Consider the following 211,932-nt stretch of genomic DNA (forward strand, 5'->3'; position numbering starts at 1 on the left):
TCAGTCCCATACATGTATGGCAGTCTCTAATGTAAGTCCCATACACTTATGGCAGTCTCTAATGTCAGTCCCATACATGTATGGCAGTCTCTAATGTCAGTCCCATACATGTATGGCAGTCTCTAATGTCAGTTCCATATATGTATGGCAGTCTCTAATGTCAGTCCCATACATGTATGGCAATGTCTAATGTCAGTCCCATACATGTATGGCAGTGTCTAATGTCAGTCCCATACATGTATGGCAGTCTCTAATGTCAGTCCCATATATGTATATCAGTCTCTAATGTCAGTCCCATACATGTATGGCAGTCTCTAATGTCAGTCCCATACATGTATGGCAGTCTCTGTCAGTCCCATATATGTATATCAGTCTCTAATGTCAGTCCCATACATGTATGGCAGTCTCTAATGTCAGTCCCTTTTAAAGTAAGAAGTGGGTGCACGTGGCAGCATTGTGGATCCTACAGACTACCCTGTCTATAAAAAGCTCATTCGCGCACCACAATTTTTGGCCAGCAGTTGGCGCAGGGTTGCCGATATTCTGGATGCCTCTTCTGGGAGGGAGCAGCCTGATCGGCATTGCAGGGGGCGTGGCCGGAATAGGGGAAGCATGATCAGACAGGTTTACGGGCAGAGCGGGGGCGTGAAGCAGGAGGCGGGGCCAAAATTACGCGAGTCACCGTGAATCGTCTGCCTCCCCCACTGCGGGGGTTTTTCTTTCCAGGGGTTCCAGGAACGGCACGCGATTTTCGGGAGGCTCTCGGCCGAATCAGGAGGGTAGGCAAGTATGAGTTGGAGCTGTGCAGCATATGATTGTTTTCATTGGGGTCTTGCACTGCCGTGAGTCTTCCTAATGACATCTTTCCCGGGCAGGCACATCTCATCAAACTTTTTTAATTAGGACTTTAGGATCCTCATTTTCTTCCCCCTCTTTATAAGCAAAAGTGTCTGTCGTGTCCATAGTCTCAGCACCAGCCAGAGTCAGTAGTGTGTAACCACGTAACGTTTATAGACTTGTCTGCCAGTCCGGCCTAGCGATACATCATTCCCGCCTCCACCACCTACTCATCCCTTGTGCCTCCTCATCTTCTCTCCCTTCATATTCCACTTCTACTCTCTTCCCTTTCCATCCATCTACTGAATGTGATAGGTAGAAGCCATAATGGAACCTAAGCATGGCAGGTGAGAACAATATTCCTATAACACTGCTATTGCCAGCAGTAAGATGGCCTTTGTATGGGAAAGTCTATTTAACATGTTACAGGGCAGCACTTGAACCAACGCCAGACCTAAAAATTCTGTTGCTCATATATTTTTTTTACTTTATTTTTTATACATATTATATACACACACGCATGTAAAGGGCACGTGGGGGGAGTCAACATACAATGCACTTATTTCAGGTGCCAATACTCCATGTTACACTGCATCCACCAGACTGTTGAGGTAAGAGGGCCAAGGAGTAGGGGGCCAAGGAGTAAGGGGCCGTGCCTATTTCACTTGTACTGGGCCTCACAATTTCTTATTGTCAGCACTGTTGCACCAGTCTGTGCCCATCATCAGAGCACTGTAGAAGCGTGTGCCACTAATCCGGGTTCTGCCCCAGCCTGAGGTCCCATCAGTACACGGTACCAGTCTTTGCACCCTCCATTAGTGCAATGTACCTGCCTGTCCCTAAATCACTGAGTAAGCCACCAGCACCAGTCCACCGTAGCAAACTGTGCCCCCATTAGTACACTGCACAATCCTGTGCCCCCAAATCATTGCACTGCACCAGGCTGCCCCAAATCAGTGCATTGCACCAGTCTGCCCCCCACCCCCCTACTTCAGCAGTGATTCCGCCATAACTTGGACCAGTTCCTTAACCATTGAAGCCAATACAGCTGGTGGATCAGAGCTGCTCACAGTTCAACACAAACTTTTACCTGTCCAACATTCCTGCTCACCAGACCTAATTTTCACGGAGGGTCCAGAATGCAGACCATGGAGCCAATGGTCAGTGGTTTTGCCTGGCGGAGACCCCATGGATCTCCGCCATCGACGGAAGATATGTGTCAATGGTTTTTTTTTTTCAGCCTGAGGAAGCAGATGTAGGCTCTATGAAATGTGATGCTACAACCACTTACCTATACGATAGTTCCCTTTTTTTTTTTCCTTTGTTTTATTTATTTGTTTTCGCTATATTTAATTGTACTTTGGGCGGGATGCATCAATGCGGTTTTTGCGGGCAAACCTCCGAAAATTACGTTTTCTGAGGTGTGGCCGCTTATCGCATAGGCACCAGAATGCAATACAATCCAGAGCTTGACTGCAGGGGGCAAGCTTTAGATGGCATTGCCCTATAGAGGCCCATGGGCTTTTACTGGCAACCCCCCAAGAGGGATCCAACCAGATCCCTCCCAACAACCCCCACTGCACGTGCGTCACTCAACGCATGCGCAGAAGTTCTTCTGGGTCATTAGCCCGGCAGTTCTTCTATCGCAGAGGACAGCTCTTACTGGGAGAATATATATTTTTTTTTAAGCATACAGCTTTAATAAACGGCGTTACGCTTGCGAAGAGTGGCAGAAAGTACCACATTCATAATGCGATGCCTCATGCACCCCGCACTTTGCCATATACAGTATCATTAAATTAGTTGTATGCAATTTAACCCATTGGCATTGGATCTTTGGATCAAAAGGAGTGTGGTCTCGTGCCCGAAGGCCACGTGCTGTTTTGAGTGGTGACTACGTCATGCCCAAAACTGTCACACTGGGGGCTTGCCCACGCTCCGAGAGCTGCTAAGAAGCCCCCAGCCACTCCGGACACAGAGGAGGTGTGGAATGGATGTTGCCCGTGTCATCCATCACCGCTGCTCACTGCTCGGTGGCACCATCTGAGGGGATGACACCAAAATAGTAGAGCAGCTCTGATATTTTGGTGTCACCCCCTCAGGTGGTGTCAGCCGTGGGGCCCGCCCCCTACTAGTGACGCCACTAAACATGGTAGACCTTATCGATAGTAGGGGTGAGCGGGTTCGGATTTCTGAAATCCGAACCCCCCCGAGCCCCCCCGATCCGAGTCCGATCCGAGTCAGGCTCGACTTTTCCCGCCTGACTCGGATCTGACATCGAGGCAAAACGTCATCATCCCGCCTTCCGAGTCTCGCGGGTTTTGGATCCTATATAAGGTACCCGCGTCGGCGCCATTTTCTCACTCGGCTGTGGACAGTGAAGAGGGAGGGTGGGAGTTAGTGCTGTGTAGTGTAGTGTAGTGCTGCTGTTGTCCACTACTTCAAAGTCCATAGGGGCTGGCTGTGTTGTGCTGTGCTGCTGTTGTTAATAGGGGCTGTGTCCACTACTTCAAAGTCCATAGGGGCTGGCTGGACTGTGTTGTGCAGTCAGTTCTCCATAGGGGCTGTGTCCACTCCAAAGTCCTGTGCAGTGTCCCAGTCCTAAAGGGGTGCTGTAGTGTTGTCCAGGGGGTGCTCTGTCCATCAGGGGTGCTCCCCCCAAGTGCTAAAAAAATAATATATTTTCTGTGTTTGTGAATTGTGTGCGCAGTAGCCGCACGTGCATCAACAAAGTAGTGCCAAGCGTGCGCCTGTGTCATAAGTAAAGGGCCAGCTGGCTTGACCGTTAAAGGGTGCTGTAACCCCCAAAGTACACTCCAGTCCAAGCCAAAAAAAAATTTATTTTCTGTGTTTGTGAATTGTGTGCGCAGTAGCCGCACGTGCATCAACAAAGTAGTGCCAAGCGTGCGCCTGTGTCATAAGTAAAGGGCCGGCTGGCTTGACCGTTAAAGGGTGCTGTAACCCCCGAAAGTACACTCCAGTCCAAACCAAAAAAAAAATTATTTTCTGTGTTTGTGAATTGTGTGCGCAGTAGCCGCACGTGCATCAACAAAGTAGTGCCAAGCGTGCGCCTGTGTCATAAGTAAAGGGCCGGCTGGCTTGACCGTTAAGGGTGCTGTAACCCCCGAAAGTACACTCCAGTCCAAACCAAAAAAAAATTTATTTTCTGTGTTTGTGAATTGTGTGCGCAGTAGCCGCACGTGCATCAACAAAGTAGTGCCAAGCGTGCGCCTGTGTCATAAGTAAAGGGCCGGCTGGCTTGACCGTTAAGGGTGCTGTAACCCCCGAAAGTACACTCCAGTCCAAACCAAAAAAAAAATTATTTTCTGTGTTTGTGAATTGTGTGCGCAGTAGCCGCACGTGCATCAACAAAGTAGTGCCAAGCGTGCGCCTGTGTCATAAGTAAAGAGCCGGCTGGCTTGACCATTAAAGGGTGCTGTAACCCCCAAAGTACACTCCAGTCCAAACCAAAAAAAAATTTATTTTCTGTGTTTGTGAATTGTGTGCGCAGTAGCCGCACGTGCATCAACAAAGTAGTGCCAAGCGTGCGCCTGTGTCATAAGTAAAGGGCCGGCTGGCTTGACCGTTAAAGGGTGCTGTAACCCCCGAAAGTACACTCCAGTCCAAACCAAAAAAAAAATTATTTTCTGTGTTTGTGAATTGTGTGCGCAGTAGCCGCACGTGCATCAACAAAGTAGTGCCAAGCGTGCGCCTGTGTCATAAGTAAAGGGCTGGCTGGCTTGACCGTTAAGGGTGCTGTAACCCCCGAAAGTACACTCCAGTCCAAACCAAAAAAAAAATTATTTTCTGTGTTTGTGAATTGTGTGCGCAGTAGCCGCACGTGCATCAACAAAGTAGTGCCAAGCGTGCGCCTGTGTCATAAGTAAAGGGCCGGCTGGCTTGACCGTTAAAGGGTGCTGTAACCCCCAAAGTACACTCCAGTCCAAACCAAAAAAAAAATTATTTTCTGTGTTTGTGAATTGTGTGCGCAGTAGCCGCACGTGCATCAACAAAGTAGTGCCAAGTGTGCGCCTGTGTCATAAGTAAAGGGCCAGCTGGCTTGACCGTTAAAGGGTGCTGTAACCCCCAAAGTACACTCCAGTCCAAACCGAAAAAAAAATATTTTCTGTGTTTGTGAATTGTGTGCGCAGTAGCCGCACGTGCATCAACAAAGTAGTGCCAAGCGTGCGCCTGTGTCATAAGTAAAGGGCCGGCTGGCTTGACCGTTAAAGGGTGCTGTAACCCCCAAAGTACACTCCAGTCCAAACCAAAAAAAAATTATTTTCTGTGTTTGTGAATTGTGTGCGCAGTAGCCGCACGTGCATCAACAAAGTAGTGCCAAGCGTGCGCCTGTGTCATAAGTAAAGGGCCAGCTGGCTTGACCGTTAAAGGGTGCTGTAACCCCCAAAGTACACTCCAGTCCAAACCGAAAAAAAAATATTTTCTGTGTTTGTGAATTGTGTGCGCAGTAGCCGCACGTGCATCAACAAAGTAGTGCCAAGCGTGCGCCTGTGTCATAAGTAAAGGGCCGGCTGGCTTGACCGTTAAAGGGTTCTGTAACCCCCAAAGTACACTCCAAACCAAAAAAATATATATTTTCTGTGTTTGTGACTTGTGTGCACTGTGGCTGCACGTGCATCAACAAAGGAGCAGCGCCAAGCGTGCGCCTGTGTCCCATAAGTAAAGAGCCGGCTGGCTCATTTCTTAAAGGGTGGTGTAACCCACAAAGTGCACTACTCTCCAGCAAAAATAAAAAAATATTTTCTGTGTTTGTGTGCGCTTTAGCCGCACGTATATATATCAATATAACATAAATGGAGGACCAAACTTTCTCTGATAAAAATAAAATAGGGAAAGATCAAGAACCACTTCCTACTAGTGCTGTTGCTGCTGCTGGGAGTTGTTCATCATCCCAGAGAGGAAGTAGGAACATCACTACTTTTACTAAACAATTGACCCTCCAACAGTCCCTAGTGATGAGGATGAAGTACGACAGCAGTCATCCTGAAGCAAAACGTATAACTGAGGCCTTGACTGCTATGTTGGTGTTAGACGTGCGTCCGGTATCCGACATTAGTGCAGTGGGATTTAGACAATTGATGGAGGTAGTGTGTCCTCGGTTCCAAATCCCGTCTAGATTCCACCTGCATCCTCAAAGCAGCAGCGACAAGCGTGCGTCTGTCTGTTAAAGGGTGGTGACACCCTCAAAGTGTGCTACACAAACAATTAAAATATTGTTCTTTTTTTTTCTGTCTTTGTGAAATGTGTGGGCTGTAGCCGCACCTGCATCCTTAAAGCAGCAGCGACAAGCGTGCGTCTGTCTGTTAAAGGGTGGTGACACCCTCAAAGTGTGCTACACAAACAATAAAAATATTCTTCTTTTTTCTGTCTTTGTGAATTGTGTGGGCTGTAGCCGCACCTGCATCCTTAAAGCAGCAGCGACAAGCGTGCGTCTGTCTGTTAAAGGGTGGTGTAACTCACGAAGTGCTCCAAAAAATAAAAAACTATTTTTTTAATGTGTTTGTGACTTGTGTGCGATGTAGCCGCACTTGCATCCTCAAAGCAGCAGCGACAAGCGTGCGTCTGTCTGTTAAAGGGTGGTGACACCCTCAAAGTGTGCTACACAAACAATAAAAATATTCTTCTTTTTTCTGTCTTTGTGAATTGTGTGGGCTGTAGCCGCACCTGCATCCTTAAAGCAGCAGCGACAAGCGTGCGTCTGTCTGTTAAAGGGTGGTGACACCCTCAAAGTGTGCTACACAAACAATTAAAATATTGTTCTTTTTTCTGTCTTTGTGAATTGTGTGGGCTGTAGCCGCACCTGCATCCTTAAAGCAGCTGCGACAAGCGTGCGTCTGTCTGTTAAAGGGTGGTGACACCCTCAAAGTGTGCTACACAAACAATTAAAATATTGTTCTTTTTTTTTCGGTCTTTGTGAAATGTGTGGGCTGTAGCCGCACCTGCATCCTTAAAGCAGCAGCGACAAGCGTGCATCTGTCTGTTAAAGGGTGGTGACACCCTCAAAGTGTGCTACACAAACAATAAAAATATTCTTCTTCTTTTATCTGTCTATATGAATTGTGTGGGTTGTAGCCGCACCTGCATCCTTAAAGCAGCAGCGACAAGCATGCGTCTGTCTGTTAAAGGGTGGTGACACCCTCAAAGTGTTCTACACAAACAATTAAAATATTCTTCTTTTTTCGGTCTTTGTGAAATGTGTGGGCTGTAGCCGCACCTGCATCCTTAAAGCAGCAGCGACAAGCGTGCGTCTGTCTGTTAAAGGGTGGTGTAACTCTCAAAGTGCTCCAAAAAATAAAAAACTATTTTTTTTATGTGTTTGTGACTTGTGTGCGATGTAGCCGCACTTGCATCCTCAAAGCAGCAGCGACAAGCGTGCGTCTGTCTGTTAAAGGGTGGTGACACCCTCAAAGTGTGCTACACAAACAATAAAAATATTCTTCTTTTTTCTGTCTTTGTGAATTGTGTGGGCTGTAGCCGCACCTGCATCCTTAAAGCAGCAGCGACAAGCGTGCGTCTGTCTGTTAAAGGGTGGTGACACCCTCAAAGTGTGCTACACAAACAATTAAAATATTGTTCTTTTTTTTTCGGTCTTTGTGAAATGTGTGGGCTGTAGCCGCACCTGCATCCTTAAAGCAGCAGCGACAAGCGTGCGTCTGTCTGTTAAAGGGTGGTGACACCCTCAAAGTGTGCTACACAAAGAATAAAAATATTCTTCTTCTTTTTTCTGTCTTTGTGAATTGTGTGGGCTGTAGCCGCACTTGCATCCTCAAAGCAGCAGCGACAAGCGTGCGTCTGTCTGTTAGAGGGTGGTGTAACCCTCAAAGTGTGCTCCACAAACAATAAAAATATTCTTTTTTTTTTTCTTTCTTTGTGAATTGTGTGGGCTGTAGCCGCACTTGAATCCTCAAAGCAGCAGCGACAAGCGTGCGTCTGTCTGTTAAAGGATTACATCGGTGACAGCATCCAAGTAGGCATGTCAGACAGTCTGTACCTGTACTGGCAGGAAAAAGAAGCAATTTGGAGGTCCCTGTACAAACTGGCTCTATTTTACCTGAGTTGCCCCCCCTCCAGTGTGTACTCCGAAAGAGTGTTTAGTGCAGCCGGGAACCTTGTTAGCGAAAGGCGTAGGAGGTTGCTTCCACAAAATGTGGAGAAGATGATGTTCATAAAATGAATGATCAACTCTTCCAGGGAGACCAGCCTCCAGAACGTACAGAGGGACCTGTGGTTCCAGCAGGGACGAATTAATACTCTGTGAGGATGAGGATGTACATAACACTGAAGAGGGTGAGGAATCTGTGGATGAGGAGGATGAGGACGACTTCTTGCCTCCGTAGAGCCAGTTTGTGCAGGGACAGATTAATTGCCAGCTTGTTTTGTGGGGGCCCAAACGAACCAATCATTTCAGCCACAGTTGTGTGGCAGACCCTGGCGCTGAAATGATTGGTTTGTTAAAGTGTGCATGTCCTGTTTATACAACATAAGGGTGGGTGGGAGGGCCCAAGGACAATTCCATCTTGCACCTCTTTTTTTTCTTTGCATTATGTACAGTTTGGGGCCTAGTTTTTCAATGCCATCCTGTCTGCCACTGCAGTTTCACGCCTAGATGGGTCACGTGTTTGTGCCGCCCACTCGTGTCGCTTAGCATAGTCATCCAGCTACCTCGGTGCAACCTTTTGGACATAAAAACACTATTGTGAGGTGTGAGGTATTCAGAATAGACTGGAAATGAGTGGAAATTAAGGTTATTGAGGTTAATAATAGCATAGGAGCAGAAAAACCTACAAATTCTGTGATTTTAGCTGTTTTTATGCTTTTTTTCAAAAAAATACAGATCCAAAACACAAAACCCAGAACCCAAAACACGGAAGGGTGGTTTTGGCAAAACCAATCCAGATCCAAAACACGAAGAAAGATCCAGATCCAAAACCAAAACACGAAAAGTGGCCGGTGCACACCCCTAATCGATAGTCATCCCTACAGTACAGCCAGGAAAATGAACATTCCTTATCATAGCAATGAACGGACTCCTTCCGGGGTAGTGGCTCCAATAAGGGCCCGTGCAGTCGAAGAATCTGCATAATGTTTTCTGAAGGTCTGGCCCACCTCCCCAATGAGCGAGCAGTGGAAGCCTGAGTGTGCCCCCATCAGCTATCCCACTGCAAGAGAGAAGGGACATACCTTATATGCTATCATAGAGGGCAAAACATGCAATATTATAGCCCACAGGTTCTTAAACTCAGGGCCTGATTCAGACCCGGACGCTATTTGCGGACAGTCGTTCCAAAAAAGGGGCTGGCTATTTAAATTGAACGCTCGCTCTTGTAGAACGCCTCTATGTCTGAGTGAGCGAATGAAAAATGCGCTCGCTATTTTGTAAAGACGCCCCTTTGCCGTTCGCATCACACGTCATCTCCGGTATTTATTAGATTAATCGGGAACATCGAAAGACATCTGAACTGCTTGCGGTAGGTTTTTCTTACCGCTATCACTGCAAGCAGTTCAGGCTAAAAGACAACCCAAGTGACGTGGTCGATGACGCTCCTTTACTAATTATGCAATCCCATTAAACGCCCTTTTGACCGTTAGGCACGCCTGCGTTCGGAGCTCCACTCCCCCGTTTTCAAGCACCTTCCCCTGTTACCACCCACAAACGGTACATTCTGTCAATCAAATTAGCAGCCCCTCGTTGTTTTGCGAGCGCACGATTTCCGACCGCAATGACTGGTTTGCGCATGCACATTACAACCCATACGCATGCGCAGTTGTGCGAACATCGCTCAGAGCGAACGAGCGGCCGCTTACGAGCAGCTCTGAATCAGGCCCTCAGGACCACAAACAGAGCATGCTTTCCAGGTCTCCTCACAGAATCACAAGTGAAATAATTATCTCCACTTGTGGAGTGAGTAATGACTACACCTGTGCACCAACTAGGTGACCTGGAAAATGTGACCTATGTGGATTCCTGAGGATTGTGTTGGAGAACCACTGTTATAGCCTAGAGCAGTGGTAGCCAACCCTGGTCCTCAAGAGCTAGCAACGGTGCATGTTTTGCAGGTCTCCTCACAGAATCACAAGTGATTTAATTAGCTCCACCTGTGGATCTTTTCAAATGTGTTAAGGCCCCCATACATCAGCAATTGATTGCAGCAATCGTGCAAATTGCAATCGATTGAAAAAGGGAAAGATTTTTATACACAATCGATTGCTGATGTATGGGGGCCTTTAGTGATACCCCTTTTCCACCTAAATTCCGGGTCTGACCCGGAGTTGGTACAAAGTTCCTATCCGGATCAGACCCGGAATTTTGCCGACGCCGACTCGGGATATTCCCGAGTCAGCGCCGCTCACACCGCAGTCGGGTCTGCATAGCCACGGCTTTTGCGGAGTGAAAGTGGTCGCTTGGAGATGACGTCATCTCCAAGCGCCACTGAAGCCGGACCAATCGGCTGGCTAGCAGCGCACTCCAGGTCATCGTGACCCGGGGTGCGCTGTTCTCACAGCAGGGTTTCACGGGCTACGCCCGTGTTAAACCCTGCTAGTTGCCTGGGTTGGATTGCCGGGTCACTCGAACCGGCGATCCAACTCTCTTCCCTTTTACACCAGGGAGCTGCCCGGATTAACCCTTCAAAAACCCGGGTTTTAGCTCCGGTGTAAAAGGGGTATTAGTAATTAATACATCTGTGCACCTGCTAGGTGGTCTGGAAAACGTGAACTGTTGGTAGCTCACGAGGACCGAGGTTGGCTACCCCTGGCCTAGAGCACAGGTTCTAAAACTCGGCCCTCAGGACCCCAAACAGTGCATGTTTTCCAGGTCTCCTCACAGAATCACAGCTGAAATAATTAGCTCCATCTGTGGATCTTTTAAAATGTGTCAGTGAGTAATAAATACACTTATGCTCCTGCAGACCGAGTTTGAGAACCTCTGGCCTAGACCTAGTCAAGGCACCTTAACAGTCCAGGTTTTTAGGATAGCTATACTTAAGCACAGGTGACTTAATTAGCACATCAGTCAGTTTGATTATACCATCCATGCCCAAGCATGGATATCCTTAAAACCTGGACTGTATGGGGGCCTTGAGGGACGAATTTGGGAACCCCTGGCCTATTGATCACAAATGGCTAACACCATCTCCAGATGCTATTAGCTATTGGGGGAATCGAGCTCCACAAATCTCGCTTTCGGAGACCAATAAATTGTGATAGACTTCAATTCTATAGATTGTAAGCTTGCGAGCAGTGCCCTCCTACCTACCTATGTCTGTCTATTACCCTGTTTTGTTCTAGTAATGTTTCCAATTGTAAAGCGCAACAGAATATGTTGCGCTATATAAGAAACCGTTAATAAATTACCATTATTTAAAAAAAACATGGGAACCGCGATACTTAGCTATACGCTGTTTTCACTTAATTTTTTTTTTGGGTGGGATTTTTTTTTCTGGGGGGATTTTATGAAATAGGCCCCAAGCTGTGAGCAAAGTTAAGCGATGTTTTCTGAAGCGCAAAATCCACAAATGTGCGCAGAGGAACACAACGCAAAGCTGCGAAGGAACCTCAGGATTTTGGAAGTCGCCTCCTGTTTCGCTGAATTGGGCGAAACTTCAGCCATGCCGAGGGGAGCGCGGGCTGCGAAAAGCTGGAACGGTTTTCATGTGCAAAAAAAGTTCTGGATGGGTCTTAAAACAAATATCTGTTATTTATTTCATCCTTTGCTCCCCTGTAGTGACTGTGGCCATTGGCTGCACCCACATACAGCATAATAATAAGAGGCATAATAGCAGCAAAGGCTCCTACACATGTAACAAAGTGTCAGTGCCCGGGAAGTGACAGGAGACACAGGGGGCAGAGTGCTACGTGCAGCAGATCCACCCTGCACAGGGCCCGGGGCCGGATGGGTTAAGAGGGGAGGGGGCCTGGCTGCTCCTGCGCTGCCGAGGAGGGGGGAGGAAGAGGAGGAGAAGCCCCCGCTGGCTGGGGAAGGAGAAGTTTAGGGCAGCAGCAGCAGCAGCGGTGGAAGCAGGGAGGGGGGAGAGAGAGCCGGGACACCGCGGCGGAGATGGCCTTCAGGAGGAGGAAAAGTTATCCCATCTTCAGCCAGGAGTTTGTCATCCACAACCATGCAGACATCGGCTTCTTCTTCGTGCTCTGCATCCTCATCGGGCTCATGTTTGAGGTAGGAGGGTCTGTGCCCCCCACCCTGCTGCATTCCCAGGGGGTAGAGAGGGGCTGGCGGGGGGCGATCCTTGCAATATGCCTGTATTCTGCAGGGGTAGCCTGATCGCCCGTATGGGGAGAACAGGGGGGTTTAATATTCACAGGAGCAATGCTGATGTGTCCATCTCTCAGATGTTCCGCTTCCTGCCCTGACCCGAGTACTGACTGCCCTGTGATTAACCCCTTCTTTCTGCCCCCAGCACTGACTGCCCCATGATTAACCCCTTCTCTCTGCCCCCAGCACTGACTGCCCCATGATTAACCCCTTCTAGCTGCCCCCAGCACTGACTGCCCCATAATTAACCCTTTCTAACTGCCCCCAGCACTGACTGCCCCATGATTAACCCCTTCTCTCTGCCCCCAGCACTGACTGCCCCATGATTAACCCCTTCTCTCTGCCCCCAGCCCTGACTGCCCCATGATTAACCACTTCTCTCTGCCCCCAGCACTGACTGCCCCATGATTAACCCCTTCTAGCTGCCCCCAGCACTGACTGCCCCATAATTAACCCTTTCTAACTGCCCCCAGCACTGACTGCCCCATGATTAACCCCTTCTCTCTGCCCCAGCACTGACTGCCCCATGATTAACCCCTTCTCTCTGCCCCCAGCAGTGACTACCCCATGATTAACCCCTTCTCTCTGCCCCCAGCAGTGACTGCCCCATGATTAACCCCTTCTCTGCCCCCAGCACTGACTGCCCCATGATTAACCCCTTCTCTCTGCCCCATGATTAACCCCTTCTCTCTGCCCCAGCACTGACTGTCCCATGATTAACCCCTTCTCTCTGCCCCTAGCACTGACTGCCCCATGATTGCATTTACCCCTATGACTGACTGCCCCATGATTGCATTTATCCCTATGACTGACTGCCCCATGATTGCATTTACCCCTCCCACCTGATCCTAGGACTGACTGCCCCACGATCGCATTTACCTCCTCTCCTTTCTCCCCCTTTCTGTTTGGCTTACTATGGGTCATAGTATTGCTGAGATCCAAGAAAAAAAAATCTACTTATTTACTAAATTTCCTGACTATCCCTTAACTCGGCCAATAAAATACATTCAATTACTTTATGGTCTTCTAAAGCCTGTGCCAGTATGTGCTGTTACACTTTGTGCAGTCTGATGTCTGCTAGTGAGGGTCTGTGTGTCTTTTGCTGGCTGCAATGGTGTCCCTATGCAACCCCAGGCCAGACACTGGGGCTTATATGACAGGGCTATCTGAGAACATGGGGTGGAGATAGCCAACTGGAGTGTCTCTGTCTCATGTGAGACTACAATTCCCAGCATGGCCTGCTTGCAGGGACTTGTAGTTCCACACCAGCTGGGAAGAACTCTGAGATAGATGGTTTTTCCACAGATCTATTTTGTTGCGTGATGACTATAACCAATATTTAACAAACTAAAATAATATTAATGAATGGAGAGTGTGTTGCATACAGTTGGTCAATGGCAGGCTCCAGATTTAATGCAGGACAGTAATGGTCGGAACTGAATTGTCAGGTAATGGACACGAAAACATTTATGTAGGTTGGAGTTTCTTGATTTCTGCAGAACTTTATGAGTTGGCTTCGAAGGCTGTGACACTAGGCTCCCTTCAGTGACTATTAATTCACTTTGTGATGAAGATGGGAATATAAGAGACAGCCTTTAAAATCCAGAGCAACTAAAGGCCCCCACATACGGTGCTTTTTTTTTTTTTTTTTTTTTTTACACAATTCGTCCGTTTTCGATCTATTGGAACGACAAATCGTTTAAAAAGTGTAGTGTGTGGGGATAACTATACTGTTGCGCTGATCTCTTGAACCTCGATTTGGCACACATGGTTTCGATGGACGATATGTTGATGCGATGGACGATGAATGATATGTTGTCCCAATTCCTGGCCACTCCATTTTGTACCAGCCGACGGAGAGGCAGGAGATGCATCGTGCGGCTGTTTGCCGCCAAACGATCTATATTAACGATTTGCAGTCGTTAACGACCCATCTATATCGTTTGGTCCATGTGTAGGCACAGTATCATTTGTTCATGAGTTCAAGGGCAATCGCAAACGAGATTGGATCGTCTGCAAATCGTACCGTGTGTAGGTCCCTTAAGGAAATAATTCACTGTGTTGAACCTGCTGGTACATATGTTTTGGCAAGTCTGTGCATGTTATGTGATCTAGACAGTAGGGGTGCAGGAGCCGCCATACAGCGTAAGTCATTTGCAAAGGGATCCCTCAGTTTGTTGTGCCCACAAATGGTAATATGGCGTCATGAATTAACGTTTACTGTCCAGAGTCTAAAGACTGGAACATTGACTAAAAGTGGGTTCTCCACTTTATGGAAGACCATGTGGCCATTGTACGTTATTTGATGTGGTTATCATGATGGCTTCCTGCATTTTGTAGGCAATCCTCCATGGAGCTCAATCATGATTGACAAGGTCCTCGTTTTTGATTGGGGACTGTGCAGGTCCCATGCCCGGAGTGTTTGCCACGTGCACTGTATGCAGCTCTGGCTTTTTGGAAAATGGAGCAGTACCGTCCTAAGTACACATTATGCGTTCTATCCACTGACCAGCTGCAAGTGTGCTGTAGCCAGGGGCGTATCTATAATGGGTATGCGGTGCACGCGGGCCCCTGAGTCAAGAGGAGCCCACACCGCTCACTCTTGCACCCATTGACTTTCTACCGCTGCTGCAAAATCACCAGGTGCCGACGCCATTTTCCCCAAGATGTGTGCACGTGCAGTAGATCCTAGCAGACTGCAAGGGTCTTTCAAGCACAGAGCCTGGAGAGGGTGGGGGGCTGTATGGAGACCGTACACAAGCCCCCTCGATCTGAAGAACCACCTATGGCTGTAGCCCCCTTCTTTTTGGTCAATCTATTGCCAGTTAGGCAAAGTAAGTGTTTAATTAGGGGTAATGAGTGAGGGCGCATTTGCAGTTGGTACAGTATGTCTTTGTCTTCTACGAGTAGTTATCGGTAGGAATATCTAGGCGCCCCAAATGTCCGCTGACACTTTAGCGTCACATTTCCTAGGATAGGAATTTAAAATTCATGCTCCTCTTTGCATCCTAGACTACGTACTCTTAAGGTGCATACACACTAGGCAATATTTTACACGATCTGCCCAATTCTGACGCATCGGAAAGAGAGAGAGTGTAAAATATGTCCTAATCGTGAGTGGACACTCTCGATCACGCTGCCGATGCGCGTACCCGCTGGTCGTACATCGCATCCTCAAATCATGCCTGCTGCGGAGGAGCGGTAGGTGAGGTAGTTGTCTGTGTGTGTGTATATATAATATATATTCTCATCTCTCTCTCTCTCTCTCTCTCTCTCTCTCTCTCTCTCTCTCTCTCTCTCTCTCTTTCTCTCTCTCTTTCTCTCTCTCTTTCTCTCTCTCTCTCTCTCTCTCTCTTTCTCTCTCTCTTTCTCTCTCTCTTTCTCTCTCTTTCTCTCTCTTTCTCTCTCTTTCTCTCTCATTTGTATATAATTTTAAATTGAGAAGCATTTAGTTAGTAGTTGCCCCGTGCACAGTGACATATTTGCACAAAGCTCCGTTTGTGTTAATGTTTTGGGCTATGTCTGTGTATTTATCAGTCTATCTCTTTAGCTGCTTGTTATAGAGACACACCATAAGTGCTCCGGGGGGAGAGTCCACAAAGATCCCATCCCACATACTGCGGAGAGACCCTTTTAGATGCCACCATCGGTTGCGCCATTGATACTTGCGCCAGCCCTATGTCAGGTGCAGTTTCTCAGTCAGACTATGCCATCCAAAGTTAACGATTGATGTCTTGAGCGACGCTCCCGTATGTCTGATACCCTGCGCTACATACAACGCAGCGCCTTTATGCCTGTGCTCTTTGTGGCTTAGACACCGTAGGAGTTTTTAGGGATTTTCGCACACTAGCAAAATATTGTGCTGCCCGCGTCTCCATTGTGGTGGTCGCATGCGTTGTTATTACGGGTATAATGTATATTTTATTTTATAGCCAATTACCACCTTTCTGTAATGTATCAGACCCAAGTGTAATATTTTGCTCTGCTTATACATTTATTGGGTAAAGGATAAGACCAGCTGTGTGAATCCTGAATACAGTAATCCAGAGGTTTCCAAACTCCGCCATTACAGTACAGGTTTTAAGGATATCCATGCTTGAGCACAGGTGACTTAGTTAAATCAAATTGACTGAAGTTGGTAATTAAGTCACCTGTGCTCAAGCATGGATATCCTTAAAACCTGTACTGTAATGGCAGAGTTTTGGAACCTCTGCAGTAGGCCACAGGTTCTCAAACTCTGTCCTCAGGACCCCAAACAGTTCATGTTTTCCAGGTTTCCTCACAGAATCACAAAATTAACTGCACCTGTGGAACTTGAGTAATGACTACACCTGTGCCCCTGCTGGGTGATCTGTAAAACGTGACCTGTGTGAGGTACTGAGGACCGAGTTTGAGAACCTCTGCAGTAGGTGATAAATCTGGATGGAGACAGTGCAATTGCCTATATAAAAATGAGGCGGCCATCTCCTACACCGCGATCAAAGTAATATCGTGCCCTGTCTGCGACCCCCCCCCCCCTCCCCTACTCAAGAAAGCTTTAACCCTTCTCTCACCAGGCTAAGACCAGCTAATCCTTCACTGCTGTGATTACTATGCGCCACACAATAGCCTATTAGTGCGGATTAATTAGCAGACTGTGCTTTGTGTGAGGTTCCCTGAGCCGGCTGTTTGCAGACTGTGTTAAACATCAGGGTTGTTAGTGTCACCTAGACGCTGGGCAGACAGACATTCTTTCGGGGTTCATGCGATGAATTCCAGGAACCCATCGGTGCAAGCCATCCTACCTCTGCAGATCATGGCGCACTACAGCACCCATCATGTCGTGTTTTCAGTTGTTTCATTATGTACAGCCAACTTTATAAAGTACAATTAGTCTAAAGAAGAAGGCAATATTTCACTAACGGCTTTAGTTACCTAATAATGTAGTCTTTTTTTTTTCTTAATTTGCTTTTTAATTCTATTGACCTATCAAGCTTTGCTCTGATTATTATAGACCATGGCAGCGCTTGAAGTGAGCCGGTATGCAACGGTCTGGCATACCGGCACTTCGAGAATTTATTATTTTTTTTCGCAATTTTCATGTTCGGGTGCGGCGTACCATTAGGAATTTGGCCGCTAGTACGCCGCACCTCCACTCACTTTTTAGCTGCCAGACTGCGTCGCCGAGCAAGACGGTGGTGCTCGGCAGCATGACCGCATCTCTGGCTCCGCTGCCCCTGCAGTTCCAGCCAGGTGCCGTTCAGGGCTTCTAGGAGCGCCCCTAAGTGTGGGGACTGGGCGCATTTCTCCTGTCTGTTGCTCCTGGACCATGGTGTTTGTAGGTTTATTCTAGCCCAGGCCTGGCCAACCTGTGGCTCTCCAGATGTTGTAAAACTACAAGTCCCAGCATGCTCTGCTACAGTTTTGTTATTAGGGAATGGTAGAACAGTTGCTGGGCATGCTGGGACATGTAGTTTCACAACAGCTGGAGAGCCACAGGTAGGCCAGGCCTGTTCTAGCCTATCACGCCGTCTCATTTTTAAACCCAGCGCGAAGGATGTATTGAATTGGGACCCGTGTTTTGATAGCTACACGATTTGCGTTGCCTCAGTCATAAAATATTCACAGGGATGTGCAAAAAAATGAGGATAAAGTACCTTTTTCTGTGGTTTTAAATGGGCGGGAGGGAGAGGGGTCGATACAGTAAAAAGCGCTCTTCAACGACTCTTCCCATATTGGTGACTGTTGGAGTCAGCAAATCTAGTGTTTCAAAGCACAGTGAAATCTGTCTTGCTGAAACGGGAAATGCTGATAGTAATGTAGAACACTCCGAACTGGCAAACTGTTGATTAAAGCTGGGTAGACACCTATACAATCGTCAGGCCGACCACCTGATATCGGGTGATCGGCCCGACGGTTGTATAGGTGTTATAGGCTCCTGCAACTCTCTGAATCGGAAGGTTACATCTTATGTCCTGTTTAATATTCTACCTCCCGATCACTAAGAGCAGGGGTGGCCAAACCGGTCATCAAGGACCCCTGACAGCTCATGTTTTCCAGATCACCTGTGGATCTGTAGAATGTGTCGGTTAGAAATGAAGGCACCACATTTAAAATGTGACCGTTAATGACTACTTCTGTGCACCAGCTAGGTGGCTGGGTTTGCTACCCTTCACATAGAGGAACATACAGTGTGTTCAGGGTCACTGCATCAAGCTGGGTACACACTACTCTGCTGACTTGAGGGAGCAGTTAACCCGTTCAGCTGAGTGTACCCAGCTTTAGAAAGTTTTCAGATACAACAAGCTATTACTTACAGTGCGACGTAGACCTCTAACAGTAGGAAGCTGCGACAAGACTGTTTTTTGTTTTGTAATCAAATAAACAAAGTAAAAGCAACTCTTTGCACCTAAAATGAAGATTACTTGTGTAAAACATCTTAACATCCGCTAAGGGTGATGATATTAATATGATGTAACTATTTATATGTATTAAACAAAAACAAATGCAAAAAAGCAAACTTGTCCCAATTACACATTGCTGTGAGATTTCTGCAGCAGTAGGCGATTCTGTCATTATCTCCATTACCCTAGACCAGGGGTTCCCAACCACGGTCCTCAAGGCACACTAACAGTCCAGGTTTTAGGGATAGCCATACTTGAGCACAGGTGACTTAATTAGTGCCTCAGTTATTTTGATTAAACCATCTGTGCACAATCATGGATATCACTAAAACCAGGACTGTTAGTGTGCCTTGAGGTCCGAGGTTGGGAATCACTGCCCTAGGCACACGGCCAGCACAGAGTCCATCTGCTGGGAAATAAGTTTCACCAACGCAACACTGGGGCCTATAATGGGCCTGCTGCAATGAAGGATTCTGGGTAATGGCGTTGTACACCCCTCATTGGAGAATGCTTTTACACCGGCAGCACATAAGTAACTTAATTTTCTCCTGAAGCAGAGATTATCTGGAGGTCAGCACTGGTAAACAAACAGAGCTGCACTATGGTCCAGTGTATATGATGTAACTGTCGCACTAAAGTCTATTCAGTTGTAAAAAATGACCAACTACATATATACTGTACATTCCTAGGTGGTCCCTCCACTTAGCTTATATGCGACTAATTTAACTGTGGCTCCTCTGTTTCAGCTGAAAGTGAGGGGGAGGGATCGCAAAGCAGGGATTGTACCTTGTGATTGGTCCTCCTGCTTACATACGCCCTCTCCATCGCCATATTAAGAGGTCGTATATTTGCCGGTTCTGTATTGCTCTAGTGATGGCCAACGATGGCTCTACCTTTTGCTGGCTTTAGATCATTGATTGAAAACCATTGATGGTTAAGCCAACGATGGCTGGTTGCTGCACGTGCGCAGACCCACAACATTGGCCCCTGTGCCGACCTGGTACAGCATCGGTGGCCGGCCAGCGATGGCAGTGACAGTTTCCATCAGATATCGATGGTCTATGGCTGACTGCCATCCCTGTGTAATTCTGTCTGGGGGGGGAGGGGTTAGGTTAGAGCAGCTTTAAACATTAATGTTTATTAAATACATTTTTGGTAAAGGAGTTGGTAAACTGAAGTAACTTTCTGTAAGGCCACTGAGCTTCACATGATACTGTGGCTTCATTAAATAAATGTAAATTAATAAATCACCTATTTTTCACCAACAATCCCCTCGCAGTAGGTCGAGGTAACAAAATCGTCAGTTAAAATGGAGAGCACTGTACCCAAGTTATACTTGTCCGCTGTACTAGTTAATCTCGAGAGTTATATTCTTCCTCCGTATTTCCAATGTCCTCTACTTTGTGCACCCATTGCCTTATGGCCCCTAAATCAGAGCTTACCAGTGCCCCAATTCAGCCGCTGTTATTTGGAGACAGAACAAAGACTACACCCCCGTAAAGCATTAGGGGCTTAGGGGTCTATTTACTAAGCAGTGTTAGGAGGCAGAGTGAAAAGTGATAAGGTACCAGCCAATCAGCTCCCAACTGTCATTTTTCAAACACAGCCTGTGAGATGGCAGTTGGGAGCTGATTGGCTGGTACCGTATCACTTTCTTATCACTTTTCACTCTGTCTCCTAACACTGCTTAGTAAATAGACCCCTTAGTCTCATGAGCGAGCACTTGTGCACTCCAGGAGCCCAAAAGAAGCTGTTATTATCCCACTCCTGCCGCTGACCGTTTTTATATATCGGGATACAGCTTCTTTCATTGTCCAAAACATTTTTAACGCTCATTTGGTGATTCCCCCATCTAATATGGTTCCCGTTCTTCACAAGCCCATCGTACAATACATGAAGCCTTGTTTGTTTGTTCACCTTTTGCTGTGTTATCCCTTTATCCCCAGTTCCCGGATACTTTTTAGATTTTGCAATTCGCATATTGCAAAAGAATTCCTTGGCAGCGCGTCCAGCCTGTTGCCGCTGACTGACGTGACCTTGCCTCTGTAGGATGTTTGTGTGCTCTGTGTTCTGTGGAAACTATAAATTGGGAGAGTAGCCCGTGGTCTGATGTGAGGAGTTGTAGGATTCCAGAAATTACATATTTCATGTTTCTCTGTTTTATAACAGGAAAGCGCTCTGGAAATTTGGGCTGTAGAGTATGTAAGTTGTAATATGTGACATTTGCAAAGGCAAAAAGTTTGTTGTGTAAGGAAGTGATTTTGGTCAATGCATTGGCTTTGCTTCTTGTCTGTAGCACAACATTTGTGTGCTTTGGATGGGTTTTGAGATCAACGTTGAGGCTCCAAATATAGGGCGGCACGGACCCTGGCAGAATAAGCAGTATCATGCATTTTTTGTGATTTACTTCATGTCCAGATTTTATTCCAACTGCAAAGTCCTGCCTAGGCCCCTTCATGTATGGTGAACCCTGATCCATGCGTCACCCTCTGCATTTAGAGAATACAAGCAGAGCTTCTTTTGTAGATCAAAAACTTTTGACTTGCTGGGAGGACATAAAAAATTTCTTTGATCATTAGCAACTTTGGGGCCAAAAGAAGTGCCGAAACTGCGTTCTAACACTAAATAAGCTCTGACTGGGTACAAGGAGCGAAAGTTAATTGCCCGGTAAACAGTTCTTGCATTCAATTTTTGCCAAGTCTGTTACTAACTGTCGGTAAATTTAATAAGGTTCCCCTGACCCCAGGCAAATAAACAAGTCTTATACTAAAATTAACTTGACTTTTTTTTTTTAATTCAACGACCGTTTCACACTGTGATAGCGCACGTATCATTCACTTCAACAATGGCTTATGGTGGTACAGGTGGAGTCTTCCATATCCAAATATTCTGAAATACGGAATAATTTTGGCATGACTGAGATAATGAAACCTTCGATTTTTAATGGTTCAATGTACAAAAACTTTATCTAAGGCACAAATTATTAAAAACATTGTATACAATAACCTTCAGGCTGTGTGTATAAGGTGTTTATGAAACATAAATGAATTTCATGTATGTACACAAACTTTGTTTGAGCCACAAAATTATTGAAAATATTGTATAAAATGACCTGCAGGCTGTGTGTATAAGGTGTATATAACACACAAATGCATTCTGTGTGTATATTTGGGTCCCATTCCCAAGTTATTTCATTATGATATGTAATACGGAATATTCCGTTATCCAAAATACCCCTGGTCCCAAGCATTTTGGATATGGGAGACTCAACCTGTACACACCTAACTGCAGTTGGTCGTTGTTCATACACACTGAATAACCATCATCTGCCATCTGTCCGGGGGTCTCATCGGGGCCTCCCTCCCAGGTGCCTCTGCAGCAAGTGTATGGGCGGTCGGCTGACCACCCGAACACGTAGCACGATGTTCAGATATATCTGCCATCGGCCGCGCTGCACAGCCGACGCGATATGTCTGTGAATAACATCTGTACACTCTGGCTGACACACACACACACGATATATCAGCTGTTCGATTATATCGGCAGGTGTGTACCTACCACACATCGTTAATACTTTGTTCATTGTTTTTTCTACTGTTATCACTTTCTGATTGATTATAATTGGAGAAATGTATTAGTAAAATCCCGGCTCTCAGTTTTTTTTTTTTTTTTTAATTCTTCTCCACACGTCAGTAAATAACAGGCCTGCGCTTCTTATATCGGGCGTCTCTCCTCAGAGACTTCATTGTGACGGGTTTATTTCACAGACTTTAGCCTCCTGGCTTTCAAAGCTGGCTCTTCTATTCCATATGCATTTTATTTGTGTGTGTATATGGTGGGGGATGTGGCCTTGGAGCATCTTTAGACTGAAATAATTTGAGGCTAGAATGCCTTTGAGCGTGGTGCCAGTACACCTTATATTATTGGGGCCGTGGAGCTGATTGACGCCAGTGGCCCTTTCTCTGCGGCATTAATATGTACTCCACGTGCTTATGTGTACTTCCTTCCACCTTTCAAACGGGATGTAGTCAAAATGTCGACATAATCAGAATGACGGCCATGGCATTGGGCTGCAGGAGGTTTAGAGTTTGGGGGTAGGGGATTAATACTCCACAGAACGCTGTAGGATTGGATATGATCTATAAAGTTCTGTCTAATATTGAGGAGCTATATGTAGAAGAAAAATCAAATGTGTGTGGCTTCCAGTCCTATTTATTAAGGTGCATACACACATGATTTTTTGAACGATTATCGATAACGATATTGTTCAAACGTTGAAAAAAATCTTCACTTTCTGAGTTAAAACGAACGATTATCGTTCATGCGCATTCACGTCTTGTAGTTCAGTCAGACTGACCAACTGAACGATTTTCAGTAAGGGATTATGCAAAAATCGTTTGTAGTTCAAAAAAATCGTTCATTACAGTTAGCAAATGAACAATTTTAGTAAACGATTTTCGTTCATTTTTCCCTTGGTAAAACGAACGAAAATCCTTTACTAAATCTGTGTGTGTGTTTGCAGCTTTACTGATACAGAACATTTTGTGTATTATTTATTATTATTTGATTTTTGTCTCGCCAATAGCTTAAAACACCATCCAGTAAGTGGCACAGACGAAAGGGTTTCTCGCGTTCATTTCATTAAACGCGTACGCTGGGGGTGGGGGCTGTTCCTGGTTCCCGTCTCTCCCTGCAGGAAGTAGAAGGCAAATTTCTCTGCTGAGCCAAAATATGTCAGGAATGCGCCTTTCCTGAGAGGGGTTATTTATCCAGAGCTGGGTCCAGGGCCCCACTGCTCAGTGACTGCAGTGTTTAAGACAATCTCTCCCCTTGTACACCTGGCTCTGGGGAAAACCTGCATCACTATTGACCAACATTATCCCTAAATGGCGGGTTTCACTTTTTTTATATTTTATTTTTTATTCTCCCCCCTTCCCCTGCTGCAGAGTGCCACGTTTCCAAAGCTGAATGGAGAGAGGTGGAGGGGGGGGGAGGCTGTTACAGGAAAAAAAAACTTTATTAAATATCGCCCGGCCTCCGGCTTTCTATGAATGTAGAAGTGAAACCATTATTTCCTTCTTAGTAGCTGCTGGCTAAAGTAACAGATAAGGCATGAAACCCTGAACACGTGCTGGTTCCTTTTATCGTCACGCGTGTGAGAATTCCAGACGTTTGGGTGAACCTGTTTGTTCTCATAGAAAAAAAAAAAATAATAATCTAAATACCTTTTATGTATGTGTAACACGTATAAACATTTTTGAAACTTTTTTTTTTTTCTTTTGGATGTATAGATATTTTTTTATTTATTCTTTCTATTAATGTGGAAAAATGTTCCATACAATGGTTTTACCCCATGTTCTTTGTTACGCGGAAGGCAGAGCCCCAGCATTATATCACAAATATGACATTTAAATGTTTTTTGTTTTTTTTTCCAGTTAAATACTTCTATAGCATTTCGCCGCCTGGGTTTCACCACGGTGTAACCATACCGCCTGGCCGGCTTTGGGCACGACGACTGTACTATTTTTGCGAATCTTATTGTAACATAGCTTAAAATCTAAATTGCAGTCTGAACAAGGTAAGTTGTCATTTTATCATCCTTGGTTTCCGTAACCATATGTAGAGGCCTGAGCCCATATGGGGAATATCCTCTGTTTAATGGGCCACTGACAGATGGGAAAGGGTTGTAGCAGGAACAAGGGCTAGACGCACACAAGTGCTTGCCGTAGAATTTCTTGGGGGGGACTCAATTCAACGTGATGTTGAATACCCGCTGGAGGGAGCTCCCGCAGCTATTCAATACACAGCGCTGTTTGGGCACGCTAAGGATTTCTTCTCGCACCCCCCTGGGGATGCGAGGAGAAATCCGACCAAAGTGCCGGGCGCGCAGCAGTTTTTCTGCTTAGCGCGGCGCTAACAGCCGCGCCCCAGGAACTTTGGTCAGAGAATGCCGGTTAACGCGCCTTAACACCCTTGTTAAGGTGCTATAACCGGCAATTCTCCAACCACACAGTGCACTGAATTGAATAGCTCCAGGAGCTCGCTCCCAGCGCTATTCAGTTTGCGTTGAATTGAATCGCCCCCAATGTTGGTAGCAGCTTGCAGAAGGCGGTCCGATTATATAACATGTTGGAGAAAGCATGTTCACCCTTCTGTCCCGATTTTCTATGGAACCTTCCAATTGACCTGACTTTCAGGACTTTCCTCCCAACTCCAAAGACTATTGGGAGATGTGTCCGTGAATGCAGGTTTGGATTTTAGTGAAGTAGGTTAGGGGTGGATGAGAAGTGTTAATAGAGCCCCTGGGGAGCGTTTCATGCCCCAATATGGGATACGTTCAGTATCCCGACAAAAGGATGCCGTCGGTCAGAATGCCGACGCTGGAATCCCGAAGCCGGCATCCCGAGGGTAAGGGGTTAGGCACTAGGAGGAGGGTTAGGCACTAAGGGGGGAGGGTAAAGTTTGGAGTGCGGGGAGGGGGAGGTTACGTTTAGGCACTAGGGCAGTCTTCGGCAACCTTAATTGAGGTGTGAGCTATTTGAGAAAAACAAAACCTCCTGAAGAGCTACTAAAATTGTAGAAAAAAAACAAATCTGGCTAATAACCGCACAATGGAAGGTCATTTCATGAAAATGAAAAAACAAAAATGTTTCATAGAAAATAACAATGCATTTAATTATTACAGTGATATCGTTGGAATTTGTATATAAACTTTTTAAGAACAGATACATTTCACTGTTCATTACTGGATCCAAGCAGGTACGGGCAGCAGAGGAGCAAAAGACATAGGCAGGGCTGCTGCGCGATTTTCCGCCGTGGGTGGAACCACTGGGAAGCACAGGCTGCGGCAATCGCCTGAAATGCTTTACCTGTGGGTCCACCCATGGCATCGACGTCATGGGGGGAGCACACGTCAGAGGTCACTTCCTCCTAGTTGACTCTGCAGTACTGCAGCTGGGTGAGATACCGAAATTAAGAGTTACCGGTAGCTCGTGAGCTATGGGTTGGAGACCACTGCACTAGGGGGAGGGGTTAGGTTTAGGCATGAGGGAGGGAGGGGGAGGGTTAGGATACCGACAGACAGGTGTCTGTATCCTAACCCTGTCGGGATGCTGGCGTCTGGATTTTGACCGCCGGAATCCTGAGCGCCAGCATCCCGTACCCATCCCCCAAATATAACATCAACCCCTTTCCTCTTTTGGAACCACGCACTGTCTTGAAATGCAAGGATGAAATGTGGGATGTACCCATGTCTGTCCTGTGTCTAGAGAAGGGAAAAGGTGCTTGGCCTGCGAGTGCATTCGGGAACGTAAGGCATATGGGAGGGCACGGTCTGCTGATGCAGTCAGTTGGAAGGTAAACAGGGTACAGCTGTTGGGTGGAGTGAGAAGTCATTTGAGGCCAGCTCAGAGCATGCAATGGGGTTCATAACGTGAGGACGTGGAGCATAGCGGCAGAGGCCATAATACAGGTGCTCATTTATGCTGCAAGCAGAAGTACATCATGTATTGCATATAGAGCCCAGTTTAGTTACACCCATTTTTTTTTTTTTTTTGGAAGAATAAGATGGAGGTTCAAACCAGTATCTTGACTAGAGCCGCATGGGGTCTCCACTAGGCGTTGTCAGTAAGCATTTCCAGGCTGGTTGTAAACTCCACTATGTGTACGCTGTTTCCTCTACAGAGCAGTGCTCAGACAGTACTGGCCTCTCAACGATATGCATGTCACATACTTCCCCTATGGAGATAAAGTACCAACCAATCAGCTCCTAACTGTCATTTTTCAAACACCTTTTATCAACAAGTTTTATCATTCACGACTAGGGGTAAAACTAGTTGCGTATGATAACGGTGCTCCAGCCAATCAGCTCCCAACTGTCATCTGTGTGAAAAATGAAAGTTGGGAGCTGATTGGCTGGAGCACCATTTATCATATGCAATTAGATTTATCACTCGTTGTGAATGATAAAACTCGTTGATAAATGAGGCAGACTGTAACGTGACAGGAGCTGATTGGTTGGCTCTTTACCTTCATCCACTTTATCTCTCTCGAAGGCTTAGTACACAGAACCCGTAGTTGCTAACGGGAAGCAACCTTAGATCTACCATAGTAACCATTTCCTGTTCCTCAGTGAATTCAACCAATGAGAGGCAGCTATAGGCTATATTAAGAACCAATTGGCTGCCCAGCGCTAAGGTTGTGCCCAGTCTGTAACGCTGTGTGTTGCGCTCTTCTACTGGTTGACCATGGCCCCAAACTAGTATACATGTTAGTCCAGGAAAAGCTTCATGTAACGCTGTTATTCGTGTATTTCAGTAGGATTACTGACCGGAAGTCCGGTGAGCATAGCAAAAAAAAAAAACAGAAAATCGTCCCCCCTATTAACTTGCCTTTTGTGGCCAAATTCAAATATCTGTTACTTTGCCGCAATAAGCATACTGGTGTCAAAAACTTGTTTTCGCTACTCAAATAGAAATCCGCTGTAATTGATCAAAGCTATCAATGGGGGGTTTAGCGCAGTTTTTAGTTTGCTCTCCCTACCCTAAGTAGGTGAAAAGTTGGGGAAATTTTTATTTCAAGGTCGAAATGTTTGTACTTTTTCTTGCAGAATTTCTGGCACAGCACGTTACAGAAAACATAATTTAATATAACGACTTGATCTCTCTTATTATATCCTGTACCCAATATTCTTAACATTTTCCACCCATGTGTATTCACTTGTAGACCTTGAATCACCAGAGATTAGCAGTGCACGATGTGATTTGTAGTTCAACAATGGCTTGCAATCCTTAGGTCACCTATATCTGCCATAGAGAGTTGTGTTTATGATCGGTAACCATCTAAAGCCGGGTCTACACATTAGAACGATGTGTTGCCGGCCAGTCTAACTGGCGATGAGACGCTATAGTACATACACATTTGCACGTTGCAGGGGGCGATTGCACGACGTGGGATGCCATGCTACATTCGCCAGCATGGCATTGTATACGATATCTTCTGCTTGACCATGCAGCATGTGACCGCGGGAGCGCGCAAATTATGCATACACACTTAACGATATGACAGATTTGTCATTTCCATTTGGCCGGAAGCAACACATCAGGCCGATATTCTTTAGGTGTGTACCCAGCATAAAAGGTCTATAATGGACCACACTTTCCTAGGAAGCAGTGACATAACTGAGGCATGAGGCACTGATTCAGCCTACAAAAGGTGGATACGCTCAAGGGTCCAGGTTCCAGCCTAGTGGTAATAGATAAATAATAGTCTATTTTTATGTGTATTTTTGACAGACAGAGGGGTCAAGGGGACCAGACTAGTACCTCGTCCTAGGGTCCCATGGCCTTTTAGTCAGGTTCTGCTTTTAGCTTTCGCTGGCTGTGGAGGGGACCTATGAGAGTTGTAGTTCGAATGTTTAGACTCTAGCGGTAATTCATAGCAGTAGATGCGTCCGTTGCTTCGGTCTGTTCCCTTGGATAATGTCGCCAGTTTCTATCGTATTACAGTAGTTTTGGCTGCTCCGACCGATTATCTGCTTCCTGGATGGGGACGGGATCTTTGATATGTGATATTGTAACCAGGAGATAAGCTGATGTGCAGAGGAATTCCTCAGACACTGGCTGTTTCCACTGTCATTTTGTGCCTGAAATGTAAAACCAATAGCAAGGAACAATAGTGGGAAAGCGCCAAAGGGATAAGACCGTCCAGGTATGAGCTATGTGACGCAACAAGCCTGGGTTTTTGGAAACTTTTTGTAAGTGACTAAATCTCTCATACTGTATTCACCATTACTGCATGGCCGGGCGTCAACACTGGCAGGAACCTGGCACAGGGCCTGGGATTCCCCTCAGTCCTTCGTTGGTGGGAGCAGAGCTGTTATCCACACTAGATACTATAGGGGGGGAGGGGACCTGCTGAATTCCCAGGCCGGCTTGTTTAGTGGCCTTTTCCTGAATAAGCTGCAGTCACTGCATGAAGGTTTATAAAACATGAGGCCAGAGATTGCCCACCTGGGGCGCTGTGGGCCTTTAAGAATTTTTTTCTTGGGGGTATGGGGGGCTCCAGGGGCAGATTGGACGACCTATCAGGCACCTCGTTCACTGTGTACCTGCTATATTGCTCCATCCGGCAGATTGGACGACCTATCAGGCACCTCGTTCACTGTGTACCCGCTATATTGCTGACAATGCGCGCTCCCGCGTGTCGTCAGCGACATCGCCCGTCGGAACTGCATCCAGGTCCGATGGCCGATATAGTCAGCGGGGGCCATGCTGTCCAGGGCCGGTTCTATAATTACGCATGGTAGGCAGCCAAGTAGGGCGCCACATAATTAAGGAGGCCGCGACCATGCTGATATATTAAACAATACAGCCAGGAGCATTGGCAGACCGCGGGCAGACTGTCACTGTGACACAGCTGCACCGCCGTTGTAATGGGCGGCCGTCTGATTTGCTTGTATGGGGCGACGTCACAAGGTCGCAGGCACATCGCGCTAGCAGGGCTGGGGCGGGAGCACGGTGGTGGAGAGTGGGACGGGAGACGTGGCCCGCGTTTGCTAGAGTTATATTGGCGCCAGCGGCCATCTCTCTGCTGCCAGTACTGTCCTGTGGACTGGAGCGGCAGAACCACCCGCCTGGGCCTCCAGTTGCCGTCATCGGGATAAGGTATCCACATCCCTCCTGGCCCAGGGCTGCCTGGCTGGCCTTCTGGTAAGTTGGTATAACACTGTCAGTGTGTCGCAGGAATATACATACTCAAATCAAGTGATGAGGGCTTAAACATGCTAATGGTGTGGATTTATAGATATAGCTAAAAGATATATATCCTCACCAAAAAGAATTTGACCCTAGGCTATCATAGAGCTATATCTATAAATCCACACCATTAGCATGTTTAAGCTCTCATCACTGTATGCTGTAATATTTTTTTTTTATGGAATAAAGAAAACCTTTGAGAAGACTGGTGAGTGCACCCCTATTTGTTAATAAGGCCTTGATGGGTTTCTCATGGGTTGGTTTAATAGACGTGAGTGTGGACATCTCTAGCTACAGTATATCTGTAGATGGATATAGCTGTAGTGAGGCCATGCCCCACCTTTTAGGATTTAACAAACACAAATGTAGTGAGGTAAATAATAATATATCTATCTAATATATATACCTATCTCTCTGGGGGTGTGTGTATGTAATATATATATTTATATTGTACGAAAGAATAAGGCGCTCAGGTTTATATAAATTTTTAAAAATTCTTTTTACGGGATTCAGTGCAACGAACAAAATAAATATATACAAACACTTCCCAGTTTAATGGCTGGCTGCTCTTTGCAGTAAAATGTGAAACACAGTTAAGCAAAATTAAATAAATAAAGATAAAAGAGCGATTACTAGTGTAAAAATCGATTTAAAAAGTGCATAAAGAGACAAGAGGATCCAGAGACTTATCTTATCAGGGAATGATCTTCTGTCAACTGACCATCATTTGAATGTATATGAAAACGAAGAGCATAAAACCTCACTTAGTGTATACCGTATATAAAGAATGTCCAGTGGAGAGAATAATAAATAAATATATATATATATATATATATATATATATATATATTTATTGCAAATTTAGGAACACTTAGGTCTCAGACATATAAAACCTCCACAATAATTTTAAAATGATATATTTAATAAAAGAATTCAGACAACAGGCATATACGGTAAGTAGCACACGTACAGGAATGAAAATAAAAACAGGTTTATCTGTTCATATAGGTGGTCCCAACGCGTTTCATCTCATGACAGACTTCATCAGGGGGATCTTATTAATAATATTTTTTTTACACACATACTTGCATGCAAGTGTATATGTCTTCACACTGGTCTGGCAAAGTGGCTAGCCCAGACGCACTTACTGCACCTGCCAATCACTCGGCTGCCTTGGCAAGAGTCCTATTACCCTATTATAGTAAATTGTGGCCATATAAGAGTTTCTATCACTGCGATAAACATTGATAGAAGATCTTTACTACCTACATATATTTATGATTAACCCCATAATGCCTACATTAATGCCTGCCTGACTGTCCCTGTCGTGGCCTGCCTGACGGTCCCTGTCGCGGCCTGCCTGACGGTCCCTGTCGCAGCCACTGCGATTGCTTGCGCAATCCGCTGCTGAATCGGGTCCTGTGTTGTTAGGATACACCTCATAGTACGTTGTATGTGGGGTGGATTGTTTTTCTTTTGTTTTTTTTTCTTAGTCGTTGACTAAAGATCTTAATTGATTGTGGAACAGAAAACGCCTACGCTTAAGAATAAAGACTCGTCGTGTACTTCCTTCAGTGTTCTCGGCTGTCTTTGTGATCGATATTTAGGAGAAAGCAGCAAATTGACTATGGATGAAACCTTTCTGCCGCGGTGATGTCACTGGTCCTAGTGAAATGATTGTTCTTCGTGAAATTAATCTCACAGATGCTCCCTATAAATACCATCAAACTGCATTTTCTATTTTTAAGTAATTTACATTTCAGATTTATTTTTTTTTTTTCAGTTATACAAAAATGTCAGCGAGGCCGTAACTACCAGCGGGGGCTGTCTTACTGGTCAGTCCCATGTTTCTATGTGCGTTTTATTGGCATTGGGCGCTACAGGGGGGCCCTTACAAAAGTTGCTATGTTGCCCATAAATTGCTATTTGCACCCCTGAACAGTGGCTTACTTTTAGGAAACTTTGGCCCGTATTCAGTTTGAGGCGAAAAGTCAGGATCTGCGATACTTTTTCGCCGATGACGTCATTTTCACCTGTTTTGCTTTTACCCCGTATTCAATTTGAAAGACACTTCGCCTAGGCAGAAAGTCAATGCAATGTACTAGGCGAAAAAGTTTCGCCTATGAATAGCAGGCGGAAACTAGTGCAGAATTCATGTTATCGGATGCAACGTTGCGGGAACCGCCGTGCAGCCTTCAGACAGTCCCCCAAAGGTAAACTGTGTCCAAAAAAAAACAAAAAACACTTAGGGGCATCCCAAAAAATGACTTTGAAAAAGGGGGCGAAAAAAAAGTTGGGGTGCAAAGTTAAAAACTAGCGAACTTGACTCTGGGGGGGGGGGGGGGGGCCCAAGTATGCCCCAGGTGTTTTTTTGATTGCAGGTGTTTGTGGCAGGTGGATTTTTCTCTTTTTTTTTTTTTTTTTTCCCAACTTCACTTTAGCAACTTTTAAATATGCTGACCCCCATTTTCAAGGACCCTAAATTTGCTGGGATAAGTTATTTTCTGGAAAAAATACTCCTGAATACTATTCTGCACCACGTATAGAAAAACGCTATTTAGCAGCTATTGAGCCCGTTTAAAAACACCAAATACCTTCAGCAAGCCAAATCGGGGGGTACCATAGTGAACCCCCATGTCAAAGCATCTTTTGGGGGGGTGTCAGGCTGATTTCCCCATTTCTGACTACTTTTCGCCTGTTCAAGTTTCACCGGGTCCTGTTTTCACGTACTTTCAAATTGAATATGGAGATGCGCGCGTGTCCGCGTGATATTTTTCCGCCTGCAAAAAAGGCGAAAATTCCAGTCCGCGAAAAAGTATTGTGGCTCAGCTCAAATTGAATACGGGCCTTTGAGCGCTAAGTCTCAAGTGCAAAATCGGACTAAGCTGGCGACATTGTACCAAGGCACAAATAAGGTCAAAATTAAAAAATGAGGAAATATGAATTTATTATAGTGTTAGTTTTTTTTTTTTTTTTTAGTTGGGGGGTGGGAGGGAGTCATTACCCCTAGATAAGTGTACTTGCCACAAATAAACTCCTTTCCTCGAGTTCTGACAGTGACAGTCACAGCCTTGCTTACTGAATAGTCCTTTAGTGTAAAGATGGCGTGTGTCTAGCTACTGCATTTGGTGGCATATATGAACAGATCATCATGTTCAGGAATTGCGCCATTTAACTACAAGTCTATCCCCTGTGCCCTTCATGCCAGGTGTGCTAATGACCCCAGGCGAACTCCCATCTGACTATTTTGGATATTGATCTAGCAGAGGGTGGAGGGGGACAGTATGGCTGTGGACAATATACAAGTAACAGTAACGTCCCACATGGTGCGAAAATGGGGCGGATGTCTGGACAGAAATTAGCAGCGTTGCATAGTGATCAAAATCTCTATGTGTGTGTGTGTGTGTGTGTGTGTGTGTGTATGTATGTATGTCACATTATTATGACCACGTCCTACATTTGGCAGCGCATAGCCCATGAAGTACGTCACGTGCCGCGCGCTGGCTTGGTGGGTATGTAAGGTGTGCGATAGGACATCTGCACACATCACTTGTTGCTGTCATGGGTAAAAGGGGCGATTTTATCAGAGTTGCAAAAATGGATGATAATTGGCCTTCGGGCCGAGAGTGTCAGTATTTCTGAAACGGCGCAGTTTGTGAACTGTTGGCGTGCTGCTGTGGTGAAGGTGTATTGTGAATGGACAAATGGCACCTTTGCGAATAACCGACATGGAAGGCTTCAATTTTCACGCCGGTATCGGAATTGGACCTCCGCTGATTGGCGAAGTGTTGCCTTCTCCAAGTAGTCACGTCTTCTGCTTCATCGAACGGATGGACGTTGCCGTGTCAGGCGAGAAACATCGGAGAACAAACACCCTGGAACCATTGCTGGAAGAACACCAGCTTGGTGGTGGCAGCGTTATGGTCTGGGGAATGTTTTCATGGCCTTCTCTGGGCCCACTCATCCATGTGGAAGTGACCGCAACCGATTTGGTTATGAATCCACCCTTGCAGACCACGTACACCCATACATGCTGATTGTCTTCCTTGAGGCGGATGGGATCTTCCAGCAAGACAATGTGACATGTCACATGGCTAGAAATGTCAGACAGTGGTTGGACGAGCACAACCAAGACTTCAAAGTTCCTCCTTGGCCCCCTAATTCCCCGGACTTGAACCCAATTGAGCATCTGTGGGACCACCTTGATCGTTGTGTTCGCTCTGTGGATACTCAACACGCACCCTCCAGCAGCTGCACTGCAGTCAGCATGGCTCCAGATACCCGTGCCAACCTACCAGCACCTTATTGAGTCACCCCCAACCCGTCTAGCTGCTGTCCTGTGTCCCCGATTTTAATCGGTTGTCTCCCTGCAGTAAATCTCTAAGGACAAGCAGTCGCCTTGTATGCTTAGGCATTGGCTGGGAGGCAGGGCGCTGCATTGTGGGCACTTTATATTATCTGCGCACTCTCACACCCAGTGATCTTGGACTTGGTAAAATAAATAAATACATTATATTTATATATATATATAATATTTTCATACAAACTCAGCACTCTGTTGAACATAGGGATTGTTGGTTCCAAAATATTGCAATAATTTGTTAAGCTGACCACCGCTTCACGGTCATTCCCATCTGGCCAGTCCCTACACTGATTCTCAGATAACTGATCTTGGTCTGCCACCTTTGGCTCAAGCTTGCATACATTTTATACATGAAACTGGGTCCTGCCTTAAAGAGACAGGACCGCACCCAGGGATATCCGTTAATAAACACCTGGAAAATTAAAAAAAGTTTGTATTGCATTTGAAAATCACGGTGCCCACAAAATTTAAATAAACGACAGGCTTAATCCACGGCGGCACTGGCCAGATGGGAATGACCATGAAGTTGTGGTCAGTTTAACAAATTATTGCAATATTTTGGAACCAACATTCCCTATGTTCAACGGAGTTGCAGTTTGAAAAGCATGTGAGTGACGAGTTTGTATGATATTTTTTATGTAGGTGGTGTGGTCACATACCAAGGGCACCCCAGATGGTTGAGTGCCGTGGATTAAGCCTGTCGTGTGTGTGTATGTATGTATGTATGTATATGTGTGTGTATGTATATATATATATATATATATATATAATATTATACAGTGCTTATTGAGTCTGAGCACAATTAATTACTCTTAAGGCTCCAGCAGTGAACGTTGCATAATGAGCACATCTAACGCAAAGTTTTAATTACTTGTGTAAATATTGAATTACACGCCCTTGCTTTTGGCTGTTGTGGAAATTAATAAGTTGGATACGTTTCCCAAATTTTAATTTAAGTTGTATAAATAAAGATTAATTAACTGTTCACTCGCTTAATTGGACTACAAACACTCTTAGAGTACAATATGAAAAACAATATGGTTGTTTTGTGGGGGGGGGGGGGGGGGTTTGGATGTTTATTTCGGGATTGTGTTGTTTTTATGTTTTTAGCTTATTTTTTCATATCCAGTGCTTGCTTTGATGCAAATCTAGAAGTCTACTGTACAAGTGCAGACAATCTATACACCTTTTACTTTTCAGGTTAATTTAAACTTTGAATATTGCCCTTGGTCAGTTGCCCTTGGTCTTGGTCAGTTGCCCTTGGTCTTGGTCAGTTGCAGTGCTATGGCTGGAGTGAGCCCCTGTGTGTGTTGAATCCATTCTCGCAATGGGCTTCCTACATACACCAGGAGACTCAAGGATTCTGTACACAGGTCCAGACCTCTCCTATTCCACAGTAATGCAAGACAGACGCAGTGCATGAAACGCTTCTGTTTTCCTTATGGTGATAGGGGGGAAAAGTCTAGCGCAGTTCTTTATTGCTGGTATATTATTTAGCACAATAATATTATAACTGCCCAATGTGAGATGTTGGTGTTTGTTGCCCAAGACTATTTCATATGCGGCAGTAATCCGTACATCTCCATTGTCTTACCAACTGATCAGTTCACTTCCTATTTCTAGAGTCCAGTCTTCCTGGCCTGGGAAGACTAGACTCTGGATACTTGTACGTAATTATGATTATATGGGAAGTAGGGCATGTCTATAATGGCAATGTACTTAAAGTCTTAATTTGTGCACTTACAGATATGCACAGCTATATCATTGCCACGCAAAGCACGATAGGATACGCGCACTGCGTACTCGACTGCGCCTCCATAGGAATGCATGGCACGATCACAGTGCGCGCCGTAGCATATGCAGGCACGGGGAATCGCATTGTGCGATGCCTGTGCACGTTTTTGGCGTGATCAGCCTTAATGTAACTGGGCGCATCTGTAAGTAGTCACAATGGGGGGAGGGTCTGTCCTCTGTCTCCTTTTTATGAACCATGTTTTGTCATGTGAGCTTTTTTTTTTTTTTTGCATTTACTCTGTGGTAGTTTTTCTTGGAAGTGTTTGGTACGTTAAATTTTATACAGAACTCATTTTCCACTAACTGTATATCTGTTTTTTGTTTTTTTTACAGGTCACCGCTAAAACTGCCTTTATCTTCATCTTACCTCAGTACAACAGCAGTCTACAGTCACTCGGTAAGTGGAGCCTCCGTCTACAGTATGTTTTGCAGTAAGGTGGAAGCGGGGCAACCAATATGGGGGTGCCTAATTGTCCGTTCCTGGTATTCTAGTTTTTCAAGTAGGGAGGTGGAGGTGGACATTGGGTGCCCTCCCAGTGACTTTAAACCATGGTACTGGTATTCGCAGACGCAGGTTATTGGGGGAGGGGGGGATGAGTGCATGTGTTTATTGTTGACGCCAATTTTGTTTCTTTTGCCTGGTCTGGCAGTTTCGCAAGCGGCTAACTGTCGTCATAGGAACAGTGGTGGCGTCTAAACATCCATCTTCAAATCTTAATACATTAATATAGCTTTTTGTGCAGCAAGCGGCTACGTAAGACCCCCCCCCTAGACCCCTCCACTTCTTTGTTGTGGGACGAGACTTGCAGAATATTTATATCTATATATTATCAAGCTGCTGTCTTGCTCCTTTTGTTGTGATATCTAGTTGCAAACAGGGCAAGATTAACAGTGGTCCGGATGGAACTACAGCTCTAGGCCTCCACATAAAACCTAGTGCTAGAAATGTAAACTCTGTGCAGAAAGTCTCAGAGATCCATGAAAGTATCAGCCAGTGACTGTAGTGGGATATTACATACAGGGAGAAGCCTCACAATAGTTACTGTGGGAACCGGATTATGTGATTGCGTTCCCACGGTGACTATTGTGAGACTGATAACGGTATCTTATATCTTGCTATAGTCCTTTTGTAGCTTCAGTTTTAATTCAGAGATACTTTGTATACAGAGTTTAACTTTAAATCTCACCGACAGAGGTTTTAGAAATGTGAGTTTATCGATGAAGTGATATTTTGTGTGTTGGAATTCTCACTAATAAATTGATTTTATGTAGCCTGTAATGTAAACCACGTATGTAGTATATATTTTTTGTTTTAACATGAATTATTAATTTGAATCTTTTTATAATTGGTTTGGGATCTCTCTTAATTTATAGTCCTGTGGATTTTTATTTACATTCTTCAAATGTGCCAGTAGCCTTATACTATGTCCAGACCCGGCTTAATGTGTACACCCAGTTGGTGATGAAATATGCCCGATTTATTTACTAGGCTATAAATATATCCCTGAAATAACGGATCAGTAGCTCGCCTAGCTTAACTCGTCAGCTTGCGGCCTGTGTCATTACGAAAGTAAATATTTGAATATTCCTTAGAATAGAGAAAGGTGCTCAGACCTGAGTTAGTCTTCATCTCCTTTGTCTGGGATGTGCCCAGTTTAGAGGAGAGTGAAGATCAGATCACTGGATTTGTCACAGCAGCAGGAGAGACGTGTATGTGGGAGGCAGTGTCCTGTTAGGCTGTGTGATTGTCTCTTGTCATGTGCAGCCCTGTCCTCGCTAAGACAATGTCATTAAGAGAGGAGGGGAATGGAGACGGCAAGGAAACTTGGTTATACAGTGGAAGGAGCAAGGACCCCCAAGCAGCACAGAGTATATCAGGAGATGAGTGATGTGTTAAGCTGGGTACACACTGGAGCGATCTCTGGCTCTGGCCGATTTGCTGCTTCGTAACGACAAATCGCCTACATGGCTCAGTGTGTGCGCTCAATATGCGGGTGCCCGCTATCGCTAGCGACGTCGTCTTTTTTGACCTACTGCACATCAAACCTGCTGGATTCGCATGCGACCTAAGGAATGTTAATGAAGGGCAGAACGAGTGACCGCTCCAGCATTCACTATTCGCTGTAGCAATCATGCGATGTATAGGGTGTGTACTCCCTGTGAACGGCATTGTTCAGACCTATGACGTTCAGCTGTGCTGCACAGCCAATAGCCAATATAGCTGCAGATATATCGACCCATCTGGCTGCGTGTAAGGGTGGTCCGCCGCCCACCTGTACACCTGCTGCAGGGACTGACGTCACAGCTAGGTGGGCAAATTCAAATGCCCTCCCAACTGTGACGTCAGGACGACTTGCCAAGCGGCTGATCAGTAAGTGTGTATACTAGGTTAGGTACACATCAGGACGACGTACAAAAGACACAATGGACGTTCGGATTTCCTTTCATCTCAGAACACATGATATAGAGCGTACACACTATGCAATCTTCCCAATGATGGCACGATTTATCATGTCTGAGGATTCATCTTTTCTCCTGTACACATCCTGTAGATCACTGGCAGTACAGGTGATTTCTGCAGAGGAAACATTGGACCCATATATATCGTGGTCTTCAGGTTGGACGTACACACTGCACAATGTGCACCACCTCGTTAACCGCATCTCCCCATTGGACGTTCAGCACATCAGATGTGAAGATGCGATGATTGGCACTCGTGAATGCGCGATTGAGTGTTCACACTGTGATGTGAAAGATATGATATTCCAATTTGCCTCGAAACTGCATATATATATATATATATATATTTATATCTCCTATTGTGTACCCAGACTAAATCTAGCTACACACTTGTGCGACTGGAGTCGCACCGATGTTCAGGGCGATTTGCCTTCGCCCTGGACATCGCATGCTTGCCGATACACACAAGGAAGATTTTAAAGAACTGAAAGATCACTGTTCCATCCTTCATTAAAGTACACAGCCCCGCATGCAATATTTGTGTGATTGGCTGTGCTGCATGTATGGGCAATCGCACACTATCGCGTGTGACCGCGGGCATACACACTACACGATATGCCCGACTTGATGTTCCAATTTGGCCAATCGGGCTGACCTCGTGCAGATGTGTACCCAGCCTAAGGAGTGTGAGATGTGGCTATAACGGTCTCTGATTGTGGGGAAGGAGATTTTCTATCCCACTTCTCAGAGTAAGGTTGAACAGTGATTTAACTTAATATGTGAATATAGATGTTATTGATATTTTCTACTTTTTTTTTTTTTTTAACATTCATGCAGCTTTTTATATTGTATATGGTTGTTCTAGCCAAAAAGTAATCCAATCTATTATTACCTGTGCTCTATGTATTTTATTATGATAGAGCGGGCAAAATAATTGCACATAACTAAGATTGTTCCTAGCCGACACAGATGAATTAACCTAAAACTGATATGTCTGATATATATACACTGTCCTGTTGTAGTTCTAATTAATACATAAAAACTTGGAATCCCTTTTTAAACTTGACATAATCTATCTGAGCCATTTGAGTCATCTGTTTTCCTGATTTTTCTTGTACAATATGTTTTCCAAAATTATTATTTTTTAATTATTTTTATTCTTATTTGCAATTTTTGTTTTCTCTGCGTTTTTGATTGTTTAATGGGGAGGTCCCTCAAACCACCTAATGAGAGGACAGGTGGAGAAGGTGCCCATAGTCGGCTTCTACTTATCATATTATAGAATGTAATTGATAAATGATAGCTAGGAGTTGATTGGTTGCTATGGGAAACTTCTCCGCTCTTATGAAGGTTTGATGCATCTCCCCCCTTAGATGGATCAGAGAAAATCCATTCATTCTCTCGTGTTTCTCTCCTTCCCTTCCAGATGGTGAGATAGTCTATTATCACTATGGTGCAAAGGACTTGGTCACCATATTGTTCTACGTGATCATCGCAATCATCCTGCACGCCGTTGTACAGGAATACATCCTGGATGTAAGTTGGGAACTGCGCTCTACGAAATAATTTATTCATTTAAAATAGCACCTTCCTCATGCCGGCCGGGGCCGCCCATAGCAGACAACACTATTAGGGGTATTCAATATGAAAGGTTAACTTCCCTGGCGAAGTTAACGTTTCATATCGGAGTTTTTCTTCTGCGTAAAGGTATGGTGCGCGCTCCCCGTATTCAATATCAAATTAACGAAAACGGGAAACTCCGAAGTTGGATTTGCGTAAAGTTACGAATTTTTCTTTAAAATAATTGTAAGACCCCCCCCCCTAAAGTTGTAAAAACATGGGGGAACACTATGGGTACCCCCGTTTTAGCCTTTAATTGAAAGTCTGGGCTTTAAATAGCCGCAGCAGGTGTTTTTTTTCCCGACATTGAAGAAGTGATGCAGAAGAACACTTAGGTTATTTTTTTAGTTTTTTTTTAAGTGGTCCCATCAAATTTGGGGTACATGAAAATGGGTACTAGCATATTTTGATGTCCCTAAAGTAAGTTTTTTTAAAATTCTGCAACTGTGCACCTGCCGCTATAATTCTATTCTAGAATACACCTGCCGCATACTCGCAGAATAGCCCTGAACCTATTTCCCTATTGTTAAACAATTTTTTCCCATTTTTTTTTTTTTTTTTTGCACTCCAATTTTTAAATTAATATTTTGGGGTGTCCCTATTTTTTTTTTTTAAAACTTTTTTTGACACAGTTCTTTTTTAAATGTCAATCTCAGGGGTGCAGGCTATTTTTTTTAAGCCTGCACCCCCTAAACCCCAATTCTGCACTTTTTTTCGACACCTATTCAATGGTGAAAAGTTATCCCCGTTTTTTATCAAAGACTTTTCGAACCTGCGATAAGTCTTTGAAATTGAATACGGTGTAAAAGTAAAACCTGCGATATTAACGCAAAAACGTTACAAAGTGCGATATTAACGCAAAAAACTATGTTATCGCACCCATATTGAATACCCCTATATATCGGCTGTACACGGTGCGGGCGGATTAACGAGTAGTAAAATCTCTTTACGGGATATAACTTGCCTGCGAGTTACTTGAAGAATCGCTGTTGTGAGGTGTAACAATAAAGAGAATTATACAAATATCATTGTGCTCTTCTCGCTTCCACAGAAAATAAACAGACGGCTTCACCTGTCAAAAGTGAAGCAAAGCCGGTTTAATGAGTCCGGGCAGCTGGCTGCGTTTCACCTGGCCTCCATGTTTTGGTGCCTGTATGTAGCAGCCACGGTGAGTTCAACATTAAATTCCCTGTCTGTGTGTCTCTATCGCAAAGTAGAATGAACCTACAGTATCCTCCAGACATCCTGCCATACTGACTACATATCCTCCTTTCATGAGTATCCTCACAGCCTCGGTTATTGGCAGGGGGTGTCGGGGTCTTAAAGCTGCATTGCTGTCTGGCATCGGCACATTCTGGCCCCAATCTGCGGTGCTCTTGTTCCTGTGACATCGGAGGGGGAAGGCGTAATTTACCGTACAGTCAGGAAAACGTTATCATGCTGCAAATAGTGTTGACTTTAAAGCTTAGAACATAATCCTGTATTGTACTGTTGCTTGCAGTTTCATTTGCCGCAGAAAGACCGGTATGTTCTCATCTCTTTACAGGAAGGTTATTTATCCAATCCAAAGACCCTATGGGAAAGTTACCCTCATGTCTATTTACCGTAAGTAGTTTTCTAATACTTCAGAGGCCACAGTAATGCTGCAGGCGCAATCACTTCATACCGTGGTTATGGTTAGTGGCTATCGGAGGCATAGGCATTGTAGGTAAAGCCCAGGGCCAACGGCGGATTGGGGCGGCGGGCCGCTACCGTGATCGGAGCTCAGTTCCAATTGGACAGCGGTCAGAATGAGCTCCTGTGCGTGCGCAGAAGCTCATTCTGTTCTACAAGTAAAATGGCGACTGTGCTGTGAGGGGTGCTATGCTGGGTGAGTGATGATGGGTGCTGTGATGGGAGAGGGGTGCTGGGAACTGTGCTTAGCTGGTGGATGAGGTGTGATGTGCTGCTGGGAGAGAGGGTTTCTATGCTGCTGGGAGAGAGGGTTTCTATGCTGCTGGGTGAGGGGTTTCTATGCTGCTGGGTGAGGGTTTCTATGCTGGGTGAGGGGTGCTGTGCTGCTGGGTAAGGGTTTCTATGCTGCTGGGTGAGGGTCTCTATGCTGGGTGAGGGGTGCTGTGCTGCTGGGAGAGGGGGTAATGTGCTGCTGGGTGAGGGTTTCTATGCTGGGTGAGGGGTTGCTGTGCTGCTGGGGTGAGGGGTGCTGTGCTGCTGGGGTGAGGGGTTGCTGTGCTGCTGGGGTGAGGGGTTGCTGTGCTGCTGGGGTGAGGGGTGCTGTGCTGCTGGGGTGAGGGGTTGCTGTGCTGCTGGGGTGAGGGGTTGCTGTGCTGCTGGGGTGAGGGGTTGCTGTGCTGCTGGGGTGAGGGGTTGCTGTGCTGCTGGGGTGAGGGGTTGCTGTGCTGCTGGGGTGAGGGGTTGCTGTGCTGCTGGGGTGAGGGGTTGCTGTGCTGCTGGGGTGAGGGGTTGCTGTGCTGCTGGGGTGAGGGGTTGCTGTGCTGCTGGGGTGAGGGGTTGCTGGGGTGAGGGGTTGCTGTGCTGCTGGGTGAGGGGTTGCTGTGCTGTTGGGTGAGGGTTTCTATGCTGGGTGAGGGGTGCTGTGCTGCTGGGTGAGGGGTTGCTGTGCTGCTGGGAGAGGGTTTCTATGCTGGGTGAGGGGTTGCTGTGCTGCTGGGGTGAGGGGTTGCTGTGCTGCTGGGATGAGGGGTTGCTGTGCTGTTGGGTGAGGGGTTGCTGTGCTGTTGGGTGAGGGGTTGCTGTGCTGTTGGGTGAGGGTTTCTATGCTGGGTGAGGGGTTGCTGTGCTGCTGGGAGAGGGGGTAATGTGCTGCTGGGAGAGGGTTTCTATGCTGGGTGAGGGGTTGCTGTGCTGCTGGGGTGAGGGGTTGCTGTGCTGCTGGGATGAGGGGTGCTGTGCTGCTGGGTGAGGGGTTGCTGTGCTGCTGGGTGAGGGGTTGCTGTGCTGCTGGGTGAGGGGTTGCTGTGCTGTTGGGTGAGGGGTTGCTGTGCTGTTGGGTGAGGGGTTGCTGTGCTGTTGGGTGAGGGTTTCTATGCTGGGTGAGGGGTGCTGTGTTGCTGGGTGAGGGGTTGCTGTGCTGCTGGGAGAGGGTTTCTATGCTGGGTGAGGGGTGCTGTGCTGCTCGGATGAAGGGTTGCTGTGCTGCTGGGTGAGGGGTTGCTGTGCTGCTGGGTGAGGGGTTGCTGTTCTGCTGGGTGAGGGGTTGCTGTTCTGCTGGGTGAGGGGTTGCTGTGCTGCTGGGTGAGGGGTTGCTGTGCTGCTGGGTGAGGGGTTGCTGTGCTGCTGGGTGAGGGGTGCTGTGCTGCTGGGGTGAGGGGTGCTGTGCTGCTGGGGTGAGGGGTGCTGTGCTGCTGGGTGAGGGTTGCTGTGCTGCTGAGTGAGGGTTTCTATGCTGTGCTGCTGGGTGAGGGGTTGCTGTGCTGCTGGGTGAGGGTTTCTATGCTGGGGTGAGGGGTTGCTGTGCTGCTGGGTGAGGGTTTCTATGCTGGGGTGAGGGGGTGCTGGGGTGAGGGGTTGCTGTGCTGCTGGGTGAGGGGTGCTGTGCTGCTGAGTGAGGGTTTCTATGCTGTGCTGCTGGGTGAGGGGTTGCTGTGCTGCTGGGGTGAGGGTTTCTATGCTGGGGTGAGGGTTTCTATGCTGGGGTGAGGGGTTGCTGTGCTGCTGGGTGAGGGGTGCTGTGCTGCTGGGTGAGGGGTAATGTGCTGCTGGGAGAGGGGGTAATGTGCTGCTGGGAGAGGGTTTCTATGCTGGGTGAGGGGTGCTGTGCTGCTGGGGTGAGGGGTTGCTGTGCTGCTGGGATGAAGGGTTGCTGGGGTGAGGGGTTACTGTGCTGCTGGGTGAGGGGTGCTGTGCTGCTGGGTGAGGGGTGCTGTGCTGCTGGGTGAGGGGTTGCTGTGCTGCTGGGTGAGGGGTTGCTGTGCTGCTGGGTGAGGGGTTGCTGTGCTGCTGGGTGAGGGGTTGCTGTGCTGCTGGGTGAGGGGTTGCTGTGCTGCTGGGTGAGGGGTTGCTGTGCTGCTGGGTGAGGGGTTGCTGTGCTGCTGGGTGAGGGGTTGCTGTGCTGCTGGGTGAGGGGTGCTGTGCTGCTGGGTGAGGGGTGCTGGGTGAGGGGTGCTGTGCTGCTGGGTGAGGGGTGCTGTGCTGCTGGGTGAGGGGTGCTGTGCTGCTGGGTGAGGGGTGCTGTGCTGCTGGGGTGAGGGGTGCTGTGCTGCTGGGTGAGGGGTGCTGTGCTGCTGGGTGAGGGGTGCTGTGCTGCTGAGTGAGGGTTTCTATGCTGTGCTGCTGGGTGAGGGGTTGCTGTGCTGCTGGGTGAGGGTTTCTATGCTGGGGTGAGGGGGTGCTGGGGTGAGGGGTTGCTGTGCTGCTGGGTGAGGGGTGCTGTGCTGCTGAGTGAGGGTTTCTATGCTGTGCTGCTGGGTGAGGGGTTGCTGTGCTGCTGGGGTGAGGGTTTCTATGCTGGGGTGAGGGGTTGCTGTGCTGCTGGGTGAGGGGTGCTGTGCTGCTGGGTGAGGGGTAATGTGCTGCTGGGAGAGGGTTTCTATGCTGGGTGAGGGGTGCTGTGCTGCTGGGTGAGGGGTAATGTGCTGCTGGGAGAGGGGGTAATGTGCTGCTGGGAGAGGGTTTCTATGCTGGGTGAGGGGTGCTGTGCTGCTGGGTGAGGGGTAATGTGCTGCTGGGTGAGGGGTAATGTGCTGCTGGGAGAGGGGGTAATGTGCTGCTGGGAGAGGGTTTCTATGCTGGGTGAGGGGTGCTGTGCTGCTGGGGTGAGGGGTTGCTGTGCTGCTGGGATGAAGGGTTGCTGGGGTGAGGGGTTACTGTGCTGCTGGGTGAGGGGTGCTGTGCTGCTGGGTGAGGGGTGCTGTGCTGCTGGGTGAGGGGTGCTGCTGGGAGAGGGGGTAATGTGCTGCTGGGTGAGGGGTTGCTGTGCTGTTGGGTGAGGGGTTGCTGTGCTGTTGGGTGAGGGGTTGCTGTGCTGTTGGGTGAGGGTTGCTGTGCTGTTGGGTGAGGGTTTCTATGCTGGGTGAGGGGTGCTGTGTTGCTGGGTGAGGGGTTGCTGTGCTGCTGGGAGAGGGTTTCTATGCTGGGTGAGGGGTGCTGTGCTGCTGGGATGAAGGGTTGCTGTGCTGCTGGGTGAGGGGTTGCTGTGCTGCTGGGTGAGGGGTGCTGTGCTGCTGGGTGAGGGGTGCTGGGAGGGGAGAGCCTGTGGTGCTTTGCTGTGAGGGGAGAAGGTGCCCTATAGAATGCCTTCTGAGCTGGGGGTATAAGGGCCTTTCTCCTAAAAACCTGTCCCTTTTTGCTTTAGGTACAGCAGTATGCTGTACTGTGTTGGGTGAGGGGTGCTGTCCTGTGAGGCCGCTCGCAGAAGGGGGCAGTATGTGGTGCTGTGAAGGGGGCAGTATGTGGTGCTGTGAAGGGGGCAGTATGTGGTGCTGTGAGGGGTCAGTAAGTGCTGTGAGGTGGGAAATAACTGGGTCAGTGTGTGTGCTGTATATATGTATATATAATATATGTGCACATGGGTCCCACATGGTGGGGGGCACCAGCCAGAATTTTGCCTAGGGCATCAAATTGGTCAGGGCCAGCGCTGGTTGCTATAGTGTGTTTGTGCCCACCCAGAATGCAGATCAGTACTTTATTGGGACCAGTATTTATGTACAGTGCTGATATGTTAAATCCTGATTTCATTTCCTTTTTGCAGCTTCCAGGTGAAGTTCTTCTACCTGTGCCAGTTGGCGTATTGGCTGCACGCGCTGCCGGAATTATACTTCCAAAAAGTGAAGAAGGTAAATGCTATCCTGGTCCTACCCGAGCAGACGGTGGTCTGGAAACGTGCAGCAAGAAATAAGTCTGTGCCCTCTTTATGGGCACTTCCTGCAGCACCTGTGTTCCTGGCTATTTGTATTATATTCATCTCTACCGTGTATACTTTGCCTTTTGTCTATTGCAAATATTATTAGACAAATTGACATTATATTCGCGATACTTGGGAATTAGTATGGTTTTCTCACAGGCCTAGAATCCGGGCGACAAGAATAAATGACCAAGGAGGCCAAAGTGGGACTGTCACAACACCCTAAGTGTGTACCTAAAATAATATCATGTAGTATATGCACCTCAGTAGTTTCCTAGGCATGATATGCAACAAGTAAACCAGTTAAGTGTAGGGTGCTTCAAAGGGACCTTTTATGTTTAGAGAGCCCATTGCACCGTGCAGCCTTTGGGAGAGTGGTCTGCTGCCGTGTACTGAACCTGTTTAGCAGTTAGAGCTTATTGGATGGGGGTGTCCATGGGGTGTGTCAAAAGATACCTGGGTAACAGGTGGGAAACCAGCATGGATAGGGGGGCACTGTAGGATACCTGGAAAACAGGTGAGAAACCAGAGTTTAGAGGAGGAAATGTGGAAGGATACCCTGGGAACAGGTGAGAAATCTGTGTGGAGAGGGGGCACTGCAGAAGGATACCTGGGGAACAGGTGAGAAACCGGTGTGGATAGGGGGCACTGCAGAAGGATACCTGGGGAACAGGTGAGAAACCTGTGTGGAGAGGGGGCACTGCAGAAGGATACCTGGGGAACAGGTGAGAAACCTGTGTGGAGAGGGGGCACTGCAGAAGGATACCTGGGCAACAGGTGAGAAGCCTGTGTGGAGAGGGGGCACTGCAGAAGGATACCTGGGGAACAGGTGAGAAACCTGTGTGGAGAGGGGGCACTGCAGAAGGATACCTGGGGAACAGGTGAGAAACCTGTGTGGAGAGGGGGCACTGCAGAAGGATACCTGGGGAACAGGTGAGAAACCTGTGTGGAGAGGGGGCACTGCAGAAGGATACCTGGGGAACAGGTGAGAAACCTGTGTGGAGAGGGGGCACTGCAGAAGGATACCTGGGGAACAGGTGAGAAACCTGTGTGGAGAGGGGGCACTGCAGAAGGATACCTGGGGAACAGGTGAGAAACCTGTGTGGAGAGGGGGCACTGCAGAAGGATACCTGGGGAACAGGTGAGAAACCTGTGTGGAGAGGGGGCACTGCAGAAGGATACCTGGGGAACAGGTGAGAAACCTGTGTGGAGAGGGGGCACTGCAGAAGGATACCTGGGGAACAGGTGAGAAACCTGTGTGGATAGGGGGCACTGCAGAAGGATACCTGGGGAACAGGTGAGAAACCTGTGTGGATAGGGGGCACTCATACTAAAGTATAGTTCAGGCAGATAACCCCCTGTATAAAGCAGTCCAGTGCATTTGGAATCCCAGTGTATGAATGCCCTCAGTGATTCTTTGGTGCAGGATAGGAAGGGAGTCTTTCTGGGCTTGTAAGTCTCATGATCATGTCATCCAATCCCATGAAAGCATCTGTAATAACAAATTGTGCGCTGTTGGCTCTGCATATTAGTGTAAGGAGCACAGCCTGAGCCCAGTTAGACATACAGTGCGTAACGTACGTGTACTTAATACGAGGACAAATCTCTTCATATATACAATGTGTATGGAGGGTAAAGCCACACTGAGGCCTAATGACGGCCCTGTGCTTACTCGCTGCCACTTGTGGTGAGCGGAGTGGGTATAATTATGGTGTCTCTGGCTGGAAGCGGATGTGTACTTCTCTGTAGTGCTGGTTCTATGTTTTCCAAGTTTAAAACTTTATTTTTTATTTTTTCCTGTGATTACCGTACATGACACAACCGCATATAATACACGTCTGTCTGGCCTCGGAATCGTTCTCTCTGCCTGCTGTGGAGAGCCGTGTCCTACCGGCTCTGGTTGACTCATATTAACAAGTTGTGTTGGCTACTGCATAGCTCTGCTAGAGATGTATCTACCTGAAAGTTCAATATAACAAAACATTTGTTCCACTATTTTTTGGTTTGATGGATGCAATCTTCGGGGCATGTTCCCAAGCAGGCTTATGTTCCTTTTTTTTTTTTTTTTTTTTGTTTGTTTGCTTTTATCTACTCCCCAACTCACCCAGGGTAGTTATTGGTTGAAGTGTTGTGTTTTTTTTTTTTTTTTAGTATGTACAGTTTTTATTCAGCAAGTACTCCAGGCCTGATTTCAGAGATGTACGCAGCTGAGCAATTATCGGTAATCTGCTCGTGCGTGTAATTCACACTGCGCATGCGCAAAGGTACTTTGCCGTCATCGCCCGCAGAGTCATTGACAGTCAGGGAGTGCTTGGGGGAGGAAACTGTGTAGTGGCGGCAAAAATGTTGGCATGTCGAGACCATTTGCGGGGTGTTCGCAGCCTGCGTCTGCGGTCCCGTCAGCTTTAAAATAGCTATGGCGACTGTGCACGTGGCAATTTTGCGTGACCTTGGGGTTACTCAGAAGGCTGATTATCGAAGCATCTGAGGCCAGTGCTGCGTCTTTGCACGCCGACTCATACAATACACATCTAGCCACACCTGCTGCGTACAAATTCGCAGCTGAGACGTATTTCTGAGTCCGGCCCATGGTCATGTTTTTTGAGACTAAAACGATGTCCATTGAGACTGTTACAATACGCCCAGTTATCTTCCATGTCTGAGTAAATCAAAATAACATGCATGTGAGGAACAATGGCGTTTGCTATAGTGCTGGCGTATAGGCCAATGCGTATCTCTCCCAGAGAGACTCTATTCTGTTGCAGAGAAAGGCAATGTGCTGGGTTATAAGTATATAAGTAACGCCGATTTCATGCTGATTAGTTCCAGTTACAGCTAGACAAGGCCGTGTGTGAGGCAGACACTCTGTAGGCTGAACCAACCCCTATCCATGATCGAACGGGCGTCTCTAATGTGGGCAGAACCCTCTGGTGTGTGTTCTCCTTCTAGCTACCTACAGGACTATGGGGAGCCATTGAGAAGTGATAACAAGTAAACAGATTGATAGCTGCAACAAGCAGTTGGTTTATGTTATTTTCTAGTTCAGTATAGAAAATGAATTTGCTCTAGGGCCAGCACCAACTCTACCCTTGTGCCCGTTTCCATAAATGTCACCGGTTGTTGTTGTTGTCGCCGTCTACTAGCGAGACTTCCCCCTTTTATTGCTTTCCTTAATCCCCTATATCAGTGGTTCTCAATCATTCCACATGGGTACCCCCTGGCAGCCCAGTCATTACGTAGTCCCAACATTTGCAGATCAGTACATTTGGAAGGCATAAAATTGCTGTTTGATAAAATGTTTAGGCGTCGCTATATTTAAATGTTGTAGGCTAGGATCTGCGCCACTCGTCAGTATGAGGTGACCGGTTCTGGTTTGTGACCTCCAAGGGATAAGGGGAATCCAGTACTGCTTTAAAGGAAGATAGTGAAATAAATGTGCCCCGTGTATATATAAAAGCAATGAACAAGAAGTTTAAAAACTACACAAGGATAGAATGAATTGTAGATATACAGTATATTTCTCTCACATTACAATATAGGAACACTGTAACAGAGATGGTAACGCTGTAGTCCACACATCTGGTTTCCTGTACAGTGACTGGGTTAGGGTTTATCATTTTGTTATAGGGATCCCACTGTGATCCAGGGGGAAGAGATTCCTAGGACACAGTTTCGTTTGTGTGTGTGTTTAATAATATCTTTGTTTCCCTTTTCAGGAGGAGATCCCACGCCAGCTGCAGTATATTATTCTATATTTACTCCATATAGGAGGTGCTTATTTACTAAAGTAAGTTACAGAAATAGGACATAGAAGAAGTTCTCCACCCCTTCAGGTGGCTTTTGTTGCCTTGTATGCGTCCTCCTGTCACATTAACTTACCCCCAGTTCCCACCTGTGCTTTTCATCCTTACTTGTGTTCACTAAGGTGGCGTTGTATCCACTACTGTCTGGTTACAGCAGTGTCCAATGCATACAGCTCTGGTTACAAATTAATCTGATGATCTAGAGACATGGCTGAAAGGTATAAAAGTGTATTCAGTGCAGGTTACGTGAGGGCGGATTCCAGGCAGTCAAAGTTGTCTGAAGATAGAAATCCCCAATAACAGCAAAGCTGAAGTTTCGGAGAAATCTATATATCTGTTTTGTTTGTTATATCAATCTCTTCCTGTAATGAAGTTTGTTACTGTCCTCCACGGAAATCCACTGTCCTTCCGTGTGCCGTCTATCCCTTCTACACCCCTCTCCTGTCCGAAATGTAAAACATTTTTCCCCCTATTTATTCTAATGATTTTGACTTTTTTTTTTTTTTTTTTGCTTATACTTTTCTGTTTTGTTTTGTTACACAGTTTGACCCGTTTGGGGTTAATATTGCTGTTATTACAGTCGGTGGCGGAGCTCCTCTTCCATATTGCGCGGCTCTTTTACTTCACGGACGAGAACAATCAGAAACTGTAAGTGTTTGGGTGACTGGTGATCCCCTCCGGGGGACGCGTACATGCGACATTACTGTGGGGTGGAAGAATAAGCCATAGACCAGAGGTTCCCGACTCCGCCATTACAGTTCACGTTTTAAGGATATCCTTGCTTGAGCACAGGTGACTTAATTAGTACCTCAGTCAATTATTTTTACTTTCTTTATTCAAAGAAACAATAGAAATATACATAAAAAAAAAAAAATACAAAATATATATATATATATAGCAGAAATGTTTCCGCAGTTTTTCCAAAAGTTTGAAAAACAAGGTATGCAAACAAAAACTTAAGACATGGGGTGGTGGGAGGGGAGGAAAAGGGGGGAAAACAAACAAAAACCGGTACATATCAAACAACGCATCACCAAAATACACATAAGTGAAGGAGTAAAGGTGCCCATCCACTAGAAGACAGGCAAAAGACTGCACGATTACGACATTGTAATGGTGCAGTCGTTTGTCAGTCTGTGATGAGCCTGCACTGAGCGAGCAGTCGTTCAGTGCAGGCTCATCAATCATCTGCAAACATGCTTGCACGATGATAGATATCTAAAAGTGCATACACATGTAACGATTATGCAACCAACGATTTTGTCAGATATTCCCTTGAAAACAATTTTTTTGAACGAATAATGTTCCTTCCCTTAATGAAAATCGTCATGTTGGACAATCTGAAATGGACGATTAACTATAACTACATACGGGATTGCGCATTTGTGATTATCGTTCATCGTTATAACTCATAACTCATAAACCAAATGATTTTTTTTTTTTTAACAATTTAATGATAACGACATCGTTATCGACAAATCGTTCAAAAAATCGTTACGTGTGTATGCACCTTTAAAAGACCAATTTTTTAAAACAATTTTCAAACGATTTTCAAACAATGATCGAACTATATCAATATCGTTCAATGGCTCATTTTAATAGTTTAGTGGATAGGCACCTTAAGGCTTACCAGGTCACAAGGTAGGTAGACCGATGAGGAGGACACGAGGAAGGTAAGGCAGACAGTCTGATTAAGAACCATGGAAACACGACTGTAGCACCAAACCAGAGGAGGGAGATGAGACTACGGTAGGGTCAGGGTATGTCCGTCAATTTGATTTAGCCATCTGGACTCAGCATAGATATCCTTAAATCCTGGATTGTAATAGTGTAGTTTGGGAACATCTACCATAGATCATAGCAGCTCTCCTCTCCCACCCTTGTAAATTGTTTCCTGGTGTCTACCTGTGGTGGGGAAATTTAGAGTGTAAGCTTCACCGGTGCAGTTCTCTATAAAGTTCTGCGTGTGCTGTATACAGTACTAAACAGACTGAGTATTTAGGTGAATAGCCCATTGAGTTCTAGTCTTTCATTAAGACCCATGGGGCTCAGTGCTCAATGATGGGATATTCTCAGTACTCCAGGTCAATTGCACCTTTCAGGACACCATCATTACCAGTTCTCCTTCGCACCCCCGTAGAGGTGTACAGGAAAAGGCCCCATGTTGGGCTTCCTCAGTTTTCATGGATGTGCACCACTTGACATCGCGACCGCACATCCGCGAGAATGAAAATTTTTTTTTTTGTCCCGGATCCCAATGAGTCTATCCCTTATAAGTCCTACATTTATGTGAGTACCTGGGTCTCGGCAGTGAGCCAGACTTAAGGGGAATTCAATGAGACACGATAAGCCGCTGTTTCACAAAAAAATTCTTTTAGCCCCCGTTTTCGCGAGTGTGAATTTTGACTTGTCATTTTCGCAACAATGTTTTCACCACCTCCTGAGCATGTGACAAGCTGGGGGAAAATCCCTATTTCAAGGTAAAAATGTCAGGACACCCTCCTTAATGACTATTTTTAAGTTTTTGATTATCTTAATTTAGCCAATAATGGCATGTCATTCGTGGTGTGAAACAGTGCAGAAAACGTGGGTTAATTGATGTGGGATAGGTATATGGGGGGGCGCTGTATGAATGGGACCAGTATATGGGGGGTGCTGTATGAATGGGACCAGTGTATGGGGGGCGCTGTATGAATGGGACCAGTGTATGGGGGGCGCTGTATGAATGGGACCAGTGTATGGGGGGCGCTGTATGAATGGGACCAGTATATGGGGGGTGCTGTATGAATGGGACCAGTGTATGGGGGTCCTATGTGAATGGGACAGGTGTATGAGGGTGCTGTATGAATGGGACCAGTATATGGGAGTGCTATATGAATGGGACCAGTATATGGGGGGTTCTGTATGAATGGGACCAGTATATGGGGGGCGCTGTATGAATGGGACCAGTGTATGGGGGTCCTATGTGAATGGGACAGGTGTATGAGGGTGCTATATGAATGGGACCAGTATATGGGAGTGCTATATGAATGGGACCAGTATATGGGGGGTTCTGTATGAATGGGACCAGTATATGGGGGGCGCTGTATGAATGGGACCAGTGTATGGGGGTCCTATGTGAATGGGACAGGTGTATGAGGGTGCTATGTGAATGGGACCAGTATATGGGGGGTGCTATATGAATGGGACCAGTATATGGGGGGTGCTGTATGAATGGGACTGGTGTATGAGGGTGCTATATGAATGGGACCAGTATATGGGGGTGCTGTATGAATGGGACTGGTGTATGGGGGTGCTATATGAATGGGACCAGTATATGGGGGTGCTGTATGAATGGGACCAGTATATGGGGGTGCTGTATGAATGGGACCAGTATATGGGGGATGCTGTATGAATGGGACCAGTATATGGGGGGGTGCTGTATGAATGGGACCGGTGTATGAGGGTGCTATATGAATGGGACTAGTATATGGGGGTTCTATATGAATGACAGGTGTATGGGGGTGCTATATGAATGGGACCAGTATATGGGAGTTCTATATGAATGGGACTGGTGTATGAGGGTGCTGTATAAATGGGACCAGTATATGGGGGGCGCTGTATGAATGGGACCAGTATATGGGGGGTGCTGTATCAATGGGACAGGTGTATGGGGGCGCTGTATGAATGGGACAGGTGTATGGGGGTGCTGTATGAATGGGACAGGTGTATGGGGGCGCTGTATGAATGGGACCAGTATATGGGGGGCGCTGTATGAATGGGACCAGTATATGGGGGGCGCTGTATGAATGGGACCAGTATATGGGGGGCGCTGTATGAATGGGACCAGTATATGGGTGTGCTGTATGAATGGGACAGGTGTTTTTAAGATTGCAGGTACGTGTAAGAGGTGTATTTTGAAGGGTTTTTTTTTAAGTGTCTTTAAATGACAGAAATCTATACTAATAGGCATTTATATGCACCCCCAATTTCAGTAGAAAATGTATTTTGCAATAAAACGCTTTCTGTCATTATTTCACTGTTTTAGAACTATGCATATAATAGCCATATGACACCATTTAAGATCCCCAAATACTTTTATTATGGTCACTGATACACTTCTATATTATTATCCAGTATCACTTTGTCTTTTTTTGGGGTACAGCAGATTTCCCCATTTTCACCTATACTTATCATGGGTAAAACCAGGAAGAATTTTCACAACAATGGCGCATCTCGACTTTTTGAAATTGGATTGTGCGAAAAACTGGAACGCGCATAGACGCGATAAGCGAAATTCACACACGAATGGTGCGAAAACTTAGCACGCAACAAATGTTCGCAGCTAATGTTGATTTACAACGTTAGTTGAAACAGTGCTGCTACTCCTTCCACACCCAAAATATAGGTGTGACCCGGTGTTTCCATTTTCTCTTATTTTTTTTTAAAAATATTTTTGTAACCTTGTTTCCTTTTATTGTATGGGTTTGTTTGAGTCGTTGGGACTGTGTTGTGTTTTGCCACCAAACATGAAGCGCTGATTAGGAGCTTCTCTTTACATGTTGCAGATTTAACGCCTGGGCTGTGGTGTTTGTGGTCACGCGGCTTTTTACTCTCACCCTTTCTGTTCTAACGATTGGATTTGGCCTCGCCCGAGCGGAGATCCACACCTTCAACCCGGACAAAGGAAACTTCAATACTTTACTTTTCAGGTAGGTCATTTACTGTCCGATGGTTCATTATTAGGCTACCCAGCCTCTGTGGACACCCTACTTCTGGTAAAATATTCACCAATGATGTCATAGAAACTAAACTTACATACTGAACATAATTAACCTAATTAAAATCATTATGCTGGAATAATTGTATGTAATGAGAATAGGACTGCTGCCTGAAATCATCAGTTGAAGACTCAGGAATGTGTTTGCTGGACCTGTTGTGGACATCTGACACTTATTAACAACATCTGTAACAATGGAACTGTGGACTTCAATGACTGTTTCCATGGTTGCAGATGTTGCCTGAGTGCCTACTGTTCGAAACATCTGGCAGATCTACCTGAAACCACCAGTTTAAGAGTCTGATATATATCTCATTTCAAGTATTAGATTTTTTTATTTTTTTTTTACCTATGCAAAACAATATTTCACCATTTCTCAGAGGTGTTACTATATTAAAGGCTCATTAAATTATACTACATTCGGTACAATTAAAGATATCTGAGAAAAGGTATTTGTATGTGTTCTGGCCCCGCACCGCACACCCTGCATCCATATTATTTAAAACTCACCTAGCTGTGGCCCCGCGTCGGGTGTCAGCGCTGCACAGAACACCGGAAAATGGCCGCCGTGGCCATTTCTACATCAGGGTCCATAGGGCATCCACACGATACCTTGGGGTATAGGCGATGGCGGCAGACATCCAGGCACCACAGAGTTAAAAACTTCTCCATCCTCCCAGGATGCCCTGGGGTCCCTCTCCTATACCCCGCCCCCGAGCCTCAGGCACTCAGTTTTCGTCGGTGCCTGGCCGAAGTCGGATGCACCGTACAGAGTGGGGGTCTGTCTGCACTGCCCCTGAAGTTGTTCAGTGCAGCTGTGGCTGCACATCTAACGAGCAGACAACATGGACAGTCTGTACTGACGTCCATGTCGTCGCTCCTACACCCCGCTGGTACCAGAACGACGGTACTGATGCGGGGATGCTGGTGGGTGACTGGGGTCACAGCTAGCGCTGGCCCCAGTTGCCCGGACTGTGGCCGGATTTATGGGGGTTCAGGTAAGCGGCAAGGTCCCGCGGTGGGTCCCAGCTGAATAGCACAGTCCTTAGTCCCCAGGCAGGGGGCTCCCTGGGGACTGGCTGCAGTGTGGAACCAGGCTACTGATCCCCGCGCTTTCCACTACCCCCTGGGACTGAGGACTGGACAGAAACAGTAAATGTCCAGCGTCTCAGGGGTTAAATGCATGCCAGGGGAGCACGCTTTCCCTGCTAAGCAGCCTGCGCCTCCCCCGCTGCACACGGCCTCTCCACAAGGTGGTCAGGCATCCGCATGCGCTCCGCCCCCGGACCAGCCCTCCCTCTGCTCCTCGGTGGCCATTTTAATACATGTGGCAAACGCTGCTGGAAGCTGTTAACGCGGGCATCGTGGTCTGGGTCCCCCTGCATCGTGGTCTGGGTCCCCCTGCATACCTCTCCTCCGGTGCAAGGTCAGTGTATGCAGCGCTGTTTCCTACCAGGCTGAGGTCTGGTTAGTTGATGAAGGCAGATACTGCAGGGTTTTCAGTATTCTGCATTGTATGTGACTTTGTGCTAGCGCTGCTGTCTGTTACTTTCACTTTCACATACTGTCAGCTATTTTCCCTATCCCTGTTTTTCTTCTCTGCTAACAAGCCCTTGCGGTGCGGTGTTGCAAGTGGGATTTATACCTCACTATACAACTTGTTGTGAAGTGCGGTGGTCACATACAGCTCCGGGTCACACACTCAGTATGTCTGACAGTGAGCACAATTTCCCCATTCCGCCTTAGTGTACTGTATGCAAGGTACCATTGGCAGAGCGTGATGGTAACTCTGATGGATTATGTAAGGCGTGCCTGCGGTGGCACGGCCGACTTCTGTCACTACACCTGTGCAGGAGCTACCATGGGCTTGTTTTGCTGCGGCACTTACTATCCTGGTGGGCCAGTTAACGACAACCCCTGCGTGTCCCCAGATGGGGGTCTCACAGCAGTCTATGGTGTCGTCCCCTATGCAGGGGTTTCCTAAACAGTTAATCGTACCTCAGAGTTTCCCGTTGTCGCCCCCTCAGGTCATCCATGAACCTGCGTGGGCTAATTCACTGTCTACCTCAGTACAACAGCTGTCAGAGGTGTTACAGGGCGAGTCGTCTGTGCGGGCGCAGAAGCGTCAGCTGCAACCTCATCAAGTTCAGGATGCTGTGACCACAGATGATGGCTCATACGTGCCTTGGTTATTGAGGATGACGCTCCTCCTGTAGCTAAATCAAAATATGCCTTTTTCAAGGATATTAAAAGTGATACTACAGTGTTTTCCCTATCTGATCAGCTAGTGGATCATTTAGAGGAGGCGTGGAAAAGACCGGGTAAGCGTTACCAGCCCCCTAGACGGTTTGCGGTGGCATACCCTTTTGCAGATAATTATTTTGCAAAATGTAATAACCCGCCACAAGTGGATTTACACGTCTAGTAAAGAGTGCTACGTTGCCTATGCCCTCTATGTCCTCCTTAAAGGATCCAACGGATCGCAGGGTAGAAATTTTCCCTTGCAGGAGGCGTGTCCAGGCCGGCTTTGGCCGTGTGCTGGGTGGCAAGAGCTATGGAGCACTGGGCTGATACCTTGGAGGCATCCCTGGACCCAGACTCGTCACCTGAACAGGTGGAGTTGGTGGGTAATTTAAGGGACTCAGCTACCTACATTAATGAGGCAGCTTTAGATATGGGCCTCATGGCGTCCAAGATCTCATCGGCAGCAGTGGCGGCTCGTCGTATCCTGTGGCTGCGTTCTTGGAAGGCAGATGCTGATTCCAAAAAGGGCCTATAGAACGCAGAACAGACCCAGGGTACAGTCCTTTCCTAGGAGGACTGGCGCCAAGAAACCTGCAAAGCCCAGGACGCAGTCCTGGTGTACCAGACGTCCCACTCCCAAGTCCGATGACAAACCTTCGGCCTGACTGGACGGGCCTCTCTTTGGTGGACCTCAAAGTGGGAGGCAGACTTCTGAAATTCGCCCAAAAAGCTTGTGTCTGACCACGTCAGACACATGGGTCGGAGAAGTGGTCTCTCAGGGGTACGCCCTCTCCTTCCGCAGGAGGCCTCCCCGCCGGTTTTTCACCACAGGCCTTCCGTCCAATCAGGACAAGGTCCAGGAACTCAAGAAGGTAATGCACTCGATGGTCCAGAATGGAGTTATAATGCCAGTTCCTTTGTCAGAAGGGATTGGGGTATTACTCCAATCTTTTTCTGGTGCAGAAACCCAATGGGTCCTACCGGCCAATACTCAACCTCAAATCCCTCAACAAATTTCTGAGGGTTCCTCGGTTCAAGATGGAGACCCTGCGTTCCATTATTTTAGCAGTGGAACCTGGGGATTTCATGGTGTCGCTGGATATTCAGGATGCTTACCTGCATATCCCTATTATCCCAGCACACCAGTGCTTCCACAGATTTGCAGTGGTCAAGGACCACTTCCAGTTTCAGGCTCTGCCCTTCGGTTTGGCTACAGCACCTCCGGGTGTTCACCAAAGTTATGGCCGTTATGGCAGCTCACCTGCGGTTGCAGGGAGTCTGCCTGTTACCTTATCTGGACGATCTCCTGCTACTGGCGGAGTACTCAGAGAAACTTCAGTGCCATCTGCAACTAACAGTCTCTGGATTGCAGTCTCGCGGCTGGCTGATAAATTGGAAGAAGTCCTCCCTGGTACCATCTCAGAGGATGCTCCATCTAGGGGCTCTGTTGGATTCCCAACATCAGAGGATCTTGGTGACTGGAGAAAAGATCTCTGCGTTACAGGCAAAGGTCCGTCTTTGCCTGCAGAGTCGCCGGGTGTCTATTCACTCGGCAATGAGGTTACTGGGACCCATGGTATCCATGTTCGACATGGTGGAGGTTGCCCAGTTTTACTCAAGACCTCTGCAGAAGCTGGTCCTCTCCAGATGGAATGGGTCGCCCCAAAGGATAAAGACACAGACTATGGTGCTTTCCCCGGAGGTGCGATTATCTCTGGCCTGGTGGCTATAGACGGTTCACCTGAACAAGGGGCGCCCCTTTTGGATCACAGACTGGGCCCGTCTGACGACGAATGCCAGTCTCCAGGGCTGGGGAGTGATGATGGGTCCACACTTCTTTCAGGGAAGGTGGACATCGGTAGAAGCTGCTCTTCAATAAACATATTGGAACTGCGGGCAGTATTCAAGGCTCTCCAGCAAGCAAGACAGGTCTTGCAGGGAAAACCTTTGCAGGTACAGTCTGACAACGCCACCACGGTGGCATACATAAACCGCCAAGGAGGGACTCGCAGTCAGGCGGCTCTGACAGAGGTGTCCCGCATTCTAGTATGGGCGGAAAAGCATCTCACCGCAATATCAGCAGTGTTCATACCAGGAGTTCTCCACTGGGAAAGACTTTCTCAGCAGTCAAGATGTGCATCCAGGATCTCCATGGCCTCACGACACGACAACAAACTGCCGATGTTCGGGTCAAGAACAAGAGACGCAAAGGCTTGTCTAGTGGCTGCTCTGGCGGTCAAGTGGACCTTCCAGTATGTTTACCTCTTCTCTCTGCTCTCCCTTCTTCCTCTAGTGATACGCAAATTCATGCAAGAAGGCGGCATGCTACTGCTGATTGATCCAGCATAGCCCAGGCGGCACTGGTACACGGATCTTCAGGGTCTCTCGGTGGACACTCGGCTGTTGTTGCCTCAACGTCAGGACCTGCTGTCTCAGGGTCCTTTTCTTCATGACCTGAGTCGGCTGTCTTTGACGGCGGGGCTATTGAGACTGCCCTCTTGAGGTCCAGAAGTTTCTCCAGCTCTGTGGTCAACACCATGCTGAGAGCTTGGAAGCCTTCATCTGCCAACATCTACCATAGAGTGTGGCGGGCTTTCTTCCAGTGGTGTCGCACTTCCTACAGGCGGGTTTAGACCAGGGTCTTCGCCTAGCTTCCCTGAAGGTACAGGTGTCTGCACTTTCAGTGTGGTTTCATCGTAGGATTGTTATGCTTCCTGATGTCCGCACCTTTATGCAAGGGGTGCTTCTTATTCAGCCTCCCTTTGTTCCACCTGTGGCACCATGGGATCTGGCTGTGGTCTTGAAGACTCTTCAAGGACCGCCATTTGAACCACTGGGCTCAGTGGATTTGAAATGGCTACCCATTCAGGCTGTATTCCTTCTGCCTATTGCTACGGCCAGAAAGGTTTCAGAATTGGGAGCTCTCTCATGCAGACCTCCATTTTTAATTTTTCATAGATACAGGGCTGTGCTGCGCACTCTTCCTGGGTTTCTTCCAAAGGTGGTATCTAGTTTCCATATCAGCGAGGAAATTATTGTACCATAGTTTACTTCACTGGACCTTTCGGTTGGTGAGGCCACCTTGGCTGTGGTGCGGGCTTTGAAAATCTATTTGGACCGCACTCACTTCTGTCTATAGGAAGTCAGACTCTTTGTTTGTCCTTTATGGCTTTCATAAAAGAGGTTGGCCTGCCACAAACATTGGCAGGATGGATTCGACTGGCTATCTCTGAAGCTTTTTCTCACGAGGGCCTTCCTGTTCCATCTTCTTTTAAGGCTCAATACCACTAGGTCTGTGGGTCCTTCGTGGGCAGCTCGATGTGGCGCCTCAGCTGTTCAGCTTTGCAAGGCGGCCACGTGGTCATCTGTCCATACTTTCGTACGGTATTATGCTTTTGATACCTACGCCTCTCAGGATGCTTCCTTCGGGCGACAGATTCTCCTCTCAGCACAGGAGCGTCCCCACCCTTGAAGGATACTGCTTTGGGACATCCCTAAGGTATCCTGTGGATACCCTATGGACCCTGATGTAGAAAATATGAGATATGGTAAGAACTTACCTTTTGTTATCTCTATTTCTACGAAGTCCATAGGGTTCCACAGGACTCCCGCCCTGTCGCACCTGTACTGCAGATGGGCTGTGGTTCTGGTCACCGGTTTTTCAGTCGCCCTCTGGTGAGAATGTGATTCTTGTGTGTTCCAGACTTTCTTCTCTCTCTCTTTATCCTCCTCCGGCCTATGGCTTGTGACGAAACCGAGTGCCTGAGGCTCGGGGGCGGGGTGTAGGAGAGGGACCCCAGTGATTCCTGGGAGGATGGAGAAGTTTTTAACTCTGTGGTGCCTGGATGTCTGCCGCCATCGCCTATACCCCAAGGTATCCTGTGGAACCCTATGGACTTCGTAGAAATAGAGATAACAAAGGTAAGTTCTTACCATATCTCATTTTTTTCCGGCGTTCTGCGAATGCGCAATAGATTCTGGACACACTCTAGTGCCCAGAGTCTACTGCTCCTGCGGTGGCCAGCCAGCTGCGTCAGTCGCCGTTGGGGAGAGAGAGAGAGGAGGGGGCCCTGCACGGGGAATGCACACTGGCCCCCTCCTCTCAAGACGCTCCTGCATTGAACATTGGGTTTACATACAATGAAGTCAGATCCTAAGTCGTGAAATTGAGGCAAAAGTGCACAATCTCGGGTAAACCGCAAAAGACGGGCCCGATACCAGTGACCCACGCCAGGCATCGCTGTGCTTAATCTCTGACTTTATACCAAATCCTTTGCTACAAAAAAAAAGCTAATCCTAAGTGCCTGGTACACCAAATGCGAACTAATGGTGCATACACACGGTCAGATTTGTCAGAGTTGAACGCATTAAAATGAATGGAATCGTCCAAGTCTGACTGCAAACACATCAGATGTCAGATATCGTTATCTGACCATCGGGAACGCGCATCGTTCATCGTCCATCGTTCAGGCATGTCAGATATGTCAGACTTTCCTTCAGATATGAACAATTGAACCATTTTTTAAATCGTTATCGTTCATATGTGAAGAAAAATCTGACCGTGTGTATGCTCCATAAGACGCAAAATGAAGGAAAAAGTAGCAAAATGAAGGAAAAAGTGCGCAGCGCAGGAATCGCGCCAGATGTCTCCCACCATATGGAGCAAAAACCATAGGTGTATGAGGACACATGTATTCCCTGTTTAGTGGTCCTAATACTGTGAATCCTCTGGTTTCTGCAGGATGGTTGTGTTGCTGCTGATGTGCGTGTCCCAGACGTGGATGATGTGGCGGTTTATCCACTTCCAGCTGCGGCGTTGGCGAGAGTGCTGCAAGGAACAAGCAGCCAGGAAGAGGACGGCGGTAGCTGTATTGGCCAAACAGGTCAAGGTTCTAAAAAGGGAATCAGGTGAGCGCAGATGTTGGGAAAAGGTGCGTCTGTTTCTGCATGTGACTTACAGGGATCATGGCGGCCTTGGCAACCACAGAACGACATTTATTACATACCGTCTGTAGACCATGGGAGCTCGGTGGTGGTGGTGTAGCTTTTATAACATGCATGGACGCACCAGCTTCGGGATGAGCTAGGACGCATGCAGGTCCTCTTTAAAAAGATAGGATTTTAATAGAGAATATACCAATGGAGAGACTTGAAACTAAGGCCCTGATTCAGAGCCGGACGCTCTGAATCAGGGCCCACCTCCATAAATATGGAGCGTCCTCCTGGACGCTCGTATAGCTGTGGGTCACCACCCACAGCATATACGAGCATGCAGGATGATGGTCGCGATGGTCTTGACTGCGAGCCAAAGCCTGCGGTTGAGTTTCTCAACCGCAAGGCCCGGAGTGATTTTGGCTCTATCAGAGCCAAAATCACTCCCACTGACATCACTAGTGATGTCAGTGGGGCCGGCTTTTGACGGTAGGCGTTCCCTTGGGAATGCCTCCGTCTGGCAGGCACGCCCCCGGCATGCCCACCAAAGGGGGCGTGCTGTCAATCAACATCGACAGCACGCCCCCTTTGATCAGACACTACGAGCGAAGGAAAGTCCATTCGCTCGTCGCGTCTCGCGCATGCGCACGACGGAGCTCCCTCCGACTTGCGCATGCGCAGTGCAGACCATCGACCCACTTGCGAGCGGACAGCCGCTCGCGAGTGGGTCTGAATCAGGCCCAAATGTCATAGTAACCTATTACTATTACATGTAAAAAAAATAAACTACCTAGGTTACACCATCTTTCTCTTCCCCTGCCTCTATTAATGCCTTATTGCTTCCATTGACTTGATATCTATTTATCTGTTTCCATTTTGCCTCCTAGGTTATCATGAAAATGGTGTGATAAAGGCAGAGAACGGTTCCACGCCTCGACCAAAAAAAATCAAAGCTCCGTAAAAAGCCAAAAAAAACGCCTTATGGCAGAGAGCCGGGGAACGGGGACAGTGAGGACCGGGACTAACGCTGCGTCCCTGATCTCTGCCGTTACTGTGCCTTTTTTGGGGGCTAGAATAAAAAAAAAAAAAGTGCCTTCAAGAATCCTCATTAGAAACTTTTTGTTACATATTTAAAAAAAAAAAAAAAGAAAATGTTCTACAAAGTGCCGAACTTGCCTTCCACCCAATCCTGGTATCTTCCAGCCAAATAAACATTTTTTTTTTCCTTCTGCGCGAGACTCTGTACTACCGCGTTTCCCACCTGCTGCACAGTGGGCCCTTTCTAAAGCCAGCCGCGTCATCCAGCGTTTGATTTGGAGCGCCACCACCTCCGGGGCCATGCGAGCCCTTCGCTTGGATCTGCCACAACAGCCTGTCATGTGGGACTGCACAATACCACCTTCCGTATTTGCCCGTCTTCTTTTTCCAAAGGATTTGCGATCTGTGGGATGTTTATACTTTTTTATTTTTGTCCCCTCACATAACAGAAAATCGTTTTTAGAACCGGGTGTGAATTTCCTTCATATTGCACAGCTCTGTGGGCTGGACATACAATGCGATCACACAGGTTATTACCCGCCTCATGGAACCTTCTAGGTTTGCCCTGTTGTGGCCATCCTCGTCTATACTGTTGTGAGATAGCAGCTGACCTCAATGTAAGCACTTCCGGAGTCCTTTAGTCCCCAGAATACTGTAGAGGTTTCCCTCCCATCACAAAGGTTTCTTCTATGAACTGGTGGTTAAAAAAAAGACCTACTGCCCTAGCACCTTCACGGATGTACATCCTGCCATTGGCAAGTCTAACTTGTGAAAGGCCCTCTTTCCAAGTCTCACCTATAATGACGAAGACACCGGACATTTATCTGATATTTAGCTATTGCAAAATCATGTTGTCAAGCAACTCTGATTCAAACAAAAAGGGAAAAATGTATTATCCTATCAAGGTGCCTAAACGATACGTCTGATCTAATAAATATTGGATTTAAGACGAGATGTGCACTCTGCCAATTATAGTGCACGTTTTGATCCGCAGTGGTGAATGAGAGACACTGGCCTAAATTTGTATTGATCCGATATTTGTTTGTTTATTTGTATTTTTTCTTTTACTAGTTTTGGGTTATTTGAAGAAGATGCACACTGCCATTTTGTTCACTGGGTGTGCCTGAATAAAGTTTCTGTCTCTATAGATGAGCATTTTGTTCTGTAACCCATGGCGACCACAACATCAAGCCAGCTTTTATTGGTTTAATGCAAGCTAGTAGCGCATATTGGTTGCTATGGGATACAGGACAACATTTGCTCTTTGCACCAGGTTATTAAAGAAGTTTGTAAATCTGTTCCGTTATTGATTTATAGACTATATTGCTGATTCTATTCACTTATTCACAAGTTTCGATAAGCCAATAGTTGAACAGATTTATTGATAAATTGACCTCATCAGGGTATCTGTTTTCAGGAGACGTTTGAAGACGTCATTTGGTCTAACATGTCTGCGCAAAGCTCAGTGGTCTGCTATGGGGTTAGGTGTGATATGTTGACATTCATAATGTCGGCAGTGTAATGTCGACACTAGTAATGTTATGCTGGACCTTTTGCCGGTGTCGGCATTGTCACTTTACACATGATGGGCATCACATGTGTACAGTTATAATGCCGACACTGTTAAAAATGCTTTTTTAAAATCCCGTAAACACGGTCATGTTGTGAAATGAACCGATAATCCATGAGGCTGTAACCTGTAAAGTAACTGAGATCCATCTTCTCATGAATGTTTTAGTCCTCTCAGTGGTGTCACTGGAGGCTCCATCTTCCTGACCTGCTACCCACAATATGGCCACCACCGCTGTGTGGAGACAGCTAATGCTCCACAGACACTTCTACAATCCCCAGTGAAAACTTTTTTTTTTGGTCTTTTGATCACATGACTACAGTGCGCCATAAACTCTCCAATCTTACCTTGGGATACGTACATAGTTAGCCGTATCTAACCTTCCAGAACTTGGAGAGAGGACCTTTTTGACCTTTTGAGTTTGTAGAGTGTGCATGACCAGGTATGGATGTGAGGGAGGGGGGCTCCAGCTCGATAACTCATGTTCCAATGCTAGTTGTCCAATCATTTCTGGACTAGTGAAAAATTGGTAAATACTACCTCAGTTTGTAGGTTCTATGACTATCAACCGTGTCATGTACTGTGCAATTCTGTTCACTGTTTTGTTTTTTTCACTAGTGGTCATGGGAGGTCCTGTGTTTCATGCAGTTGAAACCTGGGATGCCAGCCGTCATTGATTCGGGCATGATGTCAAATTCCTGGTGGACCCGTCGCCTACGCCCAGAGGGAGGGGCTAGTATACAAGCTTAATAAATGCACACCAGAATTCGGCTGATCCATTCCCTTGCAGCTAGTTTAACTGATGTCGCTGACTGCCTGTAAAATGGCGGCTGTTGCGGCGCCTGGGTCCGCTTAATTCTTGGTGATTCTCTGTGAATAGCCCAGATCCCTGCCCAATTCACTGAAACATTAAATAAACTAGGATGGATCATGTACTGACACTGCTCCAAAATCTTGACCCCCAGATCTTTTAATTCTCCCACAAAGCACATTTTCCTTTCTGTTGGCTGTCCATTTAGGTGCTACCCTTTTTTCTAAGGGACCTCTAAGAGAAACTTTAGTTATGCTAGAACCTGTTCCCTCGCCTCTTGCTGGGGGAAAGGGAGCCACCCTGAGCCCTGGGACGGATAATAAGACTCTAGCTTGTAGTAGATACGTTTACATATTATAACAGGAGCTGTTTTACACTCCCCTGTAGTATATCAATGTTACAGAGGCTTTATGAGGTTACCAGGTGGGTCATTTGCCCTTTTAAAAGGGGGACTACACCCACAGATTAGGGTTTTATTTCTTCAGGGTATATACCCCACAAACTGAAAGTCCCACAGACTAATCTGCTGCTGAAGTCCTTGGTCTAGGCAAGTTCATTCTTCTCCATGCTCCTGAACGGACCACCGCCTGTCTGAACCAAACATGGGAGACCCCACGTGGGCTGCAAAGACCCCAATAGCATGCAGTAAGTGAGCCCAGAAATGCGCCCTTATTTTTATTCTTGCTTGGATTAAAGGACATGCTCCGATTATTACCGGGCATGGGGATGATGGGATTGATGAACTTGTAGACCGTAGCTTGCTAACAAAATGCCTTTTAACTTTTACTTGTGCTACTTGCAGAAGCTGCAGATTAGATGCGTCCTCTATGGACTAAAAGGGATGAGGTGAATCTTTTCCAGTGAGTGCCTCATGCCTCAGAGAGGTCACTAGTTCATTGATAGGCTGCGTCCTCATTCAGACATTGCTTAGATGCCTTTTTAAGAGTGAAATATTAAAGTTTTGAAAGTGTCCATCATTTTCTATGTACAATCAAACTGGGAGCATTCTAGATATACAGCCATTGTGCAATCTGTGCTGGAAGTTGTAGCCCGTGAGGTGATTTCCGTTTTGTCAGGCTGTCTGGATTTTTCATTTTGGTGGCCCTGCGGGGTGAGGGGGGGGGGGGCAGGTGGTTATTTTATTTTATTTTTTTCTCTGATTTGCATTATTTGGGGTGTTCTGTATGTCTCCTGTTGATCCTTTCTCCAAACCATGCACAAACAGACTGTTATCCTACAATCAATAGACCAAACAAAGGTTAGGGAATCGGTGTTATGTCATTGCTTCCGGCCTCACTCTCTTCTTGATCCTTCTTATAATGTTGTACAATATTGGGGTGGGAGGGAAAAACATTTTTATACAAGCGATTTTGTTAAATTCTGTTTTGTAAGCCAACCGATTATTTTCAAAAAATAAAAAGCTGTACAAGCATCACAATATGGTGTCACATTCATTTATTTTTTGGGAGGGGAGGGGTAGTAGGTTCATTAAAGGGCAACTACACCGTAAAAATAATTTTTTAGCAAATGAATAACAATCTGTTTTTGCAAAAAAAGTTACCATCCCAGGAATCCCGTCACCCCGCCTACACCGGCATTGTTGTCTTTTTAGGCACGAAATATAGATCAGTCCTGACCGGATGTAGGAGAGGCCTGTGACTCCCTAGCAGGGAGGTAACTACATGTCCCAGCGTACCATGGCAGTTTGTGTGGTCTAATACCTGTAAGAGATGGACAACTGCATAGTGGGATTTTATTGGTCTGTGTAGGTAACAGAATTTACTTTTATTGTGTATTGAATTTAGGGACTGCAATGATAAATTGAGAGAGACCTGTTTTTAATGTGACCCAATTTAATAAGCTCATAAAATAAATATCTATTGGCTTCCTCCTCTGAGTGTAGACAGGCCAAGGAATGATGGTGTTTGTGGTTCATCTCCTGTAATGACGTCACTAGTTAGATTCCTTCCGGTGGGTGAATCTGATGTCTCCTGGATGTCAGTCGTGCTGTGAACACAAGCAGATTAGAGAGTCAGGACATGGAGAGCTCATGACAAGATGGTGGAATGGCTGGTGCAGAGGATAAAGCAACCAATCAGACATAGTCTCTCTGCTATGTGCCCCGAGGTGTCAGCCACTTGGCATAGAATCAACCAATCTATAGACTTTTATTGCGCGCACACAGCTGGGTCAAGCAGCGCAGAAGCTATATATGTCCTGATGAGTATTCTATTCTGAAGCGACTTGAGGCGATTACCATGTCTAAGTGTTTTGTCTTTAATCACTAGATTCCATCACTGAAGACTTTACTGCAACCTAAATGCAGACGAACTGGATGTCTTATTTTTCTTAGCAAAACCCGCTGCGGTCTTCATTTACTATAGCTGTCAATTGCAACTAATTTTGCTCCACAGACGCAATAAACCTGTAAAGCTGGTCGTACACGCTACAATTATCGGGGTGTTCCGCCCGATATCCGCGGATCGCCCCGATTAATTGTGTGTGGGGGGCGACCAAGGGTTAAATATTGCTCGGTCTGGCATGCCGGATTGTCCAGCATGCCCGTCCGATGCGATATTTAAGGGTAAACTGTCGGCCGCATCAGGCTGCGTATGCCCAGCCTCGGCCAACAGACATTTCCTGTGTTCCCATAGAAGCGAGGAGCGCAGATGTCGGGCTGATACTGTGAGAAATCTCTGTGTATGCCGGGGACGTCTGCGGCTGGCAGGCTGCCAGATAAAATGTCTGTCGGTCTGACAGGCATTTTATCTGGCTGTGTATGCCCAGCTTTAGAGTGAAGATCTGCATTTTTTTTTTCCTGTACCAATTTACCTGGTAATGCAGCATATACATTGTCAAGGTACCATCCACATCAGGCAGCCATTTTGTGCTATGGACCAATACTTGTAAGAATGCGCCTTATTCCATCACTAGGAGCTCGTGACCTCGCTGTTAGTGAGGTACACATCATGGGATACCAGTGTGTACCATCGACACTTTTACCTTCATGAGTCAGTGATTCCCATTGACAGAACTGGGTAAGATGTGCCCCCTGAGCTTAGGCCGGACTTGGCAAAGGAAGGACATCCCTCTTAATAAGCCAAAGGAACAGCTGCAGAATCAATGGTTTCTCATTCTTCCATGCAGGCTGCCAGGTGCAATAACCTGCGGGTTGTGGAAAGTCCTGTTGATTTGGCAAATTAGTGGCTAAAAATCCTGCTGCTAAATCGCCAAAACACCGGCAATTTCTGCAACCCACATTTGTCCCAAAATCTGCCCCAGAAAGTGCTTCAGCGATCATACAGCAGGCACCCTGCACAACTATTCCTAGACATAGAGGAGCCTCAGGGTAGGGATCACTATAAATAAGGGTTATTTATGGAGAAAGTGTGGACGATACAACCGGCCACAGAGTGTCCACTCTATGCCTCGATGTAATATCCACACGGATTGTGAAGACCCCACTAATTATTTTCCTGCTGGGGCCATCGTGGGATATCTTGAGCAGGATTCCAAATGTAAAAGGTGTAGTACAGTTAGGGGGTCTATGTACTAAAACTTGTAGAGAGCTAAAGTACCGACCAATCCGTACCTAACTGTCACTGTACAGGGCTATGGGGTCTATGTGCTAAGACTTGGAGAGGAGATAAAGTACCAACCAATCGGCTCCTGTCACTTTACAGGCTGTGTTTGAAAAATGACAGTTAAGAGCTGATTGGTTGGTACTTTAACTCCATCCACCTTATCTCTCTCCAAGGATTAGGGGTCAATTTACTACACTTGGATGGAGATAAAGTGGGTGGAGAGAGTAAAAGTCAATCAGCTCCTGTCTTTTTTTTTTTTTTTTAAACACAGCCTGCGACATGGCAGTAAGGAGCTGATTGGCTGGTGCTTTATCTCTATCCAAGGCTTGGTAAATAGACCCCTTAGTGAAAGATTTACTGAACCTTCAAACGAGGAGAAGAGGAGGTGGTGCCCATAACTACCAATCAGATTGTAGCTATCATATATCTAGTACACTCTGTAATATAGCAAGCATCTGGTTGCTCTGATGACCTCTCTACTTGTTCTCTTGGGTGGTTTGATAAATCTTCCCATATCTATACGAGATTGGAAATACATGCCAAACGCAGGTTTTCGTGGGCCGATATCTACTCTGGAGTTTGGATACACAGACATAATAAAGTACACACAAGTATGTAAAATATAAATATCAATTGCACTGTATCTCCGAAACCAGCCCTAGTATGTCAGCAATGCCTAACAAGGCTTGAAGGGAGGTCATAATGGGTACACGTGGCGATGGAAGAATCCAGGTTCTGCATCTATATTAATAGGAACTGAGCATAATAATCTGCAGACCTCAGTAAGGCACTTGGCGACGTTTCATGGAAACCGCTGCACGGTTAGTTGTGCAAATGTTGTGCCGTAACGGGCAGCGTCCAACCATTTGTGCTCTATTTTATGAGCAGTACTAGAAAAATAACTGGAATGATTGCACTTATCCATGGCAGTTACCTGGGCACCAGCCGGCCAAACATGTTCCCCAATAAATTATTTTCCTACAGTGAATAGTGACAACCGGACGTCAAACTTGCAGAGAGAAAATGGGAACCGTAACTTTTCACTCGTTAAACCAAATGGACATAAATTTGCAATAAAACTACTTTGGGATACACAGGAATGGTTCCCGCTATTTGTCAGGGACGTGTTTTGTGTATTTTTAGTATGAAGCCAAATTTGTCTGAAAATCCTCTGTCCTCGGCCTCCCTCACCCAGCCCTGGTGATTCATCGCCTGGGAATGATATCCCAGCCACGTCTGCCGCCAGGATCCTCTCTGGTTGCTGCTGAGAACGTGGGGGAATCCCGGAGGGAGGAGGGTCTGTCCTGGGGCACAAAATGCACTAATATATATACACAGTCAGGTCCATAAATATTGGGACATTGACAGAATTTTCATATTTTGGCCTCTAGTCAATGCCTTTGAAATGAAACAAACAAGATGTGCTTTAACTGCATACTTTCAGATTTAATTTGAGGGTAATTACATCCAAATCAGGTGAACGGTGTAGGAATTACAACGGTTTCTATATGTGCCTCCCACTTTTTAAGGGGTCAAAAGTAATGGGACAAACTAAACAATCCTAAATCTAACTTTCTACTTCAGGGTCCATAGGGTATCCACAGGATACCTTGGGGTATAGGTGTGACGTCAGTCGCAGGGCACCAAAGAGTTAAGCTTTCAGCCTCCCAGGATGCACTAGGTCCCCCTCCTATACCCCGCCCCCGGGCCAAGGCACCTCAGTTTAGTTTGGTGCCCGGCCGGAGTCGGGTGCACCTGTTGGAGTGGGGGCTAGAAGAGCCCCTGAAGCTTATTCTTCATGCAGCTGTGGCTGCACATCTGGATGAACAGCATGGACAGTCAGTCCTGACGTCCATGCTGTCTTCCCTACACCCCGCCGGTACCAGAACGCCGGTACTGATCCGGGGATGCTGGTGGGCGTCTGGGGTCACAGCTAGCGGTGACCCCAGATGCTCCGGACCATGGCCGGATTCAAGGGGGACAGGTAAGCAGCGGGGTCCCGCGGTGGGTCCCCGCTGATCACATGGTCCTAAGTCCCCAGGCAGGGGGCTCCCTGGGGACTGGCTGCAGCGTGGAGCCAGGCGACCAACCTGCGCTTCCACTACCCCCTGGGACAGCGGACCGCAGCAGAGCGGTAGCGCTGCGGCATCCCAGGGGTTAAATGCATGCCAGGGGAGCGCGCCTTCCCTGTCTCACAGCCGGCGCCTCCCCCGCTGCACACAGCCCTCTCTGCATGCTGCCGACTGGTCCTGTGGCAGCGCTCCTCCCCCAGGCCAGCCTCCTCTCTGTTCCTCGGCGGCCATCTTCTCCAGAACGCATGGTGAACGCTGCTGGAAGCGCTGGACGGAAGCATCGTGGTCTGGGTCCCCCCGCATACCTCTCCTCCGCTGTGGTCAGGTCTGTGTATGCAGCGCTGTGTCCTACCAGGCCCTGTGTCTGTGTAGTTGAGTGATCAGCGCTGTTAGTGCAGGAATTGTTATTTTTCTGCATTGTATGTGACTGTGCTAGCGCTGCTGCCTGTAACTTTTCTTCTCTAAACTGTCAGCTTTATTACTGTCCCTGTTCTTCTGCTAAAGCCCTTGCGGTGCGGTGCTGCAGGGTGGTCTCTCGCCTATTTAATACTTAATTGGTGAGAGAGGTCACATACGTGGTGCCATCATGTCTGAAAGTGATTTTCCCCTCCGGCTACAGTGTACCACGTGCAAAGTACCGTTAGCGGAGGGGGAGGGTAGCGCGGAGGGCCTTTGCCGGCAGTGTTTGTCCATGGCGCGGCCTATTACGGTTACAGCACCGGTACAGGAGCCGCCCTGGGCTTGTTTCGCTCAGGCGTTAACAGCTTTAGTGGGCCAGTTAGCTCCGCAGCCCGCGTTTACTCCGATGGGTTTGTCCCAGCAGTCTGTGGTGTCGTCACCCATGCAGGGGTTCCCACGACAATTGGTGGTACCCCACAGTCTCCCTATTTCCCCGCTCCCGGGTTCTCAGGAGCCAGCGTGGGTTAACTCCCTGACGAGTTCTGTACAGCACTTGTCGGATGTGTTGCAAGGGGAGTCTGTGATGCGGCCTCATAAAAGGCCGGTGGCGTCTCTGTCCGCTCCTTATGAGGATGACGAAGGGACGTCTGATGATGGGGAGATTCTGGATCCTTACGATCAGGAACCTCTCCATACTAAGGACGCTGATGCTAAGTCCAAAGTATATATTCCTGGACTTATTCGGGCGGTCCGCACAGCCTTGGTGATTGAGGACGAAGTTCCCCCAGCGGCTAAATCTAAGTATGCCTTTTTCAAAGATGTGAAGGGCGATGCCACAGTCTTTCCTCTTTCGGGTCAGTTGGTGGACCATTTAGAGGAGGCGTGGAAACAACCTGGCAAAAGATACCAGCCGCAGAGACGCCTGGCGGTGGCTTATCCGTTCGCGGATAATTATTTTGCTAAGTGGGAATCCCCTCCACAGGTGGATTCTCACGTGACCCGTCTTGTCCGTAGTGCCACATTGCCGATGCCATCCATGTCCTCCCTTAAGGATGCTACGGACCGCAAGGTAGAAATCTGCCTGAAGTCCGCTTATTCCCTTGCAGGGGGGGCAGCACGGCCGGCTATGGCCATTTGCTGGGTTGCCAGAGCGATGGAGCGCTGGGCGGATTCATTAGAGGCTTCTTTTGAATCCGACTGTCCGGCCGATCAGGCGGAGTTGATTGGCAATCTCCGTGATTCGGCCACCTACATCAACGAGGCGGCTCTAGACATTAGTACTCTGGTGTCTAGAATTTCTTCAGCAGCGGTAGCTGCTCGTCGCACCTTGTGGCTGCGATCCTGGAAGGCGGACGCAGATTCCAAGAAAGGTCTGGAAGCGTTGCCGTTTACCGGAGAAGTTCTCTTCGGTCCGGATCTGGATAAGATTGTGGCCACGCTGGCGGCAGCCAAATCTGCCTGTCTCCCGTCGGCCGCTGCTCCTTCTGGTTCGGGACCATCGTCCTTTCGGTCATCTAGGGCCCAGGGCAGGCCCAAACCACAGTCGTTTCCTCGACAGGCTGGCCCTAAGAAATCGGTCAAGCCCCGGAAGCAGGCATGGAGTACCAGACGTCCGGCCCCCAAGCCAGATGACAAGCCTGCGGCCTGACGGTCCGGGCCTCCCTTTGGGGGATCCCAGGGTGGGAGGCCGCCTGCTACAGTTCGCCCAGTGTTGGTCGACCACTACGACAGACACTTGGGTTCTGGAGGTGGTTTCCCACGGATACGCCCTCTCCTTCCGGCACAGACCCCCGGCTCGCTTCTTCACCACGGGTCTCCCATCAGACCGGAACAAGGCTACGGAGCTGCGGAAGGTATTGCACACTATGCTCCAGGCTGGAGTTATAGTGGCGGTTCCATTCTCCCAGAGGGGCCAGGGTTTCTATTCAAATCTATTTTTGGTACAGAAACCCAATGGGTCATATCGTCCGATTCTCAACCTCAAAGCACTCAACAAGTCTTTGCGGGTCCCGAAGTTTCGGATGGAGACCCTACGGTCCATCATTCTGGCGCTGGAACCTGGGGACTACTTGGTGTCATTGGACATACAGGACGCTTACCTGCATGTCCCTATTCTTTGGTGCCATCAACAGTTCCTCAGGTTTGCAATCAGCAGCGACCACTTCCAGTTTCGGGCGTTACCTTTTGGCCTGGCAACAGCACCACGTGTTTTCACCAAGGTGATGGCGGTCATGGCGGCTTCTCTGCGGCTGCAGGGAGTCCGCATGTTGCCGTATTTGGACGACCTGTTATTGGTGGCAGGATCTCCAGAGCTCCTGTTACGCCACTTGGACCTGACCATTGCACTGCTGCAACGGCACGGCTGGCTAATCAACTGGCAGAAGTCCACTCTAATCCCGTCTCGGAGGATTCTGCATCTTGGAGCCTTATTGGACTCGGGACAGCAAAGGATCTTCGTGACGGAGGACAAGATCTCTGCTTTACAGTCAAGGGTGCGCAGTTGTCTGCACAGCCGCCGGGTGTCCTTACACTCGGCGATGAGGTTACTGGGCTCCATGGTGTCGGTGTTCGACATGGTGGAATACGCCCAGTTTCACTCCAGACCTCTGCAGCACCTGATCCTGTCCAAGTGGAACGGGCTGACTCAGTCTCTGAAGTCCCAGACGATTGTGCTCACCCAGGAGGTTCGCCTGTCCCTTACGTGGTGGTTACAGACGACCCACCTCAACAAGGGACGTCCGTTCTGGGTTCCAAATTGGGTCCTGTTGACAACGGACGCCAGTCTTCGGGGCTGGGGAGCAGTTTCGGGTCCACACTTGTTCCAGGGCAGGTGGACGCCGACAGAAGCGGAGCTTCCAATAAATATCTTGGAACTCCGTGCGGTCTTCAATGCTCTCCAGCAGGCACAGCGGTTTCTCCAGGGTCGCCCGGTGCAGGTCCAGTCGGACAACGCTACCACCGTGGCCTACATAAACAGGCAAGGAGGAACTCGCAGTCGGGCGGCTCTCGTAGAGGTCTCTCGGATCCTGGTTTGGGCGGAGCGCAATCTTCCGGCCATATCAGCGGTCTTCATCCCGGGAGTGCTCAATTGGGAGGCGGACTTTCTAAGTCGCCAGGACGTTCATCCGGGGGAATGGTCCCTGCACCCGGACGTTTTTCAACTACTGGTGGACAGGTGGGGTCTTCCAGAAATCGGCCTCATGGCGTCCCGGCACAACAACAAGTTGCCGGTGTACGGGTCTCGCACAAGAGACGAAGGGGCGTCTCTGGTGGATGCTCTGTCCGTCCGGTGGACGTTCCGGTTCGCATACCTGTTCCCTCCGGTCTCCCTTCTTCCACGGGTAATCCGGAAATTCAAACAGGAAGGAGGGACGCTCCTGTTGATAGCTCCCGCGTGGCCCAGACGGCACTGGTTCTCAGACCTTCAGGGTCTGTCCGTGGACATTCCTCTGCGGTTGCCGCTACGACCGGACCTTCTGTCTCAGGGTCCTTGCCTTCACCCGGACCTGACTCGGCTGTCTTTGACGGCGTGGCTGTTGAGACGGCCATGCTGAGGTCCCGGGGGTTTTCCAGCTCTGTGGTGCGTACCATGTTACGAGCTCGGAAACCGTCTTCCGCGAGGATATACCATCGCGTGTGGCATACGTTCTTCCAGTGGTGTCGACCGAGAGGTTATGCACCGCGGGAGTTTCGTCTGTCTCGGATTCTCGCCTTCCTGCAAGCGGGACTAGATCATGGGCTTCGCCTTGCTTCTTTGAAGGTACAGGTTTCGGCCCTATCTGTCTGGTTTCACCGTAGGATTGCTACAATCCCGGATGTGCGCACCTTTATGCAGGGTGTTCTCCGCATTCAGCCGCCCTTTGTTCCACCTGTGGCGCCTTGGGATTTGGCTGTGGTCCTGAGGGCTCTCCAAGGACCGCCGTTTGAACCACTGGGCTCAGTGGATCTTAAATGGCTAACAGCTAAGACTGTTTTCCTTCTGGCCATTGCTTCGGCCAGACGTGTTTCTGAGTTAGGGGCTCTTTCTTGTAGACCCCCTTTCTTGGTTTTTTATGGGAACAGGGCAGTGCTCCGCACTCGGCCCGAGTTTTTTCCTAAAGTTGTTTCCCAGTTTCATATTAACGAGGAAATAGTTGTTCCGGCCTTTAACTCACCGGGTCTTTCCGTGGGTGAGGCCTCTTTGGATGTTGTGCGGGCCTTAAGGACTTATGTTGACCGCACTTCTTCGTTTAGGAAGTCGGACGCTTTGTTTGTCCTCTTTGGCTTCCGTAAAAAGGGTTGGCCTGCTTCAAAGCAAACTTTGGCAGCCTGGATCCGTATGGCTATTTCTGAAGCTTATCTTCATGAAGGCCTACCGGTCCCTCCTTCTCTGAAGGCTCATTCCACTAGGTCTGTGGGTCCTTCGTGGGCAGCTCGACGTGGTGCCTCGGCAGTTCAGATCTGCAAGGCTGCTACGTGGTCTTCTGTCCATACCTTCGTGAGGTATTACAGGTTTGACACCTTCGCCTCTCAGGATGCTTCCTTCGGGCGGCGGATTCTCCTTTCTGCACAGGAGCGTCCCCACCCTTAAAGGATACTGCTTTGGGACATCCCCAAGGTATCCTGTGGATACCCTATGGACCCTGAAGTAGAAAATATGAGATATGGTAAGAACTTACCCTTGTTATCTCTATTTCTACGAAGTCCATAGGGTTCCACAGGACTCCCGCCCTGTCGCACCTGTGCTGCAGATGGGCTTTGCTCTGGTCACCGGTTTTCCGTCTCCCTCTGGTGAGAATGTGATTCTTGTATGTGTCCAGATCTTTGTTCTCTCTCTTCCTTCTCCTCCTCCGGCCTATGGCTTGGTAACTAACTGAGGTGCCTTGGCCCGGGGGCGGGGTATAGGAGGGGGACCTAGTGCATCCTGGGAGGCTGAAAGCTTAACTCTTTGGTGCCCTGCGACTGACGTCACACCTATACCCCAAGGTATCCTGTGGAACCCTATGGACTTCGTAGAAATAGAGATAACAAGGGTAAGTTCTTACCATATCTCATATTTTCACTTTTTAATACTTTGTTGCAAATCCTTTGCAGGCAATTACAGCCTGAAGTCTGGAACGCATAGACATCATCAGACGCTGGGTTTCATCCCTGGTGATGCTCTGCCAGGCCTCTACTGCAAATGTCTTCAGTTCCTGCTTGTTCTTGTGGCATTTTCCCTTCAGTTTTGTCTTCATCAAGTGAAATGCATGCTCGGATTCAGGTCAGGGGATTGACTTGGTAATTGCATAATATTCCACTTTTTAGCTTTAAAAAACTCTTTGGTTGCTTTTGCAGTATGCTTCGGGTCATTGTCCATCTGCACTGTGAAGCACCGTCCAATGAGTTCTAAAGCATTTGACTGAATATGAGCATATAATATTGCCCAAAACATTTCAGAATTCATTCTGCTGCTTTTGTCAGCAGTCACATCCTCAATAAATACAAGGGAACCAGTTCCATTGGCAGCCATACATGCCCACGCCATGACACTACCGCCACCATGCTTCACTGATGAGGTGGTATATTTTGGATCATGAGCAGTTCCTTTCCTTCTCCACACTCTTCTCTTCCCATCACTCCTGTACAAGTTGATCTTTGTCTCATCTGTCCATAGGATGTTGTTCCAGAACTGTAATGGCATTTTAGATGTTGTTTGGCAAACTCTAATCTGGTCTTCCTGTTTTTGAGGCTCACCAATGGTTTACATCTTGTGGTGAACTATATTCACCCTTGTGAAGTCTTCTCTTGATTGATGACTTTGACACATATACATCTACCTCCTGGAGAGTGTTCTTGATTTGGCCAACTGTTGCGAAGGGGTTTTTCTTCACCAGGGAAATAATTCTTCTGTCATCCACCACAGTTGTTTTCCGTGGTCTTTTGGTGTTGCTGAGCTCTCCGGTGCATTCTTTCTTTTTAAGAATGTTCCTAACAGTTGATTTGGCCACACCTAATGGTTTTGCTGTCTCTCTGATGGGTTTGTTTTGATTTTTCAGCCTAATGATGGCTTGCTTCACTGATAGTGACAGCTCTTTAGATCTCATATTGAGAGTCGACAGCAACTGATTACAAATGCAAATGTCACACCTAGAATCAACTCCAGACCTTTTACCTGCTTTATTGATAATGAAATAACGAGGGAATAGCCCACACCTGTCCATGAAATAGCTTTTGAGTTGATAGTCCCATTACTTTTGGCCCCTTGAAAAGTGGGAGGCACATATAGAAACCATTGTAATTCCTACACCGTTACCTGATTTGGATGTAATTACCCTCAAATTAAATCTGAAAGTCTGCAGTTAAAGCACATCTTGTCTGTTTCATTTCAAAGCCATTGTGGTGGTGAATAGAGGCCAAATTATGAAAATTCTGACAATGTCCCAATATTTATGCACGTGTGTGTGTGTGTGTGTGTGTGTGTGTGTGTGTGTGTGTGTATATATATATATATATATATATATGTGTGTGTGTGTGTGTGTGTGTGTGTGTGTGTGTGTGTGTGTGTGTGTGTGTGTGTGTGTGTGTGTGTGTGTGTGTGTGTGTGTATATATATATATATATATATATATATATATATATATATACACACACACACTGTATAACCTAACTCTTAAGATGCATACACACACGATTTTTTGAACGATTATCGTTAACTGTATTGTTTCTTTCAATTGTTGAAAAAATCGTTCTCTTTCTAAGTTAAAAGGATGAACGATTATCGTTCATGCGCGTTCACATTTGTAGCTTAGTCAGACTGCCCAACTCAACGATTTTCAGTAAGGTAATATGCAAATATCGTTTGTAGTTCAAAAAAATCATTCATTACATTTAGTAAATGAACGATTTTGGTAAACTATTTTCGTTCATTTTTCCCTTGAAAAAATCAACGAAAATCGTTTACTAAAATTGGTTCATTTACAAAATCGTGTGTGTATGCAGCTTTATTATATGGATAACGTCCATATTTTGTGTGTGGCGCAGATTGTGATGATGCTGATTAATTACATTTAATGAGTTTGGGTTAGGCTACGGGAGGGGAGGGGTAGGGTACTTACCTGCATGCGTCGGCATTCTGACCGTCAGGATGTCGCTGTCGGTATTCTGACCGCCGGGATCCCGTACCCAACCCGGTTAAAATTTAGAGCTAAATTTATTAAAGCTTCTAAAAATTAAGTGTTGGTGTTGCCCATAGCAACCAAGCTTTAGCTATAATTTCTCTATTGCATTCTAGAAAATGATAGATACAGTGGTTGCTATGGGCAACATCTCCACTTGTCTGTTGTAGAAGCTTTAATAAATCTACCCTATAGGCCCATAGCGCCCGATTTGCTGGTCCCAATGCGATGTCAGCGAGGTAGCCAGTGGATTTAAAACTGCAATTAGTGTTAAGGCAAAACTAGGTCGTTTGTGTTGTAAAACGATCTCGCACAGACCAGCAATTCGGACGCTATTCCATATGGGCTATAGGCTAATTGGTAATTGATATTGAAGATAATGAGTCTATTAGTTTGAATTACATTGTCAGGTAAGTTGCAGGATGCAGTGGAATAATAAACGATAGCTGTGTTTTGCGCGGGTTCATCTAACTCGGGTCAAGCAGACAGATTGCTCGGTGTGCCGTGTGGTCATTACTCGACTGAGTGCTGAGGACCTCGGATTCTGTACAACCCTTGTTACAAGATGAATCTGGATTGACAAAGGTCCTTGTCACTACATGGGCTCCGCTAGGTTGAGTAATATGATGTTGCAGAATTTGCTTCTCCATTCAAGTATCAAACAGAGAGGATTGTGGGACAAACTCTAGTGTGATCAGTACATAAATCAATAAAGATGGCGCTGTGGCAACCTAATATAAAGTAATTCAAATAAACTCAGGTGCCTCAAAAAAAGAAATATAATATTTATTAATATATACAGTTTATCCCAACACTCACATATTTAAACCATGAAATTATATTTACTGTATATGTAAAGCTGCATACACACACAACGATTTTATTACCAACGATTTTCTGTCATTAAAGGTGCGTACACACGTACAGATATATCGTTACAATATGAACGATATTGATCAACGATAGATCGTTCATATCTATTCAGTGAACGACCAACGATGCGCGTTCCCGCATGGACGATAACTCTATCTATGATCGTCCGTACATGCAGGCCAATCTGGACGATATCGTCAACTTTGCATGTTCAGAGATGTGGCAGGATGACTCACTGAAAGATATCTTTCATGTCGTTGGAGGTACAGATTGTCCTGTGTGTATGCACCTTATCTCTCAGATTACCTGTCAGATTTTTTAAAGTGTAATGAACGATTTTTTTGAACTACAAACGATTTTTACATATTCCCTCAAGGAAAATCATTCAGTTGGTCAGTCTGACTGAACTACAAACGTGAACGCGTATGAACGATAATCGTTTTGACTCAGAAAGTGAACGATTTTTTCAACAATTGAACGATAAACTATATCGTTAACAATAATCGTTCAAAAAATCCTGTGTGTATGCACCTTCAAAGTTACAATTTACAAGCCAATCGTGCTGCACCTTAGGGGGGGCACTGCGAGTGATCTTGCAGGACCCGAGCACATGAGGAGAAAGGGCCAGGCTCATACGCAGTCCTCCTGCCATCAGACTTAAATGAAAATCATCGGGTTTGCGTACAGGTCTGAATCGGGCCTAATGTCTCCATCGGGTGCTCAAAGCCAAACCGATAAAGGTCTGTACATAAAAATGACTTAAGACGAGCGCTAGTTGTTTAACCTGGAGGTACCAGGAGCTATTCCCCCTGTCCCCAGTACACTGCAACACACCACCCTGCCCTGTCCTCTGGCACTTTATAGTTATATTTGCCACAATCACTGGACTCCGTCCAGGCTGCTGAGCTCCTCGCTGTCCCCTCTCAGTGCTGGGGATACCAGTAACTGATTCTCCTGGTGCCCCAGTGCTAGGCCGCACACAGCCCTGCAGCTCAGGCAGTGCCGGGGCGCCAGGAGCCAGGCTCCCAATCCCCAGCATTCTGCACATAGACCCCATAGTCCCAGGTTGCAGGTCTATGTACTAAGCAGTGTTGGGAGACAGGGTAAAAAGTGATAAGAAAGTAATAAGGTGCCAGCCAATCAGCTCCCAACTCATCTCACAGGCTGTGTTTGAAAAATGACAGTTGGGAGCTGATTGGCTGGCACCTTATCACTTTCTTATCACTTTTCACTCTGTCTCCTAACACTGCTTAGTAAATGGAGCCCTATGTCCTGGCTGCAGCAGCTCTTCATTTACACTGAGGTGCACCGGGGGTCAACTAAAAATGACCTGGGGGTCTATGTACTAAGCCTTGGAGAGAGAGAAAGTGGACGGAGATAAAGAACTAAGTGATCAATTCCTAACTGTCATTTTTTCAAACACAGCCTATAAAGTGATAAGAGCCGATTGGTTGGTACTTTATATCTCCGTCGAGACCTTCTGGAAGAGTAGCCAAGTGTGACGTAACTCTTATACATTATACAGCATATATCTTCAACTGCTTATCTTTTTTTTTTTAGAAAAAAATCCCTTGACAGATGGTTAGCAACTTAAATCCTCCCCTATAGATAGGAAGGACTTGATTCAGATATCCTCAGCTTGAGAAAGCTCCACGCTGGGAGCGAAACGCGTCGATTGGGATATCCTAATTTGTCCCGGCTACTTTGTATGATTGATACATTCGTCCACCACTACCAGTGGCTTATGATATTTCCCAGCAGGAGTGTGTAACTGCAGGCTGCTTGTTCATGCGGCTTGAGGAGGAGGTGGAAATGGCAGCGAAATGCTAAGCAACCAGCCGAGTTCAATACAAGCCGGGAGACAGCAGCGAACCGCAGTCTCCTCACTACACAGTCAGCTGGGACTCAGCGCCGGGGCTCAACGCTGCTACATACACTAATAAGGTGAGCTGGCCGCAGACCTGTTCCAACTGACCACTGCAAGCCAGGCTTAGCATACGCTGCAAAAACAACAGCCGCTTATATTGCCTTATATTGTATTTACACAAAGGACATTTAGCCACTGACTCTTACTATACCATCGATACTATCCACAGATGTGATTACAATTAACAATATATAGTGATCGGAATGTGAGAGCGTCATCCAGCGCACTACAAATGCCATCGTGCTAAGAATAAAAGAATAACCAGCTAGCTTGATACACTGTGGGAAGTTACCCCCCGGACACAGCCGGAACACTACAGGTACCATCCTGCTACAAACACAATTAAGATCAAATAAACTGTTGGCTATATTACGATAAGCTTCCTTATAAAGGCAGATATATTTAGGTGGGATTACTTAAGCCTATACACTAAACAGTTAAGGGGTAAATTTACTAACGTGAAAGTTTTTAGAAGTGAGTTTTAGAAGAGATGTTGCCCATAGCAACCAATCAGATTCTACTGAACATTTAACTAGCACCTCCTAGACGATAATAGCTAGAATCTGATTGGTTGCTATAAGCAACATCTCTTCTAAAACTCACTTCTAAAAACTCTCACTTTAGTAAATTTACCCCTTAGAATTATGGTGGACATTAAGTATACTTCCTAATTGCATACTGAACAGAGACATCTACTATGCACTTTCTATTGGATGAATATCTATTGACTTTTTGATGCCTATTAAATACATTGTTTCATTTGAAAGATATTTTTATGTAGCAACTTGCAGGATATACTGTTATTAATTATATTTGATACATTTTATTTATGTTTATATACTACGAAGTGTCTATGTGGATAAACGTATTAAAAGATTCAGAGAAACTCACTTCTTACTGAGATCATTCAAGTATACCGTTTTATTGTTGGTCCAACGGAAAGTTTTTTCTTTCTATCTATGTGTCAGAATTACATCTGACAATTAGTCCAGCTGCATTGCTTTAATTAGATACATATTTATATACCTAACGTTTTTTTCATATATTTATTTTTTATTATTTGTAATTATATTTATTTTATTATATATATCTCCAAAGCGCCAGGTTCACTGGAGCTCTCAGGTAATACTGATTAGCTGCAGCACTCATTCATTTTAAAGGAAAACGTCACACGAAAAGACGCTCGGTGCTACCGAGTCGCACGTCGCTCACGTGCGACTCATGTGGACACATCTATATGCTTTGTGCTCTGGTGAAATAACTGATTACTAGTGATGTGACTGGTTGGCTGCCTTCACCATGTGTAGGGAATAGGGGAACTTTTATTTGCTTAGTAGCAATATAAAGTTCAAAGCTGTCAGTTATTTTAACTCTGTTTTGTATTTATATATATAACCACTAGAGGGAGCTTCAGGGCAACCATTGGTCAGATTCCCCTGTAACTTGTGCAGCTTCTAAGCAGAGAGAGATACTTTACCCCAGAGGTTCTCAAACTCTGTCCTCAGGACCCCACACAGTTCACGTTTCCTAGGTCCCCAGCAGGAGCACAGGTGTATTCATTACTCACTGACACATTTTAAAAGTTCCACAAGTGGAGCTAATTATATCACTTGTGAGTCTGCGAGGAGACCTGGAAAACATGCACTGTTTGGGGTCCTGAGGACCGAGTCTGAGAACCTGTGCTCTATGCCGATTCCAAAGTTTCTTGCACATATTATTGTCTGCGTGTGTCCGTAACAAGCCATGTTCCCTGCGTCTTTATGTATAACTTCATTTCTTCTTTGTCAGCGTTAAGTTCTATACAAAATGATGAACACATTTTTCTTATGAGCAAAGATCCAGAATCATTGACCCAGCGGCAGTGCCCCTTTTCTGCATGCGCAAACCTGTGTATAGTGATCAGAGTGAGTAACCTGTGTATAGTGATGATTAGTGTGTATCAGGTGTGTGATATAGGTGTGACCTGTGTATAGTGATGATTAGTGTGTATCAGGTGTGTGATATAGGTGTGACCTGTGTATAGTGATGATTAGTGTGTATCAGGTGTGTGATATAGGTGTGACCTGTGTATAGTGATGATTAGTGTGTATCAGGTGTGTGACATAGGTGTGACCTGTGTATAGTGATTAGTGTGTATCAGGTGATTAGTGTGTATCAGGTGTGTGATATAGGTGTGACCTGTGTATAGTGATTAGTGTGTATCAGGTGTGTGATATAGGTGTGAGCTGAGTATAGTGATTAGTGTGTATCAGGTGTGTGATATAGGTGTGATCTGTGATTAGTGTATATCAGGTGTGTGATATAGGTGTGACCTGTGTATAGTGATTAGTGTGTATCAGGTGTGTGATATAGGTGTGACCTGAGTACAGTGATTAGTGTGTATCAGGTGTGTGATATACAGTAGGTGTGACCTGTGTATAGTGATTAGTGTGTATCAGGTGTGTGATATACAGTAGGTGTGACCTGTGTATAGTGACTAGTGTGTATCAGGTGTGTGATATACAGTAGGTGTGACCTGTGTATAGTGACTAGTGTGTATCAGGTGTGTGATATACAGTAGGTGTGACCTGTGTATAGTGACTAGTGTGTATCAGATGTGTGATATACAGTAGGTGTGACCTGTGTATAGTGATTAGTGTGTATCAGGTGTGTGATATAGGTGTGACCTGTGTATAGTGATTAGTGTGTATCAGGTGTGTGATATAGGTGTGACCTGTGTATAGTGATTAGTGTGTATCAGGTGTGTGATATACAGTAGGTGTGACCTATGTATAGTGATTAGTGTGTATCAGGTGTGTGATATACAGTAGGTGTGACCTGTGTATAGTGACTAGTGTGTATCAGGTGTGTGATGTACAGTAGGTGTGACCTGTGTATAGTGATTAGTGTGTATCAGGTGTGTGATATAGGTGTGACCTGTGTATAGTGATTAGTGTGTATCAGGTGTGTGATATAGGTGTGACCTGTGTATAGTGATTAGTGTGTATCAGGTGTGTGATATACAGTAGGTGTGACCTGTGTATAGTGATTAGTGTGTATCAGATGTGTGATATACAGTAGGTGTGACCTGTGTATAGTGATTAGTGTGTATCAGGTGTGTGATATACAGTAGGTGTGACCTGTGTATAGTGATTAGTGTGTATCAGGTGTGTGATATACAGTAGGTGTGACCTGTGTATAGTGACTAGTGTGTATCAGGTGTGTGATATACAGTAGGTGTGACCTGTGTATAGTGATTAGTGTGTATCAGGTGTGTGATATACAGTAGGTGTGACCTGTGTATAGTGACTAGTGTGTATCAGGTGTGTGATATACAGTAGGTGTGACCTGTGTATAGTGATTAGTGTGTATCAGATGTGTGATATACAGTAGGTGTGACCTGTGTATAGTGATTAGTGTGTATCAGGTGTGTGAAATACAGTAGGTGTGACCTATGTATAGTGATTAGTGTGTATCAGGTGTGTGATATACAGTAGGTGTGACCTGTGTATAGTGATTAGTGTGTATCAGGTGTGTGATATACAGTAGGTGTGACCTGTGTATAGTGATTAGTGTGTATCAGGTGTGTGATATACAGTAGGTGTGACCTGTGTATAGTGACTAGTGTGTATCAGGTGTGTGATATACAGTAGGTGTGACCTGTGTATAGTGACTAGTGTGTATCAGGTGTGTGATATACAGTAGGTGTGACCTGTGTATAGTGACTAGTGTGTATCAGATGTGTGATATACAGTAGGTGTGACCTGTGTATAGTGATTAGTGTGTATCAGGTGTGTGATATAGGTGTGAGCTGAGTATAGTGATTAGTGTGTATCAGGTGTGTGATATACAGTAGGTGTGACCTGTGTATAGTCATTAGTGTGTATCAGGTGAGTGATATAGGTGTGAGCTGAGTATAGTGATTAGTGTGTATCAGGTGTGTGATATACAGTAGGTGTGACCTGTGTATAGTGATTAGTGTGTATCAGGTGTGTGATATAGGTGTGACCTGTGTATAGTGATTAGTGTGTATCAGGTGTGTGATATACAGTAGGTGTGACCTGTGTATAGTGATTAGTGTGTATCAGGTGTGTGATATACAGTAGGTGTGAGCTGAGTATAGTGATTAGTGTGTATCAGGTGTGTGATATACAGTAGGTGTGACCTGTGTATAGTGATTAGTGTGTATCAGGTGTGTGACATAGGTGTGACCTGTGTATAGTGATTAGTGTGTATCAGGTGATTAGTGTGTATCAGGTGTGTGATATAGGTGTGACCTGTGTATAGTGATTAGTGTGTATCAGGTGTGTGATATAGGTGTGAGCTGAGTATAGTGATTAGTGTGTATCAGGTGTGTGATATAGGTGTGATCTGTGATTAGTGTATATCAGGTGTGTGATATAGGTGTGACCTGTGTATAGTGATTAGTGTGTATCAGGTGTGTGATATAGGTGTGAGCTGAGTATAGTGATTAGTGTGTATCAGGTGTGTGATATACAGTAGGTGTGACCTGTGTATAGTGACTAGTGTGTATCAGATGTGTGATATACAGTAGGTGTGACCTGTGTATAGTGATTAGTGTGTATCAGGTGTGTGATATAGGTGTGACCTGAGTACAGTGATTAGTGTGTATCAGGTGTGTGATATACAGTAGGTGTGACCTGTGTATAGTGATTAGTGTGTATCAGGTGTGTGATATACAGTAGGTGTGACCTGTGTATAGTGACTAGTGTGTATCAGGTGTGTGATATACAGTAGGTGTGACCTGTGTATAGTGACTAGTGTGTATCAGGTGTGTGATATACAGTAGGTGTGACCTGTGTATAGTGACTAGTGTGTATCAGATGTGTGATATACAGTAGGTGTGACCTGTGTATAGTGATTAGTGTGTATCAGGTGTGTGATATAGGTGTGACCTGTGTATAGTGATTAGTGTGTATCAGGTGTGTGATATAGGTGTGACCTGTGTATAGTGATTAGTGTGTATCAGGTGTGTGATATACAGTAGGTGTGACCTATGTATAGTGATTAGTGTGTATCAGGTGTGTGATATACAGTAGGTGTGACCTGTGTATAGTGACTAGTGTGTATCAGGTGTGTGATGTACAGTAGGTGTGACCTGTGTATAGTGATTAGTGTGTATCAGGTGTGTGATATAGGTGTGACCTGTGTATAGTGATTAGTGTGTATCAGGTGTGTGATATAGGTGTGACCTGTGTATAGTGATTAGTGTGTATCAGGTGTGTGATATACAGTAGGTGTGACCTGTGTATAGTGATTAGTGTGTATCAGATGTGTGATATACAGTAGGTGTGACCTGTGTATAGTGATTAGTGTGTATCAGGTGTGTGATATACAGTAGGTGTGACCTGTGTATAGTGATTAGTGTGTATCAGGTGTGTGATATACAGTAGGTGTGACCTGTGTATAGTGACTAGTGTGTATCAGGTGTGTGATATACAGTAGGTGTGACCTGTGTATAGTGATTAGTGTGTATCAGGTGTGTGATATACAGTAGGTGTGACCTGTGTATAGTGACTAGTGTGTATCAGGTGTGTGATATACAGTAGGTGTGACCTGTGTATAGTGATTAGTGTGTATCAGATGTGTGATATACAGTAGGTGTGACCTGTGTATAGTGATTAGTGTGTATCAGGTGTGTGAAATACAGTAGGTGTGACCTATGTATAGTGATTAGTGTGTATCAGGTGTGTGATATACAGTAGGTGTGACCTGTGTATAGTGATTAGTGTGTATCAGGTGTGTGATATACAGTAGGTGTGACCTGTGTATAGTGATTAGTGTGTATCAGGTGTGTGATATACAGTAGGTGTGACCTGTGTATAGTGACTAGTGTGTATCAGGTGTGTGATATACAGTAGGTGTGACCTGTGTATAGTGACTAGTGTGTATCAGGTGTGTGATATACAGTAGGTGTGACCTGTGTATAGTGACTAGTGTGTATCAGATGTGTGATATACAGTAGGTGTGACCTGTGTATAGTGATTAGTGTGTATCAGGTGTGTGATATAGGTGTGAGCTGAGTATAGTGATTAGTGTGTATCAGGTGTGTGATATACAGTAGGTGTGACCTGTGTATAGTCATTAGTGTGTATCAGGTGAGTGATATAGGTGTGAGCTGAGTATAGTGATTAGTGTGTATCAGGTGTGTGATATACAGTAGGTGTGACCTGTGTATAGTGATTAGTGTGTATCAGGTGTGTGATATAGGTGTGACCTGTGTATAGTGATTAGTGTGTATCAGGTGTGTGATATACAGTAGGTGTGACCTGTGTATAGTGATTAGTGTGTATCAGGTGTGTGATATACAGTAGGTGTGAGCTGAGTATAGTGATTAGTGTGTATCAGGTGTGTGATATACAGTAGGTGTGACCTGTGTATAGTGATTAGTGTGTATCAGGTGTGTGATATACAGTAGGTGTGACCTGTGTATAGTGACTAGTGTGTATCAGGTGTGTGATATACAGTAGGTGTGACCTGTGTATAGTGACTAGTGTGTATCAGGTGTGTGATATACAGTAGGTGTGACCTGTGTATAGTGACTAGTGTGTATCAGATGTGTGATATACAGTAGGTGTGACCTGTGTATAGTGATTAGTGTGTATCAGGTGTGTGATATAGGTGTGACCTGTGTATAGTGATTAGTGTGTATCAGGTGTGTGATATACAGTAGGTGTGACCTGTGTATAGTGATTAGTTTGTATCAGGTGTGTGATATACAGAAGGTGTGACCTGTGTATAGTGACTAGTGTGTATCAGGTGTGTGATATACAGTAGGTGTGACCTGTGTATAGTGATTAGTGTGTATCAGATGTGTGATATACAGTAGGTGTGACCTGTGTATAGTGATTAGTGTGTATCAGGTGTGTGATATACAGTAGGTGTGAACTATATATAGTGATTAGTGTGTATCAGGTGTGTGATATACAGTAGGTGTGACCTGTGTATAGTGACTAGTGTGTATCAGGTGTGTGATATACAGTAGGTGTGACCTGTGTATAGTGATTAGTGTGTATCAGGTGTGTGATATAGGTGTGACCTGTGTATAGTGATTAGTGTGTATCAGGTGTGTGATATAGGTGTGACCTGTGTATAGTGATTAGTGTGTATCAGGTGTGTGATATAGGTGTGACCTGTGTATAGTGATTAGTGTGTAACAGGTGTGTGATATACGTGTGACCTGTGTATAGTGATTAGTGTGTATCAGGTGTGTGATATACAGTAGGTGTGACCTGTGTATAGTGATTAGTGTGTATCAGGTGTGTGATATACAGTAGGTGTGACCTGTGTATAGTGACTAGTGTGTATCAGGTGTGTGATATACAGTAGGTGTGACCTGTGTATAGTGATTAGTGTGAATCAGGTGTGTGTGATATACAGTAGGTGTGACCTGTGTATAGTGATTAGTGTGTATCAGGTGTGTGATATAGGTGTGACCTGTGTATAGTGATTAGTGTGTATCAGGTGTGTGATATAGGTGTGACCTGTGTATAGTGATTAGTGTGTATCAGGTGTGTGATATACAGTAGGTGTGACCAGTGTATAGTGATTAGTGTGTATCAGGTGTGTGATATAGGTGTGACCTGTGTATAGTGATTAGTGTGTATCAGGTGTGTGATATACAGTAGGTGTGACCTGTGTATAGTGATTAGAGTGTATCAGGTGTGTGATATACAGTAGGTGTGACCTGTGTATAGTGACTAGTGTGTATCAGGTGTGTGATATACAGTAGGTGTGACCTGTGTATAGTGATTAGTGTGTATCAGATGTGTGATATACAGTAGGTGTGACCTGTGTATAGTGATTAGTGTGTATCAGGTGTGTGATATACAGTAGGTGTGACCTATGTATAGTGATTAGTGTGTATCAGGTGTGTGATATACAGTAGGTGTGACCTGTGTATAGTAATTAGTGTGTATCAGGTGTGTGACATATGTGTGAGCTGAGTATAGTGATTAGTGTGTATCAGGTGTGTGATATACAGTAGGTGTGACCTGTGTATAGTGATTAGTGTGTATCAGGTGTGTGATATAGGTGTGACCTATGTATAGTGATTAGTGTGTATCAGGTGTGTGATATACAGTAGGTGTGACCTGTGTATAGTCATTAGTGTGTATCAGGTGTGTGATATAGGTGTGACCTGTCTATAGTGATTAGTGTGTATCAGGTGTGTGATATACAGTAGGTGTGACCTGTGTATAGTGATTAGTGTGTATCAGGTGTGTGATAAAGGTGTGACCTGTGTATAGTGATTAGTGTGTATCAGGTGTGTGATATAGGTGTGACCTGTGTATAGTGATTAGTGTGTATCAGGTGTGTGATATAGGTGTGACCTGTGTATAGTGATTAGTGTGTATCAGGTGTGTGATATACAGTAGGTGTGACCTGTGTATAGTGATTAGTGTGTATCAGGTGTGTGATATACAGTAGGTGTGACCTGTGTATAGTGATTAGTGTGTATCAGGTGTGTGATATACAGAAGGTGTGACCTGTGTATAGTGACTAGTGTGTATCAGGTGTGTGATATACAGTAGGTGTGACCTGTGTATAGTGATTAGTGTGTATCAGATGTGTGATATACAGTAGGTGTGACCTGTGTATAGTGATTAGTGTGTATCAGGTGTGTGATATACAGTAGGTGTGAACTATATATAGTGATTAGTGTGTATCAGGTGTGTGATATACAGTAGGTGTGACCTGTGTATAGTGACTAGTGTGTATCAGGTGTGTGATATACAGTAGGTGTGACCTGTGTATAGTGACTAGTGTGTATCAGAAGTGTGATATACAGTAGGTGTGACCTGTGTATAGTGATTAGTGTGTATCAGGTGTGTAATATAGGTGTGACCTGTGTATAGTGATTAGTGTGTATCAGGTGTGTGATATAGGTGTGACCTGTGTATAGTGATTAGTGTGTATCAGGTGTGTGATATAGGTGTGAGCTGTGTATAGTGATTAGTGTGTATCAGGTGTGTGATATAGGTGTGACCTGTGTATAGTGATTAGTGTGTATCAGGTGTGTGATATACGTGTGACCTGTGTATAGTGATTAGTGTGTATCAGGTGTGTGATATACAGTAGGTGTGACCTGTGTATAGTGATTAGTGTGTATCAGGTATGTGATATACAGTAGGTGTGACCTGTGTATAGTGACTAGTGTGTATCAGGTGTGTGATATACAGTAGGTGTGACCTGTGTATAGTGATTAGTGTGAATCAGGTGTGTGTGATATACAGTAGGTGTGACCTGTGTAAAGTGATTAGTGTGTATCAGGTGTGTGATATAGGTGTGACCTGTGTATATTGATTAGTGTGTATCAGGTGTGTGATATAGGTGTGACCTGTGTATAGTGATTAGTGTGTATCAGGTGTGTGATATACAGTAGGTGTGACCAGTTTATAGTGATTAGTGTGTATCAGGTGTGTGATATAGGTGTGACCTGTGTATAGTGATTACTGTGTATCAGGTGTTTGATATACAGTAGGTGTGACCTGTGTATAGTGATTAGAGTGTATCAGGTGTGTGATATACAGTAGGTGTGACCTGTGTATAGTGACTAGTGTGTATCAGGTGTGTGATATACAGTAGGTGTGACCTGTGTATAGTGATTAGTGTGTATCAGATGTGTGATATACAGTAGGTGTGACCTGTGTATAGTGATTAGTGTGTATCAGGTGTGTGATATACAGTAGGTGTGACCTATGTTTAGTGATTAGTGTGTATCAGGTGTGTGATATACAGTAGGTGTGACCTGTGTATAGTAATTAGTGTGTATCAGGTGTGTGACATAGGTGTGAGCTGAGTATAATGATTAGTGTGTATCAGGTGTGTGATATACAGTAGGTGTGACCTGTGTATAGTGATTAGTGTGTATCAGGTGTGTGATATAGGTGTGACCTATGTATAGTGATTAGTGTGTATCAGGTGTGTGATATATAGTAGGTGTGACCTGTGTATAGTGATTAGTGTGTATCAGGTGTGTGATATATAGTAGGTGTGACCTGTGTATAGTGATTAGTGTGTATCAGGTGTGTGATATACAGTAGGTGTGACCTGTGTATAGTGATTAGTGTGTATCAGGTGTGTGATATACAGTAGGTGTGACCTGTGTATAGTGATTAGTGTGTATCAGGTGTGTGATATACAGTAGGTGTGACCTGTGTATAGTGATTAGTGTGTATCAGGTGTGTGATATATAGTAGGTGTAACCTGTGTATAGTGATTAGTGTGTATCAGGTGTGTGATATACAGTAGGTGTGACCTGTGTATAGTGACTAGTGTGTATCAGGTGTGTGATATACAGTAGGTGTGACCTGTGTATAGTGATTAGTGTGTATCAGATGTGTGATATACAGTAGGTGTGACCTGTGTATAGTGATTAGTGTGTATCAGGTGTGTGATATACAGTAGGTGTGACCTATGTATAGTGATTAGTGTGTATCAGGTGTGTGATATACAGTATGTGTGACCTGTGTATAGTAATTAGTGTGTATCAGGTGTGTGACATAGGTGTGAGCTGAGTATAGTGATTAGTGTGTATCAGGTGTGTGATATACAGTAGGTGTGACCTGTGTATAGTGATTAGTGTGTATCAGGTGTGTGATATAGGTGTGACCTATGTATAGTGATTAGTGTGTATCAGGTGTGTGATATATAGTAGGTGTGACCTGTGTATAGTGATTAGTGTGTATCAGGTGTGTGATATATAGTAGGTGTGACCTGTGTATAGTGATTAGTGTGTATCAGGTGTGTGATATACAGTAGGTGTGACCTGTGTATAGTGATTAGTGTGTATCAGGTGTGTGATATACAGTAGGTGTGACCTGTGTATAGTGATTAGTGTGTATCAGGTGTGTGATATACAGTAGGTGTGACCTGTGTATAGTGACTAGTGTGTATCAGGTGTGTGATATACAGTAGGTGTGACCTGTGTATAGTGACTAGTGTGTATCAGGTGTGTGATATACAGTAGGTGTGACCTGTGTATAGTGACTAGTGTGTATCAGATGTGTGATATACAGTAGGTGTGACCTGTGTATAGTGATTAGTGTGTATCAGGTGTGTGATATAGGTGTGACCTGTGTATAGTGATTAGTGTGTATCAGGTGTGTGATATAGGTGTGACCTGTGTATAGTGATTAGTGTGTATCAGGTGTGTGATATACAGTAGGTGTGACCTGTGTATAGTGATTAGTGTGTATCAGGTGTGTGATATACAGTAGGTGTGACCTGTGTATAGTGATTAGTGTGTATCAGGTGAGTGATATAGGTGTGAGCTGAGTATAGTGATTAGTGTGTATCAGGTGTGTGATATACAGTAGGTGTGACCTGTGTATAGTGATTAGTGTGTATCAGGTGTGTGATATAGGTGTGACCTGTGTATAGTGATTAGTGTGTATCAGGTGTGTGATATACAGTAGGTGTGACCTGTGTATAGTGATTAGTGTGTATCAGGTGTGTGATATACAGTAGGTGTGAGCTTAGTATAGTGATTAGAGTGTATCAGGTGTGTGATATACAGTAGGTGTGACCTGTGTATAGTGATTAGTGTGTATCAGGTGTGTGATATACAGTAGGTGTGACCTGTGTATAGTGACTAGTGTGTATCAGGTGTGTGATATACAGTAGGTGTGACCTGTGTATAGTGACTAGTGTGTATCAGGTGTGTGATATACAGTAGGTGTGACCTGTGTATAGTGACTAGTGTGTATCAGATGTGTGATATACAGTAGGTGTGACCTGTGTATAGTGATTAGTGTGTATCAGGTGTGTGATATAGGTGAGACCTGTGTATAGTGATTAGTGTGTATCAGGTGTGTGATATAGGTGTGACCAGTGTATAGTGATTAGTGTGTATCAGGTGTGTGATATAGGTGTGACCTGTGTATAGTGATTAGTGTGTATCAGGTGTGTGATATACAGTAGGTGTGACCTGTGTATAGTGATTAGTGTGTATCAGGTGTGTGATATACAGAAGGTGTGACCTGTGTATAGTGACTAGTGTGTATCAGGTGTGTGATATACAGTAGGTGTGACCTGTGTATAGTGATTAGTGTGTATCAGATGTGTGATAAACAGTAGGTGTGACCTGTGTATAGTGACTAGTGTGTATCAGGTGTGTGATATACAGTAGGTGTGACCTGTGTATAGTGACTAGTGTGTATCAGATGTGTGATATACAGTAGGTGTGACCTGTGTATAGTGATTAGTGTGTATCAGGTGTGTGATATAGGTGTGACCTGTGTATAGTGATTAGTGTGTATCAGGTGTGTGATATAGGTGTGACCTGTGTATAGTGATTAGTGTGTATCAGGTGTGTGATATAGGTGTGAGCTGTGTATAGTGATTAGTGTGTATCAGGTGTGTGATATAGGTGTGACCTGTGTATAGTGATTAGTGTGTATCAGGTGTGTGATATACGTGTGACCTGTGTATAGTGATTAGTGTGTATCAGGTGTGTGATATACAGTAGGTGTGACCTGTGTATAGTGATTAGTGTGTATCAGGTGTGTGATATACAGTAGGTGTGACCTGTGTATAGTGACTAGTGTGTATCAGGTGTGTGATATACAGTAGGTGTGAGCTGTGTATAGTGATTAGTGTGAATCAGGTGTGTGTGATATACAGTAGGTGTGACCTGTGTATAGTGATTAGTGTGTATCAGGTGTGTGATATAGGTGTGACCTGTGTATAGTGATTAGTGTGTATCAGGTGTGTGATATAGGTGTGACCTGTGTATAGTGATTAGTGTGTATCAGGTGTGTGATATACAGTAGGTGTGACCTGTGTATAGTGATTAGAGTGTATCAGGTGTGTGATATACAGTAGGTGTGACCTGTGTATTGTGACTAGTGTGTATCAGGTGTGTGATATACAGTAGGTGTGACCTGTGTATAGTGATTAGTGTGTATCAGATGTGTGATATACAGTAGGTGTGACCTGTGTATAGTGATTAGTGTGTATCAGGTGTGTGATATACAGTAGGTGTGACCTATGTATAGTGATTAGTGTGTATCAGGTGTGTGATATACAGTAGGTGTGACCTGTGTATAGTGATTAGTGTGTATCAGGTGTGTGATATAGGTGTGACCTATGTATAGTGATTAGTGTGTATCAGGTGTGTGATATATAGTAGGTGTGACCTGTGTATAATGATTAGTGTGTATCAGGTGTGTGATATATAGTAGGTGTGACCTGTGTATAGTGATTAATGTGTATCAGGTGTGTGATATACAGTAGGTGTGACCTGTGTATAGTGATTAGTGTGTATCAGGTGTGTGATATACAGTAGGTGTGACCTGTGTATAGTGATTAGTGTGTATCAGGTGTGTGATATACAGTAGGTGTGACCTGTGTATAGTGATTAGTGTGAATCAGGTGTGTGATATATAGTAGGTGTGACCTGTGTATAGTGATTAGTGTGTATCAGGTGTGTGATATACAGTAGGTGTGACCTGTGTATAGTGATTAGTGTGTATCAGGTGAGTGATATAGGTGTGAGCTGAGTATAGTGATTAGTGTGTATCAGGTGTGTGATATACAGTAGGTGTGACCTGTGTATAGTGATTAGTGTGTATCAGGTGTGTGATATAGGTGTGACCTGTGTATAGTGATTAGTGTGTATCAGGTGTGTGATATACAGTAGGTGTGACCTGTGTATAGTGATTAGTGTGTATCAGGTGTGTGATATACAGTAGGTGTGAGCTTAGTATAGTGATTAGAGTGTATCAGGTGTGTGATATACAGTAGGTGTGACCTGTGTATAGTGATTAGTGTGTATCAGGTGTGTGATATACAGTAGGTGTGACCTGTGTATAGTGACTAGTGTGTATCAGGTGTGTGATATACAGTAGGTGTGACCTGTGTATAGTGACTAGTGTGTATCAGGTGTGTGATATATGTGTGACCTGTGTATAGTGATTAGTGTGTATCAGGTGTGTGATATACAGTAGGTGTGACCTGTGTATAGTGATTAGTGTGTATCAGGTGTGTGATATAGGTGTGACCTGTGTATAGTGATTAGTGTGTATCAGGTGTGTGATATACAGTAGGTGTGACCTGTGTATAGTGATTAGTGTGTATCAGGTGTGTGATATACAGAAGGTGTGACCTGTGTATAGTGACTAGTGTGTATCAGGTGTGTGATATACAGTAGGTGTGACCTGTGTATAGTGATTAGTGTGTATCAGATGTGTGATATACAGTAGGTGTGACCTGTGTATAGTGATTAGTGTGTATCAGGTGTGTGATATACAGTAGGTGTGAACTATATATAGTGATTAGTGTGTTTCAGGTGTGTGATAAACAGTAGGTGTGACCTGTGTATAGTGACTAGTGTGTATCAGGTGTGTGATATACAGTAGGTGTGACCTGTGTATAGTGACTAGTGTGTATCAGATGTGTGATATACAGTAGGTGTGACCTGTGTATAGTGATTAGTGTGTATCAGGTGTGTGATATAGGTGTGACCTGTGTATAGTGATTAGTGTGTATCAGGTGTGTGATATAGGTGTGACCTGTGTATAGTGATTAGTGTGTATCAGGTGTGTGATATAGGTGTGAGCTGTGTATAGTGATTAGTGTGTATCAGGTGTGTGATATAGGTGTGACCTGTGTATAGTGATTAGTGTGTATCAGGTGTGTGATATACGTGTGACCTGTGTATAGTGATTAGTGTGTATCAGGTGTGTGATATACAGTAGGTGTGACCTGTGTATAGTGATTAGTGTGTATCAGGTGTGTGATATACAGTAGGTGTGACCTGTGTATAGTGACTAGTGTGTATCAGGTGTGTGATATACAGTAGGTGTGACCTGTGTATAGTGATTAGTGTGAATCAGGTGTGTGTGATATACAGTAGGTGTGACCTGTGTATAGTGATTAGTGTGTATCAGGTGTGTGATATAGGTGTGACCTGTGTATAGTGATTAGTGTGTATCAGGTGTGTGATATAGGTGTGACCTGTGTATAGTGATTAGTGTGTATCAGGTGTGTGATATACAGTAGGTGTGACCTGTGTATAGTGATTAGAGTGTATCAGGTGTGTGATATACAGTAGGTGTGACCTGTGTATAGTGACTAGTGTGTATCAGGTGTGTGATATACAGTAGGTGTGACCTGTGTATAGTGATTAGTGTGTATCAGATGTGTGATATACAGTAGGTGTGACCTGTGTATAGTGATTAGTGTGTATCAGGTGTGTGATATACAGTAGGTGTGACCTATGTATAGTGATTAGTGTGTATCAGGTGTGTGATATACAGTAGGTGTGACCTGTGTATAGTAATTAGTGTGTATCAGGTGTGTGACATAGGTGTGAGCTGAGTATAGTGATTAGTGTGTATCAGGTGTGTGATATACAGTAGGTGTGACCTGTGTATAGTGATTAGTGTGTATCAGGTGTGTGATATAGGTGTGACCTATGTATAGTGATTAGTGTGTATCAGGTGTGTGATATATAGTAGGTGTGACCTGTGTATAATGATTAGTGTGTATCAGGTGTGTGATATATAGTAGGTGTGACCTGTGTATAGTGATTAGTGTGTATCAGGTGTGTGATATACAGTAGGTGTGACCTGTGTATAGTGATTAGTGTGTATCAGGTGTGTGATATACAGTAGGTGTGACCTGTGTATAGTGATTAGTGTGTATCAGGTGTGTGATATACAGTAGGTGTGACCTGTGTATAGTGATTAGTGTGAATCAGGTGTGTGATATATAGTAGGTGTGACCTGTGTATAGTGATTAGTGTGTATCAGGTGTGTGATATACAGTAGGTGTGACCTGTGTATAGTGATTAGTGTGTATCAGGTGAGTGATATAGGTGTGAGCTGAGTATAGTGATTAGTGTGTATCAGGTGTGTGATATACAGTAGGTGTGACCTGTGTATAGTGATTAGTGTGTATCAGGTGTGTGATATAGGTGTGACCTGTGTATAGTGATTAGTGTGTATCAGGTGTGTGATATACAGTAGGTGTGACCTGTGTATAGTGATTAGTGTGTATCAGGTGTGTGATATACAGTAGGTGTGAGCTTAGTATAGTGATTAGTGTGTATCAGGTGTGTGATATACAGTAGGTGTGACCTGTGTATAGTGACTAGTGTGTATCAGGTGTGTGATATACAGTAGGTGTGACCTGTGTATAGTGACTAGTGTGTATCAGGTGTGTGATATACAGTAGGTGTGACCTGTGTATAGTGACTAGTGTGTATCAGATGTGTGATATACAGTAGGTGTGACCTGTGTATAGTGATTAGTGTGTATCAGGTGTGTGATATAGGTGAGACCTGTGTATAGTGATTAGTGTGTATCAGGTGTGTGATATAGGTGTGACCTGTGTATAGTGATTAGTGTGTATCAGGTGTGTGATATAGGTGTGACCTGTGTATAGTGATTAGTGTGTATCAGGTGTGTGATATACAGTAGGTGTTACCAGTGTATAGTGATTAGTGTGTATCAGGTGTGTGATATAGGTGTGACCTGTGTATAGTGATTAGTGTGTATCAGGTGTGTGATATACAGTAGGTGTGACCTGTGTATAGTGATTAGTGTGTATCAGGTGTGTGATATACAGAAGGTGTGACCTGTGTATAGTGACTAGTGTGTATCAGGTGTGTGATATACAGTAGGTGTGACCTGTGTATAGTGATTAGTGTGTATCAGATGTGTGATATACAGTAGGTGTGACCTGTGTATAGTGATTAGTGTGTATCAGGTGTGTGATATACAGTAGGTGTGAACTATATATAGTGATTAGTGTGTATCAGGTGTGTGATAAACAGTAGGTGTGACCTGTGTATAGTGACTAGTGTGTATCAGGTGTGTGATATACAGTAGGTGTGACCTGTGTATAGTGACTAGTGTGTATCAGATGTGTGATATACAGTAGGTGTGACCTGTGTATAGTGATTAGTGTGTATCAGGTGTGTGATATAGGTGTGACCTGTGTATAGTGATTAGTGTGTTTCAGGTGTGTGATATAGGTGTGAGCTGTGTATAGTGATTAGTGTGTATCAGGTGTGTGATATAGGTGTGACCTGTGTATAGTGATTAGTGTGTATCAGGTGTGTGATATACGTGTGACCTGTGTATAGTGATTAGTGTGTATCAGGTGTGTGATATACAGTAGGTGTGACCTGTGTATAGTGATTAGTGTGTATCAGGTGTGTGATATACAGTAGGTGTGACCTGTGTATAGTGACTAGTGTGTATCAGGTGTGTGATATACAGCAGGTGTGACTTGTGTATAGTGATTAGTGTGAATCAGGTGTGTGTGATATACAGTAGGTGTGACCTGTGTATAGTGATTAGTGTGTATCAGGTGTGTGATATAGGTGTGACCTGTGTATAGTGATTAGTGTGTATCAGGTGTGTGATATAGGTGTGACCTGTGTATAGTGATTAGTGTGTATCAGGTGTGTGATATACAGTAGGTGTGACCTGTGTATAGTGATTAGAGTGTATCAGGTGTGTGATATACAGTAGGTGTGACCTGTGTATAGTGACTAGTGTGTATCAGGTGTGTGATATACAGTAGGTGTGACCTGTGTATAGTGATTAGTGTGTATCAGATGTGTGATATACAGTAGGTGTGACCTGTGTATAGTGATTAGTGTGTATCAGGTGTGTGATATACAGTAGGTGTGACCTATGTATAGTGATTAGTGTGTATCAGGTGTGTGATATACAGTAGGTGTGACCTGTGTATAGTAATTAGTGTGTATCAGGTGTGTGACATAGGTGTGAGCTGAGTATAGTGATTAGTGTGTATCAGGTGTGTGATATACAGTAGGTGTGACCTGTGTATAGTGATTAGTGTGTATCAGGTGTGTGATATAGGTGTGACCTATGTATAGTGATTAGTGTGTATCAGGTGTGTGATATATAGTAGGTGTGACCTGTGTATAATGATTAGTGTGTATCAGGTGTGTGATATATAGTAGGTGTGACCTGTGTATAGTGATTAGTGTGTATCAGGTGTGTGATATACAGTAGGTGTGACCTGTGTATAGTGATTAGTGTGTATCAGGTGTGTGATATACAGTAGGTATGACCTGTGTATAGTGATTAGTGTGTATCAGGTGTGTGATATACAGTAGGTGTGACCTGTGTATAGTGATTAGTGTGAATCAGGTGTGTGATATATAGTAGGTGTGACCTGTGTATAGTGATTAGTGTGTATCAGGTGTGTGATATACAGTAGGTGTGACCTGTGTATAGTGATTAGTGTGTATCAGGTGTGTGATATACAGTAGATGTGACCTGTGTATAGTGACTAGTGTGTATCAGGTGTGTGATATACAGTAGGTGTGACCTGTGTATAGTGACTAGTGTGTATCAGGTGTGTGATATACAGTAGGTGTGACCTGTGTATAGTGACTATTGTGTATCAAGTGTGTGATATACAGTAGGTGTGACCTGTGTATAGTGATTAGTGTGTATCAGGTGTGTGATATAGGTGTGACCTGTGTATAGTGATTAGTGTGTATCAGGTGTGTGATATAGGTGTGACCTGTGTATAGTGATTAGTGTGTATCAGGTGTGTGATATAGGTGTGAGCTGTGTATAGTGATTAGTGTGTATCAGGTGTGTGATATAGGTGTGACCTGTGTATAGTGATTAGTGTGTATCAGGTGTGTGATATACGTGTGACCTGTGTATAGTGATTAGTGTGTATCAGGTGTGTGATATACAGTAGGTGTGACCTGTGTATAGTGATTAGTGTGTATCAGGTGTGTGATATACAGTAGGTGTGACCTGTGTATAGTGATTAGTGTGTATCAGATGTGTGATATACAGTAGGTGTGACCTGTGTATAGTGATTAGTGTGTATCAGGTGTGTGATATACAGTAGGTGTGACCTATGTATAGTGATTAGTGTGTATCAGGTGTGTGATATACAGTAGGTGTGACCTGTGTATAGTAATTAGTGTGTATCAGGTGTGTGACATAGGTGTGAGCTGAGTATAGTGATTAGTGTGTATCAGGTGTGTGATATACAGTAGGTGTGACCTGTGTATAGTGATTAGTGTGTATCAGGTGTGTGATATAGGTGTGACCTATGTATAGTGATTAGTGTGTATCAGGTGTGTGATATATAGTAGGTGTGACCTGTGTATAATGATTAGTGTGTATCAGGTGTGTGATATATAGTAGGTGTGACCTGTGTATAGTGATTAGTGTGTATCAGGTGTGTGATATACAGTAGGTGTGACCTGTGTATAGTGATTAGTGTGTATCAGGTGTGTGATATACAGTAGGTGTGACCTGTGTATACTGATTAGTGTGTATCAGGTGTGTGATATACAGTAGGTGTGACCTGTGTATAGTGATTAGTGTGAATCAGGTGTGTGATATACAGTAGGTGTGACCTGTGTATAGTGATTAGTGTGTATCAGGTGTGTGATATACAGTAGGTGTGACCTGTGTATAGTGATTAGTGTGTATCAGGTGAGTGATATAGGTGTGAGCTGAGTATAGTGATTAGTGTGTATCAGGTGTGTGATATACAGTAGGTGTGACCTGTGTATAGTGATTAGTGTGTATCAGGTGTGTGATATAGGTGTGACCTGTGTATAGTGATTAGTGTGTATCAGGTGTGTGATATACAGTAGGTGTGACCTGTGTATAGTGATTAGTGTGTATCAGGTGTGTGATATACAGTAGGTGTGAGCTTAGTATAGTGATTAGAGTGTATCAGGTGTGTGATATACAGTAGGTGTGACCTGTGTATAGTGATTAGTGTGTATCAGGTGTGTGATATACAGTAGGTGTGACCTGTGTATAGTGACTAGTGTGTATCAGGTGTGTGATATACAGTAGGTGTGACCTGTGTATAGTGACTAGTGTGTATCAGGTGTGTGATATATGTGTGACCTGTGTATAGTGATTAGTGTGTATCAGGTGTGTGATATACAGTAGGTGTGACCTGTGTATAGTGATTAGTGTGTATCAGATGTGTGATATACAGTAGGTGTGACCAGTGTATAGTGATTAGTGTGTATCAGGTGTGTGATATAGGTGTGACCTGTGTATAGTGATTAGTGTGTATCAGGTGTGTGATATACAGTAGGTGTGACCTGTGTATAGTGATTAGTGTGTATCAGGTGTGTGATATACAGAAGGTGTGACCTGTGTATAGTGACTAGTGTGTATCAGGTGTGTGATATACAGTAGGTGTGACCTGTGTATAGTGATTAGTGTGTATCAGATGTGTGATATACAGTAGGTGTGACCTGTGTATAGTGATTAGTGTGTATCAGGTGTGTAATATACAGTAGGTGTGAACTATATATAGTGATTAGTGTGTATCAGGTGTGTGATAAACAGTAGGTGTGACCTGTGTATAGTGACTAGTGTGTATCAGGTGTGTGATATACAGTAGGTGTGACCTGTGTATAGTGACTAGTGTGTATCAGATGTGTGATATACAGTAGGTGTGACCTGTGTATAGTGATTAGTGTGTATCAGGTGTGTGATATAGGTGTGACCTGTGTATAGTGATTAGTGTGTATCAGGTGTGTGATATAGGTGTGACCTGTGTATAGTGATTAGTGTGTATCAGGTGTGTGATATAGGTGTGAGCTGTGTATAGTGATTAGTGTGTATCAGGTGTGTGATATAGGTGTGACCTGTGTATAGTGATTAGTGTGTATCAGGTGTGTGATATACGTGTGACCTGTGTATAGTGATTAGTGTGTATCAGGTGTGTGATATACAGTAGGTGTGACCTGTGTATAGTGATTAGTGTGTATCAGGTGTGTGATATACAGTAGGTGTGACCTGTGTATAGTGACTAGTGTGTATCAGGTGTGTGATATACAGTAGGTGTGACCTGTGTATAGTGATTAGTGTGAATCAGGTGTGTGTGATATACAGTAGGTGTGACCTGTGTATAGTGATTAGTGTGTATCAGGTGTGTGATATAGGTGTGACCTGTGTATAGTGATTAGTGTGTATCAGGTGTGTGATATAGGTGTGACCTGTGTATAGTGATTAGTGTGTATCAGGTGTGTGATATACAGTAGGTGTGACCTGTGTATAGTGATTAGAGTGTATCAGGTGTGTGATATACAGTAGGTGTGACCTGTGTATAGTGACTAGTGTGTATCAGGTGTGTGATATACAGTAGGTGTGACCTGTGTATAGTGATTAGTGTGTATCAGATGTGTGATATACAGTAGGTGTGACCTGTGTATAGTGATTAGTGTGTATCAGGTGTGTGATATACAGTAGGTGTGACCTATGTATAGTGATTAGTGTGTATCAGGTGTGTGATATACAGTAGGTGTGACCTGTGTATAGTAATTAGTGTGTATCAGGTGTGTGACATAGGTGTGAGCTGAGTATAGTGATTAGTGTGTATCAGGTGTGTGATATACAGTAGGTGTGACCTGTGTATAGTGATTAGTGTGTATCAGGTGTGTGATATAGGTGTGACCTATGTATAGTGATTAGTGTGTATCAGGTGTGTGATATATAGTAGGTGTGACCTGTGTATAATGATTAGTGTGTATCAGGTGTGTGATATATAGTAGGTGTGACCTGTGTATAGTGATTAGTGTGTATCAGGTGTGTGATATACAGTAGGTGTGACCTGTGTATAGTGATTAGTGTGTATCAGGTGTGTGATATAGGTGTGACCTATGTATAGTGATTAGTGTGTATCAGGTGTGTGATATATAGTAGGTGTGACCTGTGTATAGTGATTAGTGTGTATCAGGTGTGTGATATATAGTAGGTGTGACCTGTGTATAGTGATTAGTGTGTATCAGGTGTGTGATATACAGTAGGTGTGACCTGTGTATAGTGATTAGTGTGTATCAGGTGTGTGATATACAGTAGGTGTGACCTGTGTATAGTGATTAGTGTGTATCAGGTGTGTGATATACAGTAGGTGTGACCTGTGTATAGTGACTAGTGTGTATCAGGTGTGTGATATACAGTAGGTGTGACCTGTGTATAGTGACTAGTGTGTATCAGGTGTGTGATATACAGTAGGTGTGACCTGTGTATAGTGACTAGTGTGTATCAGATGTGTGATATACAGTAGGTGTGACCTGTGTATAGTGATTAGTGTGTATCAGGTGTGTGATATAGGTGTGACCTGTGTATAGTGATTAGTGTGTATCAGGTGTGTGATATAGGTGTGACCTGTGTATAGTGATTAGTGTGTATCAGGTGTGTGATATACAGTAGGTGTGACCTGTGTATAGTGATTAGTGTGTATCAGGTGTGTGATATACAGTAGGTGTGACCTGTGTATAGTGATTAGTGTGTATCAGGTGAGTGATATAGGTGTGAGCTGAGTATAGTGATTAGTGTGTATCAGGTGTGTGATATACAGTAGGTGTGACCTGTGTATAGTGATTAGTGTGTATCAGGTGTGTGATATAGGTGTGACCTGTGTATAGTGATTAGTGTGTATCAGGTGTGTGATATACAGTAGGTGTGACCTGTGTATAGTGATTAGTGTGTATCAGGTGTGTGATATACAGTAGGTGTGAGCTTAGTATAGTGATTAGAGTGTATCAGGTGTGTGATATACAGTAGGTGTGACCTGTGTATAGTGATTAGTGTGTATCAGGTGTGTGATATACAGTAGGTGTGACCTGTGTATAGTGACTAGTGTGTATCAGGTGTGTGATATACAGTAGGTGTGACCTGTGTATAGTGACTAGTGTGTATCAGGTGTGTGATATACAGTAGGTGTGACCTGTGTATAGTGACTAGTGTGTATCAGATGTGTGATATACAGTAGGTGTGACCTGTGTATAGTGATTAGTGTGTATCAGGTGTGTGATATAGGTGAGACCTGTGTATAGTGATTAGTGTGTATCAGGTGTGTGATATAGGTGTGACCAGTGTATAGTGATTAGTGTGTATCAGGTGTGTGATATAGGTGTGACCTGTGTATAGTGATTAGTGTGTATCAGGTGTGTGATATACAGTAGGTGTGACCTGTGTATAGTGATTAGTGTGTATCAGGTGTGTGATATACAGAAGGTGTGACCTGTGTATAGTGACTAGTGTGTATCAGGTGTGTGATATACAGTAGGTGTGACCTGTGTATAGTGATTAGTGTGTATCAGATGTGTGATAAACAGTAGGTGTGACCTGTGTATAGTGACTAGTGTGTATCAGGTGTGTGATATACAGTAGGTGTGACCTGTGTATAGTGACTAGTGTGTATCAGATGTGTGATATACAGTAGGTGTGACCTGTGTATAGTGATTAGTGTGTATCAGGTGTGTGATATAGGTGTGACCTGTGTATAGTGATTAGTGTGTATCAGGTGTGTGATATAGGTGTGACCTGTGTATAGTGATTAGTGTGTATCAGGTGTGTGATATAGGTGTGAGCTGTGTATAGTGATTAGTGTGTATCAGGTGTGTGATATAGGTGTGACCTGTGTATAGTGATTAGTGTGTATCAGGTGTGTGATATACGTGTGACCTGTGTATAGTGATTAGTGTGTATCAGGTGTGTGATATACAGTAGGTGTGACCTGTGTATAGTGATTAGTGTGTATCAGGTGTGTGATATACAGTAGGTGTGACCTGTGTATAGTGACTAGTGTGTATCAGGTGTGTGATATACAGTAGGTGTGACCTGTGTATAGTGATTAGTGTGAATCAGGTGTGTGTGATATACAGTAGGTGTGACCTGTGTATAGTGATTAGTGTGTATCAGGTGTGTGATATAGGTGTGACCTGTGTATAGTGATTAGTGTGTATCAGGTGTGTGATATAGGTGTGACCTGTGTATAGTGATTAGTGTGTATCAGGTGTGTGATATACAGTAGGTGTGACCTGTGTATAGTGATTAGAGTGTATCAGGTGTGTGATATACAGTAGGTGTGACCTGTGTATTGTGACTAGTGTGTATCAGGTGTGTGATATACAGTAGGTGTGACCTGTGTATAGTGATTAGTGTGTATCAGATGTGTGATATACAGTAGGTGTGACCTGTGTATAGTGATTAGTGTGTATCAGGTGTGTGATATACAGTAGGTGTGACCTATGTATAGTGATTAGTGTGTATCAGGTGTGTGATATACAGTAGGTGTGACCTGTGTATAGTAATTAGTGTGTATCAGGTGTGTGACATAGGTGTGAGCTGAGTATAGTGATTAGTGTGTATCAGGTGTGTGATATACAGTAGGTGTGACCTGTGTATAGTGATTAGTGTGTATCAGGTGTGTGATATAGGTGTGACCTATGTATAGTGATTAGTGTGTATCAGGTGTGTGATATATAGTAGGTGTGACCTGTGTATAATGATTAGTGTGTATCAGGTGTGTGATATATAGTAGGTGTGACCTGTGTATAGTGATTAATGTGTATCAGGTGTGTGATATACAGTAGGTGTGACCTGTGTATAGTGATTAGTGTGTATCAGGTGTGTGATATACAGTAGGTGTGACCTGTGTATAGTGATTAGTGTGTATCAGGTGTGTGATATACAGTAGGTGTGACCTGTGTATAGTGATTAGTGTGAATCAGGTGTGTGATATATAGTAGGTGTGACCTGTGTATAGTGATTAGTGTGTATCAGGTGAGTGATATAGGTGTGAGCTGAGTATAGTGATTAGTGTGTATCAGGTGTGTGATATACAGTAGGTGTGACCTGTGTATAGTGATTAGTGTGTATCAGGTGTGTGATATAGGTGTGACCTGTGTATAGTGATTAGTGTGTATCAGGTGTGTGATATACAGTAGGTGTGACCTGTGTATAGTGATTAGTGTGTATCAGGTGTGTGATATACAGTAGGTGTGAGCTTAGTATAGTGATTAGAGTGTATCAGGTGTGTGATATACAGTAGGTGTGACCTGTGTATAGTGATTAGTGTGTATCAGGTGTGTGATATACAGTAGGTGTGACCTGTGTATAGTGACTAGTGTGTATCAGGTGTGTGATATACAGTAGGTGTGACCTGTGTATAGTGACTAGTGTGTATCAGGTGTGTGATATATGTGTGACCTGTGTATAGTGATTAGTGTGTATCAGGTGTGTGATATACAGTAGGTGTGACCTGTGTATAGTGATTAGTGTGTATCAGGTGTGTGATATAGGTGTGACCTGTGTATAGTGATTAGTGTGTATCAGGTGTGTGATATACAGTAGGTGTGACCTGTGTATAGTGATTAGTGTGTATCAGGTGTGTGATATACAGAAGGTGTGACCTGTGTATAGTGACTAGTGTGTATCAGGTGTGTGATATACAGTAGGTGTGACCTGTGTATAGTGATTAGTGTGTATCAGATGTGTGATATACAGTAGGTGTGACCTGTGTATAGTGATTAGTGTGTATCAGGTGTGTGATATACAGTAGGTGTGAACTATATATAGTGATTAGTGTGTATCAGGTGTGTGATAAACAGTAGGTGTGACCTGTGTATAGTGACTAGTGTGTATCAGGTGTGTGATATACAGTAGGTGTGACCTGTGTATAGTGACTAGTGTGTATCAGATGTGTGATATACAGTAGGTGTGACCTGTGTATAGTGATTAGTGTGTATCAGGTGTGTGATATAGGTGTGACCTGTGTATAGTGATTAGTGTGTATCAGGTGTGTGATATAGGTGTGACCTGTGTATAGTGATTAGTGTGTATCAGGTGTGTGATATAGGTGTGAGCTGTGTATAGTGATTAGTGTGTATCAGGTGTGTGATATAGGTGTGACCTGTGTATAGTGATTAGTGTGTATCAGGTGTGTGATATACGTGTGACCTGTGTATAGTGATTAGTGTGTATCAGGTGTGTGATATACAGTAGGTGTGACCTGTGTATAGTGATTAGTGTGTATCAGGTGTGTGATATACAGTAGGTGTGACCTGTGTATAGAGACTAGTGTGTATCAGGTGTGTGATATACAGTAGGTGTGACCTGTGTATAGTGATTAGTGTGAATCAGGTGTGTGTGATATACAGTAGGTGTGACCTGTGTATAGTAATTAGTGTGTATCAGGTGTGTGATATAGGTGTGACCTGTGTATAGTGATTAGTGTGTATCAGGTGTGTGATATAGGTGTGACCTGTGTATAGTGATTAGTGTGTATCAGGTGTGTGATATACAGTAGGTGTGACCTGTGTATAGTGATTAGAGTGTATCAGGTGTGTGATATACAGTAGGTGTGACCTGTGTATAGTGACTAGTGTGTATCAGGTGTGTGATATACAGTAGGTGTGACCTGTGTATAGTGATTAGTGTGTATCAGATGTGTGATATACAGTAGGTGTGACCTGTGTATAGTGATTAGTGTGTATCAGGTGTGTGATATACAGTAGGTGTGACCTATGTATAGTGATTAGTGTGTATCAGGTGTGTGATATACAGTAGGTGTGACCTGTGTATAGTAATTAGTGTGTATCAGGTGTGTGACATAGGTGTGAGCTGAGTATAGTGATTAGTGTGTATCAGGTGTGTGATATACAGTAGGTGTGACCTGTGTATAGTGATTAGTGTGTATCAGGTGTGTGATATAGGTGTGACCTATGTATAGTGATTAGTGTGTATCAGGTGTGTGATATATAGTAGGTGTGACCTGTGTATAATGATTAGTGTGTATCAGGTGTGTGATATATAGTAGGTGTGACCTGTGTATAGTGATTAGTGTGTATCAGGTGTGTGATATACAGTAGGTGTGACCTGTGTATAGTGATTAGTGTGTATCAGGTGTGTGATATACAGTAGGTGTGACCTGTGTATAGTGATTAGTGTGTATCAGGTGTGTGATATACAGTAGGTGTGACCTGTGTATAGTGATTAGTGTGAATCAGGTGTGTGATATATAGTAGGTGTGACCTGTGTATAGTGATTAGTGTGTATCAGGTGTGTGATATACAGTAGGTGTGACCTGTGTATAGTGATTAGTGTGTATCAGGTGAGTGATATAGGTGTGAGCTGAGTATAGTGATTAGTGTGTATCAGGTGTGTGATATACAGTAGGTGTGACCTGTGTATAGTGATTAGTGTGTATCAGGTGTGTGATATAGGTGTGACCTGTGTATAGTGATTAGTGTGTATCAGGTGTGTGATATACAGTAGGTGTGACCTGTGTATAGTGATTAGTGTGTATCAGGTGTGTGATATACAGTAGGTGTGAGCTTAGTATAGTGATTAGAGTGTATCAGGTGTGTGATATACAGTAGGTGTGACCTGTGTATAGTGATTAGTGTGTATCAGGTGTGTGATATACAGTAGGTGTGACCTGTGTATAGTGACTAGTGTGTATCAGGTGTGTGATATACAGTAGGTGTGACCTGTGTATAGTGACTAGTGTGTATCAGGTGTGTGATATACAGTAGGTGTGACCTGTGTATAGTGACTAGTGTGTATCAGATGTGTGATATACAGTAGGTGTGACCTGTGTATAGTGATTAGTGTGTATCAGGTGTGTGATATAGGTGAGACCTGTGTATAGTGATTAGTGTGTATCAGGTGTGTGATATAGGTGTGACCTGTGTATAGTGATTAGTGTGTATCAGGTGTGTGATATAGGTGTGACCTGTGTATAGTGATTAGTGTGTATCAGGTGTGTGATATACAGTAGGTGTTACCAGTGTATAGTGATTAGTGTGTATCAGGTGTGTGATATAGGTGTGACCTGTGTATAGTGATTAGTGTGTATCAGGTGTGTGATATACAGTAGGTGTGACCTGTGTATAGTGATTAGTGTGTATCAGGTGTGTGATATACAGAAGGTGTGACCTGTGTATAGTGACTAGTGTGTATCAGGTGTGTGATATACAGTAGGTGTGACCTGTGTATAGTGATTAGTGTGTATCAGATGTGTGATATACAGTAGGTGTGACCTGTGTATAGTGATTAGTGTGTATCAGGTGTGTGATATACAGTAGGTGTGAACTATATATAGTGATTAGTGTGTATCAGGTGTGTGATAAACAGTAGGTGTGACCTGTGTATAGTGACTAGTGTGTATCAGGTGTGTGATATACAGTAGGTGTGACCTGTGTATAGTGACTAGTGTGTATCAGATGTGTGATATACAGTAGGTGTGACCTGTGTATAGTGATTAGTGTGTATCAGGTGTGTGATATAGGTGTGACCTGTGTATAGTGATTAGTGTGTTTCAGGTGTGTGATATAGGTGTGAGCTGTGTATAGTGATTAGTGTGTATCAGGTGTGTGATATAGGTGTGACCTGTGTATAGTGATTAGTGTGTATCAGGTGTGTGATATACGTGTGACCTGTGTATAGTGATTAGTGTGTATCAGGTGTGTGATATACAGTAGGTGTGACCTGTGTATAGTGATTAGTGTGTATCAGGTGTGTGATATACAGTAGGTGTGACCTGTGTATAGTGACTAGTGTGTATCAGGTGTGTGATATACAGCAGGTGTGACTTGTGTATAGTGATTAGTGTGAATCAGGTGTGTGTGATATACAGTAGGTGTGACCTGTGTATAGTGATTAGTGTGTATCAGGTGTGTGATATAGGTGTGACCTGTGTATAGTGATTAGTGTGTATCAGGTGTGTGATATAGGTGTGACCTGTGTATAGTGATTAGTGTGTATCAGGTGTGTGATATACAGTAGGTGTGACCTGTGTATAGTGATTAGAGTGTATCAGGTGTGTGATATACAGTAGGTGTGACCTGTGTATAGTGACTAGTGTGTATCAGGTGTGTGATATACAGTAGGTGTGACCTGTGTATAGTGATTAGTGTGTATCAGATGTGTGATATACAGTAGGTGTGACCTGTGTATAGTGATTAGTGTGTATCAGGTGTGTGATATACAGTAGGTGTGACCTATGTATAGTGATTAGTGTGTATCAGGTGTGTGATATACAGTAGGTGTGACCTGTGTATAGTAATTAGTGTGTATCAGGTGTGTGACATAGGTGTGAGCTGAGTATAGTGATTAGTGTGTATCAGGTGTGTGATATACAGTAGGTGTGACCTGTGTATAGTGATTAGTGTGTATCAGGTGTGTGATATAGGTGTGACCTATGTATAGTGATTAGTGTGTATCAGGTGTGTGATATATAGTAGGTGTGACCTGTGTATAATGATTAGTGTGTATCAGGTGTGTGATATATAGTAGGTGTGACCTGTGTATAGTGATTAGTGTGTATCAGGTGTGTGATATACAGTAGGTGTGACCTGTGTATAGTGATTAGTGTGTATCAGGTGTGTGATATACAGTAGGTGTGACCTGTGTATAGTGATTAGTGTGTATCAGGTGTGTGATATACAGTAGGTGTGACCTGTGTATAGTGATTAGTGTGAATCAGGTGTGTGATATATAGTAGGTGTGACCTGTGTATAGTGATTAGTGTGTATCAGGTGTGTGATATACAGTAGGTGTGACCTGTGTATAGTGATTAGTGTGTATCAGGTGTGTGATATACAGTAGATGTGACCTGTGTATAGTGACTAGTGTGTATCAGGTGTGTGATATACAGTAGGTGTGACCTGTGTATAGTGACTAGTGTGTATCAGGTGTGTGATATACAGTAGGTGTGACCTGTGTATAGTGACTAGTGTGTATCAAGTGTGTGATATACAGTAGGTGTGACCTGTGTATAGTGATTAGTGTGTATCAGGTGTGTGATATAGGTGTGACCTGTGTATAGTGATTAGTGTGTATCAGGTGTGTGATATAGGTGTGACCTGTGTATAGTGATTAGTGTGTATCAGGTGTGTGATATAGGTGTGAGCTGTGTATAGTGATTAGTGTGTATCAGGTGTGTGATATAGGTGTGACCTGTGTATAGTGATTAGTGTGTATCAGGTGTGTGATATACGTGTGACCTGTGTATAGTGATTAGTGTGTATCAGGTGTGTGATATACAGTAGGTGTGACCTGTGTATAGTGATTAGTGTGTATCAGGTGTGTGATATACAGTAGGTGTGACCTGTGTATAGTGATTAGTGTGTATCAGATGTGTGATATACAGTAGGTGTGACCTGTGTATAGTGATTAGTGTGTATCAGGTGTGTGATATACAGTAGGTGTGACCTATGTATAGTGATTAGTGTGTATCAGGTGTGTGATATACAGTAGGTGTGACCTGTGTATAGTAATTAGTGTGTATCAGGTGTGTGACATAGGTGTGAGCTGAGTATAGTGATTAGTGTGTATCAGGTGTGTGATATACAGTAGGTGTGACCTGTGTATAGTGATTAGTGTGTATCAGGTGTGTGATGTAGGTGTGACCTATGTATAGTGATTAGTGTGTATCAGGTGTGTGATATATAGTAGGTGTGACCTGTGTATAATGATTAGTGTGTATCAGGTGTGTGATATATAGTAGGTGTGACCTGTGTATAGTGATTAGTGTGTATCAGGTGTGTGATATACAGTAGGTGTGACCTGTGTATAGTGATTAGTGTGTATCAGGTGTGTGATATACAGTAGGTGTGACCTGTGTATACTGATTAGTGTGTATCAGGTGTGTGATATACAGTAGGTGTGACCTGTGTATAGTGATTAGTGTGAATCAGGTGTGTGATATACAGTAGGTGTGACCTGTGTATAGTGATTAGTGTGTATCAGGTGTGTGATATACAGTAGGTGTGACCTGTGTATAGTGATTAGTGTGTATCAGGTGAGTGATATAGGTGTGAGCTGAGTATAGTGATTAGTGTGTATCAGGTGTGTGATATACAGTAGGTGTGACCTGTGTATAGTGATTAGTGTGTATCAGGTGTGTGATATAGGTGTGACCTGTGTATAGTGATTAGTGTGTATCAGGTGTGTGATATACAGTAGGTGTGACCTGTGTATAGTGATTAGTGTGTATCAGGTGTGTGATATACAGTAGGTGTGAGCTTAGTATAGTGATTAGAGTGTATCAGGTGTGTGATATACAGTAGGTGTGACCTGTGTATAGTGATTAGTGTGTATCAGGTGTGTGATATACAGTAGGTGTGACCTGTGTATAGTGACTAGTGTGTATCAGGTGTGTGATATACAGTAGGTGTGACCTGTGTATAGTGACTAGTGTGTATCAGGTGTGTGATATATGTGTGACCTGTGTATAGTGATTAGTGTGTATCAGGTGTGTGATATACAGTAGGTGTGACCTGTGTATAGTGATTAGTGTGTATCAGATGTGTGATATACAGTAGGTGTGACCAGTGTATAGTGATTAGTGTGTATCAGGTGTGTGATATAGGTGTGACCTGTGTATAGTGATTAGTGTGTATCAGGTGTGTGATATACAGTAGGTGTGACCTGTGTATAGTGATTAGTGTGTATCAGGTGTGTGATATACAGAAGGTGTGACCTGTGTATAGTGACTAGTGTGTATCAGGTGTGTGATATACAGTAGGTGTGACCTGTGTATAGTGATTAGTGTGTATCAGATGTGTGATATACAGTAGGTGTGACCTGTGTATAGTGATTAGTGTGTATCAGGTGTGTAATATACAGTAGGTGTGAACTATATATAGTGATTAGTGTGTATCAGGTGTGTGATAAACAGTAGGTGTGACCTGTGTATAGTGACTAGTGTGTATCAGGTGTGTGATATACAGTAGGTGTGACCTGTGTATAGTGACTAGTGTGTATCAGATGTGTGATATACAGTAGGTGTGACCTGTGTATAGTGATTAGTGTGTATCAGGTGTGTGATATAGGTGTGACCTGTGTATAGTGATTAGTGTGTATCAGGTGTGTGATATAGGTGTGACCTGTGTATAGTGATTAGTGTGTATCAGGTGTGTGATATAGGTGTGAGCTGTGTATAGTGATTAGTGTGTATCAGGTGTGTGATATAGGTGTGACCTGTGTATAGTGATTAGTGTGTATCAGGTGTGTGATATACGTGTGACCTGTGTATAGTGATTAGTGTGTATCAGGTGTGTGATATACAGTAGGTGTGACCTGTGTATAGTGATTAGTGTGTATCAGGTGTGTGATATACAGTAGGTGTGACCTGTGTATAGTGACTAGTGTGTATCAGGTGTGTGATATACAGTAGGTGTGACCTGTGTATAGTGATTAGTGTGAATCAGGTGTGTGTGATATACAGTAGGTGTGACCTGTGTATAGTGATTAGTGTGTATCAGGTGTGTGATATAGGTGTGACCTGTGTATAGTGATTAGTGTGTATCAGGTGTGTGATATAGGTGTGACCTGTGTATAGTGATTAGTGTGTATCAGGTGTGTGATATACAGTAGGTGTGACCTGTGTATAGTGATTAGAGTGTATCAGGTGTGTGATATACAGTAGGTGTGACCTGTGTATAGTGACTAGTGTGTATCAGGTGTGTGATATACAGTAGGTGTGACCTGTGTATAGTGATTAGTGTGTATCAGATGTGTGATATACAGTAGGTGTGACCTGTGTATAGTGATTAGTGTGTATCAGGTGTGTGATATACAGTAGGTGTGACCTATGTATAGTGATTAGTGTGTATCAGGTGTGTGATATACAGTAGGTGTGACCTGTGTATAGTAATTAGTGTGTATCAGGTGTGTGACATAGGTGTGAGCTGAGTATAGTGATTAGTGTGTATCAGGTGTGTGATATACAGTAGGTGTGACCTGTGTATAGTGATTAGTGTGTATCAGGTGTGTGATATAGGTGTGACCTATGTATAGTGATTAGTGTGTATCAGGTGTGTGATATATAGTAGGTGTGACCTGTGTATAATGATTAGTGTGTATCAGGTGTGTGATATATAGTAGGTGTGACCTGTGTATAGTGATTAGTGTGTATCAGGTGTGTGATATACAGTAGGTGTGACCTGTGTATAGTGATTAGTGTGTATCAGGTGTGTGATATACAGTAGGTGTGACCTGTGTATAGTGATTAGTGTGTATCAGGTGTGTGATATACAGTAGGTGTGACCTGTGTATAGTGATTAGTGTGAATCAGGTGTGTGATATATAGTAGGTGTGACCTGTGTATAGTGATTAGTGTGTATCAGGTGTGTGATATACAGTAGGTGTGACCTGTGTATAGTGATTAGTGTGTATCAGGTGAGTGATATAGGTGTGAGCTGAGTATAGTGATTAGTGTGTATCAGGTGTGTGATATACAGTAGGTGTGACCTGTGTATAGTGATTAGTGTGTATCAGGTGTGTGATATAGGTGTGACCTGTGTATAGTGATTAGTGTGTATCAGGTGTGTGATATACAGTAGGTGTGACCTGTGTATAGTGATTAGTGTGTATCAGGTGTGTGATATACAGTAGGTGTGAGCTTAGTATAGTGATTAGAGTGTATCAGGTGTGTGATATACAGTAGGTGTGACCTGTGTATAGTGATTAGTGTGTATCAGGTGTGTGATATACAGTAGGTGTGACCTGTGTATAGTGACTAGTGTGTATCAGGTGTGTGATATACAGTAGGTGTGACCTGTGTATAGTGACTAGTGTGTATCAGGTGTGTGATATACAGTAGGTGTGACCTGTGTATAGTGACTAGTGTGTATCAGATGTGTGATATACAGTAGGTGTGAACTGTGTATAGTGATTAGTGTGTATCAGGTGTGTGATATAGGTGAGACCTGTGTATAGTGATTAGTGTGTATCAGGTGTGTGATATAGGTGTGACCTGTGTATAGTGATTAGTGTGTATCAGGTGTGTGATATAGGTGTGACCTGTGTATAGTGATTAGTGTGTATCAGGTGTGTGATATACAGTAGGTGTTACCAGTGTATAGTGATTAGTGTGTATCAGGTGTGTGATATAGATGTGACCTGTGTATAGTGATTAGTGTGTATCAGGTGTGTGATATACAGTAGGTGTGACCTGTGTATAGTGATTAGTGTGTATCAGGTGTGTGATATACAGAAGGTGTGACCTGTGTATAGTGACTAGTGTGTATCAGGTGTGTGATATACAGTAGGTGTGACCTGTGTATAGTGATTAGTGTGTATCAGATGTGTGATATACGGTAGGTGTGACCTGTGTATAGTGATTAGTGTGTATCAGGTGTGTGATATACAGTAGGTGTGAACTATATATAGTGATTAGTGTGTATCAGGTGTGTGATAAACAGTAGGTGTGACCTGTGTATAGTGACTAGTGTGTATCAGGTGTGTGATATACAGTAGGTGTGACCTGTGTATAGTGACTAGTGTGTATCAGATGTGTGATATACAGTAGGTGTGACCTGTGTATAGTGATTAGTTTGTATCAGGTGTGTGATATAGGTGTGACCTGTGTATAGTGATTAGTGTGTATCAGGTGTGTGATATAGGTGTGACCTGTGTATAGTGATTAGTGTGTATCAGGTGTGTGATATAGGTGTGAGCTGTGTATAGTGATTAGTGTGTATCAGGTGTGTGATATAGGTGTGACCTGTGTATAGTGATTAGTGTGTATCAGGTGTGTGATATACGTGTGACCTGTGTATAGTGATTAGTGTGTATCAGGTGTGTGATATACAGTAGGTGTGACCTGTGTATAGTGATTAGTGTGTATCAGGTGTGTGATATACAGTAGGTGTGACCTGTGTATAGTGACTAGTGTGTATCAGGTGTGTGATATAGATGTGACCTGTGTATAGTGATTAGTGTGTATCAGGTGTGTGATATACAGTAGGTGTGACCTGTGTATAGTGATTAGTGTGTATCAGGTGTGTGATATACAGAAGGTGTGACCTGTGTATAGTGACTAGTGTGTATCAGGTGTGTGATATACAGTAGGTGTGACCTGTGTATAGTGATTAGTGTGTATCAGATGTGTGATATACGGTAGGTGTGACCTGTGTATAGTGATTAGTGTGTATCAGGTGTGTGATATACAGTAGGTGTGAACTATATATAGTGATTAGTGTGTATCAGGTGTGTGATAAACAGTAGGTGTGACCTGTGTATAGTGACTAGTGTGTATCAGGTGTGTGATATACAGTAGGTGTGACCTGTGTATAGTGACTAGTGTGTATCAGATGTGTGATATACAGTAGGTGTGACCTGTGTATAGTGATTAGTTTGTATCAGGTGTGTGATATAGGTGTGACCTGTGTATAGTGATTAGTGTGTATCAGGTGTGTGATATAGGTGTGACCTGTGTATAGTGATTAGTGTGTATCAGGTGTGTGATATAGGTGTGAGCTGTGTATAGTGATTAGTGTGTATCAGGTGTGTGATATAGGTGTGACCTGTGTATAGTGATTAGTGTGTATCAGGTGTGTGATATACGTGTGACCTGTGTATAGTGATTAGTGTGTATCAGGTGTGTGATATACAGTAGGTGTGACCTGTGTATAGTGATTAGTGTGTATCAGGTGTGTGATATACAGTAGGTGTGACCTGTGTATAGTGACTAGTGTGTATCAGGTGTGTGATATACAGCAGGTGTGACCTGTGTATAGTGATTAGTGTGAATCAGGTGTGTGTGATATACAGTAGGTGTGACCTGTGTATAGTGATTAGTGTGTATCAGGTGTGTGATATAGGTGTGACCTGTGTATAGTGATTAGTGTGTATCAGGTGTGTGATATAGGTGTGACCTGTGTATAGTGATTAGTGTGTATCAGGTGTGTGATATACAGTAGGTGTGACCTGTGTATAGTGACTAGTGTGTATCAGGTGTGTGATATACAGTAGGTGTGACCTGTGTATAGTGATTAGTGTGTATCAGATGTGTGATATACAGTAGGTGTGACCTGTGTATAGTGATTAGTGTGTATCAGGTGTGTGATATACAGTAGGTGTGACCTATGTATAGTGATTAGTGTGTATCAGGTGTGTGATATACAGTAGGTGTGACCAGTGTATAGTGATTAGTGTGTATCAGGTGTGTGATATAGATGTGACCTGTGTATAGTGATTAGTGTGTATCAGGTGTGTGATATACAGTAGGTGTTACCAGTGTATAGTGATTAGTGTGTATCAGGTGTGTGATATAGATGTGACCTGTGTATAGTGATTAGTGTGTATCAGGTGTGTGATATACAGTAGGTGTGACCTGTGTATAGTGATTAGTGTGTATCAGGTGTGTGATATACAGAAGGTGTGACCTGTGTATAGTGACTAGTGTGTATCAGGTGTGTGATATACAGTAGGTGTGACCTGTGTATAGTGATTAGTGTGTATCAGATGTGTGATATACGGTAGGTGTGACCTGTGTATAGTGATTAGTGTGTATCAGGTGTGTGATATACAGTAGGTGTGAACTATATATAGTGATTAGTGTGTATCAGGTGTGTGATAAACAGTAGGTGTGACCTGTGTATAGTGACTAGTGTGTATCAGGTGTGTGATATACAGTAGGTGTGACCTGTGTATAGTGACTAGTGTGTATCAGATGTGTGATATACAGTAGGTGTGACCTGTGTATAGTGATTAGTTTGTATCAGGTGTGTGATATAGGTGTGACCTGTGTATAGTGATTAGTGTGTATCAGGTGTGTGATATAGGTGTGACCTGTGTATAGTGATTAGTGTGTATCAGGTGTGTGATATAGGTGTGAGCTGTGTATAGTGATTAGTGTGTATCAGGTGTGTGATATAGGTGTGACCTGTGTATAGTGATTAGTGTGTATCAGGTGTGTGATATACGTGTGACCTGTGTATAGTGATTAGTGTGTATCAGGTGTGTGATATACAGTAGGTGTGACCTGTGTATAGTGATTAGTGTGTATCAGGTGTGTGATATACAGTAGGTGTGACCTGTGTATAGTGACTAGTGTGTATCAGGTGTGTGATATACAGCAGGTGTGACCTGTGTATAGTGATTAGTGTGAATCAGGTGTGTGTGATATACAGTAGGTGTGACCTGTGTATAGTGATTAGTGTGTATCAGGTGTGTGATATAGGTGTGACCTGTGTATAGTGATTAGTGTGTATCAGGTGTGTGATATAGGTGTGACCTGTGTATAGTGATTAGTGTGTATCAGGTGTGTGATATACAGTAGGTGTGACCTGTGTATAGTGACTAGTGTGTATCAGGTGTGTGATATACAGTAGGTGTGACCTGTGTATAGTGATTAGTGTGTATCAGATGTGTGATATACAGTAGGTGTGACCTGTGTATAGTGATTAGTGTGTATCAGGTGTGTGATATACAGTAGGTGTGACCTATGTATAGTGATTAGTGTGTATCAGGTGTGTGATATACAGTAGGTGTGACCTGTGTATAGTAATTAGTGTGTATCAGGTGTGTGACATAGGTGTGAGCTGAGTATAGTGATTAGTGTGTATCAGGTGTGTGATATACAGTAGGTGTGACCTGTGTATAGTGATTAGTGTGTATCAGGTGTGTGATATAGGTGTGACCTATGTATAGTGATTAGTGTGTATCAGGTGTGTGATATATAGTAGGTGTGACCTGTGTATAATGATTAGTGTGTATCAGGTGTGTGATATATAGTAGGTGTGACCTGTGTATAGTGATTAGTGTGTATCAGGTGTGTGATATACAGTAGGTGTGACGTGTGTATAGTGATTAGTGTGTATCAGGTGTGTGATATACAGTAGGTGTGACCTGTGTATAGTGATTAGTGTGTATCAGGTGTGTGATATACAGTAGGTGTGACCTGTGTATAGTGATTAGTGTGAATCAGGTGTGTGATATATAGTAGGTGTGACCTGTGTATAGTGATTAGTGTGTATCAGGTGTGTGATATACAGTAGGTGTGAACTGTGTATAGTGATTAGTGTGTATCAGGTGTGTGATATACAGTAGATGTGACCTGTGTATAGTGACTAGTGTGTATCAGGTGTGTGATATACAGTAGGTGTGACCTGTGTATAGTGACTAGTGTGTATCAGGTGTGTGATATACAGTAGGTGTGACCTGTGTATAGTGACTAGTGTGTATCAGGTGTGTGATATACAGTAGGTGTGACCTGTGTATAGTGATTAGTGTGTATCAGGTGTGTGATATAGGTGTGACCTGTGTATAGTGATTAGTGGGTATCAGGTGTATGATATAGGTGTGACCTGTGTATAGTGATTAGTGTGTATCAGGTGTGTGATATAGGTGTGAGCTGTGTATAGTGATTAGTGTGTATCAGGTGTGTGATATAGGTGTGACCTGTGTATAGTGATTAGTGTGTATCAGGTGTGTGATATACGTGTGACCTGTGTATAGTGATTAGTGTGTATCAGGTGTGTGATATACAGTAGGTGTGACCTGTGTATAGTGATTAGTGTGTATCAGGTGTGTGATATACAGTAGGTGTGACCTGTGTATAGTGACTAGTGTGTATCAGGTGTGTGATATACAGTAGGTGTGACCTGTGTATAGTGATTAGTGTGAATCAGGTGTGTGTGATATACAGTAGGTGTGACCTGTGTATAGTGATTAGTGTGTATCAGGTATGTGATATAGGTGTGACCTGTGTATAGTGATTAGTGTGTATCAGGTGTGTGATATAGGTGTGACCTGTGTATAGTGATTAGTGTGTATCAGGTGTGTGATATACAGTAGATGTGACCAGTGTATAGTGATTAGTGTGTATCAGGTGTGTGATATAGGTGTGACCTGTGTATAGTGATTAGTGTGTATGAGGTGTGTGATATACAGTAGGTGTGACCTGTGTATAGTGATTAGTGTGTATCAGGTGTGTGATATAGGTGTGACCTGTGTATAGTGATTAGTGTGTATCAGGTGTGTGATATAGGTGTGACCTGTGTATAGTGATTAGTGTGTATCAGGTGTGTGATATAGGTGTGACCTGTGTATAGTGATTAGTGTGTATCAGGTGTGTGATATACAGTAGGTGTGACCTGTGTATAGTGATTAGTATGTATCAGGTGTGTGATATACAGTAGGTGTGACCTGTGTATAGTGATTAGTGTGTATCAGGTGTGTGATATACAGTAGGTGTGACCTATGTATAGTGATTAGTGTGTATCAGGTGTGTGATATACAGTAGGTGTGACCTGTGTATAGTGATTAGTGTGTATCAGGTGTGTGATATACAGTAGGTGTGACCTGTGTATAGTGATTAGTGTGTATCAGGTGTGTGATATAGGTGTGACCTGTGTATAGTGATTAGTGTGTATCAGGTGTGTGATATAGGTGTGACCTGTGTATAGTGATTAGTGTGTATCAGGTGTGTGATATAGGAGTGACCTGTGTATAGTGATTAGTGTGTATCAGGTGTGTGATATACAGTAGGTGTGAGCTGAGTATAGTGATTAGTGTGTATCAGGTGTGTGATATACAGTAGGTGTGACCTGTGTATAGTGACTAGTGTCTATCAGGTGTGTGATATAGGTGTGACCTGTGTATAGTGACTAGTGTGTATCAGGTGTGTGATATACAGTAGGTGTGACCTGTGTATAGTGATTAGTGTGTATCAGATGTGTGATATACAGTAGGTGTGACCTGTGTATAGTGATTAGTGTGTATCAGGTATGTGATATACAGTAGGTGTGACCTATGTATAGTGATTAGTGTGTATCAGGTGTGTGATATACAGTAGGTGTGACCTGTGTATAGTGATTAGTGTGTATCAGGTGTGTGATATACAGTAGGTGTGACCTGTGTATAGTGATTAGTGTGTATCAGGTGTGTGATATACAGTAGGTGTGACCTGTGTATAGTGACTAGTGTGTATCAGGTGTGTGATATACAGTAGGTGTGACCTGTGTATAGTGACTAGTGTGTATCAGGTGTGTGATATACAGTAGGTGTGACCTGTGTATAGTGACTAGTGTGTATCAGATGTGTGATATACAGTAGGTGTGACCTGTGTATAGTGATTAGTGTGTATCAGGTGTGTGATATACAGTAGGTGTGACCTGTGTATAGTGATTAGTGTGTATCAGGTGTGTGATATACAGTAGGTGTGACCTGTGTATAGTGACTAGTGTGTATCAGGTGTGTGATATACAGTAGGTGTGACCTGTGTATAGTGACTAGTGTGTATCAGGTGTGTGATGTACAGTAGGTGTGACCTGTGTATAGTGATTAGTGTGTATCAGGTGTGTGATATAGGTGTGACCTGTGTATAGTGATTAGTGTGTATCAGGTGTGTGATATAGGTGTGACCTGTGTATAGTGATTAGTGTGTTTCAGGTGTGTGATATACAGTAGGTGTGACCTATGTATAGTGATTAGTGTGTATCAGGTGTGTGATATACAGTAGGTGTGACCTATGTATAGTGATTAGTGTGTATCAGGTGTGTGATATACAGAAGGTGTGACCTGTGTATAGTGACTAGTGTGTATCAGGTGTGTGATATACAGTAGGTGTGACCTGTGTATAGTGATTAGTGTGTATCAGATGTGTGATATACGGTAGGTGTGACCTGTGTATAGTGATTAGTGTGTATCAGGTGTGTGATATACAGTAGGTGTGAACTATATATAGTGATTAGTGTGTATCAAGTGTGTGATAAACAGTAGGTGTGACCTGTGTATAGTGACTAGTGTGTATCAGGTGTGTGATATACAGTAGGTGTGACCTGTGTATAGTGACTAGTGTGTATCAGATGTGTGATATACAGTAGGTGTGACCTGTGTATAGTGATTAGTTTGTATCAGGTGTGTGATATAGGTGTGACCTGTGTATAGTGATTAGTGTGTATCAGGTGTGTGATATAGGTGTGACCTGTGTATAGTGATTAGTGTGTATCAGATGTGTGATATAGGTGTGAGCTGTGTATAGTGATTAGTGTGTATCAGGTGTGTGATATAGGTGTGACCTGTGTATAGTGATTAGTGTGTATCAGGTGTGTGATATACGTGTGACCTGTGTATAGTGATTAGTGTGTATCAGGTGTGTGATATACAGTAGGTGTGACCTGTGTATAGTGATTAGTGTGTATCAGGTGTGTGATATACAGTAGGTGTGACCTGTGTATAGTGACTAGTGTGTATCAGGTGTGTGATATACAGCAGGTGTGACCTGTGTATAGTGATTAGTGTGAATCAGGTGTGTGTGATATACAGTAGGTGTGACCTGTGTATAGTGATTAGTGTGTATCAGGTGTGTGATATAGGTGTGACCTGTGTATAGTGATTAGTGTGTATCAGGTGTGTGATATAGGTGTGACCTGTGTATAGTGATTAGTGTGTATCAGGTGTGTGATATACAGTAGGTGTGACCTGTGTATAGTGACTAGTGTGTATCAGGTGTGTGATATACAGTAGGTGTGACCTGTGTATAGTGATTAGTGTGTATCAGATGTGTGATATACAGTAGGTGTGACCTGTGTATAGTGATTAGTGTGTATCAGGTGTGTGATATACAGTAGGTGTGACCTATGTATAGTGATTAGTGTGTATCAGGTGTGTGATATACAGTAGGTGTGACCTGTGTATAGTAATTAGTGTGTATCAGGTGTGTGACATAGGTGTGAGCTGAGTATAGTGATTAGTGTGTATCAGGTGTGTGATATACAGTAGGTGTGACCTGTGTATAGTGATTAGTGTGTATCAGGTGTGTGATATAGGTGTGACCTATGTATAGTGATTAGTGTGTATCAGGTGTGTGATATATAGTAGGTGTGACCTGTGTATAATGATTAGTGTGTATCAGGTGTGTGATATATAGTAGGTGTGACCTGTGTATAGTGATTAGTGTGTATCAGGTGTGTGATATACAGTAGGTGTGACGTGTGTATAGTGATTAGTGTGTATCAGGTGTGTGATATACAGTAGGTGTGACCTGTGTATAGTGATTAGTGTGTATCAGGTGTGTGATATACAGTAGGTGTGACCTGTGTATAGTGATTAGTGTGAATCAGGTGTGTGATATATAGTAGGTGTGACCTGTGTATAGTGATTAGTGTGTATCAGGTGTGTGATATACAGTAGGTGTGACCTGTGTATAGTGATTAGTGTGTATCAGGTGTGTGATATACAGTAGATGTGACCTGTGTATAGTGACTAGTGTGTATCAGGTGTGTGATATACAGTAGGTGTGACCTGTGTATAGTGACTAGTGTGTATCAGGTGTGTGATATACAGTAGGTGTGACCTGTGTATAGTGACTAGTGTGTATCAGGTGTGTGATATACAGTAGGTGTGACCTGTGTATAGTGATTAGTGTGTATCAGGTGTGTGATATAGGTGTGACCTGTGTATAGTGATTAGTGTGTATCAGGTGTATGATATAGGTGTGACCTGTGTATAGTGATTAGTGTGTATCAGGTGTGTGATATAGGTGTGAGCTGTGTATAGTGATTAGTGTGTATCAGGTGTGTGATATAGGTGTGACCTGTGTATAGTGATTAGTGTGTATCAGGTGTGTGATATACGTGTGACCTGTGTATAGTGATTAGTGTGTATCAGGTGTGTGATATACAGTAGGTGTGACCTGTGTATAGTGATTAGTGTGTATCAGGTGTGTGATATACAGTAGGTGTGACCTGTGTATAGTGACTAGTGTGTATCAGGTGTGTGATATACAGTAGGTGTGACCTGTGTATAGTGATTAGTGTGAATCAGGTGTGTGTGATATACAGTAGGTGTGACCTGTGTATAGTGATTAGTGTGTATCAGGTATGTGATATAGGTGTGACCTGTGTATAGTGATTAGTGTGTATCAGGTGTGTGATATAGGTGTGACCTGTGTATAGTGATTAGTGTGTATCAGGTGTGTGATATACAGTAGATGTGACCAGTGTATAGTGATTAGTGTGTATCAGGTGTGTGATATAGGTGTGACCTGTGTATAGTGATTAGTGTGTATGAGGTGTGTGATATACAGTAGGTGTGACCTGTGTATAGTGATTAGTGTGTATCAGGTGTGTGATATAGGTGTGACCTGTGTATAGTGATTAGTGTGTATCAGGTGTGTGATATAGGTGTGACCTGTGTATAGTGATTAGTGTGTATCAGGTGTGTGATATAGGTGTGACCTGTGTATAGTGATTAGTGTGTATCAGGTGTATGATATAGGTGTGACCTGTGTATAGTGATTAGTGTGTATCAGGTGTGTGATATAGGTGTGAGCTGTGTATAGTGATTAGTGTGTATCAGGTGTGTGATATAGGTGTGACCTGTGTATAGTGATTAGTGTGTATCAGGTGTGTGATATACGTGTGACCTGTGTATAGTGATTAGTGTGTATCAGGTGTGTGATATACAGTAGGTGTGACCTGTGTATAGTGATTAGTGTGTATCAGGTGTGTGATATACAGTAGGTGTGACCTGTGTATAGTGACTAGTGTGTATCAGGTGTGTGATATACAGTAGGTGTGACCTGTGTATAGTGATTAGTGTGAATCAGGTGTGTGTGATATACAGTAGGTGTGACCTGTGTATAGTGATTAGTGTGTATCAGGTATGTGATATAGGTGTGACCTGTGTATAGTGATTAGTGTGTATCAGGTGTGTGATATAGGTGTGACCTGTGTATAGTGATTAGTGTGTATCAGGTGTGTGATATACAGTAGATGTGACCAGTGTATAGTGATTAGTGTGTATCAGGTGTGTGATATAGGTGTGACCTGTGTATAGTGATTAGTGTGTATGAGGTGTGTGATATACAGTAGGTGTGACCTGTGTATAGTGATTAGTGTGTATCAGGTGTGTGATATAGGTGTGACCTGTGTATAGTGATTAGTGTGTATCAGGTGTGTGATATAGGTGTGACCTGTGTATAGTGATTAGTGTGTATCAGGTGTGTGATATAGGTGTGACCTGTGTATAGTGATTAGTGTGTATCAGGTGTGTGATATACAGTAGGTGTGACCTGTGTATAGTGATTAGTATGTATCAGGTGTGTGATATACAGTAGATGTGACCTGTGTATAGTGATTAGTGTGTATCAGGTGTGTGATATACAGTAGGTGTGACCTATGTATAGTGATTAGTGTGTATCAGGTGTGTGATATACAGTAGGTGTGACCTGTGTATAGTGATTAGTGTGTATCAGGTGTGTGATATACAGTAGGTGTGACCTGTGTATAGTGATTAGTGTGTATCAGGTGTGTGATATAGGTGTGACCTGTGTATAGTGATTAGTGTGTATCAGGTGTGTGATATAGGTGTGACCTGTGTATAGTGATTAGTGTGTATCAGGTGTGTGATATAGGAGTGACCTGTGTATAGTGATTAGTGTGTATCAGGTGTGTGATATACAGTAGGTGTGAGCTGAGTATAGTGATTAGTGTGTATCAGGTGTGTGATATACAGTAGGTGTGACCTGTGTATAGTGACTAGTGTCTATCAGGTGTGTGATATAGGTGTGACCTGTGTATAGTGACTAGTGTGTATCAGGTGTGTGATATACAGTAGGTGTGACCTGTGTATAGTGATTAGTGTGTATCAGATGTGTGATATACAGTAGGTGTGACCTGTGTATAGTGATTAGTGTGTATCAGGTATGTGATATACAGTAGGTGTGACCTATGTATAGTGATTAGTGTGTATCAGGTGTGTGATATACAGTAGGTGTGACCTGTGTATAGTGATTAGTGTGTATCAGGTGTGTGATATACAGTAGGTGTGACCTGTGTATAGTGATTAGTGTGTATCAGGTGTGTGATATACAGTAGGTGTGACCTGTGTATAGTGACTAGTGTGTATCAGGTGTGTGATATACAGTAGGTGTGACCTGTGTATAGTGACTAGTGTGTATCAGGTGTGTGATATACAGTAGGTGTGACCTGTGTATAGTGACTAGTGTGTATCAGATGTGTGATATACAGTAGGTGTGACCTGTGTATAGTGATTAGTGTGTATCAGGTGTGTGATATACAGTAGGTGTGACCTGTGTATAGTGATTAGTGTGTATCAGGTGTGTGATATACAGTAGGTGTGACCTGTGTATAGTGACTAGTGTGTATCAGGTGTGTGATATACAGTAGGTGTGACCTGTGTATAGTGACTAGTGTGTATCAGGTGTGTGATGTACAGTAGGTGTGACCTGTGTATAGTGATTAGTGTGTATCAGGTGTGTGATATAGGTGTGACCTGTGTATAGTGATTAGTGTGTATCAGGTGTGTGATATAGGTGTGACCTGTGTATAGTGATTAGTGTGTTTCAGGTGTGTGATATACAGTAGGTGTGACCTATGTATAGTGATTAGTGTGTATCAGGTGTGTGATATACAGTAGGTGTGACCTATGTATAGTGATTAGTGTGTATCAGGTGTGTGATATACAGAAGGTGTGACCTGTGTATAGTGACTAGTGTGTATCAGGTGTGTGATATACAGTAGGTGTGACCTGTGTATAGTGATTAGTGTGTATCAGATGTGTGATATACGGTAGGTGTGACCTGTGTATAGTGATTAGTGTGTATCAGGTGTGTGATATACAGTAGGTGTGAACTATATATAGTGATTAGTGTGTATCAGGTGTGTGATAAACAGTAGGTGTGACCTGTGTATAGTGACTAGTGTGTATCAGGTGTGTGATATACAGTAGGTGTGACCTGTGTATAGTGACTAGTGTGTATCAGATGTGTGATATACAGTAGGTGTGACCTGTGTATAGTGATTAGTTTGTATCAGGTGTGTGATATAGGTGTGACCTGTGTATAGTGATTAGTGTGTATCAGGTGTGTGATATAGGTGTGACCTGTGTATAGTGATTAGTGTGTATCAGATGTGTGATATAGGTGTGAGCTGTGTATAGTGATTAGTGTGTATCAGGTGTGTGATATAGGTGTGACCTGTGTATAGTGATTAGTGTGTATCAGGTGTGTGATATACGTGTGACCTGTGTATAGTGATTAGTGTGTATCAGGTGTGTGATATACAGTAGGTGTGACCTGTGTATAGTGATTAGTGTGTATCAGGTGTGTGATATACAGTAGGTGTGACCTGTGTATAGTGACTAGTGTGTATCAGGTGTGTGATATACAGCAGGTGTGACCTGTGTATAGTGATTAGTGTGAATCAGGTGTGTGTGATATACAGTAGGTGTGACCTGTGTATAGTGATTAGTGTGTATCAGGTGTGTGATATAGGTGTGACCTGTGTATAGTGATTAGTGTGTATCAGGTGTGTGATATAGGTGTGACCTGTGTATAGTGATTAGTGTGTATCAGGTGTGTGATATACAGTAGGTGTGACCTGTGTATAGTGACTAGTGTGTATCAGGTGTGTGATATACAGTAGGTGTGACCTGTGTATAGTGATTAGTGTGTATCAGATGTGTGATATACAGTAGGTGTGACCTGTGTATAGTGATTAGTGTGTATCAGGTGTGTGATATACAGTAGGTGTGACCTATGTATAGTGATTAGTGTGTATCAGGTGTGTGATATACAGTAGGTGTGACCTGTGTATAGTAATTAGTGTGTATCAGGTGTGTGACATAGGTGTGAGCTGAGTATAGTGATTAGTGTGTATCAGGTGTGTGATATACAGTAGGTGTGACCTGTGTATAGTGATTAGTGTGTATCAGGTGTGTGATATAGGTGTGACCTATGTATAGTGATTAGTGTGTATCAGGTGTGTGATATATAGTAGGTGTGACCTGTGTATAATGATTAGTGTGTATCAGGTGTGTGATATATAGTAGGTGTGACCTGTGTATAGTGATTAGTGTGTATCAGGTGTGTGATATACAGTAGGTGTGACGTGTGTATAGTGATTAGTGTGTATCAGGTGTGTGATATACAGTAGGTGTGACCTGTGTATAGTGATTAGTGTGTATCAGGTGTGTGATATACAGTAGGTGTGACCTGTGTATAGTGATTAGTGTGAATCAGGTGTGTGATATATAGTAGGTGTGACCTGTGTATAGTGATTAGTGTGTATCAGGTGTGTGATATACAGTAGGTGTGACCTGTGTATAGTGATTAGTGTGTATCAGGTGTGTGATATACAGTAGATGTGACCTGTGTATAGTGACTAGTGTGTATCAGGTGTGTGATATACAGTAGGTGTGACCTGTGTATAGTGACTAGTGTGTATCAGGTGTGTGATATACAGTAGGTGTGACCTGTGTATAGTGACTAGTGTGTATCAGGTGTGTGATATACAGTAGGTGTGACCTGTGTATAGTGATTAGTGTGTATCAGGTGTGTGATATAGGTGTGACCTGTGTATAGTGATTAGTGTGTATCAGGTGTATGATATAGGTGTGACCTGTGTATAGTGATTAGTGTGTATCAGGTGTGTGATATAGGTGTGAGCTGTGTATAGTGATTAGTGTGTATCAGGTGTGTGATATAGGTGTGACCTGTGTATAGTGATTAGTGTGTATCAGGTGTGTGATATACGTGTGACCTGTGTATAGTGATTAGTGTGTATCAGGTGTGTGATATACAGTAGGTGTGACCTGTGTATAGTGATTAGTGTGTATCAGGTGTGTGATATACAGTAGGTGTGACCTGTGTATAGTGACTAGTGTGTATCAGGTGTGTGATATACAGTAGGTGTGACCTGTGTATAGTGATTAGTGTGAATCAGGTGTGTGTGATATACAGTAGGTGTGACCTGTGTATAGTGATTAGTGTGTATCAGGTATGTGATATAGGTGTGACCTGTGTATAGTGATTAGTGTGTATCAGGTGTGTGATATAGGTGTGACCTGTGTATAGTGATTAGTGTGTATCAGGTGTGTGATATACAGTAGATGTGACCAGTGTATAGTGATTAGTGTGTATCAGGTGTGTGATATAGGTGTGACCTGTGTATAGTGATTAGTGTGTATGAGGTGTGTGATATACAGTAGGTGTGACCTGTGTATAGTGATTAGTGTGTATCAGGTGTGTGATATAGGTGTGACCTGTGTATAGTGATTAGTGTGTATCAGGTGTGTGATATAGGTGTGACCTGTGTATAGTGATTAGTGTGTATCAGGTGTGTGATATAGGTGTGACCTGTGTATAGTGATTAGTGTGTATCAGGTGTGTGATATACAGTAGGTGTGACCTGTGTATAGTGATTAGTATGTATCAGGTGTGTGATATACAGTAGGTGTGACCTGTGTATAGTGATTAGTGTGTATCAGGTGTGTGATATACAGTAGGTGTGACCTATGTATAGTGATTAGTGTGTATCAGGTGTGTGATATACAGTAGGTGTGACCTGTGTATAGTGATTAGTGTGTATCAGGTGTGTGATATACAGTAGGTGTGACCTGTGTATAGTGATTAGTGTGTATCAGGTGTGTGATATAGGTGTGACCTGTGTATAGTGATTAGTGTGTATCAGGTGTGTGATATAGGTGTGACCTGTGTATAGTGATTAGTGTGTATCAGGTGTGTGATATAGGAGTGACCTGTGTATAGTGATTAGTGTGTATCAGGTGTGTGATATACAGTAGGTGTGAGCTGAGTATAGTGATTAGTGTGTATCAGGTGTGTGATATACAGTAGGTGTGACCTGTGTATAGTGACTAGTGTCTATCAGGTGTGTGATATAGGTGTGACCTGTGTATAGTGACTAGTGTGTATCAGGTGTGTGATATACAGTAGGTGTGACCTGTGTATAGTGATTAGTGTGTATCAGATGTGTGATATACAGTAGGTGTGACCTGTGTATAGTGATTAGTGTGTATCAGGTATGTGATATACAGTAGGTGTGACCTATGTATAGTGATTAGTGTGTATCAGGTGTGTGATATACAGTAGGTGTGACCTGTGTATAGTGATTAGTGTGTATCAGGTGTGTGATATACAGTAGGTGTGACCTGTGTATAGTGATTAGTGTGTATCAGGTGTGTGATATACAGTAGGTGTGACCTGTGTATAGTGACTAGTGTGTATCAGGTGTGTGATATACAGTAGGTGTGACCTGTGTATAGTGACTAGTGTGTATCAGGTGTGTGATATACAGTAGGTGTGACCTGTGTATAGTGACTAGTGTGTATCAGATGTGTGATATACAGTAGGTGTGACCTGTGTATAGTGATTAGTGTGTATCAGGTGTGTGATATACAGTAGGTGTGACCTGTGTATAGTGATTAGTGTGTATCAGGTGTGTGATATACAGTAGGTGTGACCTGTGTATAGTGACTAGTGTGTATCAGGTGTGTGATATACAGTAGGTGTGACCTGTGTATAGTGACTAGTGTGTATCAGGTGTGTGATGTACAGTAGGTGTGACCTGTGTATAGTGATTAGTGTGTATCAGGTGTGTGATATAGGTGTGACCTGTGTATAGTGATTAGTGTGTATCAGGTGTGTGATATAGGTGTGACCTGTGTATAGTGATTAGTGTGTTTCAGGTGTGTGATATACAGTAGGTGTGACCTATGTATAGTGATTAGTGTGTATCAGGTGTGTGATATACAGTAGGTGTGACCTGTGTATAGTGATTAGTATGTATCAGGTGTGTGATATACAGTAGGTGTGACCTGTGTATAGTGATTAGTGTGTATCAGGTGTGTGATATACAGTAGGTGTGACCTATGTATAGTGATTAGTGTGTATCAGGTGTGTGATATACAGTAGGTGTGACCTGTGTATAGTGATTAGTGTGTATCAGGTGTGTGATATACAGTAGGTGTGACCTGTGTATAGTGATTAGTGTGTATCAGGTGTGTGATATAGGTGTGACCTGTGTATAGTGATTAGTGTGTATCAGGTGTGTGATATAGGTGTGACCTGTGTATAGTGATTAGTGTGTATCAGGTGTGTGATATAGGTGTGACCTGTGTATAGTGATTAGTGTGTATCAGGTGTGTGATATACAGTAGGTGTGAGCTGAGTATATTGATTAGTGTGTATCAGGTGTGTGATATACAGTAGGTGTGACCTGTGTATAGTGACTAGTGTGTATCAGGTGTGTGATATAGGTGTGACCTGTGTATAGTGATTAGTGTGTATCAGGTGTGTGATATACAGTAGGTGTGACCTATGTATAGTGATTAGTGTGTATCAGGTGTGTGATATACAGTAGGTGTGACCTGTGTATAGTGATTAGTGTGTATCAGATGTGTGATATACAGTAGGTGTGACCTGTGTATAGTGATTAGTGTGTATCAGGTGTGTGATATACAGTAGGTGTGACCTGTGTATAGTGATTAGTGTGTATCAGGTGTGTGATATACAGTAGGTGTGACCTGTGTATAGTGACTAGTGTGTATCAGGTGTGTGATATACAGTAGGTGTGACCTGTGTATAGTGATTAGTGTGTATCAGGTGTGTGATATACAGTAGGTGTGACCTGTGTATAGTGACTAGTGTGTATCAGGTGTGTGATATACAGTAGGTGTGACCTGTGTATAGTGATTAGTGTGTATCAGATGTGTGATATACAGTAGGTGTGACCTGTGTATAGTGATTAGTGTGTATCAGGTATGTGATATACAGTAGGTGTGACCTATGTATAGTGATTAGTGTGTATCAGGTGTGTGATATACAGTAGGTGTGACCTGTGTATAGTGATTAGTGTGTATCAGGTGTGTGATATACAGTAGGTGTGACCTGTGTATAGTGATTAGTGTGTATCAGGTGTGTGATATACAGTAGGTGTGACCTGTGTATAGTGACTAGTGTGTATCAGGTGTGTGATATACAGTAGGTGTGACCTGTGTATAGTGACTAGTGTGTATCAGGTGTGTGATATACAGTAGGTGTGACCTGTGTATAGTGACTAGTGTGTATCAGATGTGTGATATACAGTAGGTGTGACCTGTGTATAGTGATTAGTGTGTATCAGGTGTGTGATATAGGTGTGACCTGTGTATAGTGATTAGTGTGTATCAGGTGTGTGATATACAGTAGGTGTGACTTGTGTATAGTGATTAGTGTGTATCAGGTGAGTGATATAGGTGTGAGCTGAGTATAGTGATTAGTGTGTTTCAGGTGTGTGATATACAGTAGGTGTGACCTGTGTATAGTGATTAGTGTGTATCAGGTGTGTGATATAGGTGTGACCTGTGTATAGTGATTAGTGTGTATCAGGTGTGTGATATACAGTAGGTGTGACCTGTGTATAGTGATTAGTGTGTATCAGGTGTGTGATATACAGTAGGTGTGAGCTGAGTATAGTGATTAGTGTGTATCAGGTGTGTGATATACAGTAGGTGTGACCTGTGTATAGTGATTAGTGTGTATCAGGTGTGTGATATACAGTAGGTGTGACCTGTGTATAGTGACTAGTGTGTATCAGGTGTGTGATATACAGTAGGTGTGACCTGTGTATAGTGACTAGTGTGTATCAGGTGTTTGATATACAGTAGGTGTGACCTGTGTATAGTGACTAGTGTGTATCAGATGTGTGATATACAGTAGATGTGACCTGTGTATAGTTATTAGTGTGTATCAGGTGTGTGATATAGGTGTGACCTGTGTATAGTGATTAGTGTGTATCAGGTGTGTGATATAGGTGTGACCTGTGTATAGTGATTAGTGTGTATCAGGTGTGTGATATAGGTGTGACCTGTGTACAGTGATTAGTGTGTATCAGGTGTGTGATATACAGTAGGTGTGACCAGTGTATAGTGATTAGTATGTATCAGGTGTGTGATATACAGTAGGTGTGACCTATGTATAGTGATTAGTGTGTATCAGGTGTGTGATATACAGTAGGTGTGACCTGTGTATAGTGATTAGTGTGTATCAGGTGTGTGATATACAGTAGGTGTGACCTGTGTATAGTGATTAGTGTGTATCAGGTGTGTGATATAGGTGTGACCTGTGTATAGTGATTAGTGTGTATCAGGTGTGTGATATAGGTGTGACCTGTGTATAGTGATTAGTGTGTATCAGGTGTGTGATATAGGAGTGACCTGTGTATAGTGATTAGTGTGTATCAGGTGTGTGATATACAGTAGGTGTGAGCTGAGTATAGTGATTAGTGTGTATCAGGTGTGTGATATACAGTAGGTGTGACCTGTGTATAGTGACTAGTGTCTATCAGGTGTGTGATATAGGTGTGACCTGTGTATAGTGACTAGTGTGTATCAGGTGTGTGATATACAGTAGGTGTGACCTGTGTATAGTGATTAGTGTGTATCAGATGTGTGATATACAGTAGGTGTGACCTGTGTATAGTGATTAGTGTGTATCAGGTATGTGATATACAGTAGGTGTGACCTATGTATAGTGATTAGTGTGTATCAGGTGTGTGATATACAGTAGGTGTGACCTGTGTATAGTGATTAGTGTGTATCAGGTGTGTGATATACAGTAGGTGTGACCTGTGTATAGTGATTAGTGTGTATCAGGTGTGTGATATACAGTAGGTGTGACCTGTGTATAGTGACTAGTGTGTATCAGGTGTGTGATATACAGTAGGTGTGACCTGTGTATAGTGACTAGTGTGTATCAGGTGTGTGATATACAGTAGGTGTGACCTGTGTATAGTGACTAGTGTGTATCAGATGTGTGATATACAGTAGGTGTGACCTGTGTATAGTGATTAGTGTGTATCAGGTGTGTGATATACAGTAGGTGTGACCTGTGTATAGTGATTAGTGTGTATCAGGTGTGTGATATACAGTAGGTGTGACCTGTGTATAGTGACTAGTGTGTATCAGGTGTGTGATATACAGTAGGTGTGACCTGTGTATAGTGACTAGTGTGTATCAGGTGTGTGATGTACAGTAGGTGTGACCTGTGTATAGTGATTAGTGTGTATCAGGTGTGTGATATAGGTGTGACCTGTGTATAGTGATTAGTGTGTATCAGGTGTGTGATATAGGTGTGACCTGTGTATAGTGATTAGTGTGTTTCAGGTGTGTGATATACAGTAGGTGTGACCTATGTATAGTGATTAGTGTGTATCAGGTGTGTGATATACAGTAGGTGTGACCTGTGTATAGTGATTAGTATGTATCAGGTGTGTGATATACAGTAGGTGTGACCTGTGTATAGTGATTAGTGTGTATCAGGTGTGTGATATACAGTAGGTGTGACCTATGTATAGTGATTAGTGTGTATCAGGTGTGTGATATACAGTAGGTGTGACCTGTGTATAGTGATTAGTGTGTATCAGGTGTGTGATATACAGTAGGTGTGACCTGTGTATAGTGATTAGTGTGTATCAGGTGTGTGATATAGGTGTGACCTGTGTATAGTGATTAGTGTGTATCAGGTGTGTGATATAGGTGTGACCTGTGTATAGTGATTAGTGTGTATCAGGTGTGTGATATAGGTGTGACCTGTGTATAGTGATTAGTGTGTATCAGGTGTGTGATATACAGTAGGTGTGAGCTGAGTATATTGATTAGTGTGTATCAGGTGTGTGATATACAGTAGGTGTGACCTGTGTATAGTGACTAGTGTGTATCAGGTGTGTGATATAGGTGTGACCTGTGTATAGTGATTAGTGTGTATCAGGTGTGTGATATACAGTAGGTGTGACCTATGTATAGTGATTAGTGTGTATCAGGTGTGTGATATACAGTAGGTGTGACCTGTGTATAGTGATTAGTGTGTATCAGATGTGTGATATACAGTAGGTGTGACCTGTGTATAGTGATTAGTGTGTATCAGGTGTGTGATATACAGTAGGTGTGACCTGTGTATAGTGATTAGTGTGTATCAGGTGTGTGATATACAGTAGGTGTGACCTGTGTATAGTGACTAGTGTGTATCAGGTGTGTGATATACAGTAGGTGTGACCTGTGTATAGTGATTAGTGTGTATCAGGTGTGTGATATACAGTAGGTGTGACCTGTGTATAGTGACTAGTGTGTATCAGGTGTGTGATATACAGTAGGTGTGACCTGTGTATAGTGATTAGTGTGTATCAGATGTGTGATATACAGTAGGTGTGACCTGTGTATAGTGATTAGTGTGTATCAGGTATGTGATATACAGTAGGTGTGACCTATGTATAGTGATTAGTGTGTATCAGGTGTGTGATATACAGTAGGTGTGACCTGTGTATAGTGATTAGTGTGTATCAGGTGTGTGATATACAGTAGGTGTGACCTGTGTATAGTGATTAGTGTGTATCAGGTGTGTGATATACAGTAGGTGTGACCTGTGTATAGTGACTAGTGTGTATCAGGTGTGTGATATACAGTAGGTGTGACCTGTGTATAGTGACTAGTGTGTATCAGGTGTGTGATATACAGTAGGTGTGACCTGTGTATAGTGACTAGTGTGTATCAGATGTGTGATATACAGTAGGTGTGACCTGTGTATAGTGATTAGTGTGTATCAGGTGTGTGATATAGGTGTGACCTGTGTATAGTGATTAGTGTGTATCAGGTGTGTGATATACAGTAGGTGTGACTTGTGTATAGTGATTAGTGTGTATCAGGTGAGTGATATAGGTGTGAGCTGAGTATAGTGATTAGTGTGTATCAGGTGTGTGATATACAGTAGGTGTGACCTGTGTATAGTGATTAGTGTGTATCAGGTGTGTGATATAGGTGTGACCTGTGTATAGTGATTAGTGTGTATCAGGTGTGTGATATACAGTAGGTGTGACCTGTGTATAGTGATTAGTGTGTATCAGGTGTGTGATATACAGTAGGTGTGAGCTGAGTATAGTGATTAGTGTGTATCAGGTGTGTGATATACAGTAGGTGTGACCTGTGTATAGTGATTAGTGTGTATCAGGTGTGTGATATACAGTAGGTGTGACCTGTGTATAGTGACTAGTGTGTATCAGGTATGTGATATACAGTAGGTGTGACCTGTGTATAGTGACTAGTGTGTATCAGGTGTTTGATATACAGTAGGTGTGACCTGTGTATAGTGACTAGTGTGTATCAGATGTGTGATATACAGTAGATGTGACCTGTGTATAGTTATTAGTGTGTATCAGGTGTGTGATATAGGTGTGACCTGTGTATAGTGATTAGTGTGTATCAGGTGTGTGATATAGGTGTGACCTGTGTATAGTGATTAGTGTGTATCAGGTGTGTGATATAGGTGTGACCTGTGTACAGTGATTAGTGTGTATCAGGTGTGTGATATACAGTAGGTGTGACCTGTGTATAGTGATTAGTGTGTATCAGGTGTGTGATATAGGTGTGACCTGTGTATAGTGATTAGTGTGTATCAGGTGTGTGATATACAATAGGTGTGACCTGTGTATAGTGATTAGTGTGTATCAGGTGTGTGATATACAGAAGGTGTGACCTGTGTATAGTGACTAGTGTGTATCAGGTGTGTGATATACAGTAGGTGTGACCTGTGTATAGTGATTAGTGTGTATCAGATGTGTGATATACAGTAGGTGTGACCTGTGTATAGTGATTAGTGTGTATCAGGTGTGTGATATACAGTAGGTGTGAACTATGTATAGTGATTAGTGTGTATCAGGTGTGTGATATACAGTAGGTGTGACCTGTGTATAGTGACTAGTGTGTATCAGGTGTGTGATATACAGTAGGTGTGACCTGTGTATAGTGACTAGTGTGTATCAGATGTGTGATATACAGTAGGTGTGACCTGTGTATAGTGATTAGTGTGTATCAGGTGTGTGATATAGGTGTGACCTGTGTATAGTGATTAGTGTGTATCAGGTGTGTGATATAGGTGTGACCTGTGTATAGTGATTAGTGTGCATCAGGTGTGTGATATAGGTGTGAGCTGTGTATAGTGATTAGTGTGTATCAGGTGTGTGATATAGGTGTAACCTGTGTATAGTGATTAGTGTGTATCAGGTGTGTGATATACGTGTGACCTGTGTATAGTGATTAGTGTGTATCAGGTGTGTGATATACAGTAGGTGTGACCTGTGTATAGTGATTAGTGTGTATCAGGTGTGTGATATACAGTAGGTGTGACCTGTGTATAGTGATTAGTGTGTATCAGGTGTGTGATATACAGTAGGTGTGACCTATGTATAGTGATTAGTGTGTATCAGGTGTGTGATATACAGTAGGTGTGACCTGTGTATAGTGATTAGTGTGTATCAGGTGTGTGATATACAGTAGGTGTGACCTGTGTATAGTGATTAGTGTGTATCAGATGTGTGATATACAGTAGGTGTGACCTGTGTATAGTGATTAGTGTGTATCAGGTGAGTGATATAGGTGTGAGCTGAGTATAGTGATTAGTGTGTATCAGGTGTGTGATATACAGTAGGTGTGACCTGTGTATAGTGATTAGTGTGTATCAGGTGTGTGATATAGGTGTGACCTGTGTATAGTGATTAGTGTGTATCAGGTGTGTGATATACAGTAGGTGTGACCTGTGTATAGTGATTAGTGTGTATCAGGTGTGTGATATACAGTAGGTGTGAGCTGAGTATAGTGATTAGTGTGTATCAGGTGTGTGATATACAGTAGGTGTGACCTGTGTATAGTGATTAGTGTGTATCAGGTGTGTGATATACAGTAGGTGTGACCTGTGTATAGTGACTAGTGTGTATCAGGTGTGTGATATACAGTAGGTGTGACCTGTGTATAGTGACTAGTGTGTATCAGGTGTTTGATATACAGTAGGTGTGACCTGTGTATAGTGACTAGTGTGTATCAGATGTGTGATATACAGTAGATGTGACCTGTGTATAGTTATTAGTGTGTATCAGGTGTGTGATATAGGTGTGACCTGTGTATAGTGATTAGTGTGTATCAGGTGTGTGATATAGGTGTGACCTGTGTATAGTGATTAGTGTGTATCAGGTGTGTGATATAGGTGTGACCTGTGTACAGTGATTAGTGTGTATCAGGTGTGTGATATACAGTAGGTGTGACCAGTGTATAGTGATTATTGTGTATCAGGTGTGTGATATAGGTGTGACCTGTGTATAGTGATTAGTGTGTATCAGGTGTGTGATATACAATAGGTGTGACCTGTGTATAGTGATTAGTGTGTATCAGGTGTGTGATATACAGAAGGTGTGACCTGTGTATAGTGACTAGTGTGTATCAGGTGTGTGATATACAGTAGGTGTGACCTGTGTATAGTGATTAGTGTGTATCAGATGTGTGATATACAGTAGGTGTGACCTGTGTATAGTGATTAGTGTGTATCAGGTGTGTGATATACAGTAGGTGTGAACTATGTATAGTGATTAGTGTGTATCAGGTGTGTGATATACAGTAGGTGTGACCTGTGTATAGTGACTAGTGTGTATCAGGTGTGTGATATACAGTAGGTGTGACCTGTGTATAGTGACTAGTGTGTATCAGATGTGTGATATACAGTAGGTGTGACCTGTGTATAGTGATTAGTGTGTATCAGGTGTGTGATATAGGTGTGACCTGTGTATAGTGATTAGTGTGTATCAGGTGTGTGATATAGGTGTGACCTGTGTATAGTGATTAGTGTGCATCAGGTGTGTGATATAGGTGTGAGCTGTGTATAGTGATTAGTGTGTATCAGGTGTGTGATATAGGTGTAACCTGTGTATAGTGATTAGTGTGTATCAGGTGTGTGATATACGTGTGACCTGTGTATAGTGATTAGTGTGTATCAGGTGTGTGATATACAGTAGGTGTGACCTGTGTATAGTGATTAGTGTGTATCAGGTGTGTGATATACAGTAGGTGTGACCTGTGTATAGTGATTAGTGTGTATCAGGTGTGTGATATACAGTAGGTGTGACCTATGTATAGTGATTAGTGTGTATCAGGTGTGTGATATACAGTAGGTGTGACCTGTGTATAGTGATTAGTGTGTATCAGGTGTGTGATATACAGTAGGTGTGACCTGTGTATAGTGATTAGTGTGTATCAGATGTGTGATATACAGTAGGTGTGACCTGTGTATAGTGATTAGTGTGTATCAGGTGTGTGATATACAGTAGGTGTGACCTATGTATAGTGATTAGTGTGTATCAGGTGTGTGATATACAGTAGGTGTGACCTGTGTATAGTGATTAGTGTGTATCAGGTGTGTGATATACAGTAGGTGTGACCTGTGTATAGTGATTAGTGTGTATCAGGTGTGTGATATACAGTAGGTGTGACCTGTGTATAGTGACTAGTGTGTATCAGGTGTGTGATATACAGTAGGTGTGACCTGTGTATAGTGACTAGTGTGTATCAGGTGTGTGATGTACAGTAGGTGTGACCTGTGTATAGTGATTAGTGTGTATCAGGTGTGTGATATAGGTGTGACCTGTGTATAGTGATTAGTGTGTATCAGGTGTGTGATATAGGTGTGACCTGTGTATAGTGATTAGTGTGTATCAGGTGTGTGATATACAGTAGGTGTGACCTATGTATAGTGATTAGTGTGTATCAGGTGTGTGATATACAGTAGGTGTGAGCTGTGTATAGTGATTAGTGTGTATCAGGTGTGTGATATACAGTAGGTGTGACCTGTGTATAGTGATTAGTGTGTATCAGGTGTGTGATATAGGTGTGAGCTGTGTATAGTGATTAGTGTGTATCAGGTGTGTGATATACAGTAGGTGTGACCTGTGTATAGTGATTAGTGTGTATCAGATGTGTGATATACAGTAGGTGTGACCTGTGTATAGTGATTAGTGTGTATCAGGTGTGTGATATACAGTAGGTGTGAACTATGTATAGTGATTAGTGTGTATCAGGTGTGTGATATACAGTAGGTGTGACCTGTGTATAGTGACTAGTGTGTATCAGGTGTGTGATATACAGTAGGTGTGACCTGTGTATAGTGACTAGTGTGTATCAGATGTGTGATATACAGTAGGTGTGACCTGTGTATAGTGATTAGTGTGTATCAGGTGTGTGATATAGGTGTGACCTGTGTATAGTGATTAGTGTGTATCAGGTGTGTGATATAGGTGTGACCTGTGTATAGTGATTAGTGTGCATCAGGTGTGTGATATAGGTGTGAGCTGTGTATAGTGATTAGTGTGTATCAGGTGTGTGATATAGGTGTAACCTGTGTATAGTGATTAGTGTGTATCAGGTGTGTGATATACGTGTGACCTGTGTATAGTGATTAGTGTGTATCAGGTGTGTGATATACAGTAGGTGTGACCTGTGTATAGTGATTAGTGTGTATCAGGTGTGTGATATACAGTAGGTGTGACCTGTGTATAGTGATTAGTGTGTATCAGGTGTGTGATATACAGTAGGTGTGACCTATGTATAGTGATTAGTGTGTATCAGGTGTGTGATATACAGTAGGTGTGACCTGTGTATAGTGATTAGTGTGTATCAGGTGTGTGATATACAGTAGGTGTGACCTGTGTATAGTGATTAGTGTGTATCAGATGTGTGATATACAGTAGGTGTGACCTGTGTATAGTGATTAGTGTGTATCAGGTGAGTGATATAGGTGTGAGCTGAGTATAGTGATTAGTGTGTATCAGGTGTGTGATATACAGTAGGTGTGACCTGTGTATAGTGATTAGTGTGTATCAGGTGTGTGATATAGGTGTGACCTGTGTATAGTGATTAGTGTGTATCAGGTGTGTGATATACAGTAGGTGTGACCTGTGTATAGTGATTAGTGTGTATCAGGTGTGTGATATACAGTAGGTGTGAGCTGAGTATAGTGATTAGTGTGTATCAGGTGTGTGATATACAGTAGGTGTGACCTGTGTATAGTGATTAGTGTGTATCAGGTGTGTGATATACAGTAGGTGTGACCTGTGTATAGTGACTAGTGTGTATCAGGTGTGTGATATACAGTAGGTGTGACCTGTGTATAGTGACTAGTGTGTATCAGATGTGTGATATACAGTAGATGTGACCTGTGTATAGTTATTAGTGTGTATCAGGTGTGTGATATAGGTGTGACCTGTGTATAGTGATTAGTGTGTATCAGGTGTGTGATATAGGTGTGACCTGTGTATAGTGATTAGTGTGTATCAGGTGTGTGATATAGGTGTGACCTGTGTACAGTGATTAGTGTGTATCAGGTGTGTGATATACAGTAGGTGTGACCAGTGTATAGTGATTATTGTGTATCAGGTGTGTGATATAGGTGTGACCTGTGTATAGTGATTAGTGTGTATCAGGTGTGTGATATACAATAGGTGTGACCTGTGTATAGTGATTAGTGTGTATCAGGTGTGTGATATACAGAAGGTGTGACCTGTGTATAGTGACTAGTGTGTATCAGGTGTGTGATATACAGTAGGTGTGACCTGTGTATAGTGATTAGTGTGTATCAGATGTGTGATATACAGTAGGTGTGACCTGTGTATAGTGATTAGTGTGTATCAGGTGTGTGATATACAGTAGGTGTGAACTATGTATAGTGATTAGTGTGTATCAGGTGTGTGATATACAGTAGGTGTGACCTGTGTATAGTGACTAGTGTGTATCAGGTGTGTGATATACAGTAGGTGTGACCTGTGTATAGTGACTAGTGTGTATCAGATGTGTGATATACAGTAGGTGTGACCTGTGTATAGTGATTAGTGTGTATCAGGTGTGTGATATAGGTGTGACCTGTGTATAGTGATTAGTGTGTATCAGGTGTGTGATATAGGTGTGACCTGTGTATAGTGATTAGTGTGCATCAGGTGTGTGATATAGGTGTGAGCTGTGTATAGTGATTAGTGTGTATCAGGTGTGTGATATAGGTGTAACCTGTGTATAGTGATTAGTGTGTATCAGGTGTGTGATATACGTGTGACCTGTGTATAGTGATTAGTGTGTATCAGGTGTGTGATATACAGTAGGTGTGACCTGTGTATAGTGATTAGTGTGTATCAGGTGTGTGATATACAGTAGGTGTGACCTGTGTATAGTGATTAGTGTGTATCAGGTGTGTGATATACAGTAGGTGTGACCTATGTATAGTGATTAGTGTGTATCAGGTGTGTGATATACAGTAGGTGTGACCTGTGTATAGTGATTAGTGTGTATCAGGTGTGTGATATACAGTAGGTGTGACCTGTGTATAGTGATTAGTGTGTATCAGATGTGTGATATACAGTAGGTGTGACCTGTGTATAGTGATTAGTGTGTATCAGGTGTGTGATATACAGTAGGTGTGACCTATGTATAGTGATTAGTGTGTATCAGGTGTGTGATATACAGTAGGTGTGACCTGTGTATAGTGATTAGTGTGTATCAGGTGTGTGATATACAGTAGGTGTGACCTGTGTATAGTGATTAGTGTGTATCAGGTGTGTGATATACAGTAGGTGTGACCTGTGTATAGTGACTAGTGTGTATCAGGTGTGTGATATACAGTAGGTGTGACCTGTGTATAGTGACTAGTGTGTATCAGGTGTGTGATGTACAGTAGGTGTGACCTGTGTATAGTGATTAGTGTGTATCAGGTGTGTGATATAGGTGTGACCTGTGTATAGTGATTAGTGTGTATCAGGTGTGTGATATAGGTGTGACCTGTGTATAGTGATTAGTGTGTATCAGGTGTGTGATATACAGTAGGTGTGACCTATGTATAGTGATTAGTGTGTATCAGGTGTGTGATATACAGTAGGTGTGACCTGTGTATAGTGACTAGTGTGTATCAGGTGTGTGATATACAGTAGGTGTGACCTGTGTATAGTGACTAGTGTGTATCAGGTGTGTGATGTACAGTAGGTGTGACCTGTGTATAGTGATTAGTGTGTATCAGGTGTGTGATATAGGTGTGACCTGTGTATAGTGATTAGTGTGTATCAGGTGTGTGATATAGGTGTGACCTGTGTATAGTGATTAGTGTGTTTCAGGTGTGTGATATACAGTAGGTGTGACCTGTGTATAGTGATTAGTATGTATCAGGTGTGTGATATACAGTAGGTGTGACCTGTGTATAGTGATTAGTGTGTATCAGGTGTGTGATATACAGTAGGTGTGACCTATGTATAGTGATTAGTGTGTATCAGGTGTGTGATATACAGTAGGTGTGACCTGTGTATAGTGATTAGTGTGTATCAGGTGTGTGATATACAGTAGGTGTGACCTGTGTATAGTGATTAGTGTGTATCAGGTGTGTGATATAGGTGTGACCTGTGTATAGTGATTAGTGTGTATCAGGTGTGTGATATAGGTGTGACCTGTGTATAGTGATTAGTGTGTATCAGGTGTGTGATATAGGTGTGACCTGTGTATAGTGATTAGTGTGTATCAGGTGTGTGATATACAGTAGGTGTGAGCTGAGTATAGTGATTAGTGTGTATCAGGTGTGTGATATACAGTAGGTGTGACCTGTGTATAGTGACTAGTGTGTATCAGGTGTGTGATATAGGTGTGACCTGTGTATAGTGATTAGTGTGTATCAGGTGTGTGATATACAGTAGGTGTGACCTATGTATAGTGATTAGTGTGTATCAGGTGTGTGATATACAGTAGGTGTGACCTGTGTATAGTGATTAGTGTGTATCAGATGTGTGATATACAGTAGGTGTGACCTGTGTATAGTGGTTAGTGTGTATCAGGTGTGTGATATACAGTAGGTGTGACCTGTGTATAGTGATTAGTGTGTATCAGGTGTGTGATATACAGTAGGTGTGACCTGTGTATAGTGACTAGTGTGTATCAGGTGTGTGATATACAGTAGGTGTGACCTGTGTATAGTGATTAGTGTGTATCAGGTGTGTGATATACAGTAGGTGTGACCTGTGTATAGTGACTAGTGTGTATCAGGTGTGTGATATACAGTAGGTGTGACCTGTGTATAGTGATTAGTGTGTATCAGATGTGTGATATACAGTAGGTGTGACCTGTGTATAGTGATTAGTGTGTATCAGGTGTGTGATATACAGTAGGTGTGACCTGTGTATAGTGACTAGTGTGTATCAGGTGTGTGATATACAGTAGGTGTGACCTGTGTATAGTGACTAGTGTGTATCAGGTGTGTGATGTACAGTAAGTGTGACCTGTGTATAGTGATTAGTGTGTATCAGGTGTGTGATATAGGTGTGACCTGTGTATAGTGATTAGTGTGTATCAGGTGTGTGATATAGGTGTGACCTGTGTATAGTGATTAGTGTGTATCAGGTGTGTGATATACAGTAGGTGTGACCTATGTATAGTGATTAGTGTGTATCAGGTGTGTGATATACAGTAGGTGTGACCTGTGTATAGTGACTAGTGTGTATCAGGTGTGTGATATACAGTAGGTGTGACCTGTGTATAGTGACTAGTGTGTATCAGGTGTGTGATGTACAGTAGGTGTGACCTGTGTATAGTGATTAGTGTGTATCAGGTGTGTGATATAGGTGTGACCTGTGTATAGTGATTAGTGTGTATCAGGTGTGTGATATAGGTGTGACCTGTGTATAGTGATTAGTGTGTTTCAGGTGTGTGATATACAGTAGGTGTGACCTGTGTATAGTGATTAGTATGTATCAGGTGTGTGATATACAGTAGGTGTGACCTGTGTATAGTGATTAGTGTGTATCAGGTGTGTGATATACAGTAGGTGTGACCTATGTATAGTGATTAGTGTGTATCAGGTGTGTGATATACAGTAGGTGTGACCTGTGTATAGTGATTAGTGTGTATCAGGTGTGTGATATACAGTAGGTGTGACCTGTGTATAGTGATTAGTGTGTATCAGGTGTGTGATATAGGTGTGACCTGTGTGTAGTGATTAGTGTGTATCAGGTGTGTGATATAGGTGTGACCTGTGTATAGTGATTAGTGTGTATCAGGTGTGTGATATAGGTGTGACCTGTGTATAGTGATTAGTGTGTATCAGGTGTGTGATATACAGTAGGTGTGAGCTGAGTATAGTGATTAGTGTGTATCAGGTGTGTGATATACAGTAGGTGTGACCTGTGTATAGTGACTAGTGTGTATCAGGTGTGTGATATAGGTGTGACCTGTGTATAGTGATTAGTGTGTATCAGGTGTGTGATATACAGTAGGTGTGACCTATGTATAGTGATTAGTGTGTATCAGGTGTGTGATATACAGTAGGTGTGACCTGTGTATAGTGATTAGTGTGTATCAGATGTGTGATATACAGTAGGTGTGACCTGTGTATAGTGGTTAGTGTGTATCAGGTGTGTGATATACAGTAGGTGTGACCTGTGTATAGTGATTAGTGTGTATCAGGTGTGTGATATACAGTAGGTGTGACCTGTGTATAGTGACTAGTGTGTATCAGGTGTGTGATATACAGTAGGTGTGACCTGTGTATAGTGATTAGTGTGTATCAGGTGTGTGATATACAGTAGGTGTGACCTGTGTATAGTGACTAGTGTGTATCAGGTGTGTGATATACAGTAGGTGTGACCTGTGTATAGTGATTAGTGTGTATCAGATGTGTGATATACAGTAGGTGTGACCTGTGTATAGTGATTAGTGTGTATCAGGTATGTGATATACAGTAGGTGTGACCTATGTATAGTGATTAGTGTGTATCAGGTGTGTGATATACAGTAGGTGTGACCTGTGTATAGTGATTAGTGTGTATCAGGTGTGTGATATACAGTAGGTGTGACCTGTGTATAGTGATTAGTGTGTATCAGGTGTGTGATATACAGTAGGTGTGACCTGTGTATAGTGACTAGTGTGTATCAGGTGTGTGATATACAGTAGGTGTGACCTGTGTATAGTGACTAGTGTGTATCAGGTGTGTGATATACAGTAGGTGTGACCTGTGTATAGTGACTAGTGTGTATCAGATGTGTGATATACAGTAGGTGTGACCTGTGTATAGTGATTAGTGTGTATCAGGTGTGTGATATAGGTGTGAGCTGAGTATAGTGATTAGTGTGTATCAGGTGTGTGATATACAGTAGGTGTGACCTGTGTATAGTCATTAGTGTGTATCAGGTGTGTGATATAGGTGTGACCTGTGTATAGTGATTAGTGTGTATCAGGTGTGTGATATACAGTAGGTGTGACCTGTGTATAGTGATTAGTGTGTATCAGGTGAGTGATATAGGTGTGAGCTGAGTATAGTGATTAGTGTGTATCAGGTGTGTGATATACAGTAGGTGTGACCTGTGTATAGTGATTAGTGTGTATTAGGTGTGTGATATAGGTGTGACCTGTGTATAGTGATTAGTGTGTATCAGGTGTGTGATATACAGTAGGTGTGACCTGTGTATAGTGATTAGTGTGTATCAGGTGTGTGATATACAGTAGGTGTGAGCTGAGTATAGTGATTAGTGTGTATCAGGTGTGTGATATACAGTAGGTGTGACCTGTGTATAGTGATTAGTGTGTATCAGGTGTGTGATATACAGTAGGTGTGACCTGTGTATAGTGACTAGTGTGTATCAGGTGTGTGATATACAGTAGGTGTGACCTGTGTATAGTGACTAGTGTGTATCAGGTGTTTGATATACAGTAGGTGTGACCTGTGTATAGTGACTAGTGTGTATCAGATGTGTGATATACAGTAGATGTGACCTGTGTATAGTTATTAGAGTGTATCAGGTGTGTGATATAGGTGTGACCTGTGTATAGTGATTAGTGTGTATCAGGTGTGTGATATAGGTGTGACCTGTGTATAGTGATTAGTGTGTATCAGGTGTGTGATATAGGTGTGACCTGTGTATAGTGATTAGTGTGTATCAGGTGTGTGATATACAGTAGGTGTGACCAGTGTATAGTGATTAGTGTGTATCAGGTGTGTGATATAGGTGTGACCTGTGTATAGTGATTAGTGTGTATCAGGTGTGTGATATACAATAGGTGTGACCTGTGTATAGTGATTAGTGTGTATCAGGTGTGTGATATACAGTAGGTGTGACCTGTGTATAGTGATTAGTGTGTATCAGATGTGTGATATACAGTAGGTGTGACCTGTGTATAGTGATTAGTGTGTATCAGGTGTGTGATATACAGTAGGTGTGAACTATGTATAGTGATTAGTGTGTATCAGGTGTGTGATATACAGTAGGTGTGACCTGTGTATAGTGACTAGTGTGTATCAGGTGTGTGATATACAGTAGGTGTGACCTGTGTATAGTGACTAGTGTGTATCAGATGTGTGATATACAGTAGGTGTGACCTGTGTATAGTGATTAGTGTGTATCAGGTGTGTGATATAGGTGTGACCTGTGTATAGTGATTAGTGTGTATCAGGTGTGTGATATAGGTGTGACCTGTGTATAGTGATTAGTGTGCATCAGGTGTGTGATATAGGTGTGAGCTGTGTATAGTGATTAGTGTGTATCAGGTGTGTGATATAGGTGTAACCTGTGTATAGTGATTAGTGTGTATCAGGTGTGTGATATACGTGTGACCTGTGTATAGTGATTAGTGTGTATCAGGTGTGTGATATACAGTAGGTGTGACCTGTGTATAGTGATTAGTGTGTATCAGGTGTGTGATATACAGTAGGTGTGACCTGTGTATAGTGATTAGTGTGTATCAGGTGTGTGATATACAGTAGGTGTGACCTATGTATAGTGATTAGTGTGTATCAGGTGTGTGATATACAGTAGGTGTGACCTGTGTATAGTGATTAGTGTGTATCAGGTGTGTGATATACAGTAGGTGTGACCTGTGTATAGTGATTAGTGTGTATCAGGTGTGTAATATACAGTTGGTGTGACCTGTGTATAGTGACTAGTGTGTATCAGGTGTGTGATATACAGTAGGTTTGACCTGTGTATAGTGACTAGTGTGTATCAGGTGTGTGATGTACAGTAGGTGTGACCTGTGTATAGTGATTAGTGTGTATCAGGTGTGTGATATAGGTGTGACCTGTGTATAGTGATTAGTGTGTATCAGGTGTGTGATATAGGTGTGACCTGTGTATAGTGATTAGTGTGTATCAGGTGTGTGATATACAGTAGGTGTGACCTATGTATAGTGATTAGTGTGTATCAGGTGTGTGATATACAGTAGGTGTGACCTGTGTATAGTGATTAGTATGTATCAGGTGTGTGATATACAGTAGGTGTGACCTGTGTATAGTGATTAGTGTGTATCAGGTGTGTGATATACAGTAGGTGTGACCTATGTATAGTGATTAGTGTGTATCAGGTGTGTGATATACAGTAGGTGTGACCTGTGTATAGTGATTAGTGTGTATCAGGTGTGTGATATACAGTAGGTGTGACCTGTGTATAGTGATTAGTGTGTATCAGGTGTGTGATATAGGTGTGACCTGTGTATAGTGATTAGTGTGTATCAGGTGTGTGATATAGGTGTGACCTGTGTATAGTGATTAGTGTGTATCAGGTGTGTGATATAGGTGTGACCTGTGTATAGTGATTAGTGTGTATCAGGTGTGTGATATACAGTAGGTGTGAGCTGAGTATAGTGATTAGTGTGTATCAGGTGTGTGATATACAGTAGGTGTGACCTGTGTATAGTGACTAGTGTGTATCAGGTGTGTGATATAGGTGTGACCTGTGTATAGTGATTAGTGTGTATCAGGTGTGTGATATACAGTAGGTGTGACCTATGTATAGTGATTAGTGTGTATCAGGTGTGTGATATACAGTAGGTGTGACCTGTGTATAGTGATTAGTGTGTATCAGATGTGTGATATACAGTAGGTGTGACCTGTGTATAGTGATTAGTGTGTATCAGGTGTGTGATATAGGTGTGACCTGTGTATAGTGATTAGTGTGTATCAGGTGTGTGATATAGGTGTGACCTGTGTATAGTGACTAGTGTGTATCAGGTGTGTGATATACAGTAGGTGTGACCTGTGTATAGTGATTAGTGTGTATCAGGTGTGTGATATACAGTAGGTGTGACCTGTGTATAGTGAATAGTGTGTATCAGGTGTGTGATATACAGTAGGTGTGACCTGTGTATAGTGATTAGTGTGTATCAGATGTGTGATATACAGTAGGTGTGACCTGTGTATAGTGATTAGTGTGTATCAGGTGTGTGATATACAGTAGGTGTGACCTGTGTATAGTGATTAGTGTGTATCAGATGTGTGATATACAGTAGGTGTGACCTGTGTATAGTGATTAGTGTGTATCAGGTGTGTGATATAGGTGTGACCTGTGTATAGTGATTAGTGTGTATCAGGTGTGTGATATAGGTGTGACCTGTGTATAGTGATTAGTGTGTATCAGGTGTGTGATATACAGTAGGTGTGAGCTGAGTATAGTGATTAGTGTGTATCAGGTGTGTGATATACAGTAGGTGTGACCTGTGTATAGTGACTAGTGTGTATCAGGTGTGTGATATAGGTGTGACCTGTGTATAGTGATTAGTGTGTATCAGGTGTGTGATATACAGTAGGTGTGACCTATGTATAGTGATTAGTGTGTATCAGGTGTGTGATATACAGTAGGTGTGACCTGTGTATAGTGATTAGTGTGTATCAGATGTGTGATATACAGTAGGTGTGACCTGTGTATAGTGATTAGTGTGTATCAGGTGTGTGATATACAGTAGGTGTGACCTGTGTATAGTGATTAGTGTGTATCAGGTGTGTGATATACAGTAGGTGTGAGCTGAGTATAGTGATTAGTGTGTATCAGGTGTGTGATATACAGTAGGTGTGACCTGTGTATAGTGATTAGTGTGTATCAGGTGTGTGATATACAGTAGGTGTGACCTGTGTATAGTGACTAGTGTGTATCAGGTGTGTGATATACAGTAGGTGTGACCTGTGTATAGTGACTAGTGTGTATCAGGTGTTTGATATACAGTAGGTGTGACCTGTGTATAGTGACTAGTGTGTATCAGATGTGTGATATACAGTAGATGTGACCTGTGTATAGTTATTAGTGTGTATCAGGTGTGTGATATAGGTGTGACCTGTGTATAGTGATTAGTGTGTATCAGGTGTGTGATATAGGTGTGACCTGTGTATAGTGATTAGTGTGTATCAGGTGTGTGATATAGGTGTGACCAGTGTATAGTGATTAGTGTGTATCAGGTGTGTGATATACAGTAGGTGTGACCAGTGTATAGTGATTAGTGTGTATCAGGTGTGTGATATAGGTGTGACCTGTGTATAGTGATTAGTGTGTATCAGGTGTGTGATATACAATAGGTGTGACCTGTGTATAGTGATTAGTGTGTATCAGGTGTGTGATATACAGAAGGTGTGACCTGTGTATAGTGACTAGTGTGTATCAGGTGTGTGATATACAGTAGGTGTGACCTGTGTATAGTGATTAGTGTGTATCAGATGTGTGATATACAGTAGGTGTGACCTGTGTATAGTGATTAGTGTGTATCAGGTGTGTGATACACAGTAGGTGTGAACTATGTATAGTGATTAGTGTGTATCAGGTGTGTGATATACAGTAGGTGTGACCTGTGTATAGTGACTAGTGTGTATCAGGTGTGTGATATACAGTAGGTGTGACCTGTGTATAGTGACTAGTGTGTATCAGATGTGTGATATACAGTAGGTGTGACCTGTGTATAGTGATTAGTGTGTATCAGGTGTGTGATATAGGTGTGACCTGTGTATAGTGATTAGTGTGTATCAGGTGTGTGATATAGGTGTGACCTGTGTATAGTGATTAGTGTGCATCAGGTGTGTGATATAGGTGTGAGCTGTGTATAGTGATTAGTGTGTATCAGGTGTGTGATATAGGTGTAACCTGTGTATAGTGATTAGTGTGTATCAGGTGTGTGATATACGTGTGACCTGTGTATAGTGATTAGTGTGTATCAGGTGTGTGATATACAGTAGGTGTGACCTGTGTATAGTGATTAGTGTGTATCAGGTGTGTGATATACAGTAGGTGTGACCTATGTATAGTGATTAGTGTGTATCAGGTGTGTGATATACAGTAGGTGTGACCTATGTATAGTGATTAGTGTGTATCAGGTGTGTTATATACAGTAGGTGTGACCTGTGTATAGTGATTAGTGTGTATCAGGTGTGTGATATACAGTAGGTGTGACCTGTGTATAGTGATTAGTGTGTATCAGGTGTGTGATATACAGTAGGTGTGACCTGTGTATAGTGACTAGTGTGTATCAGGTGTGTGATATACAGTAGGTTTGACCTGTGTATAGTGACTAGTGTGTATCAGGTGTGTGATGTACAGTAGGTGTGACCTGTGTATAGTGATTAGTGTGTATCAGGTGTGTGATATAGGTGTGACCTGTGTATAGTGATTAGTGTGTATCAGGTGTGTGATATAGGTGTGACCTGTGTATAGTGATTAGTGTGTATCAGGTGTGTGATATACAGTAGGTGTGACCTATGTATAGTGATTAGTGTGTATCAGGTGTGTGATATACAGTAGGTGTGACCTGTGTATAGTGATTAGTATGTATCAGGTGTGTGATATACAGTAGGTGTGACCTGTGTATAGTGATTAGTGTGTATCAGGTGTGTGATATACAGTAGGTGTGACCTATGTATAGTGATTAGTGTGTATCAGGTGTGTGATATACAGTAGGTGTGACCTGTGTATAGTGATTAGTGTGTATCAGGTGTGTGATATACAGTAGGTGTGACCTGTGTATAGTGATTAGTGTGTATCAGGTGTGTGATATAGGTGTGACCTGTGTATAGTGATTAGTGTGTATCAGGTGTGTGATATAGGTGTGACCTGTGTATAGTGATTAGTGTGTATCAGGTGTGTGATATAGGTGTGACCTGTGTATAGTGATTAGTGTGTATCAGGTGTGTGATATACAGTAGGTGTGAGCTGAGTATAGTGATTAGTGTGTATCAGGTGTGTGATATACAGTAGGTGTGACCTGTGTATAGTGACTAGTGTGTATCAGGTGTGTGATATAGGTGTGACCTGTGTATAGTGATTAGTGTGTATCAGGTGTGTGATATACAGTAGGTGTGACCTATGTATAGTGATTAGTGTGTATCAGGTGTGTGATATACAGTAGGTGTGACCTGTGTATAGTGATTAGTGTGTATCAGATGTGTGATATACAGTAGGTGTGACCTGTGTATAGTGATTAGTGTGTATCAGGTGTGTGATATAGGTGTGACCTGTGTATAGTGATTAGTGTGTATCAGGTGTGTGATATAGGTGTGATCTGTGTATAGTGATTAGTGTGTATCAGATGTGTGATATACAGTAGGTGTGACCTGTGTATAGTGATTAGTGTGTATCAGGTGTGTGATATACAGTAGGTGTGACCTGTGTATAGTGATTAGTGTGTATCAGGTGTGTGATATACAGTAGTTGTGACCTGTGTATAGTGACTAGTGTGTATCAGGTGTGTGATATACAGTAGGTGTGACCTGTGTATAGTGATTATTGTGTATCAGGTGTGTGATATACAGTAGGTGTGACCTGTGTATAGTGACTAGTGTGTATCAGGTGTGTGATATACAGTAGGTGTGACCTGTGTATAGTGATTAGTCTGTATCAGATGTGTGATATACAGTAGGTGTGACCTGTGTATAGTGATTAGTGTGTATCAGGTGTGTGATATACAGTAGGTGTGACCTGTGTATAGTGATTAGTGTGTATCAGATGTGTGATATAATATGAGATATGGTAAGAACTTACCCTTGTTATCTCTATTTCTACGAAGTCCATAGGGTTCCACAGGATACCTTGGGGTATAGGTGTGACGTCAGTCGCAGGGCACCAAAGAGTTAAGCTTTCAGCCTCCCAGGATGCACTAGGTCCCCCTCCTATACCCCGCCCCCGGGCCAAGGCACCTCAGTTAGTTACCAAGCCATAGGCCGGAGGAGGAGAAGGAAGAGAGAGAACAAAGATCTGGACACATACAAGAATCACATTCTCACCAGAGGGAGACGGAAAACCGGTGACCAGAGCAAAGCCCATCTGCAGCACAGGTGCGACAGGGCGGGAGTCCTGTGGAACCCTATGGACTTCGTAGAAATAGAGATAACAAGGGTAAGTTCTTACCATATCTCATATTTTCTACTTCAGGGTCCATAGGGTATCCACAGGATACCTTGGGGATGTCCCAAAGCAGTATCCTTTAAGGGTGGGGACGCTCCTGTGCAGAAAGGAGAATCCGCCGCCCGAAGGAAGCATCCTGAGAGGCGAAGGTGTCAAACCTGTAATACCTCACGAAGGTATGGACAGAAGACCACGTAGCAGCCTTGCAGATCTGAACTGCCGAGGCACCACGTCGAGCTGCCCACGAAGGACCCACAGACCTAGTGGAATGAGCCTTCAGAGAAGGAGGGACCGGTAGGCCTTCATGAAGATAAGCTCCAGAAATAGCCATACGGATCCAGGCTGCCAAAGTTTGCTTTGAAGCAGGCCAACCCTTTTTACGGAAGCCAAAGAGGACAAACAAAGCGTCCGACTTCCTAAACGAAGAAGTGCGGTCAACATAAGTCCTTAAGGCCCGCACAACATCCAAAGAGGCCTCACCCACGGAAAGACCCGGTGAGTTAAAGGCCGGAACAACTATTTCCTCGTTAATATGAAACTGGGAAACAACTTTGGGAAGAAACTCGGGCCGAGTGCGGAGCACTGCCCTGTTCCCATAAAAAACCAAGAAAGGGGGTCTACAAGAAAGAGCCCCTAACTCAGAAACACGTCTGGCCGAAGCAATGGCCAGAAGGAAAACAGTCTTAGCTGTTAGCCATTTAAGATCCACTGAGCCCAGTGGTTCAAACAGCGGTCCTTGGAGAGCCCTCAGGACCACAGCCAAATCCCAAGGCGCCACAGGTGGAACAAAGGGCGGCTGAATGCGGAGAACACCCTGCATAAAGGTGCGCACATCCGGGATTGTAGCAATCCTACGGTGAAACCAGACAGATAGGGCCGAAACCTGTACCTTCAAAGAAGCAAGGCGAAGCCCATGATCTAGTCCCGCTTGCAGGAAGGCGAGAATCCGAGACAGACGAAACTCCCGCGGTGCATAACCTCTCGGTCGACACCACTGGAAGAACGTATGCCACACGCGATGGTATATCCTCGCGGAAGACGGTTTCCGAGCTCGCAACATGGTACGCACCACAGAGCTGGAAAACCCCCGGGACCTCAGCATGGCCGTCTCAACAGCCACGCCGTCAAAGACAGCCGAGTCAGGTCCGGGTGAAGGCAAGGACCCTGAGACAGAAGGTCCGGTCGTAGCGGCAACCGCAGAGGAATGTCCACGGACAGACCCTGAAGGTCTGAGAACCAGTGCCGTCTGGGCCACGCGGGAGCTATCAACAGGAGCGTCCCTCCTTCCTGTTTGAATTTCCGGATTACCCGTGGAAGAAGGGAGACCGGAGGGAACAGGTATGCGAACCGGAACGTCCACCGGACGGACAGAGCATCCACCAGAGACGCCCCTTCGTCTCTTGTGCGAGACCCGTACACCGGCAACTTGTTGTTGTGCCGGGACGCCATGAGGTCGATTTCTGGAAGACCCCACCTGTCCACCAGTAGTTGAAAAACGTCCGGGTGCAGGGACCATTCCCCCGGATGAACGTCCTGGCGACTTAGAAAGTCCGCCTCCCAATTGAGCACTCCCGGGATGAAGACCGCTGATATGGCCGGAAGATTGCGCTCCGCCCAAACCAGGATCCGAGAGACCTCTACGAGAGCCGCCCGACTGCGAGTTCCTCCTTGCCTGTTTATGTAGGCCACGGTGGTAGCGTTGTCCGACTGGACCTGCACCGGGCGACCCTGGAGAAACCGCTGTGCCTGCTGGAGAGCATTGAAGACCGCACGGAGTTCCAAGATATTTATTGGAAGCTCCGCTTCTGTCGGCGTCCACCTGCCCTGGAACAAGTGTGGACCCGAAACTGCTCCCCAGCCCCGAAGACTGGCGTCCGTTGTCAACAGGACCCAATTTGGAACCCAGAACGGACGTCCCTTGTTGAGGTGGTTCGTCTGTAACCACCACGTAAGGGACAGGCGAACCTCCTGGGTGAGCACAATCGTCTGGGACTTCAGAGACTGAGTCAGCCCGTTCCACTTGGACAGGATCAGGTGCTGCAGAGGTCTGGAGTGAAACTGGGCGTATTCCACCATGTCGAACACCGACACCATGGAGCCCAGTAACCTCATCGCCGAGTGTAAGGACACCCGGCGGCTGTGCAGACAACTGCGCACCCTTGACTGTAAAGCAGAGATCTTGTCCTCCGTCACGAAGATCCTTTGCTGTCCCGAGTCCAATAAGGCTCCAAGATGCAGAATCCTCCGAGACGGGATTAGAGTGGACTTCTGCCAGTTGATTAGCCAGCCGTGCCGTTGCAGCAGTGCAATGGTCAGGTCCAAGTGGCGTAACAGGAGCTCTGGAGATCCTGCCACCAATAACAGGTCGTCCAAATACGGCAACATGCGGACTCCCTGCAGCCGCAGAGAAGCCGCCATGACCGCCATCACCTTGGTGAAAACACGTGGTGCTGTTGCCAGGCCAAAAGGTAACGCCCGAAACTGGAAGTGGTCGCTGCTGATTGCGAACCTGAGGAACTGTTGATGGCGCCAAAGAATAGGGACATGCAGGTAAGCGTCCTGTATGTCCAATGACACCAAGTAGTCCCCAGGTTCCAGCGCCAGAATGATGGACCGTAGGGTCTCCATCCGAAACTTCGGGACCCGCAAAGACTTGTTGAGTGCTTTGAGGTTGAGAATCGGACGATATGACCCATTGGGTTTCTGTACCAAAAATAGATTTGAATAGAAACCCTGGCCCCTCTGGGAGAATGGAACCGCCACTATAACTCCAGCCTGGAGCATAGTGTGCAATACCTTCCGCAGCTCCGTAGCCTTGTTCCGGTCTGATGGGAGACCCGTGGTGAAGAAGCGAGCCGGGGGTCTGTGCCGGAAGGAGAGGGCGTATCCGTGAGAAACCACCTCCAGAACCCAAGTGTCTGTCGTAGTGGTCGACCAACACTGGGCGAACTGTAGCAGGCGGCCTCCCACCCTGGGATCCCCCAAAGGGAGGCCCGGACCGTCAGGCCGCAGGCTTGTCATCTGGCTTGGGGGCCGGACGTCTGGTACTCCATGCCTGCTTCCGGGGCTTGACCGATTTCTTAGGGCCAGCCTGTCGAGGAAACGACTGTGGTTTGGGCCTGCCCTGGGCCCTAGATGACCGAAAGGACGATGGTCCCGAACCAGAAGGAGCAGCGGCCGACGGGAGACAGGCAGATTTGGCTGCCGCCAGCGTGGCCACAATCTTATCCAGATCCGGACCGAAGAGAACTTCTCCGGTAAACGGCAACGCTTCCAGACCTTTCTTGGAATCTGCGTCCGCCTTCCAGGATCGCAGCCACAAGGTGCGACGAGCAGCTACCGCTGCTGAAGAAATTCTAGACACCAGAGTACTAATGTCTAGAGCCGCCTCGTTGATGTAGGTGGCCGAATCACGGAGATTGCCAATCAACTCCGCCTGATCGGCCGGACAGTCGGATTCAAAAGAAGCCTCTAATGAATCCGCCCAGCGCTCCATCGCTCTGGCAACCCAGCAAATGGCCATAGCCGGCCGTGCTGCCCCCCCTGCAAGGGAATAAGCGGACTTCAGGCAGATTTCTACCTTGCGGTCCGTAGCATCCTTAAGGGAGGACATGGATGGCATCGGCAATGTGGCACTACGGACAAGACGGGTCACGTGAGAATCCACCTGTGGAGGGGATTCCCACTTCGCAAAATAATTATCCGCGAACGGATAAGCCACCGCCAGGCGTCTCTGCGGCTGGTATCTTTTGCCAGGTTGTTTCCACGCCTCCTCTAAATGGTCCACCAACTGACCCGAAAGAGGAAAGACTGTGGCATCGCCCTTCACATCTTTGAAAAAGGCATACTTAGATTTAGCCGCTGGGGGAACTTCGTCCTCAATCACCAAGGCTGTGCGGACCGCCCGAATAAGTCCAGGAATATATACTTTGGACTTAGCATCAGCGTCCTTAGTATGGAGAGGTTCCTGATCGTAAGGATCTAGAATCTCCCCATCATCAGACGTCCCTTCGTCATCCTCATAAGGAGCGGACAGAGACGCCACCGGCCGTTTATGAGGCCGCATCACAGACTCCCCTTGCAACACATCCGACAAGTGCTGTACAGAACTCGTCAGGGAGTTAACCCACGCTGGCTCCTGAGAACCCGGGAGCGGGGAAATAGGGAGACTGTGGGGTACCACCAATTGTCGTGGGAACCCCTGCATGGGTGACGACACCACAGACTGCTGGGACAAACCCATCGGAGTAAACGCGGGCTGCGGAGCTAACTGGCCCACTAAAGCTGTTAACGCCTGAGCGAAACAAGCCCAGGGCGGCTCCTGTACCGGTGCTGTAACCGTAATAGGCCGCGCCATGGACAAACACTGCCGGCAAAGGCCCTCCGCGCTACCCTCCCCCTCCGCTAACGGTACTTTGCACGTGGTACACTGTAGCCGGAGGGGAAAATCACTTTCAGACATGATGGCACCACGTATGTGACCTCTCTCACCAATTAAGTATTAAATAGGCGAGAGACCACCCTGCAGCACCGCACCGCAAGGGCTTTAGCAGAAAGAACAGGGACAGTAATAAAGCTGACAGTTTAGATGAAGAAAAGATTACAGGCAGCAGCGCTAGCACAGTCACATACAATGCAGAGAAATAACAATTCCTGCACTAACAGCGCTGATCACTCAACTACACAGACACAGGGCCTGGTAGGACACAGCGCTGCATACACAGACCTGACCACAGCGGAGGAGAGGTATGCGGGGGGACCCAGACCACGATGCTTCCGTCCAGCGCTTCCAGCAGCGTTCACCATGCGTTCTGGAGAAGATGGCCGCCGAGGAGCAGAGAGGAGGCTGGCCTGGGGGAGGAGCGCTGCCACAGGACCAGTCGGCAGCATGCAGAGAGGGCTGTGTGCAGCGGGGGAGGCGCCGGCTGTGAGACAGGGAAGGCGCGCTCCCCTGGCATGCATTTAACCCCTGGGACGCCGCAGTGCTACCGCTCTGCTGCGGTCCGCTGTCCCAGGGGGTAGTGGAAGCGCAGGTTGGTCGCCTGGCTCCACGCTGCAGCCAGTCCCCAGGGAGCCCCCTGCCTGGGGACTTAGGACCATGTGATCAGCGGGGACCCACCGCGGGACCCCGCTGCTTACCTCTGTCCCCCTTGAATCCGGCCATGGTCCGGAGCATCTGGGGTCACCGCTAGCTGTGACCCCAGACGCCCACCAGCATCCCCGGATCAGTACCGGCGTTCTGGTACCGGCGGGGTGTAGGGAAGACAGCATGGACGTCAGGACTGACTGTCCATGCTGTACATCCAGTTGTGCAGCCACAGCTGCATGAAGAATAAGCTTCAGGGGCTCTTCTAGCCCCCACTCCAACAGGTGCACCCGACTCCGGCCGGGCACCAAACTAAACTGAGGTGCCTTGGCCCGGGGGCGGGGTATAGGAGGGGGACCTAGTGCATCCTGGGAGGCTGAAAGCTTAACTCTTTGGTGCCCTGCGACTGACGTCACACCTATACCCCAAGGTATCCTGTGGATACCCTATGGACCCTGAAGTAGAAACAGTAGGTGTGACCTGTGTATAGTGATTAGTGTGTATCAGGTGTGTGATATACAGTAGGTGTGACCTGTGTATAGTGATTAGTGTGTATCAGGTGTGTGATATACAATAGGTGTGACCTGTGTATAGTGATTAGTGTGTATCAGGTGTGTGATATACAGTAGGTGTGACCTGTGTATAGTGATTAGTGTGTATCAGGTGTGTGATATACAGTAGGTGTGACCTGTGTATAGTGATTAGTGTGTATCAGGTGTGTGATATACAGTAGGTGTGACCTGTGTATAGTGATTAGTGTGTATCAGGTGTGTGATATACAGTAGGTGTGACCTGTGTATAGTGACTAGTGTGTATCAGGTGTGTGATATACAGTAGGTGTGACCTGTGTATAGTGACTAGTGTGTATCAGGTGTGTGATATACAGTAGGTGTGACCTGTGTATAGTGACTAGTGTGTATCAGGTGTGTGATGTACAGTAGGTGTGACCTGTGTATAGTGATTAGTGTGTATCAGGTGTGTGATATAGGTGTGACCTGTGTATAGTGATTAGTGTGTATCAGGTGTGTGATATAGGTGTGACCTGTGTATAGTGATTAGTGTGTATCAGGTGTGTGATATACAGTAGGTGTGACCTATGTATAGTGATTAGTGTGTATCAGGTGTGTGATATACAGTAGGTGTGACCTGTGTATAGTGATTAGTATGTATCAGGTGTGTGATATACAGTAGGTGTGACCTGTGTATAGTGATTAGTGTGTATCAGGTGTGTGATATACAGTAGGTGTGACCTATGTATAGTGATTAGTGTGTATCAGGTGTGTGATATACAGTAGGTGTGACCTGTGTATAGTGATTAGTGTGTATCAGGTGTGTGATATACAGTAGGTGTGACCTGTGTATAGTGATTAGTGTGAATCAGGTGTGTGATATAGGTGTGACCTGTGTATAGTGATTAGTGTGTATCAGGTGTGTGATATAGGTGTGACCTGTGTATAGTGATTAGTGTGTATCAGGTGTGTGATATAGGTGTGACCTGTGTATAGTGATTAGTGTGTATCAGGTGTGTGATATACAGTAGGTGTGAGCTGAGTATAGTGATTAGTGTGTATCAGGTGTGTGATATACAGTAGGTGTGACCTGTGTATAGTGACTAGTGTGTATCAGGTGTGTGATATAGGTGTGACCTGTGTATAGTGATTAGTGTGTATCAGGTGTGTGATATACAGTAGGTGTGACCTATGTATAGTGATTAGTGTGTATCAGGTGTGTGATATACAGTAGGTGTGACCTGTGTATAGTGATTAGTGTGTATCAGATGTGTGATATACAGTAGGTGTGACCTGTGTATAGTGATTAGTGTGTATCAGGTGTGTGATATACAGTAGGTGTGACCTGTGTATAGTGATTAGTGTGTATCAGGTGTGTGATATACAGTAGGTGTGACCTGTGTATAGTGACTAGTGTGTATCAGGTGTGTGATATACAGTAGGTGTGACCTGTGTATAGTGATTAGTGTGTATCAGGTGTGTGATATACAGTAGGTGTGACCTGTGTATAGTGACTAATGTGTATCAGGTGTGTGATATACAGTAGGTGTGACCTGTGTATAGTGATTAGTGTGTGTCAGATGTGTGATATACAGTAGGTGTGACCTGTGTATAGTGATTAGTGTGTATCAGGTGTGTGATATACAGTAGGTGTGACCTATGTATAGTGATTAGTGTGTATCAGGTGTGTGATATACAGTAGGTGTGACCTGTGTATAGTGATTAGTGTGTATCAGGTGTGTGATATACAGTAGGTGTGACCTGTGTATAGTGAATAGTGTGTATCAGGTGTGTGATATACAGTAGGTGTGACCTGTGTATAGTGACTAGTGTGTATCAGGTGTGTGATATACAGTAGGTGTGACCTGTGTATAGTGACTAGTGTGTATCAGGTGTGTGATATACAGTAGGTGTGACCTGTGTATAGTGACTAGTGTGTATCAGATGTGTGATATACAGTAGGTGTGACCTGTGTATAGTGATTAGTGTGTATCAGGTGTGTGATATACAGTAGGTGTGACCTATGTATAGTGATTAGTGTGTATCAGGTGTGTGATATACAGTAGGTGTGACCTGTGTATAGTGATTAGTGTGTATCAGGTGTGTGATATACAGTAGGTGTGACCTGTGTATAGTGAATAGTGTGTATCAGGTGTGTGATATACAGTAGGTGTGAGCTGAGTATAGTGATTAGTGTGTATCAGGTGTGTGATATACAGTAGGTGTGACCTGTGTATAGTGATTAGTGTGTATCAGGTGAGTGATATAGGTGTGAGCTGAGTATAGTGATTAGTGTGTATCAGGTGTGTGATATACAGTAGGTGTGACCTGTGTATAGTGATTAGTGTGTATCAGGTGTGTGATATAGGTGTGACCTGTGTATAGTGATTAGTGTGTATCAGGTGTGTGATATACAGTAGGTGTGACCTGTGCATAGTGATTAGTGTGTATCAGGTGTGTGATATACCGTGGGTGTGAGCTGAGTATAGTGATTAGTGTGTATTAGGTGTGTGATATACAGTAGGTGTGACCTGTGTATAGTGATTAGTGTGTATCAGGTGTTTGATATACAGTAGGTGTGACCTGTGTATAGTGACTAGTGTGTATCAGGTGTGTGATATACAGTAGGTGTGACCTGTGTATAGTGACTAGTGTGTATCAGGTGTGTGATATACAGTAGGTGTGACCTGTGTATAGTGACTAGTGTGTATCAGATGTGTGATATACAGTAGATGTGACCTGTGTATAGTGATTAGTGTGTATCAGGTGTGTGATATAGGTGTGACCTGTGTATAGTGATTAGTGTGTATCAGGTGTGTGATATAGGTGTGACCTGTGTATGGTGATTAGTGTGTATCAGGTGTGTGATATAGGTGTGACCTGTGTATAGTGATTAGTGTGTATCAGGTGTGTGATATACAGTAGGTGTGACCAGTGTATAGTGATTAGTGTGTATCAGGTGTGTGATATAGGTGTGACCTGTGTATAGTGATTAGTGTGTATCAGGTGTGTGATATACAATAGGTGTGACCTGTGTATAGTGATTAGTGTGTATCAGGTGTGTGATATACAGAAGGTGTGACCTGTGTATAGTGACTAGTGTGTATCAGGTGTGTGATACACAGTAGGTGTGACCTGTGTATAGTGATTAGTGTGTATCAGATGTGTGATATACAGTAGGTGTGACCTGTGTATAGTGATTAGTGTGTATCAGGTGTGTGATATACAGTAGGTGTGAACTATGTATAGTGATTAGTGTGTATCAGGTGTGTGATATACAGTAGGTGTGACCTGTGTATAGTGACTAGTGTGTATCAGGTGTGTGATATACAGTAGGTGTGACCTGTGTATAGTGACTAGTGTGTATCAGATGTGTGATATACAGTAGGTGTGACCTGTGTATAGTGATTAGTGTGTATCAGGTGTGTGATATAGGTGTGACCTGTGTATAGTGATTAGTGTGTATCAGGTGTGTGATATAGGTGTGACCTGTGTATAGTGATTAGTGTGCATCAGGTGTGTGATATAGGTGTGAGCTGTGTATAGTGATTAGTGTGTATCAGGTGTGTGATATAGGTGTAACCTGTGTATAGTGATTAGTGTGTATCAGGTGTGTGTTATACGTGTGACCTGTGTATAGTGATTAGTGTGTATCAGGTGTGTGATATACAGTAGGTGTGACCTGTGTATAGTGATTAGTGTGTATCAGGTGTGTGATATACAGTAGGTGTGACCTGTGTATAGTGACTAGTGTGTATCCGGTGTGTGATATACAGTAGGTGTGACCTGTGTATAGTGATTAGTGTGAATCAGTTGTGTGTGATATACAGTAGGTGTGACCTGTGTATAGTGATTAGTGTGTATCAGGTGTGTGATATAGGTGTGACCTGTGTATAGTGATTAGTGTGTATCAGGTGTGTGATATAGGTGTGACCTGTGTATAGTGATTAGTGTGTATCAGGTGTGTGATATACAGTAGGTGTGACCAGTGTATAGTGATTAGTGTGTATCAGGTGTGTGATATAGGTGTGACCTGTGTATAGTGATTAGTGTGTATCAGGTGTGTGATATACAGTAGGTGTGACCTGTGTATAGTGATTAGTGTGTATCACGTGTGTGATATACAGTAAGTGTGACCTGTGTATAGTGACTAGTGTGTATCAGGTGTGTGATATACAGTAGGTGTGACCTGTGTATAGTGATTAGTGTGTATCAGATGTGTGATATACAGTAGGTGTGACCTGTGTATAGTGATTAGTGTGTATCAGGTGTGTGATATAGGTGTGACCTGTGTATAGTGATTAGTGTGTATCAGGTGTGTGATATAGGTGTGACCAGTGTATAGTGATTAGTATGTATCAGGTGTGTGACATAGGTGTGAGCTGAGTATAGTGATTAGTGTGTATCAGGTGTGTGATATACAGTAGGTGTGACCTGTGTATAGTGATTAGTGTGTATCAGGTGTGTGATATAGGTGTGACCTATGTATAGTGATTAGTGTGTATCAGGTGTGTGATAAATAGTAGGTGTGACCTGTGTATAGTGATTAGTGTGTATCAGGTGTGTGATATACAGTAGGTGTGACCTGTGTATAGTGACTAGTGTGTATCAGGTGTGTGATATACAGTAGGTGTGACCTGTGTATAGTGATTAGTGTGTATCAGATGTGTGATATACAGTAGGTGTGACCTGTGTATAGTGACTAGTGTGTATCAGATGTGTGATATACAGTAGGTGTCACCTGTGTATAGTGATTAGTGTGTATCAGGTGTGTGATATAGGTGTGACCTGTGTATAGTGATTAGTGTGTATCAGGTGTGTGATATAGGTGTGACCAGTGTATAGTGATTAGTGTGTATCAGGTGTGTGATATAGGTGTGACCTGTGTATAGTGATTAGTGTGTATCAGGTGTGTGATATACGTGTGACCTGTGTATAGTGATTAGTGTGTATCAGGTGTGTGATATACAGTAGGTGTGACCTGTGTATAGTGATTAGTGTGTATCAGGTGTGTGATATACAGTAGGTGTGACCTGTGTATAGTGATTAGTGTGTATCAGGTGTGTGATATACAGTAGGTGTGACCTGTGTATAGTGATTAGTGTGTATCAGGTGTGTGATATACAGTAGGTGTGACCTGTGTATAGTGATTAGTGTGTATCAGGTGTGTGATATAGGTGTGACCTGTGTATAGTGATTAGTGTGTATCAGGTGTGTGATATAGGTGTGAACTGAGTATAGTGATTTGTGTGTATCAGGTGTGTGATATAGGTGTGAGCTGTGTATAGTGATCAGTGTGACATACAGTAGGTGTGACCTGTGTTTAGTGATTAGTGTGTATCAGGTGTGTGATATAGGTGTGACCTGTGTATAGTGATTAGTGTGTATCAGGTGTGTGATATACAGTAGGTGTGACCTGTGTATAATGATTAGTGTGTATCAGGTGTGTGATATACAGTAGGTGTGACCTATGTATAGTGATTAGTGTGTATCAAGTGTGTGATATACAGTAGGTGTGACCTGTGTATAGTGATTAGTGTGTATCAGGTGTGTGATATACAGTAGGTGTGACCTATGTATAGTGATTAGTGTGTATCAGGTGTGTGATATACAGTAAGTGTGACCTATGTATAGTGATTAGTGTGTATCAGGTGTGTGATATACAGTAGGTGTGACCTGTGTATAGTGATTAGTGTGTATCTGATGTGTGATATACAGTAGGTGTGACCTGTGTATAGTGATTAGTGTGTATCAGGTGTGTGATATACAGTAGGTGTGACCTGTGTATAGTGATTAGTGTGTATCAGGTGTGTGATATACAGTAGGTGTGACCTGTGTATAGTGATTAGTGTGTATCAGGTGTGTGATATACAGTAGGTGTGACCTGTGTATAGTGACTAGTGTGTATCAGGTGTGTGATATACAGTAGGTGTGACCTGTGTATAGTGACTAGTGTGTATCAGGTGTGTGATATACAGTAGGTGTGACCTGTGTATAGTGATTAGTGTGTATCAGGTGTGTGATATACAGTAGGTGTGACCTGTGTATAGTGATTAGTGTGTATCAGGCGTGTGATAAAGGTGTGACCTGTGTATAGTGATTAGTGTGTATCAGGTGTGTGATATAGGTGTGACCTGTGTATAGTGATTAGTGTGTATCAGGTGTGTGATATAGGTGTGAGCTGTGTAAAGTGATTAGTGTGTATCAAATGTGTGATATACAGTAGGTGTGACCTGTGTATAGTGATTAGTGTGTATCAGGTGTGTGATATACAGTAGGTGTGACCTGTGTATAGTGACTAGTGTGTATCAGGTGTGTGATATACAGTAGGTGTGACCTGTGTATAGTGACTAGTGTGTATCAGATGTGTGATATACAGTAGGTGTGACCTGTGTATAGTGATTAGTGTGTATCAGGTGTGTGATATAGGTGTGACCTGTGTATAGTGATTAGTGTGTATCAGGTGTGTGATATAGGTGTGACCTGTGTATAGTGATTAGTGTGTATCAGGTGTGTGATATAGGTGTGAGCTGTGTATAGTGATTAGTGTGTATCAGGTGTGTGATATACGTGTGACCTGTGTATAGTGATTAGTGTGTATCAGGTGTGTGATATACAGTAGGTGTGACCTGTGTATAGTGATTAGTGTGAATCAGGTGTGTGTGATATACAGTAGGTGTGACCTGTGTATAGTGATTAGTGTGTATCAGGTGTGTGATATAGGTGTGACCTGTGTATAGTGAATAGTGTGTATCAGGTGTGTGATATAGGTGTGACCTGTGTATAGTGATTAGTGTGTATCAGGTGTGTGATATACAGTAGGTGTGACCTGTGTATAGTGACTAGTGTGTATCAGGTGTGTGATATACAGTAGGTGTGACCTGTGTATAGTGATTAGTGTGTATCAGATGTGTGATATACAGTAGGTGTGACCTGTGTATAGTGACTAGTGTGTATCAGATGTGTGATATACAGTAGGTGTCACCTGTGTATAGTGATTAGTGTGTATCAGGTGTGTGATATAGGTGTGACCTGTGTATAGTGATTAGTGTGTATCAGGTGTGTGATATAGGTGTGACCAGTGTATAGTGATTAGTGTGTATCAGGTGTGTGATATAGGTGTGACCTGTGTATAGTGATTAGTGTGTATCAGGTGTGTGATATACGTGTGACCTGTGTATAGTGATTAGTGTGTATCAGGTGTGTGATATACAGTAGGTGTGACCTGTGTATAGTGATTAGTGTGTATCAGGTGTGTGATATACAGTAGGTGTGACCTGTGTATAGTGATTAGTGTGTATCAGGTGTGTGATATACAGTAGGTGTGACCTGTGTATAGTGATTAGTGTGTATCAGGTGTGTGATATACAGTAGGTGTGACCTGTGTATAGTGATTAGTGTGTATCAGGTGTGTGATATAGGTGTGACCTGTGTATAGTGATTAGTGTGTATCAGGTGTGTGATATAGGTGTGAACTGAGTATAGTGATTTGTGTGTATCAGGTGTGTGATATAGGTGTGAGCTGTGTATAGTGATCAGTGTGACATACAGTAGGTGTGACCTGTGTTTAGTGATTAGTGTGTATCAGGTGTGTGATATAGGTGTGACCTGTGTATAGTGATTAGTGTGTATCAGGTGTGTGATATACAGTAGGTGTGACCTGTGTATAATGATTAGTGTGTATCAGGTGTGTGATATACAGTAGGTGTGACCTATGTATAGTGATTAGTGTGTATCAGGTGTGTGATATACAGTAGGTGTGACCTGTGTATAGTGATTAGTGTGTATCAGGTGTGTGATATACAGTAGGTGTGACCTATGTATAGTGATTAGTGTGTATCAGGTGTGTGATATACAGTAAGTGTGACCTATGTATAGTGATTAGTGTGTATCAGGTGTGTGATATACAGTAGGTGTGACCTGTGTATAGTGATTAGTGTGTATCTGATGTGTGATATACAGTAGGTGTGACCTGTGTATAGTGATTAGTGTGTATCAGGTGTGTGATATACAGTAGGTGTGACCTGTGTATAGTGATTAGTGTGTATCAGGTGTGTGATATACAGTAGGTGTGACCTGTGTATAGTGATTAGTGTGTATCAGGTGTGTGATATACAGTAGGTGTGACCTGTGTATAGTGACTAGTGTGTATCAGGTGTGTGATATACAGTAGGTGTGACCTGTGTATAGTGACTAGTGTGTATCAGGTGTGTGATATACAGTAGGTGTGACCTGTGTATAGTGATTAGTGTGTATCAGGTGTGTGATATAGGTGTGAGCTGAGTATAGTGATTAGTGTGTATCAGGTGTGTGATATACAGTAGGTGTGACCTGTGTATAGTGATTAGTGTGTATCAGGTGAGTGATATAGGTGTGAGCTGAGTATAGTGATTAGTGTGTATCAGGTGTGTGATATACAGTAGGTGTGACCTGTGTATAGTGATTAGTGTGTATCAGGTGTGTGATATAGGTGTGACCTGTGTATAGTGATTAGTGTGTATCAGGTGTGTGATATACAGTAGGTGTGACCTGTGCATAGTGATTAGTGTGTATCAGGTGTGTGATATACCGTAGGTGTGAGCTGAGTATAGTGATTAGTGTGTATTAGGTGTGTGATATACAGTAGGTGTGACCTGTGTATAGTGATTAGTGTGTATCAGGTGTTTGATATACAGTAGGTGTGACCTGTGTATAGTGACTAGTGTGTATCAGGTGTGTGATATACAGTAGGTGTGACCTGTGTATAGTGACTAGTGTGTATCAGGTGTGTGATATACAGTAGGTGTGACCTGTGTATAGTGACTAGTGTGTATCAGATGTGTGATATACAGTAGATGTGACCTGTGTATAGTGATTAGTGTGTATCAGGTGTGTGATATAGGTGTGACCTGTGTATAGTGATTAGTGTGTATCAGGTGTGTGATATAGGTGTGACCTGTGTATGGTGATTAGTGTGTATCAGGTGTGTGATATAGGTGTGACCTGTGTATAGTGATTAGTGTGTATCAGGTGTGTGATATACAGTAGGTGTGACCAGTGTATAGTGATTAGTGTGTATCAGGTGTGTGATATAGGTGTGACCTGTGTATAGTGATTAGTGTGTATCAGGTGTGTGATATACAATAGGTGTGACCTGTGTATAGTGATTAGTGTGTATCAGGTGTGTGATATACAGAAGGTGTGACCTGTGTATAGTGACTAGTGTGTATCAGGTGTGTGATACACAGTAGGTGTGACCTGTGTATAGTGATTAGTGTGTATCAGATGTGTGATATACAGTAGGTGTGACCTGTGTATAGTGATTAGTGTGTATCAGGTGTGTGATATACAGTAGGTGTGAACTATGTATAGTGATTAGTGTGTATCAGGTGTGTGATATACAGTAGGTGTGACCTGTGTATAGTGACTAGTGTGTATCAGGTGTGTGATATACAGTAGGTGTGACCTGTGTATAGTGACTAGTGTGTATCAGATGTGTGATATACAGTAGGTGTGACCTGTGTATAGTGATTAGTGTGTATCAGGTGTGTGATATAGGTGTGACCTGTGTATAGTGATTAGTGTGTATCAGGTGTGTGATATAGGTGTGACCTGTGTATAGTGATTAGTGTGCATCAGGTGTGTGATATAGGTGTGAGCTGTGTATAGTGATTAGTGTGTATCAGGTGTGTGATATAGGTGTAACCTGTGTATAGTGATTAGTGTGTATCAGGTGTGTGTTATACGTGTGACCTGTGTATAGTGATTAGTGTGTATCAGGTGTGTGATATACAGTAGGTGTGACCTGTGTATAGTGATTAGTGTGTATCAGGTGTGTGATATACAGTAGGTGTGACCTGTGTATAGTGACTAGTGTGTATCCGGTGTGTGATATACAGTAGGTGTGACCTGTGTATAGTGATTAGTGTGAATCAGTTGTGTGTGATATACAGTAGGTGTGACCTGTGTATAGTGATTAGTGTGTATCAGGTGTGTGATATAGGTGTGACCTGTGTATAGTGATTAGTGTGTATCAGGTGTGTGATATAGGTGTGACCTGTGTATAGTGATTAGTGTGTATCAGGTGTGTGATATACAGTAGGTGTGACCAGTGTATAGTGATTAGTGTGTATCAGGTGTGTGATATAGGTGTGACCTGTGTATAGTGATTAGTGTGTATCAGGTGTGTGATATACAGTAGGTGTGACCTGTGTATAGTGATTAGTGTGTATCACGTGTGTGATATACAGTAAGTGTGACCTGTGTATAGTGACTAGTGTGTATCAGGTGTGTGATATACAGTAGGTGTGACCTGTGTATAGTGATTAGTGTGTATCAGATGTGTGATATACAGTAGGTGTGACCTGTGTATAGTGATTAGTGTGTATCAGGTGTGTGATATAGGTGTGACCTGTGTATAGTGATTAGTGTGTATCAGGTGTGTGATATAGGTGTGACCAGTGTATAGTGATTAGTGTGTATCAGGTGTGTGACATAGGTGTGAGCTGAGTATAGTGATTAGAGTGTATCAGGTGTGTGATATACAGTAGGTGTGACCTGTGTATAGTGATTAGTGTGTATCAGGTGTGTGATATAGGTGTGACCTATGTATAGTGATTAGTGTGTATCAGGTGTGTGATAAATAGTAGGTGTGACCTGTGTATAGTGATTAGTGTGTTTCAGGTGTGTGATATACAGTAGGTGTGACCTGTGTATAGTGACTAGTGTGTATCAGGTGTGTGATATACAGTAGGTGTGACCTGTGTATAGTGATTAGTGTGTATCAGATGTGTGATATACAGTAGGTGTGACCTGTGTATAGTGACTAGTGTGTATCAGATGTGTGATATACAGTAGGTGTCACCTGTGTATAGTGATTAGTGTGTATCAGGTGTGTGATATAGGTGTGACCTGTGTATAGTGATTAGTGTGTATCAGGTGTGTGATATAGGTGTGACCAGTGTATAGTGATTAGTGTGTATCAGGTGTGTGATATAGGTGTGACCTGTGTATAGTGATTAGTGTGTATCAGGTGTGTGATATACGTGTGACCTGTGTATAGTGATTAGTGTGTATCAGGTGTGTGATATACAGTAGGTGTGACCTGTGTATAGTGATTAGTGTGTATCAGGTGTGTGATATACAGTAGGTGTGACCTGTGTATAGTGATTAGTGTGTATCAGGTGTGTGATATACAGTAGGTGTGACCTGTGTATAGTGATTAGTGTGTATCAGGTGTGTGATATACAGTAGGTGTGACCTGTGTATAGTGATTAGTGTGTATCAGGTGTGTGATATAGGTGTGACCTGTGTATAGTGATTAGTGTGTATCAGGTGTGTGATATAGGTGTGAACTGAGTATAGTGATTTGTGTGTATCAGGTGTGTGATATAGGTGTGAGCTGTGTATAGTGATCAGTGTGACATACAGTAGGTGTGACCTGTGTTTAGTGATTAGTGTGTATCAGGTGTGTGATATAGGTGTGACCTGTGTATAGTGATTAGTGTGTATCAGGTGTGTGATATACAGTAGGTGTGACCTGTGTATAATGATTAGTGTGTATCAGGTGTGTGATATACAGTAGGTGTGACCTATGTATAGTGATTAGTGTGTATCAAGTGTGTGATATACAGTAGGTGTGACCTGTGTATAGTGATTAGTGTGTATCAGGTGTGTGATATACAGTAGGTGTGACCTATGTATAGTGATTAGTGTGTATCAGGTGTGTGATATACAGTAAGTGTGACCTATGTATAGTGATTAGTGTGTATCAGGTGTGTGATATACAGTAGGTGTGACCTGTGTATAGTGATTAGTGTGTATCTGATGTGTGATATACAGTAGGTGTGACCTGTGTATAGTGATTAGTGTGTATCAGGTGTGTGATATACAGTAGGTGTGACCTGTGTATAGTGATTAGTGTGTATCAGGTGTGTGATATACAGTAGGTGTGACCTGTGTATAGTGATTAGTGTGTATCAGGTGTGTGATATACAGTAGGTGTGACCTGTGTATAGTGACTAGTGTGTATCAGGTGTGTGATATACAGTAGGTGTGACCTGTGTATAGTGACTAGTGTGTATCAGGTGTGTGATATACAGTAGGTGTGACCTGTGTATAGTGATTAGTGTGTATCAGGTGTGTGATATACAGTAGGTGTGACCTGTGTATAGTGATTAGTGTGTATCAGGCGTGTGATAAAGGTGTGACCTGTGTATAGTGATTAGTGTGTATCAGGTGTGTGATATAGGTGTGACCTGTGTATAGTGATTAGTGTGTATCAGGTGTGTGATATAGGTGTGAGCTGTGTAAAGTGATTAGTGTGTATCAAATGTGTGATATACAGTAGGTGTGACCTGTGTATAGTGATTAGTGTGTATCAGGTGTGTGATATACAGTAGGTGTGACCTGTGTATAGTGACTAGTGTGTATCAGGTGTGTGATATACAGTAGGTGTGACCTGTGTATAGTGACTAGTGTGTATCAGATGTGTGATATACAGTAGGTGTGACCTGTGTATAGTGATTAGTGTGTATCAGGTGTGTGATATAGGTGTGACCTGTGTATAGTGATTAGTGTGTATCAGGTGTGTGATATAGGTGTGACCTGTGTATAGTGATTAGTGTGTATCAGGTGTGTGATATAGGTGTGAGCTGTGTATAGTGATTAGTGTGTATCAGGTGTGTGATATACGTGTGACCTGTGTATAGTGATTAGTGTGTATCAGGTGTGTGATATACAGTAGGTGTGACCTGTGTATAGTGATTAGTGTGAATCAGGTGTGTGTGATATACAGTAGGTGTGACCTGTGTATAGTGATTAGTGTGTATCAGGTGTGTGATATAGGTGTGACCTGTGTATAGTGAATAGTGTGTATCAGGTGTGTGATATAGGTGTGACCTGTGTATAGTGATTAGTGTGTATCAGGTGTGTGATATACAGTAGGTGTGACCTGTGTATAGTGACTAGTGTGTATCAGGTGTGTGATATACAGTAGGTGTGACCTGTGTATAGTGATTAGTGTGTATCAGATGTGTGATATACAGTAGGTGTGACCTGTGTATAGTGACTAGTGTGTATCAGATGTGTGATATACAGTAGGTGTCACCTGTGTATAGTGATTAGTGTGTATCAGGTGTGTGATATAGGTGTGACCTGTGTATAGTGATTAGTGTGTATCAGGTGTGTGATATAGGTGTGACCAGTGTATAGTGATTAGTGTGTATCAGGTGTGTGATATAGGTGTGACCTGTGTATAGTGATTAGTGTGTATCAGGTGTGTGATATACGTGTGACCTGTGTATAGTGATTAGTGTGTATCAGGTGTGTGATATACAGTAGGTGTGACCTGTGTATAGTGATTAGTGTGTATCAGGTGTGTGATATACAGTAGGTGTGACCTGTGTATAGTGATTAGTGTGTATCAGGTGTGTGATATACAGTAGGTGTGACCTGTGTATAGTGATTAGTGTGTATCAGGTGTGTGACATACAGTAGGTGTGACCTGTGTATAGTGATTAGTGTGTATCAGGTGTGTGATATAGGTGTGACCTGTGTATAGTGATTAGTGTGTATCAGGTGTGTGATAAAGGTGTGAACTGAGTATAGTGATTTGTGTGTATCAGGTGTGTGATATAGGTGTGAGCTGTGTATAGTGATCAGTGTGACATACAGTAGGTGTGACCTGTGTTTAGTGATTAGTGTGTATCAGGTGTGTGATATAGGTGTGACCTGTGTATAGTGATTAGTGTGTATCAGGTGTGTGATATACAGTAGGTGTGACCTGTGTATAATGATTAGTGTGTATCAGGTGTGTGATATACAGTAGGTGTGACCTATGTATAGTGATTAGTGTGTATCAGGTGTGTGATATACAGTAGGTGTGACCTGTGTATAGTGATTAGTGTGTATCAGGTGTGTGATATACAGTAGGTGTGACCTATGTATAGTGATTAGTGTGTATCAGGTGTGTGATATACAGTAAGTGTGACCTATGTATAGTGATTAGTGTGTATCAGGTGTGTGATATACAGTAGGTGTGACCTGTGTATAGTGATTAGTGTGTATCAGGTGTGTGATATACAGTAGGTGTGACCTGTGTATAGTGATTAGTGTGTATCAGGTGTGTGATATACAGTAGGTGTGACCTGTGTATAGTGATTAGTGTGTATCAGGTGTGTGATATACAGTAGGTGTGACCTGTGTATAGTGATTAGTGTGTATCAGGTGTGTGATATAGGTGTGACCTGTGTATAGTGATTAGTGTGTATCAGGTGTGTGATATAGGTGTGAACTGAGTATAGTGATTTGTGTGTATCAGGTGTGTGATATAGGTGTGAGCTGTGTATAGTGATCAGTGTGACATACAGTAGGTGTGACCTGTGTTTAGTGATTAGTGTGTATCAGGTGTGTGATATAGGTGTGACCTGTGTATAGTGATTAGTGTGTATCAGGTGTGTGATATACAGTAGGTGTGACCTGTGTATAATGATTAGTGTGTATCAGGTGTGTGATATACAGTAGGTGTGACCTATGTATAGTGATTAGTGTGTATCAGGTGTGTGATATACAGTAGGTGTGACCTGTGTATAGTGATTAGTGTGTATCAGGTGTGTGATATACAGTAGGTGTGACCTATGTATAGTGATTAGTGTGTATCAGGTGTGTGATATACAGTAAGTGTGACCTATGTATAGTGATTAGTGTGTATCAGGTGTGTGATATACAGTAGGTGTGACCTGTGTATAGTGATTAGTGTGTATCTGATGTGTGATATACAGTAGGTGTGACCTGTGTATAGTGATTAGTGTGTATCAGGTGTGTGATATACAGTAGGTGTGACCTGTGTATAGTGATTAGTGTGTATCAGGTGTGTGATATACAGTAGGTGTGACCTGTGTATAGTGATTAGTGTGTATCAGGTGTGTGATATACAGTAGGTGTGACCTGTGTATAGTGACTAGTGTGTATCAGGTGTGTGATATACAGTAGGTGTGACCTGTGTATAGTGACTAGTGTGTATCAGGTGTGTGATATACAGTAGGTGTGACCTGTGTATAGTGATTAGTGTGTATCAGGTGTGTGATATACAGTAGGTGTGACCTGTGTATAGTGATTAGTGTGTATCAGGCGTGTGATAAAGGTGTGACCTGTGTATAGTGATTAGTGTGTATCAGGTGTGTGATATAGGTGTGACCTGTGTATAGTGATTAGTGTGTATCAGGTGTGTGATATAGGTGTGAGCTGTGTAAAGTGATTAGTGTGTATCAAATGTGTGATATACAGTAGGTGTGACCTGTGTATAGTGATTAGTGTGTATCAGGTGTGTGATATACAGTAGGTGTGACCTGTGTATAGTGACTAGTGTGTATCAGGTGTGTGATATACAGTAGGTGTGACCTGTGTATAGTGACTAGTGTGTATCAGATGTGTGATATACAGTAGGTGTGACCTGTGTATAGTGATTAGTGTGTATCAGGTGTGTGATATAGGTGTGACCTGTGTATAGTGATTAGTGTGTATCAGGTGTGTGATATAGGTGTGACCTGTGTATAGTGATTAGTGTGTATCAGGTGTGTGATATAGGTGTGAGCTGTGTATAGTGATTAGTGTGTATCAGGTGTGTGATATACGTGTGACCTGTGTATAGTGATTAGTGTGTATCAGGTGTGTGATATACAGTAGGTGTGACCTGTGTATAGTGATTAGTGTGAATCAGGTGTGTGTGATATACAGTAGGTGTGACCTGTGTATAGTGATAAGTGTGTATCAGGTGTGTGATATAGGTGTGACCTGTGTATAGTGATTAGTGTGTATCAGGTGTGTGATATAGGTGTGACCTGTGTATAGTGATTAGTGTGTATCAGGTGTGTGATATACAGTAGGTGTGACCAGTGTATAGTGATTAGTGTGTATCAGGTGTGTGATATATGTGTGACCTGTGTATAGTGATTAGTGTGTATCAGGTGTGTGATATACAGTAGGTGTGACCTGTGTATAGTGATTAGTGTGTATCAGATGTGTGATATATAGTAGGTGTGACCTGTGTATAGTGATTAGTGTGTATCAGGTGTGTGATATACAGTAGGTGTGACCTATGTATAGTGATTAGTGTGTATCAGGTGTGTGATATACAGTAGGTGTGACCTGTGTATAGTGATTAGTGTGTATCAGGTGTGTGATATACAGTAGGTGTGACTTGTGTATAGTGATTAGTGTGTATCAGGTGTGTGATATACAGTAGGTGTGACCTGTGTATAGTAATTAGTGTGTATCAGGTGTGTGACATAGGTGTGAGCTGAGTATAGTGATTAGTGTGTATCAGGTGTGTGATATACAGTAGGTGTGACCTGTGTATAGTGATTAGTGTGTATCAGGTGTGTGATATACAGTAGGTGTGACCTGTGTATAGTGATTAGTGTGTATCAGGTGTGTGATATACAGTAGGTGTGACCTGTGTATAGTGATTATTGTGTATCAGGCGTGTGATATACAGTAGGTGTGACCTGTGTATAGTGATTAGTGTGTATCAGGCGTGTGATATACAGTAGGTGTGACCTGTGTATAGTGATTAGTGTGTATCAGGCGTGTGATATACAGTAGGTGTGTCCTATGTATAGTGATTAGTGTGTATCAGGTGTGTGATATACAGTAGGTGTGACCTATGTATAGTGATTAGTGTGTATCAGGTGTGTGATATACAGTAGGTGTGACCTGTGTATAGTGATTAGTGTGTATCAGGTGTGTGATATAGGTGTGACCTGTGTATAGTGAATAGTGTGTATCAGGTGTAAGATATAGGTGTGAACTGAGTGTAGTGATTTGTGTGTATCAGGTGTGTGATATAGGTGTGAGCTGTGTATAGTGATCAGTGTGTATCAGGTGTGTGATATACAGTAGGTGTGACCTGTGTATAGTGATTAGTGTGTATCAGGTGTGTGATATAGGTGTGACCTGTGTATAGTGATTAGTGTGTATCAGGTGTGTGATATACAGTAGGTGTGACCTGTGTATAGTGATTAGTGTGTATCAGGTGTGTGATATACAGTAGGTGTGACCTATGTATAGTGATTAGTGTGTATCAGGTGTGTGATATACAGTAGGTGTGACCTATGTATAGTGATTAGTGTGCATCAGGTGTGTGATATACAGTAGGTGTGACCTATGTATAGTGATTAGTGTGTATCAGGTGTGTGATATACAGTAGGTGTGACCTATGTATAGTGATTAGTGTGTATCAGGTGTGTGATATACAATAGGTGTGACCTGTGTATAGTGATTAGTGTGTATCAGATGTGTGATATACAGTAGGTGTGACCTGTGTATAGTGATTAGTGTGTATCAGGTGTGTGATATACAGTAGGTGTGACCTGTGTATAGTGATTAGTGTGTATCAGGTGTGTGATATACAGTAGGTGTGACCTGTGTATAGTGATTAGTGTGTATCAGGTGTGTGATATACAGTAGGTGTGACCTGTGAATAGTGATTAGTGTGTATCAGGCGTGTGATAAAGGTGTGACCTGTGTATAGTGATTAGTGTGTATCAGGTGTGTGATATAGGTGTGACCTGTGTATAGTGATTAGTGTGTATCAGGTGTGTGATATAGGTGTGAGCTGTGTATAGTGATTAGTGTGTATCAAATGTGTGATATACAGTAGGTGTGACCTGTGTATAGTGATTAGTGTGTATCAGGTGTGTGATATAGGTGTGAGCTGTGTATAGTGATTAGTGTGTATCAGGTGTGTGATATACAGTAGGTGTGACCTGTGTATAGTGATTAGTGTGTATCAGGTGTGTGATATACAGTAGGTGTGACCTGTGTATAGTGATTAGTGTGTATTAGGCGTGTGATATACAGTAGGTGTGACCTGTGTATAGTGATTAGTATGTATCAGGTGTGTGATATAGGTGTGACCTGTGTATAGTGATTAGTGTGTATCAGGTGTGTGATATACAGTAGGTGTGACCTGTGTATAGTGATTAGTGTGTATCAGGTGTGTGATATACAGTAGGTGTGACCTGTGTATAGTGATTAGTGTGTATCAGGTGTGTGATATACAGTAGGTGTGACCTGTGTATAGTGATTAGTGTGTATCAGGTGTGTGATATACAGTAGGTGTGACCTGTGTATAGTGATTAGTGTGTATCAGGTGTGTGATATACAGTAGGTGTGACCTGTGTATAGTGACTAGTGTGTATCAGGTGTGTGATATACAGTAGGTGTGACCTGTGTATAGTGATTAGTGTGTATCAGGTGTGTGATATACAGTAGGTGTGACCTGTGTATAGTGATTAGTGTGTATCAGGTGTGTGATATACAGTAGGTGTGACCTGTGTATAGTGATTAGTGTGTATCAGGTGTGTGATATACAGTAGGTGTGACCTGTGTATAGTGATGATTAGTGTGTATCAGGTGTGTGATATAGGTGTGAGCTGAGTATAGTGATTAGTGTGTATCAGGTGTGTGATATACAGTAGGTGTGACCTGTGTATAGTGATTAGTGTGTATCAGGTGTGTGATATACAGTAGGTGTGACCTATGTATAGTGATTAGTGTGTATCAGGTGTGTGATATACAGTAGGTGTGACCTGTGTATAGTGATTAGTGTGTATCAGGTGTGTGATATACAGTAGGTGTGACCTGTGTATAGTGATTAGTGTGTATCAAGTGTGTGATATAGGTGTGACCTGTGTATAGTGATTAGTGTGTATCAAGTGTGTGATATACAGTAGGTGTGACCAGTGTATAGTGATTAGTGTGTATCAGGTGTGTGATATACAGTAGGTGTGACCTACGTATAGTGATTAGTGTGTATCAGGTGTGTGATATACAGTAGGTGTGACCTGTGTATAGTGATTAGTGTGTATCAGGTGTGTGATATACAGTAGGTGTGACCTGTGTATAGTGATTAGTGTGTATCAGGTGTGTGATATAGGTGTGACCTGTGTATAGTGATTAGTGTGTATCAGGTGTGTGATATACAGTAGGTGTGACCTGTGTATAGTGATTAGTGTGTATCAGGTGTGTGATATAGGTGTGACCTGTGTATAGTGATTAGTGTGTATCAGGTGTGTGATATAGGTGTGAGCTGAGTATAGTGATTAGTGTGTATCAGGTGTGTGATATAGGCGTGACCTGTGTATAGTGATTAGTGTGTATCAGGTGTGTGATATAGGTGTGAGCTGAGTATAGTGATTAGTGTGTATCAGGTGTGTGATATACAGTAGGTGTGACCTGTGTATAGTGATTAGTGTGTATCAGGCATTTGATATACAGTAGATGTGACCTATGTATAGTGATTAGTGTGTATCAGGTGTGTGATATACAGTAGGTGTGACCTGTGTATAGTGATTAGTGTGTATCAGGTGTGTGATATATAGTAGGTGTGACCTGTGTATAGTGATTAGTGTGTATCAGGTGTGTGATATACAGTAGGTGTGACCTATGTATAGTGATTAGTGTGTATCAGGTGTGTGATATACAGTAGGTGTGACCTGTGTATAGTGATTAGTGTGTATCAGGTGTGTGATTTACAGTTGGTGTGACCTGTGTATAGTGATTAGTGTGTATCAGGTGTGTGATATATAGTAGGTGTGACCTGTGTGTAGTGATTAGTGTGTATCAGGTGTGTGATATACAGTAGGTGTGACCTGTGTATAGTGATTAGTGTGTATCAGGTGTGTGATATACAGTAGGTGTGACCTGTGTATAGTGATTAGTGTGTATCAGGCGTGTGATATACAGTAGGTGTGACCTATGTATAGTGATTAGTGTGTATCAGGCGTGTGATATACAGTAGGTGTGACCTGTGTATAGTGATTAGTGTGTATCAGGCGTGTGATATACAGTAGGTGTGACCTATGTATAGTGATTAGTGTGTATCAGGTGTGTGATATACAGTAGGTGTGACCTATGTATAGTGATTAGTGTGTATCAGGTGTGTGATATACAGTAGGTGTGACCTGTGTATAGTGATTAGTGTGTATCAGGTGTGTGATATAGGTGTGAGCTGAGTATAGTGATTAGTGTGTATCAGGTGTGTGATATAGGTGTGAGCTGTGTATAGTGATCAGTGTGTATCAGGTGTGTGATATACAGTAGGTGTGACCTGTGTATAGTGATTAGTGTGTATCAGGTGTGTGATATAGGTGTGACCTGTGTATAGTGATTAGTGTGTATCAGGTGTGTGATATACAGTAGGTGTGACCTATGTATAGTGATTAGTGTGTATCAGGTGTGTGATATACAGTAGGTGTGACCTATGTATAGTGATTAGTGTGTATCAGGTGTGTGATATACAGTAGGTGTGACCTGTGTATAGTGATTAGTGTGTATGAGGTGTGTGATATACAGTAGGTGTGACCTGTGTATAGTGATTAGTGTGTATCAGGTGTGTGATATACAGTAGGTGTGACCTGTGTATAGTGATTAGTGTGTATCAGATGTGTGATATACAGTAGGTGTGACCTGTGTATAGTGATTAGTGTGTATCAGGTGTGTGATATACAGTAGGTGTGACCTGTGTATAGTGATTAGTGTGTATCAGGTGTGTGATATACAGTAGGTGTGACCTGTGTATAGTGACTAGTGTGTATCAGGTGTGTGATATACTGTAGGTGTGACCTGTGTATAGTGATTAGTGTGTATCAGGTGTGTGATATACAGTAGGTGTGACCTGTGTATAGTGATTAGTGTGTATCAGGCGTGTGATATAGGTGTGACCTGTGTATAGTGATTAGTGTGTATCAGGTGTGTGATATAGGTGTGACCTGTGTATAGTGATTAGTGTGTATCAGGTGTGTGATATAGGTGTGAGCTGTGTATAGTGATTAGTGTGTATCAAATGTGTGATATACAGTAGGTGTGACCTGTGTATAGTGATTAGTGTATATCAGGTGTGTGATATAGGTGTGAGCTGTGTATAGTGATTAGTGTGTATCAGGTGTGTGATATACAGTAGGTGTGACCTGTGTATAGTGATTAGTGTGTATCAGGTGTGTGATATACAGTAGGTGTGACCTGTGTATAGTGATTAGTGTGTATTAGGCGTGTGATATACTGTAGGTGTGACCTGTGTATAGTGATTAGTGTGTATCAGGTGTGTGATATAGGTGTGACCTGTGTATAGTGATTAGTGTGTATCAGGTGTGTGATATAGGTGTGACCTGTGTATAGTGATTAGTGTGTATCAGGTGTGTGATATAGGTGTGACCTGTGTATAGTGATTAGTGTGTATCAGGTGTGTGATATACAGTAGGTGTGACCTGTGTATAGTGATTAGTGTGAATCAGGTGTGTGATATACAGTAGGTGTGACCTGTGTATAGTGATTAGTGTGTATCAGGTGTGTGATATACAGTAGGTGTGACCTGTGTATAGTGATTAGTGTGTATCAGGTGTGTGATATACAGTAGGTGTGACCTGTGTATAGTGACTAGTGTGTATCAGGTGTGTGATATACAGTAGGTGTGACCTGTGTATAGTGATTAGTGTGTATCAGGTGTGTGATATACAGTAGGTGTGACCTGTGTATAGTGATTAGTGTGTATCAGGTGTGTGATATACAGTAGGTGTGACCTGTGTATAGTGATTAGTGTGTATCAGGTGTGTGATATACAGTAGGTTTGACCTGTGTATAGTGATGATTAGTGTGTATCAGGTGTGTGATATAGGTGTGACCTGTGTATAGTGATTAGTGTGTATCAGGTGTGTGATATACAGTAGGTGTGACCTGTGTATAGTGATTAGTGTGTATCAGGTGTGTGATATAGGTGTGACCTGTGTATAGTGATCAGTGTGTATCAGGTGTGTGATATACAGTAGGTGTGACCTGTGTATAGTGATGATTAGTGTGTATCAGGTGTGTGATATAGGTGTGACCTGTGTATAGTGATTAGTGTGTATCAGGTGTGTGATATACAGTAGGTGTGACCTGTGTATAGTGATTAGTGTGTATCAAGTGTGTGATATAGGTGTGACCTGTGTATAGTGATTAGTGTGTATCAAGTGTGTGATATACAGTAGGTGTGACCAGTGTATAGTGATTAGTGTGTATCAGGTGTGTGATATACAGTAGGTGTGACCTACGTATAGTGATTAGTGTGTATCAGGTGTGTGATATACAGTAGGTGTGACCTGTGTATAGTGATTAGTGTGTATCAGGTGTGTGATATACAGTAGGTGTGACCTGTGTATAGTGATTAGTGTGTATCAGGTGTGTGATATAGGTGTGACCTGTGTATAGTGATTAGTGTGTATCAGGTGTGTGATATACAGTAGGTGTGACCTGTGTATAGTGATTAGTGTGTATCAGGTGTGTGATATAGGTGTGACCTGTGTATAGTGATTAGTGTGTATCAGGTGTGTGATATAGGTGTGAGCTGAGTATAGTGATTAGTGTGTATCAGGTGTGTGATATAGGCGTGACCTGTGTATAGTGATTAGTGTGTATCAGGTGTGTGATATAGGTGTGAGCTGAGTATAGTGATTAGTGTGTATCAGGTGTGTGATATACAGTAGGTGTGACCTGTGTATAGTGATTAGTGTGTATCAGGCATTTGATATACAGTAGGTGTGACCTATGTATAGTGATTAGTGTGTATCAGGTGTGTGATATACAGTAGGTGTGACCTGTGTATAGTGATTAGTGTGTATCAGGTGTGTGATATATAGTAGGTGTGACCTGTGTATAGTGATTAGTGTGTATCAGGTGTGTGATATACAGTAGGTGTGACCTGTGTACAGTGATTAGTGTGTATCAGGTGTGTGATATACAGTAGGTGTGACCTGTGTATAGTGATTAGTGTGTATCAGGTGTGTGATTTACAGTTGGTGTGACCTGTGTATAGTGATTAGTGTGTATCAGGTGTGTGATATATAGTAGGTGTGACCTGTGTGTAGTGATTAGTGTGTATCAGGTGTGTGATATACAGTAGGTGTGACCTGTGTATAGTGATTAGTGTGTATCAGGTGTGTGATATACAGTAGGTGTGACCTGTGTATAGTGATTAGTGTGTATCAGGCGTGTGATATACAGTAGGTGTGACCTATGTATAGTGATTAGTGTGTATCAGGCGTGTGATATACAGTAGGTGTGACCTGTGTATAGTGATTAGTGTGTATCAGGCGTGTGATATACAGTAGGTGTGACCTATGTATAGTGATTAGTGTGTATCAGGTGTGTGATATACAGTAGGTGTGACCTATGTATAGTGATTAGTGTGTATCAGGTGTGTGATATACAGTAGGTGTGACCTGTGTATAGTGATTAGTGTGTATCAGGTGTGTGATATAGGTGTGAGCTGAGTATAGTGATTAGTGTGTATCAGGTGTGTGATATAGGTGTGAGCTGTGTATAGTGATCAGTGTGTATCAGGTGTGTGATATACAGTAGGTGTGACCTGTGTATAGTGATTAGTGTGTATCAGGTGTGTGATATAGGTGTGACCTGTGTATAGTGATTAGTGTGTATCAGGTGTGTGATATACAGTAGGTGTGACCTATGTATAGTGATTAGTGTGTATCAGGTGTGTGATATACAGTAGGTGTGACCTATGTATAGTGATTAGTGTGTATCAGGTGTGTGATATACAGTAGGTGTGACCTGTGTATAGTGATTAGTGTGTATGAGGTGTGTGATATACAGTAGGTGTGACCTGTGTATAGTGATTAGTGTGTATCAGGTGTGTGATATACAGTAGGTGTGACCTGTGTATAGTGATTAGTGTGTATCAGATGTGTGATATACAGTAGGTGTGACCTGTGTATAGTGATTAGTGTGTATCAGGTGTGTGATATACAGTAGGTGTGACCTGTGTATAGTGATTAGTGTGTATCAGGTGTGTGATATACAGTAGGTGTGACCTGTGTATAGTGACTAGTGTGTATCAGGTGTGTGATATACTGTAGGTGTGACCTGTGTATAGTGATTAGTGTGTATCAGGTGTGTGATATACAGTAGGTGTGACCTGTGTATAGTGATTAGTGTGTATCAGGCGTGTGATATAGGTGTGACCTGTGTATAGTGATTAGTGTGTATCAGGTGTGTGATATAGGTGTGACCTGTGTATAGTGATTAGTGTGTATCAGGTGTGTGATATAGGTGTGAGCTGTGTATAGTGATTAGTGTGTATCAAATGTGTGATATACAGTAGGTGTGACCTGTGTATAGTGATTAGTGTATATCAGGTGTGTGATATAGGTGTGAGCTGTGTATAGTGATTAGTGTGTATCAGGTGTGTGATATACAGTAGGTGTGACCTGTGTATAGTGATTAGTGTGTATCAGGTGTGTGATATACAGTAGGTGTGACCTGTGTATAGTGATTAGTGTGTATTAGGCGTGTGATATACTGTAGGTGTGACCTGTGTATAGTGATTAGTGTGTATCAGGTGTGTGATATAGGTGTGACCTGTGTATAGTGATTAGTGTGTATCAGGTGTGTGATATAGGTGTGACCTGTGTATAGTGATTAGTGTGTATCAGGTGTGTGATATAGGTGTGACCTGTGTATAGTGATTAGTGTGTATCAGGTGTGTGATATACAGTAGGTGTGACCTGTGTATAGTGATTAGTGTGAATCAGGTGTGTGATATACAGTAGGTGTGACCTGTGTATAGTGATTAGTGTGTATCAGGTGTGTGATATACAGTAGGTGTGACCTGTGTATAGTGATTAGTGTGTATCAGGTGTGTGATATACAGTAGGTGTGACCTGTGTATAGTGACTAGTGTGTATCAGGTGTGTGATATACAGTAGGTGTGACCTGTGTATAGTGATTAGTGTGTATCAGGTGTGTGATATACAGTAGGTGTGACCTGTGTATAGTGATTAGTGTGTATCAGGTGTGTGATATACAGTAGGTGTGACCTGTGTATAGTGATTAGTGTGTATCAGGTGTGTGATATACAGTAGGTTTGACCTGTGTATAGTGATGATTAGTGTGTATCAGGTGTGTGATATAGGTGTGACCTGTGTATAGTGATTAGTGTGTATCAGGTGTGTGATATACAGTAGGTGTGACCTGTGTATAGTGATTAGTGTGTATCAGGTGTGTGATATAGGTGTGACCTGTGTATAGTGATCAGTGTGTATCAGGTGTGTGATATACAGTAGGTGTGACCTGTGTATAGTGATGATTAGTGTGTATCAGGTGTGTGATATAGGTGTGACCTGTGTATAGTGATTAGTGTGTATCAGGTGTGTGATATACAGTAGGTGTGACCTGTGTATAGTGATTAGTGTGTATCAGGTGTGTGATATAGGTGTGACCTGTGTATAGTGATCAGTGTGTATCAGGTGTGTGATATACAGTAGGTGTGACCTGTGTATAGTGATTAGTGTGTATCAGGTGTGTGATATAGGTGTGACCTGTGTATAGTGATTAGTGTGTATCAGGTGTGTGATATACAGTAGGTGTGGCCTATGTATAGTGATTAGTGTGTATCAGGTGTGTGATATACAGTAGGTGTGACCTATGTATAGTGATTAGTGTGTATCAGGTGTGTGATATACAGTAGGTGTGACCTGTGTATAGTGATTAGTGTGTATCAGGTGTGTGATATACAGTAGGTGTGACCTGTGTATAGTGATTAGTGTGTATCAGGTGTGTGATATACAGTAGGTGTGACCTTTGTATAGTGATTAGTGTGTATCAGATGTGTGATATACAGTAGGTGTGACCTGTGTATAGTGATTAGTGTGTATCAGGTGTGTGATATAGGTGTGACCTGTGTATAGTGATTAGTGTGTATCAGGTGTGTGATATAGGTGTGAGCTGAGTATAGTTATTAGTGTGTATCAGGTGTGTGATATAGGTTTGACCTGTGTATAGTGATTAGTGTGTATCAGGTGTGTGATATAGGTGTGAGCTGAGTATAGTGATTAGTGTGTATCAGGTGTGTGATATACAGTAGGTGTGACCTGTGTATAGTGATTAGTGTGTAACAGGCATGTGATATACAGTATGTGTGACCTATGTATAGTGATTAGTGTGTATCAGGTGTGTGATATACAGTAGGTGTGACCTGTGTATAGTGATTAGTGTGTATCAGGTGTGTGATATATAGTAGGTGTGACCTGTGTATAGTGATTAGTGTGTATGAGGTGTGTGATATACAGTAGGTGTGACCTGTGTATAGTGATTAGTGTGTATCTGGTGTGTGATATACAGTAGGTGTGACCTGTGTATAGTGATTAGTGTGTATCAGGTGTGTGATATACAGTAGGTGTGACCTGTGTATAGTGATTAGTGTGTATCAGGTGTTTGATATACAGTAGGTGTGACCTGTGTATAGTGATTAGTGTGTATCAGGTGTGTGATATATAGTAGGTGTGACCTGTGTATAGTGATTAGTGTGTATCAGGTGTGTGATATACAGTAGGTGTGACCTGTGTATAGTGATTAGTGTGTATCAGGTGTGTGATATACAGTAGGTGTGACCTGTGTATAGTGATTAGTGTGTATCAGGCGTGTGATATACAGTAGGTGTGACCTATGTATAGTGATTAGTGTGTATCAGGCGTGTGATATACAGTAGGTGTGACCTGTGTATAGTGATTAGTGTGTATCAGGTGTGTGATATACAGTAGGTGTGACCTGTGTATAGTGATTAGTGTGTATCAGGTGTGTGATATAGGTGTGACCTGTGTATAGTGATTAGTGTGTATCAGGTGTGTGATATAGGTGTGACCTGTGTATAGTGATTAGTGTGTATCAGGTGTGTGATATAGGTGTGACCTGTGTATAGTGATTAGTGTGTATCAGGTGTGTGATATAGGTGTGAGCTGAGTATAGTGATTAGTGTGTATCAGGTGTGTGATCTGTGTATAGTGATTAGTGTGTATCAGGTGTGTGATATACAGTAGGTGTGACCTGTGTATAGTGATTAGTGTGTATCAGGTGTGTGATATAGGTGTGACCTGTGTATAGTGATTAGTGTGTATCAGGTGTGTGATATACAGTAGGTGTGACCTATGCATGAATCCAGCGCTGGCTCAGATGGGATGGGGGTGACTGAACTCTCTGTGATCTATATACTGCAAATATTTTTACGTGGATTTTGCTATACATAGGTAATAAAAGACCAAACCTATTTCTTTATCCTATCACTGTATATGTAGTGGACACGTTACCAAAGGATATCATTGGGGTGGTTAGGGCAAAAGAAGCAAAAAAAAAAAGCCAAGACGAAGCAAGAGGGAGACAGACACAATGCTGAGTGATTGCTATGAGCTTATACAGAGCGATGCAGTAATATATAACCATGCCCAGTACACAGTATACGTATAATGCAGCCACTTTATGGGGTTACGTGGTCTATAATAGCGAGCGCTGGTCCCCTTACCCTGGCACTCTCTCGTGTTCCCGGAAGTGTCTTTCTAATGAATTTAGTACGTCAGAGGGGAACTGATCTTCGTGCTCCTGGATGTAGTTTAATACATACTTGTCCGCATCAGTGATGATAAATCTGTATCTAAAGACTGGAGAAATGCAGAAGCTTTAATAAAGATCCCCGTATTCAGGTGACATATTTGTAAGCAGAACAAAAAAGCAAACGTAACACAGGCAACATAACGTTCCGGATGTGACAAACCTCCATGTTTACCATATTTACTAAGCTTTCCTAGTTTTTACACGTCTGCTACTGCCATGTGCTAACGTGGATAAGTAGTCGCTGACTAGCAGGGTATGAGGGTACACACCTTCCACCATAGCACCAATGGAGAAGTCCGCCGGCCCGTAGTAGCTTGGCTTGTCAATGGTGGAGCCTGGTTTGAGAACTTTGATCCTTTCTAGGAACTTCCCTCCGATGATCCCAGAGTTACGGACTTGGGGCTCGAAGATACTGATCATATCATTAGACAGATAGTAGTGCAGGATAAAACGTCGCCCTTTGTCTACAGGATTCATGGAGTCCTGGGGAAGGAGAATCGTGTCGCACAGTTAGAGGCATTCTGGGAGAGCACTGAGCCATTATAAGAGGACACGTGATAGGTTAGTAAAACTGTATGTAATATCCTGATATGAGCCATCAGGATTCACATGAAATCATCAATGGACCAATAAGCTGTCTTCTTTCTGCCACGAGCAGGTAAGCCTAGGGTGCCTAATGATGGACATCAATGGCCTAATAACCATTATTTAAACCTACTGCTAGTGATACTGGTGCTACGTATTAGTGATACTGGTGCCTAACCCTCCCCCTGGTGTCTAATCCTATCCTAACCCCAACCCAACCCTAGTGCCTAAGCCTAACCCTTACCCTCCCCCTGGTGCCTAACCCTAACCCTCCCCCTGGTGCCTAACCCCAACCCCCCCCCCCCTAGTGCCTAACCCTCCCCTAAGTGCCTAACCCTCCCCCTGGTGCTTAAACTTAAACCTAGCGTAACCCCAACCCTCCCCCTAGTGTCTAACCCTCCCCTGGTGTCTAATCCTATCCTAACCCCAACCCTCCCCTAGTGCCTAAGTCTAACCCTAACCCTCCCCCTGGTGCCTAACCCCAACCCTCCCCCTAGTGCCTAACCCTCCCCTAAGTGCCTAACCCTCCCCCTGGTGCTTAAACTTAAACATAGCCTAACCCCAACCCTCCCCCTAGTGTCTAACCCTCCCCTGGTGTCTAATCCTATCCTAACCCCAACCCTCCCCTAGTGCCTAAGTCTAACCCTTACCCTCCCCCTGGTGTCTAACCCTAACCCTCCCCCTGGTGCCTAACCCCAACCCTCCCCCTAGTGCCTAACCCTCCCCTAAGTGCCTAACCCTCCCCCTGGTGCTTAAACTTAAACCTAGCCTAACCCCAACCCTCCCCCTAGTGTCTAACCCTCCCCTGGTGCGTAAACTTAACTCTAGGCTAACCCAAACCCTCCTCCTAGTGCAGTGTTGGCTAACCTTGACACTCCAGCTGTTATGGAACTACATAACCCAGCATGCACTGCTACAGTTTTGCTATTATGGCATGCTAAAACTGTGGCAGGGCATGCTGGGATATATAGTTCCACAACAGCTGGAGTGTCAAGGTTAGCAAACACTGTCCTAGTGCCTAACCCCAACCGTCCCCTCCAGCAGTCTAACCCTAACCCTCTCCCTGGTGCCATACCCTAACCCTCCCCCTGGTGCCTAACCCTCCCCTTGGAGCCTAACCCTCCCCCTGGTGCCTAACCCCAACCCCCCCTAGTGCCTAACCCTCCCCTGGTGCCTAAACTTAACCCTAGCCTAACCCCAACCCTCCCCCTAGTGCCTAACACCAACCGTCCCCTCCCCCTGGTGCCTAAACTTAACCCTAGTCTAACCACACCCCTCCTCCTAGTGCCTAACACCAACCGTCCCCTCCGGCAGCCTAACCCTCCACCCTGGTGCATAGGGGGAGGTTAGGGTTAGGCACTAGTGGGAGGTTTAGAATTAGGCTAGGGTTATAGCCTAACCCTAACCTCCCACTAGTGCCTAACCCTAACCATCCCCTTAGTGCCTAACCCTAACCATCCCCTCTGGCAGCCTAACCCTAAACCTCCCCCAATTACCCTTTCCCTGGTGCCTAACCCTAACCTAACCCCAACACTCCCCCCTATTGCCTAGCACTAACCATCCACCTGGTGCCTAAACCTAACCCTAGCCTAACCACAACCCAACCCCTAGTGCCTAAACCTAATGTCCCCTCCCACAGCCTAACCCTCCCCCTAGTGCCTAACCATAACCTTAAAAATTATGAAAAACCATAAAAATATGTCGACCATTTGTGTGTTGATCATTTGAAGCCTTTTTGCACTGTTGACCTTTTATCAGTCAACCTTTTATACCTGTTGACCTATAGCATATCGACCATCTGGTGTCGACCTATTGACTGTTGACCTATTCACTGTCGATATTCTACCTGGATACCCTTATAAATAAATACTGTTATGTAGTTTGAATGTTCGTTTACTATATTTAGAGCTAATACAATCTCTTCCAGGGATCCTCTGAGCGGCAGAAGCCCTCTGTCCTCCTCTCTCCTATTGCCAGTACTCACATGGAAAATAACATTGATATATAAAATGGGACAAGTCTCTTCTTACCAGGACGGCCGCGTATCGCAGAACCTTGTGGTCATTCTCCAGCATTTTAATCACGTCTTTCCTGGGGGGCTTGGGAACCAGAGTGAGACAGTTCTGCAGGGAGTCTTCCAGCAAGCCAAAGCCATTGTACGGAGGAATCTCCTGGTGACGGAGGGATGGAGAGTGCAGACAGTGAGAACAGTGCGCAGTCACTAGGGGGAGCAACAATGGTCCCAGACCCTCGTATTTACAAAGAGTCATTAATTTTTGTTTTTAATAAAGTAATGTGTATCATGGAATGCAGCTCTGATAGTATATTACATTTACAATGCTTGTAGGAAGCATGATAGCATGATTCCACCTTTCTACCTACTGGATTGTTCCTCTGTGGCCTTCATCTGTTGGGGTCGCTGACTAAATGGGGGTCCCCATAAATGAGTGTGACGTGGAAAAGAGAACAGCAGAGAGAATGCGACTCCCAGACTATAAGAAGCTGCAGTGAGAGTTGGCACAGGGGCAGCAGAAAGTGAGCACCTAGAAATAATGGGATGTAGTCACCATCCTGTAGCAGACAATACAGGCGGACAGAATCCCGATGGCTGGGATCCAGATGGTGAGTATTAGGGTTAGGGTTGGGCACTAGGGGGAGGGTTAGGCTGCGGGAGGGGAGGGTTGGGGTTAGGCTGCAGGAGGGGAGGGTTAGGCTGCGGGAAGGGAGGGTTGGGGTTAGGCTGCAGGAGGGGAGGGTTAGGCTGCGGGAGGGGAGGGTTAGGCTGCGTGAGGGGAGAGTTGGGGTTAGGCTGCAGGAGGGGAGGGTTAGGCTGCGGGAGGGGAGGGTTGGGGTTAGGCTGCAGGAGGGGAGGGTTAGGCTGCAGGAGGGGAAGGTTAGGATGCGGGAGTGGAGGGTTAGGCTGCAGGAGGGGAGGGTTAGGCTGCGGGAGGGGAGGGTTAGGTTTAGACTGCAGGAGTGGAAGTGTTTGAGTTAGGCTGCCGGAAGGGAGGGTTGGGGTTTGGCTGCCAGATGAGAGGGTTGGGGTTTGGCTGTGGGAGGGGAGGGTTAGGCTGCGGGAGTGGAGGGTTAGGCTGCAGGAGGGGAGGGTTAGGCTGCGGGAGGGGAGGGTTGGGGTTTGGCTGTGGGAGGGGAGGGTTAGGCTGCAGGAGGGGAGGGTTGGGGTTAGGTTGCAGGAGGGGAGGGGTTAGGCTGTGGGAGGGGAGGGTTAGGCTGCAGGAGGGGAGGGTTGGGGTTAGGCTGTGGGAGGGGAGGGTTAGGCTGTGGGAGTGGAGGGTTAGGCTGCGGGAGGGGAGGTTTAGGCTGCAGGAGGGGAAGGTTGGGGTTAGGCTGTAGGTGGGGAGGGTTAGGCTGTGGGAGTGGAGGGTTAGGCTGCAGGAGGGGAGGGTTGGGGTTAGGCTGCGGGAGGGGAGGGTTAGGTTGCGGGAGGGGAGGGTTGGGGTTAGGCTGCGAAAGGTGGGTTAGGGGAAGGGTTAGAATACTTACCTGCATACGTCGGAATTTCCAACGTCGCTGCCAGGATTCGCACCGATGGCATTATCAGCGCAGGGCTCATATACCCAACCCGAAATAAACCACCAATCTGTAATATCATATCTGTCCCCCCTGACTGTTCTAGGTGAAAAAGAGGACTGATCATCTTTATTTGCTTTCAATAGAACATCCGGTTGTAGCACCAATAGTATCCTGCTGCTAGATAGGACATGCTGGCAGGGCCGGTTTTAGACATTGTGGAGCTCAGAGCAAAAGTTTCCAGTTGCGCCATCCCCCCCCCTAAAAAAAAAAAGAAAAAGAAAGAAAGAAATAACTTTTTTAGATGGTGTTCCCCTGCTCGCGCGCTTCCGGAAAGGGGGCGTGACCTTGTGGAACACTCCCAATTCATCACACTGTGGGGTGTGCCCAGCACTTATGAAGGGGATGGGCTTCCCCCAAGCTCTCCCCTCGTGGCGAATAATTGCCATGTGCTGTAATGCGCCTTACACAGTATGTCTTACACAGTAATGCCCTGTATAACACATTATGCCACATGCAGTAATGCCCTGTATAACACATTATGCCACATGCAGTAATGCCCTGTATAACACATTATGCCGCACGCAGTAATGCCCTTTATAACACATTATGCCACATGCAGTAATGCCCTGTATAATACATTGTGCCACACACAGTAATAACCTGTACAACACATTATGCCACATGCAATAATGCCCTTTATAACACATTATCCCCAATTCAAATTACACCACACAGTAGTCCCTTATTCATGTTATGACACAGTGGTGCCCCTTTTACACAATGCCCTAATTAGTGCCCCTTCTACACAAGGCCCACAGTAGTAGTGCCCCTTACACAATTGCCCCCCAATTTAGTGGCCTCATTAGCAGTGCCCGCAGTGGTAATGCCCCCATTGGTAATGGCCAGTGTTAATGCCCCAGTAGTAGTGCCCCCAAAGGTAATGTCCCATATAGTAGTGCCCCCATTGGTAATGCACCCAATAGTAGTGCCCACATTAGTGCCCACAGTAGGAATGCCCCCTACAGTAGTGCCTCCAGTAGTAATGCCCCCTATAGTAGTGACCCCTATAGTAGTGCCTCCAGTAGTAATGCCTCCAGTAGTAATGCCCCCATTAGTAGTGCCTCCAGTAGTAATGCCCCCGTTAGTAGTGCCTCCAGTAGTAATGCCCCCATTAGTAGTGTCCACAGTAGTAATGTCCCCTATAGTAGTGCCTTCAGTAGTAATGTCCCCTATAGTAGTGTCTCCAGTAGTAATGTCCCCTATAGTAGTGCCTCCAGTAGTAATGTCCCTATTAGTAGTGCCTCCAGTAGTAATGTCCCCTATAGTAGTGCCTTCAGTAGTAATGTCCCCTATAGTAGTGCCTCCAGTAGTAATGCCCCCATTAGTAGTGTCCATGGTAGTAATGTCCCCTATAGTAGTGCCTCCAGTAGTAATGTCCCCTATAGTAGTGCCTTTAGTAGTAATGTCCCCTATAGTAGTGCCTTTAGTAGTAATGTCCACTATAGTAGTGCCTTTAGTAGTAATGTCCCCTTTAGTAGTGCCTCCAGTAGTAATGCCCCCTATAGTAGTGCCTCCAGTAGTAATGCCCCCTATAGTAGTGCCTTCAGTAGTAATGTCCCCTATAGTAGTGCCTCCAGTAGTAATGTCCCCTATAGTAGTGCCTCCAGTAGTAATGCCCCCATTAGTAGTGTCCACGGTAGTAATGTCCCCTATAGTAGTGCCTCCAGTAGTAATGTCCCCGATAGTAGTGCCTTCAGTAGTAATGTCCCCTATAGTAGTGCCTTTAGTAGTAGTGTCCCCTATAGTAGTGCCTCCAGTAGTAATGCCCCCATTAGTAGTGTCCACTGTAAGTAATGTCCCCTATAGTAGTGCCTTCAGTAGTAATGCCCTCCGGTTCCCTGTATCACTCCAGTCTGATACTCCATGTCACCTACAGCCTTGTGTGTCGACTCCAGCCTCCTGTCCCTTTGTCTCTCTTCCTCCTGCCCTCTGTGTCCCTTCTAGCCTCCTGTGTCCCCTCCAGCCTTCTGTATCCCTTACAGCCTCATTTATACATTACAGCCTCATGTATCCCTTACAGCCGCCTGTGCCACTTGAAGACCGACCCCACCTGTTTACCTTCTTATTTAACAGTCTACCCGCTCCTCTAACATTCGGTCCTCCTGTTCACTGCACGCCCCCTGCTCCTCCAGGCTCGGCTCTTCTCAGACACTGGCAGCTAGCTACACAGAGTGCGCGCGGCGTGACATCATCAGGTCACGTCGCGCATGTAAACAAAAGGTGGCAGAGCTCGGGATGGGTCCGGAAGCAGCAGCTGCTGCTACTGCTAGCCGTTGCTAGTTGAAGGCTTCTCCACCCGATCCTGGGGCAGCAGCTTCACCGGCGGCTAGTTAGATGAAATATGTGGCAATCTCGATCTGGCTAATGGGTGGTCCGCTGCACACTCGGACCACCCTCTAGTTTCGCCAGTGCTCTCTGCGGGAAGCCGGAGCTCAGGAGTGAGCTTCGGCTTTCGCCAGCCGCCGCCAGGAGGGAGCCGGGTGCCCGCTGATAACAAATATCAGCGGGCGCCCAGCAAATGGAGCCTCTCTGTGGCGGATACCTTTTAGCGCTGTTTTATTTTTTCTGGGATTTTTTTTTCCCAGTTCACTCAGTGGCGCCCTCTAGGGGCCGGCGCTCCGGGCGACGGCCCTGTTAGCCCGCCCCTAGAACCGCCACTGCATGCTGGGATTTGTAGTGCAACAGCTGCTGGAATGTCACAGGTCACAGGATGTGCAGCCTGCATTACAGACCCTGTGGTCAGTCTATAACAATGGTTCTCAAACTCGGTCCTCAGGACCCCACACAGTTCACTTTTTGCAGGTCACCCAGCAGGTGCACAGGTGTATTCATTAGTCACCGACATATTTTAAAAGATCCACAGGTGCAGCTATCAGTTTCACTAGTAATTATGTGAGGAGACCTGCAAACCATGCACTGTTTGGGGTCCTGAGGACCGAGTTTGAGAACCTGTGGTCTATAACAATGGGGAATGGTGTCTGGGACTTCTCCTTCCACCAATGGAAGAGGAATAAGGTTGGCACGTGATGCATGTTTATAAAGCACCCATATTGCGCAGCGCATTGCAGGGAATATTTGCCCATTCCCATCTGTCCCTGTCCCAGGGAACTTACAATCTATATTCCCTACCACATGGCCACACAGATTTACTTTTGGTCAAACTCCAAATTTGATTTTTACACTGTGCAAAGAAATCCATGCAAACACAGGGAGAACATACAAACTCCACACATATTAATCATGACTCTGAATTGAACTCACGACCGCAGCGCTGTAATGCTATCCACTATGCCAACCATGCCGATATAAACATGGACTGAGGGCAGATGAGGGAAAGATACAACAAGTGGGGCAGAGGAAAACTTTTCAAACTTTTTAACATAATAGTGAGTCTTTAAGACATTAATGCAAAGTGTCCTGGTTCTAAATATGTAACATTTACTAGAAACCAAATAAATACATTTGTAAGTGGGTCTCCGTGAATTTATTCTTTTTAATCTATATTTAATTTTAACTTAATTGTCTGCTACGTTCAATGTCACAGTTAGAGCTACGGTAAGGGATGGGGCTACTACACTGAATAAAAATGTCTACATACTGTAACTAGATAACCTATCCTAGAGCTACTGGTGTACCTTTACCTGTCTCACTTCTTCCTCCTCCTTTTTCTTCACGTCGACGCGTTTCACCTCCGAGATCCCAAGCTTCTCCCGATAGAAGTCTTTTGTGTAAGCATCGCAGTCGTACAGGAAAAACCGGCGCCCCATGATGGTGACATAATCGCCCACAGTGAAATCTTTGGGGGAATACCACTCGGTGACCTCCTTGTCGGATATTTCCAGGACGCATTTGGGGAAGGTGTCTGTGTGAACGGAATGACATGTCACTAGTGCAGGCAAAGGATGGAACAAGAAGTTATTGGGTCTGCAGGGACAAACACAGGATTTTCAGAGGGGGTTCCAAATTCTTGATTTTAAAGCAAGTGTGGTCAGACCATGAACAGGGCGTAATAAGCACTTAACCAGCTATAATATATGTCATATGATGTATAGTGTATGTAATCATTCTGACACATACAGGACTAGCAATCACAGGATTCCATTATATGCGGAAGTAAGGTCATCCTGCTTGAGCTGATTGATTTTAGTTCAGATGTGGGCTACGTTGCAGTACATTTCAGCACATTTGGGAGTGAGGGGGAGCAGGAAAAGAACCTTGCAGTGCCCTGAACATACAGTATATGGACAGATTGGTCTCCTTATGTACTGGATAGTGTATTTTTATACAGTATTAATAATTGACCTTATGGATGGCTCCTAACAGTGCATGTTTTCCAGATCTCCTAGTTGGTGCACAATTGTATTCATTACTGGCTCACACATTTTGTAAAAGATCATCAGGTGGTGCTAATTATTTAATTTGTGACACTGTGGGGATCTTAAAAACATGCAACTTTAGAATTATAGGCTATTTCTATTGTGGTCATCATGGTGTGGGCTGGGGAGGGAGGTTTCCAGGCAACCGGAATCCCCCCCCTGTGTTTGCCTATGGGTCTCATGGGTAAATTCTAATTATTAAACTTCAATTTATAAGGAGAGAGGCATAGAACATGTAGGTGAACAACAGTGAAGTGTGATTAAACATTCAAACTGCGCAATACAGTCAATAAAAGACAACGTTTGTGTATCTCAATTTTAGGTCCCATACAGTAGATACATTGATAAATGCCTGTCAATCACCCAGCTAAACCAAATCTCATTCTTCACTAAAGTTACAGCAGACAGTTCTGTGTAACCAGACATAACTGAGGTCTGCACAATGTATATTCTGCTGAGCTTTCTAGAGAATATTTAGCCACTCATACCTGTCCCTGCCCCCTTGCAGCTTGCAATCTATATTTCCTACCACATATACTGTACACTACAGCAAAGGTTCCCAAATGCTGGGCCTGATTCAGACCCGCTCACGAGCGCTAAGCGCTCGCAAGCGGGTCGATGGTGCCCTAGTGCGCATGCGCACGACGGAGGCTGCTCCGTCGTGCGCATGCACGAGACCCGGCTAGCGACGGGGAAGCCTTCGTTATGGGTCTCGCACCAAAGGGGGCGTGCTGTCGATGTTGATTGACAGCACGCCCCCTTTGGTGGGCGTGCTGGGGGAGTGGCTGCCAGATGGAGGCGCTCCCATGGGAACGCCTACCGTCTGGGTCCAGCCCCACTGACATCACAAGCATGGATCGTGGCTAGGTAAGTATCTGCTAACCTAACCCCCCTAACCCTAACCCTCCTTAGGGGTGCCTAACCCTAACTTCCCCAAGTGCCTAACCCTAATCCCCCCTCTAAGTGCCTAACCCTAACCACCCCCTTCCCCGCTGCCTAAACCTAAGTCCCCCGGGGGGGTGCCTAACCCTAAGTCCCCCCCGGGGGTGCCTAACCCTAACCCTCCCCCTAGCCTAACCCTAACCCTCCCGGGGGGGTGCCTAACCCTAAGTCCCCCCCGGGAGCCCTAAACCTAACCCTCCCCCCCGCGGTTGTCCGTTCGCGGCGCCCGGCATCACTACGATCGTAATGCCGGGCGCCAGTCTCCCGGCGTCGGGGAAATGCGGGCGTCTACATCTAGACGCCCGGCATTTCACCCATGCCGGGATAAGACAGTCGGGAAGCCGGCTGCCGGTATATAGGCAGTCGGCTTCCCGATTGCTTCCCCCCATACCTATACGAGCTGCCAGGAGGCCACTCTAAAAATTCAGAAGGACGTCCCTGATTTAGAGCGAGCGCTCTGTCAGAGCGTCCGGCTCTGAATCAGGGCCACATGCCAACCGTCTGGACGATATATCGTTTGTCGGCTTTACAAAAGTTTTATCGTCCGATGTGTAGACCCAGCATTAGATTTGGGAGCGGCTTGTCCAAACTCAAATCTAAAAAGCAGCCAGTATTTGCCCTACGTGCAAAACAATAAATGTATTTGCTCCCCTTGTATTGCAACTTTGTCCTTCTACACAGTTACTTGATTTTTTTACTTTGTTATCCGGGGTCAGGCCCTGTATGCTCATAACTATACACCTATGACGGCTAGGTTTAAAGAAAAAAATGGATTTTTCAGTTTGGGGACAGTTAGAATATCTTCTGGCCATGTAACTCTCTCTCTCTCTCTCTCTCTCTCTCTCTCTCTCTCTGTATCTCTCGCTCTCGCTCTCTCTCTCTCTCATGTAAAAAGTGGAAAGGCTATCACATAACTCATTGGCTAAAAATGACTGGTAATGAAGCACATTTCAAATGGACTGTGACTCACTAAAATATCTAGACCTTAACACCCGCAGCCATCAGGCATAATTATATTCCAGGATATCTCTCAGCTGATCAGAAAAGTCATTACAGAATTTCAAAAGTGGAAAAAAATATCTTCCTTTATCCCTTTTAGGCTGCTGAAATTTAATAAAATGATAAGTTTTCCGCATCTCCTTATTCCATGCAAACGCTGCCAATTATACTCACAAAACCAGATATTAGAAGCTTCACCCGGGCTCCAAATTTATATTGTGTGTACCGTGCACACCAGGGTTATTATATCACAGACCAGGGTTATTATATCGCCGACCAGAGAGTCATTATATCACAGACCAGAGTTATTGTATCACCGACCAGAGAGTCATTATATCACCGACCAGAGAGTCATTATATCACAAACCAGAGAGTCATTATATCACCAACCAGAGAGTCATTATATCACAGACCAGAGAGTCATTATGTCACCGACCAGAGAGTCATTATATCACAGACCAGAGTTATTATATCCCCGACCAGAGCGTCATTATATCACCGACCAGAGAGTCATTATATCACCGAGCGGCGTGACATTATATCACCAACCAGAGTCATTATATCACCGACCAGCGTGTCATATCACCGTCCAGAGCATCATTATATCACAAACCAGAGAGGCATTATATCACAGACCAGAGAGTCATTATATCACAGACCAGAGTTATTATATCACCGAGCAGAGCGTCATTATATAACCGACCAGAGAGTCATTATATCATAGACCAGAGTCATTATATCATCGACCAGAGCGTCATTATATCACAAACCAGAGAGTCATTATATCACAGACCAGAGAGTCATAATATCACAGACCAGAGAGTCATTATATCACAGACCAGAGAGTCATTATATCACAAACCAGAGAGTCATTATATCACAGACCAGAGCGTCATAATATCACAGACCAGAGCGTCATTATATCACAGACCAGAACATCATTATATCACAGACCAGAACGTCGATATATTACCAACCAGAGAATCATTATATCACAGACCAGAAGGTTGATATGTCATCAGAGTGTTGTTACGTATATCACTGATCAGAGCGGAATAATAGTACAAATACATGCAGATAATTTTCTCTGGAACCAGGGCTTAAAGTGGTCCTGGAGAGGTGGTGGAACTCACCTCCCCAGAGTGTTTTGTATAGGAAACTTTAAAGTGAATGGTCGGGGGCCTGGGGGCTAGAAGCTTTGGGGGCTATGACAGTGTGAAATACATTTTGGATGCTTTTTTAGAACTCCTGCCATCAGCTGAGTCTACAATGTTAGGTCGCTTAAAAATAAAAATAAAGTTCTATATCCCACTGTCTCTTCAGCAACATCTTCCTGAGTTTCACAAGCATCAGAACCACATTCCTGTTTCTTTACTCCAGTACTAGCCCCTGTGTCTCTCCACCTTACCCCCTTGTGTCCCTCACCATCAGCTCCCTGCCCCTGTGTCCCCCACCATTAGCTCCCTGCCCCTGTGTCTCCTCTCACCAGCAGCTTATCCCCCCCGTGTCTCTATAGCAGCACTTGTGCACTGTGCAGCATCCTTTCTCTGTGGCTTTCCCTAGACTCAACAACGTATGCGTCAAGTTATAGACTTTCAAAATATACAAGAGCCCTATGAGAGGTCGAGCAGAGACTATTATTACATATGTGCTTCCAAGTGGTCCAATACTCTTCACGGTGGATCCCAAGTCATCACTGACACAATACCCTCAGCCTACGCCATGGAATAGACTGCTCTCTCTCTCACAGGAGTCTTCTCACCTTTCAGATCTCTCACAGATTTGGGTATGTGCTGCCGTTTCATCAGTACGGGGAAGGGGTCTCTTCCATCGTTTCTTTCATGTACTTCCCTGACTTCCACGGTGTCGTCCACCAGATAATAGTGTACAATGACTGGAAGAGTCTCCCCAAACATGCTCTCCGAGTTATCCCACAGAGAGAAGAAACGCAGGACCTGTGAGGGCAAAACTAAGTTAGACATGAAGGCAGTCTATGAAGTCATCTCCAGCGGGTGAGGCTGCAGCGCAGTCCAAAATTCAAATAGGGGAGTCACACCAACTGCCAGTGAGTCCTGGCCGGAGATGACTGGCAGTTGGTGTGGCTCCCCTCTTTAAATTTTGGACTATGCTGCAGCCCCACTTCTGGAGCCTCCACTGGACTCATCACTAAGTTACAACTGTGATGGAGCCCACAACCCAAAGAGCCTTGAGATCCCAAACCATATAGCTGGTGCCATCATACTTTGCCATCAACGGACCCGTTGGTAGGGGATGCAGATAAATTACTTCCACATGGATTGCTGGCCGTCAGAGTCCCGATGGCGGAAGGCCGACCCGGGACTAAAGGTAGATGTCGAAATGCTGACACCTATCTTTAGCCCCACGCCAAAATCCAGATGCCTGGAATCCTGAACGAGTTAAGCCAGGGATAGTTAGGTTGTAGCCGTGGGGGGGGGGGGGGGTAGGTTTAGACACTCCTGGAGGCCTTAGGGTTATGCACCCCCCAGGGAGGGTTAAGCTAGGGAAAGGAAAGGTTAGGGTTATGCACCCTCGGGGGGGATGTTAGGTTTAGGGTGCAGGAAGGGGGGGTTAGGTTTAGGCACCCCTGGGTGGGACTTAGGGTTAGGCACCACCGGGGGGGAGGTTAGGGTTAGGCACCCATAAGGGAGGGTTAGTGTTAGGGGGGTGAAGAGGGGAGGGCTAGAGTACTTACCAGCTGATGTCAGCATATCCTCCCTTCAGGCTTCCGGCGTCAGTATGATTACCGGTGGCTATTTAGCTGTCAGTATTTTATACCAGTATGCAGTCGGGAAACCGGCTGCCTTAATACCGACAGCCGGCTTCCTGGCTGCTTTATCCCGGCGTGGGGTAAATGACTGGCGTCTATATCTAGTCGCCTGTCATTTACCCGGCATCCCGATCGAAGGGCTGCTGGGCGCCGCGAGCGGACAGCCGCGGGGGGAGAGGGTTAGGTTTAGGGCACCAGCGGGGGACTTATGGTTAGGCACCCCCCGGGGAGGGTTAGGCTAGGGGATTGGGGGGGTTAGGGTTAGGCACCCCTGGGGGGAGGTTAGGGTTAGGCACCCCCACCGGGGGACTTAAGTTTAGGCAGCGGGGAAGGGGGGGTTAGGGTTAGGCACTTAGAGGGGGGATTAGGGTTAGGCACTTAGAGGGGGAGGTTAGGGTTAGGGGGTTAGGTTAGTTTATACTTACCTTAGGAACGATCGGGATTTCCAGCGCTGTCGGGCTTCCGCTGCTGGGCTCTGCTGATCTGTTGGGCTGCCGCTGCCGGGAATCGAACTGCCGGCCATGTGGCAGCAGAGATTCCATACCGGTTCCTTTATACCGATTCCATTGGTAGCCCCCCAGACCATTAATTAAGTGGAATGAGTAAAAGAACGAGTCTTGTAATAGAGAAACACATAGGGGGTGATCGGCCTATAAATAGAAGAGGGAATTTATCACTGAAGATACCTTTCGATCCATGGTCAGAAATTGCTTGAGCTTGTCAAAGTCGGACGGGGTGACGGATATGTAATCGGGTTGTTTGCGGATCATGGTGTAGTGGTCGGGAGGGATTTCCTCGGGTGGGTTTAATTCGATGCCCTCGCTCTCTAGGAAGTCCTGTTATAACACAAAGAGCAGTTACTTAAACTGAACTTATAATGTTTTCCTACAACAGATCTTCTGGTCACGGATCTCCAATGTACGTAATATATGTAATAATTTACAGCTAGGGGCACTTTATCCCATATAATAAAAAAAAAAAATCGTAATGAACACCAGAAGTCATGACATCATAACTCACCATTTATACAGATATAATTAGCAGGAGTTAATAAATGTATTAGTTTCACTAATATCAAAGCATAGATTCATTGACTCTTTAGACAAAAACCCATTGGGCTCAGCATTATGTGCACCAACTGAAGTACCCTGTCTGTATTGGTGTATCTCCAGCTTGACTGGCTCCCTGCAACTGGATCTCTTCCCTGCCACTGGGACTTGTCCAGACAGTCTGACAGCTCAGCCTCCCCTGATCACTTGGTGGTGTGTCACTGAAGCCCATGCAATGACCAGCAACAGACTCTACTACTAACCAGTATAACACTTGGGATCATCTAAGCTCCATTCTTGGAAAACATATCCAGGAAAAGCTGGGTGGCCCCACAACATTATTCTACAAACGTTCTGTGACTGGAGCATACTGCAGCTTCCATGCAACGGCCTGTGGCAATTCAAGTTATTGCACTGATCTACAAAACTAGATGTATGTACAGGAACACTCTCACTTTACCCAACTTCCAACAGTCGGTACAAACTTCTGATCCTCTGCAAATGCTGCCATTTTAATGTGCAAGACTATGGCCCTCATTCAGAGGAGGTCGCAAGAAGCAAGCGCTCGCTCTAAATGAGGGCGGCCGCTTGACTTTTCCAGTGCGGCCTCCTGGTCACTAGCTAAGCTGTGGGTTACCACCCACAGCTTTAGCGACCGACCAGGTTGATGGTCCCGATGGTCAAGACCATCGCAACCATCGGGGCTTGCGATGAGACCCTAAGGTTGGGTCTCGGCAACCACAAGCCCCAGGGAGCTTCCTGCTCTGATCGAGCAGGAAGCTCCCCACTGACATCACTGCTGATGTCAGTGCGGCCGCCCACAAAACGTCAGGCGTTCCTTAAGGAACGCCTCCGTTTGTGTAGCCACCCCCCTGCCACGCCTACAAAACGGGCCGAGCTGTCGATCAACATCGACAGCCGCCCCTTTTGTAGTGAGCTCCGGAGCGAGAGAATTTCTCTCTTGCTCCGGGGCTAGCGCACGCGCAGTACGGCCGCTGCGCGCGCGCGCAGGGCCTAAACATTGACCCGGTTGCGAGCGCTCAGCGCTTGCGACCGGGTCTGAATGAGGTCCTATGTGCTTTGGGGGAAACCTAGACACATGTTCAAAGAGGATTTTGAGCTCCAACTTAGCTCTGCACACTTCAGTGTACTGAACAGTTAGCAATCGGCGAGCCCTACCTGTGTGAATCTGTCACAGCTGACAGTGCGGCACGTCCTGCCATAGAAGGTGATGTTGATGCCCACATTAAGGTCCTTCCAGTGGTAGTGGTCCCCGTTGTCATTCTTCGGCTGTCTCTGACGCTTGAGGAATGTGCCCTGAGGTATTCCAGAGTTCTCCACCGGGGGCTCCACCACTGACATACTGTCGTCCTCCAGGTAGTAATACAGACACACTTTTCGCACTCTGTAGTTTTCATCTTGAGAGATGGGAACAAGCTCTTTGAAGTAAGCATCAAACTTTAATACCTACAAGGAAAGCACAAAACAATGTGGAGTCAAGTAGAAATAGGAACACTAGAGGATGTGAACCCAATAGGTTACTCCAGGAAATATTCACAATTGCCACTTCCATATTGTGCGATAAAAGCCCAAGAAACCCCACACCACATCCATCCACAGATTCTGCAGCCTAAATGTTATACTTCTTTTATTTAATAATCACATTGTTGGACCCTCTTATCCTAACAAAGCATAAGGGGCTATTATATCTGTGCTCCAAAACCAGAATTCATCATATATCTCCGCTACAATGGTGCTGCTAAGAGCTCAGTAAAATGATAATGAAATAATTCTACCCAAACCTGAATTAGTTCATTAATAATACAAAATATTATGTACTTGGGTTATGGTGTTCTTCCATCTCTGACATTAGTTATCAGTTATATTCTACAGTATATCCTGAAATTATAATTTGAAAGGCCTCATTGCATCTCCAAGTTCAAATACATGTAAGACGCCCTTATATGGTGATCCTTGAAAGAGACCAGTTTGAGGTTTATTATTTAAGAACAGTTATTTGTACAGCACACACATAGGGCCTGATTCAGATGGTTGGCCAGTGCGCACGCGCGGCGTGCACGAGCCCCGGAGCGAACGCAAAAGCACTCGCTCCGACGCCCTCAACAAACGGGGCGGCTGTCGATGTTGACCAACAGCTCGCCCCGTTTTGCAGGCGGGGAGGGGGGGGGGGTGGCTGAGCAAACGGAGGCGTTCCTGCAGGAACGCCTGCCGTTTGTGGGCGGCCCTACTGACATCACTCGTGATGTCAGTAGGTGGACTTCCTGCTCTATTAGAGCAGGAAGTCCACTGGGGCTTGCGGCCATGAGACCCTACCGCAAGGGTCTCGTCGCAAGCCCGATGGTCGCGATGGTCTTGACCATAGCGACCATCACCTGGCCGCTCGCATAAGCTGTGCCCACAGCTATGTGAGCGTCCAGGAGGCTGCAACTTAAAAAACAAGCGCCCGCCCTGATTCAGAGTGAGCGCTCGCTTTTTGCGAGCGGCTCTGAATCAGGGCCATAGCACGCAGCTTCTGTAAGAAGAAAATTTGACCTATTAGTACACTATGTAGCTCATTCAGACCCGCTCGCTAGATGCGATCGCTCGCATCCAGTGTATGCAAATTTGACAAAGTGACGGCATGGGAAGCGCCAAGGCATAAGCAACGCCCACTTTGGCTGTGCGAGCGATCGCTCTGTGTATGCAGACACCCATTAGCGTATGTTGAGCCGCCCACTAGCGCACGTCATCTCCAGGAAGTGTATTAAAACATTGGTACATCGAGGACCATCGGTAGGGATCGCAGCGCTTGTGGTTGCCTTACCCTGCCGCAAGCACTGTGAGGACTTCAGTGTAAAAAACAGGCATGTGACGTGTACTGTGACACTGCCTGTTAATTATGCACACCTTAAAAACGGCGTTGAAACACTCAGACGCGCCCGCGTTCGCACCTCCACTCCCCCGTTATTAGTGTCCTGCCCCTGTTACCACCCGCAAACGGCCTCTCCTGTCACTCATTACACTGGGCTGTCTTTGCTGGGCGAGCGAGCGGCCTGCGATCGCACAGAGTAGTTCACGCATGCACAGAACGAGGCATGCGCATGCGCGTTTGCAAACCATCGGGCCGCTTGCGAGCGGCTCTGAATGAGGTCCTATGTGTTTGGATTGTGGAAGGAAATTGGCAGAAGCCCGTACAAACATGGAGAAACCATACAAATTTGTTCATATGAGGTCAAAGTTGGAATTAAACCCATAACCCCAATGCTGTGAGGAAACAAAGCTAACCACTACGTAACTGTGCAGTCCTTCATAGGTTTACATTCTCTCATTATTATGTTTTCCGATTTTTCTTGACGAACAGTGTATGAGTAACAGTGTATTACTTACAGTGTATGAGTAACAGTATATTACTTACGTAAGTATGAATAAGTTTATGACTAACAGTATATGACTAAATATATGACTAACAGTATATGACTACCAGTATATGACTAACAGTATATAACTAAATATATGACTAACAGTATATAACTAAATATATGACTACCAGTATATGACTACCAGTATATGACTAACAGTATATAACTAAATATATGACTAACAGGATATGACTACCAGTATATGACTAACATTATATGACTAAATATATGACTAACAGTATATGACTAAATATATGACTAACAGTATATGACTAACAGTATATGACTAAATATATGACTAACAGTATATGGCTAAAAGTATATGAATAAGTATAAATCTAACAGTATATGACTAAGTATATGACCAATAGTTTATGACCTACAGTATATGACTAATAGAATATGACTAATAGAATATGACTAATAGTTTATGACTAAATGTATATTGACTAACAATATATGACTAAATATATGACTAAAAGTATATGACTAACAATATATGACTAAATATATGACTAAAAGTATATGACTAAAAGTATATGACTAACAAACAGTATATGACTAAGTATATAACAGTATAGGAATCGGTATGATCCCGACACCAGCATCCCGGCAGCAGTGGAGATCGCGATCGTCCTCAGGTAAGTATTAGCTAACCTAATTCTACCCCCTAACCCTAACCCTCCTTTAGGGGTGCCTAACCCTAACCTCCCCCCCAGTAACTAACCCATATCCCCCCTCTAAGTGCCTAAACCTAACCCCCCCTTCCCCGCTGCCTAAACCTAAGTCCCCTGGAGGGGTGCCTAACCCTAACCCCCCCTTCCCCTAGCCTAAACCTAACCTCCAGGGGGAGTGCCTAACCCTAAGTCCCCCCCGGGAACCCTAAACCTAACCCTCCCCCTCTGCGGCTATCCGCGCTCAGCACCCGGCGTACCTTTGAGCGGGATGCCGGGCGTTGGGCTCCTGGCGTATGTCTAATGACAGGCGTTGACATATCGACACCTGTCTTTAGACCCTTGCCGGGATATGACGGTTGGGGAGCTGGCTGTCGGGATTAGGTCCGCCGGCTTCCCGACTGCATAACACAGTATATGACTAACAGTATATGACTAACAGTATATGACTAAAAGAATATGGATAACAGTATATGACTAAACATATATGACTAACAGTATATGACTAATAGTATATGAATAACAGTATATGACTAAAAGTATATGACTACAAGTATATGAATAATAGTATATGAATAACAGTATATGACTAAAAGTATATGACTACAAGTATATGACTACAAGTATGTGAATAAGTATATGACTACTAGTATATGACTAACAGTATATGAATAAGTATATGACTAACAGTGTATGACTAAGTATATGACTAACAGTGTATGACTAAGTATATGACTAAAAGTATATGACTAAGGGGCATATGTATCAAAGCTTGATGTGAGATAAAATTGTGAGATATATATGACCAAGCAATCAGCTTCTAACTCACAATTTGCACGCTGTGTTTAAGAAATGATAGTTTGGAGCTGATTGGTTGGCTATATATATTTCACAATTTTATGTGACTAACAGTATATGAATAAGTATGTGACTAACAGTATATGAATAAAAATATAACTAACAGTATATGAATAAGTATGTGACTAACAGTATATGAATAAAAATATAACTAACAGTATATGAATAAGTATGTGACTAACAGTATATAATAAAAATATAACTAACAGTATATGAATAAGTATGTGACTAACAGTATATGAATAAAAATATAACTAACAGTATATGAATAAGTATATAACTAACAGTATATGAATAAGTATGTGACTAACAGTATTTGAATAAGTATATAACTAACAGTATATGAATGTATATAACTAAGAGTATATGAATAAGTATGTGACTAACAGTATATGAATAAGTATGTGACTGTGTATGAATAAGTATGTGACTAACTGTATATGAATAAGTATATAACTAACAGTATATGAATAAGTATATAACTAAGAGTATATGAATACGTATGAATACGTATATAACTAACAGTATATGAATAAGTATATAACTAAGAGTATATGAATACGTATATAACTAACAGTATATGAATACGTATATAACTAACAGTATATGAATAAGTATATAACTAACAGTATATGAATAAGTATGTGACTAACAGTATATGAATAAGTATATAACTAACAGTATATGAATAAGTATGTGACTAACAGTATATGAATAAAAATATAACTAACAGTATATGAATAAGTATATAACTAACAGTATATGAATAAGTATGTGACTAACAGTATATGAATAAGTATGTGACTAACAGTATATGAATAAGTATATAACTAACAGTATATGAATAAGTATGTGACTAACAGTATATGAATAAGTATATAACTAAGAGTATATGAATAAGTATATAACTAACAGTATATGAATAAGTATATAACTAAGAGTATACGAATAAGTATATAACTATCAGTATATGAATAAGTATGTGACTAACAGTATATGAATAAAAATATAACTAACAGTATTATGAATAAGTATATAACTAACAGTATATGAATAAAAATATAACTAAACATATGAATAAGTATATAACTAACAGTATATGAATAAAAATATAACTAAACATATGAATAAGTACTGTATATGACTAACAATATATGGATAAGTATTTTACTAACAGTATGTGACAAACAGTATATGAATAAATATACAGTATGACTAACGGTATATGACTAAGTGTCTGGATTATAAAGAAGAGGAGACCCCTCCTTGTCAGCACATTATTAGTAGGAAATCCAGTAGTGGGTCACTGTGCTTCCCAGTCCAAAACTCGTCCCTGTAATTAACCACTTAACTGATGTAATAGTATAGGCTGCGAACACATCCGGCTGTGCTCCAGCTGACAAGGTGCTACCACACCGCCCGCTGTTTCTTTGAAGAGGAAATTTGTTCTACACATGTGCAGAAGGGCTCTCCTCCGACTCCCGGGACACTCCTGCGGTACTGGTCATTTCGGAGCGGTTTTACCGGAAAAATTGCCAGTTAAGTTAGAACAGCCCCAGTATTACCAGTGAAAATGGATTTGTAACATACAGACGTGTCCACACACACATATATCCTCAGATTGTGCCCAATAGCACTGCGCCAATGGTTCTCCACAAACTTTTTCACCAAATATGTGTCTTCGTTACATTGTTAATACTACATTTGTACAATGCACAGCTAACTGGGCATTGGCGTCTGGCATGGCATACAACTGATGTGCGCCACTCAGCTGCTAGTGGACCGCGCCATGCATCACCCCGCATATCATTGTGCTTAATAAGCGACTTTGGGCCTCATTCAGAAATGGTAATGCAGGCGCAGTCACAGCCGCTCTTGCAATAGCGGTTGCAGGAATATGCCATCGCTAATCTCAGCCTTGTCTTTGTGCTCCATTGTGCAATGTAGTTTTACGAGCGGTGAGACGCCCGCTTTCAGGCTGCGTGCTCTGTGCAGTTGCGATGGAGATTGTAAACACAACAACATTTACACAACATCGGTTGCACCCACGCATTTGTGTCAGCCTAGGGTCTACTCTAGCTACTCTCATCAAATCCAACTAAACATGGAATCTAAGGCTGTGGATTTACAATTGGGAACGCAGCGGCGTTCTCAGACACGCCTGTGACCAGTGGCGGATCTTACGTAGGAGCTGCGAGGCTGCAGCCCCCCCCCCCCAATAAAATCCTCTGCTGTTCAATGAGCCAGTGCAGTCTGTGACTGCACTGGCTTCACTGTGACTGGTGGTGGCTTCCTATTGGAAGCGCCACCTGCCAGTCACACTAACGACAGGCAGCCAGGGGGAGGTGTCTCCACCCCCTGGGACTGCCGGTCCGGGCTGCTCTGCCTTTCGGGCAGCCATACCGGGCTTCTCGGGGCTGCAACCAATGCAGCCCCGAGAAGCTGGTGTTAGGCGTGCGCATGCGCGGGGCAACACCGCCACTCATGCGCAGGTCCCGACGCCTGCCAGATTCATTGAGATGGCACCGGGACCCAGGCCATCAGCAGCAGCGGCAGCCCCCCTCAGGTAAGAGGGCAGGAGCCACTGCTGCCTGTGACACACCCATAACGTGCCCATGAAAAGACCCCTTTTTGCCATCACTTTAGGTCACCTCCCAGTCTCCACCCTGATACGCCCAGTGATCGCATAACCCTTCTCAGCATCACACACATGTGCAGTAAGGATTTTCTAGATGTTTTGCGGTAGCGCAATAGCAAAACATCGCTCAACTATGTATATATAGTTACTGCGCCCATCTCTGGGCTCTTTATACCAATTCCTCCACTACAAAGATATTAATCCTAAGTGCCTAGTGCACTATACTGCAAGTGACTCTGGGCCTGCTTCAGAGCCGGACGCTATTTGCGTCCACTCGCTGGCTAAAAGGGGCCGGCTATTTAAATCATGTGCTCGCACTGTGTTGCGTAAAGCCGCCCACTAAGTAATAGCGAGCGGCCGCACTATGCGCTCGCACCTGTATAAAGACGCCCCTTTGCCACTCGCAACACACGTCATTTCCGGCAGTTGTAGGATTAATCGGTAACATCGAGAGCCATCGGAGCTGCTCGCAGCGCTTGTGGTAGCCTTTTCCCACCACAACATTGCGAGCAGCTCAGGCTAAAATACAACCCAGTCACCTGTGTAATGACGCTACTTTGCTAATTATGCACACCCATTAAACGCCGTTCTGACGGTCGGGCACGCCTGCGTTCGCACATCCACACCCCCCGTTTACAAGCACCTTCCCCTGTTACCACCCACAAACAGCACTATCTGTCACTCAAAATAGCGGCCCGACTGCGGGCTACGGGCGAGCACTTTCCCATCGCAATGACTGGTTCGCGCCCCGTGCATTGCGACTCATACGCATGCACAGATTGCAAAAAATCGCTCAATGTGAGCGAGCGCAGCATAGCATCCGGGTCTGAATCAGGCCCTCTGTACGCGGCTACGATGCATAGAGGATGCAAAATTTTGGAAAATATACAAAAGTCTGGGAATCGCTGTCCATGGCAGAGCATCTAAGTCGTGCCATAGCATATGGCGCATAGAAGATAGGTGATAGGTGCACAAGGGCACATCTGGATCCAGATGGTCAATCTTTGAGGTTTCCGGTGCTGCATCACAGGTTCATGTATTATGAGTCAGAACAGATGCTGAATTACCTTTTTGTCGAAGGCCACATGGCTGGGGATGAAGGTGGACGTTGGGGCCTGATTCACCTGCCCGTAGGTCAGAGTCGGTCTTTTGTTGGCCAGCTCATCCAGCTCCGCCTGTGACAGCTGGTTAGCCGTGATTGGATCCCGCCCGATCCCTACAGTGGGGAGCACAGGGCGACTAAACCCATTTCTGTAAGTCAGAGTCTGAGTGCGGTGGAAGGCAGATTTCTGGTAACACAAGAAAGTAATGTGACATTATACACACAGCTGTACAGGCTGCACAGGTCCATTTGGGTGGAATTAAACACACACTAAAAAAAACCACAAAAAAACTAATTTGCTGACAATATGTAAGTAAATTCCTGATTGCACACCGATTGGTCCAGTAATACTCTTGTGATTACTGGTCATTCCATATATAGCGTGACCAATGTGTGTATGGTACTGGCACACTCTCAATCTAGGTAAGGTATTATACCCTGGCACACTCTCAATCTAGGTAAGGTATTATACCCTGGCACACTCTCAGTCTAGGTGAGGTACTCTACCCTGGCACACTCTCACTCTAGGTAAGGTATTATACCCTGGCACACTCTCACTCTAGGTAAGGTATTATAACCTGGCACACTCTCAGGCTAGGTGAGGTACTATACCCTGGCACACTCTCACTCTAGGTAAGGTATTATACCCTGGCACACTCTCAGTCTAGGTGAGGTATTATACCCTGTCTGGCACGCTCTCACTCTAGGTAAGGTACTATACCCTGGCACACTCTCAGTCTAGGTGAGGTACTATACCCTGGCACACTCTCAGTCTAGGTGAGGTACTATACCCTGGCACACCCTCAGTGAGGTATTATACCCTGGCACACTCTCACTCTAGGTAAGGTATTATACCCTGGCATACTCTCACTCTAGGTAAGGTATTATACCCTGGCACACTCTCAGTCTAGGTGAGGTACTATATCCTGGCACACTTTCACTCTAGGTAAGGTACTATACCCTGGCACACTCTCACTCTAGGTAAGGTACTATACCCTGGCACACTGTTACTCTAGGTAAGGTATTATACCCAGGCACACTCTCACTCTAGGTAAGGTACTATACCCTGGCACATTCTCACTCTAGGTAAGCTACTATACCCTGGCACACTGTTACTCTAGGTAAGGTACTATACCCTGGCACACTCTCACTCTAGGTAAGGTACTATACCCGGTCTGGCACGCTCTCACTCTAGGTAAGGTATTATACCCAGGCACACTCTCACTCTAGGTAAGGTACTATACCCTGGCACATTCTCACTCTAGGTAAGGTACTATACCCTGGCACACTGTTACTCTAGGTAAGGTACTATACCCTGGCACACTCTCACTCTAGGTAAGGTACTATACCCGGTCTGGCATGCGCACACTCTAGGTAAAGTATTATACCCAGGCACACTCTCACTCTAGGTAAGGTACTATACCCTGGCACATTCTCACTCTAGGTAAGGTACTATACCCGGTCTGGCACACTCTCACTCTAGGTAAGGTACTATATACCCTGGCACATTCTCACTCTAGGTAAGGTACTATACCCGGTCTGGCACACTCTCACTCTAGGTAAGGTACTATAGCCTGGCACATTCTCACTCTAGGTAAGGTATTATACCCGGTCTGGCACACTCTAACTCTAGGTAAGGTACTATACCCTGGCACACTCTCACTCTAGATAAGGTATTATACCCTGGCACACTCTCAGTCAAGGTAAGGTACTATACCCTGGCACATTCTCACTCAAGGTAAGGTACTACACCCTGGCACAGTCACTATGGGTATGGTACAATACCCTGGCATAGTCACACTGGCTATGGTACTATACCCTGACACACTCTCACTCAGGCTATTGTACATACTGTGGCTATGGTACTATACCTGGCACACTCACTTTAGGTAAGATACTATCCCCTGGCACTTTCACACTCCAGGCATTGTACTATACCCTGGCACACTCTCACTCTGGGTATGGAACTGTACCCTGGCACACACTCACTCTGCCTATGGTACTGTATACTGGCACATTCTCACTCGGTATAGACCTATACACTGGCACAGTCACCCTGATAGTCACACTTACAGTTGGGTCCCTGTAGGTGTTCCCTGGCAGGAATGGCAGCCCATGAACAGGATGAGAGGACATTGCTGCTATGTGTATCCAGGTGCTCTCAGGGTGTCTCCTCCTCTCCTGTCTGTTGCAGCCAGACACTCTCTTGCCGTCTCTCTCCTCTGTGTGACTCACTGTCTCTCTGTTATGTCACTGACAGTCTCTCACCAGCTTGCTCTGTCTCCAGGAAGCACAGGGTCAGACTCTGGTCTCCATGGTAACAGTAAACACAATGTTACCCCGCCCCCTTGTGCTGTATGAGGCTGATACATTGTATCACTGTACCGTGCACAATGTAAGTCCTATCCACCTGTACAGTATTTACCAAAGTGTATCTTGAAAATTAAAACAATTGGGAAAAAGAAAGCTTTGTCAGCTACGGTGCACAGACATGAAAATATAATAAAATATAACTTTTAATTTTTCCTTCTAAAAATTTGGATTCAAGTTTTAAAACTGGCGAAATAAAAAACAGAAAGATAAAGAAAATTGTGAAACAGTTAGAAAATGTGATAAAAACACTGCACACTTTATGTCCATAATGTACAGGCTTATTGTGATTTTATTAGACAATCTGTAAAAAAAAAAAAAATTCAAAACATATATATTAATTATATGTGCAAATATAAATTCAGGATTATTATTGTAATTGCTCATAAATCACTCCAAAGAAACACGGGACACTAACATTATCCCGCAAATCCAACTTTATCGATAAAATACTCGATGGACATAAAGGGTGAGATGTAATAGGGTGTGAGTTTTGAAAATGAGCGAGCATAGAGCTATGGGCCTGATTCAGAGCCGGACGCTATTTGCGCTCGCTCGTTCAGAAAAAAGGGGTGGCTATTCAAATGAACCGTTCGCTCTTTGCGGTCTGTTCAGGCCTCTAGGTCTGAACGAGCGTACAAAACATGCGGTCGTTTTTTTGAAAACTACGCCCCCTGGCCGCTCGCATCCTACGTCATGTCCGCTATTTATTAGATTAATCAAGTACATCGACCAGCGTATGAACTGCTCGCTATTCTTGTGGTTGGTTTTTCCTACCACAATCTTGCGAGCAGTTCTGACTATAAAATAACCCAGTGACGTGGTCAATGACGCTGCTGTATTAATTATGCACACCCATAAAACGCACGTTTTGACCTTTAAGCACGCCTGCGTTCTGATCTCCACTCCCCGTTTTCAAGCACCTTCCCCTGTTACCACCCACATACGCCTCCTCCTGTCACTCAAAATAGCAGGCATTTGCTATTTAGCGAACAAACGATTTTCGGCCGCACTGACTGATTCGCACATGTGTATTACGATCCGTACGCATGTGCAGTTGTGCAAACATCGCTCGGAACGAACGAGCGGCCGCTTACGAGCGGCTCTGAATCAGGCCCTATACCCGCACATTTTCAGAACTCACTCTATGTAACAGGGTGTGAGAACGGTATGCAGTGGGAAGCCGGCGGACCTAATCCCAACAGCCGGCTTCCCGACTGTCATATCCCGGCAAGGATCTTATGACAGGCGTCGATATGCCGACGCCTGTCATTAGACATACGCCGAGAGTCCGACGCCCGGCATCCCGACCGAAGGGGCGCCGTGCGTGGATAGCCGCGGACGAGGAGGGTCAGGTTTAGGGTTCCCGGGGGGGACTTAGGGTTAGGCACCCCCACGGGATGTTAGGTTTAGGCGGCGGGGAAGGGGGGGTTAGCGTTAGGCACTGGGGGGTGGGAAGGTTAGGGTTAGGCACCCCTAAGGGAGGGTTAGGGTTAGGGGGTAGAAATAGGTTAGTCAATACTTACCTTAGGATGATCGGGATTTCCTCCTCTGCCGGGATGCCGCTGTCGGGATTCCAACCACCGGGCATGGGTCCGGCGGTAAATCATACCGATTCCGGGAGAACATGCACACTCGCATGTTTCTCACACCCCTGTAACTCACAATGGCAAAACATGCAGGGACGTAACTAGGGTAGTGCGACCAGTGCCATGGCACAGGTCACCGCA

At 44.2% G+C, this 211,932-nt stretch overlaps 2 protein-coding genes across 2 annotated transcripts; one reads left to right on the plus strand and one right to left on the minus strand.

The window, feature by feature from the left end:
* The first annotated feature begins 11,832 nt into the window (after positions 1 to 11,832).
* Positions 11,833 to 65,960, plus strand: TRAM2 (translocation associated membrane protein 2). Its single transcript, XM_088467220.1, has 11 exons — positions 11,833 to 12,031; positions 35,755 to 35,818; positions 39,308 to 39,417; positions 40,553 to 40,669; positions 41,048 to 41,106; positions 45,212 to 45,296; positions 49,081 to 49,151; positions 49,711 to 49,815; positions 53,715 to 53,858; positions 60,912 to 61,078; positions 61,990 to 65,960. Exons 1-11 carry the CDS (start codon positions 11,915 to 11,917, stop codon positions 62,061 to 62,063), a joined length of 1,113 nt encoding a protein of 370 aa, XP_088323346.1. The 5' UTR covers positions 11,833 to 11,914; the 3' UTR covers positions 62,064 to 65,960.
* Positions 65,916 to 210,203, minus strand: EFHC1 (EF-hand domain containing 1). The gene is made up of 10 exons (XM_088467219.1): positions 209,906 to 210,203; positions 207,798 to 208,019; positions 200,321 to 200,608; positions 198,779 to 198,928; positions 197,067 to 197,259; positions 192,629 to 192,849; positions 187,424 to 187,564; positions 185,078 to 185,291; positions 184,720 to 184,855; positions 65,916 to 66,528 (listed from the first exon to the last, which is right to left on the minus strand). The coding sequence occupies exons 1-10, from the start codon at positions 209,966 to 209,968 to the stop codon at positions 66,399 to 66,401; spliced, it is 1,758 nt and encodes a 585-aa protein (XP_088323345.1). The 5' UTR covers positions 209,969 to 210,203; the 3' UTR covers positions 65,916 to 66,398.
* Positions 210,204 to 211,932: the final 1,729 nt, after the last annotated feature.

Source organism: Taudactylus pleione, unplaced genomic scaffold, assembly GCF_031769625.1.
Source record: "Taudactylus pleione unplaced genomic scaffold, aTauple2 ptg000070l, whole genome shotgun sequence".
NCBI classification, from domain to species: domain Eukaryota; kingdom Metazoa; phylum Chordata; class Amphibia; order Anura; family Myobatrachidae; genus Taudactylus; species Taudactylus pleione.

Excerpts from the sequence above, each read along its gene's own strand:
- EFHC1 (XM_088467219.1), bottom strand. The coding sequence starts at position 209,968 with ATGTCCTCTCATCCTGTTCATGGGCTGCCATTCCTGCCAGGGAACACC. Across the intron at positions 208,020-209,905 it reads ACACCTACAGGGACCCAACT|AAATCTGCCTTCCACCGCAC; the intron begins GTAAGTGTGACT and ends TTGTGTTACCAG. Across the intron at positions 192,850-197,066 it reads ATCTGTGAGAGATCTGAAAG|ACACCTTCCCCAAATGCGTC; the intron begins GTGAGAAGACTC and ends CCGTTCACACAG.
- TRAM2 (XM_088467220.1), top strand. The coding sequence starts at position 11,915 with ATGGCCTTCAGGAGGAGGAAAAGTTATCCCATCTTCAGCCAGGAGTTT. Across the intron at positions 12,032-35,754 it reads TCATCGGGCTCATGTTTGAG|GTCACCGCTAAAACTGCCTT; the intron begins GTAGGAGGGTCT and ends TTTTTTTTACAG. Across the intron at positions 39,418-40,552 it reads TACAGGAATACATCCTGGAT|AAAATAAACAGACGGCTTCA; the intron begins GTAAGTTGGGAA and ends TCGCTTCCACAG.